Source organism: Gopherus flavomarginatus, chromosome 1 (assembly GCF_025201925.1).
Source record: "Gopherus flavomarginatus isolate rGopFla2 chromosome 1, rGopFla2.mat.asm, whole genome shotgun sequence".
Lineage (NCBI taxonomy): Eukaryota > Metazoa > Chordata > Testudines > Testudinidae > Gopherus > Gopherus flavomarginatus.
The window spans coordinates 313,987,279-314,252,637 of NC_066617.1; the positions used below are offsets into that span (position 1 = coordinate 313,987,279).

Genomic DNA, 265,359 nt, shown 5'->3' on the forward strand with positions numbered 1-265,359 from the left:
CAAATCTTTAAAAACTGTTTTTTATGTGTTTGCTGCATCCTTTCTCAGCTTCCTGCAGCATTAGCATGACATTCTTGGTTGGAGCCACAAATTAAAATATCTCCCTTTCTTGTTGATAGTGCCAGCTGCAGAAAACTGAAGCGCATTAGCAGAATGGAAGCAGGCAGTCTATGACTTTGATTGTCCCATTCTGCAGCGGCATTCAAATATATCCCTCCTGGCTAACTATGCAAGTAACAAAGCTGGAAGGGCTTCTGATACAAAAGCATGCCTTATAATATTGTTCAAAGTTATTTTAAACCAAAAATCACCTACATGAAGAAGAAAATTGTCCAGTAGATACTAAAATGAGTAGCTGATCTTAGTCAGCCTAATTCCTAGTGAGCAGATGTCCACCTCACAATAGTAATCATGACAACACATGTCCTTGTTGCTAGTCTTAGCAGGCACTCCAGAGAATGAACGGACACAGATGGAACTACTCTCTCAGCCTTATAGAGAGCCCCTCCAAAACAGAATTGAAGTATCTTTATGGTGAGGTGTGGAGAAGCCTGTATGGTTGCTATCTGCATTGTATTGGCTTTTTGGAGAGTGATGATTTGTCCATGCTGCAGTTGAGACGTGATTGCAGCACATATAGACATACCTGAGCCAGCTTTAATCTAGCTAGCTCATGTACTGATAGGAGCGAAGCCACAGCAACATGCACTTCAGCAAGGACTCTACAAGCCCACCTGAGACCCTGGGTAATTATATGGGTGACTAGCCACTCTGCACTAAAGTCCATGTGAGTATACTAGTTTTCCAAAGTTAAGGTGTCCACACATAGACCCTGCAATGCCTTACAAACTTCCTTAACTTTATGAACTGTGAGTAGTGTCAGTCACTTCATAGGGACTGCTCACAGCCTGTAGAGTTAAGCACATAAATAAATCTTTATAGGCTCAGGGCTGTAGTCTAGATATTTCTTAAAGCCCATATTAAAAAATCCTCTATTCACAAAGGAAGAGAAAACATAATTTTCATGAACAGTGGGAACATGAGCATTTGTTTACATTAGTTACAGACAAGTGGGTGTACCTCATATGTCACAATACCGGTGAATTAATTCATTGAATAATTCAAATGAAACAAAGAGTTAAAGGCCTTCCTAACAATGAAATAGCTTTGAATGGAGAGCTTTGAAGAAGAGAATAATAATAATTAAGGAAACCCTCAGTATAACAAAGTCAGAGGTTTTCCATGCAGATATCTATGTGCTGGTCACTTAAATACGCAGCAGAATGAATTTGACAGAAAATTACTTTGCTGTTGTGCGTTATAAAAATTACTCTCAAAACATCTAGACTGTAATAGATGATCATGATGGTGCCTTAAAGTCTATAAATTATATAGTTTCTACAGAATTTTTGAACCATCTTACAGAATTCTACATAAGGGATATGCAGTAATTCTCTATTGAACTCTATAGTATAGTCCAAGACACCTATAAAAAACTTATTTTTTTCTGTTACATTCTATGAGACTTTTCTATGAGGGTGAGAAATTAGCATCATAAACAGTATTTGTTTCCAACTTTTTTGTGGCAGTTGACATCAATTAGGTGGCTACCATCAATGAACTGAGTGAATGAAATGTTACATTTGAATGGTGATACAGTATGAATGGAAACTGTCACCATGCAGTCTGATATCTAGTTGAAAGCCAGATGCTAGGATGCTGACAACACAAAATGCCTAATCTATTCATACGGAAACCTTCTTCTGGCCCACAGAAATATTTGTACTACAAATATTATCAAATCAAATCTAAGACCAACATCTCAGCACCGAATTTTGAGAAACAAGCAAACAGCACATGGTATCAAATACCACCCTAATATTTGGCAGTCAACCAGAATACATTAATTACATCTAAGTTCTCTCATAACTAATGTTGCGTGGTAGATCTCAAGTGTTATGCTGGTCCAAAGTAGATATCCAGGATGAAAAGACTGGAAACCCCAGGCCTAGAGGCTTGAAAGAAAGAGAACATAGCCCCAGACAGAGCAAGTCAAGCCACAGATAACCATAGAGCACGGAGTTTCCTTAAGACCAGTGGTTAACAAAGAAAAAAAAAGAATACATCCAGTGAGAAGTGAAGGAGGGAGAGGCAAGAAAAGAGATGTGAAATCGATAAAAGATGCTAAGCTCCAAGGCTTTAGTGATGCATATTGATAAAAGGTGTTGCAGTTCAAAAACCCACCTCACTTGCAATCTATTATTTGATCACAAAGAGCTAGATTTGAACTATACAATCTGCCCCGAGTAAGGGGCAGCATCTTGTTGTGCTCCACAGCATCAGCCCAATTTTCTCCACTGTTCTGGGTCAGGAATACAGTACATCAGCTCCATACCTGGCATAATATACACTGCCTGATATGCCAGCACACTTATGCTGCCAGGTGCATTAGTAGGGTGGAACAAAGTGTCTGTCCACTCCATATGCCTATTTACCCAAATGAATAGGGGCTACTAGATCATAGTCTGGCCCTAAATCACGTATGCGGGGGGGTGGGGAACTACACTGAGGAAGTAATTAAAAGATGCATTAACTTTGAAAATGAGTGAGACACTGAACTAAAAGCTGGAGGAAGAAATTCCATGTCTGGATAAGGAACAGTCAGACCTTATCCAGCAATTAAGGTGATGATGTAGCATGTACAGGTAACCATGACAGACATAATCAGACAGACACTACAAGAAAGTACCTGGATGATAGAAGAGTCCATCAGCCAGTAACAGACAGGTGAAGGAGTGCTCTCAACATTCAGAGATTCCTGCACATGTGGTAAATGTTCATATCTATTGCTGTGAACAATCAGAACATTTATAATTAGAGTTAAGATTTTGTCACAGTTGTTGTTAGTAAAAGTCACAGGCAGGTCACAGGCAATAAACAAAAATTCACAGAAGCCCATGACCTCTCCCTGACTTTTACTAACAATAACTGTGACAAAATGGGAGGGGGGATCCAGCACTCACCACAGCTGTGGTGCCAGGGTCCCCCAGGTGCCCACAGAGGCTCAGAGATTCAGGGTGCCTCCCCCCACCGCCCACAGGGTCCCCCATGCTGCCCTCGGCAGCTCAGATCTGCGGGGGCCCACCATCACCCATGGTGACTGGGAGCTCCAGGGCCCATGGTCTGTGACAGTTGAGAGCTCCAGGGTCCCCCTGCATGCCCTCCTCTATTTCCTACAGATGCATGGCCACCTGTACTATCTGGTGGACTGGGAAGGCTATGGCCCCAAAAAGCAAACTTGGGAGCCTTCCTCCCATGTCCATGCTTCTGACTTGGTCTGGGAATTCCACAAGGCTCACCCGCACAAGCCTGGACTGGCACCCCACCAAAGGAGGACCTTAAGGGAGGGAGAAGTGATGTAAGAACCTGCAGGAATAAAATCTGGGACCACGGCGGTTCTGGGCTGCTGATGCTTCTGCACCACTGGAAGCTTAGGCTGTGTTTCCACTGGAGGGCCCTGTGGAGCTAGACTCTGAAGGAAATATTGCCAGCAGGACCTGAGTGGTGGCCCCTTCACAGCCCATTGCTTAATGATGCTAGTGTTTAAACCAGAAAATCATCATGGGGAGCTGTGTGAGCAACAATGCAGACTGCCTGCCTGCCTCCACTCAGTGGTTTGAGCATTGGCCTGCTAAACCCAGGGCTGTGAGTTCAGTCCTTGAGGGGGCCACCTAGGGATCTGGGGCAAAATCAGTACTTGGTCCTGCTAGTGAAGGCAGGGGGCTGGACTCAATGACCTTTCAAGGTCCCTTCCAGTTCTAGGAGATTGGTATATCTCCACTCCAGATCTTCCTTGCAGCAGACTCTACACTGACTCCTGACCCTGATTCACCCTTGACTTTATTTGCTTGCTGTCTATAACCCAGTGCCTGACCCCAACTTTCTGATATCCTGACCTGGCTCAACCCCAGCTCTGCTATTTGCCTGCAACTTGCTGCCTAACCCTGACCTTCTTGTATCGTGACCCAGCTTGCTCCCAATCCTGCTACTCATCTCCTGACTGCAATTTAGCAGCTGACCAGTGCACACAGGTTGTCCATGGCCTGGCTCTGACAGTAAGTCCCTGATAAATGTAAAGCTGTAACAGTAAGCTATGTTTTAGGTATTTGATTACATAAAAAAACACGAGGATATTTTTAAACGAATTTTACTTCTTCCAGTGCCATAATAGTACTGCAGATGTCATTTTAATGTTCCACGCAAAAAATCAATTCACCACTAGAGTGAGATTTAAGCATGGAAAGGTTCAGCTCAAGACAATTTTTTAAAAATAAGTTTACTGTTTAAGGGAATGAAATATATGGCTCCTGCAATTTAACTGTGGAATCATTGCTACAACCCAATAATTTATCTATCTAATGGAGAGCTAAAATCCCATACTCTTCTATCACAAAGAGGTATGGCTATTCTGGTCTATCAAAGCCTTTTTCTGCATAAAAAGCTGCCATTATTTTCACAACTCAAACCTCATGATACAGCATAATACAATGTGTGTGCCACTGGTAACATTTTGACTGCTGATAAAGACCATCTGGTATTGAAGGATCAAAGTAAGGAGGACACTTTCATCTCTGAGCAAGAGTCTTCTTAAGCAATTTAAGGAGAGTGCATAATGCAGCCAACATATCTTTGTCCTTTTGAGCAAACCAGAAATGAATGTCTGTTAAAATATATGGACATGTTTCACGTTCCATAAAATTAACAGACACAATTCTGAATAAATACAGTAACACTCCAATGGATTTTCTCATAGTTAGACAATTAATTGCATTTTTCATTTTTGTGCACAGATCTTTATTTGAGACTCTGGTACATAGTTATTAGAGATATTTGCATATTGTTGTGCCAATATTATATTCCTATCTTCTTTAGTCAAAGACTACAGGAATTAGTGACTCACCGAGGGGTAACTGAGTTAAATACAAAAACAAATGCATATTTTCAAGGGCTAAAATTAAATCGCCTAAAGCCATTGCTGATTAAGAAGGCGGAAATGACACTTCAACAACAACTAGATCAGCTTCTGCTGGTTGAAGTACCAAGCTCTTGCCATGATCACCTGCAACAGGAACCAAATGTCAGTTGCCTGACACCCTTAACATTTCTGAGATTTACATCTTTCCCTGTGCATAACTTTGGAAAACAAGGCCATTCTCTCTGCTCATCCTGGTTTGATGATTTTCAGTGGTTGCATTATTCTGAAGTAATGACATACTTTGTTTCTACTGTCATACAGCTTTTAGTGCAAACTCCTTTTGACAAAGGACACTGATGCCTGATTTTTGGCATCCAGGTTAGAAAATTTTTGGTCTAAATTAATTATTTTTTGTTGTAGAGTTTGGCATAATTAAGGTCAGCTCTGTTGGGAGCAGAGTCTGCCACCTTTGCTCGTGTTGAATAAGATCTTATCACATGAGTAATCCTATTGAAATCAGTGGGACTCCTTGGAAAGTAACATAAGCAAAAGGGGCTCAAATCCAGCACTTATTGCTAACCTGTATGTTTAACAAGCTGCATTGTCCTATAAATAGGGCCTTACTGATTTCATAGCCATGAAAAACATGTTATGGATCCTGAAATCAGCCCTTCCCCATGAAATCTGATCTCCCCTGCTCTTCAGAGCCCAGAGCTCCTAGCCGCTAGTCCCACCACACTGGGGAGGGACAGGAGTTGTCCTTCCCCTGCATGGTGGCTCTTGGTGGGGAGATCAGACCCACCTCCAAAGGCAGCACAGAAATGAGGGTGATACACCCTCACTTCAGTGCTGCAGCAGCCTGGGAGGTGGGCTCCAGACTTCCACCTGTCCCCGTCCCCACAGCTTCTGGCACCAAGCCTGGGGATTCCTCCTCCAGCAGCTCCTGTCAGGGCTGGAGGCTTCTGCTCCTGCCAGCTGCAGCCAGGGTAGCTCGGTCTTGGGAGCTTCCGCCCCTCCCCCCCACCTAAGGCAACCCAGGCTGTAGGCTTCTGCCCACTGTCACTCCAGCCAGAGCTCAGGGCATCTCCCACCACTCCAGCTGGGTCAGCCTGGGATTGGGGCTTCTCTTTCTCCCACCCAGGGCTGAATTAACTTTTTGTGGGCCCGGCACCAAACATATTTGTAGGCCCCTTGGGAATGATTGTAAAAGGGGCCAGGGGTAAAAGCACAGTGAGGCAGGAGCTAGGGTTGGTCTCTGGAGCAAGGGAGGGGTCAGGGGTAAACTGCAAGCACAGCAGGGCTGGGGAGCAGTGTGACGATGTGGTTCTGGCGGGACCCAACCGAGAGTGCCAGTTTAGGACCAATTGCTCAAACAGGGCAGTCACAGCCCAAGGCTGGGGTTTTTCCACCTTTAAGGCAAACCAAACCAACCAGACAAAGAGGACCCCTGGTTTCACCCCACCGGCTAACCACAAGTCATGCAAGCAATTTCCTTAGACACTCCAGTCTCCCAGTATCACCACCAGTCCCACACATCCTGGGAAAGAATGGTTATGAAAACCAACACCCCAATAAAAGAAAAAGGTTCTCTCGATCCCAAAGGACCAAGCCCCAGACCCAGGTCTATATACACATCAGATATTACCCACAAATCACACTGTTGCCAATCCTCTAGAATCTAAAATCTAAAGGTTTATTCATAAAGGGAAAGCGGTAGAGATGAGAGATAGGATTGGTTAAATGGAATCAATTACATACAGTAATGGCAAAGTTCTTAGTTCAGGCTTGTAGCAGTGATGGAGTAAACTGCAGGTTCAAATCAAGTCTCTGGAGTACATCCCCAGCTGGGATGGGTCATGATTCCCTTGTGTAGAGTTTCAGTTTGTAGCAAAATCCCTCCAGAGGTAAGAAGCAGGATTGAAGACAAGATGGAGATGAGGCATCAGCCTTATATAGGCTCTTCCAGCTGTAAGAACACTTCTTTGTTCTTACTGTGGAAAATTACAGCAAAATGGAGTTTGCAGTCACATGGGCCAGTTCCTGCACACCCTGCTGAGTTACAAGGCGTATCTGCCTCCTCTCAATGGGTCAATTGTGTAGCTAATGGTCCTTAATGGGCCATCAAGCAGGCTAAGCAGAGCTATCACCAACTTGTCTGGGGTGTCACCCAGAACTACAGCACCAATCTGAAATACGGACAGTATACAGCCAATACTTATAACTTCAACTACAAAATGATACAGACATACAGACAGCATAATCGTAACCAGTAACCCATAACCTGGTCTTAGACACCTTATATGACCCCCTTTACATAAGATTTGGTGCGACTACAGGACCTTGGTTGCAAACCATGTTCTGTATGGTCCCAGTTTATATCAATAACGTCACAAGCAGGTAAACAGGATCCCCCCTGCCCCTGCCCACATAAAGCAGGTACCTACCTGGTTCTAGCCCATTCTCTTTGTCTCTCTCTGTACTGAGCTGCCCCTCCTCCCACAGCAGCAAGACAGGTTCTCTTCCAGCCCTCTGGGGTGGGCGTTGGGAATGGGAGGAGCCTGAGGCTAATGTGGTTACTCCTATAACCAGATATTTAGTTTCCAGTCAGCCCTGCTAACCTAAGGTCTCTTTTTCTACTGGAGTTTCCAGTCTAAAACTGGATACCTGGCAACAGGGCTGCCAGAAAAGCCTGAGGGGGGGAGAGGGGCAAGCAATCATTTTTAAAAGTAAGAGGGCTAAGCTTTAAGGGGGGCAAGTGATGTGGGCTAGGGAGTGGAGAGGAGCTAGTGGGCAGGGCCATGTCTGCTGTAGTGTCCAGGTAGGTTGAAGACTGTGGAGATCAGCTGACACAGTATCCAAGGCCAGTGCAAGGATATTTTGCACCCTCGGCGAAACTTCCACCTTGCCCCATCCCTCCCAGAGCATCGCTTATTATAAATTTTCAGAAATGAGTACAGTGGAGTCAGATCTTACGCAGGGGGTAGGTTCTACGGTCAGCGTGTAAGAGGAAAATCACATATAGTGTATACTGTAGTTTATGGTAATTTTCACTATATGCGATTTTCTTCTTACACAGTGACTTTAGAACCTAACCCCCGTATAAGATGTGACTCCACTCTAGTGTAAAAAAAAAGTTTGGGGCACCTTTTTTTGCCACCCCCCAAATCTTGGCACCCTAGGCAGTAGCCTAGTTTGCCTAGTGGTTACACTGGCCCTGACAGTATCCCTAGCCCAGGTGACGTGACAGCCAGTGTTGGATTAAAAGTTAGTGGGGCCCCCCAGCCCTGTACTCAGCTTCATTTTGGGGGCTCCTCCTTGGGACCCAGCCAAGAAAAAGAACATTCTCTCTTATCTCCCTCCGCCCCCGTTTTTCATTCTTTTTTCTTCATCCTCCTCCTATAAGTAATAGCAAGTAAATGAAAATAAAGTGAGGTACCTTGATTGTTCTTGTAGTCTAACTTATTTTTCCATAGACCACTTGAAAATCATGGAGGGTCTTGACGGACCATTTAATGATCTTTCCAGATATTGTAAAAAAATGTTCGGGTGCGGGACTGGCCAGAAGCTAGGGCAAGGGAGGAGGCTCAGGGTTGGGGCAGGATATTGAGACATGGAGCGCTTATGTGGGGCAGCTCCTGTTTGGTTCTCAGGATGGAGGTGGGGATATGGGAGAGTGCAGGAGTCAGGGCAGGAGGCTGGGGGTGTGTGATGGCAGTGCAAGTTTCAGGGCAGGGACGGCATGAGGGGGGATGCAGGAGTCAGGGCTGGGGGCTGGGGAGGTGTGGGGGGTGCAGGGATCAGAGCAGGGGGCTGGATGTGTGTGAGGGAGTGCAGGGGGCTGGATGTGTGTGGGGGGGTGCAGGAGTCACGGCAGGGGGCTCAGGGTATGTGTCTCCCCCACACCTCCCAAAAGGCTTCTGCTGAGGCGCCAGGCTTCCTCCCCCAAGGGCTCCTGCTGTGGCTGCGGGCTTTCGCTACTGCTGACTGCAGCCAGGGCAGCCTAGGCTTGGAGCTTCTATCCTCCCCGCCCCGCTCCCAGCTGGAAATAGGGGCAGCCTGGGCTCAGGGCTTTTGCACCACCCGCCCCAGCCGTGGCAGTCTGGGCTGGAGGCTGCCCGGGCTCAAGGCTTCAACCTCACAGCTGCAGCCAGGGCTCGGGGCACCCGGGCTTGGAGCTTCTTCCTCCAGGGCTCCTGCCAGGCTTGGGTGACCTCAATGGGGCTTCCGTCCTGGGGCTGGGCACCCAGTTTTCCAGGAGCCTTCAAATTGGCTGGGGGGGGCCTGCCTAAATCTTTCACTGGCCTGGACTAGCTAGGAGGCCCCACTTGGGGTGCTCCTAGCAGCATGGGGGAGATCCTACCCACCTCCATCTCCGGGAACCTCCTTTAACTGCCAAAAGCTTGGCAGCTGCTGACTTCCAAGCCCAGCTCGGAAGGCAGCACAGAAGTGAGGGTGGCAATCTTGGGACAGCCCCTCACCACAAATTTGCAACCCCCATATCCCATTTTGCATTGGGACCCTCACAGTTACAACACTGTGAAATTTCAGATGTAAACATCTGAAATTGTGAAATTGACCAATTTAAAAACTCTCTGGCCATGAAATTGACCAAAATGGATCATAAATTTGGTAGGGCCCTACCTATAAATTGTTGATACTGTATGAAACTCTATCTCTATAATCCAGATGTTGAACACTTGAAATTTGTTGTCTCTGAGTGGATTAGTGTCTTTTCCATTTAATCCTTCTATTCACCTTGGTATAATATTTTTACACTTTCAGCTAGTATAAACTTCTCTGTCATCATCCATGTTATTAATAGCAGGGGAAGAAGCCAGACTTGTGACTTGTTACGGTCTCTGTTAACATTTTAATAAAAGTATGTAAATTAAAACTTATACAGCATTTACTCTTTTGCGATTCTTGTAAAGCAATTTTAGCACTGTATAAAATTGATTATAAGAAACCTCTTAAAATAGCTTGAAAAATGATGTCTGTCAAATTATGTAGAAAAGCAGTTGATAATGTAATTTAAATCTTAGATTCTTCCCCTTCCTCCACAAGCATGGATTTTACCTTTGAAATTAAGCATATCTAGTTCTAAACATCCCATTAAACTTTTATTTTGATGCATCAACCTGATATTAAAATAAGATCTTTACAATTTGAATCCTTTTATTGGATCACAAAACCAGCAAATAATTCAGCCTGACTGGCTATTTCTCACAGAATCATAGACTTTGAGGTCAGAAGGGACCATTATGATCATCTAGTCTGACCTCCTGCACAACGCAAGCTACAGAATCTCACCCATCCACTCCTGTATCAAACCTGTGTCTGAGCCATTGAAGTCCTCAAATCATGGTTTAAAGACTTCAGGATGCATAGAATCTTCCAGCAAGTTCCCAGGCCTCCCAGGCTGCAGAGGAAGGCGAAAAACCCACAGGGCCTCTGCCAATCTGCCCTGGAGGAAAATTCCTTCCCGACCCCAAATATGGCGATCAGCTAAACCCTAAGCATATGGGCCTGGCATAGTCTCCCTTGATACGTTCCAGCGAGAATCTAGCCGCATCATTCGTTCTCATATGAAGGACAATCAGTGGATTCTTTCCTGCTCCAATTAGGATCCTCTTCAGCCTCAGGTCCACATCCCATATCTTAGCACTCGGCAGACAGCACACCCTTCTGTTCTCTGGATCAGCTCTGGTTACAGGCCTGTCTGTTCTTCTCAGTAAGGAGTCTCCAATCACGTAGACCTGCCTTTTCCTGGTGACAGTGTGATTCTCCAGTCTATCCCCTGTTCCCTCTGGCTGCAAGTCCTCTCAATTCCTATTCACCCCTGCAATCCTCCACAACCCACCCTGTATCCTCCTGGGGCTTATGTTTGGTGTTGTTATCACCATTGACTCTTCCCCTTTTCTTATAGGACTAGCTGCTCTTCTCTTCTTCCTTGCCTTCTCACCTTCAGCAACCACTGCTGTGCCCCTTCTTCATTTTCCAACTCTGCAAACCTGTTCCTGAGCTCTATTTCTCCTTCACTAGCCCATCTTTTTCTCTGCCTAGTTCTCTTAGTCACATGCTTCCAGCGTCCACTTTCCTCACCCAGCAGTCTCCTCTTAGAGTTCTTTGGTCCTGCTTCCATTTACAAATCTGAGCTTTTCCATTCAGACTCCTCATGTCTTTGCTCCATCATCTGCTTGAACCCCCTTATAAACTCAACCAGAGTTTCTACCTGCATCTCCAGTCCTCGGATCATTTCTTCCATCAGCTTTACCAGGCAGCACTTCATGCAGATGAAACTCCTATTGGGTACCCCCTCCAGGATCATGTACATGCTGCAGCTTCCACATCCAGTCATCTTCACTGTGTCTTCCACTGCTTGGGTCACTACAACTGCTGCCTCTGTATCTGTCATAGCCTTCTCATCTAAATCCTGTAAATATAAAAGGTAATGCTCTTTATCACTCATATGTATAAGATCCACTAAGCATTTACTTTAAAAATAGGAAATAATTAGGGCTGTTGATTAATCGCAGTTAACTCACACGATTAACTCAACAAAATTAATCATGATTAAAAAAATTAAGTGTGATTAATCACAGTTATAATCACACTGTTAAACAATACAATGCCAATTGAAATTTATTAAATATTTTGGATGTTTTTCTACCTTTTCATGTATATTGTATTCTGTGTTGTAATTGAAATCAAAGTGTATATTATTTTTGATTATAAATATTTGCACTGTAAAATGATAAAAGAAATAGTATTTTTCAGTTCACTTCATAGGAGTACTGTAGTGCAATCTCTTTGTTGTGAAAGTGCATCTTACAAATGTAGATTTATTTTTGTTATGTAACTGCATTCAAACCAAACCAAAACACCACCACACACAGCAAAAAAAAAAACCCAGGATTTTGTTGAGTTAATCGTGTGAGTTAACTGCGATTAATCAACAGCCCGAATTATTTCCTATTTTTAAAGTAAATGCTTAGTGGATCTTATACATATGAGTGATAAAGAGCATTACCTTTTAAACTTACCAGGGGGAAATAATAGATGGGACTTTGAGTAATGAGTTACTATTATCAATATGGTATTTCCATGCAGATAGTTTTCAATGCTACTAACATATAATTCCTTACATGTGCAGGGAATCCCCTGTGACAACAGCAGAGCTGCTACTACCATGACTGGCCTCTTTTCCTGCTTATATGTACATGCACTACAAGCATCCTACGTAGCTATGTAAGATCTGCAGAAAGGCAGGGATCCTGCTATCAGCTGTTCTGCTGAGCATATGAATGCCTGCAGAACCTTAAAATTCAAACCCTCTGCTGGGTTATATGTTTTTTTATTTTACCTTTTGAATTGGAGGTTGTCCCCATTCCCCATGAAGATGAAGAGAACAGGAGGGTAGGACTTGCTCCAGTATTCTATATTTTAAAGTTACCACAGGGAGCCCCAATCCTGACTGGTGCTACCATAAGACATGTGAAATAATAATATTTTTGCCTAGCTAAAGTTTCAGAATTCTCTGGAGAAAGTACTCTTTTGTTTACTAAAGGGAGGAGAGCCAGAATGCATCTAATGGGGGGAAAACAATGAGTCATATCCTATTAATAGTTGATTGAGGTCCTTGTTCTTTGCAGGGCTCACCTATAATATTCAGTTCCCAACTGTTCACCCTTAACACTTGGGTGCTCACTGAGAGCCTCCTAGAAACTAAAAACAGATTTCTTCCTCTGAGTTATTTAGCTATGATATATAAGAGATTCTGCCTTTTTGGCCCCTTTTGGCAAGTCCCCTAATGGATGAAGGGAAGAACTCTTGGCCAGTTCTCTAGCACTTGCTGAGACCTGGATAGGCTGGTTGGCCGAATAAATGATCTCAACCTTACCTCAGCTTTGTCTAATCCGCTGTTTTTGGAAAAACAGATCTATTAGTGCGTGCACAAAAAATAGATGGCCATGGCCTTTGTATTGGTCCCTCAGGTTTTCTGGTGACTTAATATTGTCAGTTTGAATAACTGTTCAGATGAATCTCTACTGTAGTTTGCCTTGTAGGAGAGGACAGAATAGTATATAATCCCAAAGCACTATGCAAACTGCTTCACTTTACCCACAACTGGGGGACATGGGGATGGGGAAATCCGCAGTTGCTTAATAACACATAACATTATGCATGCTAGGACAGTAGATTAAGAATATATAGTATTCTTATAAAAATATACAATATTCTTAATCTACTGTCTAGATCTGCATGGTGTTCTGTTCTGTTAAACAACTGATGTCCTTTGAAACTGCATGGGAAATTTAGGACGATCCAGGCTCCAAATGGGCTAGGATATGCTCTTAGGGATCTCTCAATAATATTAGTGGATGATGACCTGATTTTTTTGCCTCATCAAAAGACAGCACTTCCAGCAGTACAGTGCCACTAATATCATGCAACGGCAGTTGTTCAGTACTGACTCAGAGGGATGAATGCTGTCTAATGAATCACCAGTAGCACTTCCTGCAGTACCTGGGGAGGTGTCTCATCCAAGTACTGATTAGGCCCAACTTTGTTTAGTTTTGAGATCTGACAGATCACAGCCTGAGATACTTTGTCTGCAGGCAGAACATCAGCTAAATCATGAGTTTTAGGCAACGTGTCTACAGGGAACAAGCAGGAATTTACACATAACATGAAAAAATACATTCTCTTTCAGTATGCTCTTGTCTTTTGTACCCATACTACAAAGGGAGATATGAACTATGAGGTAATGCAAGCAAAGGGTCACTTTTAAAATGAATTAGATATTTTTAAGACAGCTATCCTATGCAATTCACAACTGCAGGAAGTCATTATGGCCTGGTCTACGCTAAAGAGTTAGATTGATGCAAGGCAGCTTACCTCAACCTAACTCTGTAAGTGTCTGTCATAAACAGATAGCTAAGGGTTAATGTCTCTTTCACCTGAAGCACCTGACCAGAGGACCAATCAGGAAACCGGATTTTTTCAACTTTGGGTGGAGGGAATTGAGTGTCTTTTGTCTTTTGTCAGTTTTCCTGCTTTCTCTGAGCTTTGGAGAGAAGTAGCTCTACTTTCTAGTCTTCTGTTTCTAAGTGTAAGGACAAAGAGATCAGATAGTAAGTTCTATGGTTTCTTTTCTTTGGTATTTGCATGAATATAAGTGCTGGAGTGCTTTGATTTGTATTCTTTTTGAATAAGGCTGTTTATTCAATATTCTTTTAAGCAATTGACCCTGTGTTGTATCATCTAATACAGAGAGAACATTTGTATGTATTTTTCTTTCTTTTTATATAAAGCTTTCTTTTAAGACCTGTTGGAGTTTTTCTTTACTTCAGGGAAATTGAGTCTGTACTCACCAGGGAATTGGTGGGAGGAAGAAGTCAAGGGGAGATCTGTGTGTTGGATTGCTAGCCTGACTTTGCATTCCCTCTGGGGGAATAGGAAAGTACTTTTTGTTTCCAGGATTGGGAACAGAGAGGGAGATTCACTCTGTTTGGATTCACAGAGCTTGTGTCTGTGTATCTCTCCAGGAGCACCTGGAGGGGGGAAGGGAAAAAGGATTATTTCCCTTTGTTGTGAGACTCAAGGGATTTGGGTCTTGGGGTCCCCAGGAAAGGTTTTTCAGGGGGACCAGAGTGCCCCAAAACACTCTAATTTTTTGGGTGGTGGCAGCAGGTACCAGGTCCAAGCAGGTAACTAAGCTTGGAGGATTTCATGCTAACCCCCATATTTTGGACGCTAAGGTCCAAATCTGGGACTAAGGTTATTACATGAGTAGCAGCGGTGGGATATAGACAGAATCCAGAAGCCAGTAGGAATATTATATTTTTCTCTTCTCTGCTAAGGGCTTTTTAGCAGAGAGAAACAGTTGGTTTTAAAAGGGAACCAGAGAGAATTTTTTTTTCTGCTCTCTCTGGCAGTTTGTGGCTTGCATGTTAAGCGAGAAGCCATTACCAAACTGTTGAGGGTCTTTTGTCATGCAATAGCCCTCCCATTAGGAGGCAAGTACCAGCACTTATATGCATGCAAATAAAGTGGTTTTTCTGGTTTCCCTTCATTGAACATTAGCTAGAGAGAGAAAAGGAAAATTAGCTAAAGGCACTGTTGCTAGGCAGACTTCAGGAGGCAACAGAGAACCTGCAGTTCAGAAGATAAACACCGGAGGGCACCCCAACACAAGAAAACAGGAACCATGACTTCTAAGGCAAAAATTGAGGCTGAAGAACAAATCAAAGAAGCTGAACACAGGCGACAACTGGAAATAAAACAAAAAGAGATGGAGATGAAAGAAAGAGAAGAACAGATCAAAGAGGCAGCCTACCAAAGAGAACAGGCAGCCTACCAAAGAGAACAAGCAGCCCAAGAGGCAGCACACAAAAGAAAACTAGAAGAAGAAGAGGTAGCCTACCGAAGGAAACAAGCAGAAGAAGAGTTGGCCCACAGAAGGAAGCAAGAAGAAGAGGAGGCGGCCCACCACCGAGAACTGGAAAAACAACAAAAAGAAAATGAAGAGAAGGAAAAACAGAGAAAACATGAACTGGAGTTGGCAAAAGCTGGGCTGCCTGTGCCAGCCAACCCTAACAACCCGGCGCCAAATATTGCTCCACAGCACAGGAAATTTCCCACCTACAAGGCAGGTGATGACACCGAGGCCTTCTTGGAAAATTTTGAAAGAGCCTGTCTTGGGTACAACATCCCCGAAGACCAGTACATGGTAGAATTGAGGTCACAGCTCAGTGGACCTTTAGCAGAGGTGGCAGCTGAAATGCCTAAGCTGCAAATGAATGACTATAAACTTTTTCAAACCAAGGCCAGATACCGAATGGGGATAACCCCAGATCATGCCCGTCGGCGTTTCAGAACCCAAAAGTGGAAACCAGAGGTGTCATTTCCCAAACACACCTACTACATTGCAAAAAACTATGAGGCCTGGATAACAGGAAACAACATTCAAACCTTGGAAGAACTGAACCTCCTCATACAAATGGAGCAGTTCTTGGATGGTGTTCCTGAAGACATCACACGGTACATACAAGATGGAAATCCCAAAGATATCGCTGAGGCGGGGGAGATTGGAGCCAAATGGATGGAACTGGCAGAAAGCAAGAAAGCTACTGTCAAGGGGAACGATTACCCCAGGGGGCACACAGACCATAAACCCTACAACCGAGGACAGCCAAAGACCCCACATACCACCCAAGTAAAGCCACAGATACCCTACCCTTCAACCTCACCAGTCTCCAGTAACTCACCTCGGCCCAGTGACCCATCAGATGGAAGATGCTTTAAGTGTAATGAACTGGGACATATCAAGGCCAAGTGTCCCAAGAACACCATGCGAGTGCAATTCATTACACCACCATCACACCAAAGATCCCCAGGCCCGGATGCCTCTCAAATACCCTTGGAGCGAAGGGAAAATTTGAGAGTGGGCGGAAAGAAGGTTACTGCATGGAGAGACACGGGGGCACAAGTGTCAGCTATCCACCAATCCTTCGTTGACCCCAAATTCATCAACCCAAAGGCCAAAGTTACAATTTACCCCTTCATGTCACAAGCTGTAGACTTGCCTACAGCTCAACTGCCTGTCCAATACAAAGGCTGGTCAGGAATGTGGACTTTTGCAGTCTATGACAATTATCCTATCCCCATGCTACTGGGGGAAGACTTGGCCAACCAGGTGAGGCGGGCCAAGAGAGTGGGAATGGTTACACGTAGCCAAACCAGGCAAGCTTCCAGACCCATTCCTGTTCCTGAACCGTCCACAGAGGCCCCGTCTGTGTTACCGGAGACCCAGACAGGGGTAGTGGACCCGGATTCCATGCCTACCACTGAAACAGCCACAGCATCTCCAGTCCCAGGCCCGGAACTGGAACAGCAACCAGCACCAGCAAGTGCAACCACATCTTCAACCTCAACGCCAGAGGGCGCCAGCGAGCCAGAACTGGCAGAAGCAAAAGACAGCCATACCCAAAAGGCTCAGCCAGAGCCTGAAATACCCTCAGGTGCACCAGCGGAGAGCGGTTCACCAGCAACGGAAACAACCCCATCACCTACATCACTTCCAGAGGGACCAAGCCCAAGTCCACAGTCTGAGGAAGAACTGGTGACCCCAGCCTCAAGGGAACAGTTCCAGACTGAGCAGGAAGCGGATGACAGCCTTCAGAAAGCTTGGGCGGCGGCACGGAGCACCCCACCGCCTCTCAGCTCTTCTAATCGATCCCGGTTTGTTATAGACCAAGGACTTTTATACAAGGAAATTCTTTCTGGTGGACACCGGGAAGAATGGCAGCCGCAAAAACAGTTGGTGGTTCCAACTAAGTACCGGGGGAAGCTCTTAAGCTTAGCCCATGATCATCCCAGTGGCCATGCTGGGGTGAACAGAACCAAGGACCGGTTGGGGAAGTCCTTCCACTGGGAGGGGATGGGCAAGGACGTTGCCAAGTATGTCCGGTCTTGTGAGGTATGCCAAAGAGTGGGAAAGCCTCAAGACCAGGTCAAGGCCCCTCTCCAGCCACTCCCCATAATTGAGGTCCCATTTCTGCGAGTAGCTGTGGATATTCTGGGCCCTTTCCCAAAAAAGACGCCCAGAGGAAAGCAGTACGTACTGACTTTAGTGGACTTTGCTACCCGATGGCCAGAAGCAGTAGCTCTAGGCAACACCAGGGCTAACACTGTGTCTACACTAAAATGTTACTCCTGCCAATGCAACTTGCCCTCTATGCTGATTTAATAAATCCACCTCCACGACTGGTGTACTGCTTAGGTCAATGTAGTTAGGTTGATGCACTGTCAGCATTGACCAGGGATCTCAAACTCAAATAGCCACGAGGGCCACATGAGGACTAGTACATTGGCCCGAGGGCTGCATCACTGACACCTTTTCATACAAAAATACAAAAGCCTCCCCCTCAGCCCTGCCCTCACTCTACCCTTCCATGAGGCCCAATCCCTGCTCCGCCTCTTCCCACCCGTTCCCCGCCCCCATGCCAACCCCTTCCCCAAATCCTCGCCCCAGCCCCACCTCTTCTCCGCCTCCTCTCCTGAGTGAGCTGCATCCCCGCTCGTCCTGGAAAGCCCTAAGCTCTGCCAAACAGCTAGTTGGCAGTAGGAAGCGCTGGGAGGTAGGCAGAGGAGCGGGACACAGCACGCTCGAGGGGGGGCAGAAGTAGGGGGTGAGGGGAGCTATGACGGGCAGCGTGTTTGAGACCCCTGGCGTAGACACTGAATTACTTTAGTGGCCTCCAGGAGGTGTCACACAATGCCCCACTGTGACCGCTCTGGTCATTGTTTTGAACTCCGCTGCCTGACAACCAGCCAAACAGGTATACACCCCTCTAAAGCCCTGCAAATTTTTGAAATTCCATTTCCTGTTTGCTCGGCATGGAGAGCTCATGCTGTTTCCACGCTACAGATGCACTCCTGTCTGGAGTACACAGGAGGTACTGGATCTCCTGGGTCTGTAAGGAGAAGAAGCTGTGTGGGCATAGCTCTGATCCAGCTCTAGAAATGTTGATATCTACAAGCAGTTTGTACGGGGAATGAGGGAGAAGGGCTACAAGAAGGACCTGCAGCAGTGCCATATGAAGGCTAAGCAGCTGTGGCAGATGTACCAGAAGGCAAGGGAGGCTAACAGTTGCTCTGGTGCAGAGCCACAGACATGCTGCTTTTACAAAGAGCTGCATGCCATCCTGGGCGGAGACCCCACCCCCACTTCTACCCCCAGAAGCCCAGTAGATACTTCGGAGAAGCCAGAGTCACAGGTCCCCAGAGTGACCAGCGAGGAAGAGGTGTTGGACACAGAAGAGGAGAAGTATGGGGCGCAGGCAATCAGGGGATCCAGTGGCTCAGGGAGCCAGGACCTGTTTTTGACTCCGAAGCAGTTGAGCCAGTCCCTGCAATCCTGCATAGGTGAGCCTGATGCAGGGACAGGAACCTCAGATAAGTATGCAAGTTTCTTTTGATACTGTGGGGACACATCTGTTCATTTACTCTTTTTTAATCATGCTAGAAGAGGTAGTGAAATAAGCAATAGAGATACAGTTGCTACCTGCTTCTCATTCCCCTATACAGTTAGGCAGAGGGGGCACTGCAGAACAATTTATTTATGTGCAATGGGATGTCCCATGAATCCTCCATAGAGATCTTAAGGAAACTTTCCTGGAGGTAGTCTGCAACCCTTTGCCAAAGGCTTCTGAGGATAGCTGCCTTATATCTTCTGCCGCAGAAGGACACTTTCATGTGCCACTCAGCAATTACTTCAGCAGGCACCGTTGCAACACACAGGCTAGCAGCATATGGTCCAGCCTGTAGTCGGAAGCGTGCAGGAGCTCTTCCCTTTCAGCCTCTGTTACCCTAAGGACTGAAGTAACAGCTAAAATCACCACCGCCTGTGAAAAACGGTGCCAGTATTCACTTCAATTGCTCTATCCGCATATACTCATTCTGGTGAGCTATTCCCCGGCCTGTTACCACACAAAATTCTCCATCACTTGCACACTCTAGGGCACCCACCTCTACCTAGTTCCTAGGGCTCAAGACGTAACCCAGTTAATTTAGGCACTCCCACTCTTTCCCAGTTCCTAGGACTCCAGGTGAAAGTCACCTAACTTTACCACTCCATGGGCTGTGGGCTCTATTCCTTCGGGCTCTGGGCTGTACTCCTCCAGGCTCTGGGCAAACACCCATTCCGTGTGGACTCAGAGCAAACACTCATTCCCTCTGGCCTCAGGGCTTAATCTTTTTGGATTTATGGGGTCTTTTACCAGTGAAAGAGCCTTACACTGTAATATCCTACTTAATCTCTATTTATTAACAATCACCAAAACAGAATGCACACACTACACATACAATGCTCACCATTCCCAATAAGACAGATGAACTTTTTTTGATGGCCAGTCAGGACTGGGGGGCTCCAGTTTCTGCACAGTGTTTTTGGCAGAGTGTTGAGGTGTGGTAGCTCTGATCTTGGGGCTGTGTCCTGGTTCCCAAAGAACTTCGTTTTGGTCCCCAGTTTATATAGTGAAACTTGAGTCCTGCTTAGCTGTAACCTTAACCAATCATTATACTAACATTTTACTAACCAATCCTAACATATTATAACAAAATTCTCTAACCTAATCATCCCATCACCTTAATTAATTTACACCTTGCAAAATTAATTATGGAACAGATAGAAACAATCAAAGAACCAAACAGAGATCATACAGACAAACAATAGAGAAGTGGGGACCATAAAGATAAAACAATTAAAGAAATGAGGATTTCACGACCACAACTATTGATAAGTGATTTCTTGCCAGACATAATGCTGTCAAACTAACCATCTTTAACCATCTTAAGATCTGTTTATTTATCTGGTGATAGTGGGTGCTATTAGGACAGAATCTCCTTCTTAACTGCCTACTATTACATTGTTGTAATGTAATTTAGAGGGGAGGGATAGCTCAGTAGTTTGAGCATTGGTCTGCTTAAACCCAGGGTTGTGAGCTCAATCCTTGAGGGGGCCATTTATGGATCTGGGGCAAAAATCTGTCTGAGGGTTGGTCCTGCTTTGAGCAGGGGGTTGGACTAGATGACCTCCTGAGGTCCCTTCCAACCCTGATATTCTATGTGACTTCCAGCTTCTTAGCTAATGGCAGACAAGGCCTTACAACATGGCTACAGGAAAAGACCTTGTCCTTGCAGCCCCTTTATTGTTGCAGCTCATCCCCTGAAACTTACCAAGGCTAGGACTGCTGTCACGCTCTATGAATCGCAAGGACAAGTTAGAATGTAGTGCTTGCAACTTGTAAGGATCAGGGGAGTGAGTTCCATATACCAAGTTTCCATTTGTCTTGTGAATACACTCAGAATAGATACTGAGCAGAGGGCTTGAAGGATCACCCTTGTGGACAGAAGGGACAGCAATAGAGTGGAGAGGAGAAAACCACAGGAAAAGGAGAGAGATGTGCAGCAGGAGATGCTAGCACTTCTCAAGCAGCAGACATGCTGAAGACTCTTGTTGACCTTCAGGTTCAACATACCCATGTTTGCCTCCTTCTGCAGTCCATAGAGAACTGCATTCAGGACCTCCTCATTCCACATGGGGTCAAGTTGTTGCACTACTCTACCACTTCACCATAGGGGAGAGTACAAACCATCACAGCCACACATACACTGACCTGTGAGAGACATAGTTGGTGTATCTGTTTGTGAAATGGAAATGACTGTTATTTCCCCTTCTAAGGTTCTTTCTCCTGTATTTATAAAGTTTCATTTAGTTATAAATGTCTGTTTGGATGGGTTTGGAATAAAAGTCTATTTATGGAAACTTAATACATCTATATTACTTCACAACATATGCTGGCTGGAGCTGACATCATTCAGACATAATAGCAATTGGTGCATTTGCAATATTATATTACTGCACACACAGACCTCATTACAAGGTTCATACTGTGTGCAAATAAACCCATGCCAGGCAGAGCACCCTACAGAAACACACATTACTGTGGCTCACTATTAAAATGGTCTTTCAAAACCTCTCTGAACTATTTAGCTGTCCGTTGAGCTCTTCTTATAGCCCTAGTAGTTGGCTGCTCAAAATCAGCAGCCAGCCGTTGCACCTCTACCCTCCATCCTGGCAGAAACTTTTCCCCCTTTGCTTCACAGGTATTATGAAGCACAGAGCAGACAGCTATAACCATTGGGATATTTTTTCATGAGATCTAATCTCATAAGTAGACGGCGCCACCAACCTTTCAAATGGTCAAAAGCACATTCAATTGTCATTCTGCACCTGCAGAGCCTATAGTTGAAGAGATCCTTCCTGCTGTTGAGGTGGCTGGTGTACACCATGAGCCATGGGAGTAGGCTAGGTCTCGCAGGATCACTATTGGCCTTTCAACATCCCCAGTGTCTGGAAAGAAAGGCCCTACTTGCAACTTTCTGAATGGGCCTGTGTTCTTAATGAGGCACACATCATGCACCTTCTCTGATCATCCCACGTTGATGTCAGTAAAACATCCCCAGTAATCCACCAGCGCTTGCAATACCATGGAAAAGTAGCCCTTTCTTTGATGTACTCTGTGCAAAGCGCTCTGATGCCAAAATAGGGATATGGGTGCCATCTATCGCCCCACCGCAGTTTGGGAACCCCATTGCTGCAAAACTATCCACAATGTCCTGTACATTGCTCAGCATCACAGTCCTTCATAGCAGGATGTGATTAATGGCCCTGCACACTTGCATCACAGCAACCCCCACAGTAGATTTCCTGACTCCAAATTGATTCCTGGCTGATCAGGAGCAATCTGGCATTGCAAGCTCCCACACAGCGATCATCACTCGCTTCTCCACTGTCAGTCCAGCTCTCATTTTGGTGTTACTGCACTGGAAGGATGGGGCAAGCTCCGCACGCACACCCAGGAATGTAGACTTGCTCATCCAAAAGTTCTGCAACCACTGCTTGTCATCCCATACCTGCATAGCAATGTAATCCTACCAGTCAGTGCTTGTTTTTTGGGCCCAGAACCAACGCTCCACCATCTATAGCTGCTCTGTGAATACTAACAACAACCTTGAATTGTTTCTTTCTATGTCCCACAGCAAGCTAGCCTCCAAGGAATCGTCATTAGCATCCTAGAATACTCAAGGAGTTAATAGAGGAGGTATCTGAGCCTCTAGCTATTATCTTTGGGAAATATGGGAGACGGGGGAGATTCCAAAAGAGTGGAAAAGGGCAAATATAGTGCCCATCTATAAAAAGGGAAATAAAAACAACCCAGGAAACTACAGACCAGTTAGTTTAACTTCTGTGCCAGGGAAGATAATGGAGCAAGTAATTAAAGAAATCATCTGCAAACACTTGGAAGGTGGTAAGGTGATAGGAATAGCCAGCATGGATTTGTAAAGAACAAATCGTGTCAAACTAATCTGATAGCATTCTTTGATAGGATAACGGCCTTGTGGATAAGGGAGAAGCGGTGGATGTGATATACCTAGACTTTAGTAAGGCATTTGATACGGTCTCGCATGATATTCTTATAGATAAACTAGGAAAGTACAATTTAGATGGGGCTACTATAAGGTGGGTGCATAACTGGCTGGATAACCATACTCAGAGAGTAGTTATTAATGGCTCCCAATCCTGCTGGAAAGGTATAACAAGTGGGGTTCCGCAGGGGTCTGTTTTGGGACCGGCTCTGTTCAATATCTTCACCAACGATTTAGATGTTGGCATAGAAAGTACGCTTGTTAAGTTTGCGGATGATACCAAACTGGGAGGGATTGCAACTGCTTTGGAGGACAGGGTCAAAATTCAAAACGATCTGGACAAATTGGAGAAATGGTCTGAGGTAAACAGGATGAAGTTCAATAAAGATAAATGCAAAGTGCTCCACTTAGGAAGGAACAATCAGTTTCACACATACAGAATGGGAGGAGACTGTCTAGGAAGGAGTACGGCAGAAAGAGATCTAGGGGTCATAGTGGACCACAAGCTTAATATGAGTCAACAGTGTGATACTGTTGCAAAAAAAGCAAACGTGATTCTGGGATGCATTAACAGGTGTGTTGTAAACAAGACATGAGAAGTCATTCTTCCGCTTTACTCTGCGCTGGTTAGGCCTCAACTGGAGTATTGTGTCCAGTTCTGGGCACCGCATTTCAAGAAAGATGTGGAGAAATTGGAGAAGGTCCAGAGAAGAGCAACAAGAATGATTAAAGGTCTTGAGAACATGACCTATGAAGGAAGGCTGAAGGAATTGGGTTTGTTTAGTTTGGAAAAGAGAAGACTGAGAGGGGACATGATAGCAGTTTTCAGGTATCTAAAAGGGTGTCATCAGGAGGAGGGAGAAAACTTGTTCACCTTAGCCTCCAATGATAGAACAAGAAGCAATGGGCTTAAACTGCAGCAAGGGAGATTTAGGTTGGACGTTAGGAAAAAGTTCCTAACTGTCAGGGTAGTTAAACACTGGAATAGATTGCCTAGGAAAGTTGTGGAATCTCCATCTCTGGAGATATTTAAGAGTAGGTTAGATAAATGTCTTTTAGGGATGGTCTAGACAGTATTTGGTCCTGCCATGAGGGCAGGGGACTGGACTCCATAACCTCTCAAGGTCCCTTCCAGTCCTAGAGTCTATGAGTCTATGAGTCATGCTTCATGAGGCTCCTCTGATGGCTCCACAAATACTGCAAGATCAGGCGTCCCGTGCTCTCAATGCTTATCATAATAGTGCAGAGCTGTGCAGGATCCATGCTCTTCATGGATGGTGGACGCACAGGTTTGCAAGGCATTTGAAAAGAGGTGTGAAAAATTATGGGATTCTGATAAAATTATGCAATGGAGAAAACTGCATCATGGGACATTGAAATCATGTTCCTAGTCACCTCTGCATAACTCACTCGCCCCCAGGAAGCATTGCAAACCTTTTCTCCTTATTTACCGCTTCTCATAACATAAGAACTAGGGGTCACCAAATGAAATTCATAGCAACAGGTTTAAAACAAACAAAAGGAAGTATTTCTTCGCACAAAGTACAGTTAACCTGTGGAACTCTCTGCCAGAGGATGTGAAGGCCAAGACAATAACAGGGTTCAAAAAAGAACTAGATAAGTTCATGGAGGATAGGTCCATCAATGGCTATTAGACATGATGGACAGGGATGGTGTCGCTAGCCTCTGTTTGCCAGAAGCTGGGAATGGGCGACAGGAGATGGATCACTTGATGATTACCTGTTCTATTCCTTCCCTCTGGGGCATCTGGCATTGGCCACTGTTGGCAGACAGGATACTGGGCTGGAAGACAGGATACTGGGCTAGATGGACCATTGGTCTGACACAGTATGGCTGTTCTCATGTTCTCAAAACACCCTGCGCTAGATGGTGGCAAGTTGCACAGTGGGATAGCTACCCACGGTGCATTGCTCTCTGCATCAGTGCAAATGGTGGTAGTAGAGGACATGCACTACCAACACAAGGAGTGTAGTTTGGACATGCAGAAGTGATTTAATTACGGCGTTGCCCATATGTTGACATAATTTAGGTCGACTTTATTTTGTAGTGTAGACTTGCCCTAAGTCAAATACTGTAGCTGGTTAAGGTTGACCCATAATAATGTCTAAAATGATAAACGTTAAGCAAGGGATAATCATAGCTCATGGTTCAGCTGCCACTTTAAAACTGGGGGTATTAGGAAAGGATAGCACCTCCTTTCCTCATGTACACTACTGAATAACTGGAGATGCATAACTGCACTTTTCCTGAAGCATCAGCTGTTAGTTACTATGGCTGGGGAGAAGGAAGGGCAGCAGTGCTGGAGTATTGGTACCTGTAATAAGCATGTGCCTGCTGCTTGCTTCTGAGTGCCAGAGAGAGCCATCAGTGTGCTCAAAGTAACATGAGCCCTGGCCCTCTCCTGCTATTCCAGGGATGAGATAGTGGGTGGTGTGAGAAGGCTGAAGTAGGCCTTTCATGACTTTTACCATGAATGCTAAAGAGGCCAGTGACAGACACGCAACAGGCTATTTGTCCTCCCCTTCCACGGAGGAGCTGAGTGACAGGTTGCTGGTGCATCACCCCTGCCTGGGCACCCACCCACCCCCCTGAGCAACAGTGGCAACGAGAGGGGGCGGGGCTTTCTATGCCCTGCCTCCGCCCCGCCCCTTTCCCACCCTGTGCTTCTCTGCTGACAAACACCCCCTCCCGCAGCGCAGGCGCAGAGCGTGTTGGAACCGAGTCTCTCCTGAGTGAGCGTCTCCCTCTCCCCTGACTGAGCTGGCGGCCGCGCTCCCGCGAGCGAGGCGAGGCGAGGCGGGGCGGGGCGGGGCGGGGCGGCAGCGATGCGCTGCTGGGACAGGTCCAGGCGCAGCGCAGGTAGCTGAGGGGGCGGAGAGAGCCGCTGGTGCCGCCCCGCCCCTGCTCCAGCTGCGACATTGGGAGCCCCCTGCCCGCGGCTGCTGCCGGTGAGCGGCGCCGAACCGTTAGCTGCGGAGCCCTGGCGGTGAGTAGGTCCGGTCCGGTCCGGTCCGTCCCCCTCTGCCTGCACTCGCGGGGCGGCCGGGCAGGTTAACACCCTCCCCTCTGGGGAGCCGGATTTCAGCTCCCTTAGCTCGTACCCCGCCCCCCGAGACTGGCTCGTCCGTCCTGGCCGGGCAGGGTTTGGCTCCGGCTCCGGGTCTGGGACTTGGCTGTTCGGGCTGCAAAGCCCTCGGCGCCAACTTTGTCCCCCTGGCTCGGGGGCTCAGAGACACGCTGGGCTTCTTCGGGAGAAACGTCCGTGTGCAGGGGCGCGGGCCAGGGCAGAGCGCGGGGCGGCTGCTGCTGCGTGTGTCGCTCGCGGGATGTCAAGTCCGTTGTCAGTGGAAAAGTCTCTTGGTGAAAGTTAGGCAGTGAAAGGGGTGGGTGCATCGTGGTGGGGGTGTGTGTGTGGGAGGGCATAGGTGAAGCGTTACCAGTACAGACGGTGAGCTCGGCAATCAAGGGGCAGGCTGCGGTACCTGTTCCTGAAGATGCTGTCTTCCCCTGCAAACTAGAAAGTGCCCTCTCATAACTTGGCTTCACAGACCATGAGAGTTGATAATGATCGTTTGGTTTCCTTTTGGAAATAGTGTGAAAACTGCCAGTGTAGTTACGATTTAAAGAGAGGTTTCCAGCTAGACTTACACTCTAAATTCTTAAAATAGATAAATAAATCGGTAATATGAATTGAAATATTTTCCTGGTTCTTTAAATTTTAAAAATCCGAAACCAAAACCAAAAAAACCCCAAACACGTACACACAGGGTGTGGAATGCAAACAAAAACATGATGTTGCTTCCTGGCAATCAGAAAGTGAAACTAACTTGCAGTACAAGTGAAACTGATGAGCCTATTTTTATTGTAGGAACTAGGTAAATAAACATAAGTGAACAATAAGTTGTTTTCATAACCTAAAAAACCCCAACACTTTGTGGACAATGGTTTATGGACATGTTAGTGACTTAATTTTAAATCTTGTTTTTCAAGGTGGTTTCTGACCGGCTTATAAAATTTCACTGTAGACTACCGCTTGGCATACAGTGTCTCAGTTCAAAAAGTAACTTCTTTTGCAAGTTTCAAAAATACAGGCTTTTTTATTTTTAGAACTTGTGGGTACTCGGTGGTTTTGTGTTTTAATTATCTGTTTAAATCTAGTACAATGTCTTAAAATCACTTCTTAAAAATACATGATCTCAAATACTGTCAACTGCTCTAATACAAGTCACAGCCCTGCAAAGACCTAGGCATATATAGCTAGCTCTGCACATAGGAGTGCACTCATTGCAGCCAGGACTTCCCCAAGGTCACCTGCTTATGTGAAGTTAATTATCTGCAAAAATATTTGCAAGATTTGGTCATTATATATGGGTATATATATGTACATGCATATTCATATTAGGGGTGTCTGTCTAAAAAAAAAACTTGGTCCCTGATTGAAGGTAGAGTCTGTCATAGCTCTGTGTTGAGAGTGTGTGTATGTGGTAGACAGCTGAGCAGGCAGTGTCCAAACTGTTACTCTGAACCTCTGTGCTAGGTAATCAAATTGTTCATTGCTTAAGCTCCAAGAGCCAGCTTTTGAAAGGTATTTAGATGCCTAAATACCTAAGAACTCAGCTTGAGGAAAGGCTAAAGAGTTTGGTCTGGAGACCCAAGTGGCTAATATGCTCCTACTAGTGGAGTAGTAATACATAGCTCTTCTGCTTCACTTTTCATCAGTAAATCAAAATGATTTACAAAGGAAGTGGGTTTCGTTATCCCCATCTTGCAGGCGGGGAAACAGAGGCACAGAAAAGTGAAGTGACTTACCCAAGTTCACCCAGCAGGCAAGTGCCAGAGCTGGGAATAAAACCCAGGTCCTCTGAATCCCAGAATAGGGATCAGGTTGTGATGGTTAGGTAGTGGAGTATTGTATACAAATTTGAACAGGCTCATGGAACGCCAGAAGCTAACTGGATACAAATATGCTAGTTGAAAAGACCCAGAAGATCATAAGAGTGGTCATACTGGGTAAGATCAAAGGTCCATCCAGCCCAGTATCCTGTCGATTGACAGTGGACAATGCCAGGTGCCCCAGAGGGATTGAACCTAACAGGTAATGATCAGGTGATCTCTCTCCTGCCATCCACCTCCACCCTCTGACAAACAGAGGCTAGGGACACCATTTCTTGCCCATCCTGGTTAATAGCCATTAATGGACTTAACCTCCAGGAATTATCTAGTTCTCTTTTAAACCCTGTTATAAACCTACCCTTCACAACCTCCTCGGGCAAGAAGTTCCACAGGTTGACTGTACGCTGTGTGAAGAACTACTTCCTTTTGTTTGTTTTAAACCTGCTGCCCCATTAATTTCATTTGGTGGCCCCTAGTTCTTATATTATGGGAACAAGTAAATAACTTTTCCTTATTCACTTTCTCCACATCACTCATGATTTTATATATTTCTGTCACATCCCTCCTTAGTCTCCTCTTTCCCAAGTTGAAAAGTCCTAGCCTCTTTAATCTCTCCTCATATGGGACCCATTCCAAACCCCTGATCATTTTAGTTGCCCTTCTCTGAACTTTTTCTAATGCCAGTATATCTTTTTTGCAGTGAGGGGACCATAGCTGCACGCAGTATTCAAGATGTGGGCGTACCATGGATTTATATAAGGGCAATAATATATTCTCCGTCTTATTCTCTATCCCTTTTTTAATGATTCTTAACATCCTGTTTGCTTTTTTGACTGCTGCTGCACACTGTGTAGATGTCTTCAGAGAACTATCCACAATGACTCCCAAGATCTCTTTCCTGATTAGTTATAGCTAAATTAGCCCCCATCATATTGTATGTATAGTTGGGGTTATTTTTTCCAATGTGCATTACTTTACATTTATCCACACTAAATTTCATTTGCCATTTTGTTGCCCAATCACTTAGTTTTGTGAGATCTTTTTGAAGTTCTTCACAGTCTGCTTTTGGTCTTAACTATCTTGAGCAGTTTAGTATCCTCTGCAAACTTTGCCACCTCACTGTTTACCCCTTTCTCCAGATCATTATGAATAAATTGAATAGGATTGGTCCTAGGACTGACCCTTGGGGAACACCCCTCTCCATTCTGAAAATTTAGCATTTATTCCTACCCTTTTTTCCCTGTCTTTTAACCAGTTCTCTATCCATGAAAGGAACTTCCCTCCTATCCCATGACAACTGTATTTGAGTAAGAGCCTTTGATGAGGGACCTTGTTAAAAGCTTTCTGGAAATCTAAGTACACTGTGTCCACTGGATCCCCGTGTCCACATGTTTGTTGACCCCTTCAAAGAACTCTAATAGATTGGTAAGACATGATTTCCCTTTACAGAAACCATGTTGACTTTTGCCCAACATTTTACATTCTTCTATGTGTCTGACAATTTTATTTTTTACTATTGTTTCAACTAATTTGCCTGGTACTGACGTTAGACTTACTGTAATTGCTGGGATCACCTCTAGAGCCCTTTTTAAATATTGGCATTGTATTAGCTATCTTCCAGCCATTGGGTACAGGAACTGATTTAAAGGACAAGTTACAAACCATAGTTTCACATTTGAGTTCTTTCAGAACTCTTGGGGGAATGCCATCTGATCCCAGTGACTTGTTACTGTTAAGTTTATCAATTATTCCCAAACCTCCTCTAGTGACACGTCAATCTGTGACAATTCCTCAGATTTGTCACCTACAAAGGACGACTCAGGTTTGGGAATCTCCCTAACATCCTCAGCCATGAAGACTGAAGCAAAGAATTCATTTAGTTTCTCTGCAATGACTTTATCGTCTATAAGTGCTCCTTTTGTATCTCAATTGTCCAGGGGCCCCACTGGTTGTTTAGCAGGCTTCCTGCTTCTGATGTACTTAAAAAACGTTTTATTACCTTTTGAGTTTTTGGCTAGCTGTTCTTGAAACTCCTTTTTGACTTTTCATATTACATTTTTACACTTAATTTGACAGAGTTTATGCTCCTTTCTATTTACCTCACTAGGATTTGACTTCCACTTTTTAAAAGATGCATTTTTATCTCTCACTGCTTCTTTTACATGGTTAAGCCACGGTGGCTCTTTTTTAGTTTTTACTGTGTTTTTTAATTTGGGGTATACATTTAGGTTGGGCCTCTATTATGGTGTCTTAGAAAAGTGTCCATGCAGCTTGCAGGGATTTCACTCTAGTCACTGTACCTTTTAATTTCTGTTTAACTAACCTCCTCATTTTTCCATAGTTCTCCTTTCTGAAAGTAAATGCCAGAATCCACCGAATAATGTACTGCTCAAAGTACACTATTCACTGTCTTCAGTAAGCAAAGCCAGGAGTTCTGTGTAGCACAATCTTGTGTGTTAAGAATGCTGTTGCCAGGCCTTGTCTTATGTCTTCTTCCTAATCTAGTATACTAACTACTGTATCACTAGTTTGATATTAGATTGATATTAAAGTAAATCTTATGAGTCCCAACTTCAGTTTTTCAATACACTTTAAATTTTTGTACTGAAAAGTTACCTATTCTCTACAGTTTATCAGGAGGTAGCTTCATCTTTTTACAGCAAAGCAGGGAATAGCTAGATTAGGTTTGGTTTTTTTGCTGCCTAGGCGGCAGATGTGGATTAATACTGGGGAACAGAGAGATCTCTTTCAGGTTAAGAAGATAAATACAAGTAGGCACATTGACAAAAACTGTAAATGTCTGTATACTACTATAAGAAGATAAACAATAAGTGCACTAGAATACCTAGTGATGGAAAGAGAACTTTGGCAATAACTCTCCTTCCTCTATCTTTTCATAATGTCTGTCAGTGATATACTGTAATATCTGTCTGTAACTATGTAGACTCATAGACTTTAAGGTCAGAAGGGACCATTGTGATTATCTAGTCTGACCCCTTGCACATTGCAAGCCACAGAACCTCACATACCCCTTCCTGAAATAGACTCCTAACCTCTGCCTCACTTACCAATGTCCTCAAATCATGATTTAAAGACTTCAAGTTACAGAGAATCCACCGTTTTACACTACTTTAAACCTGAAAGTGACCTGTGCCTCATGCTGCAGAGGAAGGCAAAAGATGCAGGAGTAATACGGAACTTAAAAGATTCTGTAAAAATCTAATGAGAATTTCAGTGGTAAGGACCATGCCATGGAATACTATATTTTCCTTTTATCCTCATCTTAGTCAAGTGTAACACAATGAATAAAAAATATACCTATAATACTAGCAAGATGCCTTCTACTATTCTGAGTTCTTAGAGAGAGAACTTTCTCTTAGTTGCTTGTGAGAGGGATTCCTGAAAAGAAATGGTGAAAGAGGGCCAGGAGAGACAGAACTGAATAGTGTAATCTTTTGTCACTATTTATAGTTAGCAATTTCACTATGTGCTACAAAATGAAGCACGATCCCATACTTAGTCCTGCCATGAGTGCAGGGGACTGGACTAGATCACCTCTCAAGGTCCCTCCCAGTCCTATGGTTCTGTGACAAACAGTGTGTGGGCAATGAAATCTGTTTCTTTAACTCGCAGGACAATTCACACCTGGGTGGGTGTCATTTAAAAGCTGTCCAGTCTTCTTGATCAGCCCTCCCCCTCCTCCCAATCCCAGAAACTAAGGCCTAGTCTACACTACAGATTTGGGTTTATGCAAGTTGCCTTGCAAATCTCTCCCATTGACATAAGTGCCTCATTATGGCAATGCAATAAAACTACTTCCTTGAATGGTGTAGAGCAGGGGTTGGCAACCTCTGCCATGCGGCTCGCTAGGGTAAGAACCCTGGTGGGCCGGGCCAGTTTGTTTACCTGCTGCCTCAGCAGGTTCAGCTGATTGCAGCTCCCACTGGCCGTGGTTTGCCGCTCCAGGCCAATGGGGGCGGCAGAAAGCCATGGCCAGCACACCCCTCACCCGTGCCGCTTCCCGCTGCCCCCATTGGCCTGGAGCGGCAAACTGTGGCCAGTGGGAGCCACGATCGGCCGAACCTGCCAACGCAGCAGGTAAACAAACTGGCCCGACCCGCCAAGGGGCTTACCCTGGCGAGCCGTGTGCCAGAGGTTGCCAACCCCTGGTGTAGAGTCATGTTTGGCTTTTTGAAGTTGATGCAGTGCAAGTAGAGATGCTGTGTGATCTGTCTTGAGCCTAACGGTCCTCCAGTAGCTGTCCCACAATGCCACATTCCCTGATACAGTGATTGTTCTGGTCACAGTTGTAGACTCCAATTCCGAGAGGTCAGAGACCAAAATCCACTCTTCTTCCCTCTTAACCCCTTCCCCTGTGTGTTTTTGAAATGTCTCTTCCTACCAAGCACACCTTGGACAATAGCAACTCTCTCTTGTTGTGCACAAGTGACAATGCGAGCTCCATGTACTAGATGAACTCCTGCCTGAAGTAGACATAGTGTTGGATCTCCTGGGCTTGTGAGAAGAGGCTGTGCAATGTAGGCAGCCACGGAAATTTGGACATCTACAAAAAGATTGAATGGGGGAGGCAGGCAAAGGGGTATGACAGCTCAGGAGCAGTGCCACGTGAAAGCAAAGGAAATGCAGCACGTGTATCGCAAAGCCAGGAAGCCAACAGTCGATCTAGTCTGAGCTGCACAACTGCCGCCTTTACTATAACCTGCATGCCATACTTGGCAGAGACTCCACCAGCACCCCACAAACCAGCATGAATACCTTGGAGGAGCCTGAGACCGAGATTTCTGCTGTGAACAGCAAGGAGAAGAAGGAGATGCCAGGTGGAGAGGGGGAATCTAGATATGCTGTGACCCAGAACTTGTTCAGGACTCCCACACAGTCTAGTCAGTCCTGCCATCTGAGCATGGATGAGCCAGATGAAGAGGAAGGGACTTAAGGTAAGTGTGTGCATAAATCTTTCCTTAAAGTGTTGACATTTAAAGATTCCCCCCACCATCTCCGAGGTATCATGATCAAGTATTGAATTTTCATTGTTTACACGAGAAGATGTAGTGGTTCAACAAACAAAGGTAGAGTTGGTACCTGCTTTTCATTTCCCTGTTTAAGTGGGGAGTAGGGCATGCAGAGCAGTTTATGTACATAGGGCTGTATCTTGTATCCTCCTGAGAGATCTCAATGAAACTTTCATGGAGGTACTCCACAGTCCTTTCCCAGAGGCTTCTAGGGATGACTGTCCTTTATTTCTTCCTCTGTGGAAGGAAATTTTCCCACACCAGTTTGCAATGAGTTTAACTGGCAGTATTACAGTAAACTGGCTAGTGGCATACAGGTCTGGGTTGGTTTGGGGTGCCAGTAGAAGCTGAGCTCTCTGCGCCTTTGTTACTCTCAGGAGTGAAATCAGCTAAAATCACAACCACTAGTAGGGAAAAATTGTGTAAATATTCAGTACAGTTGCCCTATACCTGGACCCATGGATTAGGGCAGGGGTGCTGGAACAATTCTTGTAGTGTGGGTGCTGAGAACCGTTGAACCAAACTGTAAACCCTGTGTATAAGGGAAACCACTTCAAGCCAGTGAGTGCTGCAGCACCCCTAGTTCCAGCACCTCTGGATTAGGGGCTGAAATTCTATTTCATACAACCAACATTCCTTTTCTTCCCTGCCTCTGGCAGTCCGTATTCACTGTGGTTGCAGAACTGCAGTTGGAGGGCGAGTGCTTCTACACAGCACCGGAAGCAGCGTATCAATAGTGGACGTATCCAGAGTACTCCACTTAGGAAGGAACAGTCAGTTGCAGGCATACAAAATGGGGAATGACTGCCTAGGAAGGAGTACTGCAGAGAGGGATCTGGGAGTCATAGTAGGTCACAAGCTAAACATGAGTCAACAGTGTAACACTGTTGGAAAAAAAGCAAACATAATTCTGGGATCTATTAGCAGGAGTGTTATAAGCAAGATAGGAGAAGTTAGTCTTCTGCTCTACTCCGCGCTGCCTAGTACTCCATTTGAGGCATGTGTCCAGTTCTGGGCACCACATTTCAGGAAAGATATGGACAAATGGGAGAAAGCAGGACTTTGGAGCGGAGCCCGGAGCTGGAGTGCAGAGCAGCTCCGGAGCAGTGGAGCTGCAGGTTTTTGCCTAGAGCTTGAGCACAGCTCAAAAGTCCAGGGAAGAGCAACAAAAGGTCTAGAGAACATGACCTCTGAGGGAAGATTGGGGAAAAAAAAGTGGGTTTGTTTAGTCTGGAGAAGAGAAGACTGAGAGGGGACATAACAGCTTTCAAGAACATAAGAGGTTGTTACAAGGAGGAGTCAGAAAAATTGTTCTTGTTAACCTCTGGGGATAGGACAAGAAGCAAAAGTGTTAAATTGCAGCAAGGGCAGTTTAGGTTGGATATCAGGAAAAACTTCTTAACTGTCAGAGTGGTTAAGCACTGAAATAATTTGCATAGGGAGATTGTGGAATCTCAGTCACTGGGGATTTTTAAGAGCAGGTTATAAACCAACACTTGTCAGAAATGGTCTAGGTAATAACTTGGTCCTGCCATGAGTGCAGGAAACTGGACTAAGTGACCTCATGAGGTCCTTTCTGGTCCTACAATTCTACGTTTCTATAATAATCTTATTAAAGTTTTTTCTTTTTTTTTTAAATTTTGGAATAAGGGAGGTAGTCTTGAAACTTACCCTTCCCTTTCTGTTGTCACTGTAAATCTAATGATGTCTATCTTTATCAGCAGCTGCTACCATTGCAGTCTTGGAGAGTTCCCCTTCCACATCTGCAGAACACCTGGCCCCATGAGGGGAAAGTAGAAGTGGAAAGGACACAGTTGGTGAAATCCTGCAAGACGGTGCTGCATTGGACTGCAAGCAGAGGGCCTGGAGGGCTGACACAGCAGAGAGCACTGAAAAGGGACAGGAGAAAGGCCCAAGAAACTGAGAAGGTGATGCACCAACACATAACAGGGCTTCTTAAGCAGCAAACACAAATGCTGCAGACCCTGGTTGATATACAGGTCCATATGTCTGACTCTTCACTTTTTGCAGTCCTTAGAGAACTCCATGGTAGTGGCTCTCTACGTACCCCAGCATTCCACATGGCATCACAGGTTGCATCTGTACCTCTACCACTCTGTGTCAGAGGACAACAAAGAATGGTATACATGTAGCCACAATGGACTCTGGGCACTGAAATCGACATTTTTTTTCTACCTTTCTAATTTCAAAGTGCCATTCTGTTAATTTATATTTACAGTTTGTATAGCATTGCCTGTTTTTTCCACATTGTTTTTCTGTACTGTTTTTGCCACTCATAAATTTGTTTTTTTAAATAAGATTGTTTATTAGTTCACAACGCATTGTAGAGTGGATGGGGTACCCAAAGCATCCAGTACATTGTAAATGTAGAGCACCAGATAACTCATAGGTTCAAGAAAACACCCAGTCATATTTATAAAAGTACATCAAGCACCGCATAGGTGCTATTAGGAACTGAAGCTTTAGGGCTAGAGAGCTGTCCTCCACAGCCTGTTAAAATGCTCTTTTAAAGGCTTCTTTAACTGCATAGTTTCACACTGAGCTCTTGTAATAGCCCTGTGTCTGGCTGTTCAAAGTCAGCAGACAGATGTTCTACCTCCACCATGGTGGTAGCTTTCCCCCATTTGCCTCAGAAATTATGCAGGACACAACATGCAGCTATAAACACTGGGATATTGTTTTAACTGAAATTCCATCTAGTGAGTAAACACTATCAGCGTCTCTTCAATCTACCAAAAGCATATTCAACAGTCATTCTGTACCTGTTGAGCTGGTGGTAGAATCTTTGCTTTGTGGTAACCAGTGTATGTTTTCACGAGCTAGGAGAGCAAAAGGTAGGCTGGATCCCCCAGAATCACTATTGGCATTTCAATATAGTCAGTGGGAATCTACCAGTGAGGAAGGAATGGCCCTGTTTGCAGCTTTCTGAACAGTTTGTGTTCATAAAGATGACATGCACCTTCCCTGACCAGCCCACATTGATACCAGTGAAGTGTCTCCAATGATCTTCTAATGTTTGTGTAAGTAACCCTTTCCGTTGATGTACTCTGTGGCAAGGTGGACTAGTGCCAAAATGGGGATGTGCATGCAATAGAAATATCAGGGTTGGAAGGGACCCTCGAGGTCATCTAGTCCAACCCTCTGCTCAAATCAGGCCCAATCCCAGGATAGATCTTTACCCCAGTTCCCTAAATGGCCTGCTCAAGGATTGAGCTCACAACCTTGGTTTTAGCAGACCAATGCTCAAACCACTGAGCTATCCCTCCTCCTGAGCATGCTATCTATTGCTCCACTGCAGTCCAGGAACCCCTTTGCTGCAAATCTATCTACTGTGTCCTGCATGCTACCAAAGGTCTCAGTCCTGTGTAGCAGAAGATGATTAATGGCCAACACTCTTGCATGACGATGGCACCTGCCATGGATTTTCTTACTCCAAACTGATTTCCCACTGATTAGTAGCAGTCTGACATTACACATTTCCAGGCTGTGGTTGTCCCTTTCTTCTCAGTTGTCAGTGCAGCTCAATTTTGTGTTCCTGTGGTGGAGACCTGGGGCAAGCTCAGCACACAGATCCAGAAATATATATATGGCCTTTTGCATCCAAAAGTTCTGCAGCCACTGCTTGTTTTCCCAAACTTGCATTATGATGTGATCCCAGTAGTCAGTGCTTGTTTCTCAGGCCCAGAAGCAGCACTTCACTGTCTGCAACTTGAATTGTTTTATCCCGTCAGAATCTGTCCTAAGGCATCATCATGTCCCCTGTTGTTGCGGTTGTTCCTGTGAATCTCCAAATACAGGAGAATCATGTGTCCTGTATTTACAACAATCATGAGAATAATGCATAGCTCTTCAGGCTCCATGCTTCCATTATAGATGGTGGACATCAAAAAGTATCACAGGTTTGTAGGATTAAAAAAAAATAAAAGTACAAAAACTATGGGATGAGGTGGCAACTTGACCCCCTACCTCCCAGAGATCCTTGGGTGAATCATTTCTATCCCACAACACATTGCAAAAATTTTCCAAAAGGCATTGCTTTTTTGTGGGGGTGGGGCAATGCATGGCATACTGGAATTACAATCCATCGTGTATTGCACTTTGCATTGACCCAAGCATTCCTGGTAGATATGTCCAGTGCCACCACAAGCTGCTAAGTATGCATGCACATGAGTGATATACTAACTTCAGCAGCTGGATGCTGCTGTAGTTTGTGTCAACCAAAATTTGAAGTATATACATGCCCTAAATCACTTTAACTGTTCATAGACCTTTGATCTGTTAGCACTAGCAAAACAACTGTAACTTTGGGCTGAAGCATGAAACTAGGCCACTGAACTGTAATTGCCTTCACAGTTTTTTGGTAGGAGGTTGCTTATCTAGATTCATTGTGTTGCCTTTCTGCTTGTTTTTCCCCAATAGCCTCATATAAGCTAGACCCTTATACCCATACAGGGAAGTATAACAACAGTATAACCAGACAGTAACTTTACCTCACTGAGTAGCTCCTCCTGGCCCTGGGGCTGTGGGTAAAAGAGCAAGTGCCTGCTGGAACTGGGGACGGAGGGAGGAAGGGAAAAGCGAGTTTGAGCCAGGATGGGGAGAGGAAGAGCCTGGGGGAGCACAGAACTTAAATTTCTGTGCCCATATACAATATCAATAAAATTTAGATCAGTATTATTTAATAATTACATAGTAGTTCCATGTGTACTGCAAAGATCTTACTAAAAACTACCACTCTGACAGTGAATATTTGAAATAACCTTTTAAAAAGAGGAAGCCAGTCAAAAAGGGGGAAATTATTTGGCATGGAGTTCCCTTACTAATATAATTGCGTCACTGTGTATTTGTACGTACCCTTAAACAAAAAAGGAGGGCAAGAAAAAATGATCACTTGGCAAGGCTCAAGATTTTTTTGAGCCAAACAGATTCCTTACTAAAAAAATAAAATAATAATTTCCAATCCTTGGGGAGTTTGAGAGGAACCTAATGTAATGGGGGGTGGAAGGGGAGAGATGTAAAATGGAAATTAGGAGATCTAATAGCTATTTTGAAGAACTATTGAAGGTGTAAAAAACAAACTTGGGGTCATCTTTCTTTTATTGCAGCATGTAGTGAAATTGTATAGGAAGGCATTGTAAATTAGTGAAGAAAGGATACACTGTTCAGTTCTATGTCTCCAAGACCTCATTCCTTTTGAGGGACCCCTCTCACAGGCAACTAAGTACCTAAAAGCCCCATTCAGCAAATTGGGGCCCGTTGTGGTAGGCACTGTGCATGCAAAGAACAAAAAGACAGTCCCCTGCCCCAAAGAGTTTACAGTCCAAGTAATGGGTGAGACAGTAAGTGGATACAACAAGCATGTGTGTTTGTACTTGTTTGCCATCTTTAGATGACTGGTTTGTCAAGGTCTAATCGCCACAAAATGATTTTCCTTAGGTGTAATCTATTATCTCTTTAAGAGTTTGGGTCTCTGTATTAGCCAGGAAAAATATACTCTTGCTGTGGCTGATACTCACTTTAATCATACTGGCTCTATTTGACAGCAGCTACTGCTTTCTTTCCAGCATGCTTTCCTTCCAGACGTGCAAAAAATTTCTGTGAACAGACCCAGCTCATGGGTCAATTGGATCCTTTCTGGAGGCTCTAGGTTTTACCATTGTCTTTATGTAAGTGTCCTCATTTGAAAACTATGGCTGAGACCTTTACAGTATTGATTTACAACAGAGCAAGTTGGAAAATTGAATTTCTGTCCTTGAAATTTTGGCATTTTGAAATTTGTATAAAAAGTCAATAATTAAATATTTTAATTCTGAAGCATCTAGTGGTCATGTCTAAATGTTTTGTTTGGATAATGTTGACATATAGAATGTAAATACATTATAAGTATTAAGTAGTTACATACTTTATTTTTACGTTGTGAATATTACAAATGTAAAAGTCAGAATGAAACAAAATGAGAAAGTTGGAATGAAATACTCTATTTCTATGTTGAATCATTTTGAAATGTTTGTCAAATTTCATTGAAATTGATGCAGTCCCACGAAACATTTCTATTTTCATGAAACTGCATTTTCTGATGAAAAGCTGTTCCATCTAAATTTTTTCATCCAGGTCTAGTTAACAGTAACCCTTTGTCTAAAACGGAAACACACATCTTAGAAAGGACAAAGGACATTAAAAAAAAATTCAAGAGTAATAGGAGGACTAGTTTGTGAGCAAGATGGAATTCTATGACACTGGGTTTTGCTCTGGTTGTTGGATCTGAAATCTAGGTGTGAAAACCTGGTGAAACTACAAACAAAAATACTGACAAAACCCCTTAAGTAGCTTTGGGTTATAGTTCTTGTTTGTGAAAACTAGTGCTGTTGATTGATGACAGTTAACTCATGCAATTAACTCAAAAAACTTAATTGCAATTAAAAAAATTAATCGTGATTAATTGCACTGTTAATATATTTCAATTAGTATTCTATTAAATATTTTGGATGTTTTTCTACATTTTCAAATACACCTCTACCCCGATATAATGCTGTCCTCGGGAGCCAAAAAATCTTACCGCGTTATAGGTGAAACCGCGTTATATTGAACTTGCTTTGATCCGCCAGAGTGTGCAGCCCTGCCCCCCCCCGGAGCACTGCTTTACCACGTTATATGTGAATTTGTGTTATATCAGGGTACAGCTGTATATTGATTTTTATTACAACACAGAATACAAAGTGTACAGTACTTACTGTTGTTTTTTATTACAAATATTTGTACTGTAAAAATTGATAAACAAAAGAAATGGTATTTTTCAATTCACCTCATACAAGTACTGCAGTGCAATCTCTTTGTCATAAAAGTGTAACTTACAAATGGAGTTTTTTTGTTACATAACTGCACTCGAAAACAAAACTATGTAAAACTTTAGCACCTACAAGTCCACTCAGTCCTACTTATTGTTCAGCCAATCGCTAAGACAAACAAGTTTGTTTACATTTATGGGAGATACTGCTGCCTGCTTCTTATTTACAATGTCACCTGGAAGTGAAAACAGACATCCACATGGCACTTTTGTAGTCGGCGTTGCAAGGTATTTACATGCCAGATATGCTAACCATTCATATGCCCCTTCATGCTTTGGTCACCATTCCAGAGGACATGCATCCATGCTGATGATATTCATTAAAAAAAATATGTATTTAATTAAATTTGTGACTGAACTCCTTGGAGGAGAATTGTGTGTCTCCTGTTCTGTCTTACCTGGATTCTGCGATATATTTCATGTTGTAGCAGTCTCGGATGATGACCCGGCACGTGTTCGTTTTAAGAACACTTTCACTGCAAATTTGACAAAACGCAGAAAAGGTACCAATGTGCAATTACTAAGGATAGCTACAGCACACGACCAAAGGTTTAAGAATCTGAATTGCCTTCCAAAATCTGAGAGGGACGAGATGTGGCACATGTTTTCATAATTCTTAAGAGTAACACTCAGATGCGGAAACTATAGAACCCAAACTATATAATAAGAAAATCAACCTTCTGCTGGTGGCATCTGACTCAGATGATGAAAATGGACATGCGTCGGTCTGCTCTGCTTTGGATTGTTATCATGCAGAATCCGTCATCAGGGTGGTTGAAGCATGAAGGGACATATGAATCTTTAATGCATCTGGCACGTAAGTATCTAGCGACACCAGCTACAACCGTGCCATGCAAACACCTGTTCTCACTTTCAGGTGACACTGTGAACAAGAAGCGGGCAGCATTATCTCCTGCAAATTGCAACCAAACTTGTTTGTCTGAGCGATTGGCTGAAGTAGGACCGAGTGGACTTGTAGGCTCTAAAGTTTTACATTGTTTTTATTTTTTTAATGCAGTTAGTTATTTTTCTGTACATAATTGTACATTTATAAGTTCAACTTTCATGATAAAGAGATTGCACTAAAGTACTTAGGTGAATTAAAAATGTTTTTTTTACCATGCAAATATTTGTAATAAATAAATATAAAGTGAGCATTGTACACTTTGTATTCTGTGGTGTAATAGAAATCAATATATTTGAAAATGTGAAAAACATCCAAAAATATTTAAATAAATGGTATTCTATTATTGTTTAGCAGCATGATTAATATTTTTAATCACGCGATTAATCGCAATTAATTTTTTAATCACTCAACAGCCCTAGTGTAAACATGTAAAAAGAATCTCTTTAGCATGCTTAATAATTCTGGTAGCCCAGATACAGACCTTGTGGGTCACTGTCTAATTCTGTATATTCTGATATCACCCTCATCGCTGCAATACAGGGGTCAGCAATCTCTGGCACACGGCTCGCCAGGGTAAGCACCCTGGCTGGCTAGGCAGGTTTGTTTACCTGCCACGTCCGCAGGTTTGGCCAATCGTGGCTCCCACTGGCTGCGGTTCACTGTCTCAGGCCAATGGGGCATCTGAGGGATGTGCTGGTGAGCTGTGGGCCAAAGGTTGCCGATCCCTGCTGTAATATGTGAACTCCTTCCAATAGTGCTTTAAGCAGAGAGAGTAACATCTGTCTCATGTGATTCGTTCTTTTTCATTCTCTGGCAAGGGGGAAAATTATGTATAGTCATTTTGTTTTGGTAGGGTTCTGGTTTTGGTTTTTTTAAATGTGCTTGCTGTATTGTGTGTGTTAGAGAAGGCTAGATTGAAGACATGTTCCTCACACTTGAAGTGGAAGATGGTGAGGTTTGTGGTGGTGTATCAGTTCATTCTTCAGTCTTGGACCAGCCCCCGAGAAACCTCTTGCCCTCCTGCACAGATGAGCTTTTACCTTTATGGTAGAAATTTCCATTGTGCCTGAGGAGGGGAGTTTCCTTAGCTCCTGTGGGAGCCTAACCACAAAAGAACCCTACTGAAGAAAGTATGAGCACCAGCACAGCTTTCTGCTGAAGCCCATTGGAAGAATAGGCCTTCTGAGTTTCTAATTCACAAGAGCTGGTAGTTGTAAGAGGACGCAGGCAGAAGCATGTACATGACTACTCTACTGACACAAGGAAATTGGGAGACTCCCCTATCTTCAACATTTCCAATACATCACTATGCTATCTAGGCACAAAATAAAATATTATTTAGCATTGATTTCATTTTGAAGGATTCTGTTGTTCCTTTTATGCCCTTTTATTTGTTTTCCCCCTCTTTGTAGTTCATTATTTATCATAGTGGTAGTGCCCCAAGACTCCAATCAAAATCAGGGCTGCGTTGTATTGGGTGTTTGTACACACACAGGTGTAATTTTTAACGCCTTTTTAAGAGAGTGTCAGGAAAATGGTTAGATGAGAGCTCCATCTGATCTTCAGTTCTGAAGTTTAGGGGGCAGCCAGGGGAGGGGGACCTGTCATGGACAGTGCTGTGATTTCTGCTCTCAGGTCTTTGAATCTAGGCTCTGTCAACTGAGTTTTGAGTCCCATTGAGTACTGTTACCTTGAATTGTTGTGGAATTAGAAAGGGTTTGTAAGGTAGATAGGTCCTAATTTGTTAAAGGCCTTAAAGGCACAGGCTAGAAGCCATTTAGCTGTACAAATAACACTGCACACATTGTTAAGCTTGGTTATGTGCTATGTTAAGAGTGACCAATGTGTGTTCTGCTTCTGTGATCCAGCTGATATTATTGTTGGCATATCTCATAGAAGACTGTCATGGATGTGCTGCTAGCTAGCCAGAGATGGAAGTGCAGTTTCTGGTATCAATCTGTACAAAGGAGATCCAGAACCCATGGTTTGACCTTTACTATTTCACAAGGTGGCTGAGTAACTGACAGAGATGTACATCCCCAGGAGCCAAGTAGTGCCACAAGAATATGAAGTGACCAAAAAAACTCAGTGTTATAAGACCTGGGAAGACAACTGGGTCACCTCAGGGTAATAAACTTGCCCATTTAATGATAAACTGGATTAAACCCTTTGGACTTGCTCCACCACGCAAACTGATGGCTTGATAGCATGCATATTACTTGTGAGCTAGGTGGAGAAAGAGGAAAACAGGAACTCCATGAACCGTAGGAATGAACAATCAGACTGCTGGCATCTCATGATCTCTTTGGGAAGACCTGTGCTGCTGGCATGACAGCAAAAATAGTAGCTAAGCTGGTCAGTGGGAAGAGATGATGTTAGACTGTCTAGGTATAATAGGGCCCTACCAAATTCACAGTCCACTTTGGTCAATTTCATGGTGATAGGATTTTTAAAATTGTAAATTACATGGTTTCAGCTATTTAAATCTGAAATTTCATGGTGGTGTAATGGGGAGGGGGGAGTTTGCAGTACTGCTACCCTTACTTCTGCGCTGCTGCTGGTGGCGGCACTGCCTTCTGCGCTGGGCAGCTGGAGAGTAGTGGCTGCTGCCAGGGAGCCCAGCTCTGAAGGCAGAGCCACCGCCAGCACAGAAGTAAGGATGGCATGGTATAGTATTGCCACCTTTACTTCTGTGCTGCTTCCTGCACAGCTTGGCCTTCAGTCAGCAGCTGCAACTCTCCGGCCACCCAGCTCTGAAGGCAAAAGCGTAGAAGTCAGGGGGGCATGGTATGGTATTGCCACCCTTACTGCCGTGCTGCTGCTGGCAGGTGCTGCCTTGAAAGCTTGGCGTCTGGCCAATAGCCACCTCTCTCCAGCCGCCCAGCTCTGAAGGCAGTGCAGAAGGGTGACAATACCACAAACCCCCTAAAATAACCTTGCAAACCCCCTGTGACTCCCTTTTGGGTCAGGATCTCCAATCTGAGAAACGCTGGTCTGCCCCATGAAATCTGTATAGTATAGGGTAAAAGCACACAGAAGACCAGATTTCATGGTCCGTGACATGTTTTTCAAGGCTGTGAATTTGGTAGGGCCCTAGGTTTAGGACTTGTCTGCATGGAGAGTTTAGTGCAGAGTAAACTAGGATGTGAATGTAAAGTGTACTAGCCACTCTGCACTAACTAGTTACAGACCCCCTTACTTCCACTCATACTTTATACTGAATATCGTGCACTAGCTACTCTGCACTTGCTGCTCTGGGCTTTTTCCCCCCATAAGGTTTCTGTATGCTTACAGCTCTGTATTCCAAGTTAAGCCCAGAGAAAATTTACAAGAGAGTTTCAGCCTGGAAGGGGTAAATAAGTTAAATTGGTCAGTTGTGTTTGGGTTATTGGACAACAAATCTATTTTTATATTGTAGGTTGCATAACATCTTTTCAGTTGGTCAAATAAGTATCTTCGGTATTTAGCTGTAGAGGGTTGAGAGCCATTAAGCTGTCTTTGTCAATTCCCATGTTAGCATAGAAGCCTTTCGCTTGTTTGATAGTAACAAAGACAAACTTGAAGTGCACTGAAAGGAAATTGTATTAAATATGCTGTGAATAATGAACACCAGCACTGTTGTACCTCACTACATAGAAGATATATCGGTGCTGAGAGAAGTTTAAACTAACATTGATAAAACAGGAAGGCTAGGTTAGCTGGATAACCTAGAAGCAGGAAAAAAAAGCCATATGAAACCATTCCTGGTTATGTTGCTCCTCAGATTATTAGAATCTACTGTCAGCACAATGGTAAGGATGATGGTTGCTTGCTTCTGAAAGTCCTTTGAGTCTTTCTGCGGTGTTCATTGAGTAGATAGATATTGGAGAATAAGCATAGTTTGCAACATAGGAAGTAGATAGAAAGTATGAGTTAGTTGTGATGACTCCACATATTGACACACTCTAATCAAGGTTTTCTAGAAGGGAGGTGTGTGTTTTATTTTTTTTTAAATAAATCTTGAAGAATAATTTTGTGCATTTCCTGCTCATTTAAAAATATGCTAACTCAGTGTGGGTTTTTAATTAAATTTAATTTTTGTATTGAGATGTTACATTCCATATTCTTTATGGAAATATGCTTATGATATACTTATTCCCCTTGACCTGTCTGTCACCTGCAAAGGCACTGAAAATGCTCCTTTTTCAATTTTTTTTTCTCCCTTGGCTTCTGTGACTCTGTCCCTCTTTTGGTTCTTATCCTACTTTTCAAATCATTCCTTTATCATGTCCTTAAGAGGGTACTCCTCGTCCCACCTCCACCTTTCTTTGGGTGTTCCATAGGGCTCTGTCCTTGGTCCTCTTTCCTTCTCCCTCAAATCTTATCTCTGGGTAATCTCATCTGCAAATTCAAATTTAACTACCATCAACTGTGTGGACCTTCACTCCAGATAACTCCTATTATCTTCTGTACAAATTAAAATCTTGGTCCATCTCTCTGACATCTCCTCGTGGATGTCTAGCTGTCAACTTAAGTTTTAATATGGCGAGGCTCCACGCAGAGGGCTCTGTGTGCTGCCCTCGCCTGCAAGCACTGCCCCCCGCCCGCAGCTCTTATTGGCTGAGAATGGGGAATCGCGGCCAATGGGAGCTTTGGGGGTCATACCCACGGGCGAGGGCAGTGCACAGCGGAGCCACCTGCCCCACCCCACTCCCAGGAGCTACTGCCAGACATGCTGGCTGCTTCCGAGAGTGGTGCAGGGCCAGGGCAGGCAGGGAGTCTGCCTTAGCCCTGCTGTGTGCTGCTGCCACCATGGAGCCGTTCGAGGTAAATGGCACTGGGCTGGAGCCCACACCCCAAGCCCCTCCTGCACCCCGCACACCAGCACCCTGCCCTAAGCCCCCTAAACCCCTGCCGCACCCTTCCTGCACCCCAGCCCTAAGCCTCCTCCCGCACTCCGCGCCCCCTCCTGCACCCCTCCCTCCTGTACCCCAACCCGTTGCCCTGAGCTCCTTCCTGCACACTGCACCCCCTCCCACATCCCAACCCCCTGCCCCAGCCCTACATTCATGGTCCTGCTTACAGTTTTCCCACCCAGATGTGTCCCTTGATCCAGAAATTTTGCCCACTCCTGCCCTAATGCCAACCCTGCACTTGCAACCCCCCAAACCCATCCCTTAACCCCTTCCCCATGGGCTGCAACCCCCAGGTTGAGAAACAATTATCTAGATGAATTGAGTACCCCCTGGATGACCTCCGCGTACCCCCAATGGTACACCTACCCCTGGTTGAGAATCACTGTGCTAGCATTCCAAAATAACCTTAAAGTCCTATTTATGGAAAGGTCCTTTGAGATGGGTTATGAAAAAGATTTATACTGGTGCATTTAATTATCTAGTTAACTTTACTTTTTAACACTAAATACTATTTTAAAAGATACTTACTATGAAATGAGATTTCGCTTATATTTTAATAACATGCACATTTTATAATGTTGGTAGTTTTTCTTTACAGGTGATCCTGTGAATTAATGTTCCATCAAAGATGGCAGAACACCCACCACTACTGGATACCGCTCAGATTATAAGTAGTGAAATTCCTCTTCTACCTGCCCCTATTGTTAGTGGGGATGGCGCACAGCAGGTAAAGAAACTTCAGCACCTTTGCTTTCTTTTTTGCCATATATGCAAAAGAAATGTGGTTATGTACCAGCTGAAGAGGTGGGATATTTGAAAAGCTACAAATCCTGAAAAACACCAGAATGCTCATTAGCAAAAGTCTTAAACAATAGTCCCAGCATTCTGATATCTCTTGAGAAATCAGTGTAGATCTAGGCTCACTGTGTTTTTTGTTCACTTTTTAGGCTGTGGAATAGAGAAACTGCAGTCTGAGTACTGCAGGTGCGAGATTCTGATCCTTTTCTTGAGACATTTACATTGCCTATAGAGATTGTAAATATTTCCAAAAACTTTTTGGTATTTAAAATGAGAGCCTGTTAGCAATTATCATAAAGTTTAAGGCCAAAATGGACAACCAGATCATCTAGTTTGATCTCCCGTATATCACAGGTCACAAACACCACCCACCACCCACACACTAAACCCAACAACTGAAATTAGATTGAAGTATTACAGCCCACAAGAGACTAAACTGGTGTGTGCCACAGGTAGAGAATAGGCAGTACCGAGATGCACCAATGTCAGAGTTTCCTGAAATGGCAGGGAATTGATTAAATGAGAGAAACCCAGATCATCCCCACAAATAACCCACATCCCATGCTGCAGAAGAAGGCACAAACCTGAGGTCACTGCTGATCTGACCTAGGTGAAAATTCTTTTCCAACCCCCCATATGATGATCAGTTACACCCTGAGCATGCGAGCAAGAACTAGCTAGCTAAGCCCATGAGAGAGAGAATCCTCAGTGCCACCTCATAGCACTGGCCCGCCCTATCCTGTGTCCCATCTCCAGCCATGGCCATCTCTGATCTTTCAGAGGAAGGAGACAAAAAGCAAAAAAAACCAAGAATACATTGATGGGTGAGGAGTGTGTAGAAATCCCTTCCTGATCCTTGCAATTGACCTGTTGAAGCCCTGAAGCTTGAGATTTGAGGGACATAAGACATACATGAGAAGAGACCCCCAGAGCTGCCAAGTCCTGCCCCCATGATCACATGCAACCCCGTCATATAATCCCAGTAATAAATTCATCTCTCTCTCAAAACTAATTAAGTTATTTGCCCCCCACAACTCCTATTGGGAGGCTGTTCCAGAATCTCACTCTGAAGGTTTCTAACCTTCTTCTAATTTCCAGCCTGAATTTGGTCACAAGCAATTTATACCCATTTTGTTCTTGTGCCAGCATTGTCCTTTAGCTTAAATAGCTTTTAACCCTCTGTGGTTCCCTTTTCAGCCTTCTTTTCATTATGCTAAAACAAGCCAAGCTCTTCCAGTCCCCTCTCATAGCGCAGGCCCTCCATTCCCTGAATCATCCTTGTAGCTCTTCTCTGCACCTGTTCCAGTTTGAATTCATCTGTCTAGAACATGGGCAACCAAAATCGTATGCCATATTCAAAATTAGTTCTTACCAGTGCCTTGTATAATGACACATGTCTGTGTCTGTATTGAAAATGCCACGCCTGATCCATCCTAGGATCGCATTTGCCTTTTTTGCAGTTGCATCACATTGGTGACTCAGTCATCTTGTGATTGACCAGCACATTCAGGTCACTTTTCTTATCTGTCACAACTGATGAGCCCACCTCTTTTTGTAGAAATTCTTATTAAAGCTTAAATGCATAACCTTGCACTTTGTACTATTGTTGAATTTCATCCCATTTCTGTGCACAGAGGGTGGCTGCAGTCTTCCTCACTGCAACCATTTCTGTTGCCATCTTCCTGGCTTTATATTAGTCCAGCCCACACCTACTGAACTAAGCTTCATCTTCCAGTCAAGGGTTGCTTCTTCAGCCCAGTCCCTGAATGCAGGACCAGCGCTACCATTTAGGCAACCTAGGCAATGGCCTGGGGTGCTATTTTGCCGGGGGGGAAGCGGCACACGGGTCTGGTGGACCTACCGCAGTCATGCTGACGGATGGTCCGTTGCTGGAAAGGCTCTGGTGGAGCTGCCGCAGTCATTTCGGCGGACGATGTGCTGGTCTAAAGGCTCTGGTGGACCTACCACAGTCATGCCTGCGGCAGGTCCACCGGAGCCTTTAGACCAAGGGACCGCCCGCCGGCATCACTGCGGCAGCTCCACCGGAGCCTTTCCAGCAGCGGACCATCCGCCGGCATGACTGCGGTAGGTCCACTGGACCCGCGAGTGGCGGCGAAATGGCCATTCGCCTAGGATGTCAGAAACCCTGGTGCCGCTCCTGCCTGAATGTGTGGCATTTTCATATTAATTGGTCCTTTCTCGGCTTCCTTATTCCTTTCAGAAGTGATATATGGTAAACATCCCATCACACTGGCACAGTCTATACCCCAGTAAACCCATGTTGCATTACATCTCATTTTCTGTTTACTTCCATAAATTTAATTATTCTTTCCTTTGCAATTTGTTCTAAAATCCTGCATACTATTGACATCAGACTAACAGAGCTGTAATTGCCCACAAGCATAGGTAGGACATTAGCTATTCTTCAGTCATGCAGTAGTACCCCAAGTAGATTTATTCAAAATCTTTGCTACTGGACTAGCAATCTCATGTGCCAGTTTTTTCAGTATTTTGAGGTGGAAATTGTCTGGTCCCTCTGATTTGAGTGCATTAAACTCTTCAAGTTTTTCTTCCACCTCTGTTGTGGTCATAGCTATTTCTATACACTCATTTCTATCAGCCATCCTGCCTTCGTACCCATATTCCATATTATTCTCCTTATTGAAAACAGAGACATCGTATTAATTTAGTTTTTTGGCTTACTTAGATTATCATTAAGCTTCTCCCTATCCACACTGCACACAGACCTCATCCTTCTTCATTCTATTTTTGTGTAACTAAAAAACCTCTGACTACTTATATTAATTTCCTTTGCAAGAACTAATTCAGACTGGCTGTTAGCAGTTCTCACTTTATTCATACAATTTCTAACCTCCAAGATATAGCTTTCTCCACTGATCAATCTCTTTTTCCATTCACTATAGGCTTTCTACTTACTCCTAATAACCTTTTTGAGATAATTATTCATCCAGATAGCTCTGGAGTCTTTCCCTACAAGTTTTTCCCCCTTGCTTGGGATGCAAATTAAAGATAATTTGTGTATAGTTGATTTAAAAGAAATTCCAAGCCTCCTCTACATTGAAGCCCGTGAACCCTTTAGTCCAGGTGACTTCTTTAATTCCCTTAGTCTCCCAAAATCTGCCGGTTTTGAAATAAAAAAAAAAACATCCTTGATTACCCAGTTTTGATTATCCTTCCATTTAATTTAAACTGAATCATCTTGTGATCAGTCAATCCAAGGTTATTTCCTATGACCAGCTGTTCTATGATGTCCTACTACTTACTAAACCTAAATCTAAAATTGCATCCCTTCTTGTTGGTTCAGTGATGATTTGATGAAGGAAACTGACTTCTGCCACATCCAGGAGTAAGTGGGCCCTACCATTATTAGTAGTACTTGTTCTCCAGTCTATATCCGGGAAGTTAAAGTCTCACATTATGGCACAATTCCTGATAGTATTTATCTCAGAATTCACAGATCCACTGCTCCCAAAGAAACAGTACACACATTTACCAGTTTCACCTCAGGATCACTCAAATAGCATCATTTAGATTTGTTTATATTGAAAAACAAGTAAAAGTTTGTTTAATGAACAGAGATTTGAGAAGAAGCAAGTAGAGTTAATTGAAACAAATGATTACATATAAAATAAAAGTTAACATGCTTTTTGGAACCTAAATGTAACAAGCCATTTCTTCTGTCTCACAAAGGATAGTCCATCCAAAAGTGTGTCTCCCATTGTTTAAAAAGCCTGATTGTCTGTGATCCTCTGTTCATAAGACAAGCCAGCTGGCTGCTTGTCCCTTAGCTGATACTTGGGTGTAGTCTGCGCCCCCAGATACCATTCTAACCATTCACTGTCCTCACTTGTAAACAGGGTAACCCCTACTGTTTGTTTTTTTCCTGTGTAGAATCTCCCCTGGTGACTTTGCAATTACTGGATTAGCATTTTGTTCAGGCTGTCAATAGGCATTCACTGTGAAGTATGCAATGCTCAATTTACATGTAGCCAGGCAGGTAGATAAGCATCTGCCACCTGAAAGAAACTTGCGTATTGCTTTCTGGTGAGCAGCCCCCAGCTCACAGACCATAAGAGCATAATTTTCAGTATTTATACATAACTCCTTACATATCCATCCATCCATCCATCCATCCATCATGCAACAATTATGATGACACAGGCTTTCAGAAGAGACCTTACATGACACTCTTTGACAAACTACAGAGATCAGACCGAGGGAATCCCTGAGACCCTCTGCACCCCAGTGCCCTCTCTGTGGATCCCAAGAAGTCCCTGGGTCACATCAAGTAATGTTTCAAAAAATCTGGTACCAATAGATGCCAATTTTGTTGCTTCAGAAAAGTACCATTATAAAGCCTTTTAATGGTTCCTCAAAACTAATAACATAATATACTTCTTATCAAACCAGCAGAAAATGTGCACTATATGGAGCAATATTATGCCACAAGGGAGCGGGCATCCATGACCTATTGACAGTAGATCTTTGCTACAATAGACACTTCATAATCATTTTTTTCTTCATCCTACATATGTTTGTTTTTGCTTTAATGAAAAACAAGATCCCTATACATGTCCAAAACAGGGCCATTTGGGGAATGCTTGTGAATGCTACTTCTAGCCCTGGGAGAGAGAGCATGCCAAGGAGACAAAGGGATGCTGTCATATATTCCAAGAGTAACAAGGGAAATGGGAGCGGAAAGACATTTTAGAAGAGAAGCCTGGTTGCTTGCTTTAAGAGGAAATGGAGTGAGCTAGCCAAACTAAGACCCAGTATGATGTCAAATTGGGATGAGAGCTGAATGAGGCTTAAATGAAGAGGAGGCAGAACTGTTAAGTGTTATGTGGTGGGTGTATCGACAGAAGAGAATGGGGGAAGAAAATATGATATTCCAGTTTGCTGTGTCTGAGAATCTTTTTCCTGGTATTAAATATATTTCCGAATTTTTACATACATTGTTTAAAAAAGATGGCAATTATTATATAACACAGGTAGAAATTATTCTGAAAATTTAAAACAGAACTTTTATTTAATAAAAATACAGTTTTAACTACTTTTAACCAAAAGCAGAAGTAAGCCATCCCTGCCTAAACTAAACAGCAACCCATTAAGCAAAAACTTGAATAAAAGTTGTGGACATATTAAAGCTTACCTACTCACATTTCTCTCTAGACATTCAATACTTCTGCTTAACTACTTTCCTCTTTTCATACTCTTTCTTCACATATTTCTCTTTTCTTCCCATTTCTATTCTTACTTTACCTTTAGATACCCATGTAAGTAACTTCTCTCTCTATCCCCTCCAAAAAACGAGGCTAATCAATCTGCCCTTTCATACAGCTTGTTTAGTAATGACCTCCAGGGTTTGAAGGAATTTGTATTTTTGAATGTCCTTTGGGGGAAGTTTTAGTAAAAAGAAATGTATTCTGTTATCTTTTTACTAAGAAAGAAAAGAATTTGAACCAAGAACCACACTAGAGATTAAATTATGCTTCTTGTTAGTTTTTTTAGGAGTAAAAAGTTTGTAGTTTATGCAGTATCTATTCTTAGGGAGCAGTCATGCATACAAACTGGATATAACCCTCAGAGAACAGTTAACAGATTTATTTAAAATGATTCTACAAAATGTTAGCTAGTTTTTCAGTTAATAACATTTAAGGACAGCTAATACCACTTTTTTCATTACCATGTTCCAAGTTATATTACAGATCTGGCTACAATTTAGCATCTCACAAAAATTAGCAAAACTTTTATTTATCAATTGATTTGACTTTGTTTTTCTTTTGTGTGTGACCCTTAAATGACCCTTAAATAATTTGGAAATATATTTATTCAGTGTCAAGAACCCTTTACTGGAAACATTTATTACTTTTCTTGTTGTAATTTAGAAACCAGCATTAACTAAGTACTTTTATGTTTGGAGCTTACAAAAGCCAGCACGTTCAGAATTGTAGCTACAACTCTATCATTAGCTCATCCAATTCAGACCGCATGGTACAAGATTGATTATGAAAAAACTGATATTTTACTTGGCCTGAGTTAGTCTGATAGTAGATATTTGTGATGCTGTTTATAAACATTCATCTGCAGCCTTTTTGAACACAACAACCAAAAGGTAAACATTTATTTCCCATGTTAAACTGCAAAAAATAATAAACTAGGGTTTAGATTTTTGAAAATGTAATTTCTGTGAGGAGCTCTGAAAATTAGGCAGTAGTTGATTACATTGTTGCCGGTATGTGCACTCTGATCACCTATTCTTTCTCTATTATCTATTACCACGCGGTGAGACATAACAGGATTTTTGTCATGCATAAGATGCTGCAGTCATCACAGTCAGCCAGTCCATTCTTCAGCTAGCCCCTCCTGCCTCGATTGTTCTGTGGGATAGTCACACTTTCCCAAGAGGGATAGGAGCAGAGGTGGAAAAGTAAATTAATGGACTTACCGGTACACATGGCAGCCAGGGTCCTGGACAAGGTGGGTGGGTGGCAAATGGGCCCCTGGAAGGGGCAGGGCTGGGGCCAGACTCCCCAGCCAGTTCTTCAGTGCTGCCCGGCCTGCACTGTCCAGGGCTCTGGCGGCAATTTAAAGGGCCTGGGGCTTTGGCCGCTGATGCAGTAGCAGCAGCAGTGGCTGGAAGCCCCAGGCCCTTTAAATTGCTGCCGGAGCCCCGGGGTAGTGGCAGCGGCCAGGAGCCCTGGGGCTGTGGTACCGATTTAAAGGGACTGGGGCTCTGGCTGCTGTCGGGAGCCCTGTACCCTTTTAAATTGCCGTGCCCTGGGACAGCTGCCCCTTTTGCGCCCTCCTTCTCCCCGTCCCCATCAGTGGCCCTGCCGGTACAGTCGGCTGTGTACCTGCTTTCTTACCAGAACGCCATACCTTACCATACCGGCTTACTTTCAGCTCTGGATATGAGACCCCAAAAGATGTAGTCTTACCATAAATAGACGTTGGGTAGGCTCAGGGCCGGTTCTAGCTTTTTTGCTTCCCCAAGTGGGGGTGGGGGGAAGGGGAGATAAAACTGCAATCGGCGGCACTTTGGTGGCAGCTCTACTGCGCCACTTCATTCTTCGGCAGCAATTCAGCGGCCGGTCCTTCCCTCCAAGAGGGACTGGGGGACCTGCCGCTGAATTGCCGCCGAAGACCCAGACATGCCGCGCCAAGCACCTGCTTTCTGCGCTGGTGCCTGGAGCCAGCCCTGGGTAGGCTGCCCTGTTCCTCCTGTGGTGTGCAAAGGCACACACCGGGAATAGAACAGTTAGCTGGTGGAGACAGTGTCCCCACTTTTTTCCCAACTAATCTCAGTTCTGATGGAGCTCCTTAATGCTATGTGTGAGGAATCTAGGTTGGTGAGGTTATCAGGCCTTCTCATCCCCCCAATTCCAAGCTCTACCCAGATTCAACTCAGGCTAGTGGAGCAGGGCTGGCATTCTCTGACTTTTCATTGCTACACAATTCTAGAAAGTTCTGAGAAGGATGAGTGCTGTTCAGAGAGTGTTGTCCTTCCGTTGCCTCAAGAGGAAGCTGATGTCTTGGCTAAAAAGAACTTGCACACACTTGAAGCAATGCCCAAAGTAATGGATTTTATCCTTTGCACAACAATATTGCAGTGCGCTCTTCATGAGCGTAAAGGTTCACCTGTACAGAGCTCAGTGAAGGAGTAGGACGTAAATAGTTAATTCTTTGTCTCCAAACTCTGGATTTGGATTTTCTAGCAGAGTGGTGGATCTTTCACTGATCAGTTGTGCTTCCTTAATGTATCTTACACTAAATACACTATTGCTATTTAATATAGTTAAATACTTGGCATCTGGAAACATTCATGTTTGTCTGTTTATGTAAGACATGCATCTGTCCAGTTAGAAATACAGGGCCAGATTTTTAGCTGGTGTAAATCAACATACATTTATTCGCTTCAACAGCTAAGGATCTGGCTCATAGTGTATTAATAATTTTCAAATCAGTACCAAACAAGGATAAATTCTGTTCTCCAATTTGTAACTGAAATCACTCTTACATTAAATTAAAAACAGTTTAACAATGTTATTAAAAATGCATCCAGTATTTAAAGAAAATGGTATTTATTTTGCCTAATTAAGGATGTCATATGAAAATCGCAAATAGCTACATTTAACCTTAAAAGACATAGTATTAATATATTAATATAAACCTTCAATGAAGAAACAGCTTGTGAGATATTACAATAATAAATTACTATTCCAGGATTATTTGCCTAATTAAATATATTGTACATTAATGCTTCCAAAACTGTTAAAATTCATACCTGACACAGAACTTATATAAAAGATCTGTTGATTAAAACGTAATTATTCCATTGTTATAATTATCAATAGCTGGAATCTTGTAATTGTTTTCATTTGTTTATTTCTACCCATGGATCTATGATTGTAGTGCAAAAAATGCACAGTATGCTGCTACTTTAATACAATGTTCAATTTTTTTCTGCACTCGGACTCTGATCCTGCAACTGTCTCCATGTAAGCAAACCACTGAAGTCAGTGGTGTTCCACAAGGGCATAGGGCCTTTTCTCTGTGCAGGATCCAGTCTTTATTTTGCAAGTAGTCTCATCTAATTTTAATATAGCATCAGTTGTGTTATCGGTGTCATACAGAAACTTATTTATGCTAGAAAAATCGTCTATTTAACTGAAGAATGATCCTGTTAAATGATTCTGCTATGGTTGAGATTTGCTTTTGAAACCATGTTGACTGGGAAACTTTCTCTCTCTCTTTCAAGTATGAGTTGAGGTGAAAACATTTGAATTAAAAAGGAGCTTTTAGCATTATCAGGACTCCAAGTTAGTATTTCTGCAAGCAATTGCTCTCTTAAGATTCATAAGTTTTAATATTAAAAGCTGTACCTGGGTGGTATTGGCCTGCACTAGTAAAGAATAATCTTTCTAATCAACAGAGCAATACAAGATAGATTTAAAAATGACTGTAGAACTTCAAAGGATATCTACCTTATTACTCTGGCCTTTTGATTATTAAATTTTTAGTTATAAATTAAGAAGTTCTTTGTTTCAACATGCAGAGTTAAGGAGAGATGCTAGTGAATATTTAAACTAGTTTACATCTCATTTGTGATGTAAATTCTAATTTTGACATTTTTTTTGCTGAAAAACATATGATAAGCGATACTCACACCTTAGTGATCAGCATTACCCAAAAGAGCCACAGTAGTGTGAATTCATTGTTTCATTTACTATTTTTATATATATAATTCCCCAGCGAAATGACTGACCAAGTATTCTACAATCGGTTAATAACATAATAAATGCATCCTGATTGATTAATAACTTGGTTTAATAATTAAATCAAACAGTGTTTTACTATGATGTGCTGCACCTGTGGTTCCCAAGCCTCAATCCGAGTATCACTGTGATAGATAATCATGCGATAGCTTACTTTGTTTGTCCTTTTCTTGCTGCTTAAAATCAAACACAGTAATATATATGTTATATTAGTCTTTGTTCTCTTAAAAAAAAATCTGTGCTTTTAAAAGTCAAATCTAGCAACTGAGGAAAATATATAATTTTAGCATAATTGAGACAGCAACTCCTCAGGTGGTGGTCTCCTCTCCCGGTTCTGTGTTCTGCCTTCATGAAGGACAGCTGCAGCTGTTTCCTTGTCTTTTATTTCATCATTGCTTCTGTTGTACATGATATTTTGTGTTTAACATTATTTTCTGGGATTTGTTGGGATTTAGTTGACAGAGAGGAGAAACTGTCTTCATAATGTGGAAAAGATCTGGAATTATGGTGACTGGGACCTTTCTCCATAATACCCTCCTAGTACTGATAATCCTGTATTAGAAAGAACACCACTTCTAGCATACTGAGTCTGGTGGGGAAATGCTTTCTTGGTAGAGGAGATTTTTATAGATGATATTTACACCACTGCTTTCCAATTGAACTCATGTTCTGGGGAAACTCTTGAAATATATCAGATTAAAAAATCTAAGTGCATGAACTTCACAGATTTTTTTCTGTATTTTTAAAGCATTTGCAAATCCACAAATGACTTGTTTCTTTAAATGAGGATTTTCTCTTCCAACCAATTCTGTCCTCCTATACCAGTGGTCCACAAACTGTTCACATCACACCTCCCAACCCCTGTCTGCACCCCTCTCCCACTGGGAGCTGTGGTTAGCAGCTGGGGCTGGGAGCAGGGCCATGGCTCTGGTGGAGGGGAGGGATGACAGAGGTAAGGGGGCTGGGGCCAGGGGCAGAGCCACAGCCAGGCTGGGAGTCGGGCTGGCTGCTGTAGCCACAATTGGAGCAGTGCTGGGGGCAGAGTGGTGCTGGGTGGTGCTCCCTCTCCCCGCCCCTGCGGGGCGTGGCTAAGGCCCTGTTGTGCCCTCACAAATATTCCTCCACACCCCCCCAGGGGATGTCAGATGTCATAGTGAGCAGATGACTGTGACCGTATGAGCTCACTATGACAAGTCCATGGCCAACACTGTGTCATGAATCCACAGTTTTGACTTTCTTTGCAGGATGTAAAAGCTGGACTGAGAAGGGAAAGATTTTACATATTCCTGTGTTTGTGGGTCCACATGTATAATCTTTTGGGCTTCCTTTTTCCATACAGTCAAATGTGCCATTAGAAGGAGGGATAGAGAATACAGGTCCATATGAATGGATCTTGCATGAATAATTCTATTACCCATGGTGTATATTAAACATATTATAGGCAGCACAGGTAGCAATGCTTATACTTAATGGTGTCCACCATTTCCCATTATAAGATCCTGGTTTCAATTGCTTATAACTTTGCCAAATTTAAACTATTTTGGCTGAAATTTTCCGTGCCAGATGTTTGCCTCAAGCTTATTTTTTAAAAGCTTTAGCTAAAATGATTCAGCCATTTCCAGAAACACATTAGGAAAAATGTTTTTTTCTCTATATGAAAAAAATAAATATTATAACTCTTTTATTAAGAAGCTCTAGTGCTACTTCTTTTGGAGCAGGAACTTGAAATTTGTCTAGAACTAAGGAGCTAGGGGATGGGGTAAAAGGGTCTAGAGAACACTCCCTTGTAGAACCTGAAATTGAGCCCATCGTTCCTGAGTCTCAGCATTCCTTTGCTGTCAGCAAATAGCTGTGAAGCCCCCAGACAAACTCTCCATTCACCTATAGTGGCAGGTAAACAAAGAATATAAGTCTTCTACTGTCATCATTTCCTCTGTTAGCTCTGGTAGAAAACTGCTGTGGAAATAAAGATCCCAGCCCTTCTGATGACACGAGTGGGGAGGTCAATACAATTCTACCTAATGGAATTTTTGTTTTCTAATTTTTTCAGTTTTTAAAAAATGTAGGAAATTACGTTGAAATAACTATGTTAAAAGAATGTTAAGTTGCAAAGTCAAGCACTCCAAAATTAGGAAATGTCAGAATTAAGGATGCCTGTGCAAACTCAATTACATGATCACATACTATTTCTTTTTTTCCCCACAAGACTGCTGCCAGCTGACAGGCTGTGGGACTTTATAACTGCAGTGTAGATATTTTAGCTCAGGTTGCAGTATCAGCTCTGGGACCTTTCCACCTTACTGGGTCTTAGATTACATGAAAAACATCTTTATTCACATAATGGTTTTTAATGTGATTTTAACGTGTTATAAAATTACAATATGTACACACAGAAAAAGAATAAAATGAAGCAAAATACATCTTAAGAGAACATTAGACATGGATCACTAAAACATCATCAGGTTCACTCAAAATACTGTTAACACACCAAATCAACTCAAAAGTGTCCAGGTTGCAAGTCAATTTATAAAAAAGTGTTATCAATCAACAGCTAGGCCACAATCAGTGCTCAGAAGAGCCCTAGCACATCACACTGCTCTACCTCGGCCATTCTGTTCTGTTGAGATTTCAAAATTGCTAGTTTTTCCTGTCCCAGCAAAAAGTTAGCAGGCAGGATAGCAGCTGAATATGAGCACTGTATCTCGCTTGGAGAAGAAATTAGGGGCTTGGGGAAAGCCCAAAACGAGGGATCGGGTGGGAGCAGTGTAGGAAAAAATGAAACACTGTGTCTGAAGCCAGACGCAAGGAGCACTGTGCAGACACCTCAGGGGTAATATGGTATTCAAAATGATTGGTTATTATGATGCGATTCAGTACCCTCCACTGCAAGTCACTGGAGCACTTAGGAAGAGGATTGTAGAACAACCTCCAAACTGGGGTCATAGAGCCACCAGCAGACAGGCATCCTCCAAACTGGGGTCATAGAGCCACCAGCAGACAGGCATCCTCCAGATTGTATCAGAGAGATGAGAGGGTGGCATAATGTTGCACCTTGACACATATACCATAGAGCTGCATCTTACTCATGGTTGAAAAAGGAATATGCATCAGACCTTTCCAGGAGAACAATCTGCCAGATTGCACAAGGATGTCATCCACAGAAGGAGAGACAGCTAGTAAGAGAGTACAGGATTCCCCCTGAAAAGAACAGTCGCTGCTAAAACTTTCTGCAAATACTAGCAGCCCACTGAGGGAGTGCCACGTGGAATTCAGAGAAGACTTTGTTACCAATCTGCCTGGGGCTTCAGGTGATCAGGCTGAGGCCGCAGGATCTTTAGGGGAGGAGATGAAGGAGCACACCAATTGACTAGTTTTAAAGCTTTATTAATCAAATAACGAGTGAGTGTTGGGTGCACCCCACATCACTTGGAAGAAGGAAGAAAGCATTAGTGCCCGAGCCGTAACCCACTTCCATACTCTCACATGCACAACCCAAGGCTGGCCAAGCCTGGATCTAACGTAAGAAGAAGAGGGAGAAGGGTAGACAAGAGTTCTGTCCTGTACACAGGCTGTCTAGAGTCCACTGTTTATCTCCGACTTCCTTCAGCTCTTGGGAGGGTTTTAAGCCCTGGGTTCTTCTGGGGGCATTTTCAGTTAGGGACCTTTGCCCCCTTCCCCCTCCCCCCCGTGCTCTCAATACCAGTCCAAACTGGTCTTCCTTGGCTCTTAGTTTCCTCAAAACACATCTATTGTTTTCAACTCACTGGCCTTCGCAGTCTGTCTAGTTCTGCAACCTTGTCAGGTCTGTCTGGCTCAGTTCTCTTTTCTCACAGGCTTCTGGCTGTTTGGCAGCAGGGAGCTTGTTTGCGTGCATTGGCCTTCAGCTGCAGTTTCGTTCCTTATCTTCGAGCCTAGCTGGATCATCGAGTTAACCCATTTCTTTCTCCCTTCCTCAGCCTCTTGTGACCTGCAAACGAATCTTTCACTCCACGCTCACACCTTCAACCCTTCCCAAGATCCTTTCCCATGTATATATAAGCATTAGCAATATACAACGCCATGGGGTCAATTTTTATTGTGACTGTGACAACCATAAACACACAAAAAACACAGACTGGAGTTTGGTCTGAACAGCAAGAGCTGTCACCAATTTCCAGCTTGACCAACTAAGAACAATTGGGGGAACAGCTTGGTCAACTCAGCCTGAGTAAAGGCAGAAAACAGGCTTCTGGAGGAGAGAGCTTAAGCAGAAAAAGCAGGTTCAAAAGCAGCAGCTCTTTTAAGAGCCGTAAACTGGAAAATGGATGGTCCAGTTGTGCACGTCGCAGAAGTCACTAGGTATAAAAAAGGCCATTTTAGAATGGAGGCAAATCTAGACTTCGTAATCAGTCAGATGCCAACAAAAGTATATGAGAGTCATGCCCATCCTGTGAGCACAACATAGAAAGAGAAGCCCAGGGACTTTCAGACCAGTGGGGATTCAGAGTATAACAACTGCTGAGCAGACCAGAGGCGAAAGGCCACCCTGCTGACTAAATCAATGAGCCCCTTTCCTCTAATTTCAAGAACAGTTAACCAGGTGCAGCCAGTGGTGACTGTTTTAAAAAATGGTTAATGTGCCTCTAAATCCAGTTCAAAGGGCCTAGGGAACGGTCTAGACACAGTACCTGGTGCCACAAGATTGAGGCCACAAGATAATTGGCAATCAAAACCTGTCCCTGAAAAGAAAGTCCAGAAAGGAGCCAGCATCACTTCTGCAGGTGATCTTACACCTTCTCCTCAGCCCCTTCCCAGTTCCTTAATGTATGTTGTACAGATCTGAAAAAGATCCACAACACTTTAATCCCAGAGGTGCCCCATTGCTGCTGTTGAGTCAATGAAGGGGGATCACTACACTGCCAAGAGCCCAGTAAGATCAAATTGCTCTTAGCCCAGTTAATGTAGGCAGAAGATATTCATAACCAGACCTTAACTTATTTGAAGACTTATCATGTCCCTCTCTTCAGCCTTCTCTTCTCTAAACTAGTCATGTCCAGGTTTTTCAACCTTTCCCCCTTGGTCATTATGACCATGGTTCTAGTGGGGAGCTAGCTATGGTCACTCAGTTATGATGAACTGCAAAGAATGAGGCAGCCAAACCCCAAAAAGCTAGTGGATATTCCAATACTTAGATTCACCAAGCCAGCATAAACCAGTTTCCTTATTAACTTTACTGGTTACTGAGAAGTCCAAACAATATGGTTCCCTTAAAGTGATCCAGCCTCAGGCCTCCATCCAGGCCTCCAACCACGTCAAATGTGATGAAAATTTCTATAAATCTTATTTCATCATATAAAAGAAAAGGTTCTACCAATCCCAAAGGATCAGACACGTTACCTCCCAGGTTAATGAATGCTTCCGATCTTACCCAAATACACGCTACAGCCAATTCTTATTAACTAAACTAAAATTTATTAAAAAACAAAAGAGTGAGAGTATGGTTAAAAGATCAGCATACATACAGACATGAGTTCAATTCATTTAGGTTCAGATTCATAGCAGAGATGGTGAGCTTTGTAGTTGCAAAGAGTTCTTTCAGAAATAGTTCATAGTTCAGGGGTGGGCAAACTTTTTGGCCTGAGGGTCACATATAGGTATGGAAGTTGTATGGCGGGCCATGAATGCTCACAAAACTGGGGGTTGGGGTGCAGAAGGGGGTGAGGGCTCTGGCTGGGGGTATGGGCTTTGGCTGGGGGTGCGGGCTCTGGGGTGGGGCCAGAAATGAGGGGTTCAGGGAGCAGGAGGGGGTTCTGGGCTGGGGGTTGGAGGAGGGGTTAGGGCTCTAGCTGAGTGTGCGGGCTCTGGGGTAAGGCTGGGAATAAGGGGTTTGGGGTGCAGGAGGCTGTTCCAGGTTGGGACTGAGGGGTTCAGAGGGCAGGAGGGGGATCAGGGCTGGAGCAGGGGAATGGGTTGCAGGAGGACATCAGGGGTGCAGGCTCCAGGCAGTGCTAATCTCGAGCTCCTGGAAGCAGCGCCATGTACCCCCTTCACTGCAAGAGCTGCAGAGCCAGCACTTGGGGCGGGGGCAGTGAGCAGAGCCCCCTGGTCCCTCTATGCGTAGGAGATGGAGGGGGGACATGCTGCTGCTTCCGGGAGCCGCGGCACATGTGGAGTGGGGCAAGCTCCTGACCCCGCTTCCTGGCAGGAACTCGAAGGCCGGATTAAAAGGTCTGACAGGCTGGATGCAGCCCCCAGCCCATAGTTTGCCCACTCTGTCATAGTTTATAGTTCAGTGTCCAAATATCACAGTCAGGGCATACCAGCATAACTGGGACCTCAATCTTGCGACTCAAACTTCCCCTGAAGAAGCTTAAGCAGAACTGAGATGACAGAATCAGGACCCAAGGATCTTTTATATAGTTTCATGTCCTCTTTGACAAGTTGGGATTTCCTTGAGGAACAAAAGATACTTAGAATGGCTTTGAAGGAAGGCCATTACCAGTACTTAACTATATGAATTAACATAAGACCACTTGCTTTTTCCTCCACCATTCACAGTACATTTCAAAGAGATGAATACTGAGGTATCCCAGGTTTACAGTTCATTTAAATGATATCAGAATACAGCATAGCCAGGGACTGTTTGTTACATTGTTGATCCTACTCATACATATGTAAATACACAAAAACACAAACATTATCTCCCTCAGTGCCTTTCGGGAGTTATATATTTTGCAGAACATTTAACCCTTTCTAGCCATGTTTTCTAAACTTCTTGTCATGCTTGTTACCCTTCTCTGTAATCACTCCAATTTTTTTTCATCTTTCTTAAAGTGTGGTGCTCAAAACCAGACACATTATTTCAGATGAGTCCTCACCAGTGCTGAATAGAGCAGATGTCTTACATACCACACTCTTGTTAATACATCTCAGAATGACATTGCTTTTTTTGCCACAGCATCACATTGACCCATGTTCAGTTTGTGATCACTTTCACCAGACTTGCCTTCCAGCTTCAGAATCACAACCAGTTCCTCCCTGATAGTCAGAATCAAGTCTAAAATGGCTTTCCCCCGGTTACTTCCACCATCTGAAACAAGAAATTGTCCCCAATGCATTCCAAGAACTATTGGACATTTTGTGTTTTGCCATATTACTTCTCTAACAGCTATCTGGGTAGTTAAAGTCCTACATTACTACCAGGTCATATATTTTGGATATGTCTGTTGTTGTTTTTCTAGAAATGCCTCATCCATCTCTTCCTTCTGATTGATGGTCTGTAGTAGGTACCTGCCACAACATTGCCTCTGTTTTTTTTCCCTTTTATCTTCAGCCAGAGACTTTCAGCTGGTCTGCCTGTCACCTCCATCTGGACGTCAGAACAAGTTTATATGATCATGATGTACAATGCACCACTTCATCCATTTTTTCCCTGCCTATCCTTCCTGAACAAACTATTCCCTGCTATACCAGTATTCTAGTCTGAGCTCTACTCCACCAAGTCTCTGTGGTGCCAATTACATCATATTTTAGCTTGTGTACTAGGACTTCCAGTTCTTCCTGTTTGTTTCCTGTACTCCTTGCAAGTGTATGTAGACATCAAAGATGTTGAGCAGATTCCTCCATTGTTTTTTCGTGCTTCTCCTATGATCCTATTGTAATTTTCCATATCTCCCCTTTTTTCTGCCCTCTGTCAAGGTTACCTTTTTTAATATTTATCTTTGGACTTTTGTCACCTGCCCTCTTTGAACTTAGTTTAAAGCCCTCCTCACTAGGTTGGCGAGTTGGTGTCCCAAGATGCTCTTCCCTTTCATCAGGTGACACCATCTCTTGCCAGCTGCCCTCTCCCAGCATTTCATGGTCAAGGAAACCAAAGCCCTCCATTTGCACTACCATACATTCATCTCCAAGATGTCTGTCCCTGCTTGGGTGCTTACCTTCAACCATCAAGATGGATGAGAATGCCATTTGCACCCCCAGCTCCTTCACTCTTCACTACTGATCTGCTCAGAGTCATACCCGGAAGTATCACTAGTGCCCACATGGATGAGCAGCATGGGATAGTGGTCAGAGGGCCAGATGAGCCTTGGCAACCTTTCTATAATGTCTCACATACATGCTCCAAGCAGGAAGCACACCTCCTGAGATGTCAGGTTGTTACCCGGGGTTATTTCAACCCAAAGCTCTTGGTAACTTTTACTCTGTGCGAGGTGGTGTCAGGAAATAAATCAGGAGAGACACGGCTGTCCGACTGATAGATGACTGGCACAAACAGGACAACACAAGTGCTTTCATTTAAAGCTAAACTTTACTTAGTCTCAAGCACTTACACACATCCTTTCAGTTAGCGACAACCATCATCACTGCCTTTACTGTTTCAGGGAAGCACACCTCTTGGGTAGATGCAATATCTGCTGCTCTTTCCTTAGCTGTACCCATGGGGCGTGGGAACTGTGGCTTAGAAACACCTAATGAAGAAGGTCATGAGGCTGTGGTTGGACCCAAACTGAGGGACTCCCCCTTCCCCCCCTCAGCCGTACATCTGCCTGAATCAATATGGAGGACATCTTCTGTCACAAGGTCTGACTTTTATGTGAGGGAATCCATACCCACAGACTCTCAATCATGGTCTCATCAGGAGAGCAGGGAATGCTCTCACAAACTTAAAAGCAGGTCTCCCTCTAAGACTGCTTCGAAGGCCACTGATGCAACCCTACCTAAACCAAGCAAGCCTGTTTCCTCAGTCCCTAAGGACATAGAACATTCTAAGTCCCAGGGCCATGACACAGAAGCCCATATCGACAACATCAATTCCACTGGTATGATCCAAGCTGAAACATTGAGATCCTTTGGTTCCAGCAAGGGACATGCAACAATAGTCTCAATCACTTATGGTACCGTCGCTGTCTCACGTACCACCAACACCAACACGTTCCTTCCTCTGACCCTGTCAGCAAAGTGGATCAGATCTCATATACTCCAGGGAGGACAGAGACACATACAACACCAGAAGACCTTTTTGCTGTTCCTGAACCTCAATTTCTCCCATCATCAGGACCTTCTCTCACTAGGAAGATCTTAGCTCCACCGGGAGATGTTGGCCATGACACAAGTCTATCCTCTCTTCCATTTACCAGCCTAGCTTTTCCTCCATCGGCACCATCAGTACCACTAATGGATCCAAGCCCAATTTTTTCTTCCTTTGGACAATCTCACCACCAGAGGAACCATCATCTCTTCTTCCAAGAAATTCTAGCTCAGACAGGTGATTCAGAATGTCCCAGTACCAATGTTCACCTTGGCATTTACCTTGGGATCAAGAGTGACTTACACACACATCCTCATAGTCCCTGCCTTGGACACCTCCACAGCCCTCTCCTGCCCCAGCTTTCTGATCATACTGGGGATCATGGGACCCATATACAAGAGATGCAGAGCTTATACATTCTTCTAGGGAATCACTCCACTTTTCTCCTCTAAGGATACAGCCAGAGCTGGTTCCATCGGTACAAACAAGATCTCACAATGAAGCAGTCACCACAGTGTCTCTGTCCTTTCCAGATGACTATAAACAGTTCCAAGAATTTTTGCACGAAGCGGCAGAAGAACTCCAGATCTCCCTAGAGCAGATGTTCTTAAACTTCTTTGATTGTGCGCCCCTATTTGTCTGTAGTAGTTTACACCCCCCTTCCTCCTGCCACACTAGTACCTATACCAGTATAAGCTGTGGCAGTGGAGCTTCATTTGAATCAGTTTTGGCTTCTTTGTTTTCCAGTTGGGTAGGGGTTTTTTTTCTGTTTCATGAATGAGCCAACGATCAATTGTAATAAGAGCAAAAGCAAAACTGTGATTGTGTTTCACGCTTACAATTAAATGTGCATACTGTGTCATAGAAAATGGATTAACATATAGATGGCAACATGAGAATGGCCATACTGTGTCAGACGAATGGTCCATTTAGCCCAATATGCTGTCTTCCAACAGTGGCCAATGCCAGGTGCTTCAGAGGGAATGAACAGAAAGGTAATCATCAAGTGATGCATTCTTTGTCGCCCATTCCCAACTTCTAGCAAACAGAGGTTAGGGACACTTGAGAGCATAGTTTGCATCCCTGCCCATCTTGGCTTGTAGTCATTGATAGACCTATCCTCCCTGAACTTATCTAGTTTTTTTTTGAACCCTGTTATTGTTTTGGGCTTCACAACATTCTCTGGCAAAGAGTTCCACATGTTGTCTGTCTGTGTTGTGTGAAGAAATACTTCCTTTTGTTTGTTTTAAACCTTCTGCCTACTAATTTCATTTGGAGACCCTTAGTTCTTGTATTATGAGAAGGAGTAAATAACACTTCCTTATTTACTTTCTCCACACCAGTCAGGATTTTATAGACCTCTATCATATTCCCCTTTAGTCATCTCTTTTCCATACTGAAACAACTTTGTATAATGCTATGCAAGCTTAACAGAAATCTGTCAAAATGCAAAGCACCATCTGAGGACCTGATATGTCTGGAAAAGCAACAAAGAGTCCTGTGGCACCTTATAGACTAACAGACGTCTTGGACCATGGATGAATCAACTTTGCTAGTTATTCATTGTGTGGGTAAAATGTGCGCAGAAAGTTTTTTTCCTAAAGTTTCTCATGCCTGCCCTTCCCTGAATACATTCCATGCACCCTAGTTTGAGAACCGCTGCCCTAGAGGAGGTCCAGGGCCCTCAACGCAAACTGTTGAATATACTGCAAACTACCAGATCCAGTCAAATAGCACTTCTAGTTAATGATGTTATTCTGCAACCTGCTAGAACATTCTGGCATACATAAGGCACATGTGCACCTACCCCCTCAAAGAGGGCAGAAAAACATTATTTTGTCCCAGCCCAGGAGAAGGAATTTCTTTTTACCCATTCCAGACCTAGCTTTCTGTCATAAAGGCTGCCATGGAGAGATCTACAGAACAACATCCAGAATCTATTCCTTCTGATAGGGAGGCTAAATGTATAGGTTTATTGGGATGGAAGATCTTCACATCCACTAGACTTCAGTTCAGAATAGCAAATATCAAGGGCTGTTGGCTAAGTATGACTATCTGAACTATTCCAAGTTCACAGACTTTGTAGACAAGGTACCACAGCAAGACAGAACTCAGTTCCGAGCTTTATTGAAGAAGGTAAGCTGGTGGCCAGAACCTCACTTCAATCAGCTGTTAATGCAGCAAACACATCATCAAGGTCAGTGGTAACAGCCATTGTAACGTACCATGAGTCAGTGGCTACAGGCTTTGGGATTTCCCAGGGAGGTGCAAAACACCATAGAGAACTTGCCCTTTGATGAAGTCCACCTTTTCAATGAGAAGACAGATGAGGTGGGGTGGAAGTAACCAGGGCACAGCCATTTTAGACTTGATTCTGACTATCAGGGAGGAACTGGTTGTGACTCTGAAGGTGGAAGGCAAGTCTGGGGAAAGTGATCCCAACCTGAACATGAGTCAGTGTGATGCTGTGGCAAAAAAAGCAATGTCGTTATCAGGCAGGAAGGTTTTTAAGAACAGGTTAGACAAACACCTGTCAGAAATGGTAGTAGTACAGGGGACTGGGCTATGTGACCTCTTAAGGTCCATTGCAGTCCTGCACTTCTATGATTCTGTGTAAATACAAAAAATCTGGTTTAAATTTAAAAAAACACGTCTTTTAAAATATTGTTTCCACCACAGTGATGATTTTTGTATGCATAAAACTAATGATTAAATTGTGTTGTTAACGTTTCTTTTCAGCCATATGAAATAGAGTTCTTGAATTATCAGCAGTTTTAAAAATAACATTGCTTAGCTATTTTTCTTCCCCTAACTTGTCCTTCAAAGAAGTTAGAAATGGAAAAAAATTGGTAGGTCTCCTAAACCATTCTCCTGTCAATGAAGAATTATGTCATGGTTTCCATCTTGTAGGGGTGCAAGCATCCAAGCTGGTAGAGGTGCACGGAGGGACTTTTGTACTGGGGTGGAGGGGAAATTGGGCCCAGCTGGGGCCACACTTCCTCCCAGCACCCACTGGACTCAGAACTGTGCAAGGATACACACACACACACAGACACACACATACTCTCTCTCTCTCTCTCTCTCTGGGGGCCCTTGGACTCAGGCAGAGTCTCCCCAGACCATGTGCATTAAAAAGAGGCAGCCAGAGTCTGCAGCCAGTATGGGCAGGAATAGCCACAAGTGTACCATTGGTTTGGAGAACATTGTGTTGTTTTGACTGGACTTTCTCTGCCCTGTGCTAATTGGCTGTTTGATCCAACCTTACCTCACCATCCTTTTATCTCATCTTCATTTCACACCTGTCCACCTTACCCTCTTCATACCTGCCCTGTCCCCATCACCTTTTCCCCTTCCATTTAGCTGATCCCCTCCTAACTAAACTTTCTCCTAAAAAAAAGCCATGGAACTAACATGACATTTGCCACCATCACATTGTTCACTTTGTGTTCTAAACATTTCCCCAACCTATGTCTGCCTTGTCTGTTTAGACTGCAAGCTCTTTGAGGCAAGGAGTGTCTTTTTGTTCTGTTAGTACAGCACCTAGCACAATGGGATCCTAATCCATGATGAGGGCTCCTTTTGCATGGAAGGATGAGATTTTTATCAGCAAATGTCAGTTAACATTGATTTTACCATACACAAACAAACCAATAAAAATATTTCCATTGGTGATAACTGAAATTCACAATTGCATAATTTCACTGTAGCAACTACAAGTAAGGCTGCAAGTCTGTCATGGAGGTCATGGAAGTCATGAATTCTGGGACTTCTGCAGCATCTGATGTGGCTGGCCTGGGGGCCACCTGAGCAGCTCGGGTGTCCCCCAGACCAGCTGCATTGACCACTGCTGGGGTAGTCTTGGGCCACCACACACTTCCCTCCCCCCAGCAGCAGCAGGAGTTTGGGTGCGGGAGAGGACTCAAGGCTGAGGCAGGGGGTTGGGCTTGTGGTGCTGGACGGGGTGAGGACTCTGTGTGGCGCTTACCTCAGGGGGGCTCCCTGGAAGCAGCAACATGCCCCTCCCTCGGCTCCTAGTCAGATGCGTGGCAGGTGGGTCTGCTTGCTGCCTTTGCCTGCAGGCTCTGCCCCCCGCAGCTCCCATTGGCTGCAGTTCCCAGCTAATGGGAGCTGTGGAGCAGGTGCTCAGTGAAGGGGCAGAGTGCGGAGCCCCTCTGGCAGCACCTCCAAGTCTGCCTAGGGGACATGCCAGCAGCTTCTGGAAGCTGCACGGAGCTGGGTAGGGAGCCTGCCTGCCCCACCAGCCCTCCTCTCCCCTTCACCAGCAGCAGCAAGGGTCCCGGGCTGCACATCACCACCCATCCCACCCCCAGCACCCATGGTGTCCCTGGGCCACCTCCTGCCCCAGAGCACCCAAGTTTTAGTCAGGGTATATAGTACAAGTCATGGACAGGTCACAAGTCATGAATTTTTGTTTACAGCCTGTGACCTGTCTATAACTTTTACTAAAAATTCCCCTGACTGAAATGTAGACTAATACTTACATCGAAAAGTAGTGTTAGGAAAGTTTTTAGTTAATTTTAGCTTCTTAAAGTCTTATCCTTTTATGTGGTATAACCTCTGATTGAAGTGAGAGGGTGGCTCACCTTCATTTTCAGCTCCTTTTACAGACATTCAGGTTTCTATGTATTTATTTATTAATTGTTTTTCTGGAGTCTGTTCACAACTCTTAAATTAGAAATATATTAAAAATTCTAAAATCTACCAGTATGAATTTTTCATTTAAATTTCTCTTTACACAGATTCCAAGCCACAGATTTTTTTCACAAAAATAAAATCCAAGACCCTCTATCCAATCATAGCAAAGGACCTCTCAGAATCATCTTTTAGTCTCAACTCCTCCACCTGTGGAGCTTATAACCTCACAACATGCTTGCAAGAAAAGATGGACTGGGCAGTATGTCCAGAAGGTTAACAAATCTGATTTTTGGAGGGCCAAGATGGAATGTGTATTCCAGAGTCAAGGAACTGTCATGTGGAAAGCTCTGCTAGTAGCTCCTCTTGTTCAAATAGAGGAAACTCCAACTTGAGCACCTCAGCTGATTTAGACTGTGACATTTTAGCCCTCAGAGAGATTACCCTTCCAGTGATCAGGTCCTGAACTGGGGACAAAGTTGAGCCTTGTGGTATCCTGCAGGAGAGAGCTATTGAGGTGGCAGAACAATTGCTCAAAACCTCTCTTCTGGAAAAGAATGAAGGGAACCTCCCAAGCGACCCCATACATTCTTACTAGTGGCAGCAAGTGTCCTAGAAATTACCTTGCCATTGGTATCAAAGGCAGCTGACAGATCTAATAAAGTCAGTAAATGTTTTCTCTTCAACCACTGTGAGATCATCAGTCAGCACAAATGAATACAGTGAAAGGGATGGGCACCTGTAGAAGCAGCTGGAAACAAGGTTGCAAATATGACTAGTCAGTTCAGTGGTTCCATTTGGGAACTGCTGCCTTATAATACATTTTCAACTGCTTTTGTATTAAGATTTGCTGTAAAGGTCTCAAGGATCTACTACTTCCTGGAAGAGACTATTCCACAATGTAAATCTTATTCCTCAATTTTTTACTAATATTTTTACTACCTTTTCCCTGTTCCCTGTACCACACATCCAGAGTTTTAAAATATAGGATAATGCTTTGGGGGGACAAAGATGGAGGAAAAGTTGAGGGCAAAGAGAAGGAATAGAAGGTTTGAAGAATAGGAACTTAATTTCCTAAAAATAGAATACTTTTTAAAGAGAACCTGAGGCAGATTAGAATGTCAAAGTTGTTAATTAAATTCATTATTCGGATTTCTTAAGGGTTCTGTTCTACTATCAGTGTCCATGTGCAACTCCTACTTACATTAAAAGACAAGTTAAATGCATTTTTAACAAATACATTCCTTCATTTCTTGTAAACCTTAAATGATCGAAAGAGAACATTTAAAAAAATTAATCTACTTTTCATTATTTTTCTTTTTGCATTAATGTCTCAGTGCTTTGACTGTAGATACTGCAATGGGAGAGTTACTTATTTAAAATATTTCTATTAGAATATTTTTTTAAATCATGGAAACACTTCTGTTGGTCTTATGTTTATATTTTTTTTCTATTTGAAAAAATCTATTATTTTGGAACAGAAATAAGCCTCATGCTTCAAGGTGTAAGTCAGACCCCTAACCATTTGGGGTTCGTACACAGCTTTATTGAGGGGAGATTATCCTGTAACTGTGTTCTGCAGGATTTCTTGGAACTTCCTCTGAAACATCTGGTCCTGGCCACTGGTCTTGCTGGATAAGAGGGACCACTAACATGATCTAGTATGGCAATTTCTGTGTTCCAAATAGATAATATTTAGGTTATGTGTTGTGATTTTATCAGTAGACTTCAGAAGAACAGAAATTCAAATATAATTATTTCAGTTTTACAGATAGGAAAACTGTGGCACAGACAGGTGAAGTGACATGCAGAAAATCACACAGCATGTCATTGGCAGAGATGACAATAGAATTTTGGTCTCTTGGCTCTCAGTCCAGGTTTGTATTCATTGGACCACACAAGCATCCTTGTGTTTTTATTTTTTAAACCAAGATCTTTGGGCCAAATTTGACCGGATAATTTCCTTTTAAATAGAGTTCTGTGCACATGGATGGAAGCTCAGACCCTTTAAATCCTAAAACTGAGTGTTTAAAAAAAAAAAGTAGTCATGATGTACTGAAGCTTTTGGCTTGGACAACTTTTGCTTAAAAATAAATTGTGAGTGGTTCATACCATATGTCTAACGCCTGACATTACACAACTGTGAAGCTGTTTGTTTTGTTTTAGTTGTTTGTAGGCTTGGTCTTCTCATACATAAATATACATTACATATTTATCAGCTTTGAGGGCATTAATGATTAAAATATTGCCTGAAGTATAGAAAACTTAGAAATTATCAGAATGTCTGAATCTAATATTATCATGTCACAGATATCTGGTGGTTATGACATCTTGTTGAAGACATTTTTGTTCCCCACAGTACATACAGTCCTGGAGTTAAAAATCCTAAATCCAGCTTCATGTATATGTTCTATTAGGGTCAGTTTGTTCAAATATACTGCATCAGGAACCTTAGTCCCAGATTTGGACCTTAGCGTCCAAAATATGGGGGTTAGCATGAAAACCTCCAAGCTTAGTTACCAGCTTGGACCTGGTACCTGCTGCCACCACCCAAAAAATTAGAGTGTTTTGGGGCACTCTGGTCCCTCTGAAAAACCTTCCCTGGGGACCCCAAGACCCAAATCCCTTGAGTCTCACAACAAAGGGAAATAATCCTTTTTCCCTTCCCCCCTCCAGGTGCTCCTGGAGAGATACACAGACACAAGCTCTGTGAAACTACACAGAGAGACTCCCCCTCTCTGTTCCCAATCCTGGAAACAAAAAGTACTTTCCTATTCCCCCAGAGGGAATGCAAAGTCAGGCTAGCAATCCAACACACAGATCTCCCCGATTTCTTCCTCCCACCAATTCCCTGGTGAGTACAGACTCAATTTCCCTGAAGTAAAGAAAAACTCCAACAGGTCTTAAAAGAAAGCTTTATATAAAAAGAAAGAAAAATAAGTACAAATGTTCTCTCTGTATTAAGATGATACAATACAGGGTCGATTGCTTAAAAGAATATTGAATAAACAGCCTTATTCAAAAAGAATACAAATCAAAGCACTCCAGCACTTATATTCATGCAAATACCAAAGAAAAGAAACCATATAACTTACTATCTGATCTCTTTGTCCTTACACTTAGAAACGGAAGATTAGAAAGTAGAACTACTTCTCCAAAGCTCAGAGAAAGCAGGCAGGCAGACAAAAGACAAAAGACTCAGACACTCAATTCCCTCCACCCAAAGTTGAAAAAATCCGGTTTCCTGATTGGTCCTCTGGTCAGGTGCTTCAGGTGAAAGAGACATTAACCCTTAGCTATCTGTTTATGACAGTCTGAATCTAATATTATCATGTCACAGATATCTGGTGGTTATGACATCTTGTTGAAGACATTTTTGTTCCCCACAGTACATACAGTCCTGGAGTTAAAAATCTTAAATCCAGCTTCATGTATATGTTCTATTAGGGTCAGTTTGTTCAAATATACTGCATCAGGATATCATCACAACCAAATGTCCATAAATAGGTCAGAGACACAGTGGACCTAAGTTACCATAGAGATCAAAGGTGACAGAAACGGGATGTTGTTAGCGACCAGTAGTGGCCAGTTTGAATGTAGCAGATCAAGACTTGAGTGGGAAGAAATACAGGGAGAGCTGTGGGAGAAAGAGGGATACCATCTTTTTCCGCTCCGATTATATTTCTTAAATATGCAGCTCTGTTTCTGTACATGATAGCATTTAAAATAAACATATATAAATCATAAAAATTTTCAAGCAAAATTAGGAGATGGAGAATTAAAAAATGACAAAAGAAAATATTAAACACCTAACATATTATCCATATAAAATATAGAGTATCTGAGACTAATGTGAGGAGCTCAGCAGCTGGATAGTGATTTATTTTCTGCTATGAAGCTCATCCCCTAATTAACTGCTTTATTTCTGTTCATTTGTTTGTAAACTGAAGCCACCCACTGCATCATATATCCAGCTACAGAGCCAGAAGTTGGTGCATTCCCAGCTAGCAGAGTCTATCTTGGAATCAGAAGGCTAAACTAAAAATATGACTCTAAAATGGAATATATTTGGAAGCTTTGCTCCCTTAAATCCTAACCTTCTGTTGACTGACGTTATATGATCCAGAAGCAGATGCTGCTGCAGCTATTTGTTGATTTAGTTGCTATGGTGACATGATACATTCGTGTACAGCAGGAAGCTCACTGTACATTGGCTAATTTGATAGGAAGCAAGGCTTGAGGTAGGTATTGCTGACTATACTGATAACTGGTCATACCTTTAACATCCTGCCTCTACATGTGTTATGGATGCACAGCAATAGAAAGAGATGAGAGACTTTAAGGAATGGAGTTTAGGCTAGGTTGCTCTGTTAAACAGAGGGAGGTCAATGTCTGGCACATCAGTGAAGATAACCTCAATTTTTAGTGAATGGAACAGATTGGAACATCCGGAGTGGTGACTGTTGAATCTTCCTTCACCCTTTGTCAGTGTGGTAGCACCAGTTGAATGAGAGAAGTAAAAGGATGCGAGCCACAGTAAGTGAAAGTGCTAAGGCTTTTGAATGGTTTACTAGATTAAGCATGTCGGTAACTAACATCTTGATTGGAGCTGTTAGCTGGTTTTCACAGTGATAAAAAATTATTTGTTATGTGTGCGTGCCCTGATAACAATGAGTGTAAACCATGGCTTTGCAAGGAGGTGTGTATGTATTATGTTTTTTTCCCAAGATCAAACAAAGAAGCCAAATCTGGGTGTATTTCATCTTATCACGAAGAAGACTGTTAAAGATGCACTATGTGCATTTTATAGAGGACTTGGCTGCATCACCCTTTAAGCAAGATAAGTGGAGCATTTTAAAAATCTTTACAGTTGGAATCACTAAGCACATTAGCTATAGCTTTGTTCTAATTTGTAAACTGCTTTAAAATTAATTTACATTTTCACTGTCTGCCTAAAATACTTCTAATTAATATTGCTGAGCTAATTACAATTGCTGCATTTTTAGACAAAGCTGTACAGAGTACCATTTTTATATTGCAGCAGTTTTACTAGTGTATTTAAAGATGATGCAATTTGAATACAAAATGTTTTCCATCATCTGTTCATTTCTGTTGACAACTGTTTGCCAGTTACTCAGCAGCTGTATTTATGAAATACTTAATAGAGAGGCTTTCATATTAAAAAAAAATAATGTAGCCCTTATCTCCACTTTTGCAGTAAAATACCTAGGAGAGGAATGTTATTTCTGCTTTTCCAGATCTTGGTCATGACTTGTCTTTTTAAATTGTGGTTTCAGAGCTCTAGAGAAATATACTTGATCCATATTACCTTTAGCAGTTACAGCTAGTCAGCCCGTTTAAAAAAAAAAAAAGAGAGAGAGAGAGCGAGCTTTGCTTTTCAACAGCACAATGATTTTTTCCCATTTGTAATCAGTCCTATTAACAGTAGCTGTACCTCTTACCTTACTGTATCTTTCATTTGAATATCTCAGACCACAGAGCTGGGTTACATCAAAATATATTTCTTCACAGTATTGTCTGTGACTTCAGTCATAAGCAAAGTTAATGTAATAAAACAGAATATTTTCAGGTTTCTTCCCTTTAGTAAGAAATATTGTAATTTGTTATTGTCCTATACCGATTCTACCACATACTCCAATAATTTTAATAGTGATGCCAAAATTTGAGTTTACACATTGCTATTAAAGACCACACTGTTTTGTCAGTGCCATTTATGTTTCTAGTGATAGATGTATCAGCTTTTCCATTACAGATTAATAACTTGCCTGTAACAGTTCATCCCAAGGTGTAACTTGTTCCTAAAAACAAAAATTCTAAAATTTCTAAGAATGAATTTAGCTAGTTTTAGAAGGAAAATGTAGATTGTCTTCATGTCTGAACATCCCAAAACTGACTCATTCTCTCCCTCTCCCATAGAAAGATAATTTCTACTTTGAAAATACCTCTTCCACCAAAGCTAAAGTACAACTCTTCATGATTTGCTGTTTGTGTGATGACATAGGGTACTAGTTTGTGGAGAGAACAGGGATTGTGCCAGCTATTCACATATACAATTGTGTCATGAGCAAGACTGTAGAACATGAAATAAGGAGTAATGATGTGTTTAGTTTGCTCAGACTTAGAGCCTGTATCCACAAACTATATTAGTTTTCTCTTCAAAGAGTTGATGATCCTTTTGATTTTGGAGGGCTGTGTTCGATCAGGAATCTTACAGCCATGTCCCCTTTAATTGATACAAGTTCAAAAATATTTCATGTCTTTGGGATTTTCCTTTTGTCCTATGTCCCAGTAAATATAAAGATATAATATCTGAAAGTGAAATGTTGCTGGTTGGAAGTCAACAATGTAGATTGTTTTCAGAAGCCCAAGCTACCTTTAAAAGTTGTTACTCTGTTCTACACAAACTACTTTATTAAAGCTTTTAACTGCAGATACAAGAGTCTATATATTTAGGTTCTTATCATATAATCACTTTCTGTCTGAGAGTCTTTTTGTATTTTAGATACATAGCCCATTATACATTGTAAAAGATTTTGAAGATGCTGCTATGAATACCAAACCAGTAAACAAAATTTGGGTAAATCATAATTGGGTCCCTTGATATTTAAGTTTATGTTTGCTTAAGTTATTAGTCCTTAGTATGATCATCATATTTCAACTCTGCCCTTTTTAAAATAAACCTATCACAAAATAAGAGTTACCTAATAAAAACATAATTCAGATAATATGAAGACTCCAATTTAACCTCACAATGCAAGGAACTCTCTCTTCAGTGCACCTTGTTGACCCCATGAATTGCAGAGATCTCCTTAAATCAGGTGGATCTTCATATCACGTGTGCTGTTGTGCCTGGAGAAGGTTAGAGGTGTAGTCTTAACTGTGGATCTGATTGTTTTTGACCATTTGAACATACATGAGTTTGTTGTGATACCTTTCCTGAGATAATTGAATTCAAACTGCTTAGAGCTAACCTCTAAACAGGAAAGAGATCTGTTAGTAAACCACATAGTGTATATTTTTTATTGTGTAGATTTTTTTCAAATGTCTCTGCAGCTGCAGAAGTGGTAGATATATATCTTCCTGCATGCTGATGGAGAGAAAAAAATGAGACATTACTTCTCTTTTTTTTAAAAAAAAGAAAGTAGGTGGCTTAATTGCTTTTCCAGAGTCCATCAGTTTGTCGTCAGCTCTTTTGGTTGGCTAGACTCTTATTTTGACCCTTTGGGCCTGATTCAGAGAGTTCCCTCTGATAGGGTACTCTGGGGAGCAAAAGAGAGAAAATGTATATGTTTTACTCTGAAGTTTCCTATGCTAAGTAGTTAATCCTGACAAAGGATTGGGGAGATATTTTACTGAAGTTAAAAGGCTTGATTCATTATTGTCACTCCAGTTTTATCTCACTGGTAGATAAGGTCAGCATTTTTAAAAATAACCCCAGAAAGAGGTTTAATCCCTGCTTTCAGTGCAGTCTGAACTATGGAGTGATGCTGCCATAAAACTGGAGTGACATGGTGAATCAATCTCTTTGCCTCTTCTTCCTCTTCCTACCCACCAAAGCCTGGATTAGCAACTTTTGGTATTGGATGCTTCATAGTAAAGTCTATACATTTTATTCTTTTTGGCTCTGAAGTGCCCTGTGAGTAGTAGGGTTTTTCACCTCTTTAACTGACAGACAGTACTTTGTACAAAGAAGATCTGTGATTGTGGTTTATCCTACTTTTTCCTTAAGAGGCCAGGAGGCCAAGAGCATCTGAGAAAAAGTTGCCCCAACTACTGAAGTTTATGTACCGCCGTGTGGTTTCACCAATCTTATGTTGCTTTTAGGGCTGTCAAGTGATTAAAAAAATGAATTGTGATAAATTGCACTGTTAAACAATAATAGATACCATTTATTTCAATATTTTGGATGTTTTCTACATTTTCAAATATATTGATTTCAGTTACAACACAGAATACAAAGTATACAGTGCTCACTTTATATTTATTTTTGATTACAAGCATTTTCACTGTAAAAAAACAACAGAAATAGTATTTTTCAATTCACCTAATACAAGTACAGTAATGCAAACTCTTTATTATGAAACTTGAACTAACAAATGTAGAAATTTGTACAAAAAAACTGCATTCAAAAATAAAACAATGTGACATTTTAGAGCCTCTAAGTCCACTCAGTCCTACTTCTGGTTAAGCCAATCGCTCAAACAAACAAGTTTGTTTACATTTTCAGGAGATAATACTGTCCGATTTTTGTTTACAGTGTCACCTGACAGTGAGAACAGGCGTTCACCTGGCACTGTTGTAGCTGGAAGCGCAAGATATTTACGTTCCAGATGCACTAAAGATTCATATGTCCCTTCATGATTCAATCACCATTCCAGGGGACGTGTGTCCATGCTTATGACGGGTTCTTCTTGATAAGAATCGAAAGCAGTGCAGAGCGACACATGTTCATTTTCATTATCTGAGTCAGATGCCACCAACACAAGGTTGATTTTCTTTTTTGATGGTTTGGGTTCTGTAGTTTCCACATTGGAGTGTTGCTTTTTTAAGACGTCTGAAAACATGCTGTACACCTCATCCCTCTCAGATTTTGGAGGGCACTTCAGATTCTTAAACCTTTGGTTGAGTGCTGAAGCTACCTTTAGAAATCTCACATTGGTGCCTTCTTTGCGTTTTGTCAGATCTGCAGTGAAAGTGTTCTTAAAATGAACAATATATGCTGGGTCATCATCCGAGACTGCTATAACATGAAATATATGGCAGAATGCAGGTAAAACAGAGCAGAGGACATACAATTTTTCCCCAAGGAGTTCAGTCACAAATTTAATTAATGTATTATTTTTTCAACAAGCGTCATCAGCACAGAAATGTCTCTGAAATGATGGCCAAAGCATGAAGAGGCATACGAATATTTAGGATGTCTGGCACATAAATACATTGCAATGCAGCTTCAAAAGTGGCATGCAAATGCCTGTTCTCACTTTCTGGTGACATTGTAAATAAGAAGAGGGCAACATGTAAATGTAAACAAACTTATATGTCTTAGCGATTTGCTAAACAAGGAAGAGGACTGAGTGGACTTGTAGGCTCTGACGTTTTACATTGTTTTGTTTTTGAGTTCAGTTATGTAAAAAAAAAAATGTAAATTGCACTTTCACAACAAAGAGATTGCACTACCTAACTTGTATGAAGTGAATTGAAAAATACTATTTCTTTTGTTTGTCATTTTTACAGTGCAAATATTTGTAATAAAAATAATATACACTTTGATTTCAATTACAACACAGAATACAAAATATATGAAAATGTAGGAAAAATACACAATATTTAATAAATTTCAATTGGTATTCTATTGTTTAACAGTGCAATTAAAACTGTGATTAATCGCGATTAATTTTTTAATCACGATTAATTTTTTTGAGGTAATCGCATGAGTTAACTGCGATTAATTGACAGCCCTAGTTGCTTTCTTTCCTTTTTAGTAACTGATGGTGTTCTAAGCCTAGCAGCCTATTAATGATTGTGTCCTGTTGTAGGTATGGTGGATACTGAGGTAAAATTAAACAATAACAACAAGAAAAAGAACAGAGTATATTCTATGATTCCTTATTTGGACAGAATCTTTGTCTTGATCAAGCTAGTTCAGACATTTGGGTCTATCCTAATATTGTTTTTGTCCTTTGTTTCATGTAAACTACAGTGCAATATATCTGAGGTAAGGTAGTCTGTCTTTGGGTATATCTTCATTGGCAACAAGGGTGTGATTTTCAGTTGTGTTAGCTGAGTTGATTTAACAGGGCTTTTCCATCATCTTTAGCTAAGAAGCAGACTGACATGATTGAAGCTAGCTGTGGTCTGTGCTCCCCAACCTTACAAATATGTTAGCCTTCATCTTAATGGGACTTTTTAGTTGTGTTAAGCTAACACATTTGAAAAACCACAGCCTTTTTGCCCATCAAGACAGAGCATTTGAAGGGAATTTTCAGGCATGAATCAGCACCATTTTCTGTCACTTGCACTATTCTATCTACAAAACAATGCCATGGTCATGCTGGCTAAGAGGATGTAAATATTTTCACCAATGCCTCTTATGTAAAGATCTTTTTTCATCTGTTTCTGTCTGTCTTTATTCATGGTATGCTATGTTAGGTCACTTCTAGACCTGTCTGCAGATGATGAGCTTGGAAGAGCTTCTGGTCTCCAAAACTCCTTTCTTACTACAACAGTCCATTGAGTCAAGATGGTAGCAACCCTGACCTAGACAGATGTCCCTTGCAGCATGTTTCTCCCTTTGCAGCCTCAGTCTCACACTCGTAGCATTGTTTTATTTTGTCCCTCAGGTCCATTTCTTTCATCTCCCAATTTGGTTAAGCATCCAAGAAATATTTACTGTGCTCTTTCAAATTGGAGTTATGGGTCAGATCCTGCTTTTAAAAAGAAAACAAAAAAACTCGGAAAAAATAATCAACAAAAAACATGACAGCACCATCAGAGATCAAGAACATCCCAAAAGTCACCAAGGCATCCAATTCCTTCTTGTTTTAGTTTTGAGGAAATAAACATTTTCCCGCATGTGTCTTTTTTTTTTTTGGTAATGGAGACCCTATACTTAATGAGTTTAAGTAATGTAGGAGAATTTTTAATGCTCTTCCTATATATCTCCAGTTGTCTGACTCATCCAAAATTTATCTGGCTATTAAAGTCCCTTCCTTTCTGTATTTTAACTAAGTAAAACTCTCCAAATGGATGGAGTCTCTCTCTTTTGGAATTATGATGGTAGGTTGATGTCAGCAAAATCAGAACTGAAAGCAAACTTGGCAGCACATTCTTGGAAATCTCATGGCTGAGAGATAAACTGAACCAAACTCTTTCCACATCTTAGACATTAATCCATATGAGGGCTAGTTTGATACTGAGCAGGTGTCATGGTATGAATTAATGATACGTATCACAGGCCTTGGGTGGCAGGCCAGTCCTTGCCCACAGACAACCTGCCAACCTGAAACATATTCTCACCAGTAACTGCACACCGCACCATAATAACTCTAGCTCAGGAACCAATCCATGCAACAAACCTTGATACCAACTCTGCCCACATATCTACACCAGCGACACCATCACAGAACCTAAGCAGATCAGCCACACCATCACTGGTTCATTCACCTGCACATCCACCAATGTATTATACGCCATCATATGCCAGCAATGCCCCTCTGCTATGTGCATCGGCCAAACTGGACAGTCTCTACGGAAAAGGATAAATGGACACAAATCAGACATTAGGAATGGCAATATACAAAAACCTGTAGGAGAACACTTCAACCTCCCTGGCCACACTATTGCAGACCTTAAGGTGGCCATCCTGCAGCAAAAAAACTTCAGGACCAGACTTCAAAGAGAAACTGCTGAGCTTCAGTTCATCTGCAAATTTGACACCATCAGCTCAGGATTGAACAAAGACTGTGAATGGCTTGCCAACTACAGAACCAGTTTCTCCTCTCTTGGTTTTCACACCTCAACTGCTAGAACAGGGCCTCATCCTCCCTGATTGAACTGACCTCGTTATCTCTAGCTTGCTTACTAGCATATATATACCTGCCCCTGGAAATTTCCACCACATGCATCTGAAGAAGTGGGTATTCACCCACGAAAGCTCATGCTCCAAAACGTCTGTTAGTCTATAAGGTGCCACAGGATTCTTTGCTGCTTTTACAGATCCAGACTAACACGGCTACCCCTCTGATACTTGATACGTATCTTGTATCTAAATATGCAATATGAATTGAGTAGCAAAGTGTCACTTTGTTCATTTGACACATATAGCTAAGCAGGGAATCTGCTGAGGGGTTAGAGAAGGGAGTTGAGAAATGGGGCCAAACTGAGGGTACAGTTACACCACAAATTAAGGTGTAATTGTAGCATGGTAGGTATATCTGGAATAGGCTAGCAACTCGAGTATATTCCCTGGGTCCCCAGTGGGCTTGTACTGGAGGCAGCTAGCCAGTGCTGAAATCTTTCCTTCCACATCTTCACTGCTTTTGTTACCCATGCAAGCTAAATTAAAAGTAGTGCAGTTATGCCTACATATGCTACAAATACACCTTAATTTGAAATGTAGAGGCACCCTTAGGAAGAGAAGACCAAGTTAAAAGGTTGCAAAGAACTCCTGACTAAAAGGAGAGTCAGCTAAGATTGCATGTTATCAAATTATTAAATAAGTAATTTGCCATTATTTTGACTTCAAAATTACAGCTGAGGCACATAAACACAGCAGAGGGACAGACTTGTTGCATTGCTCCTCAACCTATGATCAGAAGTCTGACACGGAAGATCCAACTAAACCATGCATTTACACATACATTATAATTACTATGTAATTTACTGTGGTGAATGGTGATAGATAAAGAATTTGAATATTCAAATTTATAATTTTTTTAATTGGTGTATTGTGTGGGACACTGCTTAATATCAGATAGAGAGCAGTGAACGCCTGATCATGGGACCTTGACATGGATGCTGTTAAAGGGGCTGAGAGAGCCCTTCCCAACCAGGGGTGTGCATGTATATCCACTGTCACTAATTTATTTGTGACAATATTGTGATGAAACGTTGGTAGAGGACAAAACGTTTAAGACTAGTAAATTCAATAAATGCACTTTGTAGGTATGAAATACTGCTTTGTCTAGGATGGAACCCAATATTTAACTTCAATACAGCATTCAGCTCACTGTTAGTTTAAAACTTCCTTTCACTTCAGGTCTCAATGTTCAATCCCCCTCTAATTAGACATCCTTGCATGTGTCACTACAACCATGCACCCCCTGTTGGAGCATAGATCTGATCTACTGAAGGTCAGGCAAGGAAGAAAGAGATGATTTTGAAGTTTAGACGCATCAGGAGTCAGGAGACCTGAGTTTCTATTCTAAACTCTGCTGTAAACTTCCTATGTGACTTTGAGTACTGTGTTCTCTTTGAGCACTAGTACTACCTTAATTTCCTTTTATGCAAAATGGGGATAATACTTATCTATCTCACAGGAGTGTCATGAGTCTAAATGAAATAGTTGAGATCTTTTGGGGGAGCGGGAGAAAAGCTTAGATATGGGGAGGGATAGCTCAGTGGTTTGAGCATTGGCCTGCTAAACCCAGGGTTGTGAGTTCAAACCTTGAGGGGGCCACTTAGGGATCTGGGGCAAAAATCAGTACTTGGTCCTGCTAGTGAAAGCAGGGGGCTGGACTCAATGGCCTTTCAGGGTCCTTTCCACCTCTATGAGATAGGTATATCTCCATATATTTTTTTAAAGGGGGAGGGATAGGTCAGTGGTTCAAGTATTGGCCTGCTAAACCCAGGGTTGTGAGTTCAATCCTTGAGGGGCCCATTTAGGGAACAGAGGTAAAAATCTGTCTGGGGATTGCTTTGAGCAGGGGGTTGGACTAGTTGACCTCCTGATATTCTGTAATCTATGTGGTTCTTGGGTCTTAATGTTAAGCACTGTTTTACTTGCTTTGAACAGCTGCATGAGTCTGAACCAGGGATTGGCTACCTTTGACTAATGGCCCATCAGGGAAATCTGCTGGCAGGCCAGGCCAGTTTGTTTACCTGCAGAGTCTGCAGGTTCAGCCAATCACAGCTCCCACTGGCCGCAGTTTGCCATTCCAGGCCAATGGGTGCTGCAGAAAGCAGCATGGGCCAAAGGACGTGCTGGCCGCCACTTCTCGCAGCCCCCATTAGCCTGGAACAGCAAACCACGCCCAGTGGTAGCTTTGATCCCAAACCGGTGGACGCTGCAGGTAAGCAAACCATCCTGGCCCACTAGCAGATTTCCCTGACTGGCCCTGTGCCAAAGATTGCCAGTCCTTGGTCCGAACAGGGATTCTTCTTCTAGTACTTGCTCATATCCATTCCCATGTAGGTGCGCACACGCCACATGCAGTCACCATAAGGTTTTTCCCTCAGTGGCATCTGTCAGATCAGCTCTGGTGCCCTCTGGAGTCACGCCCTTGTGGCGTTGTATATAAGGGCCTGCTGCCCCACCACCCCTTGATTTCCTTCTTTCCGCCTGTGATGGTCGCTGGAACTACTTGTCCTTGCTTTGCAAGTACTGTCCCCAGTGGACTTCTCCTGTAAATAGTTAAAATTTTAGCAGTTAGTTGCTACAGCCAGCCTAGTTAGTAGTAATAGAGTAGGACCCCATTTAATGGGGTTCTTCCCTGGCACCAGGACATGCCTTGGTCTTTGGGGTATAAGCCATGTGAGGCTTGCCATGAGCCTATGCCCATTAGCAATGCCGCCTCGGCTTGGGTGAATCTCATCTGTGTGACTGCTGCAGGATTTGTAAAGGTTTCAAACCCCAGACCCAGAAAGAAGGAGACCAGAGACTCAAGTTCCTTCTGATGGAGGCGGCTCTTTGCCCTCCCTCGGAGCCAAGTCATGCCGACTCGGCACCGAGAACCTCTGCCTCCATAAGAAGCACGCCAGCTTCTTTAAGAGAGAGGCATCACAGCCTGGCCTCTCTGGCACCAAGGAGGGACTCCCCATCTGCATCCTGGGACTCCCGACCCCACCAAAGTTTGCCCATGCAGAAGAGGTCTGCTCACATGGCACTGATCACATTAATTGATGCCGCAAAAGAAACAACGCAAAATGGACAAGGTAAGCTCCCCTACTCCGAAGCCCACCAGTCATAAGGAAACTGGCAGAGTGAGACCCATGCAAGGCCACTCAGGCTCGAAAGCTGCCAGTTTGGTACTATTGACTCCAGCCCCAGTGAGGGGGCCATCAAATACAGTGCCATTGAACTCTCCTTCGAGGGAGAGCCACAGCAGTGCAAGACTGGAGCTTCCATCAATGCCATGAGGTGTTCCAGGCAGCACGGGACTTAATATCCCTGTTGGTACTGCCATCACCAACCAGGTGCGATTCGGCACTGGAGGCAAGAGTGGCTACAGCACCGAGACCGCAGGTGCCATTGAAAGGGAAGCCGGCAATGATGCAACAATTACAAACAACATGACAGCAATGTTCTATATCAGGAGTTGGCAACCTCTGATATCACCGGCCTGTCAGCACTGGCTCACCACTCTCCTGGAGCTCTTGGTGGTAATAGAAATCACCCTACCTGTGTTTCTAGAGCTAATCTCTCAGGATTATGGATGCCTACATCATCTAAACTTCGAATCCCTCTATCTCACAGCCTGGAAGTCCATGGCTGAATCCTTTGGAATGAATGTGCTCGGGGGTGGTTCAAGAGGTTGTGTTAGGCAGCAGAAAGCCATCCACCAGGGCCACTTACCATGCAAAATGGAAAAGGTTCTCAATCTGGTCAGTACAGAAAGGGGTCTCACCCATCTGAGCATCAATACCATGTATTCTGGAATATTTGCTACATCTGAAGCGGCAAGGGACGTGGGTGTCTCTGATTAAAGTACACCTGATGGCTATCTCGGTTTTTCACCCGGGGTGCGCGGAAGGTCCATTTTCGCCAACGTGCTCTGTACTTCTCCTATTTGCATGTGCTATGACAAGGCAAAAGTCTCTGCTCTGGCACTGAAGGCACTTTCCACAAGAGTGCAAGCGTCTTCAGCCACATTTGTGGCACATGTTCACATCCAGGATATCTGTAGGGTGGAAACGTAGTCTTCAGTCCACACCTTCGCAACACCCTACGCCATCTCGCAGCAGGCTAAGGATGATTCTGGATTTGCAGAGCAGGGTTACAGTCTGCTTGTCATTGAACTCTGAACCCACTTCCTGCATCTGATTGGGAGTCACCAACGTGGGAATGGACATGAGCAAGCACTCGAAGAAGAAAAAACGGTTAGTAACCTTGTGCATCTGTTGTTCTTTGAGATGTGTTTCTCATGTCCATTCCAAAACCTGCCCTCCTACCTCTCTGTCAGAGTTGCTGGCAAGAAGGAATTGAGGGAGCAGTGGGGCAGCAGGCCCGTATATATAGCGCCATGGGAGTTTGACTCTGGGGACATTAGAGCCGGCCCAACGAATACCACTGAGGGAAAAACCTTCCGGCTACAGTGAACGTGGCATGCACACGTCTACAAGGGAATGGATATGAGCAGCACAACTCGAACAACAACAGTTACAGAAAAGTTAGTAACCATTTTTTTTTCAGTAAAAACCTAGTGAACTTTTTAATATGTGATATGATTCGGTCTTGTTAGGAAACTGGCATTTATCACTTAGTTACAGTTTATGTTTCTTGACATGATAGCAAATGGATCACAAATTAAACTTATGAATGTCAGAAAAAACATTTCAAATATTTGTTGGGTATTAAAATGTTTTTTAATCTGTGGCACCATTGGTGTTTTTAGGCTCTAGCTCAAGCAGAGCTAGTACATGTACATCTACCTGAGCCCAGAATTACTCTTCCCAGCTACTGTGTAGATGTACCATTAGGGTATGTCTACGCTGCAGTAAAACAACCGCTGACGGCCCATGTCATCTGACTCAGACTGTGGGGTTAAAAAATTGCAATGTAGACCGCTAGCTAGTTCAGAGCTCACCCAACTGCCATTGCTAGAGGAGAGAGAGCCAGACTAAGCTAAATTCCCCCACTCCAATCACTAACTAGACCCAGCACCTCATTTCCCAATCTGAGAAAACAATGTTCCCATGATACCTGCTAATGTTGTTAGTCCTTTAGCTCAAGTAGCAGAAGTCTATACAGTTATGCTGAAGATTCCGGGTCCAAAGGAGGGTGGTGCTGAAGGAGGGATATAGTTGCACATAGTAGAATTTGTTTTTACCTTTCTCCTTTTAGGAAAGAAAAAACCCTAGGGTATTACATCCAAAAAAACAACAACAACAAAAACACTGTTAAAAGAACGCTACTTAGATTACAAAATCAAGTACTCAGAAGTTAGGAAATGCCAGATTCATTGTTATCCTTGCAACCTTAATTCAGCCTCCTTCTGCATTATGATGTTCTTTGATAACATGCTATTTTTCCATAATACTCCTCCCTCACTCAGAGCATATTTCCATGCAGAGGGGCAGAATTAAGGTTGCACAGTCAACTGTAAATGTGGCTTTTCCAAGCTTTTGAGTTCTTGACTTGCAACTTCAATAACTTTCTTTTACCTTAGTTTTTGGTTTGTGCTTTTTAATGTAATCTGTATAGAGATGTAGTTAACTCCAAATGAGCAGATATGGTTATCTAATGATAAAGCATAGAAGGAAAAAAGTATCCCAAGAACATAATCTTCTTTGGTAATCCCTATACACTGGAAAAGTGAGACAGAAAAGCAGCCATTGAAGAGTGGTCACAGGGTTAGCAGGAGAGTGGAGAACGAGGCAAAGATAGTATTATCACAAAAGCTGAGGGTGAATGGACTATACAAAGAATGAAAAATAGTGTCAGAGGCAGTTGGAAAGGTTAAGGGGTGGGAGTGAGAATGAAGTAGAGAGGCTAAGACAGGAGTGGCCACAGGGTCGCCCAGAGGATTCAGGGGGCCTGGGGCAAAGTGGAGGAGCAATCCGGGTCTTCGGCGGCATTTCGGCAGCGGGGGGCCCTTCAGTCACTCCGCGTCTTTAGCAGCACTGAAGGGCCCCCTGCCACTGAAGACCCAGATTGCCGCTGAGCCAGGGCTTGCTCCACTTCCCCCCCCGCCAGGTGGCCCTGGGTGGGCAAAAATTGTATGGAGGGCTGGTTAGGGGAAGCGTGGCCTGCCCCTCCCATCCAACTCCCCCCCTGCTTCTCACCCCCTGATGACTCCCCTGGGACTCCTGCCTCATCCCACCCCCCTGTTCCCTGTCCCCTGATGCCCCTCCCCCAGGACCCTGCCCCATCCATCCCTCCCTCCCTGTCCCCTCGCTGCCCCTGCCACTCTATCCAAGCCCCCCTCCTTCCTGACTTCCCCCTGGGACCCCTGCCCCATCCAACCACCCCTTCTTCCTGTCCCCTCACTGCCCCTGGAACCCCTGCCCCTGACTGCCCCCTGCTACCCCATCCAACCTCCCTTCTCCTTCCTGATTGCCCCCCCCGGGACCCCTGCCCCCATTCAACTACCCTGTTCCCCACCCTCTGACCACCCTGACCCCATCTACACCCCCACACCCTGGCCACGACTCCCCTGCCCTCTATCCAACCGCCCATGCTTCCTGCCCCCTTACCGTGCTGCTTGGAGCACCAGCGGCTGGCGGCACTTCAGCCGTGCTGCCCAGAGCACCAAGACAGGAACCAGCCATGCCACTGCGCGGCACAGAGTACCAGGTCGAGCAGCACAGCTGCAGAACTACAGCCTGACAAGAGCTTGCAGCCCCGCCACCGAGCTGAGACTGCGGGGGAGGAGGAACAGCAGGGGAGGGGCCGGGGGCTAGCCTCCCGGGCCAGGAGCTCAGGAGCCAGGCAGGAGGGTCCGCCAGGCCAGATGTGGCCCATGGGCCGTAGTTTGCCCACCTCTAGGCTAAGACTTCACTAGGATGAAATAAAATAAACCATGGAATTCAAAGGGTTTATAAACATATGTCTAGGCAGTTTTTAGAAAAGCCCTGAAATAACAATTTTAAAATCTATAAACTAACAATGCAAAAAATTTAGTGGAGAGAATAATTATTTACCCTGATTGCATATGTCAGTTGTTGTAGATCACCATGAACTCTTTAGTGGATTTCCTTCTACTTGTCACTTTTTTTTTGTACTAGTGTAGCAACATACACAAGGTTTTTCTATGGAATTGGCACTTAAATGCCGGACCTGTACACTCCAGGCCAAATTCTGCTCTTTTGAATATATATAAATTTGGAATAATTCCATAAACTTAACTGAGAGCAGAATTTGGCTCTCCATCTCAAATATAAAATAGGTCAGAGACATTCATGAAAAAAATTCTAGAATACAGTGTGCTGTTTTCATTTGTATATTTTATATAAAACATTCATAGATTTAATGTATCACACATTGATAAAATGGCATTCACTTTTTAAAAAAACAAACGTAGCCATTTGGTTCCAGCAGTCTGGGAGTTTTTCAAAGGCAAGTAACACCGGTAACAAATGGAGAGTTGTACAGTGTGTGAAAATATGAACTTGGATTTTTTAAAAAAACAGATACTTAAAGTTACGCCAAATCAGTATTTAGGCACTGAAATCAGTGGCCTGACTTTGAATGCTGAGTATCTAGTGACTCCCATCAAGTCACTATTAAATCGAGATTAAAAACTGTGATTTTTATTTTTATTTTATTTTGTTTGTTTATTTAATTTGTAATGGTAATCAGCAAAACGAGGGAAAGGAAATGCTTTTGTCTCTTCCCACACTCTTTCCTCTCAATGAAGTATTAAAAAGGTGGCCTGAATTGTGTTTTCTTTTGGAGTTTTTTGGAAGAGGAGGATTATTAATTGTTTTTAAATACTTTTTTCTTAGTTTAAGTTAGAAAGTCAGACTTTATTTTATTTGGAATACTCTGCCCTGCTTGAGAACTGTCAAGATTATGAATTGTTAAGTACCAAGAATGTGAGCCTTTAGCAATTGTGCAGGGAAGGATTTCAGTTTATTCACCCCTTAATTTAAACGCCCAGCAAACAGTTGGGAGTTGAGATCTTTGTGAAAGTTTCAGTACTGTTGCCTCTTCAATGGAAGGCTAAGAAAGTTATTTCTCCAGTTTCTGGTCCTCCAAGGTGTCCTCCAGCAACACAGGAAATTGTAGTTTATTATTCCTAAAGTGAATAAACAGGCACGGAGGGGAGTGGGGGAGACACTTCAAATTTTTGTTTATTTAGGACACCATAAAAAAGCACAAATCCAATTTATTTTCCTTAGCATGTTAATTTTTAATGTTCAGGACACTGGTGGATGATATGTATTAAGATATATTGCATTGTAGTTTACATGAGACAAAGGACATATACCATGTTTGGACAGACCCAAATGTCTGAACTAGACTGAACAAGACAAAGATTCTGTCCAAGTTGGGAAACTTGGAGGATACTGACTCTGTTCTTTTTTTGTTTGTTTTTAATTATAATTAGGTTCTTTTAGTGATTATAAAGCCTTTTCCCACACAGAAAGGCAGGCTAATAATTAAAACACAAAAGGCTGAAGAGGTTACAGATTTCTGGTTTTGGTACAGATCAGTCTTCCTCTGTTTATTTCAGTTATCAAGTAATGTACAATTGATAGAAAAGCAAGTTGGTTCTGCAACATTAGGAGGATAAACAGATTTCCATGATTAAAAATATACATACAGTGTTTGAAGCTGCACATCTGGTGGTCTTATTCTGTCATTATTTATGTAATGCTTTATCTATTAATGAAAGTACAAACATACTAGTACTGTGAAAGGAAAGAAATTGCACAATATTTCCCTCATGCTGAGAGCTATTTGCCAAGCAGTTATGATTAATATTCAAATATTAGGAATTATAGGCCTTCTTTATGAAGCTATCTATAATGTTTTGATTAATGTCCAAGTTAATAGGTCATATTTGTTGTTGGAATAATATAAAATGAAGTACCTCTTTAAATTTCGCCAGCAATCCAGAAAGTAAATTATATAAAGTTATTGTCTCAACCATTTGTTGGTTTAATCTTTGAACTTTCAAAATGTTTTACATAAAGATTTATATTTACGTCATGTGTGTACCTTTATGTTAACTTAATTCATTTCTGTCCAGGAAGAAGGTAGCAAGCAGCGTGCTATGGAAAGGAATGTATACATTAAATGGAAGAAAGATGGCCTGTTGGGTACGCTGGGTTATGTGACTCATTCCTATGTAACAGTTTCAAACACCTTTTTATTTTTAAGGTTATACTGGTGCAAGTTAATCCAGGGGAGGCTTTTACAATAAGAAGAGAAGATGGGCAGTTTCAGTGCATTACAGGTAAAGTTAATGTATTTCCGTGATAGTCTCATTAATTTCAATATAAACAAAAGATATTGCAAGAAATTCTTTCATTGTGTAAATGTGTGGTTTTTGAAGTTGTAGGAAGAGGATTGAGGAGGATATGATTTTTAAATAGTTTTATAGAAGATTCCAGTTAATGCTAGTGTATAGATTTTTTTCCTTTTCACTGTCATAACCATAACCAGTGCATTTTTACATGTATCATGAAATTAGATTCTGCAAAGGAAATTATTGTAAAGTCTACAGTGCAGATGAAGAAGTACTATAGGAACAATTATGGTTTTGCTTATTTATTAAATGCACATCTCAATTTTAGAATTTAAAGCTGTAATTCAGTTTTTGAAAATTACTTACTGACTCTGGAAACGGTTTGTTTGGCAGTCATTTGAAGGTAACTGTAAAATTAATCTTAGGAATTTTTAAGATAGAGTAGGAAATGTAGCAGTGAACTTTTTTAAAAAAATGAACTCTTCATTCCGCTTGTGGAGAGTATTAAACGGTTCCCACTATAATAGCTGCAGGCCCAGGAAGCAGTGACTATCACAGCAGTCCATGACTGTATAGGCACCAGTTGTGAAAGTAGCAGTGCTTCTGGCATTAGACTGGCCTCTGTGCTCCTGGTCTCCCTGTACTCACCAATGCAGGTGTGGTATAGTACTGTACTACTTAAAAAGTTGGCACTAACAGGACATGAATCTGTAAACTTCATGCATTCTTAGAGGCACTTACTCTTTACTTTCAGAGAACTGCTATCATGGTAGAAACATAGGCCTGGATGAACAAAAGAATTTAGGTGCCTAGGCTTGGATGAACAAAAGAATTTAGGTGCCTAAGTCTTGTTTTAGGCACATAAGTCCCAGTTTCAGGACCACTGTGAGGCACAAAACTCCCACTAAACTTTGTAGGCACCTATGTTTTTGCAGTAAAAGTTTCCCAGGCACCTATGTTTCTGCCTCTGTGCATGCACACTGCTGCTTCCCTTAGGCCACCGCCGAATGCCTATCTCCTGCCTAACCCCCAGAGTGATTCACAACCTGGAGGAAGCTAGGTAGGCCTAAGGGCTTAAGCAAGCCTAAGGGCTTGTCTTCACTTAAAGCGCTACAGCAGCACTGCTGTCGCGCTTCAGTGAAGACACTACCTATGCTGAAGGGAAGGGGTGTCCCATCAATGTAGGTCCTCTACCTCCCTGAGAAACGGTAGCTAGGTTGATGGGAGAATTCTCCCATTTACCTTCTACTGTCTCTGAGGGAGCAGAGGGGGCAGGTAGGTCAATTTAACTGCATTATTCAAGGGTGTGGACTTTTCACACCCTTGAGTGACGCAATTGTATCAACCTAATTTCCTAGTGTAGACCAGGCCAGAGTTGGGTGCAAGTCTGATCCAGTAGACAATCTCTGAGCATGCCTACCAGATCACGTCCTGCAGATGAGTTCACACAAAATAGCTTGGGGGATGGCGGAGGAGGACCACCCTCAGAACTTTTACTCCAATAGTTAGGGTATTCAAATGCCCCTCCTCCTGCAGGTGAGAAGAAATTTAAGCAGGGATTACTGACCATTGAGCTATGGGATACTCTGATGTGGGGCTCCCTCAGTCTCTCCTGTTGAAGCTGTTGCACTTCAGATAAATAATTAAAAAATAATTTTGGACAGAGAGCGAGCAAGCACAAGCATGAGAATGATTCTATAGCTTTGTGGTTAGAGCACTCATCCAAGATGTGGAAGACTCTAGATCCAGTGTGGCTATTCAGTGACTTTATCCAGAATGCAACAGCTTCATCAGCATAGGCACATAACTCCAGAAAAGATGTCACAGTTGAGAATCGCAAGCAGAGATAGGCACTGCCCTGCATTAGATTTAGGCATCAATCTCCGTGAGAGAGTAGGGTTCAGCAAATACCCCTCTCATCGGCATCTTCCATTGGCTAAAGTAGGTGGCTCCCTGTCCAGCATGCTGATTTTTGTGAATCGCAGACTAAAGCTGCACACAATTAAACACCCACACCTGGCCCATGCCAATTGATTCAGAATCATGGGGCACAGGCGGAGGGGCTGTTTAATTGAATAATAGGCTTCTGGGCTTAGGCTGAAGCCTGAGCTTTGGGACCCTGAGGTGGGAGGATCCCAGAGCTCAGGTTCTAGCAATTAAACTGCCTGAGCCCCGGGAGCCCGAGTCAGCTGGCATGGGACAGCCCCAGGTTTTTATTTGCAGTGTAGACACATTTAGGTGTCTCTGTGTTCCTGTTCATTATATTGGGAGCCTAGGTGCCTAACTCAGGCTTTGTGAATTGCAGTGATTTTTCTAGGTGCTTGGAAGTTGTGACGCTGAACATCACAGCCCTTAACTCCTTTTGTGCCTCCAGGCCCGTATTCTTTTTCTTTAAAAAAAAAAATAGCCTCAAGCCCTACTGTTAGCATGTTCTAGCTTGTAGAATGTCACTTTGGAGAAATGAAATCTTACTCACATTATAAGAACATAAGAATGGCCATAATGGATCAGGCCAATGGTTCATCTAGCTCAGTATCCTGTCTCGCAACAGTGGCCAGTCCCAGATGTTTCAGAAGGAATGAACAGAAAAGGGCAATTATTGAGTAATCCATACCCTGTTGTCCAGTCCCAGCGTCTGGCACCCAGAGGTTTAGGAGCACTCATAGCATAGGGTTGCATCCCTGACCATCTTGGCTAATAGCCATTGCTGGACCTACGATCTATGAACTTATCTAATTCTTTTTGAACCCAGTTATATTTTTGGCCTTCATCACGTCTCCAGACAATGAGTTCCACAGATTGACTGTGCACTGTGTGAAGAAGTATTTCCTTATGTTTGTTGTAAACCTGCTACCTATTAATTTGATTTGGTGACCCTTAGTTTTTGTGTTATGAAAAGGGTAAATAACACTTCCTTATACACTTTTTCTTCACACCATTCACGATTTTTAGACCTCTTATCATATCCCCCCTTAGTTGTCTCTTTTCTAAACTGAACAGTGCCCTTTGTAATCTGTCCTCCTCTGGAAAATGTTCCATACTGCTAATCATTTTTGTTGCCCTTCTCTGAAGCTTTTCCATTTCTAATCTATCTTTTTTGAGATGGAGTGACCAGCGCTGTACATAGTATTCAAGGTGTGAGCATACCATGGATTTGTTGGTACTATAGCGTGATGATATTTTCTGTCCTATTATCTATCCCTTTTCTACTGCTTCCTGACATTCTGCTAGCTTTTTTGACCGCTACTCATTGAGCAGATGTTTTCAGATAACTGTCCATGATGACTCCAAGATTTCTTTCTTTAGTAGTAACAGCTAATTTAGAACTCATCATTTTGTATATATAATTGAGATTATTTTTTCCAATGTGCATTATTTTGCATTTATCAATATTGAATTTCAGCTGCCATTTTGTTGCCATGACCCAGTTTTATGAGATCCCTTTGTGATTCTTTGCAGTCTTAACTATCTTGAGAATTTTTGTATCATCTGCAAACTTTTCATCTCGCTGTTTACCACCTTTCCCAAATAGTTTATTAATATGTTGAAAAGCAAAGGTCCCAGTACCAATCCCTGTGGGACCCTGCTATTTACCTCTTTCCTTTGTGAAAACTGACCATTTATGTCTATCCTTAATTTCCCATCTTTTAGCCAGTTACTGATCCATGAAAGAACCTTCCCTCTTATCTCATGACTATTTATTTTGCTTGAAAGTGTTTGGTGTGGGATGTTGCCAAAAGCTTTCTGAAAGTCCAAGTACACTATATCAACTGGATCACCTTTGTCCACATGCTTGTTGACCCCCTCAGACAATTCAAATAGATTGGTGATGCATGATTTCCCTTTACAAAAGCCATGTTGACTCTTCCCCAACATATCATGTTAATCTATATGTCTGTTAATTTTGTTCTTTACTATAGTTGTGACTTTTTTGCCTGGTACTAAAGTTAGGATTACCCACCTGTAATTGCCTGAATTCCCTCTGGAGCCTTTTTTAAAAATTGGCGTTACATTTGCTATCCTCCACTCATCTGGTACACAGGTTGATTTAAGCAATAGATTACATACCACACTTAGTAGTTCTGCAATTTCGTATCTGAGTTCCTTCAGAATTCTTGAGTGAATGCCATCTAGTCCTGATGATTTATTACTGTTAATTTATTAATTTGTTCCAAAACCTGCTATGCTGACAACACAATCTGGGACAGTTCCTCAGATATGTCACCTAAAAAGAATGGTTGAGGTGTGGAAATCTCCCTCATATCCTCTGCAGTGAAGACAGATGCAAAGGACTTATTTAGTTTCTCTGCAATAGCCTTGTTTTCTTTGAGTGCTCCTTTAGCATCATGATTGTTCAGTGGCCCCACTGATTGTTTGGCAGGCTTTCTGCTTCTGATGTACTTTAAAAAAATTGCTGTTAATTTTTGTGTCTTTTTCTAGTTGCTCTTCAGATTCCTTTTTGGCCTGCCTAATTTTACTTTTACAGTTGACTTGCCAGAGTTTATGCTCCCTTCTATTTGCCTCAGAAGTATTTGACTTCCATTTTTTAAAGGATGCCTTTTTTGCCTCTAACTGCCTCTTTTACTCTGCTATTTAGCTATAGTGGCATTTTTTGCAGAGGCGCTGACTCCATGGGTGCAGGAGGGTGCTCTGGGCTGGGATCAAGGGGATCGGAGGGCGGGAGGGTGATCAGGGCTTGGGCAGAGAGTTGGGGTTCAGCGGGAGGCTCAGCATTTGTCTTATGAACAAAGGCTCACAGCCAAGCTTGGTGTAAAAGGCTGGAAGGACTTTGGGCGAGCATTGCTCTGTAACACATGAAAGTATCTCATGAAGTAAGTCTAGGTTCTAGAAATGTGTTACGATTTTCTTTTATTTGTATCCATTTGTTTCCAGTATTTCTAATTGCTATCACTTGCATCTCTATACTTTGTTAAATGAACTTTTACTTATTTTCATTATTAACATATCTTTGTGCTGTGTGTTAAGTGGGATGGTGATCTGACAAGTAACTGGTAAGCTGGGGTGTACTCCTTCTTTGGAAGCAGCAAATTTGTGAGTACTGAGAGTGTCCATTGGACACTCCAAGGAGATGTTTGTGGGTTGCTGTATGCCTATTGCTAACCTGGAGAGAAGGACAGTGGGGCTTGCCTCGGTCCAGGGATTGTTTGTCTTACCTGTGGGGGCAGATAAGATTTCCTCACGCTAAGGGCAGATGGCATCAAGGTACCTCACAACCCTAGGTACCTTTGGGAAGCATCACAGGAGGCAATCCAGGGAATGGGCAGGATTTCAGATCCTCAGTTGCATAAAAAGGATGGAGAAGGTTTTTCTGCTTTCCAGATACTAACAGTGGAGGGGTCAAAAGCAGCAGAACTAGTTTTCTGAGATCTGTTACTTTCTATTTCTTACAAGGCCCTCTAAGCTCTTTCCGTGCACCAACTACTCTTGAGGACATTCTGTGCCAAAAAAATAAAAATTCTGTGCAAATATTTTAACATTCTGCAAAATTCTGCAGATTTTATTTGTCAGATAAGCATGGCAGTGGGGAGCACAGGCCACTGGCTGCACAGAGGTGAGAGATCACTGTAAAGCTCCCCCCAGGACATGGACTCAGCGGTGAGGCCACATCCAGCCCTGACACAACATAAGGATCAGACCTGCCCCAGAAATACCCCAGGGCCCTTCCCCTCTGTGCCAGGTGCACCAGGTATGGGCAGGCAGGCTCAGCAAGGCAGGATGTAAGTGTGGAGGGGCTTAGTGTGGGGGGGATCCAGATGTAGGTTGAGAGGGTTCTGTGTGGGGCAGTCTGGGTGCAGGTGGCTCAGTGGGAGATCTGGATACACAAGGGCTTGTTAGGGGATTTTGGGTGCAATGGTAATTGGACTCTGTAGAGGAGTCCAGGTGAAGGTGGCCGGGGCTCAGGAGGAGGGAGTCTGGGTGGGGGAGGGGGGAAAGAACTCGGCAAGAGAGTCAGGGTTTGGCATGCTCAGTAGGGGAGTCCAGATGCTGGGGGAGTGGGGCTCAGTTGGGTGGGGATCCAGGTGCAGCTGGTTGGGGCTTCGTGGGGTGGGGATCCGGGTGCAGGTGGCTTGTCGGGATGGTCCAGGTGCAAGGGAAGTGGGGCTCATTGGGGTAGGGGTGTCTGAGTGCGGGGGGGGGGGCTTGGTGGGAGGGTCTGGGTATGAGGGGGTCTGGATGCATGGGGGTTGGGCGGATGGAGGAGCAGCTTCCTGTATATGGATCCCTCGCCCTGCAGCTGAGGAGTGATGGGTGCAGGAAGAGGCAGGGAGGGAGGGAGTTTGCAGAGCTTCCTGCAACTGGGGGAGAAATCTAGGGGTGGGTCTGACCTGGCCCTGGATACCATGCAGGGGAAGAGGAAGTCCCATCCTCCCCAGCCCACCCAGGACTAGCAGCTGGAAGCCACCAGCTGGTTATTCCCCAGTCCCACTCCCTGCCCCATAGTGATTTACCTCTCTGCCAGCTGCCCTGGGCAGCTGAAACATACTGCTGGAGAAGGCTGCATGACCGCTTTTGTGGCTTCCACATCAGAAAGTCATTTTTCTGCAGAGAAGCAAAGAAATCTGTGGGAGACATAAATTCTGCACATGCACAGTGGCACAGAATTCCCTCAAGAATAACCAACCTGTGAAGGATATAGTTGTTGGACAGTAATATGTCTCTGAAAGAAAATTAGCACTACACATATTGCTAAAGTTGTTATATCTGATCTGGGGAGAAAATGCAGATATTTTCATAGAGAATCCAAGAGGAGATACATCTTTTTGCAAAGTGGATAAGGGAACTAGCATCTCCTTGAAACCTGAAGCAGTACTCAAGGTCCTCTTACACAGGAAAATGCAAGCTTCTCTAAAGACAATGTTCAGCTCTTCTCCACAGGCCATGCAGTCTAAGATCTATTAGATGGCTGCAATAATTGAGCAGATCTGTGGCTGCCAAAAATAAGTAGTCATACATTGCCAAGACCTCATCCTATCTTAGTCTCTTTCTTTAGTGATGGTACATTCTATATTATCAGGTTGTCTTTTTGTTCTATTGTCTCCTCTGTCTGAGCTCTAAAGATTTAGGGGTATTAATTAGGTACCCCCTATTTAGATACTACTATTCATCACTATATAAATTCTTAGATAGCTAAAAGGTTCTTTGGGTTCGAATCACCTGTCTAAAAAAAGTCACTCTAAAGTCAGACTGGCAGCTGTCTCCCTTCAATGAAAATTCTTGTCTTGGAGGAATTAAAGAAGTTTGAGCAGTCACTGACTAATAAAAAAGACCCAGGGGCTTCCTGGGGAGGAGAACAGGTGCCTCTTCCTTTCCCCCTCTTTTCCAAACACCATTCATATAGTGTAACTCTCAAACCTTCAGGATGAGCCTGCAATACCTGAGCTTATTGCCCAGATGAAAGACCACTACTGTTTGTTCATGTACAACTTGGCCAAGAACTAGATTTGTTGCTATCTACAAACATAATTGGATGCAGCTTTTGTGGCTCATGCAGGCAACTGTAAAATATTAATCCTTCCTGAATGTTGGATTTCTTGTACTACTATGGGAGGTGAAAAACATATGGACTGGTACAGAACATTGAAGAGAGAAACGGAAAATTATCCTTAGCTGTTAATTTCCTTTCTTTGAGAGCTTTTATACAAGTCTAGAACTTGTCCTTTAAATAATTTGTTTAATGCTAATAGTTTGTTTTGTAATTATTCCTAGATTTATATTTTGCTAGTATGGCTTTTAAAGTTTTAACTGAGAACTGTGGGATGACAAATTCCTTATATAAGGGGAGGATGGTACTCTCAAAACTTAGTTATTCTGTCTTCATCTGCTGCCTGGGGGAAATTATATTTTAGCTATCTGGAGTGTTAAAAAATCTCAAAGGAAGTAAATTAACAGACAGTGAAAACTATTTTTCCTTTCATTATTAGTTTTTGTGATTCTGCAGAATGTTTAGCAACTAAATTATTTCAGAATAGTGTTATAATCAGATTTATATTGAAGATTCTAACATGACCCTAAAGAGGATTCAAACCTTTTCAGAAATTTGTATGTTACCGTTTATTCTTTTCCCCTTTTTGAACCACAAATTGGTCAGCCTTGCAACCCATGGTTTTCTGAGATTTATTTGAAACATGTCAGTGTAGTAATTACTTCACAATTTCTGTGGGGAACAGAGTACTTTTATACCTTGATATTCAGGCAAAAGTGAATAAAACATAATGAACATGAGACTAAATGTTCATTCTTTTTATTCAAGGTATTGAACTCATCAGTATAACAACTCAATCTTTTTATTGTAATCTTAAATTATCAACAGTCTAAATAAGGGGATTGAATCTAAGATGAACAGATACTGCATTTTCATGCACTGTGTTAGGGGGCTTATTCCTTCACTCTCTCACTTCCCTGGTCCTTCTCGCATGAACAGAGAGCAACAGTACCCGAAGTCCAAAGGCGCAAACAATTCGATGTTTATTGGGGTGAACGTCCAACAAGCATGATTCCAGTTTCCTTCCTTAGTGTCCCCCTTCCCAGCTCTGACATCACAGAGCCTTGCCTGTGTCCCTGTTCCTCTTCCCATTCCCCCCTTTAGCAAAACATGATCCCAGTTCCCCCACCCCCAGTCCCTGTTCCCATTCCTCCCGCATGTCCTGATTGACTGCAGACTCTATAGTAAAACTTGAGTTCTGCTTCACTATACCTTAATCAATTACTTTACTGAAATTTAACTAACCAATCCTAACATACTGTAACATGGTTATTTAACCAATTATATCCCACCACCTTAATTGGTTTACACCCAACAAAATTAATTATACAGTAGACAGAAACAATCACAGAACCAGACAGAGACCATGCAAATAAACATACAAAACAATACAGAAGTGAGGATTTCACAACTACATCTATACAGACATAAGGGTTTTCCAGCTGTGTCTATTGATAAGTGAGTTCTTACCAGACAGAAAACTATCAAACTAAATTTCCTTTTACATGTTCTAGGCTCTTTCCTTTCTCTGGAGGTGATAGATCAGATCACCTTCCTAACAGCCCCAGATTGCCTTGTTTCAATATGACTAAACAGGGCCTCAGACTGTCACAGTGAGAGAAGGCCCTTACACAGATAGATAATGATTTTGATTCTTTCTTTTATACTTCTATAACTAGCTAAGTGATAAGAATACACCTAAATTCTTAAAGTGTAGGCCAGACAGGCTTGAATATCTATATCCTAACACATTATAACCTTAAACGTGTTCCAGTCATATGGTAAATTGTCATCTATCAAGTTTACATGCAAAAATATTACTATTGTCTCTGTATAAATGCCACAGCAATCTGTGATAACAATAGTTAAACAACAGTAGTTAAACAAATGATTTAATCCTTGCCAATTTTCACAAGCTCCTCATCCCAATCTCTGGATAGATACCAGTCTTTTGTGATTGGATCCAACTGCCGATTCCCACGTGCTTCTAAACCCCCAAGTCTTGGTAGTGACTGATCACTGTGCCTAGGTGTAGGCCTCATAGGTGCACTCCCAGGTAAAGTTTTAAACCTATCCTTTCAACAGTTGGGTGACATTAAAGTTAAAGATATGACAATACTAAGGAGGTTTGATTTGGGGAAACATGGACATGGAGGGTAGATTATTGAAACAAGAATTTGGAATAAAGAAAGAAAATCTAAAGAAGTGATCTGAACTTTTAATACTGAGATGTCAGCAAGACATACCAATTTTTTCTATCCATCATTCAGACTTTGAAAGAGTTGGCAGAGTTTCAAAAATCAGATCTAGAATTTTTTCCTTTGTCCCTCACTCAGGGCTTGTCTACATGGGGGAAAAGCCCACAGTAGCTGATGCATACTAGCTACTCTGCACTAACTCCATGTGTGGACACTCTTACTTAAGAGTGCCTTTGTGTTTATTAGCTTAATGCACTTTGGAAGTGCATTCAGCTAAACCACTCAAGCATCCTCTTCATGCATAATAAGCATCCATATGGGGAGTGGCTACAGAGTTGTTAATGTACTTGCTGCACACTGACTTCCCCATGTAGACAAGCCCTTAAAAGCTATTGAGTCACTTACTTTCTTTAGTCAATGGTTTATAGTAAACTCCACTCATCTTCCCTTTTCTTCATTAGCGCATCTTTTCTATCCTCTCCTCACTACCTAGTTCACCAGAATACCTGCTAAAACTTTTTTCTGTTTTCTAGTGTTAGTTTTCTTTTGTATTCTACTTCATTCATTTTATGTAGTCTTTTTTTTCTGCCTGCAATGAAAGCTGATGAGTCATCTCTGTAAATTTTTCAGTTATGCTTTTTCCGTGAAGTTCTTTGTATAAAGGAGGGAATGTTCTCTATATTCATAAAAATTGTGCATGCATGTACACGCACATACAAACACACCCATCATATATTTGGAAGTAATAGCCACATGATACATTGTGCGAGCATGTAATAAATATATTATATGCCCACATAATTTATCAAATGCTTGTAACAGCATCATCTGCATCAAATCTATCTCCTTGAGATTTATTCAGACATTCTAAATCCAACTGGAGGGAAGTTATGTGCTGGCTGAGTACTTTCTTCCCTGCTACCCCTGCACTCAAGATGACCTTCCTAACAATATGCAGCAAGCACTCCCCTTGTCTTTGTTAAAATTCTCCTCAGAACATGCTTTTGTGCAACCTGTGTCTTCATTCACCACCCCATTTACTTAATTGTGATAAATTCATCTGCTGATCACCCAGAACTCTGTGAGTGTGTTGTCCTCTATCATTTGTCTTAGATCAGAAGCTCATGAGTCAATACGATTTGTTGCTTCGTGCTTTGTAATGCTTTCAGCACACTACAAATAATATACCTAATTGCAAGGCCAGAGAAATAAAAGTAAATTTAAACATACAAGGGGGTTGCGTTAAGAAAAGGTTTGAGAATGCTTGTGCACTTTTAGTGTTCTAAGCATACACACCAGATTGATACTTATCAATGTGGCAGTTTGCTAGTATTTGTCGTCACTGCTACCTGTCTTTTGGTAGTAAAGTCCTGTAAACAGAAAGGGATCCGTAACATAAAGGAGAAAATTGTTGAGAGCTAAAGAAAAAAATTGCAAATCTTTGACAATGCATATGCATTGTCCAAGGGCAGAAAGATTCAAACCTGACTGGTGCCAGCCAGGCTATTTTCATAAGACGTATAATTAAATTGAAATTGGGTAAAGCCAATTAATTGATGGCTGCTGAACGACTAGTAATTTATAAAATATACACAATCAAACTTTAAAGTTTTACTTATCCCAGTTCATAATTCTTTCTCATCAGCAATGTGGTCCAGCTAGACTAAGGGCCAGTCTACACTAGAAATGATACAGTGGTGCAGCTGCACCATTGTAGCGCATCTGGTGAAGACACTCCAATTGGCATAATAAAACCACCTCCAATTAAATATGAAGTCTTTAATGGAAAAGGGGGACAAATTTCATTCCAGTATACCGCTTGGAGTTACGACTCAGTTCATTGAGACTTTATTATCATGACAAGCAGTACAATTGTTGCCAAAGTGTGTGCTAAGGAAAAAAAAAAGACAAACCCCTCCTCTTGTAGAGGAGGGTGTGACCATCCAGGAGAGTGTTACATAGTATTTGGCCATTTATCATTACAAACCATTCCATTCCGGATCCAGTGGCAGGTTTCTACATAGCATGATGCCAATTTTTCTCCTTTCTCTGGGTTCGGCAGGTGTTTTTTGTCATCATGTTTTATGGGATATATTTTATGATTTCTGATAGCCGGAGGAAATTGTCATAATGTCAGGGTAATTGTCCCTTTAACTCCCCTCTGTGGTCTGCTCAAGAAATGCAGTCTCGGGTCTCTCCACTTCACCTGCCTGAGCAGAGACCTGCAGCCCTTTCCCTTCTGACTGAGGTTTTAAGCTGCAGCCTCCTTTTTTTCAGTGTGTTTATCCCAAGCAGCTCTGCAGTTTTTGCTCTTAGGTTCTCACCAAGAACAATGATATTGTCTTTACCGGTAGCCAAACAGCCTTCTTAAGCAGAATACATTTATTTAAGGATAAAAGAATACAGAAAACAGTACAAGAAAACAGTAAACAGATCTACACACATATTAAACATACCAACAGTCGCCCATCAATGCTGTGGGGCCCTGGCAAATCAAAGACCTTCCAATCATGCAGTAAGGGTGGGGGCCTGGCCCTCCCTCAGACAAAAGTTCATGTGCATTTGCTGGATCAGAAGGAATGTCATGAGTCTGTTTAAACTCAACTTTTTATACCAAAAGCTCTTCCTCTGTTTCCTTGGGCCTCTGATACCTGTTTGAAACAGTATATGCTAACTACTCCAAGGGTGCTATTTTCTTAATCTATTTACAATCTTAGACTGCAATAATGAGCCGCTATCTTTTTTCTAGAAGGAGCTGAGCTTATGGAGTAGAAATAGAGAGGGTGTGGTATTGCATGGAGGATTTAGAAAATCACCATGTGTCAGTTTCTTGGGTTTCTTAATGCCTTGTTGATATTCCAGAGGCCAGATTCTGGACTTCAAGTGCACCATCTAATGAAGTCACCATACGTTATTTGTGTATGTAATAATTAGAATATTAATTGCATTTTCTTGTGGTGTTATCTAGAGACCATGGCACGTTAAGAGATGGGAGACTTCATAATTTTTTGCTGTTGGTTTTTATTTCAAATGAGTGCTCTCATGACTTGGGATGCTGTACTAGATAAAGGTAAAAAAAAAACACTTAAAAACACTCTAATTAAATTTGAAAACAAATTTGAGTGAATCTCCTACCAGACGAAAGGATGTGTCAGGGTAGATGTTTTTAGGAATATCCTTGAATTTACCCTGAAGCACTAGCTGATGAAAAATGTGCTGCCCATTTTTTGTGAGGGGTAAGGTATTGCAAGTACATTTGTACTCAAGTCCCTGTCATGACTTCCAGGTTGTTTCCAAATGTAATTTAGGCTGGTGATCTGGAAAGCCCTGGATGATGTGGAAGTACATTAGGTGAGAAGTAATTTCAGTTAATGCCTTTTTCATGGAGTTAAGATTGGAAGAAAGGTCCTTGTGATCATTTCCTGGGTTTGAAATATCCAGGGATGGCAGCAGAACAGTCTTAACTGAAGGGCCCTACCTTGACAATTCAATCCCTTTGATGGTCCATCAGAGTACTAATGAGCTTCAAGACAAAATAAAATATATTTATTAGATTTTCTTCAGGTTTTTTATATTCATCTTTTTATTCCTAAAAAAATGACAGCATGGCTGCTAACATTTCTGCAGATAACAGCCATGGGTTCTTAGTTGCAACCCATTGTAGATAGTTTTATTTAAGAACACATATTTTAAAATGAGCACCTAGATACATTAGTGATCAGCTCTCTATATGTTTATTAAAAAATAAAATTACTCACTTTGACTACCAAACAGTCATCAGATAGTAATGACCTCTGGTCACCACTGATCTGAGCTCAGCTTAAACCAGCAAACTATTGGGGAAAGACTAGTAGTACGATCCCATGAGCATCTGCTTTCCAGAGAGAACTTATTTTTTGTTTGTTAGTTAGGTAACAGGACTTCTATCTTAGTCTGTCAGTTTGCTCTACTGAAATGTATATTTTTTAAAAGGAAAGAGATCTTATAAATCTATATAGCCATTTTTGATAGTAGTAGTGTTTATGGGCTTTTGTGAAACCTTCCTTAAGCCAAAATTTTCTTATTCTAAAGTGGAATTATAAGCTACATTAGAGTGATTCATAAAACTGGGTTTAAAATATATGAATGGGTTCTCTTTGTAGAAGTGAATTACAGCAGATAGTCCATTCATGAATTCTTTCCACTGCAGAGTATGTGAATGAAGATGACTCATCCTGAGCACATTTTATAACAGTTACAAGTTGCAGCTAAGGGCTATTAAATGTTACTTGACATAATAAGAGAGACTATGTTATATATGGCTCTGCAAAAGGAAAATTGCCGTATTCATAAAATGAGAATGTGTGCAAATTAGAATGGATCATAAATACTTCATGTTTTGAAATGAATAAAATATCAGTGTAAGGCAAGTCTCTGTAAAGAAGAAGAATAAGGAACCTTGCTTTGATTTAATTTAGTTTAAAATAAGGAATAAAATATTCATTAAAATGTGTTTTTAAGAGTTGAAAGAGTGAGGAAGTTTACATCCATTATGAAGCAACGGTAATATGATGCTATAGTTAGAAATGTAACTTTCTTTCCGTTGTTAGTTTAATTTTGAGTCCCCAGCCGCAGCCCTGTCCAGTATCCACAGAGTTAAATAAATAAAACAAACCCTTTCTCTGACTCCCATTTCATATGTGTGGGCTCCTGCCCATGGAGAATTTTTTTAAGAATGTTATAAATTAATGAAACAAGGCATTTCTGAATTCTGAAGGAAACTGATCAGAACTTTTGCTTTTTTGGGGAAAATCTGATTTTTATTTTGAGTAGTGTTCATATGGGTGCTCCACTTCAGGGGCACATGAACCTCTAAAGCCCTTGATCAGAGATTTCTAGCTAGTAGTGTCCATTTGGCCCATGCATGCACCCTATGCCTCCAAGGCTATATACGGGTGCTTGGGAAAACTACCCTCAGCCCCTTCTCTTTTGCTTTGTCCCAAGATGGAGCATTAGCATATCCGTCTAGAGCATACCCAGCCTTTTCTCTTTTCTTCAGTGTTAGTTTATGATAGTAGGTTGTTGTGTGGTGTTTAGTATGGCTGATTAGTTTTGGGTGAGAGGATTGTTTTTCCACTCTCTTTTCCCCCGGGAGACTTGTCTTCTCCTGGCAAGTTATGCTTGGTTCGCCAGGCTTCAAATGCTGCCTCTCTTGCCAGGATGCTAAACCATTAAGTGATGGGCATTCCAAATGTGTATATATATCCCCGATGTCTGCCAAGAGGAGGCATAGGGTGCATGCACGGACTGAAAGGACATTGCTGGCTAGAAATTGCTGATTAAGGGCTAGGAGGAGCATATGCATCTGAAGTGGAGCACCCATAGAAACCCATATCTTGAAAAACTACAGTTACTGCCAGAGGCAGATTAGGGTGTGGGGCCGTGTGGCCCTGGGCCAGTGCATGGGTGGGGCCCTCCCCACCTCTTCTACCTGCAGTCCCCCCACCCCTCCTCCCCATGCTCCTGCAGAGGAAATGGGGTCGGGGTAGGGGGGCTTGCCTCGCTCCCCCCCACACCTGGCTATCCTGCTGGAGAGCTGGGTCAGGACACAAGGGCTTTCCCTACCCGCCTAGCGCTCCTGCCGGGGAGCTGAGTTGGGGGACAGGGGCTTTCCCCACCCCGGCGCTCCTACTGGGGAGCTGGGTCAGGGCGCAAGGTCTTGCTCCACTCCACCCAGCATTCCTGCTGGGGAGTAGGGTTGGAGTGTGGGGGCTTCCAGGCGGAGCAGGTGGGGGCACATAGATGCCCATTTTTATGGGAGGGCCCCCATTGGCTGGGGCCTCTGGGCAGAGGCCCTGTTGGCCCAGTGGCTAATCCACCACTGTTACTGCACAGGGTGAACAACTCCTTCTTATGCCTTTCCAGCTCCTTGAGAGAGAGTGTGTGTGTATGTGTGTGTGTGTGTGTGTGTGTGTGTGTACACACACACTGTAGGTTTCCCTGTTACATTCTAAATAGAAACTAAACAATTAAACTTTGGATAAAGGTTTTATAAAATACCTGTTTTATCCGTCTTTCTAGTAACATCTTAAAATCAGATGGCTAAGAGAGGAAATGAAATGTGTAGTCTATCAAACCACTTTCTCACTAAAAGAATAATAAGTTGGCTATAGATTAATGTTGGAAGGAGAAATGAATAATTTTCCAATCACTGATTTCTGTTTTAAGCATGTGCATAATTAATAATATTACAGCATAAATGGACAGATCTAAAAGCTAAGAAATTAAACAGAATTCAGATTTCTTCATCCTAGCTATTACAATATTGTGGCGATGGGTGTTTTAGGAATCTGTGAAATAAAATAAAAATTAACATGAGATTATGATTCTCTGTATTTACTCGATATAATATGAAGCAATCACCTCATTTTTTCTTTAGGTGTCTACAGTGTACTCGGTTTTTGTTAGTGTCTGTGGGTATGTCTACATAGCAAAGAAAAACCCGTGGCTGGCCCATGCCAGCCAACTTGGGGTCACGGGGCTCGATTCTGCAGAGCTGTTTCATTGCTGGCTAGAATTCTGGGCACTCCACAGTGTCCTGTAGCCCGGTTCCAGCCCAAGCCCAGAAGTCTACACAGCAGTGAAACAGCCCTGCAGCCTAAGCCCTGTGAGCCCAAGTCAACTGGCATGGGCCAGCCGTGGGTATTTCTTTGCTGTTGTAGACATACCCTGTTGTCTAGCTTTTCTCTCTCTACCTTCACCCAGTCTGCTCTTCTCCCTTGCCCTCCCATCCCTTCCACCCCATACTATGCACTTTTGGGGCACATGACTGAAATACCAATGTTGTGTCACATACATTCCATTACTGTGTGCGTACTGTGCACGTGCAAACTTTCATGATTATGTCCTTGACATGTGTCTTACAGTACTGATACTTTCAATTGTGTGTCCAGCCCATTTCATCCTTGTTATGACCCCACTGCTGGAAAGGAAGCAGCCCAACACATTTCTCATTGTGGAGCTAAAGAGGCAAAAGTAAAATAGAAATTAAGAAGTGAAATTGATCCAAATAGGAATGTGATTGGGATTTTTTTATTAAATCTAGATCAAAGATACCATGCCAGTGGACTTGCACTTAACTGATTTACATGTGCACACATGAAAAAAAGTTGCAATCAGATTTTTTAAAATTCTCATTTGGTGTTTTCACTTAAGGTATGTTACATTGAGAACACTTTACTCTCATAGTATTTCTTATGGCATCATATAATTAAATCTCATTTATATGAGATTGTTTTTAAACAAAGATAACATATCTTCCTTTTTACTGAGCAGAAAAACTTTTTTCCTCAGTTTAATCATCTGATGAGTATCCCCCCCCGAGGGCTTGTCTGTAAAGGGGCTGTAGTCTGCACTAATTTGAGTTAGTCCAGTCTGAAAATCCTTGCATATACATGATGCAATTCCTTAGAGTGCACTAATGCTGCATTTATTGCAAACTCTATAGTCCTTTTTCAAAGTGTATGAAGTTCAGTATGAATTGTTAGTGCAGTCGATTGTTCATTGGCACACAATGCTGCTGTGTGCTACTTTGTACTCCAACTGCTATGCCACACTGCTTCGTGGATGTCTATTACTGACCTGTCTGTTTACCTGGGTGCCCACCACTGTTATGGAGTCAAGTTCACTGGATGTCCCCTTGTCCATTTAAAAACTGACACAGTGCCAGGATTGGCGCACTTGGTCCTGGATTCCAGTATACTGGCATTACAGCAATATTACTCCAGCAGTCTTTACAATATGCCTTGAGCAGCCGCTTGGAGCCATGCTGAAACCCTAGATTTCATCGTCATCTGGGGAGAAGCATAACTTCAGCACGCCCTAGGGGCCAGCCACTGCTTTAAAGTTGTGGGTTTGGATATTGCTAGTCAGATATCCACAAGAGTTCACAACTGGGATGCTGACCAATACCAGATAAAGCACAATCAGCTTAGGAGTAATTTACATTAAAACCAGGGAGTCAGGAAACAGTCCAGCCATGGAAATGTAATCTGTCCAATTCTTGAGGAGCTGGGTCAAATTTTGAGCAATTACACCGCTGCCAAATCCAAGGACATTGTGGACTTTGTGCCTCTCTTCTCAAACCCGGAGGACAAGCAGCAAGGGTCAATGAAGGAGGAACATGAGGAGGTCAGTTAAGAGCTCTTCCCAGAAAGCCAGAATCTCCCCTGGACTCAGAACCTTGAGGGCGATCGTGTAGGAATCAAGTTCTTTTTCCACCCAGAAACCCAGCCCCAGATTCTGGAGGTAGATCCTCCTCAACATATAAGTATCTGTCTGTACAATTTATTGTTATACAGTAACTCCTCACTTAACATTGTAGTTATGTTCCTGAAAAGTGCTACTGTAAGCGAAATGATGTTAAGCGAATCCAATTTCCCCATAAGAATTAATGTAAATGGGATGTGGGGGGTCAGGTTCCAGGGAATTTTTTTTGCTCGACAAAAGATATTATATACATATACAGTATAACTTTTAAATAATTTTAAACAAACAATTTAATACTCTACTCACCAATAATGATTGTGAAGCTTGGTTGAGGCAGGGGTGTAGCGGGCTCAGGGCATAGCGGCTTGCACTGCTGCGCCCACCTGACACTCCTGCTGGGGAGCAGGGTCAGGACATGGGGGCTTGCCCTGTTCTGCCCGCCCGGTGCTCCTGCCAGGGAGTGGGATCAGGGAGCACTGCGGGAATCGGGGAGAGCTGCAGGGGTCTGGGAGCACTAGGCAGGAGCACTAGGCAGAGTGGGGCAAGGCATACAACCTTGTAATGGAACATTGCATGACTTTAAACTAGTATCTTTTCCAATAGATCAGCGACCTAATAACAAAACAGTGTTAACCAGGACAACTTTAAGTGAGGAGTTACTGTATTCACTTCTCCTGTTTCTAATAAACAGACAGACATACAGTTGGGGAGAGAGAAGATAGAAAAGGTGCGGCAAATACAACATTTGTTGATGTCTTTGGAACACTGGGTGGCTGGTCAATCACAAATGGATGCTTTGTCTCGCAGATCAACTATGGCACCTGCTGCTTGGATTCTGGTTTATATTCCAGTCAGGGACATCATCTTGTTGGGTTTCTTTTCCTTAGACAGAGCAGGTTTGGGTAGATGCAGTTTAGTTGATTTCAGGGTTCAATGGAAAGCTGAAGTAGAAGATACACCTCTTCCTCGATATAACGCTGTCCTCGGAAGCCAAAAAATCTTACCACGTTATAGGTGAAACTGCGTTATATCAAACTTGCTTTGATCTACCAGAGTGCGCAGCCCCACCCCCTCGGAGCACTGATTTACCGCATTATATCTGAATTTTTGTTATATCGAGTCGCGTTATATCGAGGTAGAGGTGTAGTAGGAAAGAATTAGTGAGGCAGAAAGTAACACAACAGGAAAGGGAGGCAAAACAAGATTTTACCTGACTGCGATGCTGGCAATTGGGTAGTCCTACTAATGGCTGGATGTCGTCATGATTTTCAGTATTCAGATGAAAATAAAAGTTCTTTAAACAAGGTTAAGGCCAGTTGGCCTTCCTCCTAGAAAAAAATCTTTTAGTCTGGTCTGCTTCTTTTATCTTGGGGTCAAAGAAGATGAGATGAGACGAGACAAAACAAGCTGGCGTGCAAAGTGGGGTGGAGCAATGAATTTTTTATTCAGTTTCTTTTTAAGAAATCCAAAATGGGGAAATAGGGTGATATTATAGTTCATCCCCCTCATTATTTTGTCTACCAGTTAGACCTAATATCCTTCACACCGATTTTGGTCCATTAGCTTCTGGTTCCACATGTTCTGTTTTTACCAATCACGATTTCAACAGTTCTTGAATCTTATCAGCAGGTCCTTTTTGTTGTTTGGACTAATTTCGTCTCTCTGGTTTTCTTACACTTGTTTATAACATTTATTATCATAAACAACTTTACCTACTTTAATTAACATTTGTTATCATTTATTGTAACAGTTTATGAACTACACTGTCATATACATTTTACAGTTGATCTTACAATTAGAGTAAATTTGTAGACCTTATTGTTACTACAACAGTCTCCTTCCTTCCCCTCCCATTGTGTATTCGAATAGTCAAGACATTCAGCTGTGCTAAATTCAACAGTTTGAGACAATCATTACAGGAAAAAAAGTTTGCTCAGTATTCTCAGTTCACATGAAGTAGACATGGGCATTGCATGCCCATAAAGGTACTAAGACTGCAGCTTCCTGCTGAATTGTGTATGCCCTGTAACAGGCATTCGTACAAAAAATAAGTTTACCTTAGCAATAGCATAGTTGTACAGCTCCAAATTACTTTTCACAGACTTATACAGAAAAAGACTAGGAGCAGTTCAGGCTTCAAACAATCAGCGCAAAAGCCAATCTGTTTTTCTCTGTACTTTCAGCATGTCTGCAGGGGAGATAGAGCAGAAACTAAATTGAGGCATTGCTCACTTTTGGTTTGGAGAATTGCTCTATGGTTATTGCTCCCAGCATATCTCACAACTCCCTTCCAATCCTTCACTACTTCTGAAAGGACTGTCTTGGTGAATAACTTCACAGTGTATCTTGCTGATCTGCCCTTTGCTTTTCTGAATAAGGCTGTTCTTTGCCTTGTAGTCACCCACCTCAGTATAACATCACTGAGAGTCAGGGCAGCTTAAAAGGGATGTATAGGGGGTTTAGTATCTAGTTTGCCCCCAGAAACCCCCTGCTAGTCCCTCCAACACCTGATCAGCAATTCCAAGGCACAGCCTAAACTGCAAAGCCAAACCCTGAACATAATTCCCAACACCCACAGCCACCGAGGTACAACTGCAAACTCAAACAGCATCTACGGCACACAAAAAAATCCTAATCTAGCCCCAGGCCTCCACCGCTTACCATCTGGAGTTCCCCCAGAGTGGGAAGAATCTCAGGGAGGGGAAATGAGAAATACATCGTAGAAAAATACTATCATAGCTTCTCTGAAATATGAACCACCACCACTTGGGTGTTTTCCCCTACTCCCATAGCCAGAGCACCTGCACTGGCCAGACTCTCAAGGACAGGGCCTTTATCAATGAATGAGCAGTTGGGTAACTTGAGGGGGAAGAAACAGAGAACTTGGAATGAACATTTGCAGACCTCATTTCAGACTCCCCTACCCCTACTTCCCAAAAATAAAGATAATGGAGAGCTGGAGATTGTATCTGAGGTTGGAGAGGGGGAAGAAACCAGGGAACTATCCAAAGAGCTTGGGGAGAGAGCATTGAAATGGCTAGAGACAGCATTGCCATGGCAAAAGACCCTGAGTGTGGCTTGCTGTAGCCTTCCTCAGTTTCCACCCTCAGTGAGGTCAGAAACAGTGCAGTTGAGGAGAAGCCACTCTGCTTTACAGTAGTATGTCTCCCTTTAATAAAACCTTCTGAAATGAGCACTTATACAGTGATTTAAAGGCTCTTATCTAAGAGCCCAGATAAAACTTTAGTTCCAAACCAAAAGTCTCTAGGTCCCAGCAGCAGCTACTTCAGCTGTAAGGCATCAGGCTCCTCCACTGCCTAGAGAGCTCTGAAGTCTTTCCCCTGCTTGTTGAGGGATTCTCCCAGGCCTCGCTGTTTGGAGAACATTTGCTTAATTTGGGCTCACTGGCAGTTCCTCTCAGGAGCTTCCTTTCCTTTCTCCTTGTCTAACTAAAATCCTTAGCCATGTTCAGATGCTTCCATGTCTAATTAACTAATCCCATTTACTCTGTGAATTAACTACTCCCATTCCCTTCAGGATTGCCAACTGTTTAATAACACAAACCCAAACACCCTGGTCCCACCCCTGCCCCTCCCCTTCCCCAAGGCCCCACCCTGGCACCACCCCTTTTCCAAGGCCCCACCCAGCTCACTCCATCCCCTACTCCCTTGTCGCTTGCTTCCCCCCCACACACATACACACTTTCACTGGGCTGGGGCAAGGGGTTGGGGTGCAGGAGGGAGTCCGGGCTCCAGGAGGAAATTTGAGTGCAGGAGGGGACTCTGGGCTGGGGCAGGGAATTGGGGTGCAGGAAAGGGTGTGGGATGCGAGCTCTGGGAGGGAGTTTGGGTGCATGAGCGGGCTCCAGATTGAGGCAGGAGGGAGTTGGGGTGCAGGAGGAGGTGTGGGGTGTGGGCTCCAGCCAGGCGGCACTTACCTTGGGCGGCTCCCTGTTGGTGGTGCAGCAGGGCTAAGGCAGGCTCCCTGCCTGCCCTGACGCCGCGCCACGCCGCGCCGCTTGTGGAAGCGGCCAACCCATCCCTGCGGGGGGAGGCAGGATCTCTGTGCACTGCCCTGCCTGCAGGCACCACCCCGACAGCTCCCATTGGCTACAGTTTCCAGCCAATGGGAGCTATAGAATCAGCGCTTAGAGACCCCCTGGCTCACCCCCAGGGGCCGCAGGGACATGTCAGCTGCTTCTGGGAGTTGCACGGGGCCAGGGCAGGTAGGGAGCCTGCCTTAGCCCAGCTGCGCCGCTGGACTTTTAGCAGCCCAAAAGCTTCCAGTTTGGTTTCAGTAACCTCTGGGAGATAGAGCCCGATTCTGGAAGACTCCCAGCAAAACCAGGAGCTTTGACAAGCTCCACAAGGTGGAGGGCCAGCTAGGCCTCTGACACAGGGATACGCAGAGGCAACTCCTGGAGGCAATACAGAAGTAGAATGCTCTGCTGCAGTGCATGCTGCTAGCGGGCACACAGACAGTCGAAGCTCTATGCTGAAGCCCCTGGACAATACAAGGTCCTGGGAACACCAGCATGTGTTTCCCACTGTACTCCCACAGCTTTGCTCCCAGATGCCAATCCCCTCCCTAGCCCAAGTTGAGGGCAGCAAGAAGAATTACACCAGGGAGCCCTGCTCTTTCAGACCCTTTAACACCCTGATAACTTTGAGCCTGACACTCAACACCAGAAGGTCCAAGAACGAGAACAAGAGGCAGAGGCAAGACATATACTTGCCTGTGAACTGGAGCTTCTCCCCCCACCCCATTGTTGTGCATTGCTCTCCACTTGACTGTGTCACTTTAAACCTGTGTTTCACAGATGTTTTAAGTAAATGTTTCTGTTTGTTACATAATAAATTATTGTTTAATAATAAAAACCTTTAAAAATCATAGACAGAAAAGCTGTGAATTTTGCATGTCAGAGATTTTTACAAAAGTATAACAGCAGACACAAGATAAAAAGGAGCAGCACAACGTGCCACTTCTACCACCCCTAAAAGACACTGCAGTGCTCACATTCCATGCCTCCCGCCTCCCCCGGATAACAACTGGATGTACAGCAGGACATTTTCAGGCCTGAAACTCAAATTAAGAGCAATAGGCATCTGTAAGGTAGTGTACTCACCACCTGTAATACTCCCTTGCGTCAGCATTCAATGCTGCAGGGCATCCCCGTTTCTGGCACTTTCTCCTGCCATCTGCCTCTTGCTGGGTCTTCCTTGGCTCAAACCTCCAGTCAAATCACACAAAGCTCAGTCCCTTTCTGGGATAATGAGATCCAACTGAAAATCCAAATCAAATGCAGGTTCTTCTGCCCCTCTCAGGTTCCACTAAAGTCCTCTGCTTTGCAGTCCCTTCTCTTGGCCCATGCAGAGCTTCTCTTATCTTCCTTCTTCCCATGCTGCCTCTCTTCTCCCAGGGACTCTGGCAGCTTTCCTTAGGAATCTCCCTGATCTTTGTAGGCCCTGTCTTAGGACTCCTCCACAGGAGCCTACTCTGCTTTATGTGGGTTCTCCTACCTGACTTCCAACCTTTATAGGCATGTTTACACTGGAATAAAAGGCCAGTGGTACAGCCACAGCTGGCCCAGGTCAGCTGAGTCAGGCTTGCAGGTCTTAATATTGCTGTGTAGACACTCGGGATTTGGCTGGAGCCAGGGCTCTGGGATCCTCACCCCTTGTGGGATTCCAGAACTCAGGCTCCAGCCTGAGCCCAAATGTCTGCACTGCAGTTTTACATCCGCACACCCCAAGCCTGAATCAGCGACCCAGGGCAGCTGGGGGTGTTTAATTTCTGTGTAGACATACCCTATTATCCCTGTCTTGGTGCTTTCCCCACTCTCATCCCCAGGAGCCTATCCTGTGGGTTCTTCCTGCAGGAGAGTCCTGTCTTCTCCAGAATCTTTTCCCCATAGACTGTTCCCCGCTCTATTTAAGTAGTCCTCTGAAGCTGGAGTCAGTCACTAACTCCATTACACCCAGCTGGCATCACTAATTGCCCCAAGTAGCTATGGGCAAATCTGAGTCCACCTGCGTTAAAGGGCCAGCCAGCCTTTGGCAGCATCCCTGACAGTATTATTCTGGCTGTTTCCATTTTCTCTTGGGTTCCTTTCTGGCTGCTTAAACTGCTGAGCAAGTCTCTACACCTCAGCCTCCCGCCCATTGTTAAGACTTTCTCCCTTACTGTCAAAAATATTGTGCAAAATACAACATGCAGCTATAATTTTAAACAAAAAACTGCAGCTTCCAACCTAGCCCATAAATAGTGCCATCTGCCTTTAAGGTGGCCAGCACACACTTCACTGTCATTCTGAAGCTACTATAACGATAGTTAAACAGTTCCTTCGTTCTCTCCAAGTAGCCTGTGAATGGCTTCCTTAGCCAGGGAAGCAGAGGATAGGCCAGGACTTTCAGGATAAATGGAGCAGTTTCCCTACCATTAATGTCCACGGTGATCCTGGGGGCAGTCTCCTTTATTCATTCGGGCAAATAGAGGTGAGTTCCAAAAGACTGTGGACCTTTCCAGATCACTCTGCATTTATGTTTGTGAACCTGCTCTAGTGGTCAACCAGCCCTTGGAGCACCATAGAGAAATACCCCTTTCTCTTTATATATTTAAAGGCCTGATATGGGAGATAAATTAAAGGCACATGGTCCCATCTATTACCTCAATACAGTTTGGGAACTTCATGCATGCAAAGCCATCAAAAATCTGAGCATTAACAAGTTTTGTAACCTGATGCAATAGTACCTTATGCATGGTATCACACACCTGCATGACAGTGGTCCCAATGGTTGATCTCCTTAGTCAAATTGGTTATTTATAGACTGGCAATATTCAGGGATGGCCAGACTCCAGAGAGCAATGGTGACCCGCTTCTCAGTGAGAATGGGGCACCACACATTGGTATGCTTCTGCTGCAGTTCCTGGGTTGCTTCAGCACTGATCTCCAAAAAGGTTGCCTTTGCCATCCTGAAATTCTTTTGTCACTGCTAATTATCTCAGGTCTGCAGAATGATCTTTTCTCACACATTATCACTGGTTTCCTAAGCCTAGAAACAGTGCTGCATTGTTTGAAGTGGCTCCAGGACGAGCTCACTTAGTAGCAATTGCTCAGTGGGCTTCTCGGCTTCCTCGTCCTTCCTCTGCTGCCTCTGCTGCTGCTGCAGGAGTCACTGCTGAAAACCGAAAATGGTGCTAGCCTACCCAGAAAGAGAAGACGCATGGGACAAAGGGAGCAGAATCATGGGAATCTTTTAAGTTGATCCGAAGTCCAGAATTCGCCACTGGCTTCTGCCTGGCTTACATTATGCATTCCACAGTGTGCGGTGAGAAAAATCCTAGCGTGCACACAGCTCACTAGCAAAGCCAAAGACGATAGGATATCCTTGCACAATGTCACCAGCTTAGTTCACACAAAGCCCCTGCTGTATATACACAGTGATGCAAATTGAAAGTGGGCACAACCATCCTGTGTGCACATTATTAGTATGGCTTACGTATTATGCACCAACTAATCTGAGTCAACTCAATGAGAACTAAACTCCCTGTGTAAGCATGGTCAGAGTTACACTGCTTACATCTGCTTAATAAAAAGAATCCGTTGTACAAAGGAAGAAAAGGAGATATAGTTGAGGGGAAGATTACTTAGTAATACTTTTGTTAGTAGTAATTAGGGCTATCAAGCAATTAAAAAAATTAATCGCGCGATTAATCGCACTGTTAATAGAATACCATTTATTTAAATATTTTTCTACATTTTGAAACATATTGATTTCAATTACAACACAGAATACAGTGTACAGTGTGCACTTTATATTTATTTTATATTTATATTTAAATATATTTAATACAAGCATTTGCACTGTAAAAAAACAACAGAAATAGTGTTTTTCAATTCTCCTAATACAAGTACAGTAATACAAATTCTTTATCATGAAAGTTGAACTTACAAATGTAGAATTATGTACAAAAAATACATTCAAAAATAAAACAATGTAAAATTTTAGAGCCTGCAAGTCCACTCAGCCCTCCTCCTTGTTCAGTCAATCGCTAAGACAAACAAATTTGCTTACATTTGCAGAAGATAATATTGCCTGGTTCTTGTTTACATTGTCATCTGATAGTGAGAACAGGCGTTCTCATGGCACTGTCGTTGCCAGAATTGCAAGATGTTTACATGCCAGATGCACTAAAGATTCTTACGGCTCTTCATGCTTCAACCACATGCTGATGATGGGTTCTGCTCGATAACAGTCCAAAGCAGTGCAAACCGACACATGTTCCTTTTCATTATCTGAATCAGATGCCACCAACACAAGGTTGATTTCTTTTTTGGTGGTTCAGGCTCTGTAGTTTCTGCATTGGAGTGTTGCTCTTTTAAGACTTCTGAAAACATGCTTTATACCTCATCCCTCTCAGATTTTGGAAGGCACTTCAGATTCTTAAACCTTGGGCCGAGTGCTGTAGGTATCTTTAGAAATCTCACATTGGTACCTTCTTTGCGTTTTGTCAAATCTGCAGTGAAAGTGTTCTTAAAATAAACAACATGTGCTGGGTCATCATCCGAGACTGCTATAACATGAAATACTGTATATGACAGAATGCGGGTAAAACAGAGCAGGGAACATACAATTCTCCCCCAAGGAGTTCAATCACAAATTTAATTAACACATTATTTTTTTAATGAGCGTCATCACCATGGAAGCATGTCCTCTGGAATGATGCCCAAGGCCTGAAGGGGCATACTGTTTAGCATATCTGGCATGTAAATACCTTGCAACAGCGGCTACAACAGTGCCATTCAAACTCTTGTTCTCACTTTCAGGTGACATTGTGAATAAGAAGCAGGCAGCAGTATCTCCTGCAAATGTAAACCTACCTGTTGGTCTTAGCGATTGGCTGAACAAGAGGGAGGACTGAGTGGACTTGTAGGCTCTGAAGTTTTACATTGTTTTGTTTTTGAGTGCAGTTATGTAACAAAAAAAATCTATTATTTGTAAATTGCACTTTCACGACAAAGAGATTTCACTTCAGTACTTGTATGAGGTGAATTGAAAAATACTGTCTTTTGTATATCATTTTAACAGTGCAAATATTTGTAATAAAAATAATTTACACTTTGATTTCAGTTATAAGACAGAATATAATATATACGAAAATATAGAAAAACAAAATATTTAATAAATTTCAATTGATATTCTATTGTTTAACAGTGCAATTAAAACCAATTAATCATGATTAATTTTTGTGAGTTAATCACATGATTTAACTGCGATTAATCAATAGCCATAGCAGTAATTTTTCTCTTCACCATCCTACTTCTTTCCCACTTTACCTTGAGGATTGATTTATAGGTAGCAAATCTGCTTGCTTTCCACAATTGTACTTCTGTCTGTATTAGTTTGTTTGGAAAGATGTAGAACTGAGATTGAAAAGGGCAGGTTGGTGCCTCTATAATGTCTCTGTTAGTTATTTGATTCGTGGTAGGTGGAGCCTTTGTGTAAGGAAATTTTTTTTTTATGACAAGCAAAGGATTCTATTATCTCTTTTCTGATTCTATGACAGAATCAGGAAGTCTTTTCCCTTTTCATTATAGAACCAAAAAAGATGAAAGGGGAGAACCAATTCTGGACTTGAAATGGTAAAACCTGTTAAAAATAATGTAGATGGAATAGATTTAAAAAGTGCTTTTGGCAGTCAATCCAGGGGATTTTCTTGCATCCGTAGATCCCCAGGAACCCTGGTTTTGCGGGGTCAACATCAGAATTTGAAGTTTGCCCCTGGGGGAGTGGGAGGAACAGCAGTAGTTTTGTGACCTAAATGATATTGTAGAAACCACTTCATTAGGGAAAAGGTCAGGTGTGTGATGTAGATTATAGTACCTCTCAATGTTTAGTTGAAGCATAGTTTTTAAGTCTAACCAAAAAAGCAATGTCTTGGATTCTTCAGATGTTCCAAAGCCCTGGGCTGATTGACCTGGGACAAGAGTTCCATAAAGTTGTTTGATCAGTGAAAACTATACTCCTCTGTGTTTACTTTAAAAGTGATTGCCAGAATCAGGAATTTCATCTAGCTGTATAAGTATGAATAGTACACTAATCACCATGTTATACAGGTGCCAAATAAAATAAACGTTAAGATCAGCAGTGTTTTAGCAAGCCTTCATTCTCCATTCTGTCTTCGGAAGGGTTGCATACTATAGTTGTATTCATATAGTTGTCTTGTTGTGGATGGACAGAGGAGGGGATGGAGAGCCCATCATCTCCTAGTTCTTTTTTTTTTAATGTCATACATGGGATGTTGTTTGATTGATCTGGTTTTGAGCTTGTTGTGTGCAGCTTGGGTTGCCTCAGAGGGAGCTTGCATCTGGGACAACTTCTGTTTTATCCCATTTGCTTCAGACAGTTTTCATCCTCCTTCAAATGGTGGAATAAAGACTGTTTTCAGAAACATGTGACTTCAAGAACACACATGAAAGGTTCTTGTAGATACAAATCTGCAGAGTTCAGAGGTGCATATTGAACACTTTCTAGTGCAAAGCAAATGTTCTGAACACAGGTAGAATCTTCACATCAGCTTCCTGGAATTCAGGAAATTCCATCTGCTTTTGTCATTAGAGGGCTAAACTGTAATTCCATGTAGTGTCTATGATCAGAGGAGGGGGATGAGATCAGTTCTTAAGAACTTATTTCCATTTCTGTCAGCTGTAACAAAAGACCTTTTCATCTGGTCAGAAAAGCAAACTCACTGGCTAATGGAAAGAGAATGATGTCTGTACATTCAATAAAATAGATTTTACAGGAACATTGAGCTATTTGTTTATGTAAGCAGAGTCAGGATAAGCTCTACCCTGACATCTGGTGGAAAGAATGTCAGAGAGTTTATTTGCATAGACACGCCTACCCTATCCCAGATTGCTGAGCGGTGGGACTGCTTCGTGACAAATGACTCACCCTCAGTTGGGTGGTACTTGCTAGACAAGGGTCATGGGTTCCAAAACCCAGTGAAGTAGAGAGGCTGGGGACAGGTATCTGTGCCTGGTGGTGCAGGTGCCTTGTGGAGCCAGAAGCACCAGTTGCACCCCCTCCTCTCTCCACTGTGGAATGTCAGAGTTGATTTTTTTATTCCCTCAAGAATCTAAATACAGGTTGCTGAGCTGAACTCACTTTGGGCTAATGGTGCACTAGCACTGGGGCTCCCCCACTAAGAGCTGAGATCACTAAGAGTTGAAATCACAAAAAAGCTGAAATGACTGAGCAGAGAGCACTGAGCATTGTGCTAGCTAGTGGGGGAGCCTGAAGATATGCTGTGGAACAGAGCAGCTGGCGGAGTGGAGCAGTTGTGGGGACGGCTGGAGCGGATCACGGGACAGCTGGTGGCAGCAGAGCGGCTGGCAGAGCGGAGTAGCTGTGGGACGGGTGGAGCGGGCCACAGAGTGAGCGGAGCCGAGCAGTTTTGCAGAGCAGCTCATGGAGCAGAGCAGCTGGTGGAGCGGAGCAGTTCCTGAGGACGGCTGGAGGAGCAGAGTGGAGCGGCTGGTGAAGCGGAGCAGTTCGTGGAGAAGGCGGAAGCAGAACCCACGGAGAGGCAGGGCAGTTGGCCCTGGACCACGTAAGGTGCCCCTTTCTACCCAGGCTGGGGGGAGGGACCTCTACAGATAGACTCTCGAACTCTGGGGTGGCATTGACCAGAGACTTTTGGGTTGTTGGACTTTGGGGTGATTGGACTTAAAACCCTAAGCGGAAAAAGGACAGTGCCAAACGTACTTGGAGGTGGGTTTTTGTTTATGGTTTGTGTTATTACCCTGTTTGTGGTGTTTCTCCAATGGGATGCCGCATTGATTCCTTCCTTTATTAAAAAAGATTTTGCTACACTCAGACTCCGTGCTTGCGAGAGGGGAAGTATTGCCTCCTAGAGGCGCCCAGGGGGGTGTGGTATGTGAGTGTCCCAGGTCACTGGGTGGGGGCTCGAGACGGTTATGCATTGTGTTACTGAAACAGAACCCCTGGATACTGAACCCGGCCCTTGTTGCTGCCAACTAGAGGGGCAGAAGGGTTACATTTAAAAAAAATAGGGATAGCTGTCATTAAACCTTTTTGTTTTTAATGAGAACTAGATAGCAGCCATTTTGGTCCCAGAACTTCATCAGTGGAGACCACCTTAATATTCAAGACTCATGATGTCAATTACCTAGTTGTCACTCTTTTTCTGATAGATCACTTAGTTAAACCAACTGCTCTGTCCTACAAATTTTTGTCCACTCTGTCTTGATGAAAAACAGATCCTTATCCTGTCACCTCCTGCTATGTAAGTTTTGCCTCTGTTCCAACTTACCTAAGAAAATGGTTTTCCCAGTTTCTGCCCTAGTCTATTTACTAGGAAGGGGAAGTACTGGTGGTACTTTATTGTCATTAAAATGGAGATAGGGCATACAAATCTACTGTTAGATTTTCTTGTATATCTCTGAAATCTACACAGTTCAACAGATCCCAGTTCAAAGTGAATTCACTTAAATGTATAACATTTTTATGAACAGAAAGAGGAGAAAACATGTCCTTTGAAGAAAAGATCTGTTGGGTAGATATTTGGCTTTTCCTGCGGTTTGTTGTCAGAGGTGTTGTCAGATGCTACCGGTGTGGTGCTCTGCTCTCTCCTTGTTGGTATCACTCAGCTCCGTGCATGTGTTCTCTCTTGTGCTGCCCCAGCTCAGCAGATAGCTGACACAGCAGACCCGAAGAGAACCCCCAATGACCACAGAGTCTAGTAAGGTACAAAGGCACATCGGCCAGGTTTATTGCCGTATTGGATACAGTAGTAGTTCCCTCCAGATCGTTACTCTACAGAGCATACTGCAAATATGTACCCACGGTCAATGGACTCGGCTCAGTTAGTGGCGGGACTTTCCACTGCCCCCTAGGCCGGACAAAGACACCGCCCCAGGGATGCATTCTTATACACAGGTACAAACAAGTTACACATCACTCCTGACGTATTGAGGTGCAACCTCTCTACATAGCAAAGTACAACTCCTCTACGTAGTAAGGTGCCGTCTCTCACCTTGTACATGTTGGTTCGAACAAAACAACTCTATCCATCATATTAGCCTTTTGCCCCCGTCATTGGGATGGGTCAGTCTGTTCCTTGTTATCTGTGTGGAATGTGCAAGTATGTGAATGTTCTGATCTCTAGTGTTCAGTACCTTTTAGGTACGTATCTTCTTGCATTAGCCCTTTCCTTGCCAGCTTTTGTGAGCAGAGCCTGCCTCTGGCTCACAGCTTAACTTTGCTTTATGTTAACAAAGTCTTGACCATTACTTTAGCTCAGGCCTCAGGCCTCATACTGGGCCTTTATCAGAGCCTTCACTTACTGCATTCCCCCACTTTTTGTCTTTTTATGGGGAGGATGTTTACCCATCGTCCCAGAAAAGCATAATGCATGGACTAAAGATAACCCAGTGGGCTAAACACTGTTAAGTGGTTACCTTATTTTACCATCCATACACTCATGCCCCATCTGTCTTTTTAGTCTGCACATTCCCTCGTACGACTGAGAGACAGATTTTATTATCCAATTATTTTTTAGTCCCTTATGGTGGGCCTGGGAATGTTAGGCCCGGGACCATGACTGAGGAATGTAATATTATGATTGATCCTTAGAGGCACTTCCAAATAATTAATATATATGAATTATATGGATATGGCATATATTTGTAGTGTGTATGGGCCTATATGTGTAGTATGTATGTGTACATATGACACCAACTTATATCCAAGCATAGCCATGTTTTTCCAGGCTGCTGGTGTACTCTGGCCCTTTTACTTTGGAGACACAGATAGAAACACACTCCTATTAGGGCTATTCCAGTTATCACCTGTCTCATCATTAGTAGTAGGCTGAGTGTTTTAAAATACTGGGATAGGGATTGTGATAGTGTGTCCCACAGTGTTATGTATATGAGAAGTAAAACAGAAATTTGGAGTAGTGACACTACCACTGAGGCCTTTATGTATAAATATATTGTAATTAGTTACTACACAGCACTATCCATTTATATTATAGGTTACCCTTGCTGCTGGTCGTCACCCTTGGGTAAGCTTTACTGGGCAGGAAACAGAAGTGGGTAGCTTCTCTGTTCCATTGGTTGAACTGCTCTGTCATACACCAGTAGTTGATGTAGATCCAGTTGTTTCTTATGGATGCTGTCTTCCAGATAACCTACTGAACAGACAGTAAACAATTTATTAAATATTGCTGTGTCAGGATTTAATATTAGTACCCAGACACTGAACAAGATTGTTTTGAATAATATGTGCCTCAGTTAGGATGCAGTGTCACTGACCCAAATTATGACTGGTACTAATAGGCAATTTGTTTACCCAATTTGTAGTTACTATGTAACTTAATTTCTTTACCAATTTGTTTTTTCCTTGCCTTCATGGTGTTTGCTGCCATTCGTTTGTTGATTTTTACCTGTGGGTTGGTTAAACAGTTTAGCAAGGTTATACACATTGTAGATGTTGTACAGCAATAATACAATACAGCAATAATACAGCAGTACAATGATAGTACAGTAGTACAGCAATAATTCAGTTGTTTTTACACAGTAATCAAGTTAAAATTAAATGACAGTTTTTCTGATCCAGCTAGTGGTTTTTATCTGATTGTTAACTTAATTGTCCATATATGGTAGATAGAGGTGTATTTGACCAGTCTTTTACTTATAAAGCACTTCATTTTTCTTTTCTTGATGCTTGGAGTTTTCTTCACTGTATACTGATATTATTTGGTGTCTTCAGGGTGTGATATTTTTTGGCATCTTTCGTCTGTGGGATGCAACTTAAACAACTTTTGTTAATTAACATAGTAAAGTTTTGTTTGCTTGTTTGTTTGTTTGTTTTCAGTAACCCAAACTTAATAGACAGTTAACTTGGTTTGTTTACAAAGTGATAAGAACAATGTAATAGGGACCGAGCGTTTTATAATACAAGTTATACTTTTGCAGTTGTTGTATAGACATTCATTTTCATTTGGGGTGCATTACTAATATTTAATACTAAATGTACTGCTTAACGGCTAAAATAAATGCTCATAATCTTCCATGAGAAGAGGTATTGCTTTCCCTTGCTGAACACTTTGTTTCAGCAAAAGGGTTAGTAACATAATTTTAACAAGCTTTTAGAGTTAATTTGCTTGTGATACCAATTTCACTTTTGTTAACTGTGTAGAAGCACAAACCTTAACAACCATTGCTTCCCATTAATATAACATAACAAAAGAAAAGCATATAAAATTAAACCAACTATAACATTAAACCAAACTAAATTTTAAATACAGATACATGCAAATACCTTAAGAGTATTTGACGGTATACTTTCAAACTGCTTTGTTATGTTTGGGAGCCAAAGGTGGAAACCTGTTGAAAATGTGGAAACCTGTTGAAATTGTTTGGTTAGCTTTATGCATAAATTGTTATTTTAAAACATTTTGGTTATGACAGTCTTATAACTATATTTAACAGTGCAAATAAGTTTATAAAAAGCCCAGACAAGAAATTGACATTTTGTTAATATTATCTTTACCTTAATGTTGAGGTTTCCCCTTACATTTTTTCTTTGAATAACAAATTTAAAAAATAATTAAAAAACAAAATTGTGATTGATAAAAGAAAATTCTTTTTGTTTGCAATTGCATTATTTGTTGAGACAGAAATATATATACATATATTTGTAACTGAAACCTTTTTGAACTTTGCACAAAAAATTGGTGTTAATAATACTATGATTATACCCCAACAATGATTTTAAAATAGTGTGGTACCACAATTTATATATATATATTTTTAAAAGGATATAAAATTGACTTTTGTTGCAACAACAAGAAAAAATTATATATTTTTTAAAAAAATAGTCACGTGACACACACAACATAGACACAAGACACACACACATGACATACAGGACAAATTTACAATTAAAAACAAATGGCACCAGAATTCTATTCATAACTGTACAAAATAACACCATCAAAAATAAAAAGGGTTAAATGTTTGAATAAACAAGTTATTACCTTATTTAAAACTTGTAGCATAAATTTGATAAAAATTTATTCATAGTTGCCAAATGTATTTTATTAATTTGGTAACAAGGAATTTTGCATTACTTTATATTTAATGTTATTTTAAAACTCTGCTATATGGAAATAAGAAAAGCCCATGTTTCAAATATTAGTTAGTAGTTAGGATTAGAAGCAGAGAGTGCATTTCTGTTGCTTGGCAACCATATCTTCAAGAAAGTTAGGAATAATTCCAGCTGTTGCATTCCTGAAGGGTTAAAATAATTAATTTACTGGATTTAAAGTTTTTACCTTGTTTTCTTTTTGTTTCTTGTTTTGTTCTATTTTCAATTGCTTTATTTTTTGGAGGTTTCTGTAAAAACTATAACTTTTAACTTTTAAAACAAAGGGAGAGGGCAGAAGTGAGGAGAGGTGGGGGGGGAAAGGGAGGAGGGTGAAGAGCAACCTAGGAAGGTAGCGAGACCTGAGCCAAGAAAGATTAACTCTATCAAGGTATTTGAAAGCACAGGCAGCAGCAGCGAGTTCAGCAAACTGAGAAAACATATAAAAGTCAAAACTTAACTGGTATGTAAAAATATTTGAGAAAGAAGGTTCTATTTTTAGATATGAGTGCGGAGTGTGGTTCCGTGGGTCAAAGCAATTGGGAACCTACACAGTTAGGAATTGCGCCCCTGGTTTTTATCTTGGCTCTGAGAGGAGATTGGGGGTAATTACCTGCTCTTCTAAAACCTGAATTTGTTCCCCCAGTGTCTGTTGCTTTTGTGCACATGCCAAATGAATAATGGGAGTGCCCCTTTTTGCTGCAGTTAACTGTTTCTGGGCAGCTCCATGTGTTAATGTATCAATTCTAGGTGTTAACCCGCTTAATTTCAGTTTTTTACTTGGAAATTCTTTTTTATTCACTCCCCTGCGATCGAGTCGCAGCTCCTGTCTCCTAATGTGCTCTGTGAACTGTTCCATTTTTTCCTTCATTTGATTTACCAATTCAATGAGAGTATTGTTTGCTACTCTTTCATTCTGTGCACTTACTTGTCCCGTTCTGACAGGCACCAATCTAGGTTCTGGTTTAAGTTTAACTGGAACCTGGCTTTTATCGTAAGGTGGTGGTTTCAATGCAGTGGACCCAGTTTCATCTTTTAATTTTACTAGGACCACCTTTTTCCGCTTCTGTCCCCATTCTTCAGGCACAAAGCAGCTACCTGAAGCCTGCTGTTTACCACCAATAGTTATAACAGGGGATGGCACATGTATTTTTTGTAGGTTTCTTACAGCTGTTTCCAGTGTTTCACTCTGTTACTGTACTGGTTGTCTCTGGGCTGCTTGCCACCCTGCAAGGGCGGTGGGAGCATTCCAGGGCTGTGTAGCTTCTTTTGATTCTTTTAACTGTTTCTTTGTTACTGTTACTTGCCCTGCTTTTTCCATTACTTGTTTGGCCAGCATGCCATCATGCTGTTTCAGCCATCTCACTGCCATAGACCGTAGTTGCATAATTGTTGCCTATTTACTTTTATTACTATTTTTCAGAGCCTCGGATTCTACCATCGCTCTATATATGCCAGTCCATGTTTCCCCATTCTTCAGTTCATATGGACCCACCTTACTGGCAATCCAGCGGGTCCATGAGTTATAAAACTCCATGGGGATCAAAAGGGAGGGGATCAGGGGGTTCCCTAGCACAAGGTTTTCTGCCATGTTAGACTGCGATTCTTACAGCGGACAGCTTGCTTACTCACCAGATCAGCGGTCAGGGTCACCAGTGTTGTCAGAGGTGTTGTCAGATGCTACCGGTGTAGTGCTCTGCTCTCTCCTTGTTGGTATCACTCGGCTGCGTGCATGTGTTCCCTCTTGTGCTGCCCCAGCTCTGCAGATAGCTGACACAGCAGACCCGAAGAGAACCCCCAATGACCACAGAGTCTAGTAAGGTACAAAGGCACATCGGCCAGGTTTATTGCCGTATTGGATACAGTAGTAGTTCCCTCCAGATCATTACTCTACAGGGCATACTGCAAATATGTACCCACGGTCAATGGACTCGGCTCAGTTAGTGGCGGGACTTTCCACTGCCCCCTAGGCCAGACAAAGACACCGCCCCAGGGATGCATTCTTATACACAGGTACAAACAAGTTACACATCACTCCTGACGTATTGAGGTGAACTCCTCTACGTAGCAAAGTACAACCCCTCTACGTAGTAAGGTGCCGCCTCTCACCTTGTACATGTTGGTTCGAACAAAACAACTCTATCCATCATATTAGCCTTTTGCCCCCGTCATTGGGATGGGTCAGCCTGTTCCTTGTTATCTGTGTGGAATGTGCAAGTATGTGAATGTTCTGATCTCTAGTGTTCAGTACCTTTTAGGTATGTATCTTCTTGCATTAGCCCTTTCCTTGCCAGCTTTTGTGAGCAGAGCCTGCCTCTGGCTCACAGCTTAACTTTGCTTTATGTTAGCAAAGTCTTGACCATTACTTTAGCTCAGGCCTCAGGCCTCATACTGGACCTTTATCAGGGCCTTCACTTACTATACGGTTATTCACCAAAGTATCACAACTTGGATGCCTTCTACTTTCTGGACATACCCTATGAGTGTTGCTTTCTTGGAGCAGTGATGCCTTCCTGACTTTCTCCTATCCTAGCTAGATATGTGGTTTAATAGTCAAATACTGTCAGACATTAAAATACAGAAAATAGAAGTTCATTACCTCCCGAAGGCATCTTCCATATAATTTCAGTCATAATTCTGGAATGTCCCACCCTGAAAATAAGTATTTTGGATACAAGCAATAATGTGTATAGTTGATTTATTTAGTCATGACCTATCTATATGCAGATTTTATTCTGGGTTTATGTTGGGGTTTTTTTTGGAGTATTACGAAATTCACAACTGGAGAAAGAGGATTCCTTAGATCAGAGTTAGTTAATTGTGGACTGCAGGCCAAATCTGGACTGCCAGATGCTTTTGAACGGACCCCAAAATCTCTTTATTTAATTATTAATAAATTCCCTTATTTCCTGAGAAAGCAGAAGATGCGAAAAAAATCTGAACTTTAGTTAGGTATTAGTGCAGCCTGCTAAGCTGTGACAGAAAGAAATAACTGTTTAGTGCAGAGAGTTGGATATAAAGATACAGAAAAGACCTTTTCAGGTAATAAAACTTTTTTCTTTTGAAGGACTGAAAGAGGAAGCACGGAAAAAAATGCTGAACTATGTGACTAAAATCTTTTAGATGATGTATATATATTCCCTAGCAAGAGCTATTTTAAGTCCCATCAGGTGGCCAGGTTGGTTGTTTAATTAATTTGGAATCACCTCAGTCTTATTGTACATGCACCTATTGAATATTATGTGCAGATAGTGAAAGTCCTATCATGTAAGCACTGCACAAAGGTGATCTTGGGAAACTGGGAGTCTTTCATTTTTTCCCCAGTTAGTTTTTTATGTGAGAATAAACTGTAAGACAAACACTGCTGTTTAATCACTTTAAAGAGCCAGTGAACATAGCTGGATTTTTACAACTGAGGATAAGAACATTAAAATGGAAAAATTCCTTGTGTTCAGTCTAATATACTGTATTTGTCTCCTTATGATGCCTGGTGACTTATGGATAGCCAGGTATTTGGATCAGGACAAGATATAAGAGGACTGGAGACATTTAACATACATTTATTGGAAGTGGTAAATCATAGTGTATCATAGAATATCGGAGTTGGAAGGGACTTCAGGAGGTCATCTAGTCCAACCCCCTGCTCAAAGCAGGACTAATCCCCAGACAGATTTTTGCCCCAAATCCCTAAATGGCCCCTTCAAGGATTGAACTCACAACCCTAGGTTTAGCATAGACACATAATACTTACTCAAGACAAGTTTGATACTATCCATAAAAGAAAGGACCCAAACTGAACATTTTGAGAGTCTGGAACAGAGACTGTATAATAATTCCATTTAATTGAATACCTCCTCATTCAGATGTATCGCTTGATGGGGTAGAGTGATACTAGTCTCTGATGGGCGACAGATCTGTCTAAGCACCTTGGATGGCATACATGTCCCCAGTTAGCAGAGGCTGATCATCTGCTGCAAAGTCCAAGATTTTATTTTATATTTTGAAGATTATATTGATTAAAGAGTAGGCCTGTAACTGGCAAAAAAGATTGCATTATGGTCAGAGAAATAATTGAAATAAAAGTATATTTGATGTTTTGGGCAAGGAAGACCGTATCTTCTGTTTTCTCAAAGGTTTGGGCCCATATAGGACAGAGTTGATTGGTTTATTGATTGTAAAACCCTACAGGGAATCTGTCCTTTCCAGGCAATTTGCCTCTGTGAGGGGATTTGATGGCCTCCTTTTATTTTCTCAGTTTGAATGGGTGTGTACTCCCCCATGGAAAAGCCTGGGATGTTTTTGGAAGGGACTCTTCAGGAGTGGTTGGAGATGATCACGCTTCACAGCTCTCTATCCTTTGATCCATTATTCCTCAGTCTCTTTGGATGAAGCTGATGGGGTTTTTCCAATTCTGAAGGTATCTGCTTTGTTTGAGCGTTTTCCCCTTGCATTCTTTCTACTATTCTTTTATAAGATAAGCTTCCCTGTTCACTGCAATATACTCATGGGTAGATTTAACACTCAGTTTAAAAGTATATATTTAAATTGGCCACCCCAGTTTACAAGCAGCTACTACTTAGCCTTGATGCCAAAGCTAGACTGATGGAGGGAGGGAGGTGTTTTGTCAGTGTGAATTTAGGGCTAATGGAAAGTGTTAGATTGACAGCACTGTTTATCCACATCCTTGTAGTGCTCACAGCTCCTACTGGTGCCTCTTTCTCAGCTCAAGTCCAAAACTTGGATTATATTATCTGCTTATTATAAGTAAAATTCTCAGTTCTTTCTTTCTAGCACTTTCTAGTGTCTGTCACTTAGAGATGATTCTTCATGGTATCCTACAGACAGAGTTTAAAGAGATATAGACTTCTTGTTTTTTGTTGTTGCTGCTGCTGTCTCTTGTAATTACTGTAGCTGCTGGAAACCTAAAATAAAACTTCCAAGTCTTAGCTATTATATAAAGAAAGAGTGGTGCAACTATTCCTGGCATCGGGGACTATTGATTTGCTGCAGTGTGTCAATGTTAGATGGGCATGCTGCTACGTCAGTGGTGCACTGTATTGTTTCAACTGCTGTGGCTTTTGTATTTGATCCTGGCAGTGCTTGCGTCAGTGATGCATATCATTGCCTGTGTGATGTCAAAGTGTGGGTGTTCAGTTACAGAGACATAGTTAAACTAATGTGCTGCAGTAAATCCTGAACACTATTTCCTCCTGGGGATAACAAAGAGAGAGTGATTCATCCTTGTTCACATTAGACTAATGCTAAGTATAGCAGTGTTCATGACCTGCAGCATCCACACAGATTAGTATCACAACTACTGCAGCTTGCTAATCATGATGTCAAAACAGTGTTTGTTTAAAAAGAAGTATTTGTATGTACCTGCTTCCCCACGGGTTCACTGATTATCAGCTAAAGGTAAACCCTCCTAATCAGAAAATATGTGGTTAAAGTAATTCTTTAAAACTTAATTCTGTTAATTAAAATGTAAAAATATTTCAATTATAAGAACTTCTGTAAATAATCACATCAGATTATGTAGTACTTAATAGATTGCAAAAAAAAATCAGAGTATACATCATGTAAAACAGTAAATGAAGTGTTTCTCTGAGGGGTATTCCACTGAGAACAGTTGTCATCTTCTTTAAAATGACCTACTTTTACCACTTGTTTTGACAAGCTTTTGGATCCACTTTTAGTACATACTTTAAAAGATAAAAATCTTATCACAGAAAAAGAAGTGTAATCTTTACAAGAACAAATCACTCTGCTGCATACCTGAAGCTTCCCTTTTTTCCTTTCTCAGTAAGTCATGTGATGATCATGTGACTCGGTCAAAGGAGCTTTTCCTCAACCAGCACAAAAACGAAAGCATTCTCTCAATTAAAGCTGCTAACGTGTCCAACCTTGGATCACTGGATCTTGTTTACTCTTCTGCTATTACAGTAAAAACAAAATGAGTGGTAAGATTTGCTGACTGTATTTTGAAAAAGAGTTCTGCTTTTGTGTTAAAACATGAAAAGCATTACATAAATCTAAACCCAGCCTGTGTTTTCAGCAGATGCCAGATATATAATAGCTATAAAAGGTAGAAAAGGGTTGGTACATTTAAACATAGATCTGATGGTATGTAAAATTATGAATTGTCTTTATTATTATGTGGGTTCAGTAGATTAATGTGTACCACTGTGTATCCTGTTTTAAGGACCTCCCTGTCTGTCAGAACATAAAATTAGAAGCAAATATTGCATTTTGAGGTCTTTATGAATACTAGTTTTATAAGAGCACTATTATATACAGTTACTGCCCAGAAAGGATCTTTGTTTATAGACTGATAAAATGTTTGGTTTTTATGTTGAAAATTCAGTCCATTTAAGTTTTCAGTTTCTTTACTGAATTCAAAATTGAATGAGAAAGTGAGATTTAAAAACTAAAAAAACTGATTGCATATCTGATTACATAAGTTTTTTCAATATTTTGAAGTTTACAGGTTTGAAATGTATTTTCATAAGATTAAATTATGTCTGGGACAGTAGAAAGCATACATCATATTAATTTTGTTTCCCTCTTTATAGTGTTCGTAAGAGTCATGATACATTTTCTTTTACATTCTGTTCAAATAGGCACGCTCAAGATTTTAAGCAGCCTGCTACAGTTGATATGACCTAAGCTGTTGTGTTTAGGTTTCACTGCTTCTTGCAAGTGTTCTTAATTTTCATGAACTCTGTAACAAATGTCTCAGGAGACTTGTTCCCCGCCACTGTCTCTTTATTTCCCGTTAGGGTAAAATGCACACCAAAAAAAAAAATAACAAGCAACGTCTGCCGTAATAATTTAAGGGAAATGTAGACATTCTGATACAATGGCACTATTGAAAGTATGGGAAAACATGTGTCTTCTGTTTTAATATGATATTTTTAGTGTGTGGTAAGGCATTTTTCAGGCAATTATATTTTAAACTGGGGTATCCAACCTATGGCCTGCAGCTGTACACAGTCCACCACAGCATTTCATAAGGCCTGCAGCCTGCTTCAACACAATATACTAACGTGCAATTTATTAGCAGTTTGTCGTCATGTTTACATAATTTTAGTTTACACAAGCGTGTAAATAGACAATACAGTACATACATTGTTTCTATCTAAATACATACAAAACAAGCTGAACTTAAAATATAGATCAATACAGGTGACTTTAAATCATATTAAAATATGTAGAATCTCTTTGGGCCACACAAGTTTGTGTGTAGGTTTCAGTGGGCCTCCTATGTGATAAGGTTGGGCACCACTGTTTTAAACTATAAAATATTTCTATCAGATTTTTTTCTTTGTGTCCTTCAATTTTACTTTCATAATGAAATTCAGCATGTTGCAATATATAGAAGATTTCAGACTAGCAATTTAGATAATACAAACCTTTGACATTAATAATCAAATATAATCATATTAAGGAAACACTTTCTAAAGCAGAATTTCATTTGTATACACTATAAAAAATTAAAATGTTAACACGTCCTAATAATGTCATTACTGGCTGATAATGTGACACCATTACTGTATTTCATGGCTAGGAACGGTAAATTTGTCATGTATACTTATCAACAGTCTAACAAGTAACTTGAAGCAATAACAAATAGAAACATAACAGTTCCTTTTACAATGTATTATGCCTAAATAAAACCAAGATCTTCAAGTTAGTTGTAAAAAAAAAAAAAAAAAAATTTATATTTTTAAAAATCTGGCATTAGCATTTTATCTTAAGCTCTCACAAAAAAACCCTTTTTTTTGTTCCCCAAGTCATGCTAGCAGTACCATGATTTCTGGCAAAAACACCATAGCAGGGAACTCTGCCAAGCTCTTTTTTTTTTTTAATTTTATCTACCATTTATTACATTTTACGATGATTTTAAAACCTAATCAGAAGTATAATGGAGTTCACCGTTACAGCCTGAGTGAGAAGAAACCATCTTTTCTCTATTTTTATATCTTCCGAATTTTAAAGTCTGGAAATAAATATTTCAAAGTTAGCACTTTGTCTTAATGCTAACACCACAAGTGGGACTCATTCAAGTTAATAAATTGCCTTGAGTCTCTTATTTTCTGACTGCTGGGGGAGTAGGTGGTTTGTGAACATAGCTGTGTTGGGAGCAATGTGTTAATGCCACCATATGGCAACTTTTGTATTGGCTTTGGAGAAAACTGCTGCTTATATCAGTCAAGACAGAAAGGCATTAAATACACAAAATTGGTGGTCTTCCGAATGAAGTATAGTTTGCTGTTCAGAACACTCAATTTGGCCAGATGCAGCAAAAGTAAACATCCATTGATGTGCTTACCGTCTATATGCATACTATAATCTTTCTTCACAGATGTGCATCACCAGAGTTTCTGGATGAAGGGTTTTAATTAGACATGAGCAGCATGAAGAACTGTGGGCATGATTCTCAGCTGACTTATAACTTGTGTAGTCATTTATATTTGTTTAAAGTGAGTGGTTTAAAGCAGAGTGGTATCATTTTGTATCCACTTTGAAAACAGTTTTCTTGGGTATAAATGGCTACAAGATACAAGCAGCAAAGAAAAGACCCCTTATTTTTATTTAAAAATGTAAAGTATATTCTGTTTTAGGCTGATGATACATTTAATATGCCTGCAGCTTTTGCTATTGACTTTATTTTTTAAGTAGTTCCATCCTTGTTTTTCTTCTGAAATATTCTGTTTAAGACAGACTGTTTTAAAGTTAGGGACAGTAGCAACCCATTGTAGGCTTATATATTTGTTATATTGTTTATTGTCCTCTTCAACACTCCTTACTCCAGCAGAACTCCCACTGCTTCAGTTGCTGAAGAAAATTTGTAATTCCGAGTTAAACAAAATATGGAAAAGGCTACATTAAAGTTGACTTTTAACCCATCTTTTCCCATCTGCAACTAAAGACCTGGCTCTTGAAATTAGATAGAGAATTTTTCTTTGCTGTCAAAGTCATGGACTACCAATTACACAGAAAGTAAAACTGAGCTTCTTTGCAGATTAAAACATTTATAGCATTGCATGTTTTATGTTGAGGATCTTGTATAAAGTTTTCAAATTTGATCAGACACTAAGTTTAGAAATATTTTTGTTGCTCTGGCCCAGTTTTTCGCATTCAGGCAGAATTACCTTGATTTTTCTTCTAGCATCTTTGTTTACCAACAATAGGATGGATTAATCTTCTTATACAGATAATACTTGGCATTTTCTTAGCACCTTGCATTTGCTGATCTGAACACAGTTTAGAAGCATTAATGTCCTAAGTCTAAGAATAAGAACACTCTTTTGGGGCGGAAAAGTATTATCTTGGTTTTACAGATAAAGAATCAAATTCATCCCTTTTGTAACTCCTTTGAAATAGTTGGGAGTTCTGGGTGCACAGCACCTCTGAAATCAGCCTACGCATTTTACTTTCCCTAAGATTACCCAGGAAGTCTGTTGCAATGCAAAGTTGAGAATAGAACACAGAGCTCCACGCTCCCAATCCTGTGCTTTTGCCACAAAACCATCCTTCTCAAATATTTTCCTAGGAAGAATACACATGGATTTCTCTTCCTTTTAATTATTACTGTTGGTGATTATAGCTTTGTGTATTTGAAAAAAGAAGCTTTATTTCCAAAAAGAGGGAAATATTTACAGGGAAATAATTTTTGTATGCGCCATATCTGTTGTTCACATGAATTAAGTACCCTTCACTATAATTTTATCTTTACAGCCCATGTGCTCTGTTGTCCATATTATCTTGTTTATTTCTTTGCAGAGATATTGCAATTCTGAATGGACTTAGAACTTTTAAAGTTTGTTAAACCATGCTGTACTGAAATACTTCTGTAACCCATTTAGGTCCTGCTCAAGTTCCAATGATGTCCCCAAATGGTTCAGTGCCTCCTATTTATGTGCCTCCTGGATATGCCCCACAGGTATGTCCAAACATCTGATTCATATGGCTTCATATATTCACATTACATGTGCAGTTAAATAAAACATACATAAAATCCTGGGACTAACATAACAATAAGCTGACATGTCTAACCTGGTAACATGACATGGTAAGTTTCAGAATTACAGTGATTTGCACAAGTAAATGTGGTGTCCCATAAAGTCTCTTCAGTAGGAGTCTCCTTGTATGCTTTTATGAGCCTCCTTTTTGATGTATGTGTATAATATTCATGTTACTCCCGGTTATTTATGTTGTAATAGAATGCGAAGTTCCCAAGCAGGGTCAGGGAACCCTTGTGCTAGGCATTGTACAAACATATGAGGAAGACGTGGTTCCCTGTTCTAGTCTACCTTCCAAGACCTCAGTCCTGCACTGAGCTTCATGTTGGTAGACCCCTTTCATCTGTGCAAAGCCCCACAGACTTCAGGGGGGCGCCATATGGTTAAGTGTTCTGCCACCAAGGAGCTCTCTGGAGAACTGGAACTTAAATGGACAAGATAGACAAACAGTAATGGACAGAGAACATGTAAGACCAAGTGCGAAGTACCTTTTTGGGATATATTGTCATTTATTATTTGTTTCTACAATGCCTAGCCTAATGGAGAACCAACCTGGTTGTGGTCTTTAGGCACTACTGCAATACAAATCTTTGATAATTGTCAGTGTATTGTCTTAATTAAAACTTCCCACAAACCATACAATTTTTTCTCTTACCGCTGTACTGGATCTGCAGCCAACCTACTCTGCCTTTTCTGATCCAATGTGCACAGCCTGTGGTATAGAATAAGGAACGAACAAACAACAAAAAATGCAACCCAAAAAACCAAAGCCAGTCAGATGGTGCATATGTTAATGAAAGAGTATAAAATTTTGTCCGCCAGCAGAGTGTTTGTATACAGGGCAGGAGGCTCACCTACTTTCACTTACTCTCTGCTGCGGAAAGTTTGTGTATAAAGGCTTGTCTGCATGGTCATTTAATGTGCAGCAAGTCGGGTGAATGTACAGTGCTCTAGCTTGCCATACCCTAATTGGCCATGTGGACTCTGCTACTGCACACTAAATATACCATAGTCAGAACTGTTAGTGTGCAGTAGCATGATCCGCATGGCAGGCTCACATGCTGTATATCGGGGTAGGCAACCTATGGCATGGGCGCCGAAGGCGGCACGCAAGCAGATTTTCAGTGGCACTCTCACTGCCTAAGTCCTGACCACCAATCTTGGGGGCTCTGCATTTTAATTTAATTTTAAACAAAGCTTCTTAAACATTTTAAAAGCCTTATTTACTTTACATACAATAATAGTTTAGTTATGTATTATAGACTTATAGAAAGAGACCTTCTAAAAACGTTAAAATGTATTACTGGCTTGCGAAACCTTAAATTAGAGTGAATAAGTGAAGACTCAGCACACTGCTTCTGAAATGTTGCCGACCCCTGCCGTATATTCATACCCTGTCTTGCTGCGTGCTAATCGACAGGCCCTAGGTTGGTTCTTAAATCTTTAATATTAGAATACTGAATCTGGCAGCAAAATGGATTTTGTGTTTTTTAATTGTTTCATTTTGTTATCATTACAGAAAGGCATGTTTCCTGTTAAAATTCATGTTTTATTTTTAGGAAAAATAAAAATCCTGACGTCTTTGCTATGAGCTAGTTTCTTCTGTATTTTTTTTAATTTCAAGTTGGTTACTTAATGCTAAACATTATAAAATACATGAAAGCCTAAATAATTTTAGTAAAATTAATATATACTGTTTGCTTCCATTGAGGACACAGAGCCTCTCTCAGCTGTCACCTAGAACTCAGAGTTATCAAATCCTGGTAAAACCTTTATGTTGTAAGAATTCTGAAATGCTTATTGCTAACAAAGCATACCATTGTGCATTGATTTATGCGAAAAGATTCTGTAGCAAATAAAAAAAAATTGACAACAAATAGATAACTTGCTGCCAGTGGAAGCAACCAGTACCAAGCTCATAGTTATCCAAAAACAAATAAAGTCCCAACAAGAGATTTTAATTTAGAATTATAGAAGTGTAGGACTGGAAGGGACCTCAGTGGGTAATCTAGTCCAGTCCCCAGCACTCAAGGCAAGACTACGGAAAAACTAGACCATTCCTGACAGGCGTTTGTCTAACCTGTTCTTAAAAACCTCCAGTGACAGGTGTTTATCTAACCTGTTCTAAAAAACCTCCAGTGATGCAGATTCCACATCCTCCCTAGGCAGTTTGTTCCAGTGCTTAACCACCTTGACAGAAAGTGTTTTCCAGTGTCCAACCTAAACCACCCTTGCTGCAATTTAAGCCCCTTGCTTCTTGTCCTATCCTCAGAGGTTAAAGAAAACATTTTTTTCACCCTTCTCCTTGTAATAATCTTTTATGTACTTGAAAATTGTTATCATGTTCCCCCTCAGTCTTCTCTTCTCCAGACTAAAAAACACCAATGTTTTCAGTCTTTCCTCATAGGCCATGTTTTCTAGATCTTTAATCATTTTTGTTGCACTCCTCTGGACTTTCTCCAATTTGCCAACATCTTTCCTGAAGTGTGGCACCCAGAACTGGACACAATACTCCAATTGAGGCCTAATCAGCACGGAGTAGAGCAGAAGAATTCCTTCTCTTGTCTTGCTTACTACAGTCCTGCTAATACATCCCAGGATGATGTTTTCTTTTTGTGCAACAGCGTTACACTGTTGTCTCATATTTAGCTTGTGATCCACTATGACCCCCAGATCCCCTTCTGCAGTACTCCTTCCTAGGCAGTCATTTCCCATTTTGTATGTGTGTAATTGTTTTTTTATACTTAACATTAAAAAGAAAAAAAAAACCTGAAGGTGTCCTGCAAATGTGTATATATTAAGAGAAGTTGAAAACCTGCAGAAATATATGCTAAATGACCAAAACTGCCAGGCTGGGAAGGCTATTCAATATAGCTATCATTTATGTATCATTTTAGTGTAGGTCTCTTATGCCTGGATTTGTCCTAGCTCCTGAGTTTGGTGATTTTACACCATATTTTCTGCTGCTGGAGATTAGAGCCAACATATAGGATAAGACATGTCTTGGTTTTCACACATTATATAAAACTAATAAGTGTTTCAGAAAATGTGATATACTGTTTAAAAAAAACAGGGCTTGCTTTACCCCCAATATCGTGGGAGTGAAATTCATTCTGTGAAGAGAGTAAAATTACACTTTTAGTTACTGTGTGGGAGGCCTGCCTGTTCTACAGAGTTAAGTCTGTCTACATTCATTGATCTGTAGTTGGTTTCCCAATGATGATGATGGCTTTGCACAAAGATAGAGAGTATGGGCCTTACACCAGAATTAAATGTTTTGCTTGTAAGGTTATTGTTGCTTTCAGCATCCCTCAGTGCTGTGCGGAAAAAAAATCATACTTGGGCACTGTTTTTGTCTGATTTTTATACATGTGCAATTATCTGATTTGCACACACAGTTGCAGTTAATGTTTAAATGAGACACAATTGTGCATGTAAATTATTTGAAACTCTTAACTTTTAGTAATTGGACTTTCAGTGCTTAATGTCATAAATGGGGAAGTTACCCAGGAGGACAGCATTATATTGGTTTGCGCTTTGTTTACCATCAGATCACATTTGGCATTTTTTTAAAGCCCTAAGGGCGAGAAACATTATTTTAATGAAATCTTGTTTTCTACAGAATTTGAATCTGTTATTAGGCTGGATAAATGCCTTAAACAGGCTAGATCCAACCTCCAGGCTGGGTGTTTGACGACACTACCATCTAGATTGTCTCCATTTTCCAGCAGATTATATGTTAAGTAAGATTTGCTGTAGAAACGGTGCTGGGGCATCATGGAAAATAGGAGCAGGCACAGGTTCAGATGTGGCAGAACCTGAAAAGAAAGATTTTAATAAATGATGCTGTGCTGAATATCTTTCGTAGCCTTATGATTTGCTGCATTTTGCAGTTTAACTTTGAAATATATATATGTATACACACTTGAAGTTCACCTTTAATGTAAAGGTCTTCATTTAAATCCATTGCCTTATCCTTCACTTACTCGGACATGCTGAGATACCACAGGAGTCTGTGAACTAGGCAGAATGTTAAACACCATGTGTGCCTCAATAACTAAGCGCAGCAGGGAAGAGTAAGAATGAAGTGATATCTTTAATTCTTTTTTTTTCAGCTTGTCAGACTCCAAATGTTGCTGTAATATGTAGTATAATTTTTTTATGTAAGGCCTGGTCTACACTGGGGAGCAGGGGATCGATCTAAGTTAAGCAACTTCAGCTACGTGAATAACGTAGCTAAGGTCGACAACTTAAATCTGCTCACCGCGGTGTCTTCACTGCAGGGAGTCGACAGCTGATGTTCCCCCTTCGACTCTGCTTGCGCCTCTCGCTCCGGTGGAGTACCGGAGTCGACGAGAGAGCGCTCAGCAGTCGATTTATTGCATCTAGACTAGACAGGGTAAATCGACCTCTGCTGGATTGATTTCTTCCCGTTGATCCTGCGGGTAATGTAGACAAGCCCTTAGAAAGCATAACTCGTATGACTATCCTTGCTACAAACATAAGGGACTTAAATAATTAAAATTACATCTTTATGTTTGAGGAATTAAGCTGGCCAACTCTAATTATAATTGCCTATACTGTTGTTGTTATATTTGAATTGCAAGAATAGGACTTCTTCGGTTTTGGTAGCTTTGAGGAACGTTGTTTTAGTTTAAAATACTCTTCTTTTACAGGAAGGGACAGTTTCAAAGTACCAAATCCTTTGGAAAGTCACATGGTATTTATTTTAAAGCTATGTTATGGCTAAAAAATTAATCTTAAATTCAAGATAAGTATTTCTGTAATTGATCAATTCAACCTTAAATAGATTTTAACTTCTTTATCTTAATTGTTGTGTATTCCTGTTCCCACACCTACATTGCAGTAGGTGGTCATCTCACCAAACATCATTGCAAATAACAATATATTCCAAGAAGTCTGTTCCCTATTTTAGGAAGTTATTTAGGATATTACAGTGGGCACATAGGTTTTCCTTTTTTTCTGAATGGCTATTTCCACCCTCCCCACCCCCACCCCCATTTTACATCTATCGCACCCTATTACATATCAACTACAAATTCATCAGTGTGCAGACCTGTCAGCTGAGAGGCCTGGCAACTTCCTTTGAGGTATTTTGTAACACTTGTTATTGGGATCTTGAAGTCTGTGTAATTTTTTTTTCTTTTTGGCACTCTGGAGGCTGAGATTACTGCCTCCACAATACTTCGAGCAATGGTTACTCCAAGCCAGATCCCCTTTTAGGTAGCAGGTTATACTACCAACTGAATCATATTTAGTTTTCCACTTTTTTTAAAAATGGATTAACTACACTGGTGAACCTCAAAATGGCCTAAAAGGATTAAAAACTGTTCATAAAATTTTGTTACACGTAGCTTTCATTTTAAGAGGGGGAGAAGTATTTTCTCCCCATTATTTTCCCACCCAGAAATCAATTGCACTTTTACCTTTCCTACAAGAAACCTACTGAAACACACTACTAAGTATCCCTCCTTTTCCTCGCCCGCATTCTTTTTTTTTGTCTTATCATCTCTATTTTGTTCTACTTATACCACTGAAGATTCTTTTGCTCTTATATTCAAAACGAAAAATTCTCTTTTAAAAAGATTTATTGATTTGTTATCTTTCAGACTGCATAGTTCCAGACTCCATTTCCTCTTTGTGGCATGTATTTGAAATGAGCTGTTTGCTATCTAAGAAGCAGTCCTTTACCTGATCAAAGTTTGTCCTCTTGGCTTACAGGTTATTGAAGACAATGGTGTTCGAAGGGTTGTGGTGGTTCCCCAGGCTCCAGAATTTCACCCTGGCAGTCATGCAGTAATACATCGGCCTCCGCATCATCCATTGCCTGGTTTCATTCCTCTTCAAGCCATGATGCCGCCTCCACCACGACAAATATATTCAACAGTGACTGGAGCAGGTGATATGGCTTCGCAGTATATACCACAGTATCACACTTCACAGGTATATGGAGATCTGGGTAAGTAAATTGTCGAAGAGTTACATATCCTATCAAAGCAATGTGTTCGTGTTCTTCTGGTGACTCCAGTCCATTCAGTATTCTTCTGTTGTATAACTGTTAGATTTAAGCAGTACTATAGCCTAAATTTGAGCTGTTAGCTAGGCATCCTGCAGTACAAATAAAGACAGTATCAGGGAACCATATACGTTTTTATTAAAGTACATTAAGTATTTTGTTTCAGAAAATTGTCTGATATCCCAGTCTAAGCAGAATTAGGCCTGGTGAGTTCTAGAAGGGAGCCCTCACACACTGGAAAAGGCAAGGCATTATATGATATGATTTTAGTGATTCAGTAAGTGTCACTTTTTCCTCTGATTCAGTATTTAAATCCATTGCCTCAGCATTATAAGTAGGCCCTTTGTTCTCTATGGGACACTGGATCCAAATTCTGTGAATTTCTACCACTTAAGCAATGTAGAAATCTGTGACATGTTGAAATTTCCATGGTTCGTCAAGTAAATTCAAAACCAGAGCATCTGTATTGAATTAAATATGTGAAAAATAAAACAGTACATTATTCCTTGTTTATTTTACACTAAATTCAATGTATACCTGAATTTTTGAATTTTTTTAAATTTTGCACTGTTCCGATATTTATGGTTCTTAGCAAAGTTGCACATTTTTGTATAAACAGCAGCAAACTGCATTCCAGAAGACATCAGGAGTGGTAGCTGCAGGCAGAGCCGGTGCTACCATTAAGGCAAACTAGGCGGTTGCCTAGGGCACCAAGATTTGGGGGTGCCAGAAAGCGATGCCCACAATTTTTTTTACAGTGTTTCTCCCCGAGCACGCAAACCTGGGAGGAGAATTAGAGCATGGGCGGCGTGCTTGGGGAGGAGGTGGAGCAGAGGTGAGCTGGAGTGGGGAGGTACCGCATGGCTCCGGGAGTAGGGGGAAGCTGCTGCAGGGGGGGTGCTTCAGGGCAGGGGGGGAGCTGCCACGGGTGGGTGCCTCAGGGCGAGGGCGGGGAGCTGCCGCAGGGCTGGGGCCGCGGGGGCGCAAGGTGGAAGTTTTGCCTAGGGCGCGAAACTTCCTTGCACCAGCCCTGGCTGCAGGTTGTGACTGCTGGGTTTGGGGTTTTTGGAGTTTTTCTTCCTGGGATCCAGTATGGAATGTAGCTTGGGTTTTTGGCAGCCAGGAGCTAGCAGAGGCTTAGGCACTGAGAAGATGGGGATGGGAAATGGAAAAGGAAGAGTATTCATCTTCTCTTTCCTTCCCCTTTTGTGCAGAAACAAAAGTGACTTGGAATTTGGGGGAGAGCTTGAACTCCTAGGTTACCACCCTAGTAATCTGATCACCCAATTGGCCGCTTTTCAAATATCCACCAGTGCATCAGCAACCATAAATAAGCACATTAGCAGGATTTTTCTAATAAAATGATTGGTAATAAACTGGTTAATAAAGTTGAGATTCAAAATGTCATCAGTACACTTCAAAGTCAACTCTCAGTTGCAATGAATGAGTTTGCCCTCCTCAGGTCTGCTCTTTCAGGCTGTTTTCAGGCTCTGGAGGATAGTATTTCATTGCCCAATAATGGCTCAAAATTTATTTTTTTAAATAAAATGTTAGGCCTTGACTACACTAAAAAGTTGTATTGATTAAACTAATAATCAGTTTCTAAAGCATTTTAATTAAATTAGTACAACTCTCCCTCCCATCCCCACTCCCCCGTGGACACAATCTTATTTTGGTTTAAAAGTGTCTTATGTTGGATTTAGCTCATTTGATTCCCTACCAGCTTATACTAAATCCAATATAAGACTCTTTTTAAAATAAAACAAGAGTGTGTACACAAGTGGTTTGTACCCATTTAACTAAATCTGTTTAGAAACCAATTTAAACAACTAAAACTTTCTCATATATTTAAGGCCTTTAATTCTGCTGCACAGTTCTATAGTAAGGAATTGATACTGCAGCCAATTCCATGACTTCAGAATTGTAGGACATATGTAGCTCTGATCATAATTGGTTTACTTATTGTATGTAGATTATTTCACACAGTAGAAAGATATAAAGTTAATGGCAGTCATTTTTATATTTTTAACTAAGCTAGCATTCCACCCACAGATTGTTCTGAATAAAATGGTAAATATTGAAAGAAAATATCTCTCATGTTTAAAATTTTCAGACTAGAACAGGAGCTAGCTCTTCTTTTTTCTTCATATTTGAGAATTGAATTAATATTTATATTTGTAAGTGAACTTCACAGTTATCTTTTCAGATTATGAGCGACGATATGGTACATCTACACAAGCTAAGATGCTGGTGTGTTACTTCTGCCCATTTAAAACATTAGTGATAAATCAAAATATCCAGAAGGTTTATTCCCTCATAGTTAGATTGTTTATATATATTGTAATTAGTATTATTATAAAGTGTGTATACATATATATGTCATGTATATTATTGCAAAGAATACATTTTAAAAAGCTTTTTCATTTTAAGTAATCTGTTCTAATAAAATGTCTTCGCTACCAAAAGTTGATAAGTCAACCATCTCGTCCATCTGATACCTGTCTTCCCATTTCTAAACTTTTAATCTAAATGCAACCAGTGCATAAAATGAGAAAGTAAAGTGACAGATTGTTCACCCTGAGAGGAATCTCCTTTTCCCATAAGTATAACAAACACCAGCTGTTTCCTTTACTAATGACAGATAGGATTACACTGAGAAAACAGAGCTGGTGCTGTGGTGTGTACCTTTTAAAAGGCTGCACTGTGTAATTAAAGCACTTCTGTATGTGATGTTAAAAAAGAATGAAAATGTTAGCGCTGGGAAAGGAAGTAGAATCTTTAGTACAAAACTTGACAAGAACAAACAGTTCTTTCTTGTTGTTAGTCATTATTTGTCCAAAGCCATGCTCTGTTTGGGTGGTTGGGCTTTTTTGGTGAAGTCACAGCTGTACACCAGTTCACTGCTGTTCACTGTTTTGACCGCCTCATCAAACAGATTAGGAGAATAGCTTTGCTCATGATATTATAAATATATAGAAATCTACTGTTAATTTTTAAACAGAGATTAATAATGTGCTGAGCATGCCTGGCTATACTAGTTTCATTCCATTAGTATCCTTCAGCTGCTGGGGATGGTTTCTACTGATCTCTGTTGGTTTTTGCTGAAAGACCATTAAAATAGTAATTCATTATTCTGTTCCAAAACTTAGTTGCCAGTTGCAGCCAGTAGGAGATAAGTGAACATTTTTGACTGGAACCCCCATTAGGATACAATGTCCATCCCCTGCTGTGCCTTACTGCTATAGTAAAATACTCTCTAGTCCCAATTCAACAAAGCCTATTCTTCAGTTTGCTTTGCTAAATGAGTGTGGTCTGCTTAATCAGGGCTTAAGTGCTGATTCATTTTGTTTGCTCAATATGTGGTGTTTCAGCTGCCCTGAAATGAGATCTTCAAACACTGTGGTAAGTGAATTTATAAGAGTTATATGGTTTCACTATGGTTTCTCCCTTTTCTGTTTTAATACTTCTTTACAGCACTCTATTAATAAATCAGAATAGGTATTACTATGTCTGTTGCACCAACAGGACCTTGTTGAGGCTACTTGGCCTCTAATTCATTGGTGGAGGGAGACAGATGTCATAATGGCAAGCACTAATTTTCCACATAGGTGCAGGATTTAATAGTATCAAAGAGGGCAAAGCAGAATTCGGAATATTTAAGACTATTGTATTAACTAAAACAGGAAGATAGGTTACATCTTTATCCTTAAAAAAAATTATATGCAACAGTTAACGTTTGATTGAAATGCTAAGTAGATAAACTTTTATGCTAATTAGGTTCACAGTGAGAAAAGAACAGATATAATTTCAAGATATATATGGAGTCTCTTTAAATTAAATTGTAAATATATTTTATACATTATGATATTTTCTGAGCATTTCATGTTTTTGCTTTAATTTAGATGCGCTCTCTACTCATGGAAGGTCCAACTTTAGAGACGAAAGATCTAGTAAAACATACGAACGTTTACAGAAAAAATTAAAAGATCGGCATGGAACACAGAAAGATAAATTGAACAGTCCACCACCATCACCTCAGAAATGTCCTTCTCCCACAAATGAACATAATGGACTTGTGAAAGGACAGGACGCAAGTAGTGTCAGGACAGGATCTACAAAGAGCAAGTTTTTGGGGAAAGGAAAAAGTAATTCTCAAGTGGATACAGAAGTAGAAGGTAAGTGTTAGCAAAAAATTAACATAAATGCTACCTCTTATTCTGTGAATTGTCTCTAGAAGTGGAGCTCCCGCACTGACTAGATTGGAACTGGACAGCAGCCTGTTGATTTCACATAATCTAATAAAACGGAGATTACAACCATCTTTGTTATTAAAGTGAGGGACAGCCCCAAGAGATTGCAGCTGCAAGCTGCATCTTGATTGATCTGAGCAAGTTTTGTAGGTCACATCATATAATTCCATTTAGATAAAGGTCTGCACTTCGTCCACCATTGTGGTTTCTCTCTTTGATGTTCTTTGTACTGCATGTTGATGTGCCTATAGAGTGCAAACAGTCTGCTTGGCACTGTAAAGGACATGGAGGGAAACAGTCTCTGCCAGAGATGACCTGTAACTCTTGATGGTTGGGGGCACAATTTAAAGGTTGTGGGGGGGCATGTGACTTCCCCACTCATTTACCTCTGGCTCCTTTTTCCACTCCCTGTGCACCTCCTACACCTGCTCCAATCTGGCACCACCTTGCTCCCACCCTCCCCACAGCTCCTTCCCCACTTACTTCTCCCATCACTTCCCCACTGCAGGCGTGGCTCAGGCCAGAGTGGGCACTAGAAACCTACTGCCAAGCAGGTAACTGTGGCTGTGGGTGAGTAAGAGATGAGACTCAGAGAGCTTCCCCGCGCCATCTCTGGTGGAGCTGCACTGCCAGCCCCATCTCTCTTCTCTGCTCTGGGCACACCCTAGCAGGGTTCAGTGGGAGCGCTAGTTGCTAATGCCTTTCCCAGGCACATCACCCTCAGCTGCACTCAGCCCAAAGTCTGCATCCCTGCTGCTTTACATTTCCTCCACAGCCACTAACCATTCATCAGGCTCCTTCTAGAACACTCCCACACCAGCATCAAATGCCTTGACATCACAATCAGCTTCAGCAAAGGAACCCTACAAACACCTATATAAAAAATCCCCACATATCACCACACTTACCTCTACAGATCCAGCAACCACCCTAGACATACCAAAAAAAAAAAATCTATTACCTGCAGACAGGCACAGTATTTGCTCTGAAAAGAAAGTCCAGGATACACATGGACAATCCTCTAGAGAAATAGATCACATCATGGAATGGACCTATCAGATATGCTAGAAAAACCTGCTTCAATATAGGGGAAAAACAACCATTGATCACACAGCCCTACTTGTCGCCTACCACCTACCACCCCACACTGGCTCTCTAAGGGATATCAAACAGATACAACCCATACTTGATGGGGACCACATCCTGAATGAAATCTTTCCTAAGCCCCCTCTTCTGACCTTCAAACAACTCCCCTCCCCCCATCATCAGACGCAAGCTCCCCGTAGACCAGGACACACCAACTCAAAGCAGCACCATACCCTTCTAGAACAGACGCAAAACCTGCAGACATATCACCACTGCTACAATGATCAATACCAACACAGCACACCTTTCAAGGTCCGTGGGATCTATGCATGCCTGTCACAACATGTTAGAGAGACAAGGTGGGTGAGGTAATATCTTTTATTGGACTAACTTCTGTTGATGAGAGAGACAAGCTTTTCAGAAGTTGGTCCAATAAAACATGTTACTTCACCCACCTTGTCTCTCTAATGTCCTGGGACTGACACAGCTACAACTACACTGCATTTCACAACGTGTGATATATCTCATCCAATGTATCAAATGCCTAACAACTATGTGGGTGAAACCAGACAGTCACTGCTTTCTCAACTGAACTCACACAGAAAAATGATAAAAGGCAAAAACACCCTGTCGCCCATCAGCAAACACTTTTGACAAAGTTTTCACTGCACATCTGATCACTCAGTCCTCTTCCTCAAAGAAAACCAGCACAACAACTTCAAAAGACAAACCTGGGAACTTAAATTCATACCTCGGCTGGATGCTAAAAACCATGGATTTAACAGAGATGCTGGTTTTATGGCTCTTTACAACCTTGCACCCATATCTAGTTAGGAAGTCATCAATATTTGCTAGTGCAGCACTGAGCCAATGAAGAAAGAAAGCAGTCATGCTGCTGCACAGGAGAGGGTATCCCCTCATCATCACTTGTCAGGGGCCAGGCCAGTTGCTAACCTGCTCCCTGACTAACTTTGCTGCTAGGCATCCAATTAACCCAGCTGCATTGCCTTGGAACTGACAGAGTAGCCACAGCACCTGATTGGCTGATGGTTTAGCAGCCATCTTTTAAGCTTAGCACCCACAGCAGATCAGCAGCTGCTCAACACATACCACGCTGAAAGCTGCGCTTGCCCAGATCCTGTTTCCAGTCCTTGATCCAACCATTCATTCCAGTCCCTGCACCTACCTGGTTCCTATCCTGCTCTAGCCTTGTTTTTGAATATGCTCCTGATCTATCTATTGTCCGTTCTCAAGCCAGCCCCTGTTCTGCTCCAGCCTTGGGCTTCAGTCCTCAGCTCAGCCTCTGGTTTACGATTCTGGTTTACCCTCTGGCTCTGGCATTCTGCTTCTGTCCCTCTAGTACTTACCCTTGACTAGTTCCTGAACTCTGTCCCTACCTCCAACCCAGCTCTAACCAGTAGGCTGAACTGTTGTCTCAACCTCTGTGGCTGACCACGCACAGCTTGGCTGGCTACATCACTTCTGTGTTCTCCCTAATGGAAGGGGCAGAGTTGTTGCTGGGCTGATCTGTGGCTATATGACTGTTGCTCGATTGCCTATTTTCACTGTATGTAAATAGTATTGCTCTTAATGTACACTATGTTGCAGCTTTTTAGTAAACTTAAAAACAAAATACATATTAGTAAGGATAGACTTCTTAGCTGTCAATAGTCTATGTGGAATACTAAGAAAAATGCAATTCTCACCCTTTCACTGAGAGATGTCGAGCAGTTTTATTTGGAAGGTTACAAAATAAATCAGTGAAGCATTTTACAGTACAGTTATAAACCTTAAATATGTGCTGTATATTTAAAGTAGCCAAACTTTTTAGAGTAAGAAAACAGAGACTGTTCAAATTTTGGCTTGACTTTAGCTTTGTTGTTTCAATTTGAAATTTCGCACATCATCTCATTTCATCATACATACTTTTAATAGACATCATACCTCTGTTGAACATGTGTATATAATAGATGTTTCTCTTTGAGGCAGCATCCAAAATTCTATTGTCTAACAATTGAGAATCTTAACAGCAATGGTATTTCTATGTAATCACTTATAAACTGTAATTGCTGTTTTTCTCCTAACAGCATTGCAGCTCTGTGTACCAAAATTTTTTCTTTCTACTTCCATCATCGCTTCTTTCCTTCTCTTTTTGGTTTTAATGTTCACAGTTGCACTTGTTTATCATTGATTCAAATGCAGTTATTATGAAGTTCGGTTTTACTCTGTTCTGACTAAAAATCATAAATAAATAAATACATACACACACAGAGCAGGCCTTCTTTGCAAATCTACTTTATTTCAGTGGATTTTATGTCAAATTTGAAGTTGATTTAAAAAGAGGAAACACTTTATAATGTCACCTAGAATTGCAGTAACAAGGGCGTAACAGGTCACAGATATTTTTTAATCAACTTTAACAAGAAAAATCTTATGAATATAAAATAGCGAATTAACTTGATCTCACTTTCTGGTGGGAGATTTAGCAAGTCAGGAGGGTTCACTTGAAATTTGCTCATTTTTAAAAAAAGAAATGAAGGAAAAATACCCTACAACTCCCATCTAACCTCTAATCTACCTAAGCCAGGTTAGATCAGTTCACTCAGTAGTGCATATAAGAAAATGTATGAAGCATCTTAAATAAGTGTTTAGTTAGTGTAAACACTTTTTAAAATATATTACGGAAAAAATAAGGTAGGTAACTGAGATATCTAAGATGTCTCCTAAGCCCTCCAAAGCAATGGGTTATTTAAACTCAAATAAATACATTTTTAGGAGATGGTCATGCCTCTATAATCTATGAAATTTATACAGCCCCCTTGTTTAGGTACTCTTCTTTCAGTTTTAGAGTGCCTTATATCAATGTAGCTTAAATTGATAAGGAAGTTCCACTTGCACACATCTAAATGTGTGTGTATTCTCTGGATTTAAAAAGATACTTTATTGTAAAAATGTTAAACAGTTGTTCATTGACTTTTGTTTGTTTTGTTTTTTAAGAAAAGGATGAAGAAACAAAAGCACTCGAAGCACTTCTTTCGAATATTACCAAGCCAGTGGTAAGTAAATGCTACTTTCCACAAAATCAGAATTGAGCTATTCATGTTTTACCCTGTAGTGGTACTTGGTTTTCTGTTGTCCAGGTCTGGATGACCTTTGGATAGAAACAGTAATGAAAAATCACCAGACTGAGGGCTCGTCAGTCACTGAAGTTCAAATTACTTAAAGTGGTCATTTCATAAATTTTAGAGAAACTGACTTTTTAAAACTTACTAAGCTGAATTCTTTTCTTGCTCGCCCTGATACAGTCCCAGTGTAATTAAGAAGAGAATTTCATCCACTGTAAACTCGTCAAGGTTAAAATCATTCAGACACGCACAGAATCCTGTTATTTTGTTGTTTCTGTTCTGTGTATGTGACATTAATGTGGCTAACATCATAACTATACAGGTAAAACTCTCTCTTATAATAGGCAGTTTATCATTAAAGGAATCAGGGAAATGTTTGTTAACATTCAAAATCAGTTTCAAAAGTAAAAATTTTCAGTAAATTTTCAAATAATTATTCAGTATATTACAAGCAGAAATTTGCTAATTCGGTACTTAGGCAAGTGTGTGTGGATCGCTGAGGGGAATAGTCTTTGTAGCTTGAAGTGCTATCAGTATGCTGGCTGAGCTGCAGCTTTACTACATCTTTTAATTGAAGTTGGATGGCATGGTGTCCATTTTCTCAGTTCCTGAATGAAAATAGGGCTTTGGACATGGAAATTCGACTAATTTACTATGCAGTGAAAAAAGTAAGATTCACCCTGAATAAAGTACTGTCAAATGCACAAAGTAAACAAATGGGGAAAATATTTTTTTTAGTCTATAACTGCTTGTTCACCTCCAGACCTGTATTTGCTGAGTTCCATAAGGATCAGTTCTCTCTCAGTTCCTATTCAACATCAAAATGAAGCCATTAGCAGAACTACTGAGACCTAATGAGCTCATATGCCAACAATATGCAGATGAGAGCTATTTGTATCCTTCAGAACATATGGCAAAACCATTTCCATCATCCTAGCCCAATGCTGGACAAGGATCAGCTCATACATGAAGAAAAGCTGGGTTAAGTTAAACCTGCTCAACAAAGAGATGCTTCTGGTTGGCAGAGTGTAATGGTCCTCACTCAAGGATTGGTCAGGAAGCATGGGCTAGTGGTCAGGGACATGACCCATGAAGAGCAGAGGAGTTGTTGTTAGGGGACCCAAGGCCCTCCCACTCCACCAGGCTCCAACCTAGAGTCCTTTGGGGCCACCAGTGGTCTGGCAACTGAGGCTGCTTAAGGTTGCCCTCCCTGGGCCACTTCCTATCTCACCCACCTGAGGCCAGTTCAGTCCAAGGTTTTCCTCTGCTGGGATAGTCAAAACTAGGGATGTAAATAACATGTAAAAACAGTGACCATGTAACCGATTAAAATTCTGTCGGTTACATGGTTAAACATTTACTCAGGGAAGTAGGGTTGCAGGGGATGCTGCAGCACCCCCATGTTTTACGAGGGGCTCTGCTACCACCCCATATCCTGGGATCCCCTCTGCTGCCCCCATGCCTGGGTCTCTGCTGCTGCCCGGGGTTTCAAAGCTTGCGCCACATGCTACAAGTCTATGCCTAAGAGCGATTCCCATGACTCCTGTCTCCGATATCTGGGAGAGTCTCATCAGGCGGAGTACTGCAAAATCTGCAAGTCCTTCAAGCCACGCATTAAGAAGGACTTTCACCTTAAGCAGTTGCTCATGGAGGCCGCGTTACAACCACCGGCCCCTGACCAGCCGGCGCTGGCCGCAGCTTTCTTGGTGCGAAGTGCCCCGGCATCCATGCGCGACCCAGCACTGCACAGGCACCAAGACAGGATGACCAACCTCAGCACTGGTCGACCTCTCTGGCACCAACTAAATGTCACAAGAAAGGGGAAAGAGGGCACTCTCCCCAAAGAGCTACTAGCTGCTCAAAGAAGCTCCCGGCACGCAAAGACAGATTGCAGGCCCGAGCCAAGAACTGGCACCGTCGACTCCGGCGCCACAGGCCCCGTTGAGTCCAGTACCCAGCGGATTCAGTTCCAATGAATGTCTGGAGGAGGTCCTCGAACACCCTGCCACGCCCGACACTTTCGAGGCAGCAAAAGACCTCATTGAGTTGTTGGTGCCAAATCCCCTCCCGTGCAGGAAGAAGCCCAAGAGGGTGCCGTCCAGAAGGAAGCCAGCAATGGTGCGCCACTTGAGGTCACTGTCTCGGCACCACTCCTGTTCAAGCTTGGCGTCCTGTTATTCTCCGGTACCCGCAACCCAGCGCTAGGTTATGGCACCAGAAGCGAACCCCACAGCAGCACCCGCGATGACTGCATGCCAGTCCATGATGCCATTGGTCACCTGGCACTAGAGGAGTGCAGCACCGACAACCTCACCGGCATCGAGTGAGAGGCACTGGTCCCAGTCCCAAGACTCCCAGTACCGTTCGCGGTCCCGGTCAGCCATACACCGCTCCCCAGCTCCATGGCACCCTGCGGCCGCTCAATGTTCAGCACCGCCCGGGTCCTCTCCGTCGACAACCTCTGGCTCCGAGGCCGACTCCGGTCGCTCCAGCTACAGCAGATATCAAACCGTGGCCAGCAGAGAATCCCACTCAACATGGCAGCCACAATGGCCTCGTCTGGGTCCATGGCACCTGCTGGACCCCATGCGCCTACCACCAGCAGCAGGGCATCACCTCCAGAGCCTCTATGTCCGGGTAATCCATGCAACACCATTCCAGGTTGCCACACAGGTATGCATCAAGGACAAGGGAAGCCACTCTCTCCAGGCTGCCCCCGGATTCCCAAGAGCAACCAGCACTTCCAGGCCCAATGCCCGAGGAAGTGCCAAGCACTGCGACACCTCAAGAGGTGTCAGCCCGCCAGACCCTGAAGTGACCCAGGCATATGGGGACACACAGGAGGGTGTAGATGAGGGCAACCAGCTGCACTTCACTTCCTCCTCTTCCCCAGACGAGGTGGTGGTGGGCATATCTGTCTCAGGACCACCACTGATCGATCATGGGGCTCACCAGGAGCTACTCCACAGGATTGCCTCAATATGGGACTCCAGGCAGAAGAAACAGTCGAGCGAGGGGATCTGATGGTGGACATCCTGACGCTCGAGGGTCCCTCCTGAGTCGCACTTCCTTCCATAAAGATCATACAGATGAATTACAATGCTATATGGCAGACCCAGCCTCCATCATACCAGTGGCCAGGGAAGTAGAAAGGAAATACTTCACCCCTTCCCAGGGCTGCGAGTTCCTGTTCTGCCATCTGACTCCCTGTTCCCTAGTTGTTTCAGCAGTCAGTGAGAAGGAACAACAGGGCCAACAAGCCTCGGCCCCAAAGGCCAAGGAGTCGAAGCTTTTGGACCTCTTCAGTACCCTCCAGCTATGCATAGCCAACCAGCAGGCAATCCTTATAGACATAACTTCAACTCTTGGACATCATTGTCCCAGGACTCACACTCTGAGCTTGCGGTGTTAATTGAGGGGGAAAAAGGCTGTGGCTAAGACTTCGCTACAAGCTTCCCTCGATTTAGCTGACTTTGCGGCCAGAACCATTGCCTCAGGGGTAGTCATGCAACGTTCAGTGTGGCTCCAGGCATCAGGCCTCCCTTCCGAGGTCCAGAATACCCTCCAAGACCTTCCCTTTGAGGGCTTGGGCCTTTTCTCAGAGCAAACAGACTCCAGGCTGCACGGCCTTAAGGATCGCCAGGGATGCATACGCCAGCAACCCAGAGAAAGCCCTTCAAACCTCAGCCTCCGCAGCATTGGCAGTATCAACTCCACCCCAAACAGGAGCTATATTGCAGGAGGGGAGAAATAACAGGCATAGACAGCAGAATAATGTGCCTAACCAAGGCCAGAATAAACCCCAGCCTGGAAACAAGCAAGGGTTTTGAAGGTGCGCCGGAGAACAGTGTACCAACCCACTTCCCGGATCCATCCCCACGGTTTTTAAACCGGCTATCCCTCTTCTACCATGTGTGGTCCCATATAGTATCGGACCACTGAGTCCTATGGATGGTACAGGTGGGATACTTCCTCCAGTTCTCCTCCTCCTTCCCTCCCTCCCACCCACCTTCCCCGTTCCTCTTCAGGGACCCCTCTCACGAGCAACTCCTTATGCAGGTTTGTTCGCTCCTCGAGATAGGTGCAGTGGAGGAGGTTCCACAGGAGCTAAGGGGAAAAGGGTTTTACTCCCATTACTTTCTAATCCCCAAGGCAAAGGGAGGGTCTTCGACCCATTTTAGGCCTTCACAGACTCAACAAATTTATGGTCAAATTCCGGTTCCATATGGTCTTCCTAAGCAGTATCATTCCATCGTTGGTCCAGGGGATTGGTATGCTGCCCTCGACATGAAAGACACACACTTCCATATTGCCGTTCATCCGGTGCACCGACACTTCCTCTGGTTTGTCGTAAACCAATATCACTACCAGTTCACGGTTCTCCTGTTTGGCCTGTTTACAGCCCCTGAGGTGTTCACAAAATGCTTGGTGGTGGTGGCGGCCTCCCTGCGGAAAAGGCAAGTTCGAGTGTATCCATACCTCAACAATGACTACTGACAGGTCATTCCAAGGACGAGGTCCAGTCCCACATGGTGATGGTCATGGACACATTTCACAGACTGGGGCTCCTCCTCAGTGTACCCAAATCGTCACTCATACCTACCCAAAGGATAGAGTTTATAGGGGCAATCCTGGATTTGGTACAGGCAAAAGCAAGCCGTCCAGAGCCCAGGTTCCAAGCCATAGAGCAGATTGTCAAATCAATGCTTCAGTACCCCACCACGATACTCAGGTGTTGTCTGCATCTAATAGGGCAGGGGTCGGCAACCTTTCAGAAGCGGTGTGCCGAGTCTTCATTTGTTCACTCTAATTTAAGGTTTCGCATGCCGATAATACATTTTAACATTTTTTAGAAGGTCTCTCTCTCTATAAGTCTATATATTATATAACTAAACTAGTGTTGTATTGTAAAATAAACAGGGTTTTCAAAATTTTTAAGAAGCTTCATTTAAAATGAAATTAAAATGTTGATCTTATGCTGCCGGCCCGCTCAGCCTGCTTCTGGTCTGGGGTTCTGTTCACCTAGGCCGGCAGCGGGCTGAGCAGGGCCTGCGGCCGGGACCCCGGCTGGCAAGGATCCGTCAGCCAGAACCCGAGACCAGCAGCGGGCTGTGCGGGGCTGGCAGCCAGGGCCCAGAGGGCTGGGGGAAGAGGGCTGGAGTCAGGGCTGGGGGCTGGGTATGTGAGGGGGTGTAGGTGTCAGGGCAGAGGGAGCGCTGGGTATGGGTGGGGGTGCCAGAGTCAGGGCTAGGGTTGCGGGTGGGGGGAGATGAAGGAGTCAAGCAGAGGGCTGGGTATGTATGAGGAAGGTACAGGGCTCAGGGCAGGGGCCTGGAGGGGGTGCGGGGCTCAGGGAAGAGGATGTGGTGTGTGGGTGGGTGGGGTCGGGGGTCAGGGCTCAGGGGAGAGTGCTGGGTGACTGCCCCCCCAAAAATTCTCAACCCTGCTGCTCCTTGTCCCCTGACTATCCCCTCCTGGGACCCCACCCCCTATCTAAGCCTCCCTGTTCCTTGTCCCCAGACTGGACTCTACCTCCGACCTGTCCCCTGACTGCCCCAACCCTTATTCACACCCCCGTCCCCAGCCAGATCCCTGGGACTCCCATGCCTATCCAATCACTCCCTGCCCCCTGACAGGACCCCCAGAACTCCTGACCCATCCAACTCCCCCCCCCACTCCCTGCCTGCCCCAACCCCTTTCCACACCCCTGCCTCCTGACAGGACTCCCAGAACTCCCAACTCATACAACCCCACCAGCTCCTTGTCCCCTGACCACCCCCTTCAGAGACACCCCCACCCTAACTTCCCCCCCGAGGACCCTCCTTGCTCCCGGTCCCCTGACTGCCCTGACCCCTATTCACCCCCTGCCCCCTCACAAACCCCGGGACTCCCATGCCCCATCCAATCCCCCTCCTCCTCTAACCCCCCCCAGGATCCCACCCCCCCGCTCCCTGTCGCCTAACTGCCCCCACCCCTTATCCAACCCCCCCCCAGCCCTGGGCCCCTTACCATGAGGCTCCACACAGAGCTAGATACGCTGCTCTGCGGGAGCACACAACCCCGCTCCTCTGGTTGAGTGGGGAGCATGTCTGCCTCCCCGCGGAGCCAAACACTGCCCTCGGGAGCGCGCAGCCCCAACCCCCAGAGCGCTGCACGCGGCGGCATGGCTCCAGGGGAGGGGAGAAGGTGGGAGAGGGGCCGGCAGCTTGCTGCACTCGGCACCACGCTCCAACCCGGGAGCGCGGACCCCCCGGCTTGCCGTGCTGGGATAGTGGGGCCATTTGCTCACCCCGTGCACACGGCTATGCTTCTGCTCCCTGCCCCCACGGGGGAAGTGGAGGGCAGAGGAGAGCACGCCGGGCTCGGCAGGATTTTTAGTGGCATGCTGGAGTCCTAGCAGGCTCCAGCGTGCCATTAAAATTTGGGTCGTGTGCCGTCTTTGGCACACATGCCATAGGTTGCTGACTTCTGTAATAGGGCACATGGCAGCATGTATGTACATGGTCAAGCATGCCCGTTTGAGATTCAGGCCCATACAAGCATGGCTCGCACTCTCTTACCATCTGTAACGAGACCCCCAGGACTTTGTGGTGATGATCCTGGAACAGGTTCTAGAATCCCTGCGTTGGTGGCTGGACCGACCAGTGGTCTGTGCAGGCGTCCCCTTCGCCAAGCCCCAACCTTCTCTGACATTAGTAACAGACCCATCAGATCTGGGCTGGGGCGCACCCTTAGGAGATCTGAGGACACAAGGCTTGGGGTCAAAGGACAAGATACCTCTCCATATCAGCCTGAAGGATCTCAGGGTGTTTCATCTGGCCTGCCAACCTTTCATGCCACGTTGCAAGGTCGCAGCATGACAGTCCTGACAGACAACACCACCATCATGTTCTATATAAACAAACAAGGTGGAGCCCGCCCCTCACCTCTCTACCGCAAGGCTCTTCTTCTCTGGGACATCTGTATAGCCCAATCCATTCAGCTCAAAGCATCATACTTTCCAGGGGTGCGGAATGAGGTGGAGGATCGCCTTAGCAGGTCATACCACATGCATGAGGGGTCAATCAGATCGGACATCATACAGTTAATCTTCCGAAAGTAGGATTATCCCCAAGTAGACCTCTTCACACCAAGAGCAACAGACAGTGCCCTCAGTTCTGCTCATTCCAAAACTACAGTCCAGACTCAATCGCCGATGCATTCCTAAAACCATGGGGCAAGGGTCTAAAGTATGCCTTTCCTCCTATCCCGCTCGTCCACTGGGTCCTCCTCAAAATTTGCAGGGACAGGGCAACGGTAATCATGATCACCCCATCTTGGCCCCAGCAGCATGGGTGCACAACCCTCCTAGACCTGTCCATAGATGCCCCGATAGCCCTGTCCCGCCACCTGGGTCTGATCACGCAGGACCATGGGCACCACCTCCACCTGCAATCTCTACATCTCATGGCTTGGAAACTCCATGGCTAAATCCCATGGAGAGCCAGTGCTCTCAGTTGGTGAGACAAATTCTTCTCGGTAGTAGGAAACCTTCCACTAGGGCTACCTACCTGGCAAAATGGAAAAGGTTTTCCTGTTGATGTGAACCCAAGCCCCTTCAACCTCTCCAAGCTCTTGTCCCAGTTATTTTAGACTACATCCTACACCTTAAGCAACAGGGTCTATCTCTTTCCTCCATACTGGCGGCCATTTCAGCTTTCCATCCAGGGGAGTCTGGGCACTCAGTGTTTTCAAATCCCATTGTGGGGCGATTCCTCAAAGGGCCGGAGAGGGTGTTCCCGTATTCTCACCCACCAGTCCCAGTCTGGAACCTGAACTTGGTCCTCTCCAAACTCATGAACCCACCATTTGATCCCCTGGCCACTTGTTCCCTCTACCTATCTTGGAAGGTGGCTTTCCTGGTGGCCATTACATCGGCAGGGAGAGTGTCCAAGCTGAGAGTCCTCACCGCCGAAACACCTTACACGGTGTTTCATAAGGACAAGGTCCAGCTTAGACCACACCCCAAATTTCTCCCCAAGGTGGTCTCCCAATTCCACATGGGTCAGGGCATTTGCTTACCAGTGTTCTTTCCAAAACCTCACACGAGCCAGAGACACCGCACCTATACACACTAGATGTATGGAGAGTTTTGGAGTTCTACATAGAGCGCACAAAATCTTTCCACAAGTCGATCCAATGGTTCATCGCCATAGCTGACAGAGTGAAGGGCCTTCCTGTGTCTGCGCAACGCATATCATCCTGGATTACAGACTGCATTTGCACGTGCTATGAGCTGAGCAAGGTCCCAGCTCCAGCAATTACGTCTCATTCAACCAGAGCACAGGCATCTTCAACAGCCTTTCTGGCTCAGGTCCCTATCCAAGAGATCTGTAAAGCAGCTACTTGGTCTTCAGTGCATACGTTTACAGCCCACTATGCTGTCAACCAACAGGCCAGAGATGATGTGGTAGTCGGCAGAGCTGTTCTTCAATCAATCGTTCCATGACTCCTACCCTCCTCCAATGATAAACTTGGAAGTCACCTAATTGGAATGGACATGAACCATCACTCGAAGAAGAAAAGACAGTTACTTACCTCTCATAACTCTTGTTCTTCGAGATGTGTTTTTCATGTCCATTACAATACCCACCTCCTTTCCCGTCTGTCGGAGTCAATGGCAAGAAGGAACCGAAGAGAGGTCAGGCCAGCAGGGTATAATATACACTGCCATAAGGGCGCCACTCTAGGAGGCTCCCCTGCTGTCCCGACGGGAGCTGCTAAGGGAAAAAGTTTCTGACATCCGTACACATGGCACGTGCACACCTAATTGCAATGGACCTGAACGACACATCTTGAAGAACAACAGTTACAAGAGGTAAGTAACCATCTTTTCTGCGGGGAATGTTCTGCACAAATTCTGCATTGCGCAGTGGTGCAGAATTCCCCCAGGAGTACATAGTACAAAATACAGTAGCATGCCTCTTGCACAACAAGGATTACCATGAGCTCATCAGAGATGTCTTTTACTTGCTACTTTGGTTCCCCCTAGAATGTCACATCAAATTCAAACTCGTGGTCTCTATTTTGGAAGCTTTTAATGGTCTGGGACCGGGATACCTGAAAGACCATCTAGAGCTCTGCGACAAGAACTGGACTTCAGTCAACAACTCTGCCCCGTGGCACAACATAGCTGTGTACTGCAAGGGGGAGACTTGTTTATATAGAAGACAGAGCTTTCTCAGAGAACTGATTCAAGATTGCAGAAGAAATTCCTGCAGGATCAAAGAACCACTGCAAACCTCACCACTTTCCATTCTAAAGTTCAAATGCTCTCTAAACTTACCTTCGTTAATAATAACACAGCATACATATGCTTAAAAAAATAAAATGACAAGAAATCCATGCACAAATTTCCCCTTGGGGAGAGGAAGGAAGAAAGAGCACCACACAATAAATGTTAGTCATGTCACTTAATGTGCTTTTGGAAGGCACTCAGATACTATGGTGATGGGCACAATACACAGTCTTGAATATAAAAGCAGCTTTTTCAGTTTTAGTAATCTTAAATGTTACATGTAACAATAGATAATAAATGTTCAGACAGAGGCGTAATTTTGTTGTTGTTCATGGTGTCCCTTTAACTTCATGTCTTAACAAGTTTAATAAAAAAATTTAGAGCCGTGTTAAATAAAAAACAATTATTCCCAGAATTTATTATACACAAGAATGACAAACAAATGTAACCAGATTGTTCAGTTATATTTTGCCACTAGATGGCTCTGGTTACTTATCTATGTTCTTTGGTTGCAAATAGCTTTGTGTCTGAAGGTGGAAGTGATCATACTATTTCCTGTATTTCCAAATACATAGTTTGGTCCCACTTGTAGCCTAACCAGTGAGTTATTGTAATTGAACAAATATTCTGAAAAAGTCACTTTTTCTGTTCTGTTTTATTCATACTGTTTAGTTATAAGTGTTGGCCCACAGTTGAAGTTATATGACAGAGTTCTTAAATGTTATGTTTCTGTAGATATCAGACATTCAGGCACGGACAGTAGTACTTGCATGGTCCCCTCCATCCAGTACCATCAATGGGGACACTGACAAGAATAATGTGCCGGAGGTGTACATTTATGAAGTTCTGATATCAAACACTGGAAAAGATGGAAAATACAAAACTGTGTATACGTAGGTATTTGTTATCTTTATTAGATTACTGATGCCCTGAACTTTGTACATAAGCCTATTTTAAAAACTGCCTTTTATCTACAGAGTGAGATAATGAGACATCTCACAAGACTTCACTTTTGAGGCAAATTGTTTTAATCAGTAAGATGAAACTGCTTTATTTCCCAAATCTTTACCAATAATTTACTATGTAAAGGCTTGACCCTTTAAGGAACAGAATGCCTTCATCTTCCACTGATTGTACTTCGGTTGACTACAATGGAAGTTAAGGTTTCTGAAATGATATAGGATCAGAGTGAAATCTTTTTTGTTTACTTACTTCAATTTGTACTACTACTACTACCACCACCAAAACAAAAGTATGTTTCCAAGGTTCTGGGACCCTGTAAACATGTGGGCCTCACCCCTGCTGTGCCTCCTGCTGGTCATCTCCAGGAATTAGCTCTCCAGCCGTTGAAGTGCCCTCTGCAGGCCGGTGTCCCATTAGCGCTTGCTAGCCCCCATGTCCGTCCCAGGACCCCAGTGCCCCTTTAACTGGGTGCTGCCCCCTAGAAGTACCCCACAGTCTGGGTCTCCGCCTCCCAGGGAAGCTCCCACCCACTATCCCCACTTGCTTCAGTCTTGGCTACTGGCAGTCCTCATCTAGCCCCCGTTCACTGGGGCAGACTGCAGCGTATAAGCTACTCATCATAGGCAAAGGGTTTTGGACCTGCTGCCTCTGGCTACCCATGGGCTTCCCCTGCAACCCAGTAACTAATAGGCGTTACCAGGCCTGCAGCCTGGGGCTTTCCTAGGCTGGACTCCCTTGGCCTTTCCCCAGGCCTGCTCCACTCTAGATACCTAATTAATCTCCCTGCAGCCAGGCCCTTCTCTTTCTGAATGCAGAGAGAGACTGCTGAGCGCCTGTCTCCCAGCCTTTTTATACAGGCCAGCTGTGGCCTGATTGGAGTGTGGCCCAGCTACAGCCGCTTCCCTAATCAGCCCAGCTTTTAGAGCTGCAGCTCTCTCCAGGGCTGCTTTTACCACTGCAGTCCTCCCAGGCAGGAGCGGGGGATCACCCCGCTACAGACCCCATGACACCCTGGTCCCAAGGACCACTGGGGATATCAGTTGGCAGCTCCTTCATGGGGCTGTGAGCACGGGCGTGTACTTGGCGCGGTTTACCCCTGACCCGGACACCTGCCCCTTCTGCAGCGTGAGGGAGACCCTGGCGCACGTTTACTTAGAGTGTGCCAGGTTGCAGCCCCTACTCCAGCTCCTCATTAACATCCTCTTACGTTTCTGGCTGCACTTTTCCCCTCACCTCCTTCTGTACGCACTCCCTATCCGTGGCCCCACGAAGTCCTGAGACCTCCTGGTCAACCTCCTCCTTGCCCTGGCTAAAAAGGCCATCTACACGACCAGGGAGAGGAGGTTGGCCGATGGAGACCCCGGTGACTGTGGGGCTTGTTTCCGATCCATGGTCCGTTCACGCATCCGGGCGGAGTCCTCTGGGCGGCGTCCACTGGCTCCCTTGATGCCTCCGAGGAGCAATGGGCGCTGTCCGGGGTTCTCTGCTCAGTGTCCCCGTCAGGTTCCCTTCTTATGACCCTTTGACCTCACTCCTGTCCCTGTTCTTTTATTAGTTGTCCCCCGAACTCAGTGGGTTCTGTGGTCCTGTGGGTCCTCCCCTTAGGCTGGTGGGGGATCCTTTAGCAGTGGGCAGGCTTCGCCCGCCCACTTCCCAGACACCCAATAGATACAGACCCCATGACAGTCTTTTAACTTTTTATTACTTCCAGAACACAATATCCTGGCAACAGCGAAATGTAAGCAAAACTTAAGCCTCACCAACAGAATCGTAGACCCTTGCAACTCTTTCCCTAAAACAAAGGGACAAGAGATGAGCCTTCACAACGTAATCTAAAAGCTACCCAAACCAGACTAATGGACGCCTTCCTGGGGGCTGCACTTCTTGCTTGCCTCTCACAAGTAGGAATATGCAGAGGCCACCTCAAAGAATAAAAATAATTATTTACCATAGTAATTGTGGTTATTCAAATGTGTTGTCTCTGCATATGCACGCTACCTGCCACCATCCCTTCTTCCTCAAAGTTCTATACTCTATACTCATAGGACTTGGGTTTAATGGAAGGAATGGGGCTAGGGCTACACAGCCCTTTTAAAGCCTCATTCTGAATGTACAATGATGTGAGAACTAGTTGTATAAATTGAAGTAATTGGGGCTCATTCAGCCCCAGTAAGAACTACTCCAGGTGTGCTGGTATTCCCATCTCTGGTGTTCCCGCAAATGTGAATATACAGTGGCAGCTCTCTTGAAGAATCAGTTACTATTTTAAGTAATGATTTTATTTACCTCAGGGAGGTGTGAAAATCAGTGTTTATAAAGCGTTTATGTACATGTTTAGTATTTTAAGATATTACTGTCATATGGTGTCCACCTAAGGATAGGACTCAAATGATATCTGACACATTGGGTGACCACGTAAAGTGAAGGACAATCTTTTTTATATAAAAGAACTGGAAACCAAAAGATAGATACATCTTTAATAAAGCACCACTAAATATGCTGGAACAACAAAGCATTAGGAAATAGCGGGGAACAATCCTGCACTGCAAGATGGATTGATTAAATTATTTCCCTCTTTAATTTCTGTTATTCTGAGACAATATTTTAAACAAAATTGTACTTCTTTCCAGTGGAGAAAAAACTAGTGTTACCATAAATGATCTCAGGCCAGCAACTGATTACCATGCAAGGTAAGTACCCTTCTTTTAATCTATTAAATGCAGTGGAAATTTTTAGAGTAACTTTCCAAATTTGAAACTATTCACTGTAATTAGTATGTATAACAGTATGAGCACAGTAACTGACTTTGATATCTTCAGTCTTTACACCAGACATGCTGTTCTTCCCCTGATGATCACTATAATTTATGAACTAGCCACAGTTTAAATGTTGATACTCTCAAATGAAGAGTAGTGAACTCTTTCTCCCTGAGGTCCAGGACTGGCAGACTCTGGAAGCCAGTTGTGGCGCTCACTACACCATGCTCCCTCCTTCTCACTTCATGCTACCAGAACGCCCCTGACAGTCTCCCTTCCTTCTTCTTATGGCAGCATCAGCACAGGAGGTGAAGGAGCCATTTCTGCCAGGTTTCCACCAATGGAGAGCTCACCTACACAAGGGGAATTCTCCACTGGTTATTTCTGGACATTTTAAGGCCACTTTGTACTATTAAGACAGTAGCAGGCAAGAGAATCTGACCGATTATGCACTGTTACAAGGGTCCCTAGTTCACTATAATTCTGCAGCTCCAGCAGGAACTGCTGCACAATTCATGGCCCGTGGAAGAAATGGCAGAGGGTGGGGAGAAGATGCCATGCTTGGTTCCTTTTCCTCTCTCTCTATCTCTCTCTCTTGTTTCTAATTTAGATGCTAGTTAATGAGACTTCAGACTAACAAAAGGAGGTGGAGAATACACATTTAACTGGATAAATATGTATTTAAGTGCCTAACATTAGGTATCCAGGCATGAACATTTTGGCCTAAGTATGAAACATGAAGTCCTTAAACCACAATGGTTTTTAGGTTTTTCTCTAATTAATGCAGGTAGGTGGTCAGTAATAAAGACCAAACTTGAAGTTATGATATGTTATGTTTTTCTTTCTGGTGTTGCACAAATTGTGAAAATTGGTGGAAGTTGCTTAAATTCTTTCATGTATCTGATACTCTGCATATCAATACATCTCATAATGTCTGTCTTTTAAATAATTGGCTTTTAGTGTTCTTGTAGTTTACTGCATATTTATGGAATGTGTACAATATTAATCTGCTAATATCTGAAAACAAAATATGGAGGTTGACCGATAAATTTCATGTTTTTGTACACTTTTACCTTTGGATAATTTTTTTTTAATACATTGGTCACCATTAAAAGTCTACCTTTACCTTTGGTTATCACATAGTGGTATCCAGTATACTGCAAGAGGATAACTGTGGTTTCTCATATGTAACTATAGGGAGGATAGTTGTTGACTGATGGGAACCACTATGTATGTATATCCAAAGCAGTGTATTGCATTTCTCCTTCACATAAATTGTATTGAGCAGAAATTTTCCACCTTTTTTTATTATTTACTTTTAACTATAACATTTGGAGGGGATGGGAATATGCTGTTTTTTGAATGTTGTAAACTCAAAATATTGTTCAGGTTCTACAGAAATTGTATCTTTACATTCTGAAACAAAATGTTATTGACCTCTTTTTCTACTCTAGAGTCCAAGCAGAATGCAACAGCATAAAGGGAAGCCCTTCAGAAGCTGAGAGTTTTACAACAATGAGCTGTGAACCTGATACTCCAAATCCTCCAAGGATAACTAACCGGACCAAAAATTCTCTCACTCTGCAATGGAAGGTAAGACTTGTTTTAAATGACCACAGGATGAGATTTAATACCTGCTTTAAGTGCAAATCTCAGTATAACCTTAAGAGTGGAATTACAGTTGTTGGAAGTAATGCAGTATTGAATCAACCCCAAAGGATGTTTTCAAAGTTTATTACTGCATTCATTTTTTATATGTTATTTTTTTCTGTTTCGCAGTAACCATCAGCAACTATTTACACTGTAAAATATTTGTTATCAAATGAATGCTTCAGTATCTAAACTTTTGCGTTTAAAAAAGAAATGTGTTAATTGTGGTGTTGAGACTCCTAAAAACATGAACCCAAGTATAAACTGTTATCTTTGTGAGACTGCAGACATTCTGAACCAATAGCCTAAAGAAACATAAATTGCTCTGTTCATCTCAGTTGAATTGTTCACACTCTGAAACTTAAAGATGGCCAACTTAAGTGTCAACATAGCTAACTAAATCACCGCTGATCATTTTAGCAGTAACATCCAGCTAAAGTAAAAAGTGGAGTTGAGGACAAATAGATATGTCACTTAAAGTTTCAGCTTTTAAAATTTAAATAAGAACTTGTCTCGTCATTTGCAGATTATTTCAAAATCTAAAACATGGACTATTTTTAAAATGACTTATTGATATGCAGTATTTTTGTTTATTAAAACTTAGTTAAAACCATTTCTGTTTGCACTTCAAGGTCTGTACGGTATATTTTTGTCAAATAAATTTGTTACAAAATGTAGTTTACAAAGACTATTGTGCATTTAACTGAGTTCATGTTGATTCTCTGTTTTCAGCAGAAAATGGAGTGCACAACCTATTTTTGTAGGAGTGTCACTGATGGAAAAGAATTCCTGTCCTATGGACTTTCGTAGGCCTGGAGAAGTATTTTCGCCATTTTTCAGGATTCAAAGATAAATGTACAAAAATCAGAAAAAGAACAAGTTAAGGCCATCATAATCTATAGGGTGTTTTTTTTAATGTAGTAAAGGAAATGTAATAGGCAAGATCATCAGCCATCACACTAAGAAAATCTCTGTGGCTGTAGTTTGGCTCTTGTTGGATTTATTATTATTAATACATAGTATTGCCACATTGCCAATTCACCAAATCTGAAGGCCAAATGGTATTTGTACAGTTGCTCTAAACATGTCTAAAATGCCTACATAATAAGCAATTACCACATCCACACAGTAACAAACATTCATAAGCATTTGATGAGAATATTCACAAAAGGATCAGTCCCAGGGATAACCCTCTCATCCTGATTTACTTCAGCATCATTAGGTAGGATCTGATAAATACTCCTAGGAAGCCTGATTCTTTTATACAGTGTAAGAAACAAGTGATGTCATGATGACTGTTCTCTTATCTTAAAAAATAGTTTTTGGCTAGTTTGGGATTGACCTTTAAGCCTGTAGACAAGAGTTTATGAGTGGGCCTCTTTCTTCAAGATAACATTGCTGTATTAGGCATAATTATAAGTTAATCATATCACAAAACAACTTTTCTTTGTTTGTTAGAACCAGTTCTGATAATTAGATGCTTCTCTTCTCTTATTAGCCACATTTTGAGCTCAGCATTTTTACAACTTACCTTGTAACTTGCCAGTTACATTTTTTTCCTCAAGACCTTCCCATAGCTGCTAAAAACCCATGGCTTAAACTACAAAACACATATATATTCCTTCTTTAAGATAAGCTAATGTAACCCTTTATACCCTTTAACCTATCTAACCCTCCTCAGAAAATTGCTATAGGATGGTATTTGACACTGTTACCAGAATATTTTTCAGAGGTGTGTGTTGCCAATAAAAGGAGAGTTGAGGTAAACCTCAAACAGCCAGCATCAGAGAGCAGTTGGTCACCTCTGATCCTGACTTGATTGGAACAGGTGACCTATAAATGAATGTCTCTAGCCCATTGCCATTTTTCTAAAGTGATCTTGTCCTGCTGCTATTGTGTCCTAATTTTATTCTTTTCTTGTTGCAGACATCTTGTGACAATGGTTCTAAAATACACAATTATCTTTTAGAATGGGATGAGGTAAGCAAGTTTGCTGTATTTATACTATTTTTCTCTTTATATTTTTTTAAAAATAATTTTATGTGAATATGAACATATTTTCAGAGGAAAACTATGACTAAGGTTAAGATTTTGGCAAGGGGATTTTTATTAAAATTCACAGGTAGGATGCCGGCAATAAACTATAAATTATGGAATCTAGAGCTCAGCACCACGGGGCTGAACCTGAAGCCCTGCACAAGGGGTATGGAGGCACTGACAGCTGGAGCGCTGCCAGCTGCAGGGCAGGGTTGACAGCTGGAGCCCCACTGGCCACTGCAGGGTGAAAGCAGAAGTCATGGATGGAGGTCTGTTAAAGTCACAGAATCTGTGACCAAATTGTATCCTTAATTGTGACCCATATCTTTGAGGCAAGTGTTGGTAATATACAATTCATTCCTAAGAAGGTGTCAAAAATACAGCTATATTTCCTCAAATTTTGCTTGCTGAATAGAAAATGGCAGTATTATCAGGTGGCTCTTAAAACTTACGTTATTGGGTCACTGTTTAGGGTGGCTTTTTCCTTTCTGGTGGCCCTGTTCTTCCTCCCAGGATATGTGAGCTGAGAGTCATTTCCATGTGAAGATCTCCTTCCTTGTGTAAGGATGGCTCACCTATCTCCCAACCCATCCCCTTAGACACTTCAGAGCTTATCAGGAGAGGAGTTAGATGGGCTGTGGGGCGGAACATGCACAGCCTCCTTCATCAGCCCTGTGGAGCTAAGGACTGAGAAAACAGCATTTTGAGTTCAGTATTCATAACCATGGCATCCTTGGCTTGTTTTGAGTTTAACTGGATGAACATTCTTCATGATTTAGCAAACTGTTTTAATCAGTAGATGTGCTTGTTTAATGAACAGTGTAAATAATATGAGTTTTAATTATTCCTTTTAGGGAAAAGGAAATGGAGAGTTTTGTCAGTGTTACTATGGCCAACAGAAGCAGAATAGAATTACTAAACTATCACCAGCAATGGGGTACACCTTTAGACTGGCAGCCAAAAATGACATGGGCATGAGGTGAGTATTACCATGTTATAGACATAAACAATGTAGTGTGTCTACATCCACGTGCATGTATATGCAGGAACAACATATAACAGAATACTGCTGAAATTAAATAACGTTATCTGCCCACCTAATATACACGATAAGGCACAAGACATATCATTGAATGCTCTTAAACCTCCTAGAGGTTCTTACCACTGCATACGATATATTGCTCCTGTTATTAAACCATTTTGATTTTAAAAGATTTAAAACAGAAATCTTTATTTTGAAGTAATTTTAATAGGTAACATTACACATAAACAGTTACGATAAAATCTTGAAAATTAAAATAAAAACAGACAAAACACCTCCTAGTCCATCTGTGAATATCTGGACATATAGCTCACATTTCCTGTATTGTAAGCTAGTGGAGGGCATTACTCTGTATGATGGTATATCCTTTTAAAACTAATCACTCTCTAAACATTTTTTAAATCACATATTTTATAGACATAAAAATACACTACTGGCTTTATAATTCTGTTTAAGTAATAAACAATATTTAAGGAGAGCTCTTACAAGAGGAGGGGCCAAATTTTGCCCTAGGTATGATTGAGGATGTCTTTTATTAACATTGTTGGGAACTTTAGGCATCTGAGAGCAGAATTTCATCTAGATGATGTTACTGACCAAAAATAAATGTTCTGTTTTTATAAGTCCTATATGTGTTTAAGTTATTAACCATTATTAATTTCAAGCACATATGAAATACAGCACAAAATATTTGCTAAATTGGAAAAGTACAAAAATGAAGCAGAGAGAAATAGCTAAAAGAAGGTTTCTGAGTGAATTGTCGGGGGCCTGATCCATTGCCCACTGGAATCAGTGTGACTCTTTCCATTGATTTCAGTGCGCTTTTGATTGGGCCCACAGAGTAAAAATAATAGATTAAGAACATTTTTTTTAAATTGACTCTTTATTTTGTGTTAACATGCCCATTAGTTAGATCTACCCACTGGGTGAATGCTTAGGTATTTTGGCATTTAGTGGGGGGTAGACAGGTCTGTTATCTGCCCTTTTGTTGGGGCCGGGATGTAGGTGGCTGGGTAATCTGGTTGGAGCAAGGGTTGGGGTTGGGAATCAAGCAAAGGGTCAGAGCCAGAGTTGGAGAAAAGAGGCAAGAATCAGTAATAAGGCAGGAACCTGGAGTCCAGGCAGAGAGGCAGGAACCAGGTCTGATGTAACAGCCAAGTAGAGCCCAGTTGTGTGGACAACTTCCTGTGCCTCTCTTTGGGTTTAAATAGGAATCCCTGACCAATCAGAGATCCTGGTGTTCCTCCAGGCAGGGCCCGGTGAGACCTCGTGTAACTTTTGTTTTCATGGTTTCTCTGCTTGGCTGGTTAGTAGCAATATGTTGGGTGGGAGCAGGGAGACGACTGTTAACTGGCAATCCTGTGGACCCAGTCTCAAGGCCTGCAGGGTCATGACGCCTTTCCATTCACTCCATGCATTTAGCATACCTAGATATAGATTTGGGTTGGTTTGTTTGTTTGTTCAAAGTAACTAACTTCATGATATACACATCTCTGCATCTCTGTTCCTGGGACGTTCTTACTAGTGATTTAGTGCAAGTACAAAAATTAATACCGTCCCCAAAATTAGGAAAGTTCCATCGTGTTTTGTGCTCATTATATAGTAATTCTCAAGGTCTGATTTGCATGTTGCCTTTGTGGAAGCCTTTATCACGTGTTGTCTTTTAGTTTTTATTTGTTAAAAAAAAAAAGTGGTGAAATTATGGCCCGTTATACTTAAAGATAACAACTTTTTGTTATAGTAGTCACATCATTATAATGTGTTTGAAAACATCAAAAAACAAAAGTAAATAGATATGCAGGGAAATTAAATGATATCATGATGGATTCCACTCTAAAAAGACCCAGATGGTCCAGACAGTGTAGAAGAAATCCAAGTTTTGAAATAAAAGTTGTTAGGTTGCTACCTTTGTTGCGTAAACCATACAGAGAACTATATTTTCCAGGCTCCCAATAGTCCCTCATTCACTCTTGCTTCCTTCCCTAATGATTCTGTTTCATAATGTCTCTCGTTCTTTCCTGTACCCTTTACTTGCCTTTTGTCTCCAAATAAGGCTACCCAAAGATATATCAGGTAAGGCTGACAAATCAGGCTTTGCCAGATTCGTCAGTGGTCTACACTGTATTTTCATTTACTACAAAATACAAATTTTGTATTGGCAAGTCCACAAGAAGCTTAGCTTTCAGAGAGGCTTTACTTGTCCCATTTTTTTGGACTCCTGGAAAATTAACACTTGATAAGTAGTAGGTTCACTTAGAAGTGTACAAGTGTTTGCACAGGTAGCTGGTTAGGGAGCAGAATGAATTTGGTCAGTTTTTTTAGTAAATCTTGAACAAATGAAAACAGTACAGGGCAGAGGTGGAAAGAACAAGCTTTGGCATTAGTTGGATAAAGTACATAAACGTGCAAGTGTTTTAGAGACTTACTGCTGTCCAAATTATGTCACTTCTATATGGATTTTAAAAAATAAATTGTGTTCTTGGACTATTTGGTTAACAAATATGTATATTAATTCCAGGCCAAACGTTCAAATATGGGCATGTATAACCTGTATTAGCATGACTTACGCACACAGGTACAATTTGTTTGTACAGGATGGTCAACTGCATGTACCAGTATGCAATTACCAGTGATGTGCATGTCTGACAAATTGGTCTGAAACTGTTGTATAGCAATTCCGTATTATTCTTGTTCCTGCTTCATCCTATTTAGTTTGCATACTGTTTGTTTCAAAACAGTGGTTTTAGTGAAGAAGTCCTGTATCATACCTCAGGCACTGCCCCATCAATGCCAGCCAGTCCTATGCTGATTAAAGCTGGAGTTACCTGGTTATCCTTACAATGGACTAAACCCTCAGGAACACCAACAGATGAAGGAATCTCTTATATTTTAGAGATGGAGGATGAGACCTCAGTAAGTGTGAAATAAATATTCTAAATAAGAGAAGAGACCATAAATGAATGTTTTAGCACACGTAATAGTATCTCAATGTAATAACAACACTTGCCATTGACAGGATCTTCTGTTGGGGATGTGATGTTGTTCTAATGAGACATATGGGTGCTTTTATTTCATATACGTTACATGTAGAGGGAGATGGTAAATTTCATATCATAAAATCAAAATTGGGAAAATATGTGCAAAAAAAATTCATTACAGAAATTAGTATGCAGTTGTGATTTTTGTAATCAGCAAGGTTTTTTAGTAATGGTTAGGTGATATCAGTAAATAAAATAGAAATATTTAATAATGTCCTTCCATTGTAATGAAATTATATTCTAATATTAAACGTTCATATGTCTCTTGCCTTACGGACACTGCAAATTAGGCTTTGGCCTTGGCAAGAATATACCTTCTCCTCAATCCTGTAAAGGGATGAGTCTTGCTAGCAAGTAAGAGGACATTGTTGGAAGGATGTTCTCACTTTCTTTGTGTCCCTGTTTGTTAAAGGGATGTATTTGTAAACAATGAGCAAGTAATTGGTGTCAATTTTGAGCACATCCTTTCTGTGGAAAACCATGTCAGAGATGGTAAGAAAGTGTCCGAGTTTGTGCAATTTATACAGGCTGTATCCTACTTATACCATGACGACTGCAACAACTAATCATACAGTCTTGACCATGAGGCAATTGGTTATTTTCTTTTTCCATGCCTCCCAGAAGTGCTTTTCATGAACAAATTCAGCACATTTGATCACTGTCTTACACTTCAGCATCCCTTGCATTGACTATAGATAAAGTAACAGATTAAGTTGACCCTTCTTGTTTTAAGTCCCTTAATAGTTGTAGCTCCTGACTAAGGCCCAAGCCCTGGATGGAGAACCACACAGGCACAGAGACCTGCCCATGCTGTTCTCTTTGTCTATGTTTGCAGTCTTAGCCTCATCTGTATGACTTCTGTGATTATTTTTATACAAATCATGAACCTGATTTTCATTTACAGTAAGGCCTCCTTTTTCCCATTCTAGCAGTGTAAGAGGGCCACAAGGAAATTGCATTTATGTCCACTTCAAGGCCCCTTTACACAGCCAGAGCAGTAAGGAACCTTACATAAAATAATCTTGGGCTTATGGTCTTTTAAAGTACTGTTAAATAAAAAAGTTATGGCATTTGCCACTCCCATCAGTCCCCTTCTGAATAAGCGACCTTCATTAATTTTTACAAATTTAACTCTATGTAGTATAGTATGGGCTTTTAAATAATTTTCAACAATCATTTTAAAATTAAACAAATTTTCTTGTAAATTAAGGTTATTTGCTTGATTTCCCATAATTTCCAAGGAAAAACTGTTAATATTGAAATATCATTTGTCATGACTTTTCCCTCCTCTTAAATGAAAATTATGACTTGCTTTTACAGTGACAAAACCATATTGTTTTCCTTTCTTTTGTTATGTCAAACAATCATCCTTATCAGTTATGCTTTTGCTGTTAAGCCCTGATCCTGGAAAGAAACACATTGTTTAGCTTTGTACACATGAGTAGTATTCTTGGATAGAAAGTCAAGTACATGTGTAAATCCTTGAAGGATCTTGGTAAAAGTCCCTGTGGTGTGGAACTTGCTCCCCTTAACAATCATTTCAATGAATCATTTTTCAATGAATCCTGCTATGATTGCCCCTTCTCCCCTCAAAAGATACATTAGTATGACCAATATCGGCTACATATTATTTTCTCCTTTTCCCTTTTGTTGCGTTAGAACTTCTGTTTTATAGTCAGAAGATGATGGGTTTATTTTGATTTTATCATATTGTTTTGATCATAATTCTCTTATTTCCATTGTACACCATCCCTAATGGTGATGGGTGACTCAAAAATATTTGTTTACAGAATAAAAACTTCACTCAAAGCAGCCTAACAGGTTACTATGTTTCAGATTTTATGAGATCTACTATATGGGGGGAGGGATAGCTCAGTGGTTTGAGCATTGGCTTGCTAAACACAGGGTTGTGAGTTCAACCCTTGAGGGAGCCATTTGGGGATTTAGTTGGGGATTGGTCCTGCACTGAGCAGGGGGTTGGACTAGATGACCTCCTGAGGTCCCTTCCAACCCTGATAGTCTATGATTCTAGTCTATATAGTCTGGTTTATAAATATATTTCAAGTATTAATGTTTTGTTCCTTCTATAGGGATATGGTTTCAAACCAAAATACGATGGAGATGATCTCACCTGCACAGTGAAGAATCTTAGACGTAGTACAAAGTATAAATTTAGGGTAAGATTCTTCAGATTCTTTTGGTTTTATTCATTGCAAAGTTGCTCAGTGTTGGCAGTTGTTTTTTACAGTTGGTTTCTGTGATGAAACAAACTGGTAACACACTTACTGATACTTTTCTAAAGTACTGTTTGGATAAACTTAAAATATCACTTCATACATTTATTGGTAAGAAACGAGAGCTGCCCAAGGAGAGCATACCTTCTCTGTAATATGAGAGAGGAAAGCTATTTGATCTTTTACCAGAAGTAATACTTTTTCAATACATTTTAAAATCTCCATTTTATAATTTACGTAGGCCATTCCAGTAACAGCTGCTGTTCAAATTTGGTTTGACCAGCAACCATAATGTTACTGTTGATTACAGTAACAGCTGCTTGTTGCTTGAGGCTACTGAAAATTAGGCCCCTTAGTTAGGAACCTGAAAAGATTTTAGAACGCAAACTTCAGGGTACTCACTGTAGAATATGTTGGCCTAATCATTTTAACTAGTGATGCTACAACAGTTAAAACAAAAATTATGAAGGACCAAGTGTGGGAATGCATTAGTCGTGCATTGTTTTGAGCAGGATATCCCCAACATAGTGTAAAATTGGGGCCCTAGCAGTTGCATATGTATTTAAGCTGGCAACACTTAAAATGCTTCTTGGAGATAGATCTGTGGGGATTTAATAGCACAATATTGCTCCAAGAACATATTACATGACACAAATTTCAGACGCTATTTTGTTTAACTGAAACATTTTTAAATAGAAGAGGCTCTTGTTCTCCCACACGGTACAAAGAATAAATGCTGTGTTAATCAACTCTCTCATTTCATTATAGATGGGAGAGGTTTAGGAGTAGTAGTAGTAGCATTCCTTAAGATCGTGGAAAGATGGTGTGACAGATTTATTTAATAACTTCCTTGCTTTTGTTGGCACCAGTGATTAGTGCAGTCACTTTTTACATTTCCTACTTTGTATTTCTGTAGCTATTTTCTTAAAAGAAAAAAGTTTAAAAAGATGAGGACTGTGTTGTCTCAAGTATTCTATTTTATAATGTTTTGCTTTTATTAAAATGTCACATTTTTTAATATTTTATTAAACTAATCATACAAAATTATTTTTACCACAGTGAGGAACATATGTGATCCAAATTTTAGTACTTCAGTTTCCTTGAGTAGAATAAGTAAAATTTTGTGTAATGTCCAAAATTCTGTATTGCTATTGTATGAATGCTTCCAATGTAATTTTATTTTTGAGGGTTTATAATATATATGTAAATTTTTCTGGTGTCCTAGAAGTCGTGGGGGAAGAATGAGAAGGGTGGGCTTAAAGGCTATTTTCAAACTAATGGGTTGCAAAAGGTGAAGTGAGTAGTTTAATATAGTATTGTATAGCTCTAATTTTAAATTTTTTTCAGATATAAAATTTGACCAGCAACCATAATGTGATCTAACTGCTTTTTAAGTTAAATACTAACTGACTGATGTATCTGCAGTTTAAAAATTTGCCTCTGTGCATATGCAGTTTATACACCTCTACTTCAATATAACGCTGTCCTTGGGAGCCAAAAAATCTTACCGTGTTATGGGTGAAACCGTGTTATATTGAACTTGCTTTGATCCACTGGAGTGCACATCCCCGCCCCCCTGGAGCACTGCTTTACCGCGTTATATCCAAATTCATGTTATATCGAGGTAGTAGTGTATTTGTGTTTAAGGATCATTTATTTAAAAATACCACTCAGTATTTAAGACTACCAAAAATTCTGTGGCCAAATTTTCAAACCCTTGTACTTACAATTAGATTCCTAAATTCATACTTGGGCACATAAATAAAAGTAGTGAGACTTTCAAAAGTACTAAGTATCCACAGATTCCATTAAAGTCATTGGGAGCTGCAGCTTCCTGAATGTGTCTTATCATCAGGCTACTTTTACATGCCTTGAATATAGATTTAGGAGCCTAACTTTAGTCAGGTGGATTTGAAAATGTTGGGGGGTTTTGTTCATTTGTTTTTTGTTTTCTTTACAACTGTTATAAAATGCTAATTTTTTAATTTTCATTTTTTAAAATATTAAAATTTCGCTGCTGGCAATTCTCTGCCATTTTTCGTTTCAGTGAAGTGGTTGACTACTAAAATGGTATAATATACAAAAATGTGTGATAATTTTCTTTCCTTTGCTGATTTATAACCTATGAATTAAACATATATATGAATGATTTAGACACACTTTGCATTGGCAGCTTATAGATTACCAAAAATTTACATTTGCTGTTTATAGAATACATATATATATACATGTATGTGTATATATATATATATATATACTTTTTATTTATTTATTTATTTACAGGTCATTGCCTATAACTTGGAAGGCAAAAGCAGTCCAAGTGAGGTAGTTGACTTTACTACTTGCCCAGACAAGCCTGGAGTACCTTCAAAACCATCAGTTAAAGGAAAAATTCGTGCACAGAGTTTTAAAATAATTTGGGGTAAAGTTTTTGTTCAGTTCTATTTTGATACTTTCTTCTGTATTTATGTACATTGGTATGTGAAGAATGACCAATTCTGCTGTCAGTACTACTGCAGTCAGCAGTTTTTCTGGATTAACACTAGTGTAACCATGAGCAGAATATTGACCTAGTGACTTCAGGGTACTTAGAAGGATGCCACAGTAGTCTAACTATCAGGTGTGAAACAGAGCTATGGGAAATTTAGCCTTTTTGGTTCACAGGGGTTCATGAGAAACTTTTTTTTGGTTTCAGTTTGCCTGAGCTCACTCTACTACTGTCTTTGAGTTTCACTTGGAGTTTCTATATTTGAGCTGACTTCAAGGGAAACTTTGCCAAAACTACAATTTTTCCTGGTTTTTGTTGAAAATATATGAGTGAATGTGTTTCATTGCAGAACTATAAATTGGCCTAGATTTGCTTACAGTTGGACCTGGGTTCACAAACCTTTGGATGAACCTGGTCTGAGCTTCGGGTTTATAATGAAACCAGCAGAGTGAAGAATACTTTCAGATTTTCTAATGAGAGCTTCACACAGCTCTAGTTTGAAATATGTGTAGTTCCTGAAGTCCAGGTACAAATTCCCACACAATCTGTCAATCTATGAGTATAAGGTGAATAGAAAAATGCTATTTCTTTTGTTTTTTACAGTGCAAATATTTGTAATAAAAATAAATATAAAGTGAGCACTGTACACTTTGTATTCTGTGTTGTAATTGAAATCAATGTATTTGAAAATGTAGAAAACATCCAACATATTTAAAGAAATGGTATTCTATTATTGTTTAATAGCGTGACTAATCAGGTGATTAATCGTGAATAATAACAACAAAGAAATAGTATTTTTCTGTTCACCTAATACAAGTACTGTGGTGCAGTCTCTCTTTACCAGGGAAGTGGAACTTACAAATGTAGAATTATGTACAAAAAAAAGCTGCATTCAAAAACAAAACAATGTAAAACTTTAGAGCAGGGGTAGGCAACCTATGGCACGGGTGCCGAAGTTGGCATGCGAGCTGATTTTCAGTGGCACGCACACTGCTCGGGTCCTGGCCACCGATCCGGGGGGCTCTGCATTTTAATTTAATTTTGAATGAAACTTCTTAAACATTTTAAAAGCCTTATTCATTACATACAACAATAGTTTAGTTATATGTTATAGACTTATAGAAAGAGACCTTCTAAAAATGTTAAAATGTGTTACTGGCACGCGAAACCTTAAATTAGAGTGAATAAATGAAGATTCAGCACACCACTTCTGAAAGGTTGCTGTCCCCTGCTTTAGAGCCTACAAGTCCACTCAGTCCTACTTCTTGTTCAGCCAATCACTCAGACAAGTTTGTTTACGTTTACAGAAGATAATGCTGCCCTATTCTTGTGTACATCACCTGAAAGTGAGAACAGACATTCGCGTGGCAATGTTATAGCCGGCGTCACAAGATATTTATGTGCCAGATGTGCTAAAGATTCATATGTCACTTTATTCTTCAGTTACCATTCCAGAGGACATCATGCATGCATGGCGGGTTCTGCTTGATAACGATCCAAATCAGTGCAGACTGACGCATGTTCATTTTCAACATCTGAGTCAGATGCCATCTGCAGAAGATTGATTTTCTTTTTTGGTGGTTCAGGATCTATAGTTTCTGCATCAGAGTGTTGCTCTTTTAAGACTTTTGAAAACATGCTTCTCACCTTGATCCTCTCAGATTTTGGAAGGCACTTAAGAGTCCTAACCCTTGGATCGAGTGCTGTAGCTATCTTTAGAAATCTCACATTGGAACCTTCTTTGCGTTTTGTCAGATCTGCAGTGAAAGTGTTCTTAAAACGAACAACATGTGCTGGCTCATCATCCAAGACTGCTATGAAATATATGGCAGAATGCAAGTAAAACAGAACAGGAGACATACAGTTCTTCCCCAGGGAGTTCAGTCACTAGGTTGTTTAATGCATAATTTTTTTAACGAGCATCATCAGCATGGAAGCATGTCCTCTGGAATGATGGCCAAAGCATGAAGGGGCATATGAATGTTTAGCATATCTGGCACATAAATACCTTGCAGTGCCAGCTACAAAATTTCCATGTGAATGCCGGTTCTCATTTTCAGGTGACATTGTAAATAAGAAACGGGAAGCAGTATCTCCTATAAATGTAAACAAACTTGTTTTCGTAGCATGGTTGAACAAGAAGTAGGACTGAGTGGATTTGTAGATGCAAAAGTTTTATATTATTTTCTTTTTGAGTGCAATTATGTAAAAAAAAAAATTCACATTTGTAAGTTGCATTTTCACGATAAAGAGGTCATACTACAGTACTTGTATGAGGTGAATTGAAAAATACTATTTCTTTTGTTTATCATTTTTACAGTGCAAATATTTGTAATAAAAAATAATAATATAAAGCGAGCACTGTACACTTTGTATTCTGTGTTGTAACTGAAATCAATATATTTAAAAATGTAGAAAAACAACTAAAATCTTTAATAAATTTCAATTGTTATTCTACTATTTAACAGTGTGATTAAAACTATGATTAATTGCGATAATTTTTTTAATCACTATTAATTTTTTGAGTTAATCGCTTGAGTTAATAGCAATTAATTGACAGCCCTACATATAAGTAATTAAATCTCTGACCTAGTCATTAAAATAAATCTGCTTAACATCTGGTTTTTCCATTAAAAAAAAAAAAAGCAACTTCTTCTGGAACCCGACAAGGCTCCAATTCAGCGAAGTACTTAAATATGTTCTCAAGTCCCTCCCCAATCAGAAAAGCACTTAGGCCCAGACTTCTAAAAGTATTGCTTCACTCAGCATTGTAAAACCAAGTGATTTAGGAGCCCAACTCATTTTTAAAAGTGACATAGGTGCTTAAGAGCCTATGTCCTGCTTCTTCTTCGAGTGCTTGCTCATATCCATTCCGATTAGGTGTGTCCGTGCCGCGTGCACATTCGTCGGAAGATTTTTACCCTAGCAACACTCGGTGGGTCGGCTGGGCGCCCCCTGGAGTGGCACCGCTATGGGTCGTTGGAACAGTGGAGTGCGGTTTTACTGACCTCCACCTCCCTAGCTACTCGTAGTTCTCTAGTTATTTTTTTATGTATATAGTTCAAAGTTATATAGTTTTAGTTAATTTTTATCATTCATAGTTAATGTATAGTTAAGAGGGGTTCGGGGATTAGCCCCTTCCCTGTACCCGGTGCCGGGGCCCATGCCCCGTTCACCAGGTTTCAAACCGTGCCTGGCCTGTCATAAGCCGATGCCAATAGGAGATCCACACGACTCCTGCCTTAAGTGCCTCAGGGAATCTCACCTGACAGATAAGTATCGCATTTGCAAGGCTTTTAAACCGAGAACAAAAAGGGAGCAGGACTGTCAGCTAAAGCAGCTCCTCGTGGAGGCAGCTCTTATCCTTCTGCCTTCGGCACCGAGCGCTGGTTAATCGGCGGGCAGAAGCGCCTCCTCGGCACTGGACCGCACCAGTAGTGCCAAGGCCTCTCAGCACCAGCCATCTCCGGCACCGAAGTCGACTCGGCACCGCTCCCTCTCACCGAGGCTGAGAAAGACTAAGACTCCTGCTGCTTCCGTGCCACCTGCACCACAGCCAAAGAGCTCGTCTAAGTCGTATCGCCCGGCACTGACACCTACCACGGCACCAACGACGTCGGCACCGTCGATTCCGGTCCCACAAGGGTCGTCGAGTCCGGTGCCTGTCAGCTCCCCAGCGCGAGCCGTGGTTGCGCTTACTATTCTATCCACGCCGGAGACATTCTCAACAGCGAGGGATCTGATTGCCATGACAGAGTCCATGCTGCCTCAACCCCCAGCACCGCCGGTGCGGGTAATACAATCTATCGGCAAGCCTGCCTTGATAAGACCATCCTCTGTCGGCACAGCAGAGCAGCACCGTGCACGATCATGGTCCCGCAGACGTTCTAGGTCCCGTTGGCGCTCCCGCTCCTGATGCCGCTCGCAGTCCCAGCACCGTTCTCCTCCTCGGTACCGGTCGCACTTGCGGCACCGTTCAGTATCCCGTTCGCCGGCCCACTACTTTCTGCACCGATCCAGCTCCCGGCACCGCTCCAGGCACCGTGACTCCCGTAGCCGCTCCCAACGTCGAGCCTCGAGATCTCAGTCGACCTCCTGGCACCGCTCCGGTCGCAGGTCCCGATCTCATTCCCGGTACCGGCATGCCTCCCAGTCCCGGTCCCCGTTACCAAGTAGAGCAAGGTCCGCTAGAGACAGAGACTCTGCCTGGGCTTTTCAGCCCCTCCATGGCCATCCAGACACGCATCAGTGTCGTCCAACGTGGACAGCTCTTATGCACAGGACCGCGATTCTGATGTGCCCACCAGAGTCTTCCAAGAAACCCAGGCCCAGGACCAAGGACCCCATCAGTGGTCTTTCTGGACACCTTGGGCGTACCACCAGGCCCAAGACGTACCAGTAGTTCCGTCCCACTCTGTCCCATCAGAGCACTGAGTGCCAGAGGCAACGGTTAGCCATCCCCCTCCGACTGCTACGGAGGAAGCCCCAGTTCACCCACCAGACTCCCAGGTTCCACTGGAGCAGGAGGTCGCCCAAGAGCAAGAGGCCACACAGGACCCACTCATCGCTGGCATCTCCTCTTCCTCTTCTCCAGATGAGGCGGTGGCAGGAACATTCTCCTCGGGCCCTCCTCCAATCGACCTGAGATCCCATCAGGATCTCCTAAGGAGGGTAGCATTCAATATGAATCTCCAGGTGGAGGAGGTCCCGGAGGTAAAGGACCCGATAGTGGACATTCTATCGGCGGATGCCCCCACTAGAGTGGCCCTACCATTTATTCGGACCATCCAGGCCAATGCCGATACTATATGGCAGTCTCCAGCCTCTATCCCTCCTGAGGCCAGGGGAGTCGAGTGTAAATATATGGTGCCCCCTAAAGGGTACGAGTACTTGCATGTCCATCCTCCTCCCTGTTCACTAGTTGTCCAGTCTGTTAATGAGAGGGAATGCCATGGCCAGCAGGCGCCAGCCCCGAAATCGAAGGAGGCTAGGCAAATGGACTTACTCGGCCGCAAAGTGTGCTCGGCAGGTGCCTTACAGCTCCGGGTGGCAAATCAACAAGCCTTGCTTAGTCGCTATAATTATAACACCTGGGTGGTGGTGGGTAAGTTTACGGAGCTTCTCCCTCAAGACTCCCGCCAAGAGTTCGCTGCCCTCTTGGAGGAAGGGAAAAAGGTGGCCAGAACTTCCCTCCAGGCCTTGTTGGATGCAGCTGACTCATTAGCCAGGACTCTGGCCTCGGGTGTTGCCCTGAGGCATATCTCATGGCTTCAGGTATCAAGCCTCCCACCGGAGCTGCAGTATACCATTCAGGACTTGCCATTTGATGGTAAAGGCCTCTTCTCGGAAAAGACTGACCCCAGGCTGCAAAGCCTGAAGGACAACAGGGTCATAATGCGCTCTCTCGGCATGCATACGCCGGTGACCCAACACAGGCCTTTCCGTCCCCAGCCTCACCACCCATACTCTGCACCTAGACAAAGACAGGACGTTGGCAGGCAGCGCGGCCGAGGTGGTCGCAGACCATCAGGACCCCAAGGGTGTCAAAATCAAGGTCCCTCGAAACCACCACCGGGACCAAAGATGAACTTTTGAAGGTGCGCCTGAGGGTGGTGTACCAGTTACAGGCCAGGATCCCTCTCCTCCCTTCTCCAACCATCTGTCCTACTTCCTCCTGGTGTGGTCCCAGTTAACTTCAGATCACTGGGTCCTACGCACGGTGGAGTATGGGTACCACGTCCAATTTATTTCAACCCCACCCTCCCACCCTCCAACCCTGTCCCTCTTTAGGGACCCTTCTCACGAGCAATTCCTCTTACAAGAGGTGCGGACGCTCCTTGCCATGGGAGCTATAAAGGAAGTACCAATGGCCGAAAGGGGCAAGGGGTTTTACTCCCGTTATTTCCTAATCCTCAAGTCAAAAGGAGGTCTCAGACCTATCGTAGACCTGCGAGGACTCAACCAGTTTATCATAAAGTTGAAGTTCCGCATGGTATCCCTGGGGACCATTATCCCGTCCTTGGATCCTGGAGACTAGTATGCCACCCTTGATATGAAGGACGCGTACTTTCACATCACCATTTTTCCTCCACACAGGAGATACCTCTGCTTTGTAGCCAACCATCAGCACTTTCAGTTTACGGTCCTGCCATTTGGCCTTTCTGCAGCCCCAAGGGTATTTACAAAGTTTATGGCCGTAGTCACCGTCTACCTCTGCCGACGTCAGATACACATTTTTCCGTATCTGGACGATTGGCTCATCCGAGGGGCCTCTGAGGCACAAGTCACTCAGCATGTGGGCATCGTCAAGGACCTATTCACACGTCTAGGCCTGATGATCAATATAGAAAAATCCACTCTGGTTCCCACACAGAGGTTAGACTTCATAGGAGCTATCCTGGACTCCAGTCTAGCCAGAGCCTGATTACCACAGCCGTGGTTTCAGGCGATGGCAACAATCATCCGAGGTCTACAGAATGTCCCAACAACCTTGGCTCGCACTTGTCTCGGTCTCCTGGGTCACATGGCTGCCTGCACGTTTGTAACCAAACACGCCAACCTCCGCCTCCATCCTCTCCAAGTTTGGCTCAACTCAGTATACCGCCCTGCAGGGACCCAATAGACACGATAGTCACCATTCCCCCAAGCACCCTAGGCTCCCTAGAATGGTGGCTAACTCCCTCCCTGGTGTGTGCAGGGATGCTGTTCCATCCGCCCCAACCCTCAGTGTCCCTGACAACGGACGCGTCATCTCTCGGCTGGGGTGCTCATCTCGGTCACCTTTGTACTCAAGGCCTTTGGTCATCTCAGGAGCTGGCATTACACATAAATGTTCAAGAACTGAGAGCAGTCCACCTGGCGTGCCAGGCGTTCCAGCAACAGTTGCAAGGCCGTTGTGTCTCAGTGTTTACGGACAACACAACGGCCATGTACTACATAAACAAACAGGGAGGGACACGATCCTCCCCCCTTTGTCAGGAGGCCATCCAACTCTGGGACTTTTGCATAGCCCACTCGATAGATCTGGTAGCGTCCTTTCTCCCAGGCGTTTGGAACACTCTGGCGGATCGACTCAGTAGTTCTTTCCTGTCTCATGAGTGGTCAATCCGCCCGGACGTTATTCATTCTGTTTTCCAGAAATGGAGATTTCCCCACATGGACATGTTCGCTTCCTGTGAGAACAGGAAATGCCAGATGTTCTGCTCCTTCCAAGGTCTCTCCCCGGGATCGATCTCGGACGCTTTCCTGATGCTGTGGAAGAGCCAGCTCCTTTATGCCTTCCCACCATTCCCGCTGGTTCACAAGGTCCTGCTAAAACTCCGCAGGGACAGAGCATGCATCATCATGATTGCTCCAGCGTGGCCCAGGCAACACTGGTACACCACGTTGTTCGACCTGTCGATAGCCAACCCAATTACCGTGCCACTCCACCCAGACCTCATAACTCAGGACCATGGCAGACTTCGCCACCCGGACCTGCAGGCCCTTCACCTCACAGCGTGGCTGCTGCGTGGCTAAACCAGTCAGAGTTACGTTGCTCTGCATCAGTACGACAAGTTCTCCTGGGTAGCAGGAAACCTTCCACCTGGTCAATGTATCTGGCCAAGTGGAAGCGTTTCTCCTGCTAGTGTGAAACGCTTAATCTTACTCCCACTGAGGCCTCGATCCCCTGTATTTTGGACTATCTCTGGTCTCTCAAACAGCAGGGCCTAGCAGTATCATCACTGAGGGTACACTTGGCAGCCATCTACCTTCCACCCAGGTGAACGTGGCCGTTCTGTGTTCTCACAGCCTATTGTTCTGAGGTTCCTCAAGGGCTTGGAGCGCTTATACCCCCAAGTACGCCGCACAGCCCCTACCTGGGACCTCAACCTGGTTTTAACCAGACTTATGTCTCCCCCATTCGAGCCATTAGCAACCTGCTCGCTACTATACCTGTCTTGGAAGACAGCTTTCCTCGTAGCCATTACATCGGCCAGACGAGTCTCCGAGCTTAGTGCTCTTACGGTGGATCCGCCGTACACTGTGTTCCACAAGGACAAGGTGCAGTTGCGACCACACACGGCATTCCTCCCTAAGGTGGTTTCAGCCTTTCATGTTAACCAGGACATCTTTCTCCCGAGCTTCTTCCCGAAGCCACACTCAACGCGACGGGAGCAACAGTTGCACTCTCTGGACGTCCGTAGAGTGCTCGCATTTTATATTGAGCTGACAAAACCCTTTCGTAAAACGCCCCAACTCTTTGTCGTGGTGGCAGACCGAATGAAAGGCCTACCTGTTTCCTCTCAGAGGATCTCATCTTGGGTGACGGCGTGCATCCGCACTTGTTATGACTTGGCTCATATTTCCCCAAGCCACATCACCGCGCATTCTACCAGGGCTCAGTCTTCATCTGCCGCCTTCCTGGCTCGTGTACCTATCCAGGAGATAAGTCGCGCAGCTACCTGGTCCTCAGTCCACACCTTTGCTTCACATTATGCTCTGGTTCAGCAGTCCAGAGATGATGCAGCCTTTGGCTCAGCAGTTTTGCATTCTGCAACATCTCACTCCGACCCCACCCCCTTGGTAAGGCTTGGGAATCACCTAATTGGAATGGATATGAGCAAGTGCTAGAAGAAGAAAAGACGGTTACTCACCTTTGTAACTGTTGTTCTTCGAGATATGTTGCTCATATCCATTCCAAACCCGCCCTCCTTCCCCACTGTCGGAGTAGCCGGCAAGAAGGAACTGAGGGGCGGTTGGGTCGGCAGGGGTATATATCCGGCGCCATTGCGGCGCCACTCCAGGGGGCACCCAGCTGACCCACCGAGTGTTGCTAGGTTAAAAATCTTCCGACAAACGTGCACGCGGCGCACGCACACCTAATTGGAATGAATATGAGCAACACATCTCGAAGAACAACAGTTACAAAGGTGAGTAACCGTCTTTTCTAAGTTATTTAGGCCTTGCAGTGCTGACCAGAGCAATGTCTAAATACCTTTAAAAATCTGGGTCTTAGACACTAGCTTAACTTCCTTAAATATTCCACAGAAAGTTTTTCATCTATGTCATGTAAATACAATAGTGTCCAGAAGAGTGTGTTTTGCCTGACTTTTTGTTCATATTTGGTAGATCCACCAAAAGACAACGGAGGGGCAGCAATAACTAAATATGTCGTGGAGATTTCTGAAGGCTCAAATGGTAAGAATTAATGTAGGAATTTTTCAAATGCAGCATGGTATTCCCTTATTTTGGTATTTCATTATATCTCTGATATACATTGTAAATTCTATGAGGCAGGGACTGTTTTTGTATGCTTAGATGATTGGCACCTCTGGGAACTGCTATAATAGAAAAATGAAAGGCACTAAAAGGTACTCTGTTTTTCTGAATGTATGTATAAAGAATACTCTTACAAGTTGTAATTAGTAGGCTGTATGTTGTATCCTATTCTGTCTAAAGAGATGGCCCAGATTTAATCCTCGTATTACAGGCATTCTATGTGGATGGCCAAATTACAGATAAGACCACATAGTACACCCTTGGTTCATGGCCGAGATCAACCAGAGTTGACACTTTTCTTGTGGCTGAGCTTTTAGTTAATAACATGCCTGTTGTGCTTACTATCATTAAATGAGGAAAATGATGCAGAGCCCTTTTGGAATAACAACTGTTTTTGCCCTTAGTTTATAGCTAGTTGTGTGTAGCGTAGTTCAGGCTAAAACAGCGCTATGGTCCCAGTTCAGGAAAGCATCCCTGTTCTGGAAGGGTACTGAAGCATGGCTTTTAAGTTCCATTGTAGTCAACTGCAAATGAACTGAAGCTCAGCAGTTTCTCTTTGGAGTCTGGTCCTGAAGTTTTTTTGCTGCAGGATGGCCACCTTTAAAAGTTCATTTGCAAATTTGACACCATCAGCTCAGTTTTAAACAAAGACTGTCGATGGCTAGCCAACTGCAAAAGCAGTTTCTCCTCCTTTGGTGTTCACACCTCAACTGCTAGAAGAGAGCCTCATCCTTCCTGATTGAACTAACCTCGTTATCTCTAGACTGATTCTTGCCTGCATATTTATAACTGCCCCTGGAAATTTCCACCACATGCATCTGACAAAGTGGGTATTCACCCACAAAAGCTTATGCTCCAATACATCTGTTAGTCTACCAGGCACCACAGGACTCTTTATTGCTTTTTACAGATCCAGACTAACACGACTGCCCCTGTGATACTTGACACCATTTCTTTCAGTGTTTCTTCTGAACGTTTCCTATAAAATAGTTGTATAATAGTTAGTAGTTCCCTTAGTATTAGTTCTAGTTTAGTTGGTCGCAGATGGGACTCAGCCTAGGGACGGGGCATGCCCCAGTCCCTAGGCTTTAAGCCCTGCAATCATTGTAAGTGGCCTATGCCTATGCCCATCAGTGACCCACATGCTAGTTGTTTGAGGTGTCTAGGCGAAGAACACATAAACGACAAGTGTCACATTTGTAAATCCTTCAAACCTTGAACAAAAAGTGGGAGAGACATCCATCTCAGGGCACTCCTGATGGAGTCAGTGCTGACCTTGGCACTGGAGCAGAGGTCTGAGTCAGCCCTGAGCACCACAGCGTTGGTGTGGAGCGCCCCACGGCACCATCTTCGAACCAGCACTGATCCCCCTCCCAGCTCCGGCCAGGAAGCTGTCAGTAACCTAGTCCCAGATTTGGACCTTAGCGTCCAAAATATGGGGGTTAGCATGAAAACCTCCAAGCTTAGTTACCAGCTTGGACCTGGTACTGCTGCCACCACCCAAAAAATTAGAGTGTTTTGGGGCACTCTGGTCCCCCCAAAAACCTTCCCTGGGGACCCCAAGACCCAAATCCCTTGAGTCTCACAACAAAGGGAAATAAACCTTTTCCCTTCCCCCCCACTCCAGGTGTTCCTGGAGAGAGACACAGAAGCAACCTCCGTGAATCTAAACAGAGGGATTCCACCCGCCCCGTTCCCAGCCTGGAGAACAGAATTACCGAGAGTCAATCTCTCTTCCCCCCTCACCCAGAGTGAATGCAAAGTCAGGCTAGTACATCTAACACACACAGGTTTTCCCCTGACTTCTTCCTCCCACCAATTCCCTGGTGAACTGCAGACCCAATTCCCTGGAGTTCCTCACTAAAGAAAAACTCCAACAGGTCTTAAAAGAAAGCTTTATATAAAAAAGAAAGAAAAATACATACAAATGGTCTCTCTGTATTAAGGTGACAAATACAGGGTCAGTTGCTTAAAAGAAATATGAATAAACAGCCTTATTCAAAAGAATACAATTTAAAGCACTCCAGCAACTATAGACATGTAAATACAAAACAAAAAACCAACTTTGTACTCACAACTTGGAAACAGAAGATTAGAAAGCAGGAAATAGAAAAAATCCTTCTCTAGGTGAGAGAGATTCAGGCAGACAGAAGACAAAGAACTCAGACACAAACTTCCCTCCACCCAGAGTTGAAAAAAATCCTGATTCCTGATTGGTCCTCTGGTCAGGTGCTTCAGGTTACTTTTTTTTCAGGTGAAAGAGACATTAACCCTTAGCTATCTGTTTATGACAGAAGCCAAAGAGAACCACAAGAGGAAGATCTCCCATTTCCCGTAAGGGAAAGGACAGGGCCAGAGGAGAGCCAAGACCCATGCTGAGCGGCTCAGCACCTCCGTCAGGTAGTCAGGCCCCAGCTCAGGTTGAGCGGTCCATCCCATCCCGTACCATGCCTGTCACCCCAGACAGTGACGAGGGCATCCGTTATCTAGATGTCCTGTTGACACCCGAGGCCCTGCAGGCAACAAAGGAGATCCTGATGCCCACACTGGCTCCAGCGGTACCCCCGTTTAAGGGTAAACCCACTTTGGGACCTCAGCAGTACTGTTTCTCACTGTGGGGAATGTTCTGCCAGTGCTCACTCTCTCAGAGCTGTCACGTCTCAGAAGCAGGGAGGCAGGCTCAACAGAGCCCTTTTTGGTCTCCGGACCCTGGGCACCAACAGTGGGTAACCTGGCGCACAGACTTACCGAGGTTCATGCCTCTGACAAGAGCAGCAAGACCAGCCTTTTGTGTCTCCAAGGCTGCGGCACTGGTCATGCAAACCATTGTTTCAACGTGGTCACCAACACCTGTCACCAAGACTTGGATCCCCACAATCAGGGAGATCTTCCTGACGACTGGCCTGCTCCAGCACCCAATCCCATTCCATGTCCCAGTTTCGGTCAAGCAGCATGAGGTGTAGATCAACAGATTACTGATGCTGATCCACCAAACACCAATGGTCCCCAAGTTCCTGCGCGAGGGACTCATCTTGGTTGATCAGGACTTTGTCAGGGCGTAGCAGCCAGCACCACATGGTGAAGGAACGTTGGTCCATTCGATCATGGTCCCTTGGCAGCGACCACTCCACCTCCGACTCTGGAACTGAGTCGGAGTCCTTGACAGCAGGACAAGCCCTGGCACCCGCAGTACTGTCTACATTGTCGGCACTGCGACCAACCTCATGGCCCCAAGGCCAGTGGCCGGCAGCGGCCTGGTATCCATGGAACTGTTGAGGGTTTCCTCAGCCCTCGCAAACAGTCCAGACGGTGACAGGGGGCCTCAGATAGGCCATCAGCCTCAGCATCCCTCCCTCCACCAGAGGTAGAGGCCCTGGAAGGTAGGACCCCCCCCCAGGCCCATGAAGAGACAGGGGAACAGCCTGCTGGACCACCAGGGGATGTGGTGGGGGGACATATGGCTCCTACAGCACTGGCTTTGTCCTCATTGTCGCTGGACAAAGCCATCACGGGTCCCCCTCACCCAGTTCCACAAGATGATGCTAAAGCTCATCAGGAACTATTGAAGAGGGTTGCCTCCAACCTGGGGTCCAGGCGGAGGAGCCATCGGAGTCCCTATTTGACGTTCTCTGCTCCACCGCACCTGCTGGGGTGGCTTTGCCCCTACACAAACGGGTATCAGAAATTAATAATGCCCTGTGCCTAACCCTCTCCTCCCTGCCCCCCCCCCATTTCTAAAAGGGCTGAACGTAAATACTTCGAGCCAGCTGAAGGCACGAGTATCTTTACACCCACCCGGCCCCAAACTCTCTCGTAGTTGAGGCTGTTAATCAAAGGGAAAGGCGGGACAACCCAGGCCCAAGCCCAAAAATAAAGACTCAAAGAGATTGGATCTGTTTGGGCAACAAATTTATTCGTCTTCCAGCCTTCAGTTGAGAGTGACCAACCACCAAGCCCTCCTCAGCCGTGACGATTACAACATGTGACAGGCCATGGCCAAGTTTGAGGTTTCGCTTCCCGAAGGGTCCAGGAAGGAATTGTGGGCGATCCGTGAAGAGGGCCCTGCTGCATCCAGAGCAACCCTCCAAGCAGCTTCAGATGTGGCGAACTCTGCGGCTCGCACCATGGCCTCAGTCATCTCTATGTGGCGGGCATCCTGGCTGCTCCTCTCTGGCCTGTTGACTGAGGCTCAGCAGTCTATGTGGGACCTCCCCTTCAACGACCGGGCCCTGTTTGCAGAGCAGATAGACAGCAAACTGCATGGGTTAAAAGACTCCCACACTACCTTGAAAACTCTAGGACTGTACATCCCTGGTCCAGTCCGTAAGCAGTTCAAACCGCAGCCATCTCGGGGCCAAGGGAGCCAACCCCGGCTGGAGCCATCCCACAAAAAGAGCAGCAGCTTCAAACGCCACCCGCCTCTGCCCAAGTGGGATTGATGCGTACTAAGCATGGGAGCAAGCAGGCATTTTGAGGATGCACCCAAGTGCTACCTACCAAACTATACCCTGGATATATCTTTCCCGCCTTTCTCCAACTACCTTTCTTTTTTCCTCCTGGCATGGACCACCATAACTTTGGACCGCTGGGTCCTCAGTACAGTGGCGCAGGATTATACTCTCCAGTTTCTTTCTACCCTCCTCATCCACCCTCCTTCCCCATCCCTCTTCAGGGATGCCTCTCACAAGAGTCTTCTCGTGCAGAAGGTAGGGTTGCTGCAGCAGGGTGCGGTGGAAGAGGTTCCTCACATGTACAGGAACAAGGGGTTGTGTTCCCGGTACTTCTTAATCCCAAAGGCCAAGGGCAGTCTATGGTCCATCCTAAACCTGTGAGACCTCAATAAATACCTAAAGAAATTGAAGTTCCGCATGGTCTCCCTGGCCTCCATCATCCCCTCCCTGGATCCAGGAGACTGGTATGCTGTCCTCAACTTGAAGGACGCATACTTTCATATAGCAATCTTAGAGAAGAGGAAAATGATCAGGAACAGTCAGCATGGATTCACCAAGGGCAAGTCATGCCTGACTGACCTAATTGCCTTCTATGACGAGATAACTGGCTCTGTGGATGAGAGGGAAAGCGGTGGATGTGTTATTGTTTGACTTTAGCAAAGCTTTTGATATGGTCTCCCACAGTATTCTTGCCGACAAGTTAAAGAAGTATGAGCTGGATGCTGGATAGAAAGCTAGCTAGATCATCAGTCTCAACGGGTAGTGATCAATGGTTCCATGACTAGTTGGCAGTCGGTATCAAGCGGAGTGCCCCAAGGGTCGGTCCTGGGGCCAGTTTTGTTCAGTATCTTCATTAATTATCTGGAGGGTGGCGTGGACTGCACTCTCAACAAGTTTCCAGATGTCACAAAGCTGGGAGGAGTGGTAGATACGCTGGAGGGTAGGGACAGGATACAGAGGGACTTAGACAAATTAGAGGATTGGGCCAAAAGAAATCTCATGAGGTTCAACAAGGACAAGTGCAGAGTCCCACACTTAGGAAGTAAGAATCCCATGCACTGCTGCAGACTAGGGACCGAGTGGGTAGACAGTAGTTCTGCAGAAAAGGACCTAGGGGTTACAATGGATGAGAAGCTGGATATGAGTCAAGAGTGTGCCCTTGTTGCCAAGAAGGCTAATGGCATTTTGGACAGTATAAATAGGGGCATTGCCAGCAGATTGAGGTACATGATCATTCCCCTCTATTCGACACTGGTGAGGCCTCATCTGGAGTACTGTATCCAGTTTTGGACCCCACACTACAAAAGGAATGTGGAAAAATTGGAAAGGGTCCTGCAGAGGGCAACAAAAATGATTAGGGGGCTGGATCACATAACTTATGAGGAGAGGCTGAGGGAACTGGGATTATTTAGTCTACAGAAGAGAAGAATGAGGGGGTATTTGATAGCTGCTTTCAACTACGTTAAAGAGGATTCCAGAGAGGATGGATCTAGACTGTTCTCAGTGGTAGCAGATGACAGAACAAGGAGTAATGGTCTCAAGTTGCAGTGGGGGAGGTTTAGGTTTTATATTAGGAAAAACGTTTTCACTAAGAGGGAGGTGAAGCACTGGAATGGGTTACGTAGGGAAGTGGTGGAATCTCTTTCCTTAGAGGTTCTAAGGTCAGGCATGACAAAGCCCTGGCTGGGATGATTTAGTTGGGGATTGATCCTGCTTTGAGCAAGGAGTTGGACTAGATGACCTCCTTAGATCCCTTCCAACCCTGATATTCTATGATTCTAAGGACACAGGCACTTCCTATGCTTAATGGTGGGATCAGACCACTACCAGTTTGCGGCCCTCCCTTTCAGCCTAGCGACAGCACAGAGGGTGTTTACCAAGTGCATGTCGGTAGTAGCGGCTTACCTCAGATGTCAAGGTATCGAGATCTACCCGTATACCTCAATGACTGGCTAGTCAAAGGTCGATCCAGGTCCCAAGTCCAAAGAGATGTCATGGTGTTGCAGGCCACGTGCTGATCCCTGGGCCTGCTGGTAAACAACAAAAAGTCAACGTTAGTTCCAGTACAGAGGATAGAGTTAATCAGAGCAATTCTCAACACCACCTGCACCAGAGCATTTCTACCACAGGAAAGGTTCTAAGTATTGGTGGACCTCATTGCAGGCATCTCCACATTCCCCCTGACCACGGCCAGGGTTTGTCTGTGCCTGATGGGACACAAGGCAGTATGTACATATGTCATCTGCCATGCCAGGCTCCAGATGTGGCCCTTACAGCCTGGCTGACAACCGTCTATTCCCAGTCCAGAGATCACCTGGAAAAAGTCATTACCATCCTGCCAACGATACTTGCCTCGCTGCAATGGTGGACTGACTCCAGGGCTGTCTTGGAAGGAGTTCCATTCGACAGCCCTTGTCACTCCATCAAGTTGATATTGTACGCTTCACACCTAGGCTGGGGAGCACATCTCAGCGAACTCCAGACCCAGGGCACATGGTCCCCGGAGGAGATGATGCTGCATATAAATGTCAGAGAGCTCAAAGTGGTACATTTGGCTGCGGAGTCTTTCTGCTGCACCTGGCAGACAAGGTGGTGAGAGTGCTGACAGACAATACGGCCTCTATGTTCTACATCAACAGGCAAGGGGGAGCATGCTCATCGGCTCTCTGTCAAGAGGCTTTCAGAGTATGGGGTTTCTGCATCGAGCACGCGATCCACCTCAAGGTCCCACTCTTCCAAAGGTGGGAGACTCCCCAAGTGGACCTGTTCGCCACGAGAATAACAGGAAATGTCATTGCTTCTGTTCCCTACAGGGTCTGGGCAAGGACTTGCCTAGCGGGTGTCACCTAGGTGTAACCACATTTGAAATACAGATACATAGTCAATATTCACAACTTCAGATACAACAATTATATATGCACACACATAGGATAATCATATTTAGCAAATCAACTTTTCCAATGACACCTTATGTCAAGGTTTCTTTCCCCACTTTGAACTTTAGAGTACAAAAGCGGGGACCTGCATGAACACTTCTAAGTTTAATTACTAGCTTAGATCTGGTAACACTGCCACCAGCCAGAAATTCAGTGTCTGGTGCACTCCCTGTTCCCCCCCCCCCCAACCCCAGACTTTCCCCTCCCTGGGTTGCCTTGGGAGGCTTCACCAATTCCCTGGTGAATACAGATTTAAACTCCTTGGATCTTAAAACAAGGAGGAATTAACCATCCCCCCTCCTGTCCCCCCACCAATCCCTGGTGAGTTCAGACCCAACCCCCTTGGATCTTAAAACAAGGAAAATTAATCAGATTTTTAAAAAGAAAGCTTTTAATTAAAGAAAGAAAGAAGTAAAAATTATCTCTGTAAAGTCAAGATGGAAAATGCTTTACAGGGTACTCAGATTCATATAGACCAGAGGGACCCCCCCCCAGCCTTAGATTCAAAGTTACAGCAAACAGAGGTAAAAATCCTTCCAGCAAAAGGAAACATTCACAAGTTGAGAAAACAAACATAAGACTAATCCGCCTTGCCTGGCTATTACTTACAATTTTGACAAATGAAAGACTGATTCAGAAAGATTTGGAGAGCCTGGATGTACGTCTGGTCCCTCTTAGTCCCAAGAGCAAACAACAAACAAAACAAAAAGCACAAACAAAGACTTCCTTCCACCAAGATTTGAAAGTATCTTGTCCCCCTGTTGGTCCTCTGGTCAGGTGCTCAGTAAACCTGGCTGACTGCTTAACCCTTTACAGGTAAAAGAGACATTAACCCTTAACCATCTGTTTATGACACCTTACGTGACCCATCTTGTACAAAATGCGTCACAGTTATGCCGTAATCATATCATAATATGACTATGATGAATAGGGGGTGTAGTGTCACACTTGGAACTTGTGCTTCAGCGGAATTTTGGTGGCGTTTAAGAGACATCCCACTGTATCAGTGTGGGCATCCACGGCCCATGACACAGATTGCTGAGGACTCCAAAATGATTCAACTTCCTGGAGGTCTTTGTGCCTTGAGCATCATTTATAAAATGTTGTGGTTTGACTCGACCGGATTGCGTACGCCAAATAGATAAGAAGTACCTTTGCCTGATATTTTAAGACAGCAATGTGGAGGTTCATCCGCACATTCACAAGACATTATGCCTTGGTCCGAGCCTCCACAACAGTGGTTCTACAAGCAGCCATACTACCTCCATTCTTGCATCCTCCTCCTCCTCCTCCTTTATGAGTACTGCTTGTCAGTCACCCACAGTGGAATACACATAGGGACCAGCACTCAAAAAGAAAGGGCAGTTGCTTACCCTTTGTAACTAGAGTTCTTCGAGATGTGGGGTCCCTGTCGGTATTCCACTACCTGCCCTCCTTCTCCTCTGCTTCGGATCGTCTCTGATGCGCGGTCAGAAGAGGAACTGGAGAAGCATCAGTCCACACTGCCCTTTATACCATCAGCAAGGACACAAGGAGACTGAGGTTGCAGGCACAGACCAACGGACACTACTTGCTAGAATTCCTGGTCCTAGGTATATGGAGCACATGTGTACCCACAGTGGGATACAGATCGGGACCACACATCTCATAGACTTTAAGGCCAGAAAAGAGCATCATGAGAATCTAGTCTGACCTCCTGTGCATTGCAAGCCACAGAACCTCACCCACCCACTCCTGTAATAGACTCATAACCTCTGACTAAATTACTGAAGTCCTCAAATCATGATTTAAAGACTTCAAGTTGCAGAGAATCCACCATTTACACTAGTTTAAACCTGCAAGTCACCCATACCCCATGCTGCAGAGGAGGCCAAAAAAAATGCAGGTGGGAAATCTTCCAATCTGCCCTGGGGGGAAATTCCTTCCTGACCCCAAATATGGCAAACAGTTTAGAGCCTGAGCATGTGAACAAGACACACCAGACAGGCACCTAGTAAAGAATTATCTGTGGTAACTAAGATCCCTCCTCATCTAGTGTCTCATCGCCTGTCACTGGAGGTATTTGGTGCTAGCAGTTTCAGATCAGTCACATGCCATTGTGGGCAGTCTCATCATACCATCCCCTCCATAAACTTATCAAGCTCAATCTTGAAGCCAGTTAGGTTTTTTGCCCCCACTGCTCCCCTTGGAAGGCTGTTCTAGAACTTCACTCCTCTGATGGTTGGAAATCTTTGTCTAATTTCAAGCCTAAACCTGTTGATGGCAGTTTATATTCATTTCTTCTTGTGTCCACATTGGTGCTTAACTTAAATAACTCCTTCTCCCACCCTAGTATTTACCCCTCTGGTATATTTATAGAGAGCAATCATATCTCTCTTCAGCCTTCTATTGGTTAGGCTAAACAAGCCAAGCTCTTTGAGTTTCCTTTCATAAGACAGATTTTCCATTCCTTGGATCATCCTAGTAGCCCTTTTCTACACCTGTTCCAGTTTGAATTCATTTTTCTTAAACATGGGAGACCAGAACTGCACACGGTATTCCAGATAAGATCTCACCAGTGCCTCATATAATAGTATAAACACTCCCCTGACCCTAGTAGAAATACCACACCCTGATGCATCCTAGGACTACATTAGCCTTTTTTCACAGCTATATCACATTAGTAGCTCATAGTCATCCTGTGATCGACCAATACACCCCATGTCTGTCTCCTCCTCTGTCACTTCCAACTGATATGTCCCTAGCTTATAGCAAAAATTCTTGTTGTTAGTCCCTAAGTGCATGATCTTGCATTTTGCACTATTAAATTTCATCCCATTTCTAGTACTCCAGTTTTCAAGGTAATTCATATCTTCTTATATGATATTCTGGCCCTCCTCAATATTGGCAATATCTCCCACCTTTGTGTCATCCGCAAATTTGATTAGCACCCTCCCACCTTTAGTGCCAAGGTCCATAAGATAAAACATTAAAGAAGATAGATCCCAAGACCGATCCCCGAGGAACTCCACTTAATAACCTCCCTCCAGCCTGACAGTTCACCTTTCAATATGACCTGTTGTAGTCTCACCTTTAACCAGTTCCTTCTCCACCTTTCAATTCTCATATTAATCCACATCTCCAGTTTAATTAATAATTTCCCATGTGGGACTGTATCAAGTGCCTTACTGAAATCCAGGTAGATTAGACCTACTGCATTTCCTTTGTCTAAAAAGCAGTTATATTCTCAAAGAAGGAGGTTAGGTTGTCTGGCACAATTTACTTTTTGTAAAACCATGTTGTATTTTGTCGCAATTACCGTTTATCTCTATGTCCTTAATGACTTTCTCTTTCAAAATGTGTTCCAAAACCTTGCATACAATTGAGGTTAAACTAACAGGCCTGTAGTTTCCCAGATCGCCTTTTTTCCCTTTCTTAAAATTAGGAACTATGTTAGCAATTCTCCAGTCATAGAGTACAACCCCTGAGTTTACAGATTCATAAAAAATCTCAAAGAACTCCAGTTACAAAGGGTAGGTAACTTTCTTTTATCTCAGGTGCTGCAAGCCCCTTCCTACTGCTCAGGCATCAGGCTGGCTTTATCAGACTTTAATTTTAGGAAGTATAGACTTGCTGTGTAAAATGAATACATATGATTTAATTAAAGTATCTTTTCCATGGGCTCATCTATTATTTTTCTTCCATCTATTTAGTTATAACATTATTACTAGACCAGTAAGCACATTTAAACTGCTTTATTAAATACAAATTGTACATCTTAGTTAATGAGTATGTCAGATAAGGGAGATATTTCACTTCAGCAAATCTACACAAATTTGTCTAGGAAACTATTGTCATGAGATAATTAGATCATTTCCAGGAAATTCGAAGCAAGCTTTGAATTTGTCTGACAAATAACACACGTTTGTTTAGTTAAATTAGGGTATGTGCTGTGTCTGATACTGAAATGCTGAAAATTGCACCTTGGTTCATTGCACACTAATTCTTAACCTTTCAGGAAACAACTGGAACGTAATATACAGTGGAGCTGCTAGGGAACATTTGTGTGATCGACTACATCCAGGCTGCTGTTATCGCTTACGTGTATACTGTACTGGGGAAGGAGGGCAGAGTGCGGTAATATTATCTGATATTTTATATATAAATGTGACACTTGTGGAAAACCTCTTTAGCTTTAAGAAAATCTGTTGGTCAAGCTAGGAACATTGAATGTTGTAGTATGATCATACAACCACTATGTAATAAAGTATCTATAACTGGGGACTCAAGAAATTTTCAGAATTTTTTTCCCAAAGTTTAGAGTTTCTGCTCCCATTTCTTAGAGAAATAAAATGTGAACATTTCTCTGTACAAATGTTTTACTTATTTCAACTGCTATTCAAATTTACAGAAAACATGACAATATAATTGCACTACTTTTCTGATATGATTTATTGGAAATAATAAAACTTTCTTAAAGCAGTATCTGTTTAACTCAGCACAGCAATGTGAATATTCATTTCTCCAAGAGCCAAATCGTCATTCTAGCACCCAGTCTAAATAGCTGGGCTGAATACATGTGAAGGTGGGGCAGGGAATGAATGTTTCCTCAGGCCACAGAATAGTGCGCTGCAGTCACCTCTGATCCCTGTGCAACAGTGTGCAGATAGACACAACCTCTGATCCTCTAGCCTGCCCTTGCCTGAGCATATGCAGGGAACCCTTGTGGAATGGGATGCCGTGCTACACAAGGGGTATGCTGTGCATTCCTGTGCACATCCCCAAATTGGAGGTGGATGTTTACTGCGTATTTAATTATAAAAAGCAGTGCAAAAGTGGACAATTCAACTTTGCTGTCAAAAAAAGCATTGCTACCTTTTGGTAACAATTTTTACTTATCTTCTCTCTCAGGCCTTATTTACAGCAAAACCTCTACTGGGATAGTTAAAGTGGTACAACCTCTAGTATGGACACAGTTATAACCATATAAAAATGTTTATACTGATATAGCTTATTCCCCTATGGGATGGGGAATAAGCTATACTTGTGCAAGGCACCTTTATACTGGCATACCTGTATTTACACTAGGTTTGTACCAGTATAACTATATCAATTAAAAATCACATCCCTAATTGACATAGTTACAGCAGTGCAAAAATTGTATGTGTTTCCTACTGTCCCTGGTTATTGATCTCTTTTTATAGATCTTCTCCTAAACTGAGATCTGCATGGAAATATTTATCAATATTTTACCTCACTGATTTTTATGACATTTATTATATTTGTTTGTAATTCGAAGTATTCTCATTTTCTTTATGAAGTAAGGTCAAAATTCACCTCGTTATATTACGGCTTTTGTCAATTTTTCCTTTACAGGCATCTGATTCTTTACTGGTGCAGACACCAGCAGTGCTTCCTGGTGCAGGCCAACCTCCCAGACTACAGGGTAGACCAAGAGCAAAAGAAATTCAGCTGAGATGGGGTAATTGTTATTGTGACTATCATCTAAGGCCAAGTGTATGCTAGGAGTGCTTTACCAACATCAGTATATCAGTATAGTATGCCAGCCAAGTTCTCCAAGTGTGGATGCAGCTTTATCAACAAAAGTGTGTTTTGTACTAGTATAGTAAAACCGCCCCTCACGAGTAAAACAAACTGTAGAGGTAAAAGTACAGCTTTGCCAGTATAGCTGCATCTACACTAATGACTTCTGTCAGCACAACTGTGTCAGTCAGAGATCACACCTCTTCACACCCCTGACTGACATAGCAAAACTGGCAGAAGTCTATAGTGTAGATCAGGGGTCGGTAACCTCTGGCATGTGGCTCGCCAGTGTAAGCACCTTGGTGGGCTGGGCCAGTTTGTTTACCTGCTGTATCGGCCGGTTCGTCCGACCACGGCTCCCACTGGCTGTGGTTCACTGTCCCAGGCCAATGGGGGCGGCGGGAAGTGGCGAGGGATGCAGCTTCCTGCCGCCCCCATTGGCCTGGGACTGCAAGCGCTGCCACTGGGAGCCACGGTCGGCTGAATGTGCCAACGTGGCAGGTAAACAAACTGGCCCGGCCCACTAGGGTGCTTACTCGGGCAAGCTGCATGTCGCAGGTTGTTGTCCCCTGGTGTAGATATAGCCTGAGAAATCAAAATGTGTTGATATATTTTTAATACCATATAATCCTTTTCCCTGTTTTTTAGGACCACCTCAAGCAGATGGTGGATCACCTATTACCTGTTATGGTCTGGAAATGTCTTCTGTGGAAACAGATGAACACAGAGAGGTTTATCAAGGCTCTGATGTTGAATGCACCGTAAGCAACCTTCTTCCTGGAAAGACGTACAGCTTTAGGCTGCGAGCAGCTAACAAAGCTGGGGTAAGGAGGCAGTCTGAAATCAAATGAGTTACATAGAGTGCAGTCATTTTTATGCATATTGTTGTTTTCAAAAGTTTTAGATACACTTCTGCCCCGATATAAAGTGACCTGATATAACACAAATTCGGATATAACACGGTAAAGTAGTGCTCTGGGGCGGAGGGGAACCTGCGCACTCCAGTGGATCAAAGCAAGTTCAATATAACGCGGTTTCACTTATAACACGGTAAAATTTTTTGGCTCCTGAGTACAGCATTATATCTGAGTAGAGATGTATTAAGAAGTTTTGTCATGCAAATTCTTAATGTAGATTTAATTGGTTCCAGTGATTTACTGCAGCACTGTAGTACCCAACAGTTAAAGACCAATTTGAATAAGCCTGGATTGTTTGGATGAAGGAAAGAGCAAACATCTGATTACTACTTAAATCTAAATGATAATGATGTTATAACATTTATTCAAAGCACTGTACAAACTTTAATAAATTATCATAACACCTCTGTGAAGTAAGTAGGTAAATGATTTTTTATACTCTAGTTTTGCACATTGATTGTTGTGTGTGCATTCCACAGCTGAAGGATTTCTGGAGCACAGCAACTAGCATTTTCTTCTTTTCTGTTTTTTATCTATTAGTGTGTACTTCACAAAGTGTAAGAAAATGTACTCTGGCTCCTTATATTTTGAACATTAACCTTACATTAACTGCTTTAAAATTAACCATTGCTTTAAAATATTTGATTTTATTAAATAGCCAATACCCTAATTTACAAGTAAAATGAGTGGGCATCTCAGTTTAGTTAATGTACAGAAGTCCACCTCACAGAAACCTTTATTACGATTGTCACTAGTTGTCAATATTGGCAGAGAAGCGAAGGGCAGAATAGTCATGAATGCTGAATTACTTTCTAACATCCAGAGGAAGAATTGTAGTTGTAGCCTATTATTTGGAGTCTTCTGTTTCATTTAGATTTAAAATAAATACACAGTTGTACAATATTCTCTGTTATAGGTTAGCTGTCATATATAGCCTCGCAACTGTGACTTACAAAGTCATGTGCTCTTCTAAGTTACAGAGTGTAAATTGTCATGTTTATTCTCACTACATCTCCAATAGAGGAAGAATACTATAGTAGTTCTGAAGAATGCTCAGACATTGAAATGAACCCTGAAGTCATGACAAGTCATCTTCCGAATTACAGTCACACAATATTTGATGCTATCAAACACTAACAGTATATACACCTACTGTGGGCAAAACTTCTGTTTAAAAATATGGTAGTAATTGTGTCAACCTATTTTTAATAGTTTGGACCCTATTCAGAAAAATGTGAAATTACTACAGCCCCTGGACCACCGGATCAGTGCAAATCCCCTCAAGTGACCTGTAGATCAGCAACATGTGCACAGGTGTATTGGGAGGTAAGAATATTTGTTATCCTGTGTATTTTAGGCTTATTTTATGTCTTGAGGTTGTTATCTTTTACATTCTTTTGTCAATTTTAAAAAGCCTAAACTGTAGCTAAGACAACATTTTTAAAAAACCAAAACAGAAACAAGCTGCCTGATTATGGGTTATCTTTACATTGAAACTTAAACACAGAATTTGAAAGTCCTCAAAGCATCATTTGCCATTTCCTTTATACAATATTTGTAGCTAAATGATCTACGCATATTCAAACTTCAACACACAATGTCCTCTTGTTCCTTTGATTTTTTTTATGGGTTTTTCCACTAGTGCTACACTGTGAGTATGAATTTGATGCAGATTCTTTCTAATTTTTTTAAGACCATTTGTTTCTTCCTTTGCAGAAAACCCAGATAGCCACACAGTACAACGATGGTTTTACACTCACCACTTTTCTAAGCTGATTTGTACTTTATATCATCACATCAGTAATAATGTAGCAAAGGGTCTATCTGTTAACCTCCCAGTTTTCAGGTGCGTGATTTTTAGTAAGCAAAATAAATCTCATCAAGACTAAATTTGAAAAAGATTGTCACTGCAGGGTGGGGCAGGACTCTTAACTTTTTTAAAAATTGCTTACTATGTGATGTGGAGTTAGCATTGTAGATGAATGCAAAAAGGCTGAAGACTTTTCAGATGCATTTTTGCATCTATAAAATGTTCACTTTTAAAAAGCAAATATATATATATATAAAAATACTTTTGCAGAAGCTCACATGGAAAGTTCATGTTATATAACATGGTCTCAGTGAGCATAAATAACAAATTAAGTGTTGGATGAAATCCCACATTACAAGAGAAAGCTGGTAGAAACCTTTATATTTAGGCTGCCTAACACTTTTCATGAAAAAGAGTTTTGAAAGTTTTTTTAAAAAGAATCTCTAATACTTCCGTTGTTTGCAACAGGACTTTAAAATTCAGCAGGACGAAAGTCTTGGGGCCAGAGAATCACCATTCTCTTCTGTCATTTGCATTGTCAACAAAATTTTGGCAGCATATCAAAATAATAACTGCATAAGAACATTGTAATCTAAGATGCCCACACTGCACTGGGAACAATGCAGCAGCAGCATGTTTTCCTGTGGACTCAGGGAGCAGGCATCCTCCTCAGGAGGGGGTACCCCCTGTCTCCAACAACCTTTGCTGGACCTAGGGCATGGCCCCAGTGGGGAATGAGCTCCTCAGATATCATGGGAGAGGAGAGGAGGAAAGAGCCAGACTGACCATCCCTGAACCCAGCATGTGGCCTCTTTCCTACTTCCACACTCCAGGGATAATGGCCTTCTATTGCATCCTAGCGTACTAAAGGAGTTGGTGGATGTGATTGCAGAGCCATTGGCCATTATCTCTGAAAACTCTTGGCGACTGGGGGAAGTCCTGGATGACTAGAAAAAGGCTAATGTAGTATCCATCTTTAAAAAAGGGAAGGGGGAGGATCCGGGGAACTACAGGCCAGTCAGCCTCACCTCAGTCCCTGGAAAAATCATGGAGCAGGTCCTCAAGGAATCAATTTTGAAGCGCTTAGAGGAGAGGAAAGTGATCAGGAACGGTCGGCATGGATTCACCAAGGGCAAATCATGCCTGACTGACCTAATTGCCTTCTATGACGAGATAACTGGCTCTGTGGATGAGGGAAAAGAAGTGGACGTGTTATTCCTTGACTTTAGCAAAGCTTTTGACACGGTCTCCTACAGTATTCTTGCCAGCAAGTTAAAGAAATATGGGCTGGATGAGTGGACTATAAGGTGGATAGAAAGCTGGCTAGATCATCAGTCTCAACGGGTAATGATCAATGGCTCCATATCTAGTTGGCAACCAGTATCAAGCGGAGTGCCTCAAGGGTCAGTCCTGGGGCTGGTTTTGTTCAATATCTTCATTAATGATCTGGAGGATGGCGTGGACTGCACTCTCAACAAGTTTCCAGATGACACTAAGCTGGGAGGAGTGCTAAATAAGCTGGAAGGTAGGGATAGGATACAGAGGGACCTAGACAAATTAGAGGATTGGGCCAAAAGAAATCTCATGAGATTCAACAAAGACAAGTGCAGAGTCCCACACTTAGGAAGTAAGAATCCCATGCACTGCTGCAGACTAGGGACCAAGTGGGTAGACAGTAGTTCTGCAGAAAAGGACCTAGGGGTTACAATGGATGAGAAGCTGGATATGAATCAAGAGTGTGCCCTTGTTGCCAAGAAGGCTAACAGCATTTTGGGCTGTATAAGTAGGGGCATTGCCAGCAGATTGAGGTACGTGATCATTTCCCTCTGTTCGGCATTGGTGAGGCCTCATCTGGAGTACTGTATCCAGTTTTGGGCCCCACATTACAAAAAGGATGTGGAAAAATTGGAAAGAGTCCAGCAGAGGGCAACAAAAATGATTAGAGGGCTGGATCACATGACTTATGAGGAGAGGCTTAGGGAACTGAGATTATTTAGTCTACAGAAGAGAAGAATGAGGGAGGATTTGATATCTGCTTTCAACCACCTGAAAGAGGATTCCAGAGAGGATGGATCTAGACTGTTCTCAGTGGTAGCAGATGACAGAACAAGGAGTAATGGTCTCAAGTTGCAGTGGGGGAAGTTTAGATTGGATATTAGGAATAACTTTTTCACTAGGAGGGTGGTTAAGCACTCAAATGGGTTACCTAGGGAGGTAGTGGAATCTCCTTCTTTAGGGGTTTTTAAGGTCAGGCTTAACAAAGCCCTGGCTGGGATGGCTTAGTTGGGGATTGGTCCTGCTTTGAGCAGGGGGTTGGATTAGGTGACCTCTTTATATCCCTTCCAACCCTGATATTCTATGATTCTTCTGACAGCTAATGTCATTGATTCTTCTTCGAGTGCTTGCTCATGTCAGTTCCATTCTAGGTGTGCACGTCCATGGGTGCGATCGTCAGAGATTTTTGCCTTAGCAGTATCCATAGAGTAGGCAGTGGCGCCCCCTTGAGTGCCGCACTCATGCGCCTGTATATCAGGCTTCGCTAGCCCTATGCCCTCTCAGTACCTTCTTACTGCTGTGAATGCTTCACAGGAGAACTCTGTTCTGTCCGTGCTTCTGCCACAGTCTTCCTATATGATTTCAAACAAGTCATTTAAACCAACATTTTAATTGTGTGTTCCTCATTTACTGGTGCCCAACTTAAGATACCCGCAAACTGAGACACAGAAGTGCTGAGCAGTCACAAATGCAACCAATGATATTGGGAGCTGTAGATGCTCAGCCCCGTGTCAGTAAGGCAGTTTGGTCTGCAGGATTGTGCATAGCACTGGGAATCAGGAGGTCCTGAGTTTTAATCCTGGCCCTGCTACTGAATCGCTGTGTGGTCTCGGCCAAGCCTCTTTGCCTTGATTTCCCCATCTATAATATGGGAAAAGTAATTCTGTCATCTTGTAGTTGAGATAAATTAATTAATGGCTGTGCAACACAGATACAATTATAAGTACCATGGTCAAAAATACCATGAGAGAAATAATTCTGTGTTGCTCATAGGCTTTGAACACTGTGGAGTAAGTAAGGCATGGAGCCACTAACTGAAAAATGAGAATAAAACTATTTGGACAGCTGCCTCATTCCTCGATTGTCCATTCTGTGTCCTAAATGAGCAGGCGTCCTCTGGAAACAGTACTATATAATTATATATTTAAATACTGTATTGTGATTATATACACATGGGAGCAGAATTAAAGTTTACATAGCCAACCTAGTTTCTGGTGCATCCTAACTTTATAGTGTTTGACTTTGCAACCTAAATGTGTTTTAACAATTTTAATGTAATCTATAAAATAGTCCAGAATATGCCACAATTTATTGTAAATTATAGAAGAGAAAGATTTCTGTCAATCATAGCTACAGGACATCAAACATAATTCTCTCAAATGTTGTTTATGTTCAATCACATTCCTTTTTCATATAGTCTACTTCTTAAACTAATGATTCTTTTTAAAAAAAAATGCCCTGAAGCAGTGATTCATAATAGCATATCCTCAGTGAGAAGCAGTATCTTAGACTGATAAGTCCTCCATGAAAGAAAAGAATAATTTTTATTTCATTATTTGTAATGTAGTCCTTTAAGAGAAATCACTTTGAAGTATATCCGCATTTAATAGATTTTATGATTATCACTTAGTGTCACTTCAGTATTTAAGCAACTGAAAAAGCAGTTACTGCTCCACATATAATATTCTGCCACCATGAACATTATCCATTAGTATATTAATGTGCTCAAGACCAATAAAATAATGCAGTGTTTTGCATGTACTGTAATAAACTGGAGATTGCTGACGCTACCATAGGGTGACTTTCCTGTGGAAATGCAGTTTCTACAGCTTTCTGGCCTACTTTTATGGCTTAAAATGCTGCATTCATTATCTTACTGTTTTATAGAGAAGGTAGTCAAGATTTGGTGAGTTTGGTCTGATTTTTAGACAATGAATTTAAGTCCTAATTATTTCTGTTAACTTTAAAGGTCCCAGTAAATAATGGAGCCGACATCACAGAATACCGTTTGGAGTGGGGCAGTGTGGAAGGATGCATGCAGATCTGTTACTGTGGGACTGGACTCAATTATGAAATGAAAGGACTTTTGCCTGCAACTATATATTACTGCAGGGTTCAGGTAAAGAGGAAGACCTGTTGTTGGTATCCTGCTATTCACAGTTCTTAGTGTTTCCATGAATATTTATTTTACTTTCTCAGGGAAGGAGAACATCAAAGTGGAGCGGAGAGAAACGGTCCCATAATTGGGACCCTCTCTCCAGTTGATGTCATAGTATCCTCTCGCACTGAGGATACCTCTCTGGGGAAGGGAATCCCAGTTATTGGGAAGAGACAAGTAATAACAATGGGGGATTCGATCATTAGAAATATAGATATGGGTTTGTGATGGTGAATTGTCTGCCTGGTGTGAATGTTGCAGATCTCTCAAGACATCTAGACAGATTTATGTGCAGTGCTGAGGAGAGCTAGTGGTCGTGGTACATGTAGGTACCAATGACATAGGGAAAGGTAGCAAAGAGGTCCTGGAGGCCAAAGTAGGTTGCTTTGTAAGAGATTGAAGTCCAGGACCTCCATGATAGCATTCGCTGAAATGCTTCTAGTTCCATGCGAAGAGTCAGTAAGACAGGCAGAACTGCAGGTGGTTCTTCGAGTGCTTGCTCATATCGATTCCAGTTAGGTGCGTGCGTGCCATGTGCACAGTCATTGGAAGGTTTTTCCACTAGCAGCATGCATCAGGTCAGCTGTGGAGCCCCCTGGAGTGTCCCCTCCATGGCGGTTAATATAGGACCCTGCCAACCTGGCGCCTCCTCAGTTCCTTCTTACCGCCAGTGACAATCGTTGGAATTGTGGTTGCTTACTCTTGCAAGCTCTCCCCTAGTTCTAGTCTCAGCTAGTTTAGTGTGTAAATAGTTTTTTAAAAGTTCTTAGATAGTGTTAGTTGTAGGAGTTGGGGGCGCTCCTCCACCCCAATTTTCCTGTTCCCCTCTGGGGTTGGGGCATGCCTCGATCCCAAGAGTTTAAGCCTTGTGGAACTTACCATAAGCCCATGCCAATGGGCAACCCCCATGGCTCTTGCCTCAAGGGCAAGGGGCTCCATCCCAGGACAAAGAAGGAGCGGGACTTCAGGCTGAAACAACTCCTAACAGAGGCAGCCCTTTGTCCGCAACTGGCTTAGGGTTGGCAGGATCTGGCACCGAGCTCCTCCGTGCAGAGTGCGCCAGCCTCCATGCATGAGACAGTGCGGAGGAAGGACTCTGGCCCTCAGCACTGGCGCTCCTTGGCACCAAAGTCAGTGGAGGGTCTCCCCGGCACTGCTCTTATTCCTTGGTGCCGCATAAGCAGCACTGGAAAACGGACATGGGGCGTTCGCCCATGCCAAGAACCACTGCATCAGATAGCGCTGCCAGAGTGCATCCAGCGGAGGAGCACCTGTTGCCGACAGCAGAGGAGATGGCTCTGTTGACTTTGGCCGCACAGGGGGAGCTGTTGAGTCTGGTACCTCTGGACTCTCCTGATCAAGAGTGCCAGGTGAAGGACATAGAACTCCCATCCGACTGGGACACCTTTAAGACTGCTCAGAACTTAATTGCCGTGACAGCTCCTCGGTCCCCCGCCTGTCAGGATAAGGCTCCCAGTGCCTCAACACAAGGCATCTTCTAGAGGCAAGCTGTCAATGCTGAGGAGATCACCATCTCCCGGTTTTCGCTCCCTGTGCCATCGCTCCCCACGACAGTCCCCAACTCAGTCTTCGAGGCTCTGGTCACCACCGACAATGCAGCACCTGTCCCTTGCACCGCTCTGAGTCGCAGTGTTGCTCTACATCCCAGCACCGCTTTCCATCCTGGCACCACTCATCACGGCACTGTTCCCCATCGCAGCACCGCTCCTAGCACTGTACTCATGGCATCAATCCCCAGCACCATTCCGCTCGGCACCACTGTGGCCTTTGCGCTTCAGGTCCACATTTTCGGAGGCAGAGTCCCACTATTCGCGGCACAGCTGGCGCAGGTCAGGCCGCCACAAGCAGGATGTGGGTGCAGTGCCATAGCAGGTGCAGTGGCAGGGGCCCTTTTGGACTCTGAGGGCCTACCACCAGACCCAGGGCACTCACTCCAGGGGCCCCCACTCGATGGTATTGGAACCATGAATGCCCCCTGCAGCTGTGGCTTGTCCCACCCCTTAGGCTCCAAGACTACATCGGTGCGGGCCGCACAGCCACCTCCCAATCCTGTGCCCACCACCAGCACCAAACCTGCAATCATCGCAGAATAGCCTGGCACCAAGCAGGACGTCTCCAGGGCTCCAGATGGCCAGCAGGGCCCTGTGTCCCCCCAGCATCCCCTACGTCCTCCCTGGACAAAGCAGTATCGGGGTCTTCCTCCTCCAGGCCACCCCCAGTCGACAGTCAGGCACACCAGGACCTGCTGTGCAGAGTGGCTCACAACATGGGGCTGCAAGCCAAGGAGGTTGTCGAGCCAGAAGACCCAATGGTGGACAACCTGGTCCTGGAGGGGCCATCAAGGATGGCTTTGCCCCTCATTAAGACGATTCAGGCTAACACTAAAATCCTGCCTCCATTCCCCCAACTGCAAAGGGAGTGGAAAGAAAGTACTTCATCCCCTCTAACGGGTACATTGATGGTGGCCGCATTAAACAAGAATGAAAGGCAGGGGCAGCAGTGTCCAAACCCAAAGTCTTAGGACTCTAAAAGCTGGACCTATTCGGCCAGAAGGTCTACTGGACCGGGCAGCTCCAGCTCAAGATTGCCAACCAGCAGGCAGTCCTGAGTAGATACAACTTTAACTCCTGGAGCTCCATGTTAAAGTTCAAGGAGTTACTATCCAGGGAGTCCAGGGAAGAGGTTGGGGCCATAGTGAATGAGGGCAGGGCAGTGGCACGGACCTTGTTGCAAGCCTCATTGGATGCTGCAGACATGAGGAGAAGTTCATGGTATCTGGGCTTCCCCCAGAAGTGCAGCAAACTCTGCAGGACCTGCCATTCGATGACATGTGCCTGTTTGTGGAGCAAACAGACTCCAGGCTTCACAGCCTAAAAGATTCTCGGGCAACAATGAAATCACTGAGCATACATACACCGGACACCCAGCTCAAATATTTTAAGCCCCACCCCCTCAGCATTTCTACCCTCCCCAGCCTAGGCAGGGCTTCTCAAGAAAGTGTGGCAAGAGTGGCAGGTGCAAGCCTTCCCAGCCCCTGCCTAGCCCAGGCCAAGGCAGTCTTCATTAGGCACTAAACAGACCTTATGAAGATGTGTCTGAGGACAGTGCACCAGTCAATAGACCGGATCCTCATTCCTGTTTCCTGAACTGTCTGTCCCACTTTTACCGTGCTTGGTCACAAATAACATCAGACCGCTGGGGCCTTCATATGGTAGAATTGAAATATTCTCTTCAGTTCTGCTCCTTCCCCCGACCCCCTTTCCCCATCCCTCTTCAGGGACCCTTCTCACGAGCATCTCCTTATGCAGGAGATCCGAACGCTCCTCACCTCAGGGGCAATGGAGGAGGTTCCTCAGGAGCTATGGGGCAAGAGATTCTGCTCCCATTACTTCCTCATCCCCAAGGCCAAGGAGGGTCTCAGACCCATCCTCAACCTGCGAGGCCTCAGCAGCTTCATGAAAAAGCTGAAGTTTTGCATGGTCTCCCTAAGTTCGATCATCATCTCTCTAGATCCAGGAGACTGGTACGCTGCCCTCGACCTGAAGGATGTGTACTTCCACATCTCAATACATCCTGCCCACAGACATTTCCTCATGTGTGTGGTCTACAACAACCATTACCAATTCACGGTCCTCCCTTTCAGCCTATCCACAGCCCCACGAGTGTTCACCAAGTGCATGTCGGTCGTGGCCATCTTCCTGCATTGGAGGCAAGTGCAGATATATCCATACCTTGACAAATGGCTGCTTAGGGGACATTTCAGGGATCAAGTGGAGGCTCAGGTCCACTTTGTGAGATCCACCTTCGACAGGGTGGGATTCCTCCTCAATGAACACGAATCAACCCTATCACCGACTGAAAGGATAGAGTTTATCAGCTCAGTTTCTTAGACAAGCAATGACGGACATAATTCAGAGCCTCAGACTGCATCCTATGACCACAGCAAGGGGTTGCTTGAGGCTCCGTGGCCACATGGCAGCATGTACTTATGTGGTACAGCATGCCAGGCTGAGGCTCATGCCTCTACAAGCTTGGTTAGTGTCAGCCTACCATCCGAGGCGAGACCACCTGGACACAGTGGTCCCTCTGCTGGTGGCTCAACCCACAGGAGGTGTATGAGGGAGTCCTCTTCCACAAACCCCAGCCCTCTTTGTCTCTAGTAACAGTTGCATCAGTGCTGGGATGGGGTGCTCACCTGAGAGGACTATGGACGCAAGGCCTCTGGTAACAGGATGAGTTCTTGCTCCACATCAACATCAAGGAGTTGAGGGTGGTCTGACGAGCATGCCAAACCTTGCAAGCCCAACTGCAAGGGAAGTGTGTGGGAGTCATGACAGATAACACAACTGCAATGTTTTACACAAAAAAGCAGGGTGGGGTTTGTTCCTCTCCCCTGTGTTGGGAAGCCCGCGAGCTGTGGGTCTTCTGCATAGCCCAGCCTATTCACCTGGAAGCGTCTTACCTCCCAGGGTCCCAAAATGAGTCAGCGGACTACCTCAGCAGATCCTTCCACAACGATGAGTTGTCCATCCGCCTGGACATGATACACAGCATTTTCCAGAGGTGGGGAATTTCCCAGATTGAGCTGTTTGTCACATGGGGCAACAGAAAGTGTCTGTGATTCTGTTCCTTCCAGAATCACAGTCTGGGCTCACTTGCTGACATGTTTCTCCTCCCATGGATGGACCATCTGCGTTCCCACTCATCCACAAGGTTCTTCTCAAGATCCGCAGAGACAGGCAGCGGTCATACTGGTGGCAATGACTTGGCCTAGTCGGCACTTGTACACCATGCTCCTGGAGCTGTTGGTGGATATCCCAATAGCACTGCCCCTGGTCCCGGATCTGATCACCCAGTACTGTGGTCGCCTTCACCACCCAGACCTCCAGTCCTTTCACCTCGCAGCTTGTAAGCTCCATGGCTAAACCCCATGGAACTCAGGTGCTTGGCTTCTGTTAGGGAGATGGTAGCAGGAAACCCTCCAGCAGGGCCACCTACCTTGCCAAGTGGAAAAGGTTTTCAACCTGGTGCTCTCAGAGACACACACCTCCAGTGCAGGCACCCATACCACTTATCCTGGACTACCTACTGCACTTGAAATACCAAGGGCTGGTGACATTGTTCATCAAGGTACACTTGGCAGCCATCTCGACCACCCACCCGGGAGTCGCTGGGCGTTCCATCTTTGCCAACCCCATGGTTGGCCATTCCCTAAAGGTGCTGGACAAGCTGTACCCACAGGTTAGACAGTCAATCCTGGCGTGGGACCTGAACGTGGCCCAGACTAATGGGATGAGTCCCATTCAATTACATCACATAATGGCAGACAGCTAAAAAGTGACAATTTTTTTAAGTGCTTGTATACAGATGTTAGAAGTCTAAATACTAAGATGAGTGAACTTTGCGCCTCATATTAAATGAGGATATTGATATAATAGGCATCACAGAAACATGATAGAACAATGATAAGCAATGGGACACGGTAATTTCAGGAGACAAAATATATAGGAATGACAGAGTAGGTCATGCTGGTGGGAGAGTGGCACTGTATATGAAAGAAAGAATAGAGTCAAATATAGTAAAAATCTTAAGTGAATCAAACTGTACCATAGAATCTCTATGGATAGAAATTCCATGCTTGAATGATAAGAATAAAGCAGTAGGGATCTACCACCAACCACCCAACTAGGAAATGCTCCGGGAGATTAGAGAAGCAATACAAATAGAAAGCTAAATAATAATGGGGGATTTCAGCTATACCTATATTTACTGGATACATGTCATCTCAGGATGGGATGCAGAAATCAAGTTTCTTGACACCATAAATGACTGCTTGCTAGTCCTGGAACCCACAAGAGGAGAGGCAGTTCTTGATTTAGTCCTACATGGAGCACAGGATCTGGTCAAAGAGAAGACTATATAGCTGAACTGCTTGATAATAGCGACCATAATATTATTAAAGTTAACATCCTTGGGTGGGATGGGGACTCCAAAGAAGCCCACCACAGTAGCATTTAACTTCAGAAAGGGCAACTACACAAAAATGAAGAAGCTAGTTAAATGGAAGTTAAAAGGTGCAGTCACAAAACTGAAATGCCTGCAAGCTGCATGGAAACTTTTTTAAAACACCATAATAGAGGCTGAAATTAAATGTATACCCCAAATTAAAAAACACAGTAAGAGGACCAAAAAGTGCCGCAACAAACAATAAAGTAAAAGAAGCAGTTAAAGGCAAAAAGGCATCCTTAAAAAATTGGAAATTAAATCCTACTCTGGAAAATAGAAAGGAGAATCAACTCTGGCAAGTCAAGTGTAAAAGTAAAAGAATTTGAAGAGCAACTAGCCAACAACTTAGAAACTAACAGCAAAGAGTTTTTTAAGTACATCAGAAGCAGGAAGCCTGCCAAACAATCAGTGGGGCCACTGTACAATTGATGTACTAAAGGAGCACTTAAGGAAGATAAGGCCATTGTGGAGTAGTGAAATTAATTCTTTGCATTGGTCTTCACTGCAGAGGATGTGAGGGAGAGTCCCACACTTGAGCCATTCTTTTTAAGTGACAGATCTGAGGAACTATTCCAGATTGAGGTGTCAATAGAGGAGATTTTGGAACAAACTGATAAATTAAACAGTAATTTGCCACCAGTACCAGATGAGATTCACCCAAGAGTTCTGAAGGAACTCAGATATGAAATTGTAGAACCACTGACTGTGGTATGAAACCTATCATTAAATCAGCTTCTGTACCAGTTGACTGGAAGATAGCTAATGTGACACCAATTTTTTAAAAAGGCTCAAGTGGTGATCCTGGCAGTTATAGACTGGTAAGCGTAACTTCAGTACCAGGCAAATTGATTGAAACTGTAGTGAAGAATAGAATTATCAAATGCATAGATGAACACCATTGGTTGGGGAAAAGTCAACATGGCTTTTGGAAAAGGAAATCATGCCTCACCAATCTATTAGAATTCTTTGAGGGGATCGACAAACGTGGACAAGGGTGATCCAGTGGATATAGTGTACTTGGACTTTCAGAAAGCCTTTGACAAGATCCCTCACAGAGGGCTCTTAAGCAAAGTAAGCAGTCATGGGATAAAAGGACCTCCTCTCATGGATAAGTAACTTGTTAAAAGATAGGAAATCATGGGTAAGAATAAATGGTCAATTTTCACAATAGATAGGGTTAAATAGTGGTGTCCTCCAGGGATCTGTACTGGGATCAGTGCTGGTCAACATATTCATACATGATCTGGAAAAAGGGGTAAACAGTGAGGTGGCAAATTTGCAGACAATGCAAAATTACTCAACATAGTTACATTCAAATCAGACTGCGAAGAGTTACAAAGCAATCTCACAAAACTGGGGGACTGAGCAACAAAATGGCAGATGAAATTCTCTGTTGATAAATGCAAAGTAATGCACATTGGAAAACATAATCCCAACTATACATACAATATGATGGAGTCTAAATTAGCTCTTACCCCTCAAGAAAGAGATCTCAGAATCATCATGGATAGTTCTCTGAAAATATCCACTCAGTGTGCAGTGGTAGTCAAAAAAGCCAATAGAATATTAGGAACCATTAGGAAAAGGTTAGATAATAAGACAGAAAATATCATAATGTCACTGGTATGTACACCCACACCTTGAATACTGCATGCAGTTCTGGTCACCCCATCTCAAAAAAGATATGTTAGAATTTGAAAAGATACAGAGAAGAGCAACAAAAATGATTAAGGGGAAGGAAGAGTATGAGGTGAGATTAAAAAGACTAGGACTTTTCAGATTGGAAAAGAGATGACTAAGAGGGGATATGATAGAGCTCTATAAAATAGTGACCAGTGTGGAGAAAGTGAATAAGGAAATATTTACTCCTTCACATAACACAAGAAGCCAGGAGTCACCTAATGAAATTAATAGGCAGCAGGTTTCAAACAGACATAAGGAAGTACTTCTTCACACAGAACACAGTTAGCCTGTGGAATTCATTGCCTGGGAACATGGTGAAAGCCAAACTATAATGGGGTTCAAAAGAGAATTAGATAAGTTTGTGGAGGGTAGATCCATCGAACAGCTACTAGCCAAGACAGTCAGATGCAACCCCATGCTCTGAGTGTCCCTAGCCTCTGATTTCCAGAAGCTGGAAATGGACAACAGGGGATGGATCAGTTGCCGATTACCTGTTCTGTTGATTCCCTCTGAAGCACCTGGCATTGGCTAATGTGGGAAGACAGGATACTGAGTTGCTGGACCATTGATCTGACCCAATATCGCCATTCTTGTGTTTCTTTGCATTTGCAGGCCGTGAATGTTGCAGGTGCAGGACCTTTCAGTGAAGTAGTTGTATGCATGACGCCAGCCTCTGTGCCTGCAGTTGTGACCTGTCTTCAGGGAAGAAGTGAAGATGAAGTAGAGAGTCCACACTATTCACCTTCCACATGCCTTGCCATAAGCTGGGAAAAGCCCTGTGACCATGGTTCTGAAATCCTTGGCTACAGCATAGACTATGGAGAAAAGCAGCCTGTAACTGTTGGGAAGGTTTCAAGCTATTTCATAGACAATTTGCAGCCAGACACAACATACAGGTACGCTGTGCAAAGTGGTGTGGCTTCCTTAGCATTTTACATAGAAGGAAAATAATCTATTGTCTTTGTTCCCACATTGCTTCAAATCACTACCATCCTATCGAAGTATTAGTATGTAGCTATGGTCAGAAAAGAGACTATGTAATGAACTCAACAGATCTGGTCACTATGGGCATTTAGTTGTGTCTGCCAAGTTTTTCCTGTTAGCATGGCAGAACCAATACAGTTCTGGAAAAAGAGAACCTAATTCCATTCATGCATCAGCTTCATATTGCTTAACAAAGTTCTGACTGTAAATTCAAATTCAATGAGACTTTGTTGTCATGAAACAAGCTATATAGGTGTTGCCAAAGTATTGAAAAAAAGACAGACTCCTAAGGTATCTGTCAAATTAGGTAAGAACTGTCCATGATAGGACTGTACATCATTTGATCTGCTGTGTCCATTTGTCATTATGTTCCATTTCTGATCCAGTGCCTGGTTGTTACAGAGTGTGATGCAATTTCTGCAGAACCTTTATTGCTGGTGGTGATACATCTAGGCACAAAGAGCATAACTTTGAGATCCCAAGTGGTGTCTGCAAAAGTGATAGTTACAGAAAATATCCTTTTCCTTGTAAATCGGTTAAATTTAATATGGCGGTTATTAAAAGATGATGGACACAGAATTCCACTGTTCCACTTAAGTCACTTTTACAGTAGAATAGCATTCTATGCTCATGTTACAAACACAGATCCTCTGCATTAAAATATATTGGGTGAAATCTTGACTTTTGAAGTCAATGTCAAAGCGCGCATTGACTTCATTGAGGTCAAGGTTTCACCCCGTGTGTGTGACGTTCATTATAGACTGCCAGGGTAACCCTTAATATTTTTTTAGAAATAAGATATTTTTGTGTTATTACTTTTAAAACTGTTATATTAGTAATTGAAGAAATACTGCCTGCCACATTATGAGAAATTGTAAAATATATATATTACTAAAGAACTGGAAATTGACATTGCAAAGATATTTTTGCACTTGGATACACAAAAGTACTTTTTTATTATAGTTTTGATAAACTCTGCCAGCTTCTTATGAAAATAAACAAAACTCAAATATATGGTCGCCAGGGCTACACTGTGCTAATAAATTAACATACTCAAAATTAAACAGTTCTATAGTGATAGATATATAAGGAATTAAATACGTGCATACAAAGGGATCCCAACATTTTGCAACTGTAACCTTTGTATGTTTAGAGCTTGGATTATTTGTTGCAGTTACTCAAACACTGGTTTTTTTTCAAAACACACAGACATTAATGTATGATATTTTAATGGAAAATGAAGTGGCTTAGAATCATGGAGTGTTGGTCTAATCAAGGCTACCTTTGAAATCCATAAAGTCTGCAGCTGTGTCCCCCTGATTTCTGTGCTCTTTAAATCTCTGGGCTATTTTCTGCTTTTGTTTTGTAAAAATAAGTTTCCGATCTTCTTTGTTGAGTGACAGACCTTCAAACTGTAAACCTGTTCCTGAGATTGAAAGTTTGCGACATTGACTTCCTGAAAATTACAGATTATTCCTAGTCCCTACCACAATCACAATGGCCTGCAAAGTTCACATCTGCTAGTCCTCTGATTTATTGTTTTCTTTCCCTCTTTTCTTGTGGACCCCTTGATAATTCATTGTTGGGAGTGACCAGCTGCGCCACTACCAGTGATACCAGCATCATTGCAAACTACCTGCAAGAGAAAAAACTGGTGGCAGCCCAAATATTCCCTTCCATTTTTAATGAATTAGTTCAGTTCTAGGAGGCTCTCAGAACTTCTCCCAGGCCACCCCAACTCTTTTAAGGCTGGTCCTAACATCGATGTTTATTATCAGAGAAAGCTGAATGTTTGTCTGTTGCTTATTACTTCATTTATCAGGTAAATGAAAATATGCAGTAATTGGAAGGGACTCAGAAGATCATGGCTTTCTATAAATATAAGTCCTATAAATATAAGTTCTTGTGCTGAACTACGATCACTTGATGTCCCAGGACACAGACATTAGAACTTTATTGCTTCTTATTATATGATGACCCTTGCGTTAATATTATTTATTTTTAATAGAATAGATTGTTTAAAGTACTGCAGGATGAATGCACATTCATTAATATTTATGACTAAATCCAACAGCTTTTAGTAGTAAGGGACATGTATATCATAAAAAGTAGTATCTATTCAATGACCTTATTATTCTCTACTGTAACACTCTTGAATGTGAGTGCTGGAATTAATTACCCTTTTAAATCTGTATTTATATTTACATGGATAATTTTTTTCTTTTTAATTATTAGAATACGAATTCAAGCCCTAAATAGTCTTGGAGCAGGTCCTTTCAGCCACACAATAAAACTGAAAACAAAGCCACTGCCTCCTGATCCGCCTCGCCTGGAATGTGCTGTATACAGTTCTCAGACTCTCAGGCTAAAATGGGGAGAGGGAACTTCAAAAGCAGTAACTGACTCCATTCATTATCACCTTCAAATGGAAGATAAGTATGGAAGGTTAGCACTAATATCACTTCCTTTTGTATGTGCTCTGCGTTACACATGGTGTTGTTTAATGGATAAGGAAGTAACAGAAAGGCATAATGTAAGAAGACACCATACCTTTGGTTTAATGGGGAGACTCGAATGTTCAGCATTAGCAGGTGCAAGAAATTAAAACTGTGAACAGTTTTCATAGTGAAGGTTCAGCATGAGGAGCTTGATGTGGAGATGAGATGGCTTGTGCCACCATGCTCTTCTGTTTTCTATGGTTTTGTTAAGTATTTATGTTGATTAAGTCTGATCTAATTCTTTTAATTTGATGTGCCTCTTGGGGGATGAGGAGTGAGTTCTCACCTTGTTGACGCTTTCTTTATAGGGTGAGGAGCTTAAGGATTTAAATTCATAAATTTTTTACTTGCACCACCTTTCCCTAGATAGCAAAACACACAATACCACTGCACCACATACACTACCGTAGTATGAGCATATGATAGCTTGAGAACTGGACAAAAGTAGGGGTCTACCAAGTGGAACCTGTCCTGACACAGGGAGAAAAAGAAATGGAGATCCACACAGCAGGGAATTCATCATGGCCACCAAAAAGGAATTCATGCCTGCATCCCAACTCAGAAATGAACAGGAGTAGAATATGGTAACAAAACCCCTCCACTCTCTCTGGGACAAAACCTGAGCTGTGTATTAGAACCCACAAGACTGAAAAGCAAATAAATGGGCCAGTGAAACTAACCTGCTCCAGCATCATGACACAAGAGAGTGTGGCCAGCCTAGAAAAACCATCAGAACAACAACGTATGTTGCAACTGTGACAGATCCCTCCCGCACAGATGTGACATTTGGGCCATAGCACACCTTCCCCACAAAATTGTGGAAGAGCAATGGGAACCACAGAGACTTGACCATTTCTTGGAACTAGTGAGGAGTATTGCTGAGGTGCAGGTAGCTAAAATCCAGGCCCGCTCACTTTTGAAAAGCAGGAAGATTATAGAGGAGCAATGATAATGAAAGCACCACATACTGAACTCTCCCCTTTCCCACTCCAAGGCGAAGTAAGACCAGTAGCAGTTACTGCTTATTGAAAAGTGAGCTCATTGTTCTGTATTACTGAAAGATCATAAATTAACTTGGAAATCGGTATTTGTGAGTTTCTCATTAAGTTCCAGCAATTAAAAAAAGATGAGTGAATTTAAAACAAAAGTAGAAATCATGCAGATTACTTTGGAATCTATGTAGTCTGTTTACATAATCACTATTTCTACTTTCAGGTTTATATCCTTATACAGAGGACCATGTCATACATACAAAGTACAAAGACTCATTGAGTCAACATCCTACAAATTTTGTATTCAGGCTTGTAATGAAGCTGGCGAAGGTCCACTTTCTCAGGAGTACATTTTCACGACTCCCAAATCTGTTCCAGCTGTCTTGAAAGGTAAGCATTGTATTTTCACTTGTCATTTAACTGTAATATTTTTATCACTACTTAATAAATCAGTACTACTAGTCCTATTCAGTATAAACAAGCTTGCAGTTAAGGGACAGTGCTGAATAGTTTAAGTCCCAAATCCAAGTTAAAGGGTTTTTTAAAAAAACATTAAAACTCAACTGAATAGAAAGGACTTTGTGATCATATTTTATTCAATTAATTATTTTTGAGGGGTTTAAACAATTCCTCTTTAATTGGGCTCTAAACAAACATGATACATTGTGGCATCCAGAGACTCCATAATGGATGCATTAAAATACATAGATTACACTGGTCTACAATTTTTGAGAAGTCGTCTGCTTCAGAGATAAAATGTGATATTTATTATGTATTTTGATGTGCTGAATTCAAATATGACAATTAAAACAACTGATTGGCTACTGTTTCTAAGATATTTAAGGTTTTTACATTTTATGTCTACGTATATTGTGTAGATAGTAGAGTTTTAATCATAAATTGTAAACCTAGATCTTTTCATGTGTTTATGGTTGCTTTACATGATAATATTTCACATATCCTGTTTATGTAACACTTTAAAAATCAGCAAAAGGGTTATATAAATAAAATTCATTATGAAACAAAAGGCAAAAAACTATTATGTACATAGTTTAGTCCTATTCAATGTCTACTTGGCGCTTCTTGGCTTGTCTCTTGTATTCATTAAATGGAGCATCTCTTGTCACTGTCCAGCAATAGTCTGCAAGCATTGATGGGCTCCATTTGCCCTGATAGCCTGCCAGGAGATTCCACTGCTGTAGTCTGGAGCCCAACAGCTCTGCCTTACTCTTGGATAGTTCCAAATCCCTGACAAGGTCATTCAGTTCACTTTGTGTTATGAGGTGTGGTTCAGAGGAGGAGGATGGGAGAAAATATGGGTCCTGTGACATTGATGGTTCAGGACCAGAAGTTTCATCCTCTTCCTCTTCCTCATCTGACTTAAGTGAGAATGATTCTGGTGCATCAGGAACCGGCAGTCCTTCTCCGTGGGGTACTGGGCGTATAGCTGATGGAATGTTTGGATAATGCACAGTGCACTTTTTCTTCTTTGACACACCTTTCCCAGCTGGAGGCACCATGCAAAAGTAACAATTGCTGGTATGACCTGTTGGCTCTCTCCAAATCATTGGCACTGCAAAAGGCACAGATTTCCTTTTCCTGTTCAATCACTGGTGAAGATTTGTTGCACAAGTGTTGCAGCATATGTGTGAGGCCCACCTCTTGTCCTGATCTCCAATTTTGCAGCCAAAATAAAGGTGATAGGCTTTCTTAACCATAGTGGTTAGACTGCGCTTTTGTGATGCAAAAGTCACTTCACCACAGACATAGCAGAAGTTATCTGCATTGTTCACACAAATACGAGGCATCTCTGCTCACTTTGGCTAAACAGAAATGTGTCCCTTTGCAAAATCAAACACTGACAAATAAGAGAGCTCGACACTGTATGATTTCTAGAGCTGATATAGGGCAATTTGTTCAGCAGAGTGATGTAAGCTTCGTTATGATTGCATCATCCATGACTTCTAGGAATAACATGATGCAATTCATATCTTGTATGGCGCAATACCAGCTTCAGATTGCATCCTTCATTGTTTTGCCTAAAAAGCAAGTACTATCCAAACCCAGTCATAGATTTACTCATAGATCCAGTCAAAGATGTATTTTAGTCATTTCTGGTTTAAATTGAGATCCCTTCCCTTTATAACTCACTTATCCTCCGCCATTCCCAAGTCAAGGGTCGTATATACTGACCCAATAGCATATCTTGAAAACTAGAGCCAATCAACAATTTTAAGCATCATTTTCGTTCTCAGTGACCCAGAATTAGTAAAGTTGGACTACATTTATTTCAGAAGCATTTTGGCTGTAGAGCAGTGTTATGAAAGTATCAGCAGCAGCTCCATATTTAATGGGACATGTAATTTTTCAATTAAAGCAGGGTTGGCAGCCTTTTGTCAAGCTTGAACACAGTCACCAAAACTGCACATCTCCTTCCATAAACTTAGGGTACAGATTTAACTTTCTGTGACGTCAGAAATAAGTTTGCCTAGGCATTTGTAGTAGTATTCCTTTTGGAAATGTTTATTGGAGTCTAGCATTTTTGGTGTCCTGGTAGCAGGGCTGGGTCAGATCCATCCAGAACACCTACAGACCAACTCATTTGAGGCCCCTTCCTATGTCATCATTTGCTCCTTCCTTCCCTTGTATTGTTGAGGAATGTATAAAATGACTACTAAACATAACCTGGCACCCAGTCTCTTCCATAGTCTCTCATATAGTCTCAGACTCACCCAGCCCTCACTCACTGTACAGATTCTTCTTTCTGTCTTTGGTGGGTGGGGAGGTATCAGATTATCCTGTCTCTGCCTGCTGCAGGGTTCTTATGCTGTCATCTGAAGCATCTGGTTCTTTCCACTGTCTGATGGTTGAGTATGGCAATTCCTGTGTTCAGACTCGGTCAGTTGATCTTAAACTGCAATTCTTTATCTACCTGTATTCCATAACACTTCTCTGGAATAAAAGTTCTTTCAGACTACTTTCTTCATAGCAACTAACCTTTCTTATGATATTCATTCATGAGAATCATAATTGTCCTTGCTTTCTTGTGAAGGAAACAAAACATGTAAGCAGTGTGCTAACATCCTTATTTATGTAGTGTTAGTCAACATGAGAAGTGGATAAGAAAAATATCTTTGCACTTAAATCTTTTGTTTCTTTGTTTCAGAAACAAAATAAAATACCATAGAGGCTACAGTTTACAAATTAGTGAAAACCACTAACTGGACACAATACCCAGTTAACTAATGTATTTGCTTTTTTCCAACAGCGCCAAGAATAGAGAGAGTAAATGACCACACTTGTGAAATCACATGGGAGGTTTTGCAACCAATGAAAGGTGACCCAGTTATTTATAGTCTTCAAGTCATGACGGGAAAAGACTCAGAATTCAAACAGGTATAGTTCATTAAAAAAGTATAATATGTTTATGTGAAGTGTATTGGTGACGGTTAATTGCAATTAAAAAATGTGCAAGTCAAACGTTATATTTATTACCCATGCTGATTTTGTGTTAAAAGCTAATCCTCCAGGTTTCTTCTTCTTAAATTTTTACAGAGGGAAAGGATGTTATAGTTTCAGACTGGAAACGAGGTGTACATTGTTAACAGTGAGGTAATTAACCATTGGAACAGTTCACCAAGAGTTGTGATAGATTCTCCATCGCTGACCATTTTTAAACTAAGTTTGGATGTTTTTCTATAAGATACGCTCTGGGAATTATTTTATGGAAGTTCTATGGCCTCTGTTATACAGGAGATCAGACTAGATGATCACCATGGTCCCTTTGGGTCTTTGAATCTATGAATCTACATTGTACTGATGAGTCATCTTGAATACTACGTATAGTTCTTTCCACCTGAGGGTCAGGAAAATGTCCACAAAAGGGGAGGAATTGAGAAAAGAGAAGCAAACTAATTAAAGGAATGGAAGCAAGATTTATGAAGAAAAAGTAAACAAACTCGATGTTCACTGCACATCATGAACTGTTCAAGGAAAGCTATTGATATTCTAGAAAGTTCCACTGTATTGTCTGTGGTGTATGGAAAGCACAGTAGAGCAGACAGGCCACCAGTGGCCAACCACCAGTGCCAAACAGTTAAGAATTTTTTCAGTTAATTTCTGTTTTTACCATGTAGATATGCAGTTTGAGATGCCAAATAACAAAATAGGCTGCTTTTAACAGAGGATGTACAATACCACCTTAGCTTCTGATGTCTTTCACTATAAACTCTCAGAAAATTGACACATAATTAGACTTGTGAGCTCTGTTTCACACTATTAAGCAAGCAGGTTTCCTTCCAAAGAGGAAGCACAATTAATTTTGAGATACTGTGATTTTATTATGGGCCCAAATTAAGTAACTAGAGCCCTGTGTTTTGGTAGATTATGCACATTGCTAATCTCATAAATCAGTACCTACATTGTAGTGTTACATATTTTACTTATTGATTTTGTAGCTTTTAAGTTGCAAATGCAGCGTTCAGTATGTCAGTAGAATTGATTAAATGCTGTGTAATTGCCTCTAGAGACAGAGTTGGACTGTTTTTTGATAAGTGATTCATGTTACCAATATACTGTAAAAGAAAATGAAGATTACTTGTAAAGCCTGACACTGAAAGAACAATCTGTGTGATCTCATGTGCCTCACTAATTATTTAGCACAGTAAATTGAGGTAGATTTAAAAAGGCAGCATTAAGTTTGTAAAAATTATCACTGGAAATTAAAGCAGGGTACTGAATAGAAACAGAATATTAAAGGTGTGTGGATACTATAGTGAGAAGCCCTTTTGAAATAGCCAAGATAGAAACTGTGTACTTAACTGCTCATTACAAAATGTATAGTACTAGATCTTCAGGTGGTGCACATTAGCAGAGCTTCAGTGGAGCTACGCTGATTTACATCAGCTGGGGAACTGGCCTGTAATGTGTAAATGAACACATACATTAGATTAAACCACTAAGGGCTGGTCTATACTACCGCAGTAAATGGATTTGAAGTAGCATAACTTAGTTACGTGAATAACACAACTGAAGTCGACGTAGCTATATCCGCTTACCATGGTGTCTACACTGCGCTAGGTCGATGGGAGACACTCTCCTGCTGACTTTCCTTACTCTTCTTGGAGAGATGGAGTACACTATCGATGGGAGAGCGCTCTCCCATCAGTTTAGCATGTCTTCACTAGACCTGGTAAATCGACACCTGCAGCTTCGATTGCAGCAGTGCTGATCTACAATGTAGACATGGCCTTAGAACCAGATTCTCTTGTCCGTTAAGGATGCTTTTTGCTACTCCAGCAATACAAAAAAGTGATCTGGTCTACCCTTAAATTTTAGGTCAACACAGCTAAGTGCAATAATCCACACCCCTGGCACCATAATTAAGTAGACCTAATCCCCAGCATAGATGCAGCTAGGTTGATAGACGACTGCTTCCATCAACCTAGCTACCAACACTTAGGGGATGACAGCAACAGAAAAACCTCACCATTTTCACAGGCTGTGCATACACTCTGGGGTTATGCCAGCAGAGCTACAACACTGTAGCTCTGCTACTGTAGTCCCTGTAGTATAGACATGGCCAGCCTTAAGACCTACTAGTGGAGGGTGCCCTCTGTGTAGGGGAATCCTCTTGTGGCATAGGTCTCCTATAGGGTTTCCTATACAACCTATCTCTCATCCCTTGGTGTGGGAACTGTGTCTAGAAAGAAGGGGGTCTCCAAGGTGTCTATACATTCTAGCAATCCCTAGCTGTCAGAATGGTCACTTGGGGCCATGGGCCACCAGGTGTAAAGTAGGGCAGCTGTCAGTATAGCTGTACCAGACCAGAAGATATGCCCTTAATGTGATGTGACATTTTGGTTGTAACACTTTATGTAGCAAGTAGTAGAAAGAGCTCTTGTGTACTATTTTTACAATCGTCAAGCAAATTCAGTTTGAGAAGTTTATTACTTTGATAGCATACACCTAATGTACTGTATTTCCTCTGAAAATGTATTATACCTATATGAAATCTGACTGTACAGCTAATTAATTATATTAGGTCATAAAACATCTTTAAATCAGATTTTGCATCAAGACAAGCAAAACAGGGTTACATAGAGTTATTTAGATTTATTAACCTGTGAAAGAAAGTAGGTATTTATGCAACTAAATTAACCCTGTAAGTATAAATGAATAACAGAATCCGACCTAAATCTAGAAAACAGGTTTTGATTTTTTCTTCCACCACTAAACAGATGAGTAGTTGCATGCATTTATTTGTTTGACCATGTTCAATACTATGAAATCAACTATAGGAAAAGGTTTTGGATTATTTGATGTTTGTTTACTGCTACCAGTACTCCACTTAAATATGAGATCGAAATATGGGAGAGAAAAGGATAAAAGCATTTAAAGAGAGAAATTAAGATATGCTGTGTTTGTGATGGCCATCCACACCGCATATGAATCTACCCACCCAGACCATTATGCCTACATGAAGTCTCATTGGTTTCAGTGAGACTTCCACAGACATAAATGGATCTATAAACATGGATCCGTAGGAGACCAGGCCTCAGCTTTCCGTGAGGCCGGCATTCAGAATGTTGAAGCAGCAGTGAGTTCAGTGAAAGATAGGGCCTAGTCACCCAACAGATAGATTAAGGAACAGAGTGTTGGGACCACTGAATTGGGGAGGTTAAAAAGAATCACAAAGAGGGCTTTTCAAGGCAGGGCCAGCCCTTGACCAAATGGAGTCCCAAGCAAGGACCATCTTCAGCACCCCCACCCTCCATTTGTTAAACTTCTGAATACCTTATTTTTTTATTGCATTTGTAGCCCATTTTACGACTTTGATGCATGATTTAGCCCTCACATATAAGACGATAAATATGCAAGCTAGGATCTGTAAATCTGTATTTATTCATGATAACAACAAAAATGGCGGTTGCCTGCCCCTAAATCCAGCCCTATTCAAGGCTCTTTATTGGATCCAGAGTTTGCTGGGAGAATTTGTGGTGGTCTTTTTAAGAGTGTAGCTTAAGTACAGCAAAAATGTGTTGGATTTGGTTAGAATTGATGAATATGGTAATCTGACATCTAGAGACAAGACGGGTGAGATAATATCTTTTATTGGACCAACTTCTGTTGGTGACTATTAGAGAGACAAGCTTTTGAGCTACTCAGATTCTTCCTCAGATTAAGGAACAGCGTGAATGAAGAGCTGAGGAAGAGATCCGAGTAGCTCAAAAGCTTGTCTCTCTAATATCCATCAACAGAAGTTGGTCCAATAAAAGATATTACCTCACCTGCCTTTTCTCTTTAATATCCTGGAAGTGACACGGCTACAACAACACTGCGTACAATCTGACATCTAATTAATCACCTAGAAACCCATTGTGAGACAATGAGATTTACATCGTATTTGACACTTAAAATGTTTACTTAAAGTGAAGGCTTCTTACAGGAGCTAAATTTGGTGCTTTGCAAGTTATGATCTAGTGGAGTTTGTAATGCTACGTATTTTACCAAAAGACTGAAAATAAATTTAATTAGGCATTAAAGTTATTTTCCATTAATCTTTGTTAATTTTTTCTGCCTGTATGGCTAGAAGAATGTCATTGAAAACACAGGTGATTCAGTAGCACTTGCGATTTTCACAGTAACTTCAACAGTAAACATAGAAACATATTAAACCAGGGATCGGCAACCTTTGGCTAGCAGCTCACCAGGGTAAGCACCCTGGAGGGCCGGGCTGGTTTGTTTACCTGCTGCATCCACAGGTTCGGCCAGTTGCAACTCCCACTGGCAGTGGTTCGCCGTTCCAGGCCAATGGGGGCTGGCCGCCACTTCCCGCCACCCCCATTGGCTGGGATGGTGAACCACGGCCAATGGGAGCCACAATCGGCCGAACCTGCGGACGTGGCAGGTAAACAAACCAGCTTACCCCGGCTAACTGCATGCCAAAGGTTACCAATCCCTGTATTAAACTATAGGAATGACATTTTGTTTAAATTTTTACAGTAAACACAATGTGCCAGTTTGCTAGAAGTGTTTTTGTTTATTTTTATTTTATTTTTTTTCTTGACAGATTTATAAAGGGCCTGACTGGTCATTCCGGTATTCAGGCCTCCAGCTGAACTGTGAATATCGTTTTCGTGTGTGTGCCATTCGACAGTGCCAAGAAACAGTAGGTCATCAGGACCTGATAGGCCCCTACAGTACCACAGTACTATTCATCTCTCAGAGAACTGAACCACCAACCAGCACCAACAAAGACACTGTGGAAATCTCAAGGACACAACAGACACTAAGTGATGAACAGTGTGCTGCTGTCATCCTTCTGCTCTTTGCTACCTTTTCCATTCTGATTGCCTTTATCATTCAGTACTTTGTAATAAAGTGAGAAAAACCATTTTCTTTTAGAATGCTGCCCATTACATTTTACATTCTCATATTCTAAAAATATTTCTGTTCTCTTGCTTTTACAAAAACAGGCATTTAGCATCAGCATTGGGACTGTAGCACATCTTTTCAGCCACTTAAAATGCTTATTAAGTAGATGCTGGCACAGATTATAGAATGCAAGCCACAGAAATATTTCCTTTAACATGCCTTCTTGCAGTACAAACTTTATGCAAGGCAGGCAATGTATCATTATAAGATTATGACCAATAAGCAGGAGTGTAATAATGGTAACCTGGTCCACATTTTTAAGGATTAGTACCATAAGGGGGGAGGGAGAAATAAGTAAAATGCATTTAAGTTACACTAACAAATTTGTGCTGTATAAAATGTTAGTCTGATGCTGTGAAAGCAATCTAGCGCTGTATTTCTACCTCCTCATTTCTCTTAATTATTTGGGAAGCAGGATTATGATGAAAATAGAAGGGGCATTTTGCAGGCAGTAAACTGGATGGAAGTGAATGCATGAAGGAAGATTCTTATCGAAATGTAGAGTTTTCCACTGCAAGTATACATTTTGTAAAACTAAAAAGATATGGCACAAGTGGTTTATCTTGGCCCCGATATGTTTACTCAAAAAAAGGCCTCTTTACCTTCCTACAAACATGGAAGAGAGAGAGCTTTTTTGATCTAACACTATAAAGAACTAAGTTAAAAATCATTTTTGAAATAAGACCTTTATTTGATTGGGTGCTGTTTATATAGATATATGTGCCCTCTATTGATAATGTGTATAAATTTTCTTGGATAACCATAATTTTTGCTGTTACCCCTACATTGACTTGCCGTGGCCACTGGAATGAAGCACTGCCTTTGTTTTTTGGGGCACCAAATCAGGGGAAGGGGGGAGTGTAATAATTTGCACCAGAAAACTTCAACCTTCTTTTTCCTGAGAACCTAACATTTAATGTAATGTCTCTTTGAATACTGTATCAAATTGTTGATTGCATGTAGTTAATGTTGCATTAGAGCACTTTGCAATTGCATAATTCATCAATGTTTTGTGAGCTTGCATTTGTGAGTTCTTGAATGACCAGACTGAACTTTATCAAGTAGCCCATTGAACATCTTGCCAGATGTCAACGACTGCCAATTACATAAAGCTTGTAGTGAAACTATCTTAAAAAAAATCTTCTCTCATCACACTTACATCTGTTATCCATTTTGTAATTAGCTTTAATTTATTTCAGTTACAAGATAGTGGATCACTAATGACTTCTACTTGTTTTGGATTTAGCATTTTTAATGGTATTAAGCACTTCTGTCAGTCTTAAAATAATAATAAAAAGAACCTCTGTCTTGTGTTTTGAAGATCTCTGAAGAATTTCTCTTATTAGAACGGGCATGTATTGTAATTGTTTCTACGTCCAATGATCTGTGCTGTAGAATAATGTTGTTGAGTTTTGTTTTAAAAAAGAAATGGATAAGAACTTGGTCCTCAAGTGGTAAGAATGATCTGTCTTTAAAATGTACTGTATGTCTACATTTTATTTTAAATTTGTCACTTTTATGTAGAGGCTAATATCTTCCCACAAAATACAGTGACAGCAGATGTTTTCTAGAACCTTCTTAAAAGTGCCATGTTCGGCAGTACAAATGAGATTGACTGTAATAGCCCAGAGATTTCTATATGGTTGAATGTCTAAAATGGTAAGATTTGTCACTACAGTTAAACTGCAGTGGCTTATGTTTTTCATAGTAAAATTCAAATGAACTCCTATTTTTGATAGTAAATGTCATTTAATAGTGTATTTGCCATTTGAACCTCAGTGCAGATTTCTGCAGTGAAGACGGTTTTTAATGTAATCTTAATTTTACCTCATATACTGTACATTCCAAAAAAACTCTAACCTTTTTAAAACGTTATCGATACAGTACCAAACATATCACTTTAAACTTGTATACTGTTGGACTTCATACAGATGAAAAATGTTTAATCTCATAGAAATATACACAAACTATGTAGCAAAAGTATCTTTAAAATGTGTGGAAAATAAAAGTATCATTCTTTTTCCATGTTTGTTAATTGATCTTTGGATATAACTGTACTATTCCTGGACTTCCCCACTTTTCTGGCAGACAGACATAGTTTTTAATGAGACAACAATTCATGTAAAATAGTATTCTCCTTTTGCAAGGTTTTAAGCATTCTGTCTATTCTATGACAAAATGAGTGTGACCAGACACTGTCTCAAACATCAGTCTGATAGGAAGATTAGGAAAATTCCTCATTGCTATACTGTGTCTTTCTTAAAACTTAGCTTTGCTTTCCTGTAAATTATTTTCCTTATTGCTTTCATAACCATATTGTTTTGTTAGTGAAGAAAGGAATGCGTATTAAATCTAAACTATTTGAAATTCAATTTCATTGAACAATATTCTGTAGTTCCTAAATATTGTAAAAATCCTACTTTATGCAGTACAAGAAGTTAGTGCAAGAAGACTAAGAAGCAGTGATTTAAAATAGGAGTTACAGTACAAAAAAGCTAATTGTTGCCCAGAAGAAAATTATCAATTTTTCCACATGATCCATTCATACAATCTCTTTTAAATCTATTTTTGTCATACTGAACTGCAGCCCCTGTTTAGGTAAAACTTCCACAGGGGATTTTGTGTGAGTAAGGTCAAAGCAGGGACTGCAGCTTTTAACCGGGTATTTCAGATTCTAAAATGCAGTTGTGTCTACCAGCGCAACATTGTCATGTAAATTGTGCACGTTTTCTGCTTGAAGAACTACATTTTAAATGTAGCATGACTGGAAAATAGATCTGTGTGAAACAGTCACAACAGAAGCTGGATGATACTCTCGAGCTATAGTTTTGAGTTTCATTACAAATTGGAAGCTGAGGTCATATTCCTTGAAGGGTGAGCTCGGCGGTGAGAACTTTCAGGCAAATAACGCATTTGACGGTTGTTCAGTGGGTGACCGCATCCAACATCCAAGGTTTTGGCTGAGAGCAGGAGAAAATCGCTGGTTTCCGCTCGGCTTGTTTTGAGATCTGTTGGAACGTGGTGTTCAATTCATGCTGAGTGTAAAAGAAAGAACGAAAAACTCTCCCTTAGCGCCATGGCTCGGTTCGGTGTTTAAAGCACCACTGCCCGGTCCTGACTAGCACTTTTCCTTTTCCGCCTAGGCGGGGCGCTGATCCCTGACTGTGAACGCGGACGGGGCTGGCGACAGGGGCACGCCTGGGGCTGCCTGGCTTTCGTGCTCACTTCCCAGCGGTGAAAAATGGGCTTCCGATGTGCTGGGGCCAGTCACTCGATTAGACTTTGAAAAACGACTGCTCTGAACGGGCCATATAAGCTCCGCGGGGAGCGCAGGGGCCAGTGGAGCCGAGCTCAGCCCCGGAGCAGCGGCAGCTCCCAGCTCTGCCCCCGGCCGCAGAACAGCCCGAGCGGACGCTCCTGCTGCCCCCGCCTCGCTCGCCGCCCACCATGGGCTGCGGCCAGGGCGCCTCTCTCCCAGCTCCTGCGGGCAGCGCGCCCGAGCCCCAGCCCCGCGCTTAGCCGCCGCCATGGGGGGCGGCTGCGAGAACAGCAGCGCGCCGAGGGTGCAGGGCGAGGCGTGGGCGGGGTCCCCGTGCGACGAGCGCCTCTGCAGCTCCCTGCCGCTGCCCGCGCTCATCCCGGTCACCGCCGTGTGCCTCGGCCTCTTCGCGGTGGGGGTGGCGGGGAACGTGCTGACCGTGCTGATCCTGCGGCGCTGCCGGGAGCTGAAGACCACCACCAACCTGTACCTGGGCAGCATGGCCGTGTCCGACCTGCTCATCCTGCTGGGGCTGCCCTTCGACCTCTACCGCCTCTGGCGCTCCCGGCCCTGGATCTTCGGCCAGCTGCTCTGCCGCCTCTCCCACTACCTGAGCGAGGCCTGCACCTACTGCACCATCCTGCACATCACCGCGCTCACCGTGGAGCGCTACCTGGCCATCTGCTTCCCGCTCAAGGCCAAGGTGGTGATCACCAAGCGCCGCGTCAAGGCGGTGATCGGGGCCCTGTGGGCCTTCGCCCTGCTCTCGGCCGGGCCCTTCTTCTTCCTGGTGGGCGTGGAGCAGCAGGACAACCAGACCGACTTCAGCCGCGAGTGCCGGCTCACGCCGCTGGCCACCGAGTCCGGCCTGCTGGGCATCATGTTGTGGGTCACCACCAGCTACTTCATCCTGCCCGTCCTCTGCCTCAACGTGCTGTACGGCCTCATCGGCAGGGCGCTGTGGAGGAGCAAGGTCCGGCCCCAGGGCCCCAACGCAGCCCTCAGGGAGAAGGGGCACAAACAGACCATCAGGATCCTGGGTGAGTCCCAGGGAATCGGCCCCTTCCCTCACTCAGTCCTCAGGTACCGCCCAGCTCCCCCCAGGCTGGGCTTGATCAGCTGTGTACAGACCAAGGCAACCTGACACTCCCCCCACAGCCCACCTCTGCAGGGTGGCTCCAGGGTGACCAGATGTCCTAATTTTATAGAGACAGTCCTGATATTTGGGGCTTTTTTTAATTCCTATTAACTATTACCCCTGTTACCTCCCACCCCCTGTCCCGATTTTTCACACTTGCTTTCTGGTCACCCTAGGTGGTTCCAGGGTGAACTGCAGGGTGAAAAGGACTGAGACCTCATAGGGCACAATGCGGCCAGTGTCTGCACCCCACTGATTTCAGCAGGGATGTGTCTGAGAGCAGGGACATCAGAGGTGGAAAAATCCCTTAGGTCAAACTGCTCAGTGGGGCCTGGTGACCTCTGACCTCAGCAAGCCACCACTGGTCCCTGTAGATGTACTCGGCCAATTTCTAGCAGTAGGTGAGGTTCATGCTCTCTCCAAAGCTTTGCCCAGGTTAAATTACTCTAATAATGAGGCTTCTGCCTCTTCCTTGGGGAGATTTTTTCCCTTGCCTAATAGCAGATTTTTCTGGTGTACTTGCTAAATCTTGCTTTCATACATTTTCATGCACCATAGTCATCAGCACCACTGAAATTCAGCTGTCTCAGAGGTGGATAACCAGACCGGCAGCAAAGGAATGGAGAATTGGGGACAGGTGCATGTTTATGAAAAGGGCTGACAAATCATTATGGGTCCATGCAGCAAAGAAGACTTGTGATGAAACCCTGGCTCCACTGACGTCAATGGTGATTCTCCCATTTACTTCAATGGCACTGATTTTCATTCCTTAACATCTAAGGCTTCATCTGACACACCGATTTTGTATCAGACAGCTACGGGAGAAATACAAAGGGCTGAACGGACCCTGCCGGTATTTGAACATGTGGCTCCCAGCTGTCTATGTATTTAGAAAATATTGATTAGACCACAAAGCCGCAAATGCTTGCAGGAATGCAGAACATTTATTTGCAAGCAGAGGAGATACTAAAATACTCTGTGATAACTGTGATATAAGTGTTTAGAGAAAAATGGATACAATAGATTTTAGACTTTGCCCTTTTGAAACTGATTTCTCATTAACAAGATCTTGTTAAACAATTCAGTTATTTGCATGCATTGACACAATTAGTTTTAGGTTCTTAACAGTTATAGAGTTGAATTAACATTGCCAGTGTTAATTTTTGTAATATATTGGCTAATTTTAAAAGATTCCAGTTGTTGATTGATCATCATTTATACATTATGGCCAATGTTTTTCAGAAGGTTTTTCTGCCTCTGTTGCCATATGTAAAGCTCTTTTAACAAGAGAGAAACTGACTACATACAGAGCATTGTCAGTTGCACAAGCAAAGAAACTAAAACCACTAGAGAAAAATACATGTTTGCGAAGTTCTTTCAAGTGTAGTAAACTTAAATATTTCTTTTTACTAGAATAGGACCAAGTTTTCTGACAGAAATGTGAATTTCCAGTTGACAGTGTCTTTTGACATATGGATCAAACTGATCCTTGGTTATTCCTTTGAAGCTAGTGGAATTACACAAGGGATGAATTTGGACCATTAAACTTTTCTATAATTGACTGGCCATATGTTATCTTTTGAAAAGTCACAAGTAATACAAAGGAATTGTATGTGTTTCGTGAACTTGTAAATAGAAATAATTAAAAATAATGCACACAGTAGATTACAGTAAGAGCCCAGTAGAGAGAACACATTAACTATGCAGCGTGTTAGAGCAGGCATAACAGTACAGCCCTTTTCAACATATCCACGTTAAAGAATAAATCAATGACAAAAATAGATTTGCTGTGCACTTTTACAAAAACTCCCCTCATTCCGGTTTTCCTCTTAGTTTTCGTACTACATAAATGAAGTTAAAAATGTTCCATAATTTCATTTTTACTGTGTTTGCTATTCCAGGGAAGATACAATCGTTTACAATTTCATATTCACTGAAATATGTACTTTCCCCCCGTTTAAATAATCTCTAGGAATTTTGCTGGAGAGAGTCTCAATTGCCTTGTTTTGTTCTGAAAAGTAGTTAATGGATGTGATGCTGTTCCTATTTTCTTACACCAATATAACTTCATTACTTCACTGGTGTTACTCCTGATCTACATTAGTGTAAGGAGAGGAAGTAATGAGAGCAGAATCAGACTTATAATATATGATACGTTTTGGTACCTAGACATTCAGAATGTTAGTGGTTTCATGTGTCTGAATCCTGACCCTTAACTATTTTGTGTGTGTTGTTTTGTCTTACAGCTGTGGTGGTTCTGGCGTTTATAATTTGCTGGTTGCCATTCCATGTGGGCAGGATCATATTTATAAACACTCAGGATACCAGCATGATGCTTTTCTCCCAGTACTTTAATATATTCGCTTTGCAGCTTTTCTATCTGAGCGCATCCATCAACCCAATCCTCTACAACCTCATTTCAAAGAAATACAGGGCAGCCGTCTACAAACTACTGCTCCCACGCAGATCTGGAGAAAGGGTTTTCAGTGCTACCCGAGATACTGGTGGTTACACTGAGACCAGCACTAGCATAAAAAAAGAGTATGTAACCCCCTTCTGAGACTGCTTCACAGATGGACTTCTAGAGAGAGAATCTATAAAGGAAGGGCAGTTAATTTCTAGCATTATAGTCAGAAAAGACTAGATTTTTGTTTTGCTATTTGTGGAGTTTTATAATTCTTTGTACTGTATTTTTTCTTACTACTTGTATTGTTCTGTTAACAGAGAAAATGACTAGGCAACTTAGAATCGTGAGACTGGCCTAGGACTAGTGAAAGGCAACAAAATAGCAAAGGGCAAGGTGACATCAATTACCTGGAAACTCCATTGTTAACTTATTACATGTCAATCGGTAAAAGTTGCTATGTGCAATTTTTAGGACTGGCTGTGAGAGACAGTTCCAAATACTGGGGTTCTTCTGTTTGGGTTTGATGGCCAAGGAACCTCCAAGAGCGGCCTTGCCCTTTTGAAATTGATTTCTCATTAACAAGATCTTACAGATTACAAGGCCCAGCTGCAAGGAGGTCTTTGCAGGTGCAGGGGTCCATCCATATGAGTGTCCTGCAAGATTGGAGTTGAAGATTTTAGGGTCTAATTGTGCAAACATGAGTAATTTTACTCACACGACTAGCGTCACGAAGCTCCCCCAAGTAAAGTTGCTCATGTGCATGCTTGTTTCCAGATCAGTCCCTTAGGCATGACCCGTACAATTTAAGGGGTCTCTAATTTATATAATAGGGACCAATCCTCTGTAATAATTTTAATAGCAGTGTTGTTCCTTATTAAATATATACAATAATTAGCTCACATTAGGTTAACTTTCTAGTTGTGACTGAGACCACAAATTTTAAACCCAGACTAAAACAAGATGCTTTAGTGAGGAATGTGGTGGGGTCAGGCAGAGCTATAGGAAGACAAGGTATCGTTATCTACGGAAAGTCAAAGCATATTGCTTATACATGAAGAACCAAATTCTTCTTTCAGCTACATTGATGTAAATGTGGAACAACTCCCCTGAAACCAATGGAGTTAAGCTGCACTCACATCAGCGTAATTGATCACATGGCTATGCTTTAAGTTATGTTTTAACACGTTAGTTAACCCATGTTAACTACCGTGGTTGTGTATCCTTAGTGTAGTAACATGTGTGTGTCCTGTCTATACTAATGTTTACAATGGTATGAATGGACATGTTAAAACATGACTCAAAAATTCCAGCACAGACTTCCCCAGAAAGCAACGTTTGACTCAAACCCTTCCCAGGCGTTAAAATTCTCAGACAAAACCCGTTAGTTTAACGAAAGGGAGCACTGGCTGGCTAGAATAAAGGCCATGGGGCAGAGGAGCCAGTTAGCTCATAGCATGCCATACACATACAGCCTTTGCCTTGCAGCAACTTCTCACCCCTGCAAGGCTGGATTTTTGCCCTTCAAAATGTTAAATTAACAAGAGGACAAAGAATAGTTGCTAGTTTGTGGGTTTGATAGAACACGTCATTTTGTCCTGTGAACTTTGTAAATAAATAGAGGTATATAAAACAAAGCCTTGTGACACTGATTTGTGAGTTTCACTAAACTGTTACTAATTTGTCTAATCTAGATTGGATAATCCCACATTGTGGCCTGCTGAGAGCTGGCGGGTTACATGGTGCTGGTGCCTCCTTTCCATTTCCACATGCTAAATATTATTGAAAGACCTGCTAAAAGCACTTTAAATGCTTCCTTGGTGTTACTTTTCCTTGTGAGCAATTCCTGTAGCTTCCACGGGTTGTTACATGATCATAGGTAGGAGGGGGAGAGGCCCCGCTGAACACAAACAAGAGGGGAGGTCCCCCAGGTGATTATGAATAGAATGGAAAACCATCCACCAGACACACCCTATATAAAATGTGCTCCTCACTTTGAAGAAGTGGCAGCAGCTCCCTGATCTGTAGCATTTATGGCACCCCAGCCACTGTAATGTCAGCATAACCCGTTAGTGTCGGGACACTGCATTCCTGCTCCATATTAGCTGCTGGCAAGCTATTTAGAAGTTGCCTTGTTTCTTACTCATGGTACACCTTGGGCTGGATATTGTAATTGGGAGATAATGCATTGCTGCTGATCAATAGAAAATGCCAGAAGCAAACTGGTTTCTGGTTACCGTGATGGCTTGAAATCTGCCCTGTTTGGTAGGAAGATCATTTGAGTCCCCATTGTAAATATCCCTTTTCCAAGCATTGCAGAATAAATATATTCAGAAAACCACAACTGCAAGCTTGTGATGCGCTTTACTTGAAAACAAATCCATACACACACAAACTAACCAGAGCATAGAGTGGTTGTATAGAAATGCTGGGTCTGACATTGCATTGCCTTGGCAGTCAAACCTTACGATGTTAAGGACTGGGATGGAGAATAATATTAGAAATATTGTAATGCTGAGCTATAAAGCGCTACTTCATCCTCACTGTTGTCAGCTCTGGCCACCCCACTATAAAAGCAAGATAGATCAGAAATAGATTCCAACTACATTCCAAGATGGGGAACGACACTAATCAGCAGCATGGAAAGCCTTCCATATGAAACTATTGAGATTATCTAAAGAGGAGACAGATGAGGAAGGACATAGCAGAGGATGCACAAATAATGAATGGTAAAGAGGAGGTATGTCAGGGTACTCCGATTTACCCTCTTGAAATATAAGAATAAGGGGACAGTTGATTAAAAACTGAAAGGCAGCAAATCAAAAAAGTGACATTGGGAAACAATTTTGCACAACTTGTGATTAGTCTGTGAAACTCATTGTTACAAGAGGTTGGCGTGGTGATTTGCTTAGCTGGAGTTATCAGTTGGCCATTTCTCTGACTAACAAAGCACCCCACAGTCACATACCCTATTGTTTTTTGGTTGGCTGTTTTTTTAAGCACCTAACATTTGAAAAGGCTAAAACACTTCATGCTCCAAGGTATTAACCAATGTAATTGAAGGGACTGGGAAGAAACTCCTTGCCCCCCCCAGGAGTAAATTACTCCCAAACTGTCCACTTTGGTGTTTCTCACCTTATTCAGGCATTGGGTAGAGACTTCTGCCAGAGATAGACAGTGGACTTGGGGCCTGCGCCTGCTCCCATTGAAGTCAATGGCAAAACTTCCATTGGCTTCAGTGATGCAGGATTGAGCCCTAGATGACCCACTGCTCTTAGCCAGGATGGCAGTTTCCATATTCCTTTTAGGTTTCAACAAAATATTAGGCCTTAGGTGTTTCTTTAAATAAAAGTATTTTGTGCCTCTCCCCCAACAGACCTGCCTGAGATATGCCTTGGCAGTTTATTTGTGGCCTGCTCAACCAGATCTATACAGTCTGCAAAACAGAGGCTCTGGCCACTGATTTTTACTGACTACTCACCAGTTTAGATATGCACCAGTAAGGTGAATAATGGGGAAAGTATCAGGGCTTGAGCCAAAAGCCACTGACGGCAGCCAAAAGACACGTGCGGTTTTGGGTAAGGCCCGTATTCCCACAAAAAGGCTCATTAGTCAATGGTGCAGAAGGCTGAACAATTACACTCCAAAATCCCATGCAGCTCTTCTCTTTTTCTGGAGCAAGGTAATGTCTGTGAGCTCGCTGTGGCAGTTGGGTCCAGAGAGCTGTTTGGTTTTTGTATTGTTTACATTATGGTAGTATCAATGCCCCAGCCAGGACCGGCGCCAGGGTTTCTCGCATCCTGGGCGCACGGCCATTTCGCCACCCCCCGCGCTGATCCCGCGGCTCTGGTGGAGCTGCCGCAGGCATTCCTGCAGAGGGTCTGTTGGTCCGTGGCTCTGGTGGAACTGCCACAGGCATGCCTGCGGGAGGTCTACCGGAGCCACGGGAGCAGCCAACCATCCGCAGGCATGACTGCGGCAGCTCCACCAGAGCCGCGGACCAACGGAACCCCTGCAGGCATGCCTGCGGCAGGTCAACCGGAGCCACCTGCTGCCACCCCCAGAAAAATGCCACCCCCTCAATAATCCTGGCGCCCTAGGCGATTGCCTAGGCTACCTAAATGGTAGCGCCGGCCCTGGCCCCAGCTGACATCCAGGGACCCATTGTGCTAGGTACATAAGAGACAGTCCCTGCCAGAAAGGCTTTACAGGCTAAGTACATAAGACAGATAAACAGTGCACAGTCAACCTGTGGAAATCTTTGCCAGAGGATGTTGTGAAGGCCAAGATACTAACAGGCTTTTAAAAAGATCTAGATACGTTCATGGAGGAGAGGTCCATCATTGACTCTTAGCCGGAACATGCAGGAATGGTGTCCCTAGCCTCTGTTTGCCAGAAGCTGGCAATGGGCGACAGGAGATGGATCACTTGATACTTGCCTGTTCTGTTCATTCCCTCTGGGGCACCTGGCTTTGGCCACTGTCAGGAGACAGGATGGGCTAGATGGACCTTTGGTATGACCCAGTAGGGCCATTCTTATGACAAAAAAACAACTATAGGCCCCATTTTATAGCTGCTCTTACACAGCACTTTTCATCAGTAGATCTCAGAGCACTTCAGTGGTGGTGAATATCATTAGCCCCATTTTACAGATGGGGAAACTGAGGTACGGATAGGTGATGTGACATGCCCAAGATTACACAGGATGTCTGTGGCAGAGACAGGTACTGATCTCAAATCTGTGTGCCTATGCAGTGCCTTATCCATAAAGCCATCTTTCTTTCAGGCTGGGAAAAAACTGGTTTTTTTCTCTGGTCCTTATGGAATCCCTACTTTTGTTTTTGTTATAATACAATAAACCCAAATCCTGCTTGCCACCTTCATCTGAGTAGCCCCTTGGAAGTCATATGAGAAAGGCAAGCGGAATTTGCTCCTAAGGCATTTTCTATGAGAATTGGAACTTTAAAATATCCTTTCAGAACATTTTAATTCCGATAACTCTAGTAAATGTGAAAATCCAGGCTGAGCAGTGTTTAATGGATTGTTCTGATCAGAAAAAAATAGTGTTTTTAATGGACTGGAGGGGTTCATTTGAGAGGTAATTAGATTGCCTGGATGGCTAACCTGTGCTTTCTATGGAGAACTGTGAATGTTCCATTCTTTCTCCACCAATCTCTATGGGGACACAGCTATGGGCAAAAGAATTATGCCGAAAAGTAAATTAGCTCAGATATGTTCACTCTATTGACGACAAAAATTCTCCCCCAGAGTTGTATAGTCTAGTATGCTGGCTGGGGTTTATGTCTTTTTTAAAAGCCTTCACTAATGTAAGCTCTAGAGCCCAGTCCTGGCTGGCATTTGCCATCTGCTATCTCAGGGCAGCAGGCAACTGTGTCTAGCGAGAGGCACTCATTCCCCATTGACATCTGTCTCAGCCAATCCTTCTTATCAAAGGCATTTTCAACCCATTTTCTGAAGGTATTTTGGGCCTGGCGGCAGCCCCTCAGTGAAAGGTGTTTTATACACTCTTTTTCTGCAGTTGAGGAAAGACACTTTTGAAACTAAGTTCCCAGCTCAGGACAACACTTGAAGCATGTGTTTAACTTGAAGATGAAGTGCAGTCCTGAATAGGGGCCTAAATTGCTAGGATTATATCTAGTCATAGCAGATAGAATCTCTTCATGTCTATCACTTCTATGGCCCCTGCCACAGGTGGCTGGCCCCAGTAAATGAAGTTGCTCCAAATTTGGCTGATTAAGAGAGCATCTTTGGGCTATAAAGAATCAGGGAGTCCCACTGTGCCAAAGTAGGCTGCTTCAATCTGGAAGGGTAGGTACAGGGATGGCTCCAGGCCCCAGTATGCCAAGCACGTGCTTGGGGCGGCATGCCGCTGGGGGCACTCTGCCAGTCGCCGGGAGAGCGGCAGGCAGGGTGCCTTTGGGGGCATGCCTGCGGAGAGTCCGCTGGTCCCGCAGCTCCACCGAAGCCGCAGGACCAGCGGACCCTCTGCAGGCACGGCTGCAGGAGGTCCACCGGAGCCGCGGGACCGACGAGCGGCAGAGTGCCCCCCACGGCATGACACCGTGCTTGGGGTGGCAAAATGTCTAGATCCGCCCTTGGGTAGGTATGAGCTGCTAGAGACCAGGGGACTGTGGCAGGGCCAAGAAGGAAGCTGAAGGTAGAACTGCACTAAGAGAGGTTTGCTGGGCTGAAGGTAAGAGGAAAAGCAGCAGAGGGAGCTGCCTGTTAACTCTAAGCTGGAGAGCCAGAGCCAAGGGCTGGAGCAGGCTGAAGGCAATGGGGCAATAGGGCTATTACCTGCGACATCTCCAGGGCTGGAGAGCTAAACCAAGAGGAACTGAGGGTGTGGAGTGAAGGATGCTCCCTTGGCCAGAGTGCATCTAGCAGAGAGATTCTGGGATGAGTGGGGTTATGCTGTGCCTGGAGGGGCTAGTGTGGCTGTCCTGGTACAGGAAGAAGAGAGAGCTAACAGGGAATGTGTGTGTGGTCAAAGGTACCGGTGTGTGGTACATGGGGGTACTGAGGTATGAGAGGACTACTTGTACTGGGGTGACAAACGGCCTATGTGTATGGACTTATATTATGGATCATTGACACACTGGGTAATAAAACTGCCCCCAAGGAGGGGTAGTAATTGGAGAGGAGAGACTGACGTGAAGTTTTATGGGTCAACTGAAGGGGGGAAACTGAGGCATTATGTCTATCATGCCATGACCTGCTACAGGATGGCACTTCAGGCAGGACCAGCCCCCATTCCTGTAATATCTGAGCACCTCTCACTCTCTAATGTAGTTTCCCTCACAACACCAGTGTGAGGTCAGCATGTGTTCTTATCTCTACTCTTACAGATGGAGGGGTGGAGGATGAGGCCCAGAGAGACACATGACTTCTCCTAATTAGCTCACAAAGGCAGAGCCGGGAATTGTAATACCATGACCAATAGACTAGACCATTCTGGAGGAAGATTTAGAGTTCTGAGATCAGCTGAGGGGGAGGGGTTTAGAGAGTAGGTTGTGCTGGTGGGTGAGTGGCACTCTATGTGAAAGAGTCAAATATAATAAAAATCTCATGAATCAAGCTATACCATAGAACCTCTATGGATAGAAATTCCATGCTTGAATAACAAGAATATATCAGCAGGAATATACTACCAACAACCTGACCAGGATGGTGAGTGTGAAATGCTCTTGGAGATTATTATTGTATTTTCTATTTTTATAGCATCTCTAATGGGGGATTTCAACTATCCCCATATTGACTGGGTACTTGTCACCTCAGAACAGTATGCACAGAAAGTTTCTAGACCCCATTAGGGACTGCTTCTTAGAGCACTAGTCCTGGAACCCCCCAAGGGGAGAGACAATTCTTGACTTGCTCCTAAGTGGTGCACAGGATCTGATCCAAGAGGTGACTATAGCTGAACTACTTGGTAACAGTGACCATAATGTAATTGAATTTAACATCTTTGGGGTGTGGGAAGACACTGAACATACCCATCCCATTTAATTTAAGGAAAGGAACTTCACAAAAATGAGGAAGCTAGTAAAATGGAAATTAAAGGGTGCAGTCACAAAAGTGAAATGCCTGCAAGCTGCATGGAAACTCTTTAAAAAGACCATAATACAGGCTCAAACTCATAACCCAAATTAAAACACATAAGAGGACCAAAGAAGTGCCACTGTGGCTAAATAAGAAAGTAAAAGAAGCAGTTAGAGACAAGAAGACACGCTTTAAAAATTAGAAGTCAAACTCTACCCAAGATAACAAAAAGGAGCTTGAATTCTGGCAAGTGTAAAGGTATAATTAGGCAAGCCAAAAAATAATTTGAACAGCAACTAGCCAAAGACTAACAGACACTAGTTTTAAGTACATCAGAAGCAGGAAGTCTGCCAAACAATCAGTGGGGCCACTGGACAAATGAGGTGCTAAAGGAGCACTCAAGGAACATAACTCTAGCAGAGAAGCTAAATTAGGATTACTATACATTTGGGTTTTCCCAGACATTGCCTCTTTTTTTTTTGATCCACTGCCTTCTGTCTAGTCAGATTTTTTTTAAATAACAGGCCATGTCTGGAATTTTTGCACAGCAGTCATTGCAGCTCAGAAAGATCCCTGATTGGTCTGCTTCCTGATTGGTCCCTTCATGTATCCACAACTGATTGGTCCATTCATCTGCAGCCACAGCTGCCGGACCCCAGCTCCCAGCCCTAAGGAGGGGGATCCCACAGGGAGATGCTGACTGATAGCTGGTGTTGCGTCCTGGGCTTGCTCCAGCCTCCCTGCCACCATGACAGGGAGCGATACTACACCCCTCCGGTGCCTCCTAGGTATCCCTTCCAGTACACACCCCAATTGAATCCCCTCCCTCTCCAGCTTCCCCTGCCCCCATCCCAACTGGCAGTGTCCTCTTTGGGGGAACCCCAAATATAACCCTAAGCTAAATGAATTATTTGCATCAGTCTTCACTACAGAGGACATGATGGAGATTTGAGCCAGTGTTTTTAGGTGACAAATCTGAGGAACTGTCCTAGATTCAGGTGTCAATAGAGGAGGTTTTGGAACAAATTGGTAAATTAAACAGTAATATGCCACCAGAACCAGAGATTCACCCAAGAGTTCTGAAGGAACTCAACTATGAAATTGCAGAATTACTAACTATGGTATGTATCCTGTTACTTAAATCAACTTCCATACTAGAGGATAGCTAATATGACACCAATTTTTAGAAGGCTACAGATGCAATTCTGGCAATTACAGGCTGGTAAGCCTAACTTCAGTATGGGGCAAATTGGTTGGAACTATAGTAAAGAACAGAATTATTAAACACAGAGATGAACACCATTTGTTGGGGAAGGGTCAACATGGTTTTTGTAAAAGGAAAGCGTGCCTCACCAATCTATTAGAATTCTTTGAGGGGGACAACTAATGTGGAGAAGGGTGATTCGGGTAGATATAGTGTACTTGGACTTTCAGAAAACCTTTGACAAGGACCCTCACAAAAGGCTCTTAAAAAAGCAGTCATGGGATAAGATAGAAGTTCCTCTCATGGAACAGTAGCTGGTTAAAAGACAGGAAACAAAGGGTAGAAATAAATTGTCAGCTCTCAGAATGAGGAGAGTGAAATAGTGGTGTCCTCCACGGATCTGTACTGGGACTAGTGGTGTTCAACATATTCATAAATTATCTTGGAAAAGGGGGTAAATAAGTAGCAGAACTTGCTGCTGATACAAAGTTATTCCAAATAGTAAGTCCAAATCTGATTGCAAAGAATTACAAAAGGATCTCCCAACATGGGAGACGAGATGATAAAATGACAGATGAAGTTCATTGTTAAATACAAAGTAATACACATTGGAAAACATAATCCCAACTATATATTTTAAAAGATAGGGTCTAAATTAGCTGTTACCACTCAAAGATCTTGTGGTCACAGTGAACAGTTCTCCAAAAACATCTGCCCCATATGATAAAAAAAAATAGAATATTATGAAAGGGATAAATACTAAGAAATTATCAAATGCCACTGTATAAACATGGTACACCCACATCTTGAATACTGTGTGCTGCTCTGGTCTCCCCATCTCAAAAAAGATATACTAGAATTGGAAAAGGTACAGAGAAGGGCAACAAAAATGATTAAGGGTATGGAACAGCTTCTGTGGAGAAATGAACACTCTCAGTCTTCTTTAATCTTGGAAAAGAGATTAAGGGGAGAAATGATAGAGTGCTAGAAGATCATGACTGCTGTGGAGAAAGTGAATAAGGAAGTGTTGTTTACTCCATCACATCACACAAGAACTAGGGATCACCCCATGAAACTAATGGGCAGCAGGTTCAAAACAAACATAAGGAAGTATTTCTTCATACAATACAGTCAACCTGTGGAACTCATTGTCAGGGGATGTTGTTAAGGCCAAAAGTATAACTGTGTTCAAAAAAGAACTCAAGTTCATGGAGGATAGGTCCATCAATGGCTATTAGTTAAGATGGCTGGGGATGCAGGCCCATGTTTCAGTTGTCCGTAGTCTCTGACTGGCAAAGGTTGGGAGTGGATGACGGGATGGATCGCTGGTGAGTGCCTGTTCCATTCATTCCTTCTGGGGCACCTGGCGTTGGTCACTGTCAGAAGACAGGATACTGGGCTAAGCGGACCATTGGTCTACCCCAGTATGGTTATTCTTATGCACTGAAAAATATTTTTAAAATTCATATAGTGCAAGAAGAGACCTGTATAAACATAATCATCACTTTGTACAACTGTTTGATGTACACTTCTGCAGAAATAGTTTGTTTAAATACAAGCAAAAGTCAAATCCTCCAAACTCAAACATGCTACTCACATGAATAAGTGCTTCTCAGATAAGGCTGGCTGCTTTTCTTGCTTTTGATGTCTTATTTCTAAATGGCCATTTCTCAAGTCATTTTGCTGTTAGTGCTAAGCAAGTTGAGATGTAGAGGGACTTTTTTTTTTTCTTCATGGCTCCTCTTACTAAAAATGGGAGTGCACATTGCCTAGACTAGTTACAAAGGAAATAAGTTAAGATTGACGAATTTACCTTCCTCTCAAATGAAGGAGTTGTGCAACTAAACTTCTATAAACTGGGTTTAATCTGATGTGAGTGTGTCCACATGCAACATTGTACCTATTTAACTAGACTGGTTTAATGTTACACGGGTGTGTGTGTGTGTGTGTGTGTGTGTGTGTGTGTGTGTGTGTGTGTGTAGTAAAAACAAGCCCCTAGAGCATTGCCTTATGTGGCAGAAAGGCAATTGAAGGAGGTGGAGAAGTTTGAAAACTATGAGACACTATCACCAGACAGTAAAGTAGAGGGGATTGAGACAGAGGTATGATCTACACAAGAAAGCTGCACAGATATGAATTAAGAAGTGAATTTAAACCAATATAGCTAAACTGGTACAGAGCCTGGTGTGGACTGCTAATCTAAAATAAGCCATTTTTTGGTTTAACAGATTTCACTAAAACAAAACAAATGTCCTCTCAGCCTTTTGCACCATTTTAATTATGTCAGTGAGTGCAGGATTGGACCCAGAGGGACCACTTTGTGCCAATAGTCAGAGGGAACAGAGGTACCTAAGAGTTGCGGGGATCCCTGGGTCTAGGATCTACATACTAGTTCACCAAAGAATGTCATGTAAGGTTGCCAATGAAAACCTCTGCCCAGTGGATAAGGGGCTGGGTGCTGGAGGGACACTTGGAGACCTTGGGTGTTTGAGAATTATTTGTTTCAGAGTAGCAGCCGTGTTAGTCTGTATCCGCAAAAAGAACAAGAGTACTTGTGGCACCTTAGAGACTAACAAATTTATTTCAGCATGAGCTTTCATGAGCTACAGCTCACTTCTTCGGATACATAGAATGGAACACACAGACAGGAGATATTTATACATACAGAGAACATGAAAAGGTGGAAGTATGCATACCAACAGGACGAGTCTAATCAACTGACATGAGCTATCTTCAGCAGGAGAAAAAAAAACTTTTGAAGTGATAATTAAGATGACCCATAGAAGGTGTGAGGAGAACTTAACATAGGGAAATAGAGTCAATTAGTGTAATGACTCAACCATTCCCTGTCTCTGTTTAGGCCTGAGTTAATTGTATCTAATTTGCATATTAATTCAAGTTCAGCAGTCTCTCTTTGGAGTCTGTTTTTGAAGTTTTTTTGTTGCAAAATTGCCACCTTCAAGTCTGTCACTGAGTGGTTAGAGAGGTTGAAGTGTTCTCCCACTGGTTTTTGAATGTTATGATTCCTGATGTCAGATTTGTGTCCATTTATTCTTTTGCATAGAGACTGTCCAGTTTGGCCAATGTACATGGCAGAAGGGCATTGCTGGCACATGATGGCCTCGCCTTTTGTCCTTCCAGACCCATGAACATCATACAGTTCTACGGTGACCTAGAATCCTATTATATGCCATCACAACATTCAAAAACCAGTGGGAGAACACTTCAGCCTCTCTAACCATTCAGTGATAGACTTGAAGGTGGCAGTTTTGCAATAAAAAAACTTCAAAAACAGACTCCAAAGACAGACGGCTGAACTTGAATTAATATGCAAATTAGATATAATTAACTCAGGCCTAAACAGAGACTGGGAATGGTTGGGTCATTACCAGGGCTGGCGCTTCCATTTAGGTGACCTAGGCGATCACCTAGGGCACCAGGATTTGAGGGGGTGCCATTTTGCTGCCCTCGGTGGCAATTCTGTGGCAGGGGGTCCTTCCACGCTCTGGGTCTCCTGCGGCAATTCTGCGGCGGGTCCTTCACTCGCTCAGGGACCTGCCGCCGAAGTGCCTCAAAGACCAGGAGCGTGGAAGGACCCTCCCACTGCAGAATTGCCGCCAACGACTGGGAGCACGGAAGGACCCCCGCCTAGGGCGCCAAAAACCCTGGCGCTGCCCCTGGTCATTACACTAATTGAATCTGTTTCCCTGTTAAGTTTTCCTCACATCTTCTATGAGTCACCTTAATTATCACTTCAAAAGTTTTTTTTTCTCCTGCTGATGATAGCTCATGTCAGTTGATTAGACTCGTCCTGTTGGTATGCAAACTTCCACCTTTTCATGTTCTCTGTATGTATAAATATCTCTTGTCTGTGTGTTCCATTCTATGCATCCGAAGAAGTGGTCTGTAGCTCACGAAAGATCATTCTGAAATAAATTTGTTTGTCTCTAAGGTGCGACACGTACTCCTGTTCTTTTTGAGAATTATTGCTAGCCAGCTTGAGAAACAGCGAAGCCCACGGGCTGAGAGGGGAGTGCTTTGTTGCATATGGCTGCGAGAGTCAGGGAACTGGCCCCCAACAGGCAGACAAGGTTCCCTCTCAGTAAGGGTAGGTGGCAGCAAGGTGCCCCACAACCCTGGGTGCCCTTGGGAAGCATGTCCCTGTGCTAGCTGAGGAAAAAACACATAATTCTTCCTGAGAGGCCCGTATTTCAGTCTAGGAGTGGATAGGTCCAAGCTGGGCTGCCTGCTCTTTCATGGCTCTATTCAAAGCCATATTGCAAAGAAATTGTACATGTTGTAAATTTGATTAGTATAATCTCTGTCTTGTTACTATCCATTCATCACTCTCTGCAAAAGCAAATAGCCCGCTCTTTCTTGGAGTCCAAACTTCCCTGATCACTCTGATTCGCACCTACCATGCGGAAACAAACATAGGCAGTCTCAATAGGCTATAAAATGGAGGCTTTTGTTTCATACGCCTGTTCTATCAAATCCATGTGCTCTGTGTCTACTGAGGCTGTAAAAAGAAAACATGATTTGGTAAATATTAAATTTGATAGCTTTATGGCCAGGTGTGTGTTTTCAGTTGTGAAATTCTGTATACAGATATTCCCTGTCAACAATATCCTATAGTGTCGCTTTAATATCCAGCTAGTGGTGTGAAAAGCACCTAAAATAAGGTTAACTGTTGCAATGGAGTTAGACTTTTAAAATAGTGCTATGGGCTAGACGTTGCCATTAGTTACACTCCTGTAACTCTATTGACATGAATGGGATTTCCTGGGTCAAACTGAGGGTGGAACTTGGTCCTTGACCTCTTCCTTCCCTCATGCCAAGCCTTTCATTAATGGCCTGATGCTGTGTGACCAGTGGAGTCAATGGAAACTGTTGGTGCTTAGCAGCTTGCACCATTGGTCCTTGGCTGCCTTAAAACAAAGTACTGGCTAGAGATCTCACAAGGACTGAATATGGCCTTCTTAGTGCTCTCTCTAATTGATGGACTGTCATTCTCCAACAAACCTCAGCAAGTCACCATTAGTCTATCCCAAAAGCACTTCAGGTCATCTTTAACTGTATGTCTTGAAGATGATCCACTTAGCTAAGACAGTGGGTATCAACTAAGGGTACATGTACCCCCAGAAGTATGTAGAAGTCTTCCGGGGGCACATCAACTCATCTAGATATTTGCCTACTTTTACAACAGGCTACATAAAAAGCACTAGCAAAGACAATACCAACTCAAAATTCACATGGACAATGACTTGTTTATACTGCGCTACATAATATACACTGAAATGTAGGTACAATATTTATATTCCGGTTGATCTATAATTCTATGCTAAAAGAGAAAGTAAACCATTCGTCAGTAATAGTGTGCTGGGGCACTTTCTTTGTATTTATGTCCGATTTCATAAGCAAGTAACTTTTAAGTGAGGTGAAACTTGGCGTACACAAGACAAATGGGACTCCTGACAGGGGTACAGTAGTCTGGAAAGGTTGAGAGCCACTGAGCTAAGCCATTCACTGCTCTAATGTTTACCTTAGAAATGTAAGGCTGGAAGGGACCTCAAGGCTAAAATAAATAACAAAGCCTAGATTCCATGGAACTACTTAAAGACCCAAGGCCAGAGAAATATCCAGACTGATACTAACAGAGAATCTTATGTGGCTGCTGAAAAAGATACAAGTGGGATCAAACACAAAGGCTTGAAAATAAAATGGCAGGAAATGAAGACAATGAGATCAAGAAAACTGGCTGGAATTCAACAGCACCTGGGAAATCCACAGTGCAATACTAGGATGTGCCTAAGCTACAGCTGGGGAAGATTCCTTCAGACAGAAGGAGAGAAACTGAGAAAGGTGCATAAGCCAACAGAGAAATGAGAGCAGTGAAGGAATAAAAACAAAGTGCGAACTTTAAAAATCTCCAGTAACAATCAGGCCTCTTCAACTAAATGCACAGTGGGCAAAAGATAAAAAACCAATAGAGTGAATAGCAGGGAGTTAGGAAATAAGTTAGGACCAGCACTGCAGCTAGTGTAAACTGGTCTGACTCCCTTGAAATCAAGGCAGGGCACAGAGTAGATTCAGAGAAGCTGAGTTTAGTGTGTTTCTCAAATGCAGCCACCAGGAGCTTTTCTTGTGGCCACAGCCTCTTGGGCTGTGATTGGAAGGGGTAGGGAGGGTGAAGTAGGGCCTCCTGCCCCTCCCCCATTGCTCCTGGATGCACTGCCTTGATTTTGGCTGCTGGGGCCACCATCAGGGATTGGGCCCTGCACCCTCTGGAGTCAGCTGGGGCACAACGCTGTAGGATCAGGCAGCTAGTGAGTTCCCCACCTTCCCTGGGGCAGTGGGGCTCCGGCTTTGGGCTTTAGCTCAGGGGTGGCAGGGCAGCAGGCTCTGGCTGTGGGGCTTTGGGCAGCAGGCCCAGAGCCCAGCCCGTTGTCTTCAGGCTCCGTCCTCTGGCCCTGTCCTCCAGCTGCGGGACTTTGGGCTCTAGCCACAGAGCTTCAGGCTCCAGCCCTTGCTGCCTCCCCCAACCCCGCCACTCCCATCTCCCCTGGCCCTTCCCCAGGGCTTAATTTGTCCCCAGACTAACTGAGGCTGAGTAAGTCTGCTGTAAAAAGTGATACTTGTGAAAAGTGGTATTAATGAACATACAACAGACTTACTAGCTAGCAATAAATAAATTAGTGATTTGGATGTATATGTGCATATTTATTTGGTTTTCCTAAAGCTAATTAAGTATTTTAGGAAAAAGTGAGGGAGCAGCCACCAGCCAGAGTTGGTGGCCGCACTCTAAATCCACCAAAAAATTTGTCCCGAGAACCCCTGGTTTTGAACCTAAAGCTCTAGCTGCATATTCACCACACCTGGCAGAGGTGGAACCAGGTATCGTGCAGTAAAAAGAAACAAAAGCACCAACACCAATGTAACAAATTGACACATTTTCTAGATGACATATTCATGTACTAAAATCCCAAGGGCAGTGAAATGGCAAACAAGTTCCACTACTGCAAATAAAATCAAGATAAACCAGAAAACTCTGGCGCTGTAGTTTTAACAATTGTACAGGAACTACTGGAAAGCATGCTAAGGCATGTGGTGGGAGCAGCCCTGTTTGCAGTGGGTAGCAGTATGCATTAAGACAGGGGAGGGCCTCCTTAACCAGCCTGCGGGAGTACTCTAGAGATTACTGCTAAAATAGATGAGTGATACTTAACGACTGCCTTGATTTTCTAAAAGCATTTGATGAGGTTCCCCATGAATATGGGGCCAAATCCAGTTCTCCTTGCTCATCAAGTCATTGGAGAAGGATTTGGCTCATCATGGTTAATGCAAAGAACCATAGGAATATTAGTCATGGGTATCTTACAAATTGGAGAGCAATTAGGAGTTAGTTCAAGACCTGTTACACTCATTGCTAAGCACTGCATTAGGTAGTCTGTAGATGATGTGTGTGGATGTACTGCAAAGAGATCTCCAAACTTGCAAATGATTCTAAAATTGTAGGCAGAACAAATAGTGAGAAATTGTACAATCAGATACAAATACTTGTGCATTGATTAGGAGATCAGATAGCAAAGCAGAGGGTTTTTTCGAGGGGAGGGAGGTGTTCACAAGTGCTCAGGGATGCTGAACGTATGAATAGTTGGACCAGAATTCTTTGCAGACTACTGGGATTTGAAGGTTGTATATATTTGGAAAGGTGATTTTTTGTGGATGTGCAGTACATTCTTGAAGTGCACGATGACCTTTAAGATCACAGTAACTTTGGTTAATATAGCATTTCTTCAGCAAGATAATTCCTGTCTATTGTGTAAAACAATCTGAGAGAAAGGAACAAAGCTAGAGAACACCACTCTGAACAATCAACCAGAAAACTGATCAGGAGACGTTATTGGGTATTATCACATTAAACTTTGTTCTTGTATGCATGGGAAATCTGAAGATATCCACACAATTTTTAATTAATTAAGCCTCACCCCTAGTGCGTTTGCAAAGCAGGTAGACTGTATTATCCCTCTTTTACTGATGAGGAACCTGAGATGTACAAACTAGAGACTCAGTGCTAAAATTGTCAAAACAGACTTGGATTTTTCCTTGTTCAGTTTCAGACCCCAGCTTTCTGAGAGCCTACCACTCCAGTTAAGTCAATGCTCAACCCTTTTCAATTCACCTCAGACCCTTTTGTGTCTAAAAGAGAGGCCACTTCTTAAAATTTGGCCTAATTTGCTTTGTCCACAGTTGCTCAAGAAGTAAGGCCAAGAATAGAGCCTAGATCTCCTGGATCCCAGACTCATGTCTCCACCAGAACATCTTGTAGTAGACAATGAAGACTTTGAATGTGACTTAGTGAAAGAGGCCAGGGCGTCATTGAAACCATCAGCACAAAAAGGCAAACAAGATAACAGGTGTGCTTATCAGGGGATAGAATGAAAAACAAAACAGACGATACTGTTATTACATAAGGCACTTAGATCTAACCGGCTTACTGTGCAGTCACCGTATCACAGACTATTGTTACCTTGGTGAGGGGGCAATGTAAAGCAGCAAAGATGCAAAAAATGATTTTTTTTTTAAATTTAGAATGTTTCCTATCTTGTAGAACCATGTGCCAAAATACAAGGAGTACAGTTGGATTAGAGCTGATACCCATTATATAGAAATCTACAGTTTGTCACTCAGGTTTTCTCCTCTGCTTCCATGAGCAGAGGTGATGCTGTCTGTGGGGTAGTAGATGGGGAGAAGTCCTCTGCCTCAGTAACATGCTCCTGCTTTACCCTAAACCTCAGACAATTTCCTTCAGGGAGATCCCTGTGTTGCAGGTGGGAGGAGGTACAAAAGGAAAGCAGGATGTTCTCTGCAGTGCTGAAAGGGGCTGGCCTTCTGGTGTAGATGTGGTCAGCTGACTACAAACACCCAGTGTAGGTAAGTGTACTAGATCATCAGGAATGATTCTCGCTATATTAAGTCCTCTTTGAGCAGTTCTGTCAATGTGATGGGACCTTAAAATAGGTACCTACATATATTCCCATAAACACAGATCTCTGGAATCCCAGACCACTGCCTTAACCATAAGACCACTTCTGGTCATCAGAGGGGAAACTGCTTTAACCTCAGTATGTCATGGCATTATAAAAGTCAGTTTCTTCTAAGTGAATCTTATGATGTCCAGCATAGTTTCATAAGCAGACCCTACAAGTTGTGGCACTCAAATGCTTAGTCTCTGAAAAGCTTCTACAAACAGCTTTACGAAGTCAAACAATTCCAGGGGGAAAATAGGCCCAGTTCTCTGGGGTGAATCAGGAATAACTCCATTGAGAAGTGGAATTAAGTGGTTTAAAACCACTGTGAGTGGAAGAATCAGGCCCAGTATATGCAGACTCCCTGAGTCAAATTCTGCCCATGCTTGCATACAGCTAACCCTATTGGTTCCCTCATTTCAGCTGAGGGCAGAACTTGCCCTTTGTCTGAGCTGCATGTAATACATTCATAACAGAATATATGTGTAAACCTAGAGTGTGTCAACCCTTCACTACCTAAGCATACTGTAGGGAACACTTTCAAAATTTAGGACCCTTTGCATGCCACTAGCAAACTTACAGCATATTTAGTAGCAACCATACAGCATAATCTTATAGCTTTATACACAGTAATGATATACATATTTGGACAGAACAAAGGATTTCAATAACTCAGGCCTGGGTTAGAGGTTGTTATAAAATTGGATGGGTGGGGTTCTGTGGCCTGCCTTGTGCAGGAAGTCAGACTAGATGATCATATTGGTCCCTTCTGATCTATGAGTCTATTTCAGCAGATCATGACCTTTCATATACCCTACATGCCATGCTTTGTATGAAATATCACAACCATACATGAATAATGAGTATGGGAATTACAGAGTGTCACATCCACACAATAGGGATTTCTTAACTCTGACTCAACAAGGCACCTCAAGACACCTGATGCTTGACTCCATGTTTGAGCCAGGTTTTTTCCAGGCATATGAACTGAGTATAAAATAAGGACAGTGACCTCATGAGTCCACCTCTCTCTTCCTCTATCTACTCTGAAGGCAACAAGAATGTTTGGAAGAAAAGGCTTTGAACTGGGAAGATTGGGCCTAGGCTGAGGACGGAATGCAGCTTGTTAATAAGAATTGTAAACTGCCTGGAACATCTAGTGGGGTGAGAAACTGTTTAATTTAAATTTTGCTTAGTCTGATAAAGGTCAGGATTTAGACTGTGAGTTTACCTCTTCTTTCTTATGTAACCAATTCTAACTTCTGTGCCTAACACTTATAATCACTTGAATATATCTTTCTGTAGTTAATAAACAACGCTTATCCTTACCAATGAGTCTGTCTAAAGTGCTTGGGGAATCTGCTCAGATTACAAAAGCTGGTGCATGTCCACTATCCTTTGACAAAGTGGCGAACTAATTAATGAGCTTGCGTTGTTCAAGAGAAGGTCATGAGCAGTGTAAGAGGGTACATTTCTGGGGTGCAAAGCTGGGGGGATTTGCTGGTGTTTCCCTGTGTATGGTTCTTGAGTGGCTTAGAGCATTCATGCAACTTAGCTAGGTGTGTCCCTGCATGTTGTTGACTGAGCAATCCAGGCACCTGGAGGAGTTTGCTGCTTGACACTAGCAATGCATTATGGGAGACAGCCCAGGTGGGAGAGTTAAGAGGGCACAGTGGTCCCACAGTTCGAGGCTGTACCCTGTGGATCTGTCAATTTATCAGGTAGTATCTATGGAACTCTCAAAGTTTTAGAATATTATCACCCCAAGTCTCCAGGTGGCTTGTATCCCCACTGAATGCTGTGCCTCCAGAAGGAGCTCATGTGGCTTTTTACAGCAGGACTGACTAACCCCACATGGGCAAAGCATAAAGCTATGAGATGGAATTGCCCTGATGCCAAACTCCACTTCATCTCCTCAATCCTAGATAGGCCCCTAGTAGCCTATACTTTGACATTTGGATCTTTGCTAAGACATCAATTACTGTGCTGCCTTTCAGCATCCCATTTCCAGCATCCCCAAACCTCAGCCTATGTCAACGGGAGCCTTTCAGCAGCAGGTAAATGGGAAAGGACAAGAGGTACACATCCTTTATACGAGGGTGCATTGGTTAGATGCTGCTCTGTCATGTTGTGTGACACTAAAGAGATTGTATTGAATTCAAAAGACATTGGAACCAATTCACCAGTGCCTTGCCTCTTGTGTAGTCATTTACCTCAGGGCCATGTGGAGTGGAAAAGTGCCTTGCCGGTGTTTTACAGCCAGCTTGCACAGGAATCAGTAACTATCAGTGCACAGCAATGGAGAATCAAGCTTCAGTAGAGTTAATCTGGATTTAAACTGGGGTTCCTGAAAACAGAAGCTGTCCCTATGTAAAACAAATGAGTGATCTCTTTCTCTTCCTGAAGGAGCAGAAGCACAGACTTTGGAATAAATAAAACTAGCTACAACTGCTCTTCCTTCTACACATGGTGATCACTTCCAAAACAGCAAAGGATGCTTCGCTTCATTTCTCTCTAGCAGACAAAACAGATGTCTAGGCTGTGGGGTGTCTACTGCATTCCAGCAGAAATGGAGTATGGGAACATGGCTGCAGCCGAGAGGAAGCAGATGTTGCCTGAGAATGTGGCCTTAATTCAGAGGTGAAAGTTAGCTGGTATGGGCCGGTACGGAGGACTGGTAAGAAAAGGAGACTGACTGAGGGAGAGAGAGAGAGAAGCCTGCTCCCTGCATAAGAATAGTTTAAACTCAGCTGTTCCCTGATGGTTCATCCCCCAGGGCTAGGTTTCTGGCATCCTTGTTAAATTCACTCACAGTAGCTGGGGGAGGGGATCAGGGGGAGGGTGTGTTTGACCATGGCAGGGGCAGTCCTTTTCTGCCCCCTGGATGAGGGGATCTCTCCAATACTAATATACACAACAAATACAAGCATTTGGCTGCACAGCTTAAATCCAGAGCTAATAAAAGCAGGTGGAAGGGGAAAACTCACTGTCACATTGGTTTCTTGGCTCCTCCCTCCCTCTCGTCCAGCCAGGCTGCAGACAAGGCTCTGCATTCCTCCCCCAACCCCAAACCCAGCAGGGGTTCTCCTCTAGGCTCTAGCTTGCAGTAGGGACACTGGCTGAGATGCCTGCTGCTGCCTGCAAAAGAACAGCTCAGCTGTTCAGAAACTCAGCTGTTCCCTGTGCAGTTCAGTGCCCAGAGTTAGGAGCTGTTTCTGGCATCCTTGTTAATTTCACTCCCAGTTCTTGTTGGGTGTGTGAGACCATGGCAGGGGCAGTTCTTTTCTGCCCCTGGGATGAGGGGAGCTCCTAAACACAATCAAAATCAGGAACCCTTTCCAAGTTCAAATCTATCCCATTCCCTCCCCAGCAGAGGATCATGGTTGTGATGTCCAAACTGCTTGCAGATCCTCTTTGAAATGTTACTGTTTAAAAAAAACAACACAAAAAACATGGAGAACATGGTGGAAAGATGTGTCATGATGATTAGGGTTTATTTTGGGCAAAGCAATTTTGCTAAAGCAACTAAAGATTCACAGGGAAAGCAAATAGCCCCCATAGACAAAACCACAAAGGGATTGGAGGGGAAAACTGAATATTCAGGGAAATTATTGTGCCTCCTTTGAAAGATATAGTAGTTTTCATTCCAATCCACCCTCTTTATATATTGATTTAAACACCTGAAATGTCCTTAGGACATGGGGTGCAATCTCAGATCTCTTTTTGTTTTTCCTGCCTGCAGAGTGCAGAGGCTGAAATTGACAAAATTTGCTTTAAATATCTTGTATATTTCATGAAGGTTATTCCAGTTGTCCTTCATTCACCCTTGACTTCCCCTCCCCCGGCTCCCTCCCTGGCTGGCTGGCTGTGGTTTTTGCCTTGGTTACTTACTCCTTGGCAGACCCGCCCAGCAGCACCTGCTGGCTCTCTGCAGGCAGCAGCCCACAGGGGCCAGTTGCTGGGGTCACTGCTGGTCGGTGGCAAGCTGCAGCTGTATTGTTTGTGACACATTCATACACATACACATACATGCAGTCAGAGGTGAAAGTAAGCCGGTCCGGTCCAGTCCGGCGTACTGGACCGCATCAACTTCCACAGCAGGGATAGAAAGGGCTGCGGGCAGCCCTGAGCCCTTTAAATCCTGGCCGCGGCTGAGATTTAAAGGGCTCAAAGCTCCCCGTGGCGGCGGGCAGCCCAGAGCCCTTTAAATCCCGGCAACGGTTCTGGCAGCCGGGCTGGGGCCAGGATTTAAAGGGCTCTGGGCTTCCCTCAGCGGCAGGAGCTCTGGGCCCTTTAAATCCCTGCCCCAGCCCTGCAAAGCTCAGGGTTCCCCCTGGCGGCCAGAGCCCCGGGCCCTTTAATTTGCCTCTGAGCGGTTCCCAGCCACCTCTGCAGCTGGGAGCCCCTGGTTGATTTAAAGGCTCTGGGTCTCCCAGCCACAGCTGGTTCCCCAGGGCCTTTAAATCTTGAGAGGCCACGCCTCTTCCGGATGAGGCCATGCCCCCTCAGGATTCCGGCCTTACCGGTAAGTCCTGTAAGTTACTTTCACCCCTGCCTTAATTGGAATAGGTCAGAGAAAGGTACTGCAGCCAGGGAATTGTTAAAGTTAAAGGCTTGCAGGAGCAGATCAAAGCAGCAGAGCTCCTATATCTGGGGTTGGCAACCTTTCAGAAGTGGTGTGCTGAGTCTTCATTTATTCACTCTAATTTAAGGTTTTGTGTGCCAGTAATACATTTTAAAGTTTTTAGAAGGTCTCTTTCTAGAAGTCTATAATATATAACTAAACTATTGTTGTATGTAAAGTAAATAAGGTTTTTTAAAAGTTTAAGAAGCTTCAATTAAATTAAAATGCAGAGCCCCCGGCCCGGTGGCCAGGACCCTAGCAGTGTGACTACCACTGAAAATCAGCTCACATGCCACCTTCGGCACACATGCTATAGGTTGCCTACCCCTGTCCTATATTATACAGGAGAAAAGCCATGCTGCACTGGCTCCACTGGGAGCTCCTGGCTTGGCAGGAGCTCTGGAAGACCAGCACCTAAGTTCTGGTGGAGCATAACTCTGCCCTAGGAAAGCACCTCCTCCAGAAACCTCCCATTGCCTTTTATTTGGCTTCCTCACCACCAAGACCCATCGCTGTTAATTTCGGCAGCATGAGCAGGAATTTATGTAGCAGCTTTGCAAAACTGGAGAATTATGCTGTCCCATAGCCCAGGGGGTGGAAAGACAGAATGCAGTTCCTGGATTACTTCTTCTGCGATCTAACGTGCATTTCTCAGTAACAAATCTTTCCTTTTGTTGCTCTAAACTTAGTTTTGCTCTTTGTCCAGCCCCATGAATCAGAAAGTAAATATGGAATGATTATGCCTGCTTATCTTTAGAACATAAGAACGGCTGTACTGGTTCAGAACAAAAGTTCATCTAGCCCAGTAACCTGTCTTCTGACAGTGGCCAATGCCAGAGGCCTCAGAGGGAATGAACAGAACAGGTAATCATCAAGTGATCTATCTCCTGTTGCCCATTCCCAGCTTCTGCCAAACAGAGGCTAAGGACACCATCCCTGCCCATCCTGGCTAATAGCCATTGAGGGACCCACCCTCCATGAACTTATTTAGTTCTTTTTTGAGCCCTGTTATAGTCGTAGCCTTCACAACATCTTCTGGCAAAGAGTTCCACATACTGACTGTGAGTTGTGTGGAACAAATACTTTCTTTTGTTTGTTTTAAACCTACTGCCTATTAATTTCATTTGGTGACCTCCTAGTTCTTGTGTTATGAGAAGGAGTAAATAACACTTCCTTATTTACTTTCTCCACACCAATCATGATTTTATAGACTTCAGTCATACCCTCCTTATTTGTCTCTTTTCCAAGCTGAAAGTCCCAGTCTTCTTATTCTCTCCTCATACAGAAGCTGCTCTATACCCCTAATAATTTTTGTTGCCTCTTTCTGAACCTTTTCCAATTCCAATATCTTTTTTGAGATGGGGCAACCACATCTGAATGCAATATTCTAGAGTAGCATCCTGATGGCCTCTTTGTTTGATCACACTTGTTCTCAGTGTCTAACAGATTTAGCCAATGTAATAATCAACACTTAATTACCCAGGCACTGTCATCTGAGTGGGTCATGTGAGTTCCTGAATAGCAGAAAACTTTTCCTTTCGTTTAGGCTGAGATAATTGCTTCAGTTTCCACTTGTGTAATTGTCTAATGAATATGAGAAGAAATAAGTTGGAGTGACTTGGTATATTTCAAAAAGCCCTTTCAAGGAGCTAAAAGTCAATCTGTGTGTACACCATCATCTTTGTCATATTTCTTCAAGGTAACCAAATCCCCAAGCAGCTGGACATTTAAAAAACAAATAGAGAGAGCAAAAAGATTCAGAATCATGTAAAACTGGGATGCTGTCAGGTATTGTAGTATACAGGAGGAACTGGATAGTATCCCCATAAATAGCTTGAGCTCTTCCTGCCTTCCATTGTGGAAGCCAGCAGAACCTAACACTGTATATGTGTAGTTAGGCCTTGTATGTTTCTATATCATAAGTAAACATAGTTATCTGAAACATATGTCTGTGTGGTTTCCTCATTCTTAATGTTGTATAGGGAGGGCAGGGTATTGACAGACTCCATGACAATGGGTATTGACAGACTCCATGCTATTTGGCCCCATACCATGCTTGTATATGTAACCCTTCTGCCCCTCTGAGTTGGCAGCAACAAGGGCCGGGTTCAGTATCCAGGGGTTCTGTTTCAACAACACAATGCATAACCAGCTCGAGCCCCCACCTAGTGACCTGGGAACACTTATATACCACCCCCTCAGGTGCCTCCAGGAGGCAATACTTCCCCACTCACAAGCACGGAGTCTGAGTGTAGCAAAATCCTTTTAATAAAGGAGGGAAACAATGTGGCATCACATTGGAGAAATGCCACAAACAGGATTATAACACAAACCACAAGCAAAAAAAAAACCCACCTCCAAGAACGTCTGGCAATGTCCTTTCCCCCTTAGGGTCTTAAGTCCAATCACCCCAAAGTCCAACAACCCAAAAGTCGCTGATCAGTGCCACCCCAGAGTTCAAAAGTTTATCTGCAGAGTTTTAACCCCCCCCCAGCCTGGGTGGGGAGGGGAAGCCCACACAGGGTGTTAAGGGGCACCGTACGTGGGCCAGGGCCAACTGTTCCACCTCTCCGTGGAGTTCTGCTGCAGCCTTCACCACAAGCAGCTCCAGCTGTGCCGCTCCTCCAGCTGACCCGTGAGTCACTCCAACCATCCCTGCAAACTGCTCCACTCCGCTCACTGTTCCGTGGGCTGCTCCAACATGCTGCAAACTGCTCCGCTCTGCCAGCCACTTAGTGATATGTCTTCAGACTCCCCCACTAGCTAATGCAGCACTCAGTGATCTCAGCTCAGCTCTTTTATTGATTTCAGCTCTTAGTAGGGGAGTCCTGGTGCTGGTGCACTATTAGCCCAACATGAATTCAGCTCAGCAGTCTCTAGATGGACTCCTAATGGAATCAAAATTAGCTCTACTCTTTAACAGTGGAGAGAGAAGGATGTGCAATTGGTGTTCCAGGCCCTCAAAAGGGGCCCAGCACCATCAAGTACACACACCAGTCCCCAACCTCTCTCCATTCAATGGGAATTGGAACCCATGTCCCTTGTCTAGCAAGTGTCACTTAATTTATATTGAGACATCTCTGCCATAAAGCATTCTCGTAGTTCTTCATTCACATAATCGGGTGGCAACACTGTATTTATCCTGCCCCAATAACAAAGAAATTGGGGATCCCAGAGCTGTCAAAATAACCATCCCAGGCTGCCTTGGACTATGCTGGGTGTGCCCATGCAAATACCTGAGATTCCACACTTCCTGAAATTCTTTCCACACTTCCCATAATTCACCACCAGATGTCAGGGTAGAGCTCAGCCTGACTCTGCTTACATATACTTTGTATAACAGATGCTATACAAAACAAAGTTCTACTGTATAAAGAAAAGCTCTGGGGATACTCCTTGCTGGAAAAAGCAGGTAAGGAATAGTGCATAGAAGAGATGTCAAGAACTGACATGCTAATTCCAGGATCCAATTCAAAATCACTTTTCTTGGGTGTGTTTTCTTTTTGAGGGTGTTTAAGACTCACTCTGATCCACGTGGTGCAAGGGCAGCACTCTGTGGTGCTTGTACAGGCCTTGCACTAACCCTCTGCCTGGGGTTGAATTTCACCCTCTATTCTTTATTTACTAGGCTAACAATAACTTTCCCTCTGTCCTTCCACAGAGTTTATTTTGCCATGGCTGGTGTGACAGCCATCTCTCTGTAGTACATACCTTAGGAATATAAGAATGGCCATAATGGATCAGACCAATGGTCCAGCCAGCCCAGCATCCTGTCTTCTGACAGTCGCCAGTGCCAGATGATTGCCCTGTTCTGGTAATTCCTTTTGAAGCAAGTGATCCATCCCCTCTTGTCCAGTCCTAGCATCTGGCAGTCAGAGGCTAAGGGACACCTAGAGGCAAGGTTAGTCAATAGGCAAACCACATGCCAAATCCACACAATCTTTTTGTCGTTATTGTTGTGGTGTGAAAAATGTTTCTCTGTAGTCAGGAACAGGACAAAGAAATTTTGGACCTTGACAAAAAATAATTGACTATCCCCGATCTAGAAAACGGGGTTGCATTTATGATCATCTTGGCTAATAGCCATTGGTGGACATATCTGAAGTTAAATCCTTCCTCTCTCTTCTACATCATCACGCTACCTTGTTTCTCTTTCCCTCTGCCATTATTTCTTAGTAATTATATCAACCTGATTTCTCAAGGGTGGGGGGGCCTAGCTGCTGGGGAATTCACCCAGGGACCTAGAGTGAGGTAGGGCTGGGGAAAGGCCTTGGGGGCTGGAAAGCCCTAGGCCAGCAACTCCCCAGGTGCGCAGGGCCTGGTCCTAGGTCCACACAGGTATTGAGGTTGCAGAGGGGCAACCTGAGGGTGGGTAAAGGCAGCCAATCTAAAGCCCTTGTTGCCTGTGATGATTGGCTGATAGACTGCAGTCCACCCTAGGGTGTGGGGGCTAGATGGTGACTGGCAGTAGCCATGACTGAGGTGATGGGGGGGGAGGAAGGATGGGATTTCCCCTGGGTGGGGAGACTTGAAGAGTGGGGTACTGCTGGCGGGGGGGCAACACCCAAGACAAGGGCACTAGGATCTGGGAGGGACATAGGGGCCAATGACAGGTGGGACACTTGGTCTGAAGAGGGTGCTCTGATGACTGGTGAGCTAATTCCCATGGACAACCAGCAGGAGGCGCCACTGGGTGAGTCTGTCTTGATTACAGGTGGCCAGTGTGAAAAACATCTTCATCCAATTCCCAGGGGAGTGGTGTCCATGTCACAAATGATGGTCCATGGGCAACTTGCATAACTGTTGGACAGCTGCCTGTTTTGTGACTACAACAGCTGCTCCAGCTCCAGGGCTGTCAGACTGACTTGTTTCCACCACTAATCTCACTTTTTTTTTCTTATGACCCTGAAAAAGGAAAATAAGTGCTGATGACAAACAGAGCTCTTAATTTAAAAGGGCTCTAAAGTTAAACTCAAAGGTTTGGCGTGAAATAAGTTTTCTGTGGCTCAGCTCTACAGCTTTAAATCTCCTACTCAAGTACCTGTCCAGCGTTAAACAGGCCAAGCAGCTGTGTCTCACTTTTTTCTGGTACTTAAACTCGGAGGCCAGATAGTGCCCTCAAGTTCCATGCACAGAGGGGAACGCGCCCCACTCCCACCCTGTACTTGGTTCTAACGTACTGGAAAGGAGTGGGTGTCAGCTCAACTCAGCCTCCTTCCTCCCCACCCCTCCTCCAACAAGTACTCACTCTCTAGAGGTCTCTCCACAGAGTTAGAATCTACATGGGAATAGGGGCCCCAGACTGGGTGACCTGTGTTACATGGGAATGAGACAATGAGGATGACAGAGGATGCACTTGCACATCCTCCCTACTTTATCCCCATGGAGATTCCCCAGAAAAGATAATACAGCCTAACCTACATTACCTTTCCCATGGGGCCTTCTCTACAGCCAGGATCTTGGGGCAGCTGTACAGGTTTCACTGTCCAGTGTAACACTCTTGGCTAACTGCTTTCCTGCAGTCAGACTTTCTAAATATTTTCATTTCTACTGTGTGTATTTTGACATGCTGCTTCATAAAACAAATAGTCTACTGTATATTCAAAGTTCGGTTACATTGTTCTTATTGGCTTGACATCCTGCCCGTGATCTCTATCAATGCTATGTAAATAATTTCTTAAAATACTTTAAACACATTGTGACAGAAGTTTGTCATCTAGCCTATACGTTTCTCTGGCCATATTGTATGTGACCTGTATTATGGTGGTCTCCTTCTGACCAGTGCTATATTTGAGTATATAGTGAGACATGAAAACGGAGCTTAACATTTTGGTGTATAGGGGTCACACTTCTTAAGACTTGTTAACTTTCAAGTGTGGACTTGAATTCAGGGAGTGAGAGAATTGAAAGCCCAATAGCTATTCTGGAATAACTCAATGTGTAGACAAGCCCTTAGTTTATTACAAAGAAGCCCTAAAGTAGTTCATTTCCAACGAAAACAGAAGTGTGTACTCGCATTAGGCAGGAGGCTCAGCTGGTGTAAATCAGCATTGTTTCATTTAAACTAAAGAAGCTATGCTGCCCTACACCAGCTGAGCTTCTGCCCCATAGCACCTTCTAGGGTGACTAGACAGCAAATGTGAAAAATCGGGACGGGGTGGGGGGTAATAGGAACCGATATAAGAAAAAGACTCCAAAATCAGGACTGTCCCTATAAAATTAGGACATCTGGTCACCCTAGTAGCTTCTCTATTGAACATCCTTCTGTCATAAACAGATAGCTAAGGGTTAATGTCTCTTTCACCTGAAGCACCTGACCAGAGGACCAATCAGGAAACCGGATTTTTTCAACCTTGGGTGGAGGGAATTTTGTGTCTGAGGTCTTTGTTTTCTGTCTGCCTGCTTTCTCTGAGCTTTGGAGAAGTAGTTTCTGCTTTCTAATCTTCTGTTTCTAAATGTAAGGACAAAGAGATCAGATAGTAAGTTATATGGTTTCTTTTCTTTGGTATTTGCATGAATATAAGTGCTGGAGTGCTTTGATTTGTATTCTTTTTGAATAAGGCTGTTTATTCATATTTCTTTTAAGCAATTAACCCTGTATTTTGTCACCTTAATACAGAGAGACCATTTGTATGTATTTTTCTTTCTTTTTTATATAAAGCTTTCTTTTAAGACCTGTTGGAGTTTTTCTTTACTTCAGGGAAATTGAGTCTGCATTCACCAGGGAATTGGTGGGAGGAAGAAATCAGGGGGAGATCTGTGTGTGTTGGATTTGCTAGCCTGATTTTACATTCCCTCTGGGTGAAGAGGAAAGTGCTTTTGTTTCCAGGACTGGGAACGGAGAGGGGGAGTCACTCTGTTTGGATTCCCAGAGCTTGTATCTGTGTATCTCTCCAGGAGCACCTGGAGGGGGGAAGGGAAAAAGGATTATTTCCCTTTGTTGTGAGACTCAAGGGATTTGGGTCTTGGGGTCCCCAGGGAAGGTTTTCCAGGGGGACCAGAGTGCCCCAAAACACTCTAATTTTTTGGGTGGTGGCAGCAAGTACCAGGTCCAAGCTGGTAGCTAAGCTTGGAGGTTTTCATGCTAACCCCCATATTTTGGACGCTAAGGTCCAAATCTGGGACTAAAGGTATTCATTTAGTAATAGTCTCATTATGTGTGTAATAAGCTTGTGAGTGATGTATCTATCCGAGGGAAATGTATGTATACCACAAATGCATAATTTGGGAATGAAAAATTTATTTGGTTAGTTGGCCTGTCACTGCTAAATACAGGATTATTCCTCTAGTGCTGGGAAATTCTGAGAATGTAGCCTAGGCACTGCTGTTCTAGTTGGCCTCCTTACATCTTCCTGCTCTACGCAGCCACTTGAAGCCCAAGCAGACTCTTCGCTCAAAAAGTTTAAAATTAAGTTAGAGGGACAAGATGGGTGAGGTAACATCTGTTATTGGACCAACTTCTGTTGGTGGAGGGGACAAACACTTTTTAGCGAGACATAGCTCTTCCTCAGGTCTGGGGAAGGTAACCAGAGTGTCAATGCTGAATACAAGGTGGGACAGATTGTTAGGCATCAGGGGTTCGTTCACACGCGCTGAAGTGTGCAATTAAGGGTTAGCAAGTGGTAGGTTGTGTTACAAATTTTGGCTTTTATGGCTCATTACAAATGTCTTTTCATGTATTTCCTCTGCTCAGGGTTAAATAATGTTTGTTTTTTCTGTTTATAAATGCAAGTATCATTATTGATCCCCAAGTGCCTTAAATAGATATGCAAACTATATGTAAGGGGATTGCTCTGAGGTGAAACACGGCAGTTGCATTTTCAACACCACACAGTTTAGGGTAGGAAGGGAAGGAAAAAATGTAATAATGCACTTAAAGGACTAAGTTTGGAGTGTGAGTTCATGTTAATATTCTGTAGCTGACCTGATTTGTACCTGCTGCCTCTCCCCAGGAGCAAATTCTGTCCTCGGATATGTGCGTGCAACTTCCATTTAAGTCAGTGCACATTCGTAGCAGAAGGAAGAAGTTGCCTCCATGTTAATAAAGTAATTTACAGTATCCTCAATTATCCTACTTGCTTACTTGATGTTTTACTTATTACAATGTATTAATTTGTCTCTAATGAAGACAATGATAAAAGGGCAGCAGGATTTCTATTTTTTTTTTAAGCTGGTGATGCAAAAGCTTTCTTTCCATAAACTGCCAGTGATGCCTCATCGGGGAAGTTTTCAGACAGAGTTCTTAAGGACAACTATTTACACAATTAAAAAGGAGACTTAGCATTTTTGTACTACAGAAGGAAACAGCCTGCCCATGTATCTCCTGCATCAGTTGAAGAGCTCACTCTCATCAGTACTAATCATTCACTTTGATAACTTTCAAGCACAATCAAATGCAGGAAGCCAACAATTGATAAGGATGAGGCTGCTCAAAATTAACAATGCACATCAGGTGAGGAAACAAAAACCAGGGGCTTATTTATGAGAGATTCCCTTCATCTAAGACAGTTTTTAAACATTCTGTCCTTGGAGGTGTGAGATACCTTAATAAATGATGATATTGCTGCAAAGACACTGGAGCAGGAGATATGTGGTATGGAAATCCTGAGAGGTTGTGCGAAAGTATTGTATGTAGCAATGTTTCAGAGTCTGAAAACTAGTGCACAGGGAGGTACAGGAAGAGATTGTAAAGCAAGTGTGAGATGCAGGTGTAACCCATGTGCCTAACAGGGAGAGATCTCTTTAAGAGACCCATTGGTGGGGAAATAAGAGTGAGTCATGTCTGGGTCATTGTTGCTAGGCAGATTTAGCACTCCACATCCAGAAGCTTCTGGAATTGGGAGTGGTAGTTTTGGGTATGCTCCACTAGATTCCCTGTTGCTGGGGTCAGACTCCTTGGGGGGAAGCAGTGAGGGTAGCTGCTTTGCAAGGGGCCATGTGTCCTGGGTGAGTTGGGAGAAGCTGAGCCCAGGAGCAGAAAGCAAGCCGTTGTCCCTAACTCTGGAGCATTTTGCAGCAGAGTTTTCTTTAAATCTGTACACTTAACTGAGTGGTTAATCAGTTAGCTGACTGGCTAGCAGTGATTTCAGCAGAGGAAGTCTGCATGGATTCCAACTGAAGATTCCTACAAGCAAGTGGAGGGAAGATGTTGTTTTAGACTCAGCAGACAGTATAGATTTGGTGATCAAAGACTCTAACTGAGACTTAGGTGAACTAAACCTAAGCTTTTGGGAACTCTGAGTTTCTTTTCACTGTGTTTCTGTGGGGACTGAACTGTTCAGATTTTAATTTGTTTTATTTATGTTTATGTATAATTTATTATGTCTGTGGATTATAAAATAGCCATTTTACACTGTAAAAATTTGATTATTTCTTTCTTTATCATAAGATTTTATAAAGTTATTTAAATTCATTTCTTTAGTTCTTTTTGGGACTTGAATGTAGGGAGGTTGACCCTGTGCAATTCCTGCTGAAAATCTTTAGAGACTGAACTCTGGGTCTCCAGCTACTTTCTACTGGAGTTGAGGGTTTTAGGCATTGAAGGGCAAAGAAGTGAACTCTAGCCCACTCAAAGGTTACACAGGTATAGGTGTTCTAAGCAAATCAGCCTGAAAAGAGGGCTCAGGCTAGTGACTAAATGTGAGAACATCATATAAGAACGGCCATACTGGGTCAGAGCAAAGGCCAGTCTAGCCCAGTATCCTGTCTTCCGACTGTGGCCAATGCCAGATGCTTCAGAGGGAATGAGGGTAATCATCAAGTGATCCATCCCGTCATCTATTCCCAGCTTCTGGCAAACAGAGGCTAGGGACACCATTCCTGCCCACCCTGGTTAATAGCCATTAATGGACCTATCCTCCATGAACTTATCTAGTTCTTTTTTGAATCCTGTTATAGTCTGGCCTTCACAACATCCTCTGGTCAGGGCTGGCTCCAGGTTTTCTGCCACCCTAAGCAGCCCAAAAAAAAAAAAGCCACTTCAGCACGATTGCGCCGCTCCACTCTTCAGTGGCAGTTCAGCGGCAGGTCCTTTGCTCTGAGAGGGACTGAGGTATTCGCCACTGAATTGCCACTGAACACCCGGACATGCCGCCCCAATAGCGGCAGGAATGCTGTCCCTTGGTATTGGCCACCCCAAGCACCTGCTTCTTTAGCTTGTGGCTGGAGCCAGCCCCGCCTGTGGTAAGGAGTTCCACAGGTTGACTGTGTGTTGTGTGAAGAAATACTTCCTTTTTTTCGTTTTTAAACTTGCTGCCTATTAATTTCATTTGGTGACCCCTAGTTCTTGTATTATGAGAAGGAATAAATAACACTTCCTTATTTACTTTCTCCACACCAGTCATGAGTTTATAGACTTCTATCATATCCTGCCTTAGTCTTCTCTTTTCCAAGCTGAAAAGTCCCTGTCTTATTAATCTCCCCTCTTATGGAAGCCATTCCATACCCATAATCATTTCTGTTGCCCTTTTTTGTACCTTTTCCAATTCCAACATATCTTTTTTGAGATGGGGCGACCACATCTGCATGCAGTATTCAAGGTGTAGGCGTACCATGGATTTATATAGAGGCAATGTGATATTTTCTGTCTTATCTATCCCTTTCTTAATGATTCCCAACATTCTGTTAGCTTTTTTGACTGCCACTGCACATTGAGTGGATGTTTTCAGAGGACTATCCACAATGATTCCAAATCTTTCTTGAATGGTAACAGCTAATTTAGACCTCATCATTTGTATGTATAGTTGGGATTTTGTTTTTCAATGTACATTACTTTGCATTTATGTACATTGAATTTCATCTGCCATTTTGAGCCCTCAGTGGTGATCAGTTCATGGATTTCGTCAGGAAATATAGTAGAAAGGGACACTGCAAAGGATAGACTTTCAGGAAAACTAGGTGGTGCTGATTCATAGAGCCAGCTACCATCAAAATGATCTAGCAGAATAACCCAAGTAAATAATTACTGTATCAAAGATTAATACTTTGTCAACCTATAAAATACTCCTGTATTTTGTATCAGAGATTTATGAGCCAGGTAAACCACACACTTTTGGAGGAAAGTTATACATGGGTAATTTACAACCAAAAACAGGAGATCTAAGTAAATGCTAAGAGAAATGCAGCTCACCTGATGAATTAGGCTGAATTCAGAATGGGTTTTCCCAGTACATTTCAACACAGGAAGTTTTAGAAACACACTCTGTAATCTATCAGATCAAAAACTGGAGACAATCACTTTTCTTCTGCTTGGGTGAGAGTACCAGTGGTTGTTTTTAAAAGGGGAAAAAGTGCAAAATATGGGACTGCCATCTGAGATCTTTGGTCATCTGTTCTACTCAGAAACAACAATGAATCTGGTGGCACCTTAAAGACTAACCAATTTATTTGGGCATAAGCTTTCCTGGGTTAAAAAAACCTCACTTCTTCAGATGGTGCCACTGGACTCCTTGTTGTTTTTGTGGATACAGACTAACATGACTACCCCCTTATACTGGTCTACTCAGCACTCACAGCTGCTGCAAGAGAGATGGAGTGGAATCTCAACTCGTTTACAAGCAAGAGAAGTTCCAACTTTCCAAGACTCTCTGAAACAGAATTCACTGTAGGGGTTCTGTTAAGTAAAACAGGTTCCAATGGAGAATATAGGGTTTGGTGATCCATCTATTGGAGTGGTCTCTCAGGGACAAACTGCAGCCCTGAATAGACTAGTAAGCTTTCTATAGGACTCCTGCACTGAAGCATATCTAGGGTCAAGACCTAGGAATGGACTTAACTTGCCTTTAAGCGAAGCTGCTGTTTCAGCTATGTGACAACTAGAAGTTTTGTTGGTCAAATGTAGAAGCAGTGTGCTGTAAGTAAAAGGAATAATAACTAAGGTGTGAGTCTATGTATTTCCACAGTACCAATCAAAGTAGAATTTACATTTCTTATACATAAGATTCAGATACATTCTGCCAAAAGAACAATGCCTTCCTCTGCTCCCTTGACTTCGTTGTTCTCTGCAGGCTTGTTTTTGATAGCCATCTTCTGGAAGATGTTGCCATAGCATTCTGAAGCATCATTACAGG

The 265,359-nt window shown here is 42.8% G+C and overlaps 2 protein-coding genes and 2 long non-coding RNA genes across 12 annotated transcripts; 2 read left to right on the top strand and 2 right to left on the bottom strand.

Moving 5' to 3' along the window:
* The first annotated feature begins 25,801 nt into the window (after window positions 1–25,801).
* FNDC3A (fibronectin type III domain containing 3A) lies at window positions 25,802–226,096 on the top strand. 8 transcript variants are annotated; one of them, XM_050947435.1, is made up of 26 exons: window positions 25,802–25,976; window positions 46,179–46,307; window positions 90,123–90,198; window positions 134,204–134,280; window positions 140,102–140,339; window positions 144,299–144,571; window positions 148,730–148,788; window positions 158,870–159,027; window positions 161,728–161,787; window positions 163,308–163,446; window positions 165,430–165,483; window positions 166,395–166,519; window positions 169,321–169,495; window positions 171,711–171,797; window positions 174,138–174,276; window positions 183,454–183,522; window positions 194,988–195,106; window positions 196,346–196,451; window positions 197,162–197,337; window positions 198,643–198,756; window positions 203,265–203,414; window positions 211,776–212,059; window positions 214,383–214,592; window positions 215,861–216,027; window positions 218,906–219,033; window positions 223,709–226,096. In XM_050947435.1, the coding sequence occupies exons 2-26, from the start codon at window positions 46,209–46,211 to the stop codon at window positions 224,021–224,023; spliced, it is 3,597 nt and encodes a 1,198-aa protein (XP_050803392.1). In that variant the 5' UTR covers window positions 25,802–25,976; window positions 46,179–46,208; the 3' UTR covers window positions 224,024–226,096. The 8 variants fall into 8 exon arrangements, with proteins under 8 accessions (XP_050803392.1, XP_050803450.1, XP_050803399.1 ...); XM_050947442.1 differs by lacking the exon at window positions 25,802–25,976 and adding an exon at window positions 37,057–38,600; XM_050947461.1 differs by lacking the exons at window positions 25,802–25,976; window positions 46,179–46,307 and adding exons at window positions 128,590–128,751; window positions 130,138–130,294.
* Window positions 61,884–73,674, bottom strand: LOC127050791 (uncharacterized). The gene is made up of 3 exons (XR_007774281.1): window positions 73,435–73,674; window positions 69,961–70,088; window positions 61,884–62,107 (listed from the first exon to the last, which is right to left on the bottom strand). It is a non-coding gene; the product is annotated as an uncharacterized LOC127050791 (long non-coding RNA).
* LOC127050827 (uncharacterized) lies at window positions 120,926–126,493 on the bottom strand. 2 transcript variants are annotated; one of them, XR_007774292.1, is made up of 2 exons: window positions 126,414–126,493; window positions 120,926–121,165 (listed from the first exon to the last, which is right to left on the bottom strand). It is a non-coding gene; the product is annotated as an uncharacterized LOC127050827 (long non-coding RNA). The 2 variants fall into 2 exon arrangements; XR_007774291.1 differs by having other exon boundaries at window positions 126,391–126,472.
* Window positions 226,097–227,600: 1,504 nt separating the features above from the next.
* Window positions 227,601–231,073, top strand: MLNR (motilin receptor). Its single transcript, XM_050950560.1, has 2 exons — window positions 227,601–228,372; window positions 230,717–231,073. The coding sequence occupies exons 1-2, from the start codon at window positions 227,601–227,603 to the stop codon at window positions 231,028–231,030; spliced, it is 1,086 nt and encodes a 361-aa protein (XP_050806517.1). The 3' UTR covers window positions 231,031–231,073.
* Window positions 231,074–265,359: the final 34,286 nt, after the last annotated feature.

Coding starts and splice junctions, on each gene's coding strand:
- FNDC3A (XM_050947435.1), top strand. CDS start 46,209: ATGGCAGAACACCCACCACTACTGGATACCGCTCAGATTATAAGTAGT. Junction 90,199..134,203: donor GCAGTTTCAGTGCATTACAG/GTAAAGTTAATG, acceptor TAACCCATTTAG/GTCCTGCTCAAGTTCCAATG. Junction 134,281..140,101: donor CTCCTGGATATGCCCCACAG/GTATGTCCAAAC, acceptor CTTGGCTTACAG/GTTATTGAAGACAATGGTGT.
- MLNR (XM_050950560.1), top strand. CDS start 227,601: ATGGGGGGCGGCTGCGAGAACAGCAGCGCGCCGAGGGTGCAGGGCGAG. Junction 228,373..230,716: donor ACAGACCATCAGGATCCTGG/GTGAGTCCCAGG, acceptor TTTGTCTTACAG/CTGTGGTGGTTCTGGCGTTT.